Consider the following 288,358-nt stretch of genomic DNA (forward strand, 5'->3'; position numbering starts at 1 on the left):
CAGTCATAACATGCTATCTGACCACTTGGATGTCCTTCCTCGGGGCACAGTTACTTGATTGACAGTTACCCTATAGAATTCACTGCATCATTCTGTAAATATCGATTCTAGTTTCTTGCGTGTTTGTAACCCACAAGACTATGAGTTCTTTAGAGACAAAAACCAAATATTAGTCATCATTTTAGAAATCCACAATGCATAGAATTAAATATCCAGAGAAACTAAACCTTCAGATAAACATTATTAAAATCAAAAAAGGAAAAAAAAATCATATTCATAATAGATATTGCCAGCAATGAACAAGGTAAAATTCACAATGTCCTGTAGCTAATAAACATGTAGCAAATGAGGAAATCATATCCAGTACGAGGAAAAATAAATAAATAATTAAAACTGATCCACAAATTACATAGAGGTTAGAGTTAATAAAGACATGAGAACAGTTACAATAACTAATCTTATATTTATAAGATGAAAACACCCATCCAGCTTCTTGGTCCTTATAATTACTATCACCTGGAACCTCTGATAGGCCTAAAATATTATCCCTATTGGTGCATTCTCTTCCACTAATATCCGGGCGGGGCTTCTGTCAGCCCTGCGATTGATTTGCTTACCTCCAGAGTTGGTAAGTGCATATTTGCGTGAGATAGGAAAAGTGTGGATCGTGCTTCAGATTTCATCCTGACACTTTTGAACTCACCAGTATGTTGGTAATTATTTGCCATTTCCATAGCGTTTTTCACCGTAATAGTCATGAGGTCGGTCTCTGCATCCTGAAACCTATGATGCTTTTTGCAAAGAAACCTCTGCTGAGGCCCAGGTAACTTGCTATTTCCCATAGCTGGCACCGGAACCTTGGAAGATAGGATTGCTTTCAGTATTATTTCACCATCCTTTCACCACTGTTTCAAGAACGGGAGCCCTTTACATCCGTTAGTGTAACAATCCTTCTTTGGAGATGACATATTTTTCAGGCGTGGCAAGTGCAGGGCCTCTGTCAATCCTGGGTTTGTTGGACTAGCGCCAGACATGAGAAGTGCGCTTTTGTGGGAAAGGTGAATAGTGCGGATCCTGTTTCAGTCTAAAGACTGAAACAGGATCCACACTTTTCACCGTTCCTTTCAGAATCATTTGATTCATCAGCTAGGAATGGCGATTCCTTCTCCACACCAATCGAAGGCTAGGCCAAAGTAACTCGATCTTTCCAACAGGTGTGTGGCATGACTTTTCAAAGAACCGCTAGGTGGAGAACTATTTGGTATTTTTCCGTAGCACTTTTCACCGTAATTGTCCTAAGGTTGGTCTCCGCATCCTTAAGCATACGAGAGTTTTCAGAGACGAAACAGGCTGAGGCCCAGTAAACTTGGCATTTCCAATAGATGGTCCTAGAGACTACAAAGAAAGTGTTCTTTTAAGTATTATTCCATTGTGGTTTCACCATTATTTTCAAAACCCTACCAGGTTTCTCGCATTAGCATAAGAATCCTGCCTGGTAGTTGAGATTTCTGGGTGGGGTTAAGTGCTGGGCTTCTGTCAGCCCTGCCTTTGATTTGTTTACCTAAAGAGTTGTTAAGTGCATATTTTTGTGAGATGGGAAAGTGTGGATCGTGCTTCAGATTTCATCCTGACACTTTTGAAATCACCAGTATGTTGGTAATTATTTGCCATTTCCATAGCGTTTTGCACTGTAATAGTCATGAGGTCGGTCTCTGCATCCCTAAGCATACGAGAGTTTTTACAGACGAAAGCAGGCTGAGGCCCAGTAAACTTGGCATTTACAATAGTTGGTCCTAGAGACTATATAGAAAGTGTTTTTTAAATATTATTCCACTGTGGTTTCACCATTATTTTCAGAACCCGAGAAGGTTTCTCGCATTAGCATAAGAATCCTGCCTGGTAGTTGAGATTTCTGGGTGGGGTATAAGTGCGGGGATTCTGTCTGCCCTGCGTTTGATTTGTTTACCTCCAGAGTTGGTAAGTGCATATTTGCATGAGATGGGATAAGTGTGGATCGTGCTTCAGATTTCACCTGACCCTTTTGAAATCACCAGTATGTTGCTAATTATTTGCCATTTTCATAGCGCTTTGCACGGTGATAGTCATGAATTCGGTATCTGCATCCTGAAGCCTATTACGCTTTTCGCAGAGAAACCTCTGCTGAGGCCCAGGTTACTTGGTACTTCCCATACCTGGCACCGGAAACTTGGAATATAGGATTGTTTTCAGTATTATTTCGCGATCCTTTCACCACTGTTTCCAAAACGGGAGCCCTTTTCAACCGTTAGCGTAAGAATCCTTCGTTGGAGATGAGATATTTTTCTGGGGTGGCACCTGCAGGGCCGCTGTCAGTCCTGGGTTTGTTGGACTGGCGCCAGACATGAGAAGTGCGCCTTTGTGGGACAGATGAATTGTGCGGATCCTGTTTCAGTCTAAAGAGTGAAACAGGATCCGCACTTTTCACCGTTCCTTTCAGGATCATTTTATTCGTCAGCCTGGATGGCGATTCCTTCTCCAGACCAATCGAAAGCTACGCCAAAGTAACTTGATATTTCCAAGAGGTGTGTGGCACAACTTTTGAAAGTACTGCTAGGTGGCGAACTATTTGATATTTTTCCGTAGCGCTTTTCACTGTAATTGTCATAAGGTTTTTTCTCTGCATCCTTAAGCATACGAGAGATTTCACAGACCAAATCAGGCTGAGGCACAGTAAACTTGGCATTTCCAATAGTTGGTCCTAGAGATTACAAAGAAAGTGTTCTTTTAAGTATTATTCCACTGTGGTTTCACCATTATTTTCAGAACCCCAGCAGGTTTCTCGCATTAGCATAAGAATCCTGCCTGGTATTTGAGATTTCTGGGTGGGGTGTAAGTGCTGGGCTTCTGTCAGCCCTGCCTTTGATTTGTTTACCTCCAGAGTTGGTAAGTGCATATTTAGGTGAGATGTGAAAAGTGTGGATCGTGCTTCAGATTTCATCCTGACACTTCTGAAATCACCAGTATGTTGGTAATTATTTGCCATTTCCATAGCGTTTTGCACCGTAATAGTCATGAGTTCGGTCTCTGCATCCTGAAGCCTATGATGCTTTTCGCAGAGAAACCTCTGCTGAGGCCCAGGTATCTTGCTATTTCCCATAGCTGGCACCGGAACATGGAAGATAGGGTTGTTTACAGTATTATTTCACCATCCTTTCACCACTGTTTAAAGAACGGGAGCCCTTTTCAACCGTTAGCGGGAGAACCCTTCTTTGGAGATGAGATATTTTTCTGGGGAGGCAAGTGCAGGGCCTCTTTCAGTCCTGGGTTTGTTGGACTAGCCCCAGACATGAGAAGTGCGCCTTTGTGGGACAGGCGAATAGTGCGGATCCTGTTTCAGTCTAAAGACTGACACACATCCGCACATTTCACGGGTCCTTTCAGAATCATTTGATTCATCAGCTAGGAATGGCGATTCCTTCTCCAGACCAATCCAAGGCTAGGCCAAACTAACTCGATCTTCATAAGAGGTGTGTGGCACAACTTTTGAAAGAAAAGCTAGGTGGAGAAGTATTTGGTATATTTCCGTAGCACTTTTTACAGTAATTGTCATAAGGTTGGTCTCTGCATCCTTAAGTATACGAGAGTTTTCACAGACGAAACAGGCTGAGGCCCAGTAAACTTGGAATTTCCAATAGTTGGTGCTAGAGACTACAGAGAGCGTGTTCTTTTAAGTATTATTCCACTGTGGTTTCACCATTATTTTCAGAACCCGAGCAGGTTTCTCGCATTAGCATAAGAATGCTGCCTGGTACTTGAGATTTCTGGGTGGGGTGTAAGTGCGGGGCTTCTGTCAGCCCTGACTTTGATTTGTTTACCTCCAGAGTTGGTAAGTGCATATTTGCGTGAGATGGGAAAAGTGTGGATCGTGCTTCAGATTTCATCCTGATACTTTGGAAATCACCAGTGTATTGGTAATTATTTGCCATTTCCGCAGCGTTTTGCACCGTAATAGTCATGAGGTCGGTCTCTGCATCCTGAAACCTATGATGCTTTTCGCCGAGAAACCTCTGCTGAGGCCCAGGTAACTTGCTATATCCCAGAGCTGGCACCGGAGCCTAGGAAGATAGGATTGTTTTCAGTATTATTTCACCATCCTTTCACCACTGTTTCAAGAACGGGAGCCCTTTTCAACCCTTAGCGTAAGAATCCTTCTTTGGAGATGAGACATTTTTCTGGAGTGGCCAGTCCAGGGCCTCTGTCAGTCCTGGGTTTGTTGGACTAGCGCCAGACATGAGAAGTGCGCCTTTGTGGGACAGGTGAATAGTGCGGATCCTGTTTCAGTCTAAAGACTGAAACAAGATCCGCACTTTTCTCCGTTCCTTTCAGAATCATTTGATTCATCAGCTAGGAATGGCGATTGCTTCTCCAGACCAATCAAAGGCTAGGCCAAAGTAACTCGATCTTTCCAAGAGGTGTGTGGCACAACTTTTGAAAGAACCCCTAGGTGGAGAACCATGTGGTATTTTTCTGAAGCTCTTTTCACCATAACTGTCCTAAGGTTGGTATCTGCATCCTTAAGCATACGAGATTTTTCACAGACGAAACAGGCTGAACCCCAGTAAACTTGGGATTTCCAATAGTTGGTCCTAGATACTACAAAGAAAGTGTTTATTTAAGTATTATTGCACTGTGGTTTCACCATTATTTTCAGAACCCGAGCAGGGTTCTCGCATTAGCGTAATAATTCTGCCTGGTAGTTGAGATTTCTGGGTGGGGTGTAAGTGCCAGGCTTCTGTCAGCCTTGCTTTTGATTTGTTTACCTCCAGAGTTGGTAAGTGCATATCTGCATGCTATGGGAAAAGTGTGGATCGTGCTTCAGATTTCATCCTGACACTTTTGAAATCACCAGTATGTTGGTAATTATTTGCCATTTCTATAGTGTTTTGCACCGTAATAGTCATGAGTTCGGTCTCTGCATCCTGAAGTCTATGATGCTTTTCGCAGAGAAACCTCTGCTGAGGCCCAGGTAACTTGCTATTTCCCATAGCTGGCACTGGAGCCTTGGAAGATAGGACTGTTTTCAGTATTATTGCACCATGCTTTCACCACTGTCTCAAGAACGGGAGCCCTTTTCAAACGTTAGCGGAAGAATCCTTCTTTTGAGATGAGATATTTTTCTGGGGTGGCAAGGGAATGGCCTGTGTCAGTCCTGGGTTTGTTGGACTAGCACCAGACATGAGAAGTGCGCCTTTGTGGGACAGGTGAATAGTGCGGATCCTGTTTCAGTCTAAAGAATGAGACGGGATCCGCACTTTTTACTGTTCCTTTCAGTATCATTGGATTCCTCAGCTAGGAATGGCAATTCCTTTTCCAGACCAATTGAAGGCTACACCAAAGTAACTTGATCTTTCCAAGAGTTGTGTGGCACAACTTTTGAAAGAACCGCTAGGTGGAGAACTATTTGGTATTTTTCCGTAGCACTTTTCACCGTAATTGTCATAAGGTTGGTCTCTGCATCCTTAAGCATACAAGAGTTTTCCAAGATGAATGCAGGCTGAGGCCCAGTAAACTTGGCATTTCCAATATTTGGTCCTAGAGACTACAAAGAAAGTGTTCTTTTAAGTATTATTCCACTATGGTTTCACCATTATATTCAGATCCCGAGCAGGGTTCACGCATTAGCATAACAATCCTGCTTGGTAGTTGAGATTTCTGGGTTGGGTGTAAGTGCGGGGCTTCTGTCAGCCCTGTGTTTGATTTGTTTACCTCCACAGTTCGTAAGTGCATATTTGCGTGAGATGGGAAAAGTGTAGATCATGCTTCAGATTTCATCCTGACACTTTTGAAATCACCAGTATGTTGGTAATTATTTGCCATTTCCATAGCGTTTTGCACCGTAATAGTGATGAGGGCGGTCTCTGCATCCTGAAGCCTATGATGCTATCACAGAGAAACCTCTGCTGAGGCCCAGGTAACTTGCTATTTCCCATAGCTGGCACCGGAGCCTTGGAAGATAGGATTGTTTTCAGTGTTATTAGACCATCCTTTCATCACTGTTTCAAGAAAGGGAGCCCTTTTCAACCGCTAGCGGAAGAATCCTTCTTTGGAGATGAGATATTTTTCTGGGGTGCAGGGCCGCTGTCAGTCCTGGGTTTGTTGGACTAGCGCCAGACATGAGAAGTGGGCCTTTGTGGGACAGGTGAATAGTGCGGAACCTGTTTCAGTCTAAAGACTGAAACAGGATCCGCCCTTTTCACCGTTCCTTTCAGAATCACTTCATTCATCAGCTATGAATGGCGATTCCTTCTCCAGACCAATCGAAGGCTAGGCCAAAGTAACTCGATGTTTCCAAGAGGTGTGTGGCAGAACTTTTGAAAGAACCGCTAGGTGGAGAACTATTTGGTATTTTTCCGTAGCACTTTTCACAGTAATTTTCATAAGGTTGGTCTCTGCATCCTGTAGCATACGAGTTTTTTCAAAAACAAAAGCAGGCTGAGGCCCAGTAAACTTGGCATTTCCAATAGTTGGTCCTAGAGACTACAAAGAAATTGTTCTTTTAAGTGTTATTCCACTGTGGTTTCACCATTGTTTTCAGACCCTGAGCAGGGTTCACGCATTAGCATAACAATCCTGCCTGGTAGTTGAGATTTCTGGGTTGGGTGTAAGTGCTGGGCTTCTGTCAGCCCTGCGATTAATTTGCTTACCTCCAGAGTTATTAAGTGCATATTTGCGAGAGATGGGAAATGTGTGGTTCGGGCTTCAGATTTCATCCTGACACTTTTGAAATCACCAGTATGTTGGTAATTATTTGCCATTTCCATAGCTTTTTGCAGCGTAACAGTCATGAGGTCGGTCTCTGCATCCTGAAGCCTATGATGCTTTTCGCAGAGAAACCTCTGCTCAGGCCCAGGTAACTTGCTATTTCCCATAGCTGGCACCGGAGCTTTGGAAGATAGGATTGTTTTAAGTATTAATTCACCATCCTTTCACCACTGTTTCAAGAACGGGAGCCCTTTTCAACCGTTAGTGGAGGAATCCTTCTTTGGAGATGAGATAAATTTCTGGAGTGGCAACTGCAGGGCCTGTGTCAGTCCTGGGTTTGTTGGACTAGCGCCAGACATGAGAAGTGCGCCTTTGTGGGACAGGTGAATAGTGAGGATCCTGTTTCAGTCTAAAGAGTGAAACAGGATCCGCACTTTTCACCGTTCCTTTCAGGATCATTTGATTCATCAGCTAGGAATGGCGATTCCTTCTCCAGACCAATCCAAGGCTAGGCCAAAGTAACTCGATCTTTCCAAGAGGTGTGTGGCACAACTTTTGAAAGAACCACTAGGTGGAGAACTATTTGGCATTTTTCCATAGCACTTTTCACCGTAATTGTCCTAAGGATGGTCTCTGCATCCTTAAGCATACAAGAGTTTTCACAGACGAAACAGGCTGAGGCCCAGTAAACTTGGCATTTCCAATAGTTGGTCCTAGAGATTACAAAGAAAGTGTTCTTTTAAGTATTATTCCACTGTGGTTTCCACCATTATTTTCAGAACCCGAGCAGGGTTCTCACGTTAGCATAAGAATCCTCCCTCCTAGTTGAGCTTTCTGGGTGGGGTGTAAGTGCGGGGCTTCTGTCAGCCCTGCCTTTGATTTGTTTACCTCCCGAGTTGGTAAGTGCATATTTGCGTGAGATGGGAAAAGTATGGATCGTGCTTCAGATTTCATCCTGACACTTTTGAAATCACCGGTATGTTGGTAATTATTTGCGATTCCCATAGCGTTTTACACCGTAGTAGTCATGAGGTCGGTCTCTGCATCCTGAAGCCTATGATGCTTTTCGCAGGGAAACCTCTGATGAGGCCCAGGTAACTTGTTCTTTCCCATAGCTGGCACCGGAGACTTGGAAGATAGTATTGTTTTCAGTATTATTTCACCCCCCTTTCACCACTGTTTCAAGAACGGGAGCCCTTTTCAACCGTTAGCGTAAGAATCCTCTTTGGAGATGAGATATTTTTTGGGGTGGCCAGTGCAAGGGCATGGGTCAGTCCTGGGTTTCTTGGACAAGTGCCAGACATGAGAAGTGGGCCTTTGTGGGACAGGTGATTAGTGCAGATCCTTTCTCAGTCTAAAGACTGAACCCAGATGCGCACTTTTCACCGTTCCTTTCAGAATCATTTGATTCATCAGCTAGGAATGGCGATTCCTTCTCCAGACCAATCGAAGGCTAGGCCATAGTAACTCGATCTTTCCAAGATGTGTGCGGCACGACTTTTGAAAGAACTGCTAGGTGGAGAACTATTTGGTATTATTCCGTAGCACTTTTCACTGTAATTGTCATAAGGTTAATCTCTGCATCCTTAAGCATAGAGGAGTTTTCACAGAGCAAAGCAGGCTAAGGGCCAGGAAACTTGGCATTTGCAATAGTTAGTCCTAGAGATTACAAAGAAAGTGTGCTTTTAAGTATTATTCCACTGTGGCTTCACCATTTTTTTCAGAACCCGAGCAGGGTTCTCGCATTAGCATAAGAATCCTGCCTGGTAGTTGAGATTTCTGGGTGGGGTGTATGTGCTGGGCTTCTGTCAGCCCTGCTTTTGATTTGCTTACCTCCAGAGTTGGTAAGTGCATATTTCCGTGAGATTTGAAAAGTATGGATCGTGCTTCAGATTTCATCCTGACACTTTTGAAATCACCAGTATGTTGGTAATTATTTACCATTTCCATAGTGTTTTGCACGGTAATATTCATGAGGTCGGTCTCTGCATCCTGAAGCCTATGATGCTTTTTGCAGAGAGACCTCTGCTGAGGCCCAGGTAACTTGCTATTTCCCGTAGCTGGCACCGGATGCTTGGAAGTTAGGATTGTTTTCAGTATTAATTCACCATCCTTTCACCACTGTTTCAAAAGCGGGAGCCCTTTTCAATCGTTAGCGTAAGAATCCTTCTTTGGAGATGAGATATTTTTCTTGGGTGGCACGTGCAAGGCCTCTCTCAGTCCTGGGTTTGTTGGACAAGCGCCAGACATGAGAAGTGCGCCTTTGTAGAACAGGTGAATAGTCGGATCCTGTTTTAGTCTAAAGACTGAAACAGGATCCGCACCTTTCATAGTTCCTTTCAGAATCATTTGATTCATCAGCTAAGAATTGCGATTCCTTCTCCAGACCAATCGAAGGCTAGGCCAAAGTAACTCGATCTTTCCAAGAGGTGTGTGGCACAACTTTTGAAAGAACCGGTAGGTGGAGAACTATTTGTTATTTTTTCCGTAGCACTTTTCAACGTAATTGTCATAAGGTTGGTCTCTGCATCCTTAAGCATAGGAGAGTTTTCACAGATGAAAGCAGGCTGAGGCCCAGTAAACTTTGCATTTCCAATAGTTGGTCCTAGAGACTACAAAGAAAGTGTTCTTTTAAGTATTATTCCACTGTGGTTTCACCATTGTTTTCAGAATGTGAGCAGGTTTCTCGCATTAGCATAAGAATCCTGCCTGGTAGTTGAGATTTCTGGGTGGGGTGTATCCTATCCTAATTTACCGCAGGTTAAAGTTTAATGGTTGCCCTGCAGTTCCGTTTCAGTGAGGGATTCGTTACCTGCTGGTCAGCTCCAATGCCGACCCAATTTAAGATGTTCTCTTTAACTGTGGCTTTAAGCAATTTGATTATGGTGTCCCTGGGTGTAACTGATCATGTTTACTGGGCTTGGGGCTTTATTGAATTTCTGGGGTCTATGAGATGTGGAAATTTTTCAACCATTATTTTTCAATATAATTTTTTCTGTATTCATTGCCCCACCCCCTACCTCAGCCCTGCCCATCCAGGGACTCCAACTACACATATATTGGATAATTTGAAGTTGTTCCATACTATCCTGATACTTTATTCATTTACTCAAGTCTTCTTTTCTCTGTGTTTCACTTTGGATCGTTTCTATTGCTATGTCCTCAAATTGACTAATCTGTTCTTCTGCACTATCTAAATTGCTATTAAACCCATACAGTGTACTTTTCCATGTAGAGATTGTAATTTGGATTTTTAGATGTTCCTAAGATGAATTTAGTATATTTCTTCTTTCTTCTAGCTTCTTAAAACATATGGGGCTCAGTTATAATAAATGCTTTAATGTCCTGTCTCCTAATTCTACCATCCACAATTTTTTCTGTTATTTTCAATTGGTTGACTTTTTTCTCTTTTTAATGGAACATATTTTACTGCTTCTTTTTACACCTGGTGATTTTTATTGGATACCAGTCATTGTGAATTTTACCTTATTAGGTGCTGGATATTTTTGTATTCCTATAAATATTCTTAAGACTTTTTTTCTATGATGCTGTTATTTGGAAAAGTCTGAGAATTTTAGGTCCCGCTTTTAAGGTCTGTTAGTTGGACCCAATGGAACATTTAGTCTAGAGTGAACTTTTCACCACTCCCTAGGGCAAAACTCCTCTGCGTATCCTATCCCAGATTCTGTGAATTAGGAGTGTTTTTCAGTCAGGCCGGTGGGAACAGGCACCATCCCCAGCTCTTTGTTGGAAGTTGCTCCTTCTAATCATTTCAGGTGGTTCTTTCACTGGCCTCAGAGAATTTCCTCACATACAGGTGAGGTCAGCACTCAGTATAAATACGGAGGGCCTGCTCTGAAGATCTCCTCTCTGCGCAGCTCTGTCCTCTCCGTGCTTGGCTCTGTGTAGCTTCTCCTACCTGGCACTCCGCTTTCTGAACTCTAGCTGCCCAGCCTCCCTGGACTTCAACTCTGTCTCTGCAGATATCTCCCCAGAGACACCGGCATGCTCTGCCTGGGCTCCTTCCACCCCGTGCCAAGAACTAGGGGTAAGCTGGGGCCATTAAAAGCCTCATTTTTCTTGTTTTCCACCTGTCTGGAATTACTGCCTTTCATTACCCACTGGTCAATGTCTTCATATACTCTATTCAGTTTATTAGTTATTTCATTCAAGAAGGTCAATTCAGTCCTTGTTACTTCATCTTGTTTGGAAGGGAGAGTCTTCCCAAATCCCATTTTACAGTCTGCTTCCTGGGATCATCCCTAGTACTCTTAGAGTTCTTCTGAGCTAGTTCCCAGCAACCAGACTCTGGCACTATCGGGCTCGGATACTCTGAGATTTGGATGCATTATGTTTATTAGTGAGTGTTGTCGGTGATAATATCTATAAAGGAAGCAGGATTGGGCAGAAGGAGAAGTTAAACTGCACCGTCGTTGTATCAGAGGTTTTCACTGATCATAAGGGAAGTTCTGGAGAGGAAATCAACTTTCGGAGTTGCCCCAATTATATTGTATCTCCTCCCTGACACACACTAGTGTGATGCAGGTAACCCTGAGGGCAAGGGTATAACATTGGGTCTGGTGAGGTAGCTTCCTCTGGTGTCTAGGGGTACGGGGCTAGAAGAGAGTGAGTGCCTCCGTCCAGAAAGGGGACCTGGCATAGTATCACCGCATCTGATGGGGGGATGATTGCAACATTGTCCAAAGGCAGGTTAGTTTGCATCCCGATGAAGTGTTTTGTTGCAGTCAGGAAAGCTATTTCTTCTTTTCAACTAATACTTTATCTCCTTATCCGTCATTTTTAAATAATGTCTATGCAGAAATTTTTTTTCAAAGACTATTAAAACTCTGAGTTAAAGTTTACCCAGAAAAATGAGGTGGGTCAGCCAGTTTTATATCTACAGCATCCAAATCCTCTATAACAAGCGTAGAGACTGAATATTAGGTGACACAACTGAATCTAAGCTTTGTTTTACATACTCCTCTCAACGCTATATAGTAAACATGTGAGCGCTCCCTGTTTGAAGGAGACGTTGTAGCAAAGAGCTCAGGATCCTGCCCTCTGAAGCCAAACTGCTCATGTTCACATTCTGGCTCCACTCCCTCTGCGCTTTGGACTTTGGGCAAGTTACTTTGCTTTCTAAAGTTCACTTTCCTTGCCTATAAAATGGGCAGATTGCAGCACCTCATAGGGCTGTGATCATGGAGGGTGTCAGATACAGAATAATGCCGTCAGAAAGAGCATGGCTCTAGAGCTGGATTGCAGGGGTTTGAATCCTGCCTGACCAGCTACTAACTTAATTTAACCAAGCAGCCAGGACATACATAACAAAAAAAATAAGGCAGAAATTACAGGAATTTTAAAAGATGAACAAATAAAGCTCTGTGGAAAATAAAGGAGAAGGATATTAATTTCCATGGAAACGTGAAAAGAATAGAACTTGAAATGACAGTTAAGATTAACCTTAACATGTAGAATTCACACTATCTCATTTGGTTGGTTAAATCCCAAGCAACTTTATAATTGACCTAATTGTAAAGAGGTGGTTGAGAAGCACCCTCTATATAATTCCCCGTGGCTGTGGACTCAAGCGTCTGAAGCTGCCTGGAGTTACGGCTTTAAGAAACAGAAATGCTGCCCTTCTAACCTCCCCACCCACCTCCCACCTGCCCCAACCGGGTTCCAGTCATGCAGGACTCCAGTGGTAGAGGGAGAAGTGGTTGCCGCAGCTCACTTCCCCATGTAGGCAGATCCCCAAGCAGAGAGACTTCTGCCCGTTTTGTTTCTGCTGACATGGGGAAGTGGGTATTTCTAACCACTTCCCGGTGGAGCAGGAGCTACTGCTGCCTGAAGCCAGCCGTGTCCTCCCAAAAAAGGAAGTGTAGCCTGGAGAAAGGCTCTACTCTGGGTATCTCTAATAAAATATAAGCCCTGTTTCTCAGTCTTTGAGAGACAGCAAAGACAGCAGTAGAGTTTGGAGATCCCTAAATGTAGGCCCAGCACAGTCATCTGGAAGGTCACAGCATGGATAGTTCTCGCCTGGAGTATTGGAGAGGACACAGGCTGTGGATTGGCCTGTCTTCCTCTGCCACCCACCACCTGCTCTGTGTTAGGCAAGTCCCATTTTTTCTCTGCATTTCGGTTTCTTTACCTGTTGAAATAACAACATGAGCTATCATTCTGTGAGCGTTTAGGATGTGTCAAGCACACACATTTGAAGTATTATTCTTCCCTTTTCACAAATAAAGGAAATGGAAGTTAAATAACTTACTCATGATTACTCAACTAACAAGAGTCAGTATTTAAATTTAAGTTTGCATGTAGTATGCAGTCAATAAATCACAGCTAATGTTTTTATTCCAAGGTGATAGTAACCATGGTTATAAGAATATGGGTTAAAATAAGAAAAAAAAAAAAAAAAAAAACAGCTGTAGGACCAATTGTCCTCTTTGCACTGGCACATAAAAATATCTTCTTAAGCTTTCTTAAGAACTTATTTGCCTGTTATAATTATAGCCAGACCAGAGCTGTAGCTCCAGAAAGAAGAGAAATGCCATTTATGCATGCTGCATTCTTAATACAATAAAGGAGAAAGAACACTGGACTAGGGATTAATAAGCAATTTATACTTGTCCAAAATTTTTTATGATTATCTCTTTCCATTCTGATGACAACCCTCTTATTTAATCCTAATTTAATAGGTGTTTGGAAAGAAGGCTCTAAATGGAGTAGTGATCTATTTAGCTTAAACTGGCACTCTTGACTTTGATGTCTTTAGTCCAAATACTATCAATAAGTAACCCTGCAACTTTTGGCATTTTGCTTCTCTTGGCCTAGGGTTCTCTATCTATAAAATATGAATGGGATATAGATCTTTTGATTTCTAAGGTTTTTCTTCTCTAATTGTCTTGGCATCTTGCAGCCATTAACAATGGCTTCAGGGAGCCCTTGCTCAAGATAGAACTTATGTGTCTATGGGGTTGGCTGCTCAAACTTGTGTTACTTTTACCCAAGAGTCTTTGTATATGCTTATGGCAATGTATTTGATTACTCTGATAATATTTGGTATTAGATAATATTTTCTCACCTAGTCCTTTACTTCATTCAGGAGAGTTCTCTGGAAGTTCCAATCCTGGATAAACAAAGACATCTCAAGATATCATCGCTGTCTTTATATAATAGGAGACGTTGGCAGGATACTCTTGCAGTCATAACATTGACACTGCTGACTTTGAATTTCTTTCTTTTCCATATAGAAATACAGTGACGTTACAGTCTGATTGTCATCTGTGTAACTTCCAATAAATAAGATTGGGATAGTCTGACAAAACATAGGCTATGCTGAATGGAGAGGGTGGACATTCAGCTGTCAGAGCAGTTGAAGGGTTTTGCTTTGCAGGAAGCTCCTTCTCCCCTGCACAGGTGGGATTCTGAGCATGTGCCCAGTTCCAAGAACAGACGGTATTTCTTTTATTTAAAGATGCTTAATTATTTCTAGGCTCATGGGAGAGACCAACTAGTAGCAGGGGTCCTAAACCTCAGGGCTGCATTTTAAATCTCTCTGAAGGGAGCTTATATTGAACCAACACAATGTTTTGTTTTGTTTTGATGAATCTAAAAGTTTTTCCAGTCTAAGTATTTTTTACTTAAGCATAGGATCCACTATCCTATATTTAGCTGGTCGCCTTCGTTGATTCATGTCATCTGTCTGCTCCTTGAAGGCAAGCGGGCTGTCATCTCTAACAGTGGTCCCTATTTGCTGTGCTTTCATAGTGTGCTGAACATGTTAAATACATGTTATTTATTCTCAGTACAGAACTGTGAGTTAGGTGTTAGCACCTCTTATTTACAATTGAGTAACTGAGGCTCAAAGGAAAGACCTAGCCCTAGCCCAAGGTGAAATAACTAAGAAACAGCACCACTGGTCCCCTGAGCTTTAAGCCTGAGCCCTAATAGCTCTCAGTTTCTTTGGCTCTGTGTGGGGTCTGGTTCCAGTGTCTTTTCTAGTCAGTTTGTCAAGGGCTACTGGATTCTGTGACTTGGATTTATTCTTTCCCAAGAACAACCAAGGCACACTATTTGTTTTACCACAGACATCATCGTCCTCTAACCTTCAGTGACTAAGGGTGTGGTGATCTTGCCTTTCCTGCAGGGATCCCCCTACACCCATTCTATGCAGTTCTGGACCCAGGATTTTAGAGCCATTGGTAAACTCAGTGTGTCCATAATGTCTCCTTAGTAATTATTGAAGGAACTTATTCTGTTCAGCCAAGAGAAGACCAGGGGTGGGACTCGCATAATAGCCATATTCAAAGCTGACATCCAAGAAAGAGTCAGTCAGCATTTGCTTATGGTTCTGAAGGGCAAAGCTAGGCAAAGTCAAGCCTGACAGATGAACGCCAGTCCATCAGGGCTGCCCATCAATCCTACTGTCAAATCCACGCCCCGTGCCTGGAATCCTCCCAAGACACCAACTTCAAGATCTCCACCTGTATGTGGTGACCTGAGCTCTCTAGGCGCTTGTGTCCCCGCTGGCAGCAACAGGCCGCCTCAGACCCCGCCTCCCACCCGCCTGCCCCTCCCCCCATCACTGCCCAACCCCCTCTATCACCTCCGTGTCCATCACACCCCTACTCCCCGCCACCCAGCACAGGAGCGGCGCCTGCCAGCGCAGCAACGGTCTCCTAGCAACGCAGACGCAGAGCCCCCAGCGCCCAGACGCTCCATGCTCAGAGCTCAGCCCTGCTGGGCCGGCCTCTGCCATGACCTCCAAACAAACCAAAAAGAAAGAGGTGCATCGAATCAGCTCGGCGCACGGATCTGATAAATCTAAAGAGTAAGAGACCCCTGCCTGCCTGACCCTGCCTTGGCCTGGCCCCTTGGGGGGCAAACTGCCAGGGCAGGAGTTTAGCGGCCTCCTCACAGCTTCTCTGTCCTCCCTGGGAAGCCAGACCCTGGAGGTGCTCGCTCCCTTTCCTCCCCCTTGCCTGTCTTGACCAACTTCCTTTCCCAGAGCTCCTGGTTTCCTTGCTTTGGATGCTTGGCTGCTCTTCTGGCTCCCGTGAGTGAATCTCCCCCCACCCCACCCCGCTTAATAGCCCACTTAAGCAGTTGGAAAGGTTGTAGCTTCCTTAAGAAAGAGGCATATCTCAAAACACTTCCAGTTAGGGTCACATCTGCCTGGCCCCTATAAGGAGAGAGGGAGAGAGAAAGAGAAAGAGAGAGAAGAGAGAGACAGAGATGTTTCCCTAGTTTGTATCTGCCCACTCCAACAACTAAGAACTTTAATCAGATAAAATCAGACACAAAGTGGCTTCAAAAAGTGAAAACAACATAAATATATAGTTCATCTTACTGATGTTTACTCTGAGGACCTATACAGATCCTAGCTCACGGAATCTTCCTGGTGCCTGTCTGTTCTGGGCTGGTGTTAGGTGTTATGCATTTGTATGCACCTGCCTAGCATTATTATTTTTTCTGTGGTCTTTTATTTCCCCCTAGAGTTATCCAGTTATCAATAGCACAGGATTTGGGCTATTGTTTGAATTTCTAAAAGTTCCGAAATTCATTCCAGTTGTGAGAGAATGCTTCAAACACTCTAACCTCCTCTCCACTCTCTGGAACATGTCAGGCTTGTTCCCACTCCAAGGCCTTCACATCTGCTGTTTCCTCTGCTGGAGAGCTCTTCTCCCCAAATATCCATATGGTTTTCTCCCTCACCTCTTTCAGTTGTCCACCAAAATGCCATTTTCTCCTATCAGCTTCTTTGGGCACCTGAGTTAAAATTGAAATCCCTCCACTTCCCTGGCAAAACCAAAACCAAACAAAAAACCAAATTCCCTGTCTTCCTTCACTGCTTTATTTTTCTTCATTGTTTTTTTTTTCTTTTTGCTCATTTAACATACTATAACTTCACTTGTAAAAAGTTATGTTTTTTTTCATTTGTCTTCTCAATAGAATATAAGTTCTATGAAGGCAGGGATTTTTCCTTTTTTATTTTATATACTATTGAAACGTTAGCATTTAGAGTGGTTCCTGGGTCATACATAGTAAGCCTCAGAACTGTTTATTGAATGATTGAATGACAATAATTAAGAGATAGTAGCAGGGTTGCAAGAGAATTTTGAATACACCAAAAAAAAAAAAAAAAAAACCCAAGTCAATGTTGGTTATAATTAAAGCATGTTGAAGGCTTACAACTCTTTTGGAGCTTGGGGAAAATTTTCAACTTTAAGAAATTTATATGCTGAAAAAGATGAGATTGTTAACTGCCCTAAAGATACTGATCAAACCAGATACCATAAAACATATTATGTGAACTAGTCTTGTGATGGTTGTATCACACTATAGAGATAATAAAGTTCCTGCTTGTTAAGAAGCTAACTCTTCCCTTGCTGGAACTTCCCATTTCCTTTGGAGATGATAATGTATCTCTAACATGTTTCTTTTTTCCTGAAAATATCTGAATTAAATTACACCAATAAAAATGTATGTATATATTTATGAAAACAGAGGAAGGGCAAATAGTTATTTTTAAAGCTATAATTTTCTAGAAATGATTAAGCATTAAACACCAAATCATTAGATTTTGCTGTAGCATTAAATGATAGGATGTGAAATTCTTTATAATTCAAGTCTATCCTTTAAGTTTAACTGAAGAACTAATCATAGATACCAGGCTAAGTCACTGACACAAGACAAACAAAGTGTCACCCAGTATGAGTCACAGGGATCAAAGTCTAACAAGGCTCTAGTGTGATTGTCATTTGAAATATACTGGGGTGATTTAGAGTAAGCTTTTATGTCATTTTATCACACCTTGTAAATGTGGTTACATATCCAGTAAATGCAACCAACTCTAACATGGTCCTGGATAATAGAATAAGAGAAACAAAGTCTTCATAGTCTTGAAAATGGCCATCCCACAGAACCTAAATCTTCCATCAGTAGCCTTTTTTTTTTTTTTGCCCTATGTCAGACTGGGGATAAGGGTCTTGTCTGCTTTTTGCCTAGTATGGTGACTAGCACATAATAAACACTTGTCATTTGTGTATTAAATGAACTCATAGTTTTGTTATCTACCTTGGTATTCATTCTTTGTGAATTTGATTGAAGATCAAGTCTCCTTCCCTTTCCTATTTGATCTGCTGTTGGCCAAGTTCAAAACCTGAGATGTTACAACTGATTACAGCAGAATCATCTATATCCATCTATAACTAAATTCATAAGTAAATATGATTTTTAATTAGCAAGAAAAGTCATGTCAGGTAACTGAGCTGTCAGTTTTTACATTAGATTAAACTATTTCTATAGTTCTATGTTCTCTAGTTCTCTGTATCAGCCAGTATGAAATCTCTATTCTAGGGTTCACACTGGCATCAATTCTCCTGTGACATTGGACAAGTCATTTTTTATTCTGACATTTGGTTTTATCTTCTTTACATGGAAGGCCCTCTAATTAAAATTGCTCTCACTCCAAAACTCCCTGTCCTCTGTTCCCTACTTTGTATTTTCCTCCAGCTCTAAACTTCCGTGATTGTATCAGATTTTTTTTTAACTTCACTGGGTCCGTAATAAGAGAGGGACTTTTGCTATAGTAAAATGTTTAAAACCATGATTTAATTGATTTTTCTTCTTTTAACATAACAACTTAAAACAACTGTCACAGGTTATAACTCTCTTTATCAGTATCTGTCTTAGTTTGAGCTGGTGTAACAAACAGTATACCATACACTGGGTGGCTTCAGCAACAAACATTTATTTCTCACAGTTCTGGGGGTTAGAAGTTCAAGATCAAGGTGCCAGCATGATTGTGTTCTGGTGAGAACCCTCTTCTTAATTCACAGATATCCGTCCTCTTGTACCCTCATATGGTGGAAAGAGAAAAGACTAGCTCTATTTCTCTTCTTATAAGGACACTAATCCCATCACGAGGGTCCCACCTAATGACCTAATTACCTCCCAAATGCCCCATGTCCTAATACCATCCCATTGGGTGCTAGAGTTTCAACATGTAAATTTGGGGGGAACGCAGACATGCAGTCTGCAACAGTATCCAATGATAATTAGCAATTATAAACAAATTTAAATTAATTGATAAATCTAATTGATTTGAAAACTAATAGGCAAAGATGCTTTTACCAGTTAGATGCCACTGGAAGGATTCACATTAACGTGAAGACAAAAATTTGATCTTCTTAGAAGTACTAAAAGTGAATTTTTGTGTAGATCATGAATAAATCAAGAGAGACAAAAGAAGATATATGATTTTAATATTAATAGTCCTTAGAAGTATCAATGCATATACTTTATGCACTAAAATATATGGAACTTTAATGGGCACTTTGAGATAAGGGCACAATTTGGTGTTTATAGTCACAAAATTTTGTTCCACTTCTAATAGTAAATTCTGACCAAGATTGAAAAACAAGTAATCTGTTAAACTAACAAGGACCATGCAACCTTCTAGATTTGTAATGATGAAATATCACTAAACCTCTTTCAAAAACAGAATGTAATATATTTCACAATCCTCAAGTTTATCTTCATGACTGAAATGCACATGTAAATTTTATAGAATTTTCAAAAAAAGATCAACATATCTGTCTATATGAAATTTGAAAAGAGAACTATTATTAATACAAAAGATTAATTATGATAAATACCATGAAAGCAACATAAAATAAAGGAATAAATATCATACTGAGCATTAAATTAAGTGAATTCTTGGTTATCTGAGGTCCAAGAGAGAGCTGATTCAATAAGCCAGGCAGCAGTGGCTGGTAAGTAATATGTTCCTCTACCTGCAGAGATCACAAAAGAAATCCCCCCAAAGAGAGCCAGACACAGTGGGCAGGTGCCCTTTATAGCTTTAGGCCTCGTGTCTTCAGGGTCCACACTGAAAGGCAGAGGTAAGAGGTGAACCCTGGTGGAAACAACCCAGGTCATACTGAGTTCTGTGATTTCTGCAGGTGATCCTTGTGAATCTCAACAACTGAAGTCAATTAACCAGTTTAAAAGATCAACTTCAGTGACAGAAGCTTTCCCAGAGGAAAGCCTATTCTTTATTTTCATTTCCCAACTATATATTGAGCATCTCTCACGCCTAAGTCATTGGCAGGCCCCAGATAATAAGGAATTGTAAAACATGGTACCTTCTATCAAGGGATTTATAATCTGGGGCTGGGAGAAGAGGGCTAAGATTCATATAGAGGTAACTAGGATACAAGGTAATGCCACATTTGTCAAAGGGAACTTATTCCATAGAAGGAATTATGTGTTGGCATGAGGTTGGATTAGAGAAATCCAGAGACTCTTAAAATGAGGGCTCTATGCATTAGAGGAGAGAAAGGTCATTTCCAACAGGAGCTGATCCGTCATCACCTCTCTCCAACAGCCACTCCCCAATTGTGAAAGGCACAGGTGAGTGGGATGGTTACTGTAGGCAATGGGGATGTCTGGGGCACAGAAAGTAATCCAGGTTGGCTTGTAAAGCATCTAAGGTGAGTATGCAGCAGAATGAGAGGAATAAGGAATTCACACTCTCTGTAGTGGGGAAACACAGATGGTTTTAAGTATCAAAATGTTGATTTCTGAAGCAACTGCATGGAGTGTATGCGGTATTAAGAATGGGCCATGGCCTTGAGATAATGGGGGGATGCCTGATTCTGGGCACTCCTAATGGTGGCGAGGAGCAGATGACAAGGGGGGTGGGTGTGCAGAGCAGATCTATAAGCAGGTTGTGGTCAAAGCTTACACAAGCCAAGTTTCCAGTCTTCAGCTGCAGTGGAATACATGATGATGACGTCCAGTCCACGATGCCCCGATGTCTGAAAAGGAAAGGAAAAAAAATATATAAATGAGATTCAAGACAGATTTCTGAATGCCTGGCCTTATGTACTTTGTGTTCTCTTTAGGGCTTGGCACAGTGTGTGTTTAATACATGCATGTGTAATTTAATTGAGTTGAACTGGAAACCCAGAGTGGCAACTGGACCATAAAACTCTCTGACTCAGAACCAGAGCGAAACTAGGAGAGCCCAGAGGGAAGAGGCCCTGTCATAGTCATCTGCAGCACCCGGGGCAATGCTTGGCACAGATTAGGACATTTTATAAATGTCAGTAGCCTGTTTTTAAGTATAAAAATCTCAGCCAAAAAGCTCTGTTTAATGAGGCTAGGAGTACCCCTTTAATCTTAATAGGGTCTGCCTTTAGTTCTCCCTTTGAAATAATCTTAATCTGAGCATTTGGTTAATTATTTACTAAAGTTTGACATGATTTAAGAATTATCTCTGATAGTGAAATATTTGCTTTGGTGATCACCCAATTTTTAGTTTGTGTAATTTTAAGTTTACTCTATGGAATTATTAGAGGGGTAAAAGAACTTAGACTGAAAAGATTTAAATTTACAAACTCATGGAATTAATACTTCCTTGCTACCTAAAAATATACTCAATTTTATGCATTGAAACTAATAGCATTGTGACAATGCTTCTAGATGAGCAAACTAATAGTGGCTCAGTCTAAAATGTTATTTAAAAATATTTTAATTCACTAATATTATTTTGACATTTCCAGGTCACAGATTATTTAAATCAAGGAATTAATTTAAATAATCTATAAATTTATTATACCACCTAATGTGAGATAAAACAACTAAAAACTGTATCTAAGACAGATTAAAAATATGCCTCTAATATATTTGTATAATATGAAAGATTGGATAGAAATATTACTAATCTTTCTCATTTTTATCATTGATAAAGAAGATATATACATGGCATCGTAAAGAGGTACTAGACTAGGTGCTTTGAAATTTGATTGTAAACCTTACTTCCCAGGGTAGATCCAAGCTAATTAATTACAGATTCTGAGGCTATAGCCATGCTAATTCGTACAGCTGAATTAACACATGGAACAGTTTCAAAGTAAATAAATGCTTATATTTTGTTTTTTTCCTCCCCCTCTTTCTCATTTTTTTTTTTTTGGCTGATGTCAAAATGAATGCCATGGTCCAAATAGTTTGTAATCATTTTGATTCCATCCTTCTGACCTGGTGAATATCAGAATTTCACATACTACTTCAGTTAGGTTCTCAAAAGATCGGTGTGGCTTTCTGTCCCCAGTTTCTCACCTTGCAGTCTCCAGTCTGGGTACCTGGCTTTCAGCCACAGCCTCTGCAGAGACTTGGGTCAACCCAAAGCTTCTATTCAGCTTAGCACCTTCAGACTTCCCACAGCATCTGTTTCTGAGTGCTGCTATTCAAAAAATCCCACTTTTTGAGCATAGGGGCATATTCGGGGGAGCTATCTATTAAAAATCCAAGGGTAGGGCATGTGTCCAGGTGAGTTATTAAATTAATGACAAAGGATACAGGTCATAAAAAGAAAGTCAGAGGGACTGGGAACTGTTTTGCCTGCTTTTGCCCCCCAGTTTGAACCAGAGGCACAGTGAGAGTTTAACCAGGTCAGGTTAAGGTTAAGGGTGAAGGCTGTACTGTTCAACTAACTGGCAGTGGGGCCCTTTCCACATACTAAAAAATGCAGATGAGCTAATTAGAAATTTGAGACAAAAGCCACACGTTTAGCTCACCTTTGGTCAAGGTCTAGGAAGAATTTGGGGACTAGTTTGTACAACAAAGAATGACCTTATGAGAAAAATAGTTGTGAGTTATTTCAAAAAGGGGTTATTTTGAGCCTGTGCATGTACTAGCCTTTGGGTCCTGCAGACCTGTTGTTTATTTCATGGATTTTGGTTGAAGTCATTATGGACACTGTCTCATGTATTTGCATGAGCAGCTTTGCTGCTGGAAGGTGTCACATCCTGGGAAATGGCAAAGATTAAGATCCTGGTGGCCTTTGCACCTTGGCCTGGGACCAGCACAGCAGAAGCAGCTGGCCTCCCAGACTGCTGTCCTGGCTCCTTGTCTCTCAAGAGGGTGCAGGTGGCCACTAGGGAGCACAGGGCACTGTAGCTCAGTCTGGCCTCTCTGGTCCTTTCCTGAGTTCTCAAATCCCTCTCGTCTGCCCCCTGCCTCATTTCCTTTCTTCTACCTGCTAAATTAAGTCATTCTCCAGTGGTCTTATTTCGCTTCTCTCTTCTCTCCCTTTTGAGCATCTAAAAAAATCATTCCTGATTTAAGACTTCTAAATGAACATCTCTGACCCTTATCATGCAATTAAGCTCAAGTACAAGTGGACAAATAACATGGATGAGCTCTCCTACTCTCAATTAAATCTGTCCAAATGGAGGTCATCATTTTCTCTCCCAAATGTACAAGCTTCCATGTTGCTCATGTTAGAGAATGTTATTACTGTCTTCCCTGTCACCTTAACTCTAAGGATCAGTCGTCCGCCCTCTCCCTCTCCTTTGCCGATCACATGCAGTTGGTTTCCTTGTTCTTTTATTAACAATTCTCCACCTTGGCTCCACACTCATTTTCTTCCCTGCCCTCCTCTAGGTGAGGCCCTCATTAACTCCAGGTAGAACCACTAAAAAAAAATCTTCCAATTCCCTTGCCTTTAGTCAAGGTTTTTCCTTATGCAATTAACTTTGCATAAAAGTACTGTTCATAATCTTCTTAGCATACCATTTGCAGGTAAGGTGTTCCTGCTTTTTTTTTAAAAAAAAGGAAGCATGAAAGAAGGAAGGGAGGGAAGGAGTGGGGAGACAGAGACAGAGAGAGAGAGAGAGAGAGAGAGCGCGCACCATACTAGCTCTTAGCAGTAAGCTCAGCAACCGGCTTCAGCTCCCTCCTACTCTCTGTATCAGCCAGATACTAACATGCTGTTTACCATTCTTCCCTTTTCTACCTCTGCACATTTTCCCATCCTTTTCTCTATGTTTTATAGTGGCTTTCATGCTACTCCCAATTCCATCTATATCTAAAGGCCTTCTTTTCCATGAAGCCAACATTGACTTTCCAAGTTGGAAGCAATTTCTGCCCCTCTTCTGTGCTAATAATACACTTTGTCTTTAAATTCGTTATCAACCTCTTTGCTTTTGCCTTTGTATCTTAGTTATAGCCTGCATTTATTCTCAGTAATTTTAAGTTATTTGAGAATAGAAACTGAATCTTGTTAATCTTTACAGTCACCCAACCAAGCACAATGTTGAACTTTTAAAATGAAATGCTCATTTAAATAATTTTAATAAAACCAATAAATAAAAGGTCAACATAACAACTGGCTTTAACTAATTTAAAACATTTTTTCCCAAGATTTACAAGTTGCCTCCCTACATATTTAATTTCTAAAGAGTATAACTCAGAATGCCCCTAACCCAAATTAAGTCAATTGTGTAATTCTATTCATATTCTGATTCCTGCAGGGTGTTAGCTGACACTACTTAAGAAGGCATGCTGATTGCACATTGCATAAATAAACTGCCTCCCACTACGAATAAAATCAGGTCCTTACACTGAACAGCATGCGTTAAGAAAACAATGGCAAAACTCCAGACTCTCATTTTATTGAAATTTTAACATCCCTACAGTGAACCTGCTTCCCTAAAATAATCTAATTAAACCAAATATGTGAATATGTCCGTGTGTGTGTGTGTGTGTGTGTTTGTGTGTGTATAAACCAGATTCAGTGGGCTTTTTATTGCATCAAAGTCTGTAATGACTTTATACCTTTGTGCCAGCTAAAGTTTTCCTTGAAGGTTTTTAACTCGTGTGCATTTTTTGTTGTATTACATAAACTTGCTAATTGACTTAAGAATTTTTGAAAACATCATTTTGTCATCTTTGCAAAGTATGTGATTAATAAGTGCTTTTAAGTTTAAAAAAGTAAACTTATTAGTGTTTTATTAATAACAGGATTATAAAATATATTTTAATAAAATTATGAACCACTTTCGTTATGTATAAAGACAGTTTTGACATTTTCTGAACTCCAAATTATTCAGAATATTTAATTACCAAGAATAGATACATATGAAAGACATTATTTATAGACAAAATATGGTTCATTGCATCTGATTAGGTAACCAAATATAAAATAGAATGTAGATTTAAACTTAACTGTATATTAGGAGTTTATGAATGGTAATATTGCTATTATGAAGTAATGTTTGCAATTTCCTGAATTTGCCTTTTAAAATTCCCAGCCTGTTTTTTTTCTCTTCCTTCTTTCCATCTTTTCTTCCGTCCTTCTTTCCTTCGTTTCCTTTTCCCTTCCTCCCTTCCTTTGTTTCTATTTTAAACAGGTTTATTGATAACAAAAAATTGACATGTAGTAAATTGCACATATTTAAAGGGTGCACTTTGATAAGTTTTGACATGCACCTACACACACAAAATCTTCACCATCATCAAAATAATAAAGTGACCTGTCATTCAAAAACTTTTTCTTTGCCCTTGGTGATCCCTTCCTGACCCCAGTCCCCAGCAATCGCTGTTCTGTTTTCTGTCACTTTATTAGTTTGTATTTTCTAGGCTTTATATAAATGAAGTCATAGCTATGTACAGCTTTTTGTGTGGCTCCTTGCACTCATAATTATCTTATTTTTATTGATATATAACAATTATACATATTTATGGGGTACATGTGATATTTTGATACATGTATACAATGTGTAATGATCAAGTCAGGGTAATTAGGGTATCTATCATCTCAAACATTTATCTTTTCTTTTTGTAGGGAGCATTTCAAAGCTTCTCTTTCAGTTATTTTGAAATACACAATAAATTATTGTTAAATATAGTCATCCTACTGTGCTATTGAATACTAGAATATATTCCTTCTATCTAACTGTATTTTTATATCCATTAACCAGTCTCTCTTCATCTCCCTCCCTCCTACCCTTTCCAGACTCTGTTAATCATCATTCTATGCTCTACCTTCATCAAATCAGCTCTTTTAGCTCCCACCTATGAGTGAGAACATGAGATATTTGTCTTTCTTTGCTCTGGTTATTTCACTTAACATAATATTCTCTGGTTCCATACATGTTTCTGCAAATGACAGGATTTCATTAATTTTTGTGGCTGAATAATATTCCATTCTGTATATATACCACATTTTCTTTAATCATTTATCCGTTGGTGGACATTTAGGTTGCTTCTATATTTTGGCTATTGTGAACAGTGCTGCAGTAAACGTGGGAGTGCAGATACCTCTTCATTATACTGATTGCTTTTCTTTTGGATATATTCCCAGAATTGCTGGATCCTATGGTAGTTCTACTTTAAATTTCCATATTGTTTTCCATAGTGGCTGGACTAATTTATACTCCTACCAACAGTGTACTAGCCTTCCTCTTTCTCTCCATCCTCGCCCCAAGCATTTCAGATTGATTAAATATTTTAAAAATTCTACTTATCTCTTTTGTTGGCTTTTAGCTGCAGCTATTTCTTTTGTTATTTTGGAGGTTGCTTTGTAGTTAATAGTACACATTTTGAACATAACAGACTCTACCTGCTTATGACATTGTATCAATTCACATACAATATAAAAACATAATAGTATACTTATACATCACCACCAACATTTTGCTATTGTTGTCAAACATCTGATTTTATATATTATAAACTCCATATTACATTATTTATCTGTTTGTATAAGTAGTTATCTCTACTATAAATATATTTTTAAAATAAAATAACTTGTGTATTTAGCCCTGTAGTTACTACTTCTAATTTTCTATATTTCTTTGTATAGATCTGTATTTCTGCCTGGTATCATTTTTCTTCTGCGTAAAGGACTTCCTTTATTTTTTTATTGTGTTAATATTTTCTCCTGATGAATGCTTTTAGCTTTTTTATGTCAAAAAAGTGCTTATACTCTTTCATTTTTAAAAGACATTCTCAATAGTTGTAGAATTGTAGCTTGACAGATATTTTTCTCTTTCAGTTCTTTAAAGATGTTGCCCATTATCTTTTCTCTTGCATTGTTTTTAATGGGAAATTCACTTTTTTCCATTTCTTTGTTCCTTTGCATGTAATGTTTGGGTTTTTTTTCCCCTCTAACTGCTCTTAAAATCTTTTTTACCACTGCTTTTAAGTTATTTTCTTATGTTGTAAATTGGCATGGTTTTCTTCATGTTTCTTGAGTTTGGGTTTCATTGAAATTCTTCAATCTGTGGGTTTGTAGTTTTCATCAAAATTTTTAAAATATAGACCATAATTTCATCAAATACATTTTTTTCTGTCTTTAATCCGTCCTTTTGTGATACCAGTTACACTTACTTTAGGCTGCTTGAAGCTGTCCCAGAGTTCACCAGTGCTCTGTTTATTTACAATTGTTTTTTTTCTTTTGAATTATTTCTTACCTTTTTAAATTTATTAGTCTTCTTCAATTTCTAATCTATCATTAATAGCCTTTGTGTATTTCTTCTCTCAGACAGTTTAGTTTCCATTTCAGGTATCCAATCAACTCTTTTGTCTTGTCTCTACTTAACATGTTGAAAACATGGAATACAGCTATAACTATACTAATGTGATTATGAATTTAACATCTGTGTCAGTTATGAGTCTAATTCAATTTTTTTCTCTCTCTCCAGTAGTCATATGTTCTTGTTTCTTCTCATGCCTGGTGATTTTTGATTGAATGACAGATACTGTGATATTTTGTAACCCTATAAATATTCTTGAGCTTTGTTCTAGAATATAGATTAATTTCTTAGAAATAGCTTGATTCTTTCAAATTTTGCTTTTAAGATTTGTTATGTGGGACCAGAACCATGTTTAATATAGGGCAAATTATTTTCCCTGACTGAGGCAAGATGTTTCTGATTACTTTTCCCAGTTTCCATGGGACTGGTAGCAGTAGAACCAGTTGTGGCCATGTGTGAGTCCTCCAGTTCTTTTGGATATTTATTTTTCTCCCTCTGGCTTTGGGTAACTTCCTCATGCACATGTGCTGATAAGTACTTTGTTGAATGTTCGTGGGTGACTCTCTGAAGATCTCAGGAGTTCTCTCTTTGAAGCTTTCTCTACTTCAGTACACTGTCCTGCAAACTCTAGCTACCTTGGTCTCCCCCAAACACTGGTATTCTCCTCTACTCAAGGAATCTTCAGAGATATGCCTGGGCCACCTCTCCCTGAATTTCAGCCTGAAAACTCTCTCAGGGCCATAAGCTGCGGCAATTAGAGGGCTCACTTCATTTGTTTCTCATCATTCAAAGATCATTGTCCTTCCTCACTTGATGTCCCTGTCTTTAAAATCAGTTTTATGTATTTTGTCCAGGTTTATTGTTATATCAGGTGGGAGGGTAAATCCAGTCTCTGTGACCCTGAGATGGAAGTGATATCTCTCAGGCTTGTTCTTTAAATTTGATACTTTGCTTTTAAATATTAAGAGGATAGATTTTAAATCTATCCACAAGTAAAACATTGTAGGTATAGATACAATTTTTTTCTTCAAAATAAAATCCCAAATTGGATATAATTGCAATTATATATTATATTTAAAAAAAATTTTTTATGATTTGTCAGGGACACCTTCATACAAGAATTTTGATTGGAAGAGTGTGATTTTTCAGATCTAATGAAAATTATCTTAAATCAAATTTTCTGAATTATCATTATTGTGCTCATTTTAAAGTTGTATTTAAACTGCAGTGTTACTCAAGCTTCATATTTTAAACCATGAGTAAATGTTAAAAATAATATATATCTATGAATAAAATGTTATCTCTGTACATTGAGTGGTCAATGCTGACTAGAAAATCAAGTTCAAACTTCTCAGCAGAATCCTTGATGGGGAAGCTGTTTGCCTACCTTTTGTTTTTTTCAACCTAATTTTCTCCTCCCTGCCATATACTATACTCAGGTGGTACTGAAGAACTCATAGATCTCTCCACCTCTTCTGCTGTTTCTTGCTTTTGCACTGTCTCTTATGCTGTTCTTTTTTTCCTACTGATGCCCTTTCTCCTTTTTTAACCTGGAAAATTTCTTGTTATCTTTCAAGACATGTCAGATGCTATTTTTTTGTGGGAAGTTTCACCTAATTGCCTCAACACTGGCACAATGTCCCTATTTCTGTCACCTGGGACTACTTTCATCTCTGCACATACCTTGTTATGTTGAAGTTATCTGTCTATCTGTTTGCATTTTAAATAAACTCAACAGCAGAGGTACATGTTTATGTGTTTCTAACCCTATCATCCAGCAGAGTGCTTGTCACAAAGCAGGTGTTTAGTAAATGTTAATTAGAAATAAGTGAACTGTTGGTTGAGTGAGATTCCTTTCTCATTCTGTAATTGTATTTTTCTAAAATGTTTTATTCTCCAGATATATTGCTTGATTTGATCCCAATTTAAAAGTTTTTGCTTTCCTAATTTTCCTTCTACCTATGGGATAGTTTACAATTAGTTCTTGCCTAACATTAGACTTACCCTCTCTGTTCTTTCTTGGTTTGGAAGTTTTACATTTTATTTCTTGGAATATCCTTATTTTTTTTTACATGTCTGTTTATTTTTAAATACTTTCCTACAAAGTCTACAGTTATTCAGTATCATTACTGGAAAACAAAAACAGAAACAAACTGGCATGGTAGTGTCCCTTAGAATTCCCTTTCTCATCTCTTTTATTTTTGTTTGCTAGAGTTTTAATTATAGATTTTTAAAGCATAAAGTTATTGCTATTATGTTTGCAAGAAATACTTTTAAAAATTTTAGCAAAATATTATATTGACTCGTTTGCTTACCATTGCTACTTATATCCACACACTTTCATTCTGGGGTTATTTTCTGTCTTTCTGAGATAAATCCTTCAGTATTTTTTTTTTTTTTTGACAAGAGTCTGTTATGGTAAACTCAGTTTTAATATGTTTTTATTTCATTTAAGATAAATGTTTCTATATCATTTTTGAATAAGTATTTATGTGGGTATTGATTTCAAGATTGACAGTTATTTTACCTCAGCTTTGAGGATACCACTTCCTTGCTTTCTGGTGTCTACTCTTGCTGTCAATCTGATTGTTTTTCATTTTAAGGTATTTTGACACTTCTCTACATAAATTAATACATCTACATCATTGATCTACCTTTTCATTTGATACATCTAGGTTCAGATTGCCACTGCTCAGCCTGCTATTTATCCTCTTTATTGCTTGATTGGCTTTTTCCAATCTGAAGACACATCTTTTATAAATTCTAAACACTTTTCAGCCATCCTGTTTTCAAATATACCCCCCTCCCCAACATTCTAACAATTTTGTTTTTCTGGATCTCCTGTTAAGCATATGTTTGAGTTTTCCAATCTATTTACTTGTATATTTTATATTTTATAGCTCTTTATCTCTCTATGCAAATACTAGATTTTTAAAATTCTACCTCCTAAATCACTAGCTCTCTTCTTACTTCAGCTGTATTTTATCTACTCTTTATGCTATTTTATCAAGTCTTTATTTCATATCTGAAATTTTCTTTACTAAAATCTTTTAAGATTTCTTTTTTCGTATCTATTTTTTTTTTAATATTTTCCTTGTTTAATTGCAAGGTAGAAACTACCCATCCTGTATCTTCTTGAGAATTCAAAATGCACTCATTCTAAAGACTTTTTAAGTTTGTCATATTACTTCTCTTTCCTTGGGTATGAGTTCTTTCTTCTGATATATTTACTGACTGTACCTCATAGTTTTAAGTTTCTTGTTTTGCTTTGTAATTTCAGTTTCTTAGTTCATCTTTTGTAGATGCTCTAAACTTATGCATACTATTCTGTGCCATGGAGTTTGGATGGGCTTCCAGGATGTTCAGCTCCTTACCCATTGCTGAGATGCAGTTGGTATGCACTCCTGAAAAGGACAGGATAGCTGCTACAATATTGAAATATTTTCTCACCAGCTGGCAAATAGCTGCTTTTTTAAGCTTCTGAAAGAATGTTCCACTCCTTTTAAACTCTGGCCTCTCTCTCTGGGAACCCCAGGATCTACCCATAATTCAGCTAATAAATAGTTAATGGACAAGCAGAGGGCCTCTAGCACTCTATTCCAAAACCAGGATAGAGTCCTTTCTGATTAGTGGGTGCATGTACCATAAAAATTAAAATTTCTTTTTATATTACCCTATCCCCACCTTATCCCCACCCAAATCTTAATACTGGGGAGTTGGGGGCTTTTCTACTGTATAGGAAACACTAGCCCTGATGCCACACCCATGATGGTGGAGGGCTGCCCTCACCCTCATTCTTTTTCTTTCAGCCAGCCTTTCTGTTTCCTCAGAGAACCATGGGCAAGCGACATATTGCCTGTTATACCACAAAGTGTAGGGGAGTTATCCCAGTCTTAGAAGCTAGGTACTTATGAGTAACTCTAGCCACTTGCTCCTTCACAAAACCTATTTCTGGTCTCCTGACATTTACAAAGTAGTTATAGCTTCCTTTCCAGCATAGACTTCCAGACTTTCAAGCTTTGACTGCCGCTGCTCAAATCCATTTCCCAGTAGCTCCTTGTGGGTTACACTATTTCAGCCCCCAACACACCACTATAGGTTCTTTCTGTAATTAGTCCACCGATATTTTTCAATGGTTTTCAGCCATGAGCATTTGCTTCCTTTATGCTTGCTCTCTTTTCTCCAGGAGCACATTCGTGTTTTATATTTGTACTCCCGGAATCAGCCTCTTGCCTCCTCCCTCCAAACACTGGCTTCCTTTGGAATACCCCATATTAAGTATTGGGAATATTCAGATTTTATATTATACACATTTCTCATTGATTTTTATTAACTTTTTAAAAAATAATGTTTCCAACATATTTAGAACACACTGTGTGGGGAGGGAGCCTTTGGCCATATACTTTCATATTTATTTTTGAAATATTTTATACAACTTGCAATTTTAATGAATTAAATCACTTACTAGTCTACGGGTATGTTGCTATGTGAATAAAGTGTCTCTGCGAATCACTCTGATTTTTCAGTGTTGCAGGTTTAAATTTTCTAAAATTTGAGAACATTTACTTCCCAGTATTACCAGTTCCTAATTCTTCCTGCATCACTTTTGTGTTTAAAAATTATCTTGCTTTCATAATTGATGAGGACAAGAATAAGGTGCTTTGAATACTTAAAGGATCCCAACTATGCTAGAGCAGTAGGTACGTTCTGCTAGTGAACTTCAAAGCCATACTGTGCTGAGAGTTTCAAAGCAACATTTTAGAGGTTCATTTTAAATCTCTCTTATATTTGACCTTGAGCTGCATTTGAGCATTGTTTATATCGCATGTGTAGCACTATAAATGATCTATCAGGCTGGTATAAGACACTGCTAATGAGACTCTTTTAAAGTAATATTGAATATAGATGGAAATAGATTTTATGCGTTACAAGGAAAGTAGGCCAATTAGAGATAAAGCTTAATAGCTTAAGGGCGGGAGCTAGAACATTTACTTACACTTGACAGAATGAACAGGGAAGAAAAACAATCTTAGCAGAGCCTTATTTTTAAAATTATACCTTCCTTTTAAAAAATAGATTTTAAGATTTTGAGCTTCTTGAATGAGGTAATTTTATCGTGGTTTTGATGTACACAAAATCAGCATTTTTTTAATCTGTGGGCTTGTACCAATGCTCAATAAAACAAATATTATAATGTGCTAATTTATGCCTTGATTTTTCTATTAATAATATGAAAAAGGCTTCATTTTTCCCTGAAAACTATTCTAGTCATCCTTACCTCTTTTATACTCTTACATGCTACTTAGGAACACTCTTTAACGATGTACAAATTCTCAAATTTTCTTTTCCAGCAAGATGGTGAATTGAGATTTTAAAAGAATGATAATACCTATAAATGTCTGTATAAAGAATAAAAGCCAGGCATGACGGGCACACACCTGTACTCTTAGCTACTTGAGAGATTGAGGTAGTAAGATCGCTCTAACCCAGGAATTCAAGGCTGGCCTGGGGAACATAGTGAGACTCTGTCTCTTAAGGCAAAAAAAAAAGAATAAAAATTGTCAGGATTCAGAAATAAGGAGAGGATTGTGGATCAGAGTGTCATGGTTCTGAGGGAAGTCTTGTAAGTCTTATAAAACTGTAATCTTTTGTTTTAACATATATGGGACAAGGTCTTGAGTGCAAATGAGGAAAGGAAGTGCTCCAAACTTAGATAATGACTTGGTTTTCCAAGAGTTTAATTCTCGTTACAAAGGTGAATGAGAAAAATCCACCTAAGCTCAGGAAGATTATAAGAAAGCTACCATTTTTCTCTGCCTGATGTTGGGCTGAAAAAAAGTCTTTCTGGAGAAATGGAAAAACTCTTTTCACAGGTTTGAGATCTAGCTATATTCATTGGGGTTTCTCACAGAATAAAACTCAATATAATGTTGAAAGTATATTCTCTCAACACAGGGTTGCCTCAGGGGAAGGGGACTGGAGGAGGAGAAAACCCTGATAGGCATAAGCACATAATCAAAGAATACACAAAAGATAGGCAGAAGTCACAACAAGAGAATCAAGTATTACAAATGTAAGATAATAGAAAAATAATCTGTAAGTAATATAGCATGTATTTACTTACAATGACTAAAGATATAAGCAAGAAGATTCAAATCCAAAGAAAGGAAGTACACTCTTTAGTCAATGCTACAATATCAAATAACCCCCAAATCTCAGTGACTTAAACAACAAAGGATATTTCTCATCATACCAAAGTCTGGACAGGCAGGTGGGTATAGAGTGGTGGCTTGGAATGTGCTGAATAAGGGGTCTTGGCTCATTTCTTCTTGACGTATCACCATTTTGTAAGGTGTCTTCATAGAACTTACCCATACACTGAGCAGGAAGAGAGTGAGAAGTATCTCACAGAATTTTTCATGAACCTTAAGGTGAATACTGTTATTTACCCACATTCTGTTGTCCAAGTCGCCATCCTGTAAAGCTAGTCAAACATCAAAAGAAATGGGAACAGGATTGGTAAGCATCTGGTCAATCTCTACCTATATACAACAATTTAGAACAGTTCCAATTAGGAATTATTAGAAATATAAAATAAAGACATCCATTCTTTTGTTTCACATAAATAGATGATAGATAAACAGATTTCCTACTTTGTCCAGCTACTGTTCCAGTTGCTGGAGACGGAGGAAATGAACAAAAAAAATCAATGTTCCTGCCCCTGTGGAACTACACATCCTACCCATGGAGATGCACAGTAGGCACATAGACAAAGGATTAGTGAGAGCGTTGTCAGGTGCTATAGAATTGAAGCAATATGAAAAGATGCAGAGAGGTGAACGTTGCTATAATAGGTAGAATATTCAGGAAAGCACTTCCTCCAGTCCTCACTCCCCAGAGGTGATATTCGAGAGAGACTTTAATCTTCTTGTTGCTAAATTCAACATTTAGTTGTTTTCACTTCATCTTGACCTATTAACCACATTTGGGCCTATTGCTCATGCCCTCATTTTTTAAGAAAATTGCTTCACTTGGTTTCCAAGGTATCACCTTCTACTGTGTTTGTCCTGCCTCACTGTATTATTTTCTTATTGCTGCTGTAAGAAAATACCAGAAACTTAGTGGCCTAAAACCACACAAATTTATTGTCTTAGAATTGTAGGAGTCAGAAGTCCAACCCGGGACTGAGCTGACAATAGGTTTCAACAGGGCTGCTTTCCTTTCCGCAGGCTCTAAGGAGAGACTCCAGTTCCTTGGCTTTTCCAGCTTCTAGAACTCACCTACCTTCCTTGGCTGTGGACTCCTTTCTCGGTTTTCAAAACCAGCAAGTTTACCTTTATCCATTCTTCATTTGTCACTTTTCCCTCTGAACTCTTCTGTCTCCCTCTTCCACTTTTAAGGACCCTGGGGGTTACACTGGGCCCACCCAGATAATCCAGGATAATTTCCCCATCTCACAATACTTAATCACATCTACAAACTCCCTTTGGTCATGGAAGGTAACATGTTCATGTTTTTCAGGGACTAAGGTGTGTATATATTTGGGGTGGGGAAGATTATTCTGTCTATAACATTCAATGACTACTTTTTTCTCAGTTTTCTTAGTCATTTCCCCCTTATCTCTCTGACCTTTAAATATACAGTACCAGGGCATAAATGCAGCTGTGTTGCTTATTAGAATATTGAAATACGTTTTTATTTATTACAAGTACCTTGCCAATACCTCTGAGCCCCAGACATGTCTGCCTTTTGTCCTGGGTCCCTGACCTACCCTGATGGCTTTACATCCCTGCCCCCACAACAAAAATAAAGAATAAATATCTGGCCTAGCCAGAGGCTTTGAAGACACTGACCCAGCATTGTGGTCAGGCTCCGTTCACTTTGGTTAATGCTCCGTGCATACCAGTTGTTAGGTGTTTTGAATAGCATCCCTGGAAGTGCCTCTTTCTCAGGTAGTCATTTTCTTGGTGATTTCATCTAGTCTTCAGACTTTAAATACCATCTAAATGCCAATGATCCTCAAAATTTCACTTTTAGCCCATTTTCTTCTCATACACTTCAGAATCTTAAATCAAACTACACATTCAACACCTCTGAGGATGGATTTTGGACATTTAAAACACAACTCATGGCCGGACGCGGTGGCTCACGCCTGTAATCCTAGCACTCTGTGAGGCCAAGGTGGGTGGATCGCTCGAGGTCAGGAGTTCGAGACCAGCCTGAGCAAGAGTGAGACCCCGTCTCTACTAAAAATAGAAAGAAATTATCTGGCCAACTAAAAATATATATACAAAAAAATTAGCCGGGCATGGTGGCTCATGCCTGTAGTCCCAGCTACTCGGGAGGCTGAGGCAGTAGTATCGCTTAAGCCCAGGAGTCTGAGGTTGCTGTGAGCTAGGCTGATGCCACGGCACTCACTCTAGCCTGGGCAACAAAGTGAGACTCTGTCTCAAAAAAAATAAATAAATAAAAATAAAACACAACTCATGTATCCATGAACTACTGCTTTAATCCCCCTGCTGCAATTTTGCTCCATAGTGCGGTCTTCTGTCTATCAAAAAATATCGACTCTATTGACTTTGTTTACCTTAAAAATATACACAGAATCTGGTTATTTCTTGCCTTCCTTACAGTAACTAACTCAGTCCAAATCCACATTAGCGCTCACCTGTTATTCCAAAGCTGCCTACATTGTCTCCCTTGGCTCCTTTGGTCTTTTCTCAACATAGCATCAAGAGTGATCATCAAATTTCAGTCACATCATTTTGTGTTCCAAGCCCTCCTTTGGCATCCTGTCTCACCCACATAAAGACCAATGCCTTTGCCCTGACTTGGATCATCTCAGCAATCTTCACATCTCCTGTTATCTCTCTGCAATCATCTTCCTTTACTTCCCCTTCCACTCAGCTGACCTCCATATTATTCTTCAAGTAAGCAGGTTGCTGTTTGCCTCTGGAACACTCTTTGCTGTTGGGACCTGCTGTTTCCTGCATCTGGAGCATTCTTTTCATGGATATTCACATGGCTTGCTTCCTCACTTTCTTTCACTATTTAAATGTTACCTTATTAGAGCCATTTTCCTTAACTCCATTTATAGAAATTAAATACCTTGACTCTTCAATACCCCTGTCCTGTTTTATACTTCCTCTTGACACTTTTCACTTTCAATTACAGACATGCACTGAGTAACGATACTTCAGTCAGGGATGAACGGCATATACGGAGGTGGTCGTTTAATAAGATAAAGTTAATTTATTATTGAAGAAAGAATTTTTTTTTATAAATTTAGTGTAGCCTAAGTGTACAGTATTTATAAAGCCTACATTAGTGTACAGTAATGTCCTAGGTCTTCAGTTCACTTACCACCCGCTCACTGACTCACGTGGAGCAACTTCCAGTCCTGCAAGCTCCATTCATGGTAAGTGCCCTTATACAAGTCCCATTTTGTTTTATCTCTTATGCCATAGTTTTCCTTTACCTTCTCTATGTTTAAATATGTTTAGATATGCAAATACTTACCATTGTGTTACAATTGCCGATAGTATTCAGTCCAGTAAGTGCTGTACAGGTTTGTTGACTAGGAGCAATTGGCCATACCTATAGCCTAGGGGTGTAGTAAGCTGTACCATCTAGTTTTGTGTAAGTACGCTCTGTGTCCACAGAACAATGAAATCACCTAATTGATGCATTTCTTAGAATATATCCTCATCATTAAGCAATGAATGACTGTATACTATATATATTACTTAATTTATTCTCTTTATTTTGTTTTGAGAACCCACTAGAATATGAACTTTATAAGCCTTGAGATTTTAACCTGTTGTTTTCCCAACTGCTTATCCCAAGGTCTAGAACAGGGTTCTAGCCTCACTAGTAGTTAAAAATTTGAAAATTAAACAAGATTCTAATTTTAGACTTTACCATTTATAAAAATGAACAAAAAGTAATATCCAGGGTTTAAAGATATAAAAACTGTAATATATATATGATGAAAGTAGAAAACAGTCCCAACTTTTCTGTAGAAAATTGGTCAAAATATATATATACTTTGGTAGAGTAAGACTCCTTATTAAAATTTATCCCAGGAAAATTGAGAATGTATGCAAAGATTTAACAACAGTAACAACCACCATAGTCTTGTTTATGAAAGTGAAAAAATTTAAAACTCAAAACCTCCATTCCAAATATAGAAGCCTCGTTAAATGAAATATGGTATATTTATACAATGAATATAATACAATCATTAAATTAGTATTTAGGCAAATATTTAGAACACGAGAAATATTAACAGATTACTAGTAAGTGAAATAAAGCAGTCTATAAAATATATATGTAGAATGATTTAATTTTTGAAGAAAAAAATGTATATTTGTATATCGACCCGGGAGGTTAGATAGTTGTTAACAATGTCGTGTCTAGAGTGAGGTGGGTAGCTTTTTCTTATTTATCGGATTTGTATTTTATGGTTTTCTTTTAAAATAATGATCACATAATACTTTTATACTGGGAAAAAAATCAAAATTATATTTGTATTGATAGTCCAGAAGCTATTACTATTATAAGCGCAAAGGATTTTCTTTACATGTGAATTGTGTATATTCTTATGTGTTTATGATATTTGATAATACTGTTTGTATTTAGTTTTTAATATCTTACATCGGTAAGTATGAACTAATGCTCAAAATTTGCAGATGGAGTAATCTCCTTGGGTCATTTTAGTCTTTAGAACCCAGACGTGTGAATGCTGTCTGCCCACAGATATGACTGTATTGAAAAATGTATTTAACATGACTCTGATGATAAGATAATTAAAATTATGTCACACAATTAATCCAATATTTTATCTCAGAGATTTTAATTAAAACTAACCTTTTCTCTCTTTCCCTCTCTCTCTCCATCTCTCTCTAGTTTCTCCCTTTTTGGCAGCAGTGCACAATCTAGTTTTATTGAACAAAAGAAGGGGAAATTCCCCATCTGGCCAGAGTGGAGTGAAGCTGATATAAATGCAGAAAAGTGGGATGCAGGCAAAGGTGGAAAAGAAAAGGACAAAACAGGAAAAAGCCCTGTATTGGTAAGTAGACCTGAACGCGACTAGATTTCATTTTGGTTTTTAATCTTACAATGGAATACGATTTGTTAACATGAGAGCATACCCATTCTTCTCCACAATCTCCATTCAAAAGAGAAATCTTGTCTTTGTCTACCTGCCCTCCCCGCCAGCCAATGCTTTATCTTTCCCAGCTTTAGTCCTGAGTTTTGGGGACTCACATTTGAGTAAGAGGAAAGAAAGAGCTATGACCACGGAGTCATAGTGAAACAAGGGGGAAATTAGGAGGTAGAAGAGGTTAGCCAATGGATTTTGGACAAAGCTGGGAAGCAGGCATTTAGAAGGTGGTTTAGAGAATGAAAGTCCACAGCAGACCTGTGATCTCTTACCTAGTGGTTGTAAGAAAGGGAATTTTTAAAAGCGATGTTACTGTGAGGTAAAACCTATATTCCTCTTAGTATCTTTCCAAGCTATGTGGATAAAGATCTGAGCTGCTCTTTGTTTACTTTTTGTCCTGTAAACATGATATGTCCCAGAGATTGGAGCTAAGTGGAGTTCCTACATTTTCCAATTATTTTAGGTTCTTTTGCCTATTTTAAAATGTTTACTCTGACTGGATTCATTGGCTCACACCTATAATCCTAGCACTTTGGAGGCTGAGACAAGAGGATCACTTGAGGCCAGGAGTTCCAGGCCCACGTGAGCAACATAGTGAGATCCCCGTCTCTACAAAAACTTTAAAAATTAGCTGGGTGTTCTGGTGTGCACCTGTAGTCTCATCTGCTTGGGAAGCTGAGGGAGGAGGATCTCTTGAGCTTAGGAGTTTGAGACTGCAATGAGCTATGATTAGCCACTGCACTCCAGCCCGGGCAACAAAACCACACCCTGTGTCAAACAAAACAAATATAAAAAGGTTTACTCTATTGTAAAGACTTTTTTCAGCCTATGGGGCTGGGTTGCACTTAAAATATGACCTACTTATTTGGTGCAGTAATTCATTTAAAAATATTTATAGAACACAGTGTAATTTTCAAAACACAAACAAAATTGCCAGGATTGCTAGGTTGAACTCTGCTATCTCTGTTTGCATAGAGCATTCTGAAATGGTAAATATCAGCATTTAAATTTTTTTCACAAAATATAGTGTCACAAACTGCATGATTCATATCAGTGATTTATTCACAAAAGATATTCAATAAAGGGAGCTAATTTCCAGCTCTGTTAGCACTTGAAAAATTTCCAAATTAGCAAAGTGTACGGGGAACACATTCTTTGTACCATATCTAGAGTGATTATGGAACTTTTAGATACAAAGAGCTTTTGAACCCTCAGGGTTCAAATGAAAGTGGGCATATTCTGTGCATTTTTAGCAGCAATTCAAAATGTATGGAGACTGTGTGTGTGCCTGTGTGTGTGTGTAGCTTTCAGAATTTATACCAGGAGAATAGATTGCGCAAATTCTCAGTTGAGCAGTTAAGTTCTGGAGAAGACCTAGAGATGAGTCACTCCAAAGTGTGGAGAAACAACAGGGAGGGAAAGGGCAAAATTGCTTGGGTTTTTGAAATAGGATATAAAAAATAACTCTTTAGGGAGCTTGGAGTGCAAGCATGCTTTTGTGAGGGGACTGTGAAAACATCTTACAGATCTCTGCAAGGTTGGGTATCAAATTCTGGGATTGATCAGTGTTATTAAGCAAGGGCAAGTGTGTTGGAAGAACATTTACTGGAAGAAAACCAGGGAGACTGGAGCAGTAGCAAGTGTGCTGGTCACCTGATGTCCGTTTTACTTCATGGCAGCAAATAGGAATCAGGTTGGCTGAACATCAGACCCCAATGTAGATATTGTGGCCCTTGGATTAAGGAGCCTATACAGCTGCATAGTTAGGGAAACACGAAGTCAACTCTTGCTGTGAACAGGGGCCATCCAATGGCGTGTGACACTTGAGAACCTTAACCTACATCCTGTTCTGCCACTGTAGCTTTCAAAGGTCAGAGAGCACTAGCTCAAACTATAGTGCAAAGTGGTAACATCTGGGCTAGAACCTGACTCCCCACCCCGGTTCTGTCCCACAGCCTCAGCGTTCTTGGCTCACAAAGCAATACCCCCTCCACTGGGGTGAGTGGTAGACAGTGTCCAAGCCTTGTGATTGCATCTCTGTGATGGGGTAGCATGGTAGCTCTTAGCCATGATTTGCAACATCCATATTTTACCAAGATTCATTGCCTTAAGTTTACAATGATAGCAGCTGTCCTTGGAGATTTGTTGATACTGAGCTATAGCTTCGTATGATGTTACCATTGGAGAAATAAGAAAGGGAATACAGGAACTCTGTATTATTTCACATGTCTTTATGTACAGCATCTATAATTATCTCAAAAGAACAAGATTTAAAAATTCATAAATGAAAGTCAGTTGGATCAAAGGTCCAGGTTTTATTTACATTTAATCCTGTTTGTGATTCTAACAATTGAAAATTAAGTAAATATTTCTCAATCTTCTCTACTCAGTTAAAAAAAATTTTTTTTCAATAGAAAATATGGCTATATATGGCCTATCCAAAATAGTTTTCCCACCTTACCTAATTTACATTCCAAAGCATCTCATGCTTGTTTGGGCTGCCTCCTCTACAATTAAAATACTACTCAACAATCCACCTTCTGCTAATGATATGCACTATTGTTAAATTCAGTATTCTCCAAATACTCCATGAATTGGCTCTAAAGATAAGCACTCAAAGTGCTCCACACATGCTTATTGATTGATCAGATTTATGCACAGATTTGTTTTTATTAAGATTGAGCTATGTTTATTTTAATATACCCATATGGAAAAAAAGGTTAATTTATTTTTTATATAGCATTTTTTTGAAGACCCTGAAGGAAAGATTGAGTTACCACCATCATTGAAAATTTATTCCTGGAAACGTCCACAGGATATTTTAATTAATCGGGTAAGAAATTTTGTTTACTAGTAAGCAAAATACTTATTAATTATGAGGATGTCATACTCTAGTGATAAAAATATGCATTTTTGAAATGATTTAGAGTAATTTTTTCTTGTGTATTCAGCAAGAAAAAGTAATTGCTTTTTGTCATTTAAATCAGAAATAAATGTTTACCAGTATAGTTAAATAGTTCTTGTACTAGTTTCCAACAGATTGTATTGAATTTTTGTTCAGAGTCTTAAGTTTTCTTCTTCTTCTCTCCAAAATGTTTAATTATAGCCTAAAATGTTAACATGAAATTATTCCTTAATTTCTGACTGACATACTTTCTCCTTTCTGCTTCTTAGTATAAACTTATATGACATGGAGGTCTATTTCCTCTAGTGTTTATAGCATCACTTTTCCAGCCCAAGAGGTCTGATCTCTCTATTTCAGGGATTATTGAGGCATTTTCCAGAGGTCACCTTCATATCTGGACTCCATGTCCAACCCTTTGAAGCATACTGACTGGGACGTCTCTCAAGAAACCTTCATTTTAAATAGCACTTATATAGATTAAAACTTGAGACACACTGGTCTATAGCTTCTTAACAGCTATGTTAGTTTGAGCATATTTGGTTTTTCCAAGGGTCTAATTATCACTTAAGGTCTTTTTTCCTGTGTTGTGTATCCTAGAACTTTCATTTAATGCATAGAAAACCAGTAGACTAAATTATTTAGAACTAGTCAAGTGGTTGTAGTGGAGCTGATTCTTTTGTACATTTGTGGAATCTATTAAAGCTCTGTCTCTACATAAAGTGATTTTATTCCTAAAAGTTTTAGCCTTCATCACCACTTCCACTAATGCAAGAAAATATAAGATATCCATCATATGTTCCAACTACTATTACTAGTGGAGAAAATCAGATAAACCTGAATTCAAAAGGATTTACTGAAATGAGAAAATAAAAAGGTGTGTTTCTGCCCACCAGGGTATTTTTGAATGCCCATTTGTAAGGCATTTTAAATAAAATAAATGAAATATACACAATCCATACTTTTAAATGACTTATAATGTTAGGTAACATTAACATAAAGAATATAAACTCTGTGATGTTAATATAATGTACTTAATATTATTGTGTTATTAACAATATTCAGTCTCTTCCCAATATAAGCACGTGGCTTACATTTCATGCAAATAAAGAATATGAATTTCATAAAGTGGGAGTGCTGTAAATTTGGATAAGTAGAACCATATCTTTTTCTTTGTAGCATAGCTTAGTTCTGAGAGATATATTTGTACCAAAAATAAATTCATCCATTGTTGTTGATGATACTTTCACCTACATATATCAGAATTCTGCCATCCATCTCCATACTGCTATTTTCCTCTGCACCGAGTCCTTCTCTTGATCCATCACACTGGAGTATGGACCACAACAAGCAGAACTGAAAGTTGGCTAAATATTAATAGGAAGATCCTAGAATAGTGTTTTTCAAGCTTTAATGTCTAGGTCCACAGTGATAACTACTTTTGACATTAAGACCCATTAAATATGGGCATTTATAAAATTGAAGCAAAAATCCCACAGAACGATAATGGCCTATTTGTATGACATTTACTCTATTCTATTATATACCACATTATAATAGAATTATATCTATTCTATTTAGACCTGACCCACTAAATTGACTTCAGAATCACTAAATAATCACAATGCACAACTAAAAACACAGTAATCTAAAATATACCCTAGATTTCTGTAAGCAAAAGACCACAATCAAAGGACATGATTTAAGCAGAGAAAAACTAAGTTATAATACATCTTGAAATTCTAGATGTAAGAAATCAGAATCAACGCCATTCCAAACAAGGGGTAATAAGTTCTGATCCCAGAGTAACTTATTAAATCTATTTATTTATGAGAAATAGAAATTAGTAGCCCAGACCCTTGAGCATTGTTTATATTGAACAGATATAAGATTATCTGCAGATTTATCCAGCCCTAGTTACAGGTGTAGCAAAGAAAGATGCTAAAATGCCATTATAGAGACCTCTCTGCCTTAATATCTGTTATCTTTTACAAACTCAATTCCTACTTTTCATCTGTCTGTAGATGACGGATAAGTATAATGCTTCAAACTTTCGGTATCTAATATTTATTCAATCTATAATTAATCAATTTTACGGCACATTGATACTTGCTGAAAAGTATGGGCATTTTAGAAGCATTCTATCGCAGTCAGTCAAACAGCATGAACTATGTTTATAACTTATAATTAGCCAAGTCGATTCAGGCCTTTTAGGTAGTTTTAGGTCAAGATTCCAGTACAGATGAATCAGAGTAATTGGTGGAATAACCTTTCATAAAAGTCTAGTTGCCTAATTAAAACCATTTTCATGTTAACTTGATATGTTAAACATATACACTTGACATGAATTGTAGCTCATTTAAAAATTTTGTCATATTTACCTATTATTTTTATTATATTATTTATTATTGGTACCTGATTTAGATGTGTGCCAATTAAATAATGACCTTTAAGTTAATTTTAAAATGTAACAGAATTTAAAGTTGGACAAGAGTGTTAAAAGATGTCACAGCTAGTGTTTTTCATCCAAGATGAAGATATTTTCCCAGTTTTAACTTGTGTTTATTTTAAATTTTAAATTATATTTTAAACTCTCAGTTTGTGTGTTTGCATGCTAAGTTTATCTGTATGTATAATACATGCTATAATATTTTATTTGTGTGGTAAAATGTTATATTTTAATGGCATTACATTAAATTAGTGTCACCTACAGCTCTAAGAATTATCTTAGGAAATAATGTATTTTTTGTTTCTTCCCATTTTCCTGGATGTGAGAAATGAAATCAGATTTGGCCTATTTCCAACACAGAAAACTGTTTCATTAAGCTACTTTTCTTTTATTTTTCTTACGGAGTAAAATCTGTGTATTTTGTTGTATTTCAGACTCCAGTAGTTGTGAAAAATGAAATCATGTTTGACTTGTTTTCAGCCAATGAACATTTACTCTGCAGTGAGGTATGTGGGAAAATATGAACTAAATTCTCACCGCAGAATGCCTTTTAGACCTGCTTCAACAATTCCCAGAGAGTGGATTTCAGTTCTCTCTTACTCACCTTTAAGTTTTGGTATAACTGAGTATTTTTTTCCCAACTTTTTGAGGTATAGCTGACAATTACAAAGTGTATATATTTAAGATGTACAACTTGATAATTTCATATGCATAGACATATCGCTGGTTTGGAATAGGTATTATAGTCCAACTGAATCCTAGTGATTTCCCACCTCCTACCTCCCACCTCCCCACCTTCCCATCCCTGCACCTGTACCTCCCTGCTTTGGGTTTGATCCATCACAGGCAGGCCTATTCCACTCCCCTTCAAACTTGAAACATGAGCTTTTTGATTAGGGCCGTGGCTGTTCTCCTAAGACTCTAGTCAGAGAAGAAGGGCATAGTCATTATTAATTCAAATACGTTCTCAATCTTATCTTTAATGTATTGATCAATATTAAAATCAAAATATTTATTTCTTCAACCAAGTTATACTGATCAGTATAAAATTATCTCTGAATTTTTTATATTTTATATTTTAGTCTAAAATATACCTATTTTATGAATCCTAAACCTACATAAATTTTAGCTTTTCATTTTCCAAATGAAAAAAAAAGTATACAATATTATACAGTAAAATTTCCAAATATATAGGCGGATAGCTGCTTTAGAAACTTTTTTGACTTTATCAAACTTTAAGGATTTCTTAGGTAACTCAAATTAAGAAAAAAGTAAATCATATGAGGTCGGTCTTAAGTATTCAATTTCCTTACAAACCAGTAAGTTAAACATGAGATGAATATTTCAGAAACTCTGGTACTACTGAGGTAACCATGGCTTTACTATACACCCACTGTGACCCAGAGATTTCTTACACATTGTTTCTATTCCTCACAAAAATGCTGAAAAGTAGATACTATTGTCTACATTCTGCAGATGAGAAATTGCAGCTTAGGCTGAAGAGACTTGCCCAACAGCAGAAGGCTGTGAAGGGTCTGAAGGAGAATTCAAATCCTGGTCTCTGTTTCCGCTGTGAAACCGCCTCCCCCCTGTGCTTGCTGCCTGGTAGTAACGCTGCATGTCAGCTGCATGTCAGAGTTTTGCTTAGAGCACGTTGGCACCTACACAGATCAACACATAAAATACAGGATTTAGAGTACATTTATTTATGTATCTGTACAATTTTAATTCTTTCACATCTCCTTCTTTCTCTAATTGGTCCTATATGCATAAGAGATAATTTCCTCCTTAAACTTCTCAACATTTACAGAAGAGTAGCTCACTCATTTGTAAAATTCAACAGTTCTCTCAAGAGTGCTGGCTCAGCCCTCTCTCTCTCTCTCTCTCTCTCTCTCTCTCTCTCTCTCTCCCTCTCTCTCTCCCTTATCTCCCCCCCAACTCACAGATATGAAGGTTAATATCAAACAGAGGTCAATGCCAAATCACTGAGAGTTTATTCTGGAAAACAGCTTTCTTATCTAAGAATGCGTTTAATATTAGACATTTTAATTTGTATGGTGACTGTATTTCCTGAAAACAAAAGCAAGACTTATGATGTTATTCTGTAGGTCAGAAATCAAAATGTGGAATACACTGCATGTAAAATTTAATATTACTATTGGAAGTAGATCTTTTATTTCTCCTTAAATTACAGTACATACAACTGTGAAAAATAACCAATTAACACTAACAATTTTTGTCTCTAGCTGATGAGATGGATTATCAGCGAAATCTATGCAGTGTGGAAGATATTCAATGGAGGGGTTTTGAGCAACTATTTTAAAGGGATTTCAGGGGAACCTCCTCTTCTCCCCTGGAAGCCCTGGGAACACATATACTCTCTATGCAAGGCAGTGAAGGGCCATATGCCTTTGTTCAATAGCTATGGAAAGTATGTTGTGAAACTTTACTGGATGGTAAGTAACTTCAAGTTCATGTGCATGAAAATTCAAGTGTCTTTCATACTGTAATATATTTGCCGTTCACACCGTTACCTGGGCTAGTACAGGATAATTCACTTTACACAGGATATCAATCGTGTAGCTGCTGGGGGAGACTGCCCTGCTTATGTAATTTGTGTGCAATAAGAAACACAGTAGCTCCTCCTGTGATACCAGTCCCACATGCTTTTTAAGCTGGTGCTGCCTGGACTACTAAGACATGACCACTCCGTGCAGACACTGGTCCTACTGCTACCTCTGCACTGTCAGGCTGAGGCCAGCTGGGCAGGCAGGTGGATGCACAGGGCTTCCTCCTCCCTCTTCCCTGTGTGCTGTAGTGTCAGCATCACTGGCAGTTGGCAATGCTAGTGCATCATCCAGCTCTTCTCTCCTGGCCTTTGCTGCAGCTAAGGGGCCTGAGCCCATCTGTTCTGCGTCCTAAACTTGAGATTTGTTTTCACGTGAACAAATCTTACTCTGAGGCAGAAAGATTTTACCTATGCCTAAAAAGGAAGCAGATGGGAGAGTAGGAAATGCAAAGAGAGAATCCAAACCCCTTTGTGAATATGGCAAAGTAGACTCACACCACATTTAACAATGCTAGATCATATCAAACTCCTTTGGCTTTTACTGGTCCTAGTCACTGGGAAAGAATGCTCTTCCTGAACATTTGAAGGAATGGGAAGAGTATAAAAAGTTAATAATTCCATTATGTATTTCTAAGAGCATGACTTTTTCCTTAATTGGCCTGAGCCATCGATCTTCCTGGGGTGAGGAATGTTGAAGGGCCAGTAATTAGAAGTTATTAGGATCATTGCAATGGAAAGGGAAAGAGAAAGAAGGTAAGATAGCCTCTAATATCTAAAATAGGATTTTTGTTTTTTAAAAAATTCAAATCAAGACAATTAACCTTGACATCTTATTAGGAGAGAAAACAACAAAGCACTTTTATCTTCTTTATTTACCCACCAGGAGGCCTGTTTGGCAGACTAGACTTTAGGGTTTTAAATGTGTGCAGAGGAGTGAGCCAGAGGGTGTGGCATTAAAAAGGAGAAAACCCAGTGGATGGTGCTGAGGTGTTACAGAAAGGAGGTGAACACAGGAAGAATAGGAGGGAGGTCAAAGTATTATATTTCAAAACATTGAACCAACCCTGTTAGTTTCTCTCTCTCTTTGTTTCTCTCTCTCTTTCTCTCCCTTCCCTCATCCCTCCCACTTCCTGACACACCCCTCCTTCTTTTCAAACTTCCTTCTTGATAAGGAAAAACATTTATTAACACAAGGCTCTGTTTTGCAAAGAAAACGTGATTTATTTATCCTTAACTCTACTGATTCCTCACAAGCCCAAAAATACTTGATTCAGATTTTTTAAAAAATGCATTTAGTCCACTTTGGGAATCTTGGTCTAATCCAATCATTTAGCCCATCTCTTTAGATAAGTTAGCCCCTTACAGAAGAGTGTAGTCAGAGACCGAAGCACAAGTCATGGCTTCCTCTGGTTCCCCACTGGTCTCACCTGAGGAATGATTTGTGAGGGTGCTGTTCATCAGGTGAGCACTGAGATACAACTGGTTCCATATGTATTATTTTGGTAGGCATGTGATAGAGATGCCACTGCCTGGTTTTCTGGTTGGTAGAAATCTGTTCTCTCTGGCTAACGGCTGGTAAGGCTGAATCAACACTTGTGTGCATATTATCATCAGTAATGCATTAGAATAAATTCTTTCTGACATGATAAATTGTATGTATGTATATATATATATATAATTTTCCTTTTTTGTCCCTTTCCAGCCACACATAATTTAAGTTTTGATATTTTTTATCTTCCAGTTTTAGTTATGTATTTGTACTTGTCTCTCCTTTGCTTTTCCCTGCAAATGTTTTGGAAACATGTTCATAAAAACATGTTTTGTTACCTTCTGCTGCTTGATATAGCACAATACACTGCGGATCCATCTCACGCCTTGCATTTGTGTTCCTTCCCCTTTCAGATTTCGTACACTTCAAATTTCCTCTTCACTGTATTTCTTCTTCAATTTCTTGACACTTTCTTAACTTTTGCTTATTAGAGATTGATTTTCCTTCTCTGCCTTACTACAAATATTCTTTGCCTTTTCTCTTGTCCCTTGAAGCCTTACTTTTATCACTTGTTTGAGGCAAACCAATCTCTCAGAGCCCCTCTGCATGACATTGAAAATTCCAGTTTTCACACCAGCTTATCATTTTTCCTATAAAAGTATTGCCATTATTTGCAGTTTGGATTCTAAGTCAATTGCATCAAGGTTCTTTGACATGAGATAAAAATTTACTGAGTAGCATTAAGAGCAGGGCTATGAGCCAGAGCACTCTCCCTTCTTTCACCTGGCAGTGATGATACGGATACCAGGACCAGTGTGGCCTGTCAGATGCTTTCCAATTTCAGCGTTCCTTTGGCTCCCTGCAAGAAGCAAGTTAGCCATTGCTTTCCACTTGAAATACGTATTGCAGTTGGCAGCCTTTCTCTCAGCATCTCCATGCTTTCACTTGTTTCTGATAAACAGAGAAGACACACATATTGTCAAGGTTCAGTCCATGACTGGACTTGAAGTGTTGCCCCAATTCTTGGGCTCCTGGCTTAGAGGAATCACAAGCCTTGGCCCATGCCACAGAGAGAGATGACAAATACTCAGCAAGTAGGTGTGAAGAATTTATTGCCAGTAAAGTTTAAGGGTGCAAAGCGAAAGTACGTTTCCTAAGGGGAAATGGGTCTGTCTCTGCGAGTGGAGAAGACCCTGTCTAATTCTATGTTTTTTGTTTATTTTCTATATATGCTAGTAGTTTATGCTTAGTGAAGGTTAGTTATAATTAGGACTAATTCCTTTCTATGTTTGGACATGACTTAAAGGTTATGTTTCAGTCATTCTCTCTAATATACATATGGTGGGGAAAATGCCAAACCTGTTTATGGTGTCTTTCCCTTCTCTGACTGGCGGTCAGCGTCCCATGGCCTAGTTACCCCATTCTTTAAAACTGAAATAACCGTTCCCTCTTTTTTTATTTTTCTGCAACCATTTCCTCTTTATTGTTTTTCTATAACTGCTTTCTCCTTTCTGTTTTTCTGATTTCCATTATCTCTCACTTGTTTTTCTGTCCCTAACAATATTGGGACCAATAATTTTTTCCAGTTGCTGTCAATATATTTATATAAAAATGTATTAGCTTTTATTTATTATTGACCCTCATTCTTTTAAGCACCATATTAGTGTACCATTTAGAGTTTCTTAAACTGTGGGGAGCAGACGTCTCCCAGTATCAAGATCAACACCACCTATGGTACTCAAACACCTGCTTCCTGTGCCCAACCCTAGACTTCCGGGGCCAGAGTTTCTGGGGGTAGAGCCCAGAATCTCTCATTTTAAGTAAACTGTGTCTCATCTAGTAACATTTTTGTTAATTAAATTTGAAGAATAACGTGTTCAAGATACAAATCATTACAAATTATTTTTCTATCATTCAATTACTTTCTTTCAACGTGGAAATGCTTTATTTTTGTTTTGTTATTATTAATATTATACATGCTTTTAGTAAAGAAAATTCAAATACTATTAGAATGTTCAAGGTAGGAAATGAAATATTCCTGTAATTCTTCCCCCATTAGACCATAAGTAATTCAGTGGTATAGGTCATTGTTATGCAGGTCTTTGGATTCACAATGCTTAACATAATCACTGAAAATATTTTTTGGCAAAGGAATGAGTTCATAATAGAACTTAGCATATAAGAACAAAGTAAAAGAGAAAGTCTTTATTTGAGTTCACAATCATTAATGTTAACATTTGTTTCATGCTTTTAATTATGAAGTAATATGCATATAGGTAAATACATAATGATTTTATTAAATAAGATATTCACTTCATGTAAAAAATTAAATCTTTAATTAAGAGTGGAAGTAATATGGGAATTAGAAGTGTATGATCAGTGAGCACATATCAGGATTAGCAATAATTACTAAAGTTATATTTGGAGAATTTGTATTATGACTCTATAAAGTTATTTAATTATGTCCAGGCTTATCCATGATTGCCTAATGTTTTGATCCTGTTATTTGAAACATGTTAATTTACTGCATTACGTAGGAGGAGACACCCAGGCATTTACTCACAAGATCTCATAAATAGGACAGTATTGAAAAAGATATGGATATACTGTAATTATAGCAAATAAAATGATAAGCTGAAATGCTCAACCAGAATAGTATTGAAAATCATTGTCAGATTTGAATGTTGAGATGCTAAAATAAAATTATAAAACAGTAAATAGTAATGCCGGCAGTGTAAAATAATCTATCAGAGAAAATATTATAAATTATTGACAGTATCACATTTCTTTCTTATTATTTTTAGGGTTGCTGGAGAAAGATAACTATTGATGACTTTCTGCCCTTTGATGAAGATAACAATCTATTGCTTCCAGCTACAACCTATGAATTTGAACTCTGGCCAATGCTTTTGTCTAAAGCTATCATTAAGCTGGCAAATGTTGAGTAAGTAGTGAGAAATTATCACTCACTTATATAAAAAAAGGCAAACATCGTCAACTATACATCCATGTGCATAGTTTTATTTTTTTAAAATCAATTAAAAGAGAACTTCCTTCCAAATAATGTAAACTTTCTAGAATATAAACAAATGTGCCAAAGCCACTGATTTGACATATTGGGTTAGCCAACAATAAGACAAAATTTCCCCAAGAAAAAATACACAAAATTATTATATATTCAATTCTTTCTTATCAATAAAAAGTTGATCACGAAAAATAATGTTTTAGCTTACTGAGAGAAAAAATGTTTTGTATGGGAAAAATATTGGTTCATCTAAATACTGAATAACATGTACTAGGATCCAGTTAAGGTTTTAAATTCTCTACCTGTAGCAATAAATTAATAATCTTGAAAAACTTGAACTCTTCTGAAGGATGTTAATGTGTTCCTCATGTTTTTGGTAACATTGATCACTGATTCATGATGACAATTACTCACATTTCCTCTGCTATTCTTACAAAATCTATTTGTGTTATATATTCCTTTGTGACTTGTGCACCAACATAGATGAGACACGTCTGCTGTGTTCTATTTTCTCAGGTTCCACTTCCAGAAGCAAGCAGTCATTCCATCCTAGGCCAAGTCATGCAAAAAAAGCTTAGATGCTTGAATTGGAAATGCATGGCAACTTTATATGATTGCTGTGCAGAATTCTCACATTGACTGCACGGGCCTGGATTTTATACCTTTCCGCCTCCTGCAGTGTGTCATGGTCTCTCTATACTCAACAGAGCACACCCAGGGTGCTTTAACAGACTTGTCAGCCATTGGCTCAGAGCTCAGCATCCCTCCCTGTAAACATTGCAGTGTCAGTCAGAAGCCAGTTTTGCTTTGTGTGGATTTCTTTTGGCTCAGCTTCCTTTTTCTCTCCCAAGGCTACAAAACAAAAACAACCACTCCTATTGTCATCCTCTTCAACTCTTTTTTCTTATCAGCCCTCAATTTCCTATTGGGAATTTGTTTCACCCAGCTTTCAGCCCTTAATTGCAATAATTTTTATGAAAACACAGCCCAGATCTTTTTAGGTAGCTGGATACCACTAAGTATTCACAAAGGCAGCAACTATGTTTGTTTATTTGGAAAATAAAATGTTCCTAATGTTTGTATTTCTCAGACCTAACTTGGAATTCTGAGAATTAGAGCTGCGAGACCAGTGAAGCATTGAATACGTGACCCGGATAATTGGAGTGGCATTTTGTCTTTCTTAAAGCTATAGTTCAGTAGAATTTTATAGCAACATGAATAGTAGAGTTATCATCATTATTATTATTATTATTAAAAATCCAGCTTGGAATAAAAGACCATGCTAAATATAATACATTTTTTAGGATTTCTGATGAAAGCCTTCCTTACATGGTACAATTTATATTTTTCTATAAAGTCTTTCCAGATTTCATAGTGTATGGTGATTATTTTCATATGAGGTTGGTCTTACTACATTTAAAAAATGAGTACCTGGTAGTTATTTCAATGTAAATGTGAGACATGCAAAGAAAAGAGAAGTATTTCTATGAGATTTGCTAAGTCACTTCATAAATATAATTATCCAAAGAGGAATTTAGACTAGACTGTAAACTATCCCAACAGAAATTTGTTATCTTTGAGGTATGTGGACACATAGAAATTCATAATCCACAAACAAAACCAATGCATATTTATAAATAATGGAATATGTGACTTAGTAAGATTTCTTTCTGAAGACAAGGACAAGTGTGTTGGCCTATGCCATGAATACCACAGTTGACACACGGTTGATGGAAGCGGTGACTCTTGGGTGGAAGGGAGATAAGGCCTTTCTGTGTATAAATGTAAGTGACCGAATCACCTCAGAAAAAAAAAAAAAAGGACTAAATGAGAATAGCAACATTTGGTTAATGCAACCTCATTTGACTTTATGCTATGCTGGCAGGTGAAACAGATGTTTCTAGTTTCTCTGTGGTTGTCTAAGGATTTTCTTAAGGATTTCTAATGCTCACCTTGACTTGTCATAGACAGGACTGATTTAATACACAGCCTTATAGGCATCTTAACATAATTACTGAAATCATAATGACAAAAAACACTGTTCTATTTTAAAATATATTTAAATATATTCTTGTATCAGTTATATATATGTTATAAGTACTTCTATATGAGTTCTTACATATATTTCTGTGTTATCAAATTTTGGTAACTATAGCCTTGTACATTTTCTTTTTCAGCATCCACGTAGCAGAGAGAAGAGAACTGGGAGAGTTCACGGTTATTCATGCTCTCACAGGGTGGTTACCAGAAGTCATTTCTCTTCAGTAAGTTTGACCATTAAGTTGCTCATATCTATTTTTTCCTTTCAAGATTTCTTTAAAATATCCTTACTCATTATGAATATTTCAAAAAGGGCCATGTTTTACAAAATATTTGGGAAAATAACATTTATATGACATAAATTCCTTGGGAATTTCAGGGTAAGCTTTGTTTCCTTATATAGGGAAAGAATGACCCTCATAGGTTCTTAGGTCTGACCCTGTAACAAAAGACAAACTAACAAGAAAAAACAAACAGAAGTTTATTAACATGTATATTTATGATATACTCGGGATACACCTAGGGAATAAGTAGTTCTCAAAGAGATGGCTTTGAATTCCAGCCTATATAGCATCTTCAACAAAGAACAGCACATTTTTAGAGAAGTGACCAAAGGAAAAGGACTTTGAGTTTCTGCAGGTGACGACATGTGGGAAGGCAAATAAATGATAGATAAAAGCTAGTTAATAAAGCTCGTTAACGCAGATTCCTCTGGTACCATGTTCAGGTAATAGAGTCCAGAGCTGTCTTCAGTGGTTAACGTTCGTTCTCTGTAGTAGAAGCCAGGCGGTGAAGGACCCGAGTACCTTTTGTCTTTACAAATCTGTGTCCTACTTTTAGGCAGATAGAGGGAGGGCAGAGAGCTTCCTTGTATCTCCTTTTTCTTAATTGCCTTCAGCTCAACAATCCTTCACATTTTGGGGCAGCATATGCTAATCTCCCACACTCTCATATATTATGAATTTAATTCTAAATTCTGACTTACAAATATTAAAACAATAGTAATTATTTATTATGATAAAACATACAGCGATTTATCTTTATAAGTATACAGCTATCACATGTATTTCAATACAGAAACATAAAAGCTTTTAATTAACCACGCGTATTAGGAAATGATCATAATAAAACACCTACTATCCATCAGGTGTTTTAATATATTGTTTCTAATTTTAAAACCACAATCTTTAAAGGATTATCTCATTTAATTATCCAAGTGACCCCATCAACCAGGTTGGTGTGTCAGAAAAAGTAGCTGATGTGTGGTAGAAACATAATTAGGGAAAATTTCCTTCCTTCCTCTAATAACTTTCATTAGATTATTTAATATTATCTAGAAATATGTATGGTGATTAATAATCAACCTTTGGAAACAGAGAAAAGTATAAAGAAGAAGAAATGAGGCTGAATCAGATAATCAAATTTATCCATTTTCCTCTAAATACAACTAGAAAGTAAAAGAACCATACACTGATCTGCTGTGTCATGATTTTCAGGATTTTTCTTATGAATGTTCTGCCACATCATTCAAGTATTTTAAATTATAATTTTACTATAAAATTTAAAAGCGGATTAACATATATAATTTTAAATGAAAAGGATATCATAAAGCAGTATATAAATTATTGTCAAGAAATGTTTAAGTTGAAAAATGGGAAGCAGTCGCCATCTGCCAAGGATGCAGGGAGGGGTCGGGGAAGGCGTGGAGGAAGTTGAGACCAGACTGATGAAAAGGAAGGAGAGGAGCATGGAAGGCAGGAGAACAAGGTGAGCAAAGGTATGTGGTTCGTTCAGGAGTGGATATTTCTGTTACTAAGAAGGATTCGAGTGTACAGAAAAATTGGCCCAGGGGTACAGATGATTTTATGGAGGTCAAGGAGAATTAGGGTGCTAATGTTTCAAACTTATGTTAACTACTGAATTTTTCCACGTGAAATTCGCATAGGGTGAAAACATGTTTTGTGGAAACTCCAACAGACAGACAGCTCCTTCCCTTCTACTCTCCCATGTGAGCACCAAAGGGAGACGCTGCTCTGTTTGCAATTGTTGATCTTGCCTCTTCTGTTTTCCTATAATTACTAAAGTTTTGCTTTTGAAAATCAAAAAAGAATCCTAATCCAAAAAAGAATATCCTAATTTTCTAATTTTCCATATGATAACAGAATTACAGTCAATGATGTCTCTGAGTGGAAATTAGAAATCTGAAAATTTCAAACAGAGAAATGACTCTTCTGTTGGCACATTTCTCTGATCCGTGGTTCATCTATGAATATAGCACTGTCACCCCACCTTTCAGCCTAATTGTTCAAGAAGTTATATAGTCTCCTTCTGTGGTCTTTGAATATGTCTTTTTCATAGTGTAGCATTTTTTATATTGTAGATGGGGGTTAAAAAAAAACATGGGTTTTTGGATTTCGAAAGTTCTGTTTGAATTTTGACTCTTTTATTTGCTATAATTTCCAACCTCTTAAACCACAGTTAAGATTGTACTACCTATGTTGAAGAGCGTTTGTGGGATCAAACGCAAGATAGCATGCACTGAAGGCCCTCTCTCTGCTAGGTACCAGCGGTCCAGCGATGGCTGGGAGGCAGTTCCGGTGCTAGAGCAAATCACAGATGCACAAGGAAACCAATTATTATTTACATGCCCCTCAGTCAAACTCCCTTATTTGCCTCAGAGAAAATCTTAATGAATGAGTTGTCAGTACACTGTCTTTATCTCCTCATCTTCCTGTCTCTTCTCATCTGACTCTTTGTCTTTCCTTGTCCACCGCACCAGGGAAACAACACTTCTTAAGGGCAACAAAGACCTTAATGTTGTCAAATCCAGTGGTCACTTTTCTTGCCCCCTTTACTTGCATCCCAGTATTGGATGCTGCTGAACAACTCTTGCCTTTTGGAACACTTGATTCACTTGGTGTCCACAAAGCACAGCACACTCTCCAGGTTTTTCTCCTATCTTATTTTCTGCTCTTTCTCAGCCTTCATGGATAATTCCTCATCCATTGCACATACACTAAATAATGGTGTGTAACAAGGTTCCTGTCCTGTGACTTTAAATCACAAGCTATTTGTCAAAGAATTTCAAGTTTATATCTCCATGTCTAAGAACCGTTCCCTGAACTCTAGATTGTATTTACATACAATTGCCTAAATTATTAATATATAGCTATATGGATGTCAAAAATGTATCTCTAACACAGAATATCCAGAGAGGAACTCTTGAATCTCAATCTTCGAAACCTGCCCCTTTCCTAGAACACCTCATCTCACTACATTGTACCACTATCCACCTATTTAATACAGTTACTCAAGCTAAAGAGAAAACTAAGTCATCCTTGATCACTCATTTTCCTCACCTCTCACGTGTAATCTCTCACTGAGCTTTGTCTTGATGTGAAGTAAAAAAAAAAGTAACAAAAAGCATCATTTAGAAATTAATGTCAATGTCTTTTCTCTTAAGCCCAGGATATATGGACAAAGTGTGGGAGCTCTTGAAAGAAATATTGCCTGAGTTTAAGCTGTCAGATGAGACCAGTTCTGAGAGCAAAACAACAATAATAGACGTCAAATTAAAAGAACCAGGGAAAGAAATGAAGGACAGCAAAGAAGGGAAGGAGGGAAAAGAAGTGAAAGACGGGAAGGAATTGAAACCTGAAAGTTCCTTGACAACACTGAAAAGTCTAGAAAAAAGTGACAAACTTCCAAAGGGTAAGACATTTTACATCACAATGTTATTCAATATGGACAGTGAATATAAATAATTTACAATTGTTGTTGAATTGTTCTAATGATTTTTTTTGTCATTATTATTTCTTAACTGTTTGTGGAAATGGCCAAGTAATCAATATCTTTCTCTTCTAGGACTTTAGAACTTATAATGATGTTTACTATATGTTAATTACTATTCCATATTTTGCTTTCTTTAAAAATCAAAAGCAATGCTCTACTTTGATGCTACTAAATTAATGCAATATTAATTTAGGAAGAAATATTAAGTTCTCAATTTCCATCAAACACCTCTTTCTCCTATTTAAGAAGTAAAAAATGGTAAGAGTTGGCAAAGATGATTTGTAGAATTCTGAGTTGCAAAACTAGTTAGATTGTGGTACCTATTAGAAGAGATCACAAAATTATTTTGAACATACTGAATTTGAGGTGGTTTTAAGACAATCAAGTGTGGTTTTCATGTTAGGAGCCCCAGACTGGTAATATGCATTTGGCAGTCCTGGACAAATGTATGCAAAATTAAACTACAAATGATATTTCCCAATGGGACAGTATGGAGTGAGGAGACTTGAGAGGTTGAGACTGAGTCTTGAACAAGCTAAACAAATATCTGAGAGCTTGGTACAGAATGATGAGCTGCTGAAGAAGACTAAGAAGTGGCCAGAGAAGCAGGAAAAGCAACAGCAGAGCATTTTGGCATTGAAGTCAAAGAGAAAAAGTCCTTTAAGAATCATAGATTGAGTAAAATATTGAGAGATAAACTGCAATAATAACTTAAATTTCTCCATCAGATTTCATAATATGGAGGTCATTGGCCACTTGAGAGTGATGGGGTGGAAGATATATTGGAGAGGGGCAAGAAGTAAGTGGGAAATAAAACAATGTGTAAACAACTCTGTCAGAAGCTTGGGCTTGAAGAACAGGAGAGCTGCAGAGTAGAAGCTGATAGGGAATAATGTGGAACCCAAACAGGATATATATTTGTTAACTTAATGAGGGAGAATTGAGTATTTTTAAGTGATGATTGGGAAGATCCAGCTGAGATGACAGAAACAGTGTAAATTTTCTGAGAAGGCAGAAGGAGCAGGATGCATAGCCTAGTTAGAGGGATTGGCCCAAGCCAGGGAGAGTGATGGCACCTCCATTCCAACAGGTGGGCACATGTCATGGGCAGATGGATACAGGTGTAGGTGGGTGAGCAGGTTTGGTAGGAGAAGATAAGGATTTCTGACAAAAGCCTTCTATTTTCTCTGTTTATAGACAGTCTAGCTGTGAGCTGAGAGTGAGGTGGAGGTGGAAGATGTAGATTCTCATGGAGATTTAAAATAGATGTGGCAAGGTTTGCAGAATGAGGGGAGGATTATCTCCAGCAGAACTCTGCTGCCAATTTTATTCAGAGTCGGGGTTTGCCAGATGGGTGGGATGAAATGTCAGAGGAGCAACACTTATTTAGGATGTTGGCAAAAACACATTTTGGTAAGCACTATTATACACTATCCAAGTTTCTATGTGAAACAGTTTAATTTTTTCTATTTATAATTTTTATTTTAGTTATATTATTTATAAAACATAAACTCTGAATAGGAATTTGAAGGCTTTTAAAGTCCTATTTCAAAATTATACATGAAATCACATATTGCTTCCCAAGATTAGTTTTATTGCATTAAGTTAATATACATAGAAAATCCATAAAATAAAATTCTGATAATAAACTATTTTTTGCACCTAAGCTTCCCAGTTAAATGCCTCATCCTATGTTTAAAGTTATAGTTATCTCTACTTATATATCTAATGTAAATGTTAAATCTATTGCAAAAGCTAAGATATGAAACAACTTTACTTTGGAGGCTAAGGAATGTTATAACTAGTTAATGTCATAGTTTTTATTTATGAAAATTTAAAAAATTGAACCACCTGACCAATGATGATTACGTATTTATCAGATAATGCAGAGAATGAAATGGTAGAATTCTAAAATTTCTGATTCAGAATTAGAAGAGATTTATTAGGGATAAAAATGTTGAGGGAAATTGTTTTAAATTGAAGGGAGACATGTTTCATAAAAATATGTGTGTGCATATATATATGTACACACACACACAACACACAAACACACATATATGAATGGGAATTCAACTGATAAAGATAATTCTGGGTACAAGGGCTTTATTACCCAAGCTGTGTTGGCAATATTATGTCGGTTTGTGGTTGCTGGTTGGATTCCAGGCCCTGCAAGAAGATATTTTGGAGACAGAAAACTGTGCTTTCTTCAGATGGAGGCTCCAAATAAGGAAAATCTGAGAGGGGTCCATATTTAGGGCTCAATTTTCAGTACATGCTTTGCTATTTTTTGGTTTTGTTTTTAAATGAGAAAATTAGCCTGACACTATAATTTTACATAAATGAAATATAGTCAAATAATCATCTCCATGAAACAAAATTGTGTGTAGTCGATAATAAATAATACTGCGTTTCTTTCACAGTACATGTCAATTTTCAAAGTCTTTTTCTGGCTTTATTGTGATGTTTCTAATTAGAGGGAATTGAGTTTTAGGGACATTGTAGTTATAGTTTTACGTTTAAGTAATACTATTTTTCCCTGCTCCCCCAACACAATGAGTGAATAAGAAACATAGTTTGAGGTTTTCTGGTTAAAAGATTTACTGAGATTTTTTAATATGTCAGAGAAAGCAGATGCAAAAGACTCCGGGAAGAAGCGGAATAAAGATGGAGAAAAGGAAAGGGATAAGGAAAAGTTCAAATTGTCACTTCATGGTTCAAGACCCTCATCAGACATGCAATATTCTGTGCAGTCCCTATCAGATTGTAAGTTCTTGATCTCTTAGAATAATAACTATGTTAGTTGTTTCTTAAAATGCTGGAAAACGCTAGAACATAGAGATATATTTTCTCTTTTGAAATAACTAAATAAGCTTGTTCAGGGTTGCCCATTGATGCTGGGCCCTAGGATGAGTGTGTGTGTTGGGACAAGTTCCCGCATATGACACAGAAGCCCGGTTGTCCAAGTTCCTATGGTACAACAGTCACAGGAGACGTGCCTACATGTACAGGCGGCTTCTGCTTAGTTGTTTTCAGGTATTTCTCTGAAAAATACTCAGAGTTTAAACTCATCATCCAAATCCAAGTAAATTCACAGTTACTTCCTTAAGTAGTTAGAGGCCATCCACTAAATGGAACAAAAATGTACACCTGGCTCATTGCTCACAGTGGACCTCCAGCTCTTTTACTATGTTTTAGAAAATAACTATGAGGCTGGAGTCTCCAGGAGTTGTCTGTTTATATCATGATTCTCACAACCACACATTTTTGTGAGTCACATTGTGACTGGGTAGACATGGGTCTATTTATAATAATCCGAGTGTATAAAGGTCAGATCTTTTTAGTGAAAATACTTGGATTTCTGTGTCTTTTTTGTAACATCATATTGGAGATCCATTATTTTAGTTCATATATGTCCAATTTGGACTTACAAATTATCACTAAAAACCCCTGGGCCAGTGCATTTTGTCCCCTGTATCACCTAAAACAGTCTAGATATAGTAGCCTCTTAAAAAATGGTATCAAGTTGAAGGAAGATATATGCTATAAAAAAAACCACCCCTCAGACTATTCCAGAGGAAGATTGGAATATCTCTTTCAAGACTTTATAATCCCAACACTGGGTCATCTATCTTGGTGCTTCCAAAGTATAGGTTATAATTTTCATATCATCCTTCATTACACAGTTGAAAATATATTCTTTTACCTCTGGCACTGTGCTTTATCTGGCTTATTTTTATTTTACCTTTTTTCTTAATATATTATGATGATTTGTAGGAGGACATTTTAATAATCACACCTTTTTAATTGTGTTGAAACAAGTCTGCTGATATGGGTAGAGAAAAGAGGCACTAGTCATATTTTTAATTGTACATTAAAAATTGTCTTCTTGTACTTATGCCTTAAGCAATATTTTTTAATAGTGGGCAATATCACATTACCAAAGTTACTGACAATTCTTCAACTTTGTGAAAAGGGCTAAAACTTTCTTTGAGTTTCTTCCTTTGTGAAAATAAAGGTAATGGTGCCTTTTTTTTTTCCTGCTGACCTCATAGTTAGGGTTAATCTCAACATACAGAATGTGGTTCAAAGTTTGGACTGTGGAGTCAAACTGCCTGAGCTCAGGTACCTTCTCCAACACTGAGTGTATGAGTATCAGGCAAGGGACTGAGCCTTTTCTGACTCAGGATCCCTCTCTGTAAATCAGCATCATGGTATCTGAGGGTTCTTGTGAGAATTCAGTGATAAAGCCTAGGTAAAGTGCTTAGCACTTGTTGATAGAGCATACTTATACTTACTGCTAAAGCCTTTGTTAATTCTGAAGGCTTTGTTAATTTTTAAATGTTTTCAAAATACTCCGTTAGTATGAACTCTATAAGAGTACTTATCTAGCACAAATAAGACAGTGGCCATGTGAACTGCTTTCTGCCACAGAATCTAAGTAGGTTTCTGACGGCACTGTTATAATTCATTTCCTTCAATCAGCTGCTTTGGTTTTGCTTGTAACTGAGATAAGGGATAGACACTGAGCATTCAAGAGCTAACCAAGTTCCAATTCAAACTCATATGGAAAAAATAACATGACTTTTATATTGTTTACACTTGATTTGATATTAGAAATGTAATATGCTATAGTTAATTCTGAGATGTCACTGAAATTTTACTATAAAGAACCCCTGTTTTATTAATTTTCCAAAAGTAGCACATTTATGACACCTGTAATTACAACAAAATGGCACTCACAGCTTTAAAATGCCATAAAGGAGATATGGTTTTAAGATGGCAGAAGACATGTAGAGATTTATATATATTTATGTATCCTATAATTAATATCCAATGCATACCCTAATAACTATGTGACATTAAGATTTTTTTTCATTTTGTTATTTTCAAAGTATGTGTATCTATTTAGGTACACTAGCTGCCGTAACTAAGCAAGGGTTCAAACAGCATATATATTTGATTCTCAATTATTAATTCATAAAATCTAAGCCTAGTGTTAATCATTGGCAGGAAGCTCTTTTCTAAATGGTGTTTGAGATCCATGTTCCTTCCCTCTTATGGCTCTGATACCTTTACTATGTGAATTCTAAAGTTCTATGTCAATGGAAGGGAAAACGGCTTGGAGAATTTCAGGGGCAAAAATTTTAAGGACAAAAGTAGCTGTATAATATATCACTTCTGCTCACATTCCATTGACTGCAATCCAGTCCTATGGCCACACCTAACTGTAAAGGAAGTTGGAAAATACAGTTTGTCTGAATGATCAGAAGAAAGAGGTAACCATTTGGTGAACAATGATCAATCTCTGCCACATTCCTCTTCTCTGATCACCAAATATCCACGTCATTCTTCTTTCCACATATATTATACATTCACCACTTACCAAGCGTTCCAACCCAAATTACTATCTAGAAATTGCATCAAGTTCGAAGTCCAGTATCTCCAAGTCATGTACATGCACACACATGCGAACACCCACACCCACATGTATCCACTTCCATCTCTAATGGACTGTTGAAGAAGGACAGAATAACTGCAGTATCATCTCCCACTCATAAAAGGAAAGAATAGGAGACACATTGTAGTTATTGAAGATTAGCAATTCTTAAATTCTTCTGAGCAGGCCCTGTGAAGAACTTTGTCCTAGCATAGAGGGGAAATTCGTTGACACTGATTCTACTGTCTTGGAGGAACTCCAAATTAAGAAGTGTAAAGTGAATTTATGAACCCAGCGATTATTGCTTCAGAGTTCACCCTACTACCTACTATATTATAGCTCCTCTCAATATCTATAGACATTACCAACTTTAAAAGTTGTTGAAAACTTTTATTTTCTAAACAGCTAAATTTAAAATGTAACTTAAGAAAAGACTTATATATCAATTATGACATTAAATAGAAAAACTTAAGTTCTAGAAGAATGAATAACTCAGACCTTTCCAATATCTGAGAAAAAGAGAGTTACCTGAAATACTAAAGATTTGAGTTGCAATTAACTTATTAACTACAAAATAACTTAGAATTTCTCTCTTAGAAATAGTACATAAATTCTAAGTTATTTTGTAGTTAGTAAGTTAGTTGCAACAATAGTTCAGTAATATGGTAACTTTAAAAAAATTGTGTCAAAGGAGCAAAAATCAATAACATTCAAATATGACTCAGTGGAGTATTAAAGTTGAATATTTTCTGACCATGATAAAAACTAGGAGCTCCTGATAATTTCCTCCTCTTCCTGGGAACATAGTTATGCTATACTTCCCCAGCCTCTTTGAAGTAAGACATGGCCTTTTGTCTAAGCTCTAGCCCAGAGGATATGAAGAGAAGTGACACGTGCCACTTCTAAACTGATCCATAAAGTGCTCTCGTGTGCAATTCCACTTTTGCTAGTTTGATGCTGTTGAGAGCACAGTGTTAAAGATGGCAGAGCCAACAAGGATGGAAAGAGCAAAAATCTGTGAATCACTACTCAGAGATCTGCCTGCTGATCAGAAATTTTCATTTTGTACTTTATATGAATAAAAAGAAATTAATATCCTGATTAGGTCATATATTTTTGAGTGTAGCATCTAGAATTACCTAATGATAAATTAACTGCCATTAACTATCGCCAGAAGTAGAGTACTAACAAGCAGCTGAAAATATGTGGCAGTTCTTAGCGGCAGGGTGGCAGACAGAAGAAATAGGTATCTCAAGCTTGAGGAAACCTGGAGATCTATCTTACACCACAGCAAAACATTTAGTAAAACTGGAACCTGTGACAATATATAAGGCAACCACGCACTCAGTCAGCCTGAATTTCTACAATAGGTGGTTGAATGTCTACCACTGTAGCCAGTGTTAGTTTGTAGTATCTGCTGGTAGCAAATGAGCCCAGACCAGAACTGTCTTTCTAAAATAAGTGAAAAAATAAAAAAAAAAAAAAGTAGAGAAGTTTCAGATATCACAGAACTTAGGAGACTGAAAAAGAAGACTTTTTCTTGACTACAATTAATTTGAAGTAAGACTTAAAAAGGATTTCACAACAAAGGTCCAGTAAAACTTCTTAAACAACATATCTGATGTGTCAAAGATTGTTAGAGTGTGGCCTCCTTGTCGCAGATCCCCCATGCAGCAGTGTTAGGAGGTGGGGCCTAATGAGAGGTGATTAGGCTGTGAAGGTGGAATGAATAAAGAATTAATGCCATTATCGAGGAGTACATTAGTTATTGAAAGAGTGGGTTCATTATAAAAGGGGGTGTTCGGCCCCCTTTTCTCTCTCTCTCACCCTCTCTCACCCACAGCCAAAAGGCCTTCATCAAATTTTGGCACCTTGATCTTCAACTTTCCAGCCTTCAGAATGGGGAGGAAATAAACTTCTGTTCTTTATAAATTACCCAGTCTCTAGCTTTTTGAGGAAACTCCATACTGTTCTTCATAGTGGCTGTACTAATTTGCATTCCCACCAATAGTGTGCGAGCATTCTGTTTACATTCTCGCTAGCATTCATCATTGCCTGTCTGTAGGATAAAAGCTATTTTAACTGGGGTGAAATGATATCTCATTGTGGCTTTGCTTTGCATTTCTCTGATGATTAGTGATATTGAGCATTTTGTTGTATATCTGGTTGCTATTTGTATTCCTTCTTTTGAGAACTGTGTATTTATATCTTTTGCCTATTGTTGAATTGGATTATTTGATTTTTTTCCTATTGAGTTGTTTGAGATACTTATATATTCTGATTATTAATCTCTTGTCTGATGGATAGTTTGCAAATATTTTCTCTCATTTTGTGGGTTGTGTCTTCACTTCGTCGATTGTTTCCTTTGCTGTGCTGAAGCTTCTTAGCTTAATATGATCCCATTTGTCCATTTTTACTTTGGTTACCTGTGCTTTTAAGGCATTACTCAAGAAATGTTTGTCCAGACTAATGTCCTGAGTGTTTCACCAGTGATCCACCAATCTCACAACCGGGTATATATCCAAAAGAAAGGAAATCAATATGTCTAAGTGATATCTGCACTCCCATTTTTATTGCAATACTATTCATAATAGCTAACATGTGGTATCAACCTAAGTTTCGATCAATGGATGAATGGATAAAGAAAATATGGTACATATACACAATGGAATATTATTGAACCATAAAAAAGGATGAAATCCTGTCATTTATAACGACATGGATAGAACTGGAGAACATTATGTTAAGGGAAATAAGCTGGGCAGAGAAAGACAGATATCACATGTTCTCACTCATATGTGGCAGCTAAAATAAATGAAGTCATGGAGACAGAGAGTAGCATGATGACTGCCAGAGACAGGGAAGGGTAGTGGGGAGGAGGGGATAAAGAGGAAATGGCTAAAGGGTACAAAAATACAGTTAGATAGAATTTACTAGATTTTGTAGTCAGTAGCAAAATAGAGTGACTATAGTTAAAAACAATTTATTATGTATTTTAAAATAACTAAAATAGCAGAATTGGAATGTTCCTAACACAAAGAAATGATAAATGCTTGAGGAGATAGATATCCCAGTTACCCTGATTTGATCATTACACACTATATGTCTGTATCAAAACACTACATGTACCCCATAAATATGTACAACTATTATATTTCCAAAATAATTAAAAATAATAAAAATTTACCCAGTCTTGGGTATTTTGTTATAGCACACAAAACAGACTAAGACATTTAGTATGCACACATATGCGTAGTGTTTTATTTGATACTTCATGGAGTTACTGGGTCCCTGAGTCCCATTTATAAGATAAATAAAACTCTATTTTATATCACATTGCTAGCCACATTTTACAGGTTGATATTTAGCTGACAGCACCAGTAGAATAATACTAATGTTTATAACCAACTTCTATTCTAATTGGTTCATGTCTATGACATATCACTTATTAAATATTTAAAAGTCCACCCCTGACTAAACAGTGGTGTTTTTCTTAAAAAAAAATTAACATTAAATATTGCAATGCCATATAAAATGTTTGATTAGCATCAATCAGCCCTGAGATTATGTATGCAAACTACTTATCACAGTGCCTCATATCAGAAAAAATCTCAGTAAATGCAATTTCTTCTTTGTCTTTGCCCTCACTCTTTTATCATTATATGCAATCCATGTAATATATATTGCATATGTAATTAATATTACATAATATTCCAGTGACTATATTTCTAGCAACAAAAAAAAAGTCCATTCACCATTGTCTCCACTAGGTGAGAATATAGTGAGAAGGCAGCCATCTGCAAGAGAGCCCTAACCAGGAACAGAATCAGCTGGCACTCTCATGCCAAAAAAATAGCCATTAAGACCCCATTGTCTGGGGGAAAATATTTGCAAACCATATATTCAATATAAGGAGTCAATATCCAAAATGTATAAAGAACTCATACAACTCAATAACAACAAACCCAAATAACCCGATTAAAAAATGGGCAAAGAATCTCAATAGACATTTTTCCAAAGAAGATACACAAATGGCCTATGGGTATATGAAAATGTAGTCAACATAGCTAATCATCAGAGAAATGCAAGTCAAAACCACAATGAGATATCCCCTCACATCCGTTAGGATGGTTATTATCAAAAAGACGAGACTGCAAGTGTTGGCAAGGATGTGGAGAAAAGTGAACCTGTACACTGTTGGTGGTAATGTAAATTAGCATAGCCATTATGGATGTTCCTCAAAAGATCAAAAGTAGAACTACCATATGACCCAGCAATGCCACTACTGGGTATATATCTAAAGGTAATGAAATCAGCATCTTGAAGAGATACCTGTACCCTCATGTTCATTGCAGCATTGTTCTCAACAGCCAAGATATGCAAACAACTTACATGTTCATCGATGTGCGAATGAATAAAGAAATTATTATATACACACAATCAATGGAACATTACTCAGCCTTAAAACAGAAGGAAATCCATTTGTGAAAATGTGGATGAACTTGGAGGACAAGTGAAATAAACCAGATACAGAAAAACAAAAATGCATGGTATCACTTATCTCTGGAATCTAGAATAGTCAAACTGAGAGAAACAGAGAGTAGAATGGTGGTTGCCAAGGACTTATTTTCTAAGCTAAATCTAATTAAAATACTAAAATTAATCCTACTTTAAGCCAGCATTTTCCAGGGCATATTCCAAAGACTATATATTCATTGAGATATTAATAGGTGTTATATTGAAAACCAAGTAGAGGATGAAGTATGGGAGAGAATGTCATTCTTTGATAATTGATTTTTTGTTAACTATAGAACTTCTTCACCTTTGGACCATTTAGAACCCCCCCAAAATAATCTTGTTGGACTTATAGTTCAGGAAAGACATTTTAGGAAAACCTGCCTTAAGCCACTCATTCCTTGATTTGTTCTTTCAACAAAAATGATCAAGTGCCTTTCACGTTCCATGATCTTACTGCTTTATCACTCGATCCATATTGCCATCCTACTGCTGTCCAAGACTTAGTTATTATCATTCTTTCCACTTCTGGATCCACCAAAGGAGCTCTTTATGGTAGATTTCTAGCTACATGTTAATGATTCTTTAACATGAAAGGCTCATTATCTAAACACGTTATATTTGTGTGCAGGCAATACCAGCCAGCCATTCATATCTAATCCACTCTGTTATTTGCCTCACTAATAACTGTTTCCATTTTAACTCACTACCCTCAAGCGATGCCCCAAACTTTGCTTTTTCTGGCCAGTTAATCTCAGGCTGCTCAAGGTATCGCAACCATGTGTTTAATTTTTCTGCTTTCTATATTTCCAGTTTTGTTGTCTACAAATGTTTAAAATGATTACCATTGGTTTCCTTATGCTTTTACTAAAATCAAAGTACCATAGGACTGGAAGAAGCAGGGGTGTGTGTTTAACATCTGGAACTTCAGCCGATTTTCTCAAAGAGAGACTAATCCTTCTTAGTAGCCAGACTTAGAGCAGAGCCCTCACTCTTCCTTCCTCCACCTCACCTTTTGTAAATTCCTAAGATGCAGAGGGCCAGCTGGTTAATCTTAAACCTGGAAAATACCTGGAAAGAACGTTTAATCTCTTCCTTTTCTTTGAGTGGAAAGTTCTGCAGATAGATGAGAAACTGTAAAATTTAACCATTTCAATATTTATCAGTCATCACTGTTAGAAACTTCCTCCACATAACTAGCTTTCGTCTCTCACCGGAGGCCTAGAGACATTTCTTAATCATTCTTTTGACTAGAGGACTTATGGGAGGGCTTTGACTGGATGGATTAGTGAGCAAAGTAACTGGACTATAATTTGCTGGCCATTGCTAACCAGGGTCACTCTGGTTCAACGTAGGTGCATCTAATGGTTTTATTTGATGATAGAAGCACATGCGAAGTATTTTTGTTCATATTCATTCTTTTTAAGAGGAAGAATTATTTTGTTACATCTTTGATCTTGAGATCATTAGTCAGATTTTAAAACATACTATTTCATGCAAGGTCCTTTGTGGAATAAACCAAATTGTTAATTCAGCCTCTGCACAGAAACACCTTAAAATTCAGTTGGGGAGACAACATCCATAGACTTAAGATTGTAACTATCATCACCAAACAAAGATAGCATAAGTAAATAAGTAGTATAGGAAAAAGGTGACCAATATGTGTTAGCAAGGTCTGTGAGAAATGTACAAAGTTTAATTTTTAAATGTAAAAATATGTTTCTATAAGTTTGCCATATTTCACATCTTCATTTAAGAGAGATACTGAGCTGATACCTAATTTATATTTTGTGGCCCTAAAAGCATTCTTTTGTAAATATATTATCTAATATAGCTAATTGTAAATATGTAAGTTAGGGAAAGAATAAAACAAAATTCTTATTAAAAATAAAAGGAAGACACTAAAATAAATTGACTTCTATTGGTTTGTCCAGAATGTTTGTAGAAAAAAAGAATACTGAGTCAAACATAGTAATTTCAGGGGTGTTAAGAAAAACGTGAGGGCAGGTGTGGTGGCACACACCTATAACCCCAGTACTTTGGGAGGCCAGAATGGGAGGATTACTTGAGGCCAGGAGTTTGAGAACAGCCTGGGCAACATAGTGAGACCCTGTCTCTATTTAAAAAAAAAAGACAAAGAAAAAAGGAAAAATTTGAACAAACAGATAAGCAATGTTCAAAAGCAAATTCTACCAGCATTAAACCTTTCAAAATAAATTACTCATGCTTTCTATCTTCATGTAAGGATTCATTGTATTTATGTTTTATTTCTTTTTGAAATGACATACAATGAAAGTCCTGGACTTTCTTTAAGTTCAAAATAGAATAAAGATTCTATCTACGAAAGCAAAGAAGTGCCTCAGTTGAAAAATCTTTCCTTTTGGACATGCTCCTTGGTGGACCATTCTATTTTATATTGACTAATAACTGTGTTTATATGATAAAACTTTTGTGGTTAGGCAAAATAATGTCGAGATTAAATAGTGCTATTGTGAACTTAAAACTAATGAGAGTCCATAAAACAGGTGCATATTTGAGATTTAACATTTTAATTAAATGGTAAATCATAAATCGTCATGAATTCATTTTTAATCATTTATGTATTTTTCACCAGCAAATAAGTTCATTAAGGAATTTGAACAATTTGGGATGACCTATTCAGAGACCCATTTTTATTTTTTTTTATTTTTATTTTTTTTTGAGACAGAGTGTCACTTTGTTGCCCTGGATAGAGTGAGTGCTGTGGCGTCAGCCTAGCTCACAGCAACCTCAAACTCCTGGGCTCAAGCAATCCTACTGCCTCAGCCTCCCGAGTAGCTGGGACTACAGGCATGCGCCACCATGCCCGGCTAATTTTTTCTATATATATTTTAGTTGGCCAGATAATTTCTTTCTATTTTTAGTAGAGACGGGGTCTCACTCTTGCTCATGCTGGTCTCGAACTCCTGACCTCAAGCGATCCACCCGCCTCGGCCTCCCAGAGTGCTAGGATTACAGGCGTGAGCCACCGCGCCCGGCCAGAGACCCATTTTTAATATAATTTTATGACACAAAATATGTTTGTTTTACAGGTTCTTCAGCAATACAATCCCCTCATATGGTCGTATATGCTACCTTTACACCTCTCTATTTGTTTGAAAACAAGATCTTTGCATTAGAGAAGATGGTAAGCAGTCAAGTCCAGGAAATACAATGTGTAATTTATGTTAATTGTGCATGAGTGTGTGTGTGTGTGTGTGTGTGTGTGTGTGTGTGTGTGTTGTAGAAGGTACACCAGAATTTCATTAAAATTCTATCCCTGGATTTCATTTCCCTTGTATTTAAAACTAAGTACTTGACCTAAAGGATCTGACATATCCAAAATTATCTTAGATTACTGCAATAGTTCTATCTAATTATTAAAAAAGAAAAAATATATAGTCACATTTAATTTTTGTAGGTCCTTATATTAAATATAAAAGGAAAGATATAAAATTTATATTTTTTCAGTGAAACTCATGGAAATAATTTCTAGATAATAATTAATGACCTTCCCATAAATTGGCCACACATATATTCTTAACATAAGATTATTTAAATGAATTCACCCTCAGGCTGGAGATCCACTGCTGTGATCTTTCTTGTATCATAAAATAATATAAAATAAATCATTATTGATTTTTGTATTATAAATTTAACAAACTATAGAAAATTTAGAAAATGTAGTCAGTTAAAATATTCATAGTATAAGTGGCTGGTCATAGGCAATATTAACATTTTGGCTATATCTTTTGATTTTTCTTCTCTGTGTTCATTCTGTGTTTGTATGTGTGTACTTTTTTTACAGAGTGAAATCATACTTTATGTTCCATTTGGAAACCAGCTCTTCACTTAACAATATATTATTAACATTTTTTCATGGTGTTAAGTTTTAGTCGATATATGTTTAATAGTTGCATAGTATTTATGCACTTTCATAATTTTTTAAGCTATCTTGTGTTCTTGGACAGAAAAACAACTTTTCTCCTTCCCTTATAATGGTAAAGTTCATCAAATTACTAAGCAACATATTTAGACAAATTCCCTATCCATTTGGTGCTTTCTGGATCCTAACCCTGTTTGGAGACATTCGGTATCTAGCACTTTATTGCTAGGATTTCAGGTTCTGACATCACCACATTAAAGTATAAGACTAGATGATGCAGGGATATAATTACATATAAATGTTCATTTGGTTAATTAGAAAAAGCTGAGTTTTAAAACTTCAATAGAAATTAGCTTGAAATGTAAATATTCCAATTGAATGATTGTTAGACTTTACTATGTGCATTACATTTGTCTCTTAGATTATGCCCGGGGGGCATAATGTTATCATTTGTCCTCTTCTCTATTTTCCTTTCTTTCTTCTCCCTTTTCTTAAGATAGAAATCATTCCTTCCTGGAAAAATCTACCAAATAGGAGTAATCACACTATAAAGAGGATAGGATGTAATGTACCATCATGAATATAGAGATTATGACAGTTTCACTAATTTTAATCCAAAATTAAATAATATTAGCCATGAATAAGTAGAAGTAACAGTAATTTAGACTGGATCTTAAAATCAGGAACATTCAACAATCCAAGTGTGTATCTAAAGCATCTTCCAAATTGAGCCTCTTGTTGAGATTAGGGCTGGCCTTCTCATCTCTGATTTTTTTTTTTTTTAACCTCTTTACATGCCACTGGCCTAGACGCTGTCTCAGCTATCCCAGAGAGTAAAGACTAACTCACAGGGCTGCTAAAGAACACCAGGCATGCTTTGTGGAGTGCCGTGGCCTCGTGTCTTAGCAGTACTCACACTCCTTTTAAAACCGCAAAATGAAAGCATAGGATGAATGCATTATAAAAAGAAACCTATACAAGATAATCCACTTGAGCTTTTGGTGTTGCTACTGAGAAGCTAAGATTTCAACACAAAGTTAGTTTTGAATTTAAAAGGCTAATTAAAGACTAAAACTTCACATCTGTTTATTCATTGGTTAATTTGACAGATGTTTATTAATTATGTAATGTATGCTAAACAATGTGGTATGTTCTGTGGATATGCAAGCAAATAGACTAAAGTGTGTTCAAAGCAAAGGGAATCTTATGTTGGAAAGTCTGGAGATGAAGGAGATCCCACTGGGGTCAGGGAACTGCTAGAGATTGAACTGATTATAAGGACAGAAGTCTTAGAGGCATCTTGGTGTATGGGTGAAAGTCAGGACATAAAGATTGTTATAAATCCTTCCTTTGGAGGTTGAAAATGGTTTCAGGTGCCCAGAGGTTCTGGAATTAATCCAATGTCTGGAACTGTAATTAAATGACCTCCAAGGCTATAATGAACTAACTGTAGTGTTATGATCTCCGTATCTCGCCTGCTGGTTTTTATAGGCTAGCAGTTCGTAAGAGTGAACTAGTTTCCCTGGTAAATATCAGAATATAATAGAGATATAATGTTTTAACAATAAACCGATAGGAAACAATTTCTGTCCTAACGAAATTTTGCTAAATGGAGTACACTGCTCAAAATTATTGCCCAAAGACAGATCAAAAGGTAAAATAAAGTCAATAACTTATATTTATTTAAAGAGGTGATGAAGAATACAATAAAATTAAGAACAAAACTTGGAAAGGAGCAAGATGTCATGAATTACCCTGTATTATTCAACATCCTCCTCCTCTTGGGTATTCTAAATGGATATAGTTTTATTTCGATGGGTGATCTGGGAATTTTAAAAAAGCCTCCACCACCTGCTTAACCCCCCACTCCTGTTTCTTTTAAAATGTTTGAAATGAGATGGAGTAAAAAGAATGAAAGGGTCTTAAGAAAGTAGACTTCTAATTTAAGTCTTATGCATGAATTATTCACCAGACACATATTGAGTGCTTATTCAATGATCCAGGCACTATTGTAAATCCCTCTCTGCCCCTAATTGTAACCCAAGAAACCTTGAAATCCTTTAACATAGTTTCTTAACATCAAACTGTAACTATTATTAATAGCATTACTTTACACAAATCAGAAATATAGTGCAGTATGTTGAAGATAAAATGAAGTATGAAGAATTATCTCATTTAAATTTCTCACGCTTGAATCAAGTTAGTACTTTGGCAGATTATTGAAACTATAAATAGGCACTAATACTGTACTTTGCTATTTGGACCAGTACTTTACATTTTCGAAGTGCTTTTTATTTTCTAACTCTTGACAGATCAAAAAAGAAAGTCTTTTTAGACTAAAAGGTTGGCTGCAATCATGAGAAATTCACATATGGAGACCAAAAATTATGACTAATAAAATGTCTAGAACTTATTCAACTTATAAATACTACTTTAAGTATGACTTCTATTTTGGATATTATTTAAATGTAACTTTTATAGTGGTGCACCTTTTTAAAAATACTATTCTGAGGCATTGTCTTACTAAATAACCTAAAATTCTCCCCTAACTTTCCATTGAAAGGATCACTTTCAAGTGTTGACTCCTGAAAACTTTTAAAACTTGGTAGGCTTAAACTTCTAGATAAAAGATCTAGATTTTAGATCATCTATGAAATAGTTTTTTAAAAAACATTCTAAGACATAATTCCAGAAGTTTCTGAAATTTTTTAGCAAATTGCTAAAATCTACAAGCGGGATAAGGAGAAAATAAGAGTTTCTTCTACTTCTTAATTAGGCCACTTTAAAAAAGTATTGACTCACTTTTCTCTATATTTTCAATATTTACAATACTTTCAAATGGCTTTGCATTAATGCACTGATTAACTCCTTCTTAAAATTATTTTCCTGGCTTTGGGAAGAACTCTCCTTTCTCGTGGGGACTTCTATTTTGTAGCGTAGGGAAGTGTAGATTGAGCTCTATAGAAGCAGAGTCATGAGAGCAAGGCAGGTTCAAGTTGAGGTAATAATTTGGAATAGACTGATAACTAGGTTTCTGGTTGTAATTTACAAAATTGTTTTGTAAATTTGTAATCTCAATTGTTGCTATTGCATAGAAATCAATGATGCAAAATGATTAGAAAGAAAAATAGTTATTCGTGAAACTGACTTTAATGCAGTTAATATTTTATTTTACTTTAAATGTTAAAGAAAGTTGTGAAAGTCAGAATTTGTCTATAGTGTATATTACTTTATCATTCACATACTTTTTTATTCCTTATGGCATATTTCAGCCATAAATCAGTAACTTAAGTTCTGCTTAAATGTTATTCTGAATTATTCCAAAGCAAACTGGCTCCAAGAGATCTGAACATTCAAATCTGAGAAGTATCTGCCTGGGAAAACTACTTGATTTGGCAGGACACAGGAAGCCTTTATTCCCTGAACTTCTATGAATGCCTCCATTGGTGTGATAATCACGGGGATTTCCTATGGAAGAACCCACTGTCAGTGATGAGGGCGTGAACTGGACAGAAGCCAACCCCTCAACCACCTCATTGACCTGAACGCACTTAAGACTGAATATTTTTGAACACTAGGTAGCAATTGCTAGTGATTAAAAAACAAACTTTACCTATTAAGCACTATAGTTAAAGCTTTAACCTATAAAAATAACGGCTGATTAATTTTGGAACAAAACTGATGAGCTAAGATTTTTTTGCCATCTCATAGACTCTTAAGCTTTTAGAACTGAAAAGTGTCTTCTAGTTATTAATCTCTTACTTTGTAAATAAAGAAACAGCACTCCAGAAAATTTGAAAGCTGGTGATAGTGCTTATATAGAGAAATATGGGTGGTGATTTTTTATTACCACTACATCAGTGTAGTGGTGATAGTATGTTTATATTGACTAAAATATTATTTTAAATGCAGGAGGCAATTGTAAGAATCCTTTTAAATCTACTTTCCATCTTTTAGGCAGATTCTGCTGAGAAACTTAGAGAATATGGGCTTTCACACATCTGTAGCCATCCTGTGCTGGTGACTAAAAGTAGGTCTTGTCCCCTGGTAGCACCACCAAAGCCACCTCCCATACCTCCCTGGAAACTCATTCGTCCAAAAAAAGAACAGGTTATAACAGATGAACCTCAAGGTATGTATCGTTACCTTCGAATCTTTCTAATTAATGTTTCTCTATATGAAAGTGTAATCATTTCATTTGTGTTGAAAAGATGTTTGTCAAGGTAAAGCACTCAATATTGCACCTGAAATCTACATTTAATTTTATGTCCAAATTGTATGTCTTTAAAGGATTCATTCTCCACATCTTAGAAGCTGAGTTCTGTTCATGTCTAAATTGGCCAGCTATATCAAAGTCATCCTTTGAGTGATGGCATTGTTACTACTAGTATGATAGAAAAGTAGTTTGCAGCAAATGATAAAGAAACTTAAGTAGCATACATGAAATCACTGGAGTGAATTTCTGATGTGAAAATCACTATAGAGTGTCCTGTAGAATATAATCTTTGAATTACGGATTTATATTTAAAACTCTTATAGGAATAGAACTTCTGCCCTGAACTGGCTCCTGTGTTAATTCTTCCCTGTAGCCCATTAGTGGAGTGACGATTGGCCTCAGAAATAAATAGTTTCCCATGGGCTCAGGGCAGGGAGGGGACTGTTCCCACCTTGTTCTTATTCTCCCAATTCAGTTATAAATTCTATTTATGTCTGATTCTTCATTCCTTCAATTTTTGTTCTCTATAAGTCTTCACATTCTCATTCCTTTTTTTGTGAGCACCAAGTTCAAGTGGAAGTGGGACCAAGATGGCAAGAGACCATACATGAAAAACCAAATTTAAAGCAGAAGCATTTAACATGAGGGGAGGAGATTAAAATAAGAATCATTAATAATTAGAAGAATAATACATAATTTGTGTATGTTTATTCAACATATATAGCTTTCCCTAGATAATTTAGCATTTGTAATTTTTAATGGAAGGTGATAAAGAAATTGGAGTGCTATGGATTATACATATGTATGTGTGTTATATATATATGTTCTCATTCCAAGAGGCTTAAATTATCTTTGTTCAAAATAGCCTTTTGATTATATTTCTTGTGTTCATTTATTTGCGTTTACATTTTCTCCCTTTATCTTTTCTAATACCTTTTCTAATTCTACTATTTCAGTAACAGTGTATCATGTTCTAGAGGTTATTGTATTAGGGGCTGCATACAGAGGTCTGTTACCTGAATGAACAATGAAGGCAAAGCCACAATGAACATATATAGTACCATTTACTGAAGGCATCTCTGCTAAGCTTATAAATGTGCTTTAAATGGTTGTTGCCATGAACCATGAAATGCGGCTTGTACCTCTGTTGGTGGTGGAAATGTCTCTGAATTGCTGTGGTTGTTGCTGCTACAGTGTTGCTAATCCTTCATTGCAAATCGCAGGAGATCTGTAATCTCTTTCAATAAAAAAACCTTATGTATCTTTGTACATTCCTATTTCACTCTGTTGAGATTTGCTGAGTAAATAGTTAATCTAATCAGTATTGTATTAAATGTTACATTCTGCATGCAATTCAGAAAGATTAAAAAAATGTACATCACATTTCCTAATTGTTATTTTTTAGATATAATAATAAAGAAGCCTGAACAGTTTCTTGAGATTTCAAGTCCATTTTTGAATTATATCCTAGCATAATACATAAATCTCAGGGGTACTCAGGATCCTAAAACTGCAGTAGCCACACAGATTGGAATATTTACCTGTTCCTTGCTTCCTACTTCCTGCCATAATTTATACATTTAAAAAATATAAATAACAACTGTTAACCATGTAATTTTCCTCAGATTTGCTTTCTGCCTACATTGACACAGCCAGTACAGCTGGTAGCAAAGATTTCTCTAGCACAACATATATTATCCTTGCCAGAAAGAAACAAAGATTAAAGAAATATCTGATATGGATGGAGAGGAAAAATGATCAATTCATTTTTTACTTAGGCCCAACTTCTTCTCCCCTTCCTGCTTAATTATTTCAATTATTTCCTTACATTCCTTGAGTTTCTGCAATGGGCTGTTGGTGCCAACAAAGTACATCTGCTCTTTGGGTTAGAAGAACTTCCCAGACTTCCTTCCTTCCTTCCTTCCTTTGTTCCTTCCTTCCTTCCTTCCTTCCTTCCTTCCTTCCTTCCTTCCTTCCTTCCTTCCTTCCTTCCTTCATTCCATCCATCCTTTATTGTCTTTCCTGAACCAAATATCAGCATCCATATAACAGTTGAAAGGAAAAAAAATCATTTATTTTTAAATGCTATATTTTAGTTAAAATGCATGGAGCCACTTAAAATACTTGTTCATTCAGAGCATCAAGGAATAGCTGAATGAAAGGAAGAGTAGTGAACATACAAGTAACTTCTGATTTTTGCTACTGATAGTTGTATAATTCTAGGTAAGTAAACATTCTTTTGTAAACTGGGGATGAAAATCTAACAATTGGCAGAATTCCATAATGGCAGTTTCCTACCTAGAGGCTCATCACATAAGTATCTTTCTTCTCTCCATTGGATTCAATATTTGAAGTGAAAATGAACAGAAAATGGGAAAGGAGATGATTTTAGAGGATAGTACAGAACAATCTGAGAAAATTTTTGTATACTCTGTCACAGCCTCACTTCTTTCCTAATAATCACCCCTAATTTCAGTGTTCACCATGGTGATGCACATGCTGTGCCCCTTATTCATTAAGAATTTCTTACTTCTAGACCACCTTCAGGATCTCTTAGGAATATCCACAAATCCTCTCCTGACCTGCTGCTTTCTTTTCTACTCACGAGCTTTACTTTGTTACATTTTTTGTTCTTCCACTATTATTCTCTCCTTATATTATTTCACATTTCTTCTTCATGCCCTAAGCAACTGTGTTGTAGAGGTTAACTAAGGGAACACATATTTTTAAGTAAAAAACTTGTATAAAAAGTCATTCCTGTACTTGAAATAGCAAATGTCAAGGAATGACTCTATACGACATTGCTAACTTTCTCCCTTGAGACTTAATTGTTTCAAGTAATCTGGAAAGCAACCAAAGAGTAGACAAAAGAAATCTAATATTGGCAAGATCTGTAAGCTCTTTCAATAAAAAACCTTATGTATCTTTGTACATTCCTATTTAACTCTGTTGAGATTTGCTGAGTAAATAGTTGATCTAACCAGTATTGTATTAAATGTTAAATTCTGCATGCAATTCTGAAAGATTAAAACAATGTACATCACACTTCCTAATTGTTATTTTTTAGATATAATAATAAAGAAACCTGAACAGTTTCTTGAGATTTCAAGTCCATTTTTGAATTATGGAATGACTCCATTTACAATTCCAAAAGAAACGTAAGTACATAACATTCTTTCTTACAAATGCATCTCGTTAACAGAGTATTTTGTGATGTATGTGGTCAAAAATAGCACTAAATGAGAGCATTTTAAAGAATATTGATTTAAAAATAAGGCCATATATATGTATACACACACACACATACACACACACACATATTAAAGGATATTTCCTTGATCTCTTATAGCTTACAATTACACTAATTCATTTAATTAACAAACATTTTTTGCTCACCTTTTTTGTGTGAGAATTATAGATTGAATTTTTATTTTCCCCCCAAATTCATATGTTAAAATTCTAACCCCCAGTGTGGCTGTATTTGGAGATAGGGCCTCTAAGAAATTAATTAAGGTTAAATAAGGTCATAAGGGTATGGTGCTTATCTGATAGGATTAGGGTCCTTATGAAGAGAGACACCAGAGCACGTGCTTTCTCTCTCTTTCTACACATACACACACACACACACACACACACACACATGCACACACGCACACACGCACACGCACGCACGGTGGATAGGCCATGTGAGCTCACAGAGGGAAGGCAGCTGTCTGCAAGCAGGGAAGAAAGCCCTCCTAAGACACAAACCCTGCTGGCACCCGCCCTTAATGATCTCACACTTCTGGTCTCCAGAATTGTGAGGAAATACATTTCTCTTATTTAAGCCACCTAGTCTGTGATATTTTGTTATGGCAGCGTGAGCAAACAAATGCAGATTTGGGGACAGAGAAGTGGGGCGCTGCTATAATAAATACCTAAAAATGTGGAAGTGGCTTTGGAACTGGGTGCTGGGTAGAGTGGGAGACTTTGGGGATACATTGCTAGAAAAAGCCTGCATTACCTGAAGGGACTTTGGGTAGGTGATTTTGATAAGGGCTCCGAAAGAAAAGGGGAGAGCAAACTTCCATCTTCGTAGAGAATACATTATAAACAGAATGTTGGTATAAATATGGACAATAAAGGCCTTTCTGGTAAGGTCTCCAGTGAAAATGAAGAGCATATTATTTGAAACTGGAGGAAAGGCAATCCTTGTTATTAAGTGGCAGAGAACTTGGCTGAATTGTCTTGTAGTGTTTTATGAAAGTTAGAACTTGTGAGCAATGATATTGGCTATTTAGCCAAGATTTCTAAGCAAAACGTTGAAGGTGTGGCTGGGTTCTCCTGACTGTTTATAGTAAAAACACAGGAGAGAGATGAACTGCAGAAGGAATTGTTATGCAAAATGGAACCAGAACATAAAGACTTGGAAAATTCTCAGCCTGTCCATATTGCAAAAAATGAGAAAGCGTGTTTTGAAGAGAACACCAAGGGTGTAGTTAGACTATCACCAGATAAAAAGATCATAGTATTATACCCATGATCTTATCATGTAGTATGGATTATTTTAGCAGAAATACTACCAGTTTGAACTCAAAGAGATGAAAATGGGACCAAATGAAGGAAGGCTGTGAAATTTCTGGGACTGGCGGGACAGTACCATAGAACTATCCAGCTGCAAATATGCCTTATCCTTCGAGAACAGGCCAGAATGACCCCTAAAGTGATTCAGAAATCCTCTGGGCTGCTACTCCCACCACAGGCCCGGGGGAAAGGCTGCTTCTCCTAGACTTCAGCAGGCCAGGTGGGCCTCACAGAGAGCTGAGGGGGCTGGGCTGCCCCACAGAGCCTGGGGGTGATGCTGCCCCTGCAGAGGGCCCAGGGGGCAGAACATCAAACAAAAGAGGAATATTCTTGAGTCTTAAAATCTAATGAAGTCTGCCTTGCTAGGTTTTGGATTTACATGGGACCTGTCACCCCTTTCCACTTTCTTGTTTCTGCCTTTTGAGAGGGAAATGTCTATCCTATTCCTCTCCCACCATTGTATTTGGAAGCATGTAACTTGTCTAGTTTCACAGGTTCACAGCTGGAGATGAATTTTGCCTCAGGATGAATCCTACCTCCCTGTAGGCTCACCCGTATGTGATGTAGATAGATGATTATCAGATGGACCTTTGAACTGTAGACTTTAAAGTTGATGCTGGGATGAGTTAAAACTTTTGTGGTCATTGGGATAGGGTAAGTGTATTTTGCCTATGAGAAGGACATGAATTTGTGTGTAGGGGTCCATAGGTAGAATATTATGGACCAAAAGTTTGTCTCCCCCAAATTCATATATTGAACCCTAATTCCCACTGGGGCTGTATTTGGAGATGGGCTTCTAAAGAAGTAATTAAGGTGAAGTGAAGTCATAAGGAAGAGGCCCAGGACAAATAAGATTTAGTGTCCTTATAAGAAGAAACACCAGACAGTGCATCTCTGTCTCCAAATACTCGCACTGAGGAATGGTCGTGTGAGCACACAGCTTTAATTTTGTTATGGCAACCCAAGCAGACTAATATAGCAAGACACTATATTCCATCTGAAGGTAGAAAAATAACACTTTGCCCCTTATAGATATCAACTTCTGGGGAAAGCTGCATGTATTCATATAAGTATATAATTACAATAAAATATAATAATTACTATTACAAAGGCATGTCTCAAATTCTATAGTTGTACCTCAAAGAACTTATTTTGCAGAAATAATTGGAACCCTGAATATAGGAGTCCTTGCTTCAGTGATTGTGCAGGAGGTGGGAGAACAGGTGACTCTCTTCGATATCATGGCTCCTCATCGTCCTCGTGGTCATAAATGCATCTAGTGTTCGAGGTCGTGCCCTCCTTCTCTTCCCCCATTACCCAGGCATAATCTTCCAATTAAAAGTTCACACTTCAGAGACACAGTGGAAGTTTTGTCCTAAGGGTAACTATTGGAGTTAGCTGCTGTGAAGGTGATTGTATAATTAGCTCACCTGCCCTTGCCAATGTTTCTTTCCACACTGTCTACAGCCCATGTCTTTCCCCAAGCCTCTGCTGATTTAATTTAAAAGTCACTGGGAAGGTTCTGGGTAATATCACTGACTCTGGCCTCTTTGTTATCCTAATGGGATTGTGGGTTTTTCTGCTCTGCTATTTTGCCAACAATCTTCTCATCCGTCTCTGAGGACTGTATCACAGCTCTCATTGTGGCATTTCTATTTTGCCAGTTCTATATGATTTTCCTTTTATTTTTTAATTTCTCTGAGATTCCAATGGGATGTAGAAGGAGGGAAAGGGATAGTTTGTATTCAGTCTGTTATCTTGAACTAGAATGCTAATCTCTTCTTGCAATTTCCCACTTTGGCTGTCCCTTCATTGGCATTTCATCTCCCGTGGCTATTCTCTTTCTTCTGTTCCTTATCCAGTTAGACCCAGACCTTACTTTACCTCAATGAGCATCCACTTCCCATTCCTTAAAACTAGCCAAACAAACATACCCAAATTAAGAAAAATGCTCATGCAAATTATTTGCATTTACAGCAGAATTTTCTGCAGGTTTCATGGAAAGTATTGATAGGTTGAGGAAGGCATTATATTTTGGTGATATTTGAGCAACCTGTATAATAAAAAGGAAACATTGGACACTGCCACTCTTAAATCACTCAGCCACTCCACTATGGGGGATTTCTACTGGCCACCATTATCAATAGTCTCCCAAGCTTCTCATCATATTGGATAGTCTCTTCCATCTTTTCCCCTCTCTACCCTTTCGTTTCATTCTTACTCAGAGAGCAGGATAACTTGTCCTTTGTGTTCTGCTCTGCCTCCTCAGAGACTATGCCTTAAAAGCCTTACCTTTTACTTTCCCTTTCCTGTCTTAGTCCGAGGCTTGCCCAAGCCACACCTAGGGCTGTGGATGAGAATAGCAACCAAATGTGGGGAGTGGAGCCCATGATGGGAAGCAGCCCAGTACAGCAGAGGCCCCTCTTTTGAAATTTTTCTACCCCCCAGGCCTTTATACTCTGGGCTTGTGATAGAAGGGGCAGCCCCATTGATCTCCCAAATATCTTCAGGGTCATTCTTCCATTGCCTTTGACAATAGGTTCCTTGATGAGTAGCTCCTAACTTCTATTGAGATGACTTATCTATATTAACCTCTTTATCAAATTTGGCCACATTTTCCATGTTCTCTCCCAAACAGTCTTTCTCATTTTTTCCAATATGAATAGGCTAAGAATTTTCCAAATCTACTTCTCTTTTCTACTATTAATATAAGGAGTCAAGAGAAGAGTCAGATCTTCAGCTCTTTACTTAGAAATATTCTCAAGCAAATATTTAATTTCATCTCCCGTAAGTACTACCTTCCACAAAAAACTAGAACACAAACATAATTCAGCCAAGTTCTTTGCCATTTTATAATAAGGTTGGCCTTTCTTCCATTTTGCAATTGCATGTTCCTCATTTCCATCTGAGCCCTCATCAGAATGGCCCTTATCATCCATAATTCTACCAACATTCAGTTCACAACTGCTTAGGTATTCTCTGAGAATATTGAAGCAACTCTCTGCTTTTCTTTCCAGGCCTTACCAGAATTATCTTTAAAGGGCTTTACGGCAGTGTAGGATTTTTCTAGCACATACCTCAAAACTCTTTCAGCCTCTATCCATTACCCTGTTCCAAAGCTGCTTCCACATTTTTAGGTAGTTGTTATAGCAACAGCTACACTTATCAGCACAGATTTAGTCTGTTTGGGCTTCTATAACAAAATACTATAAACCAGTGGCTTATAAACACAAAAATTTTTATCTTACACTTCTGGAGGCTGGGAAATCCAAGATCAAGGTGCTAGCAGATTCAATATCTAGTGAGGACCTGCTTCCTCATTCATGGCATCTTCTAGCTATGTACTGATACTCACATGGTAGAAGGAGTGAATGAGCTCTCCAGGGTCCCTTTTACAAGGGCACTAATCTCATGCATGTGTGCTCTGCCCTTATGACCGTAATCACCTCCCAAAGGCCCCACTTTCTAATAGCATCACCCCAAGTTTAGAATTTCAACATATAAATTTGGGGGGATACACACATTCAGACCATTGTTCCTTCCTTATGCCATCATCTAGCAAGTAACATGTTCTATGAATGTGTTTTCTAAATGAATATAGTTCTTCTCCTAAAAGAAATAACCGTTGAAGCTGATAAAATGTGTTTCAGGTTTTTAAAATTTCCTTTCTATCTAGATGAAAAATCTTCAAATATCTTACAACATTTATATGTACCACATTATCTTCTTATTATTAGTTTTCTACATATGTAAAAGAATATTGTATAAATTGTTTTCCATTCCCACTGGACTTTTCAGTTAAAAATCCAATGGAGTTTCTTTTCCTATTAAAGCTACTATGAATTGGGCTTCTGCCACTTAGGTCCCAAACAGTCTCAACTGATACTGCAATATAATATAAATTAAATGCAATGTTATCATCACTGTCACTAATTTGGCCCAAATTAATGTTATATTAACTGCTTATAATACACATATTATTAATATGTTAAATAATGTCTTGTTTTCTTAAGTAGAGCATACTCAAAGTCTTCCTTATTTTCTTGGTGAACCATACTCAGCATTATTAGTATACTGTCTTCTTATATCAGAGTGACTTCAAGGACTTTGACCAACTACAATTATCCTAACATTCAATGACCACAGACTGTTGGACCTTTCTGGGTTTTGTTCCTTTGATTGGTTTAGTTGTAGTTTTTATTTTGCTTTTACAGTATTAAGGATTTCTTTATCAGTGCTCAATATTGTCTTCTTCTAGTAGCCTTGCCTTCTTCATATTTGTCTCTAATTTGCTGGGTGTAATGAATAACATCACCAGATTTTAGAATTAATTAACATTGGCTTATATATACTTATGATGAAGACCTTAAGAGTTAGCTTATGGGCTTTGTGTCTATGTTATAACACTTTGATATTTAACATAGTACTTTGGAAATAACAGGTACTCAATAAATATTAATTGAATTGAAAATATTTTGAGGCATCTAAGTTATTCAGAAATTTTAATTTTCAGAATATTCAATATGGTAGCCACTAAGCACATGTGGCTATGTAAATTTTATTTTAAGTAATATTATATAAAATTACAAATTAAATTCCTTAGTTGAATTAGCCACATTTTAAGTTCCCAATAGTCAAATATTCTAAATAAACATTTTTCACCATTGCATAAATTTCTTCTAAATGTTAAAAGGAGTGAATAAGGGACCTTCCTATAATTGTAGCATTTTATTGTAAAACTATTATTACATTTTTAGTTTTTATTATTTTCACATATATTTCTACTTATAGATTAAAATTGGAAATGCTAACCCATTTATATAACATAAGCAGGTGAAATTTTCTTTGTTCTCTTAAAAAGACCATTGAATTTAATTGTCCTAATATGATAGTTAAAGCATTTCAATCTTTTCAATCATTTTGTAAACTCACAGGGAAAAAGGGGCAAAGGATCTCTCTGTGGTCTCTTTTATAAGGTCTCTAATCTATTCAAGAGGGCTCCACTCTCATGACCTAATCATCTCTAAAAGGCTACACCTCCAAATACCATTGCATTAAGGATTAAGTTTCAACATACGAATTTTGGAGGAATACAAACATTCAGCCTATAGCATATAGACAGAATTTATCTAAACTTAACATAAAAATGTTAATGCTTCTTAATTTTTCTAATTAATTGTATGCTTAAAGTTTTCCACTGTTATTATCAAGGTTTTCCAGATAGAACCAACAGGAGATATAGATGTAGATTAGATTTAGATATAGATATATCAGAGGGGATTTATTAGGGTAATTGGCTCATGCAGTTATGGAAGCTGAGAAATCCCATGATCTGCAAGCTGAAGAACCAGGGGGACTTGCAGTGTGTGGCTCAGTCTAAGTCTGTAAGCCTCGGAACCAGGGAAGCCCATGGTGTAATTCTCAGTCTGAAAGCCAAAGGTCTAAGAACCTGGGGAGCTGCTGGTGCAAGTCCCAGAGTCCAAAGTCCAGAGAATGTGGAGTTATGACATCCAAAGACAGGAGAAGAAGGGCATTCCAGCTCCCAGAGAGAGAGCCAATTCACCTTTCCTTAGCCTTTTTGTTCCATCCAGGCTCCCAGCCAATTGGATTGCCTGCCCACATTGAGGGCGGATCTTCCCCACTCAGTGCACTGACTCACACACCAGTCTCCTCTGGAAACGCCCTCACAGACACACCCAGGGATGATGCTTGACCAGCCAGCTAAGCATCCCTCCATCCAGTCAAGTTGACACCTAAAATTAAACATCACACCCACTAAGATGATGATTTTGCCATTTCAACTAAGTTTTGTTTATCTCATGGCTAATCAAATCTGCATACTAATCAGAGATTTGGGGGGTTGTAAGAATTGGAGCTGCAGACCACCAGGACAACCTTTCTCAATTTAAATAGCTATACCTAGGCTTTTAGAATTTCTGTGCTAACAGCAACCATGAATGGGCTGGTTTCATAACCAAATACCCTGAATTATTCCCTTACTTGATATTCCTGTATTTTCTTTTGGCTTTATTACTTGATTAGGGTGGATGAAATTCTAATACTCAGTTACGGGAGACTTCATCACTTGATTGGATTCAACTAATCTATTCATTGCTTGAATCTGCTATGAATGCATTGCATATTCATTTTATTTAGCAGAGCCAAAGGCAAAGATATGTGAATGGCATTTCATCCTATGTAAAAGACATGTCCCTTGCCCTGCTTTGCTGTACAGAGTTCTCAGGTCAACATAAGAGCAAGCCCCCCCCCTGCTTTTTTTTTTTTTGGCGAGTCCTTGAAAGTGACTGCTATTACAACTTTTTATCATTGGAACACTCCAGGTTTGCCTGTTCTTGGCTCATGGCCTTGTTTGATAGAATTGGAGCTTAACAAATATGTTTGTGCTACCCTCTAGTGGCAGTTTCATATAAATCACAGAAGTTTACTTAGAGATGACTTAAGTTTTACGGAACACTAACTGGACAAAAAAAAATTTTAATTGATGAAGTGTATATACAAAGAATTTAGTTTTAACTTTGAGACACACTTACCTAAAATATATATGCTATAACAAATTTCTTTTTATTGCACCTATAAAATTCTAGCGATGGCGAGGGCAATTTGGGGTCATATCAGCAATTGAGAAGAAGTGTACTGTAAGTGCTCAAGACTCACGATTAAATTTCGACTCTGAGCCCTGTTTCACTGACACATTACTCTGATACTTAATTAAATCAATTCTAAATGTCAGATTACTATGTTTTGATCATCAAAATCCAAAGATGACCACCATACCTTTAAAACCAAACGGTGTTCCAGAAATGTGTTACATCAATACGTTGACTGATACAGAGTATTTTTTCAGTAGTGCGTGATTCAACATCTTAACATGAAGTAAAAAAATTACTAGATAAGAGAATGGAATGACAAGAGGAACAAAATCAGAACTCCTCATGACAAAACTGTAGTTATTTATTAGTAACTTTAAATGGAGATCAAAATAACAGAAGTTTGGGGGTTTTTGTTCCCATTAGGCATTATGTACGCTCTGTTATTAAGAAAGGGATGCCCCCAGGCTCTGGTTTGCCCTCTCTTTCTGAAACTGATGAAACTTCAACCTTTAGCCAAACAGACTTGAGTCAAATAACAGGAGCTCTGTCTCAGGTAACTATGTTACTCTTACTATTGGCCCACCTCTTAAAGATAGATTTTTTTCCTTAAATTGTGAAATAACTTTAATGCAGTTAATATTTTATTTTATTCTGCTTTAAATGTTAAAGAAAGTTCTGAAAGTCAGAATTTGGCTATAGTGTATATTCCTTTATCATTCACATACTATTTTATTCCTGATGGCATATTTCTGCCATAAATCAGTAACTTAAGTTCTGCTTAAATGTTATTTTGAATTATTCCAAAGCAAACTGGCTTCAAGAGATCTGAACATTCGAATGTGAATAGCTAAGCTATATGTCATTTGCAAATATACACATAATTGGCAAAATTAGAAGAGTATAGAGCTGTTTAATACTAAAGTCTGAGTGGCAGATAGGAAATATGAACCCAAAGAAACACACAGGGGACTTCTATAGTAGATGAATATTCCATTTTCTAACCTAGGTCATAAGATATTTATTTTAATATTAATAGTATTCTTTATACTGCTCAGATTCATATTATATATTCTTTTAGCCTCTCCTGCTTTCCATGGTATCTGTGAATTCCGATATAGAGGCTTCTCATTTAATGTCTCCACCTGAAGCAATTTCCAGTGTCCTGTGTAGGCAGAAGAAGGCTAGATGCTAAACCAGAAGAGACTAGGGAGAATAAGTGGAGTTCCTTATATAGACATTCAACCCATTTCCATGTTTTCAGGCTGTATCTCATTCTCTCCTCCTCAGATACCTGCTGATTGTGTCTGGGGTCATGAGGCATGGGTAGGTTTGCTTCATACTTGACGTTCACTTATCTTTACTCTATCTCCTCCATCGACTTGACATCATCCAAAATATTGTTCACATGACTGATAATCAGTCTCTATGAGTTTATACCATTTTATTTTTTACCTTTATTTTAATTATGTTCCAGAGAAAACAGAGTTGTACACATAAATTCAACTTAATTTCCCTGCTAAAATTTTCAGGAATCATTTTTGTAATTGAGAACAGCCCTTTTAGGTTCTGTACATTACTTGACAATCATAATCTCATTGATTTCTCTGTATTAAGGACAGATTCCTCATACAAAGTAATATGTCTACTTGGGGGTATTACTGATTTAACTTTTACAATTCAACCACTTAATGAATTAATACATTATGTGTTTTAATGTCACAAACTTAAACTCTGAGCCAATTGTGTAATTAAATTCACATCTTCTGAATTGTAAGATTAAAACTAAGTTCCATTTTACTCTATTTTTAGTAAGTTTTCCCAGAAATATATTTCTTCAATGTTTAAAAAACTATCTTAATTCTTTTAAGAACCTTGGTGCTTCAGATAGCTGTAATGTTTTATTGAATTCAAAACGATTTTTTAATGTGTTTCTTTCAATTCCTAGGGAAATAATTCTGCACAAGCTATACCTGGAAAAGGTAAATTAATAATCTCATGACTTCTTTTTCTATGGACTTCAAGACACACAGAAGTCTCTGCTTCTTGACAGCCCTTAGCTGTCCATTCCTGGCACTCAGCAGCCTCGTTAGTGTCTCCTCTGACTTGTTGAGTCTAATCTGCTCTGGGCTAGAAAAATGAGATAATTTCATGTGTTGAATTCAGGCTAAACATAAAAGAGGATCTGATTAAGGATCCATGAGTAAAGTGCATGTGTTTTAATGCATGCATCTTGTGATCAAACAACTGAAACCATGCTAACTCCTCAGTTCTTAAATAAAGACTTGGCCAAGACTCAAATTTTTTCAAAAAAGGGTTGTGTGGCATGTGTATATATAAAAGTTTGGATCCAGAAATCTACAAGCATTTTATGACATTACTTGGTAAATAAATTATAAAAGAAGGCTATAGAATCACCAACTGTGGGGAGTTGTTAAATGACTTACTGAAACAAATTTGTTGCAAACCTTTCAAGTTTTCATTTCCCCTTTCGTTGTCTAAGCCATCTCCTCTTATATGTCAGTCCATAGCAGATTTTAAGTATATAAGCTAGATAATTTCTGTTGTAACTTCACAATCTCCAAAGAATGTAGGCACACATTTATCAAAGTGGTTTCAAAATTTCTGAACACTCTGATATGCATAGAAGTTATGACTAAATTCTCCTAAATATATGAAACGTGTCTTTGCATGGGCCTCCACAAATTTGAGGCCTGCATGCAAATGAATATCTCAGTAAATATTTTCCCCCAAATAGACTGATATTAAAACCCCCCTTCATAATTTTCCATATTTAAATTATTTAACAATATAAGATGTGTTTGACATGTTTGTTTTCTGCTAGGCACACAGGAACAAACAGATCTTGGATTGGGCGAGGGCCACCAAATTGATGGAGTTAGCACGGAAAAAGATTTGGTCACCCCGGCAACAGAAACGCAGGACAAATTGCAAGAAGAACTTCCACCAATAGATAATAGTGTTTCCAAAGAAGTATGGTTAGATTTTGAAGACTTCTGTGTATGCTTTCAGTAAGTACCTAAAAGTGATCCATCTGATGACGTTATAGTGGTTAAATCTTAAGCTGCATTGTTATACAAATTCACATCGGGGTTTATTTTTGTGTATTTACTACAGTGGTTATATACCTTATTAATTCTTAGATATCATTCAAAAGAGTTAAGTCAGTATCAGCCTAGTGTTGGTGTACTATCAAATAAATGTTTTAGAAGGGAAAAATAAATGTACTGATTATCCACATAACACATTAATAGCCAAACCTATCTCAAGCCAGTTTCAGCTTCTCCTGGAAGACTTGTTAAGATGAAGACAATTTATTCACTGGGATCATTTTTGTCCCTTTAGGGCAACTAACTCAATACAGTTGTCATATTTTTAAACTTTCTGCCTATAGTTATTTGATTCTAAGAAACTTAACATGTAGTATTAATTTTTGCATATAATGACAATAACCTATTAAAAATTATCTTTTTCAGGAATATATATATTTTTCACAAGCCAAGTGCATATTGTCTTAACTTTCAAAAATCAGAAATCAAGGTAAATATATTATCTCTTCTATTCCCCTTCTTATACTCAAATTTTTGGTAGGGTCACACTAATGAAAAACACCTTCAAATTTCTGAAGCATTTCTAAACTTGTAACATTATTTTACACTTATATAACATTTAATTATATTAAAAAATTAATTTTTAGAGGCTCCTAATAATCCTTTGTCCAGACAATAAGCAAAATTCCAGTAGCTCATAACCCCAAATGTGATCTATCTGATTATGCTGTAGTAGTTAAATCCTGAGCTGCACTATACAAATTCACAGTAAAAAATTTTTGATTCACTAATAAATGAAGGAGATAACCATAGAAATAAATTCACTAGATTTGGTTTCAATTAATATTTACTGAATAGTATATAGTTCCTAACACATAAGCACATTTTCACTGTCATGTCTAGATTTGGGTTTTTGTTTATTTGTTTGTTTCCATGTTCTTCCCTCTTCCTGGAGTTTCTTCCCTTTTGTCCCTATTGCCTTCCTCCAGCTAATACCTGGAAGCCCTTCGGAACAGCACAGATGGCCTTGACTGTGAGGCCTCTTTCTCTGCCCTGCAGTCTGGGTTAAGAGGCTGAACTTCGTGCGCTCTGGAAGCTCTATGCTCTTCACCTCCTACCCTCCCTACTGCCTGATCGCTCCTCTGAGCCCTCCCTGCCCCTGCCTGGTGTTAGCCTCTTTAGAAGGACTGTGCTCCTTTCTTTACCATTGCACGACCTTTCCTGGCATGAGGAAGGAGCTCAATAAAAAAAAAAAAATTGTTGAATAAGTTAATTAACAAATTATGCATTGAGTGGAATTTTGATAAAACTATAACACATATTCTGGGAAATTAAATTGTACCGAAACGTGTATGGTTCCCTGTTTCAGGACAAGGCCATCCAAGCCCCTAAGGATAATCCCTCGGCTCCAGGAGCAGTCTGCAGAGGTGGGGGAAGGAAATAGTCTTTGAAATGACTTTCCCATTGCACTTGTCAGAGATGAAAACTTGGGCAGAGAGAACCAATTGAGCATTCCTCAGGAGGGGCTCTGTAGGTGGTTGCCTACTCTGAGAGGAAGAGGCAGGTGTGTAGTACTGACTAGGGGGAAGAAATAGTCCACCTAGTTGTGAAGTCTACCTATGAAGACATCCAGAAGACTGTTTTGAATTTATGAAGACCCTTAAAAAATGGCAGCAAATGAGCTCAGTGCAGAATCTCTTCAGGCACAAATGCTGGGCTGGCAGGTCCAGGGGTCCCTCATATTTTCAGATAGTGCATATTTGCATGTATACACGTTGTAGCTGAAAGGAAACAAATGAAATCGTGTCAAATGATAACTGATGAAAAATATGGGGGTGATAATTTAAAACATAGTTTCCTTTTCCCAAGCATTTCTAGCAATTTTGTTATACTTGATTCAATAACTAAATTTCCTTTTAAATAGCATTATTAGAAATTTTTTCTTTCACTGATTTACTGGTTATTTAAATATTGTGGTAAAATAATATGAAAAGCTTTTAAAGTATAGTGAACATATTTCCCATATGCCAGTAGACAAAATTACATTGAAGCACTGAGAATTTGAGAGACAATAATAATGCCACAGTCAAGAGTCCCAGCCTTTGAGTCAGGCAGATAGATACACCTGCTTTAGAACTTCACCTTTGTCACTTACAAGCTCTGTGACCTTTGGTAGATCACTTACCAAAGTTTCAGTTTCTTGATCTATAATCAGGGATATAAATAGTACCCATACAGGATGAATCAAAATCATGTACATTTATCCCGTATGTGGCTGTCTTTTGAGGGAAGTTCTGATTTTACTCAGCACGTTATTGCATCTCCAAACAAAAATCTACACTCTAGTGCATCAGCAAGCAATGGATTAATATATTTCTGAAGATTTTGTGGAAAGAAGGACAAGAGGGTTTATATCACATATTACCCTTTAAAATACCTCAAATGGCCGGGCGCGGTGGCTCACGCCTGTAATCCTAGCTCTGGGAGGCCGAGGCGGGTGGATTGCTCGAGGTCAGGAGTTCGAGACCAGCCTGAGCAAGAGTGAGACACCGTCTCTACCAAAAATAGAAAGAAATTATCTGGCCAACTAAAAATATATATACAAAAAAATTAGCCGGGCATGGTGGCTCATGCCTGTAGTCCCAGCTACTCGGGAGGCTGAGGCAGTAGGATCGCTTAAGCCCAGGAGTCTGAGGTTGCTGTGAGCTAGGCTGATGCCACGGCACTCACTCTAGCCTGGGCAACAAAGTGAGACTCTGTCTCAAAAAAAAAAAAAAAAAAAAAAAACCTCAATGCATCCCCATTAGACATTCCCATTCTCTGCCAAAGTTACTGTGTGATCTCCCTGCCTGTCAGGAACCATTCTCTGAGCACTGCTCAGCCCTGGGCCCAGCCTCCTCCTCTCTTTCTCGTTTCTGGAACAAGCATATCCCTCTTCTTCCCTCACAGAGAAGAGCTTTGCTTCTTTGACATGGTGGCTGGTCTCAGCATTCACCAGTACAATTTTCTTTATATTATTAAACCCATAAATTACTTACTGTGATACCTAGAACACAGTAAGTTTCCTACAAATGTTAGGTTTTGTACTGTATTATCATTAGGAGTAGAACATAATGGACTGATAATAAGTATGATGGTTGACCTAATTTCTTGCAGTTCTCAGAAGAACGTGTGCCCTACCACCTGTTTGTGGATAGTCTAAAACCTATCGAACTACTGGTTTGCTTTTCTGCATTGGTACGCTGGGGAGAATACGGAGGTAAGAGGGCTCTGAGAAAATGATGGTCTTAAAGCCCTGATCCCAATATGCAACCCAATATGCGATAATGATGAGATCTTTATGCCATGGATAAAGGAACTTCTTCCCTTTCCAGAGTTTCTCAAGAGTCCCACAGGACCCCCCGTACCCCTCCTCCAATGCTGTTAGTACCCAGACATCAGGGATCACACTCACTCTTGCCAGTGGCACCTCTCCTGGTTGCACTCATCTGTTCACCTCTTAAGCATACCTAGTTGTTCTGTTTTTTTTCCCCCTCACCTATACATGTCATCATTCTTGACTGTTTCAAAATCTACTGAAAAACACAAACATTCTTTGGTTTGTCAATCCCAACAATCTTTTCCTCTACCCCACCTTGCCCCCTACTTTTGTGGTTTCACTATAGACCTTATCTTTACCAATTAGTGCATCGTCTCAATCATCTCAATTTCAAGCACTGCACTCTCTGATCCCTGCTTCCTCATTGTTTTCTTCACTCTCTCCAGAACTCCCACTCCTACAATTCTTGACTCCACTGGGACCTCCATTCCTCTACTCTACTTTTTCTCTCTGTCCATCTCTCTTCTCATGTCCTTTTTCCTCTCATTCCCAGCATAGATTCTATAGTCCTTCACTGTAATTATATCCTTGCATATACCCTCAAAACACTTGCCCTTCTTATCCTCTCATCTTACTTTCCTGGCAAAATCTCAATATTGGTTAAACTCAACTCTGCACCTAACCTGTGGTTGCAAAAGAGAAGCTGAATGTGATTGGAAGAAAAAAAGTACTGCCTATCCCTGCTTAAAATTGAGAAAGACAAATCTCAACAAAGCTCTGCCAACAGCTGTCTAGTTCATTCATTTCCCCACTCTCATTCCTATGGATGACTATTTGCAGACCTTCAAGTCTGCTCTCTGTTTCTCTTCAAATATTCAACACCCACTGTTACTTTCACTCATTTTCAGCTGATGACCTTACTGCTGTTTTCCCTGAAAAGACAGGAGAAATCAGAAATAACCTACTTCATCTTCCCACAGTGAATTCTCTCAAGCTCTCCTCTGCCTTCCTTCCTGTTCTAAACTGTGCACTGTCCCTGATCCCCTGCACACACATAAAACATCATTATGTGATTCTCTGTTTTGTTAAAGCATTTGTCTTAAGCTCAAATTAACAGTACCTGGTACTGTTGGTATACAATACATATTTGCTGAAAGCTAAATATTGAACGTCTTGTCAACATTGAGGACAGGGAGTTAGTTTTATTTTTTACCAAAGTTACCTTAATATTTTGAAGGGTGTCTAGCATATAGTATGTGCTAAATAAATACTTGTTGTATAATAAACTTTCATTAAGTTTAGCAAACTAAGTTTAGTCTACCAAACCGACAGCACTGAAGCCACATCATGCCCTAGAACATTTCAATTCTATATACATGAAAGCAGTTTTTAGACCATGTTGTGACCTTCTGTCCTCAACTTCAGTATTTTCTGAAAATAGGAAAAAAAGTATTTTGCTCTCAGTCATTGATGAAGAATAGTCTATATTATTTGTCTATTTTGAAATAGAAACTTGATATCAAAATGAAATTTTGTTAATTACTTGCTATTTTCTATATAAAGTCAAAAACTGCAAATGAAAGGTAAAAATTTAGATAAATAGTGAGATATTTTGACTTGCTTCAACAGTATCTTAGAAAAATCTTTTTTCCCCGCACATGTGATACGTTTCCTTCCTTTAAAATTGCATTTAGAAGTATTTGTAATTACTGCCTTAGAGATAGCATTAATAAAAGTGATGATATACCATAATGAAATATACCTATATGTCCTCCTTTTCCTAATTTTCCCATTCCTGGTTTCTTCTCCTAAGAGGATGATTATTAGGAGGAATACAGGATAAGGAGGAAGATCCGTATTCCACTTCAGTAATATTTTCAAAAATTATTTACCTGGAATAATGTCTAATGTTTTATGAACATTTTTTAGATATCTCTAATTATTTATTATTATTACCACTATTTATGTTGTCTCTGGATAAAAAACAATCCGAGTGAAGGCTATACTTCCACAATCAAATTTCAATATTTTTTCACTTATCTTAAAGCCTTAACAAAAGACAGCCCTCCCATTGAGCCTGGACTTCTAACAGTTGAAACAATTTCTTGGAAATCTCTGAAGCCACGCAATCTTGTTCAGAAGATTCATACGTATGCCACCAAGGCTACAGTGGTTCGCCTGCCTGTTGGGTATGGACCTCATTTTTCCCATAGTAAGAATTTTCTGAAGCCTTGTAAACTGTTGATTACTAAAGAAGTAAACAACATGGATTCCAGGATATTGTTTCCTGAAGTGATTTCACAAGGCACAGGTCTATCATGATTCTTGAGAAAAATAATTTCATAAACAAACAAATTCAGAAATGCCGTACACTAAATCTTTTAGAGGATTCATAATTGTCAAAGATTCTGGGAACTTCTTTAGTAAACAATCTTGTTTAAACTTGTTTAACTTAGCAATTTCTAAAATTAATTTGTTAAAGAATTTCTTTTATTTTCTCACGAATCTTATTATATTCCATAGCAAGAACCTTGATTTTATTCAAACAAAGATTGATAAACATAGAGTTTTCCTCTGCCAATCTATAGTTTTACCTGTAGTTTATTTTTGTTAGATATTATTTTTAATTAAGACAAAGCTGGATGAACACATCCCAGTTTCCATTTTAAAGAAAATATGTACAATGAAAAAATTTTCTTGATTTTGATGAATAAAATTCAAAATATTACCTTATGTTTCAGATAAAATAGATATTTTTACTAGGTTTTTTTTTCCCCAAGATCAATCATGCTAATTCGATGTGTTCAATGAAAAACTAGAGCTCTTGTGCAAAAAGCAAAGCATAAGTAACAAAATTAAATGTTAAATTAGTGTATGGCAAGCATCCTGTATTTCTAGAAAATAATAAATTTTAAAACTTCAACATTTTTCACATCTGCCCTAAACACTCTGGCATGGAGAGATTCTCCCAGATATCAAATTACTCTGTCTGAGTGCTCATCCATTGAGACCACCAAGCAGAGAGAATTAATGAAGAATCTTCTAACCATGTTTTCCCCCTAGGACCTAACCCATCCACTTGGATGTTTTGAACACGCTCTAAGTGTTTATAACCAAGGGAACGCGAATGTCCCTGTTCTCAGTGATCCTGCTTGCTGGTGAGGGAGACACAATTAACATACATGAAATGATGCATTTGTGAGGAAAAGGCTGTGAAATCTACAAAGTCCTATGCCCACATGAGTTATTTTTGTTGTTAGGGAGAAATCAAGACCAATCTGTCACGATGTGACTGCAGCGTGTAGGAGATACCTCCACCACGTGCTGGAGAGCAGTTTGACATTTAGTCCACTTTTGTCCTACATAATTAGTAAAATAGAAATCTCATAATCTCTTGGGGTTCTTTTGGAGTAAAAATTCAGAGGTGTTCATCCCATCTGTGTTATAAAAATTCAACTCTTCACTAACCTGTGACTTAGTTTGAATTCCAAACCGTCATCAGGCAACTACCAGAGGCAAAGGCCACTGCACCCTTCGTGGGTCCTCACCAGTGTCCCTTCTCCTCAGGAGGCACATGCTGCTCTTCACTGCGTGCTCCCCCGTGGGGCATTCCATACACATCTGCAGCATGGTGAGCTTCGCCATCGGGGATGAAGATGCTGTGCTGCCCAACTTTGAGCCGGTAAATATTTTAGCAACTGCAAGTCTTGTGTACTTTATTTTCAAAGAGTGTGTACTAAATGCTATTTTTATTTTTTATTCAACAACTTGCTCATTTTTTTTAACCTTTTAAAACTATTAAGTATATTCTGCAAGAAATTCCCAACTGCAACATGTATAATGAACAGTCTAAACCCTGTAGAGATATAAACAAAATAGTTTTTTTTGTCTCTGATGATTTGTTCTCATCTCTACTCTGTTGGATCCCCTTTGACATCTGTTAACATCTTTGGTCCTTTGGGGTATAAAGGATCAGTACAGTCCTTTTTCATACAGTTTAAAATTTTGATCTCTTTTATTCCTTTCATTCTTTCCTTGGCCCGAGGAATTTAGAATATGTGTCTCCGGGATTTGAGGGTAAGGGGCTGCCCATGGAAGGTTCTGTCATTTTCCTTCATCTCCTTTCTCTCTTTCTGCTTTCTGTGGTTTCTCTTGCTCCTCTGCTCTGACCAGTCTGGAAGAAGAGGTGAGATAAATGGGGCCAGCGTCTCCTCTGGAGTCTTCTCTTAGTTTTAGATGTCCTCTCTGCGCATGTGTGTTTGAGGGAAGATTCATCTATGGCTTTCCCACTGTATAATTCCTGACAGTTCCTCAGCTCCAACGCCTCCCCACCAAAAACAAATGAACAAACAAACCAACTCCAAGTGGCACAACCTTGTCTTGGTGGGATTCTCTAAGCCAGATAGCAAATCTTGCAGCAAGAAGATGGCTCGAGACCAGCTCCCCTACACTGCAGTTTCATGGCCCAGACATGCCCCGCTCGCACATTCTTGCCTGTGTAGCAGTGGCTGCAAGAGTCCCCATGGCTCCCTCCTCTACTTGCTGTGCTGTCTGTCTCCAGGTCTCTTTCCTCCTGGTTGGTAAGCACAGGAGGAAGATCAGCCAGTGTACCTTATAAGCAGATGTCCCTTATTTCCTTAACTATGTTTATCCTGCTCATTTCAAATTTTCGTCTTTTTAAAAATAGTTCTGCTGTAGCTGGTATGCATTATCCAGTTTGTTGCCTTCTTTTAGGTGGTTTAACTACCCAGGTGTTCGCTTGTTTTGGTCTGTAAGCTCCTGCTTCCCTGGAGTCATCACTCCTCTACCTTGTAAAGCTTCCTGGGGCTCCAGCCCAAGCCCCCCTGCTCTTTGACGCTAACAAAGAAGCAAAAGGGGAAAGACTGGCCCAGGAGCAGAGGGCCTCACGCTCCTGACAGCCAGAATTGGCCCATCCCAGCACTGCCAGGGACCAGAGAACTTTGCTGGTCATGGTTCCACTCTAGGGAGAAAAACCCTTGAGATGCGGCGTTCCCTAGGCTCTGGGGGGATTTGGAGGAGGTGATGGAGAAGCGATGTGTTCTGGTGGCCAGTCAGTTGCATCTGTCTCCATCAGCATCTCAGCCTGGCAGGGCGTCTGCACCATCCAGACACACTCGCTGTGCCATTCCTCAGAGTTTCTGCACCACGGTGCCCTCTGGGAAAAAAGGTTTTCCTCCAATTTTCACCCTCTTCATGTGGCCTCCAAGCACCGGCTGCTCCAGGCAACTCCACCGCTACCCACCTCGCACCAACTGATAGTCTTCAAACACCTCAGGCTTTCCTCAGATTTTTAAAAAATTAGTTGAACCACCTCCTTCTTGCTTTTATTGTTTCCTCAGAGTGACAGCAGAAGGCAGCCAGCAGTGCATGCGCTAGATTCTTTCGGGCTCTCCCTCTGAAATCTCTTCTGTTACCAGTCCTCAAACCCCACACAGTTTTTGTCCAGCTAATCCTAGACGTCCCGTCAGAACTAGGTCTGTATATTAACACTCTGGAGAAGTTCCCCTCAGCCCCAATATGAGGCGGTCATTCCTTCTATGTGTTGCCACCCAGGTGGGAGTTGTATTCCTTGTTTTCTACCTCTGGGACCACAGCACCTAGTAAAATGTCTTGATTTGTAAGTTCTCTGTAAATAACTATCGAATCAGCCATCTAGCAAAGGTGTAATATTTTAACAGAAATTAAAGTGTTATAAACTTAATGACACATCAATAAATGCAGATGAAGATGGCTGCTATGCTCTGTCTTTGCAGGAGAGCTACCGCTTTACAGAGCAGTCCCTGTTGATTTTGAAAGCTGTTGGAAATATGATTGCTAACTTCAAAGATAAGGGTAAATTTGCTGCAGCCCTGAAGTATCTGCAAGCGGCTCACTACCCTCTCCCCCTCCACAATAAAGAACTCACTGCGCAGCATTTCAGGGTAAGCATGTTCTGGATATGACGTTCACAGAAGGGAATTTGCTGTTGACACGATAAACTTTCTACTAGGTGATCTCCCAAATCAGAGCCTGAGAAAATATTCTGGATGGAGACAATTTATATGGGAAGTGATTTCAGAAAGTGGAAATGAGGGAGTGGGAAGAATGAAAGGAGAAAGAGAAAGAAATCGGTGAAAGGATGTGATCATTACTGCTGCGGGCTCCTGGGGCTGACAGGCAGGGGGTCCTCATGAACTGTGTAAAACATCCCTGAGAGGGTCCCACTACAGGCTGGCAAGAGAGCGGCACTTATCCAACAACTGTTTTCCCCACTGGTGGACAGGTGCCCTCGGGGGCTTTAACTTCCTCACACTTGTAATTTGGGCTCCTGCTGTGGCTGGGGAGCTTTCTGGCTTTACACACATCCTTGAGGGCGGAAGCAAAGAGGCTTCCTGGGAGCTCCCTGAGGAGGGAGATCAGGCATGTATGGACCTGTCCCCAACAGCTGCACTGAAACCAAGCGACCACGGGTCTGGCTTTTTTTAATCCTCACACTACTGACATTTGGGGTCAGATAATTCTTGTTATGGGGCTGCCCTGTGCCTTGCAGCATGTTTAATGGCACCTCTGGTCTCCACCCTCTCTCTAGACAACTGAAAAGGACTTCAGATGTTGCCAGATGTCCCTGGAGGGGGGTAGCATTGCCAGATTTAGCAAATAAAAATACAAGACACCCAGTTAAATTTTAATTTCATGAAAACAAACAATATGTGTAATATTTAGGGCATATATGTATACTAAAAAGTTACTTATACTAAAAGTTCGTTTTATCTGTTATTCAAATTTGACTGGATGTTGGGGGTTGTTGGGGAAATATAATTAAAAACAAAATCTTCTCCTAACATAGAAGACCCCTTCACAAATTCAGGGAAAGAAAACAATTTTGGTGTTGAGTGAGCCAGAAGGTGATGTGTATAAAAAGCAATCCACTAAGAGATTGTACAGACAGAAAAATCTCACCCTTTTATACAGCAAGCAGATATAGCCCATTTCATACAGGTTATCAAGATAAACAGTAACTAGTCCTCAAGTGAAAGGACTCAATAATACCATTTGCCACACATACTTATTCCTGAATTCACTTGGTGTTAGGGGTGACCATCATGTTAGCTAATTAATTAGCTTTATATGAGAGAAAAAAACTTCTAATGCCTTTTGAAAAGATTTAGTTTTGCTACCTAGGACAAGGAGCCTGCTAACCTTAGGCTTCTACTCTCCCAAAGAAACTGGGAGATAGGAATGCTGTCTACCTTGATTAACATTTCAAAAAGATGGTTCTCAGGTCCTTGAGAAAAACCTTCCTGACTTGTAACAGTCTAGAAGCTTATTTAGTTCTTAAAAAGATTTAGGTACATTTCAATGAGAGAGAGAGAGAGAGAAAGAAAGAGAGAGAACGAACTTACAAATTACAGGTTTTCTAAGACAAAGGTGTGGGAGGAGAAATATCTTCCCTTATCTTCTATAGGAAGGATTAAGTTTCTTATTTTTAATTTATATCTACCCTTACAGTGTTATGTACTTTATCATGCAACCCTGCCTGAGGGGCAAATCAACTCCCATTTGAGAACCACTTACCTGGGGCATGAGTAATACTTAAGAAATATTTGCCATAATCTGACCCCACCCTTAGTAAGTAAACTCTGACATCCATTCTTCAAGTTGGTAGCTGGTCACATGCTCTAAAATTAAACGAATAAATAACTAAAGCACCCTATGACAAAAAAGTTGTAGTCTCCAAAGCTACTGCTGGCCTTGAGGCCATGGCTGGTATTCACTATCTGTCTCTACCATCCATTCTAGATTTCCCTCTTTTCCAGACAGTGTTTCTAGTTACTGAAGATCTGGTAGGTGACCCAGATCTGCAATCCTGATTGGTGCAAGACCTTGGTTTGCCTTATTCTTGTCAGGCTATGGTTGTTGCAATTATTCATTTACGATGGAAACATCAAGAAGTGTCCCAGCAGGTTTCAGACAGCATTCTTAATGCCCCCATTATGTAGCAGGAACCCTAGGACCACATGACAATCAGCATGAATTCTTCTCTTATCCCGTTGTGCTAATTCCTTTTTTCCTGCTTGTCAACCGGGATGAGGAACATAAAGCAACCAGGCATATGTCATAGTTTAGGTTTACTGTAAATCACACTGGATTCCCTTGTGGAAGCCTCCCTTGCCTCCCTCCCCCAGGAAATAGGTTCTCCAATCCAGCAAACCCCTTGTTGCAGGGAAAGAGCACAGATTCTGCAAATGAGGCTTGGCAAGTGACAAGGAGAGTGGCCAATCCTACTTTTAGCTTTTGAATCTCAGGCCTGTATGTTTTAGCTATGCAGATAAGTGCCACCTATTGGTCTTTTGTTCAATATATACATACTACAGGGTGTCATCTCCAGGCCGGCTTCTCAACTGAGCCTTTCATATGCCATTCCACTCTACCAGGAATTTTATCAATTCTGTCTATGGTATATGGTAGGACCAGCGGGTTCCAGACTATTCCCAATGGTTAAATCCTCACTGTATAATGTGGCTCATGATCCAAGGATATATTAGGCTGGATCCCATGTTTGTAAATCAAGTTTTCTATAATTTCCTGAATGATGATGCTGGTAGAAAAACTGAGGATGGAGAAAGCAAACTTCTACCTGAGGTAGGTATCAATTCTATAGTAAGGACTCACTGGCCCACCTTGTTAGAAGTCCACTGAAATCACCTTGCCACTAAGTGACTGGCTGGACCCCTCAGAGGATGGCACTATATGGAAAGATCAGAGTCAGTTTCTGCTGCTGACAGGTTAGATGATTGAGCCTGGGTGAGAGAGAGCCCCAAGCCACTGGGCCCATGTGTAGTCACCATTCCGGCTTCCAGGAGTCCTCTGGGCATGGGCCTTTTACGGCTAGCATTGATTTAATATGTAAGGGGTCTTTGTGTGTGCATCACTTCTGCAAAAGGGAGCTATTTTGTTAATAAAACATATTCATGTTATACTTTGGTAATGGCACAGCTATGTGACATATGGTAAAAAAGCTTTGTCTAAATAAATCTAAAAGAGCTTTTTCAATATGGAGTAAGTACTAAGTGATAAGAAAGTGATAAAAACTCTAAGCAACATATTTTCATTTTTTGTAACACATGAAATAACAGTGTGTCTTGCCTTGGATGGCATCTCAAAAATCAATGAAATATGATATTAACTTGCTTAAGCACAAGGATCATACTTTTTATCTTATGCTGTATCTCCTCAGCAGTTTAATGCTATATTTTGATTGAGTGTATATTATAAACATTATTATAGTGATTTAATTTTATTAAATTAGAAATAGTCAAATAATAATTTTGGTCTTTTCCTGGGCAAGTGAAACTTTGAAGAGTCTTCTGTTAGATTGTGTATAAATCTGCAAAATGTTTTTTTATTTTTATTTTTTGAGTATCTAAAGATTTTTAGAGCTTCTCTGACCAGGTGATAGTATTTTCTTGGTTTAAAAGATATATAAATGTATTTTATGTATTTCAGGTTTTTCACATTTCTTTATGGCGCTTAATGAAAAAAGTTCAATTAACAAAACCTCTTCCAAACTTCAAATTTGCATTCCGTGCTATGGTTTTGGACCTGGAGTTACTTGATTCCTCCTTGGAGGAGGTTTCTTTAGGTACTGATTAATTTTAGATATCTAATCAAGGAATTGCTAGCCTTATATAAGATAAATAATTTGAGAAAAGTGCACTGGAAGTGTTTGTGGTGTAGGTAGGACAGGTCTGCATGGGCAGTCATGGAGTTCTAGCTATGCTCTGGGAAGCTCCGGAGTTGCGAGGATCTGAGAAGTATGCCCTACTGCCAATCCCTGCCATCCATACTTCCAGCAAAACCCCAAATTTCCCTGTTTTATCTGTTTCTAACCTTAAAAAATGTGAAAGTCCCTAATCTGTATGATATGATTTGAGGAATGCTGGGAAGATCCTCCAACCCAAGAAACTACCCGCCTCCCCTTCCCATGCTCTGTTCTCACAATTTTAACATTTCCTTTCATTTTTTTAGAGAAGCCGCTGGCTATTGTCAGAGAGGAATCAATAGTAGTAATTCACTAAGGTGTCACTATTTCATGTGTTTCCCTCCTCTAGAATGTTCACATTCAAAAAAAAAAAAAGGACCACCTGCAATGGGCAGTGTTAAATATGATGATAAATCTCCCATTGTGCCATTTCGTATGTCAGAGGGCTTTGGTAGTTAAAGGCACTGAAACTTGGGGAAGGAATTAAATATGACTTTCAGCTCAAAGTTTTTTTCTCTTTCCAGCGGAATGGGTAGACATTAAATATTGTATGCCAACAAGTGATAAAGAGTATTCTCCTGAGGAGGTAGCAGCAGCAATTAAAATTCAAGCCATGTGGAGAGGGACTTACGTTAGATTACTTATGAAAGCCAGACTACCAGGTATAATTTTTCAAATGTTTATAAAATGAACTTGTGTATGTAAGAATGAATATTTGTTTATGTATGTTAATGGAAAGTATTTTAGAGTCACCTTACTTTATGGCTTTCCATTTTGATAGGAAAAATCTGACCTCTAATAGAATTCTTCCCTTATATTGAAACATTTCCTTGTAAAAATGTGTCTATTTGAAACATTTAATGACAATAGTCAAAATGTTTAAGCAGTAAAAACTTCAGATATACAAAGGTAAAAAGTAAAACCTATTTTGCATAGTTAGCGATAGTAAAATGTTAGAGTTGTCTGATTTTTGTTTCTTTTTCTGTTAGAAAAAAATATATGCATTCATCAAACTAAATGTATGGTGCCTTAATCCGTTTTGTGCACCTATTATGGAATACCACAGACTGGATAATTTATAAAGAACAGAGATTTGTTTCTCACAGTTCTGGAGCCTGGAAAGTATGAGGGAATTCTTGCTGCATCATGCTGTGGTGGAAGGTGGAAGGGCAAGAGAACATGTACATTAGCGCAGGAGGGAGAGACAAAGAGACAGAGAGAGAGAGAAAGAGAGGTGGGGAAGGGGTCCAGAACGCATCCCTTCGCTGGGAACCCACTTCCTCCATAACTAACCCACTCCCTAATCATCTCCAAGGTCCCACCTCTCAACACTGAAGCACTGGGGATTAAGTTTCCAACATGTGAACTGTCAACATAAGTGGTTGACGTGGTTTCACATTCAAGCCATAGCAGATGGTGAAATATGCTTTTTGGTGTGCATATATGTTGAGAAATCATATTTATACAATGGTTTATTTCCCTTTTTAGAGACTGAAAAACTTGAGCAATTTAATAATATACTTAATAATGTTTGCATTTCTTTCACTCAATACATATTTATTGAATAACTCTTCTGTGTGTACAGCAATGTTATAGATTCTGGCCTTATGGAAATCAATAAAAAAAACAAGGTTTCTGCTCTGGTGAATCTTGTATCTAGTGGTGGTAAGCATACAATAAATAAGAAAATACATTAAGATATCAGTTTTAGATACTGGTATGCACATGAAGGAATTAAGATAAGATAATTAGAAAAAGAAATGCCAGTTTCCAATATGGTAAATTTCAGGCACTTAATATGGATTCACATTTTCTTGTTAAATCAACTACTTTTAAGCCATCTGCAGATGATGCAGTGGATTGAGCTCTATCCAGATTCTATTAGCCATTGCTCTTTAGAAAATCTGGATGGATTACTTTTTCTGAGAAAAGATCTTTCATAAAAAAATTTTTGGTGTAACAGAGATCTCTATATGTAAATTCTTTGATGACTATCTTAAATTAGATCAAAGAACATTTTATGATTTTTAAACTAAAGATGAAGGGAAACAGCATAACATGATGAGCAGAGCTCTTGAATAGAAGTTTATAGCTCTATATTAAATATGATTTTTTCTGCTAATAAAGCTCATGACTTTGGATACTATCTTATTTATGAGTTTCAACTTCACTTGTAAAAATGAAGGCTGTGGACAAGACGATCTTTTAGACACCTTATAGCTTTAATATTGTTACTTTTATTGTTATTTTTAGATACAAAAGAAAATATCAGTGTTGCAGGTACTCTTCAAAAGGTTTGGGCTATATTGGAACCGAATTTAGAACAGTATTCACTTTCACTCTTAAGGTAAGGTAGTAAAATGATATTTCTTATTGCAGTAAATTGGTATCCTTCAAAGTTCAGTTTGAATGCTAACATATTTACTGAGTTTTCCCAATCACTGAAGCTAAAAATGCCATTGCTTTTGAACTTCCATGATATTTTATCTGAAACATTTCTATGGTACTTGCTACTTTTATTTATGTCTCAATTGCATATATCTAAAATTCTAAGCACACATCTAAAAAATTCTGAAAAGCGGAACAGTTTCCCAATCTTATGGTGCTGACAAGACAAAAAATAGAGTTTAGGACCTTGTAGAAGAAGGCATCCCAGTAAACAATTAAAGTAGTCGGGTGAAATCCTTGGAGGACAACAGTCTCTAAATGGGGGCAAATCAGCAGTAGGTTGAGCCTTAGAAAAGCTGCATTCTAGCCATAAGTCATGTCCAAGAGACGGGATAATCTGAACAAAACTAAGAGAAAATGACACACACACACACATATATATAAGCGATTGAAATATATTATTTTGAAAGAAGCAGACCCTCTGGAGATCCAGATGTTGTTGGAGGTGACAGAAGAAAATTTCTAAAAAATTTCTATGATGAAAATGCCCAAGAAAATAAAAAATAAAGGAAGAGAAAATAGATTAAAAGTTTGAGAATTTAATTAATAAAACACAGTCAAATGCAAATTACATAAATGAACATTTTTATAACTGAAATTAAGAACTAATTCATGGGTTTAATAACAGATTAGGCAGGATAGAAGAAGAGATTAGTGAACTGGGAAATAGGTCAATAAAAAGTATCCCAGCTGAAGCATAAGAGAAAATGAGTAAAAAATAAGGAAATAGCATGAGGGACAGATGGAACATGCTCGGAAAGTCAAGCATATATATAATTAGCGTCCCAGAATGTAAAAGATAATAGCTGAGAACTTTCCAAAACTGATAAAAGGCATCAACTCATATTCTCATATTTTCAAGAGACTCTGTAAACCCCCTGCAGGAAAGATTTAAAATAAACAAACAAACAAAAAAACAAAAACAAACCACCACCACCAACAAAAAACCACTACACCTCAACTCATTGGTGTCAAACTGCTGCTGCAAATCAAAGACCAAAAGAAAAGGCTTACAAGCAGCCACAGAAATAAGAAATACTATCTTCAAAGGACAATCACACTAATTAGCTATATGTAGGAGTAAATTCATGACAGTAGTAATGCAAAACCCAGGCAGGTTTTAAAAAGTTCTAAGCAATATTACAAATAAGAGTAATAATTAAATTACTACTGTTTAAAGTAATCATTTAGATAATACTCTAGTAGGAAAGGGTTGCATGATGTACTCTCTAGTGTTATGCAGTATGGCTTATCTAGTGAATTATGAATAAATAAGATTAATTTTACTTATATACTTTTCAGAGAATAGAAAAAGAAGAAACATTTTCCAACTCATAACCTTGACACAAAAATTCAAGGACAGTATAAGAAATGAAACTGCAAACAAATCACCCTCTTGAACATAGATGCAAAAATTATGTAATAAAATATTAGCAAACCAAAATGGGATTTGTCTAAAAATGGTAGTACCTCATAATTAAGTGGGTCTCCCATCCCTAGTCATGCAATGGTGGTTTAATATTACAAAGTTAGTCACTGTAATTTAGCATATTAATAATAAAAAGGGACAAAAGATTTAGTCATATAGATGGGTTCAGAAAAAGCATTTGATATAATTTAAAATAACTTCAAAATTCAAAAATCTTTTGGCAAACAAGGATTAAAAAAGACCTTCCTTAATATATGAAGGAATCTAGTATAAAAACAAAACAAAAACTAATGCAAACACAATTAGTAATGAAATTTTTGAAAGCTTTCCTCTGAATTTGGGAATGAGAAAAAGATGCCTACCCAACCACTTCCATTCAAGGCAATCCTGAAATTCCAAGAAGGGCAAAAATACAATAAAGTAAAATAAAAGTCACTAGAATTTAAAAGGATAAAATAATACCTCCACTGTTAACAGATGATTTGATTGTGTGTAGACAAAATAATAAAAAATCTACATGAAAGCTGTTAGAATTAAGACAAAGTGCTACTGCTGCCTTCAAGGCCAATATAAAATAATTGAATTTCTGTTTCTAATCAAGAGACAAATAGAAAGTTATATATAAAATAGGTAAAAATTTAAAATAGCCTAAAATTAATGAAAAACAATGATGAACCAAATACCAAAATTGTAACTAAAGATAAAATCCAGCTTTACACTTGCCCAACCCCAAGAGTGACTGCCTCGTTCACCTCACCCTAATCCTGGCCCACAGGTGCCGTTATTGCCTCATAATGCCGACGTTATTAACTTTTGCTTTAAGAATGCCTGTTTTCTAAAAGGAGTACACTTTTGCCTAAAATTCTAATTGTATGGCTGTACACAGAGAGCACAAACCTTTTCCAACTTGCTTCTGCATTTGGAATCATGGTAGGGCCTACCATAGGATGATTTCTGGCTCAAATTCTATACCTAATTTTTGTGAAGGATTTGCTATTAATAGAAAAGGAGCTCCCTTATTAAGGAGTCAGATTAGACCAAATTAAAAGTAATTCTTAATTGAGCCTCAATCTTCCAGCTGTCGGGGATGTCTCTCAGGGTCATTCAAGATATTCCACATAGTACAGCAGGATTGTGATGGCCTTATGTTTATTAGGATTTCCTGAGGTATGTGAAAAAGCATAGAATGTATGAGGGGAACAGTGACAATCTGGGAAGACTCTAAATCCCACCCTTATTTTACAATGGTGGCAGGTCCCATTGCATACAATTCCCTCTGTGAACTGCTTAATTCCTGTGGTGGCACAGCCATTTGTAAATGTGTAGATTTGGCCAGCTCTAATACAGAGGTTCTCTGCACTAACAGACACATTGTAGTTCGTAGCTAAGGTGACCATGTATTGATCATCCAAACTGGGACACTTTGACAAGGAAAGATGGAGAACTATTCATAGTTATACCAGGACTATAAACCACTACTATCCTGGGCAAACCGGGATATATGGTCGCCCTATTCTTGGTTCTTGTCATCATTTTCAAAGGCCTTTTAGATCCCCTTCAAGTATTACCCTGTTAATTTCCTCCTACTGACAAAGATCAATGATCAAATGGAGCATGTGAATTCTATCCTCCGTAAGGACCTCCATGGCTTGTCTTCCCACTGACAATCAGTGAGACCATCTGCCTTCTGGAAGACAAGAACACCTCCAGCTCTGTCTAGACCTCTAGCAGAGAATGGTTCTCTATGGCCATAATGGCTTCCATCTGGCTAATGCCTTCATTGTATAAAGGATCCCATAGTCCTGGTGTTACTAAGACTAGATCCAGTTTCTGGCTGAGTAGGAGGGATAAGACCTGGAAGATCCATCACACCATCATTTCCATCATGTTTTGGAATATGCCACAACCTTCCAGTGGGCAAACACGGAGAAATCTCAGCCCATAATCATTTTAACCATAGCATGCTCCACTCCCTCATGCACCAGAAATCTTGCAGAAGGAAAACTGTAGCCATCTCTCCTTGTTCATGCTCTCGGTTTTGTTAAATCTATTTTTCCAAACCTGTTTCTAACTTTAAACTCCATTCTCATCTCTACTCTATATCTCAGTTCCAGACCATTCAGTGACTCTCACCCAGTTTTATTGCTGGTTTGTCTGCTTCTAGTTTTCTTATCCTTATAGTTTGAACTTTGGTTCTGATTTCCCACCTATAAACTTTGATAACTCCCTTGATCATGAATTACATTCTCCTTTAACTAAGAGCTTCAGGTAACCTTGAGCACCTTTGAGAGACATCTGTTATGGTTGACCTAGAATGGGTTCCCCTGCTTTGGCACCAGGTACCATGGGCCACACAACCCCCCCGCCACGTTGATCAAGAACTCAATCCAGCAAACAATGTCCTATAATACTTTATATTATCTTTTGCCTATTTCTTTTTTGTAAATAGAGTTTATTTTAAAAGTGGCTATTGCCATTGATACTTAATATATTTTGACACTTCTAGACTAATGTTTAAAAGCAAGTGCAAGTCTATGGAATCTTATCCATGCTATCAAGATGAAGAAACTAAGATTGCTTTTGCTGACTATACTGTGACCTATCAAGATCAGCCACCAAATACTTGGTTTATAGTATTCAGGTAAGTCTGTATACTGGCAGTATTCATATCTATAGAGTTTTATTTATGATAGTAGTAACAGTCTTGGCTTCTAGGTTGCTTTCATGACTTAGTTAAAATTCTTCCAAAGTTGCTACCCTTGAATGAGATATTATAGAAATTTTTATTTATGTTTCTTTCATCAAAATATGAAGAATGTTAATTATTATATGCATGAAAAAATAATATAACACATTAATATGCTTTTAGTATAGAAAGATATTCTTTTATTTCTAAGCAACAGCATATTTGGTAAAAGTCACAAATATAAAATGGAATTTATTAGTGGAGTTCTCATTTACATGAAAATAGCATATAATAGTAATTTTTAAAAGAAAATAATATGTATACCTTATACTTATTTGGAATTTTAGACTTTTTAAAAATTTCTTGGCATTAAGCCTAATTTCAGACTTTCTTTAAGATCCATGTCAAGGGAAAGTTTGCTTTTGTAATTACAGGGAAACATTTTTGGTTCCTCAAGATATGATTTTGCTTCCCAAAGTATATACTACACTTCCAGTCTGCATGCTACATGTTGTTAATAATGACACAATGGAACAAGTGCCAAAGGTGTTCCAAAAGCTGGTGCCTTATCTTTATACCAGGAATAAGGTAGGTTTAAAGTTTGTTTTCCCCATCTAATAGAATGGCAGTGAAAATCCTTCAGTTTATAGAGGAGCCAGGAGAAGGTAGGGCGGAGGTGTTTTCAATCTACTTAACAAGAAAAGGGCCCTGGTCTTTCCTTATAGAAGTCCCATTTATTTGACAACATGAGATACTTAATGTGAATGCTAGAGCATTCATTACCTCTCAGCTCTCTTTTTTTCCCCTCCTCCCCAAAGAAAATATGACAAAAAGAAAGCATTAGAAGTTCTAATTATTGAAATCATAAAATCATATAAATCCTTAAAACATAAATGGATCTAAAGAGCTCATTTAGTTGTATGTCTAAACCAAATGACTGTCTCTTTTTCCCACTGGGTTTTTATTCTACTGCTCTGTATTTCAGAAAATTGAGATTACACAGCCACCCACCCCCTTCCACCCCCATAGTCTTTTCTAGGGCTATATAAATTCCTTCAGGGGCCAGAAGGACTTGGCATGTTACTCCTGTGGAATGATAGACCCTGATCGCTGACCTTCACTCAAACCACATTGCCTCTCTGTTTATTTAAATCCCATACTCGTGTTTTAGGAATTCATGACAAAGGATGGTGTGTGCCTGGACTGGAAACCAAGAGATCTGTTTTAGCTCTGATTTTCTATTCTTCAGCTATATAGCTTTGAACTTCATTTTTCTCTTTGCGTTGTGGTTGGACTTGACTTCTGAGGCTCATTTCAACCTTTGATTCTATGCATTATTTTGAATGAATTAAGACACACTTATTTAGTGGACACTGGTTTTGTAGGAATGAAAAATAAGTTAAAAACGTGTTAACTATATAAAAAAACCTAAAACACTTTTGAGCTGTTTTAGAGATTTTATGAAACTTTTTAAAAATCAAAGCAATTACATTCTTGATGAAATTGTTTAATCTAATTGATATGTATACATATGTATATACATACATATGTATATACACATTAGTAGTTTCAAAATTTTATTTTTACTAATTTTTTTTAATAATTTTTAAAACATATATGTTTTATTAAACTCTTAGCATTTTTTCTATTGGTTTTCATGAGATAAATTTTCTTGATATTGCAGTCAGATTTTACCAAATTTGAAGATATTATCAAACTGTAACAGGCTTAAATTATTTTTACTCTCTATTAGATTTGGTAAGTTTCACATTTACATTTTATGAGAAAATCTGATGAACATTAATATTTTTGTGTGTAGTTATTTATACTTGGAATTATACACTTAAACATAATTTTAAATACTCATTTGATTAAAGTCAATGTATTGATGTTTTTATTTATAATTATGATATTTTTATTTATACTTACTTTCCTTAATTGTTTTTGAAAGGGTATTCATACTTCTCTTAAAAACAGAGCAATTTGCTAATACAAATCAGTTTCTGCACATCAAACATATATTACCATCTTTGGCTCATACAATTTCCTTTTACACTATACTTATTCTCCTCTATGTACTAATTAATTATATTTTATTGAAAATTGCAGTTTTGTGAAATTTATCTTTTTACAGCAGAAAACCTTGGGTTAAACCAGACACTACAGGGGAGAACTAGTTCTTCAACAACAGACTAGTCTTCACACCAGTGTATTATTTTTTGAATGTTTGTTTTTCTCAGTTTGACCTAGATTTCTTTTTTGAATAGAAATAATTTATTTAACTGTGATTAGAAATAAAAAGTCCCAAAGATCAAGATCAAAAAGATGATTTCATTTAAAGGGAGACTATCAAGGCCATAGATGTCATCAAAATCGAGAAATGAGGTTTACTTCACTAGATAAAGTATATTAATATTAGTCATGGATGCTTAATTTTGGAAAGGACCTTTAGCATTTGGTTGACTCAAATAGGAATCTGATTGTTATTTACATCTAGCATACTTTGGTTGGTTGGGTTGGGTTTGTTTTTTATTTTAGTAACTCCACTAAAGACTTATTTCTTTAGACTAAGCTTGAATTTTTTTTTTTTTGGATAGTTCTAAATGATGCATTTTGAGTTAATATGCAGAACATTCCATCTCTACTTAACTATTATTTTTAAATTGTAAATTGGATCACGCCAAACACACTTATTTCCTCTCTCCTGTCTTTTCTATTCTACCCTTTCACTCTAGATAGCTCTGTTTAGGGAAAAAAAAAAAAACAGAGAGATTGGGGAGAAGGATATAAAATTGTGTGACTAGAAGCAGTGGTCCCTTTTGTGGTGCAGTTTTCCTCTCTTCTTGATTCTTGATCTTTGAACATTTCTCCAAATTTTCAACATCGCTGCTAAAATGTGGTTCCCAGAACTGAACGCTGCCTCTGAAGGGAATTCTGACACACTTAAATGTAAAAAGGATCATTACTCCATTGTTTTGTATCTTATGATTGCATTCGTGTTGGGCACCTGCAAGGCATGTTGACATTGTGGTCTCAAGAGTCAACTGAATGTTTTTGGCTGGGTAGGTAGTGCCTAACTGGTAACCCTAGGCAGGAACTTTGTGGCTAACTCATCAAGAGGCATCCTGGCCCATAGGAAATTCACCAGAGGCCTTGATGTACGCCTTCCCGAAATCCATAACACCATGCCTGCAATATTTACCTGATTTTGTGTCTTCTAATCTTATTTTTAAAAATGAAGTTTTTGTTCCCAATAAACTCACATGGGCTTTTAAGAATGTTTTGTTCTTTTGGGTTCTCTCATGAGACATCTTTTTTATGATCTGCTGTAGAACCTTGATAAAGACCACTATTAAATTTACTAGTTTGTGGTTGCAGAGTACATATTCTTCTTCAATTTGAAAAATCAAAATTGTTCACTCTGTTTTTCTCATAATTCCTTGAAGACCACATAATGTCTTTGTAATGTAATGTAATTCAGAATACTCATCTATGAGATCTCTCAGTACTCAGTACTGTATATGTAATTCTTTTACTCTGAGAGTCTTGAATCCATTTATAATAGCCAGGTTCTATCTTAAAATCCTATCACTGGTTTAGCTATAGATTTTCACTTACTGATATCTATCCCACTATTTTATAATTTTTTTTCTCTTACAATTATTCTGTGAGTCTGGACAAACACAAAGTAGGAGTCCTGTAATTTTGTTTTGCTTCTTTAATGCATTAGTACCATAAGCTCGGATAATAATAAAAAAGCAACAAATCTGTGCATTACACTTTGCAAGTAAAAATGCTTTAGCATATATGATTTATCTTCCTTTTTTTACTCACCCCAAACTTAATGTCAAAAGGTCCTTCTTGGTGTTGCCAATTATCATTTCATTATGAGTTAATATTCCTAGATGTCTATTGATTTTTTTTTTATTCATTCTGGCTTGTATGTATCTAATCTTTGTTTCTGGAAATCTAAATATGTCAGAGAACTTCCTCTTTAACAGAGAACAATTGGAAGACAAATCTGCCTTTTTATTCTTTATTAGGGGCATCTGAAATTATAAACTCAGAATTACTTTCAGGCTTTGCATCTTATTATGATATCATGCTCTTGGTTCATGGACTTATTGCCCACATATCCAGTTGTGTTGAACAAAGCTGCTCCTTACCATAAACTAGGCACTTTCCCAGGTTCTTTAGCTGCTGCTTTTCCCCACCCTAAGGAGCTCATTTCCAACCGTACATCTGGGTTCCGAGGAATCAAATCAGCTGTTAACTCCATAGCTTTACCTGTCATCTCAAGGGAACTACATTTCTACGAACCCTTATGCTTTTCTCACTTCAGTATTTTAGAAAGATGAATCTGAGAGACAGGAAAATCAAATCAGAACCTATTGGACCACTCCAGGATGATGCGATGATAAAAATTTACCTTTGGAAGCATTAGAAGAATTAGGAAAAAAACAGTTATCATCTACTACAGTTAAGCACTTTAAATACAGTCAAAGAACTACACAAAGAAAAATGTTAGAATCATTTTCCTGACAACATGTAAGATGGCACTTTCGAAGAGTAATTTCAAAACATTATGCTAGGGATTCTACTGTTCATTGAGAGATCTTGGGATTTGTATGTGTATCGGGATAATAAAACATTTAGTACTGTGACATATTGTACATTTAAGAGGCTAGTAACAATATTACTCATTTCTGCATAATTTCTCTTTCTTATAGAAGGGATACACATTTGTGGCTGAAGTATTTACGGGTGATACATATGTATCAGCCTCACGATGGAAACTGCGCCTCATTGGCTCTTACACTCCACTCCCATGCCTCTCTCGGGACTCTCCATACAATGCCTTCACTATAAAGGAAATCAGAGATCACTACATACCCAATGATAAGAAAATTTTATTCAGGTACAAGTATATGGCCGAAGGGAAAATGCATTCTTTTTAAAATGTTAATATTTTAGGATAAAAATCAATTCTGCAGTAAAATTGTGAGTCAGTTTTTAATTTGAATTTCTATGCTCTTTTGGAAACAATTAATTTAGAGCAATGTGATTATATGGGCATTATATAGGATTAAGCCTAGACGGTTGCATATAATGGTAATGATATTTTCTTTGTCATCATCCTATTTGACTTTAAATATTCTTTGAGACTTTTTAAACATTCTTTGTGACTTTAAACATTCTTTAGCAGAAATAATATAGTATTGCAATTCCCAATCCTCATTAAAAAAATTTGTTTTCTTCCTTCAACGTTTTCTTAGTCTTCTTTGACATGATGGGCTGTTAGGCAGACAGAATTAAAAAATACTATTGAGCTGTGCAACTATTCACAAATTCCACTTCAGACAGAAACACAGTGCACCATTGTCAAAAGCTGATAACAAACTTGTATACTCGACCCCCGTAAACTCTTGCCAACCAGCCTCATGCAGCAGTGGCTCCAGTCAGGCGGGGGAGGTTAGAACTAAATCATGAGCATAGCAGCCATCAATTTAGCCCTTATGGCTTACTAGCTAGTGTTCTAATTGTGCTGGTCAATGTGGGAAGATTTCTAATTGTGCTGGTCAGTCTGGGAGGATTATTTTGTGGAAATTTATTTTATTCTTTGGTATTTTAAATACATTCATTTAAAAAATAAAATAAAAATATAAAAGACAAACAAAAATGTATTAATAAAAATAAAAGGATTTGTTCTGTAAAATTTGGATTCAGTCAAAAGGCCACACTTAAGGACCTAGAAGGCCACATGTGGCCTTAAGGCCGAAGGTTCCCCACTCCTGGGTCAGATGCATGTTTCCAATCTTTTTTGCAAGAGGTTTCCAACCTGTTGGTAAAAGACGAGGATGGAGGCTATGGGTACTACTTTAATTTTTCTGCATTTTTGTGAATCAAGGAAAACACTGTTATCAGGGAAGCTTCCAAGGGCACTGCTTCTGCCAGTTGTGCTCTTTATGTAATGGAAAAGGTTAGTGTGACAGTAGTTTGCAGATCTGTTACAGGGTTTAGTGACTTTTAAGTCTATTAAGTTTTATTGGTGCATGGGGGGAGCGGATGGAGGTATAACTACATGATGAGTGCAATGCGCACTGTCTGGGGAATGGACATGCTTGAAGTTCTGACTCGGGGGGATGGGCAGGACATGGGCAATATATATAACCTGAACTTTTGTACCCCCATAATAAGCTGAAATAAAAAATAAAATAAAAAAAGGTACATTTTTAAATTTGGGATTTGATGATAATAAAAGTCCTATACACCTTTTGTTTTATTGTACAATGTTAGGATCTTTTGCCAACATCTATAATAACTAATATTTCCAGGATGTTAGCAGACTTTACAAGGTGGTTTCACTTTTAGGTTTATCATGTCTGAAAAATTATACCATTTCCTTTACTGACTTGAGGGAGAGAGTAATATACTTGATTATAAAGTTAATTTTTTTTTGACAGGTATTCAGCTAAAGTGGCAGTACCACAACTTGTTACGATACAAGTACGCACGTCCAAACCAGATGCTTTCATCAAGCTGCAGGTCCTAGAAAATGAAGAAATTTTGGTGAGCTCCATTGGAAAAGGCCAAGCTATAATCCCAGCATTCAACTTCTTGAGAAGTGATAAAACTCTGAGCTCCCAATGTAAGTGTGCCTTTTTGAACTGCATATTTGCTCTCATAAATAGATGTTTATGTTTGCATGACATCATAAAAATGAAGATAAGATAGCAAGTAACCACTTAAATATGTAAAACTTGATATTATAGTAAAAATTAAAATGCCACTATTGCATTTACATGTCAAATTTGGCTCTGAAAATTAATAGATTGGTTATATGTGTACTTTAAAGACTTTTCACCTTGGAGAAAAATTTATTTTCTTATTACATGAGCTTTCTTAATAAGAAGTAGAATTTTTATTATTTTGAAAGAATCTTTTACTTTTATTTCATTCCCAATTCATGATTTTTAGAAAATATTCTGCATATTAAAGTTAACAGAAACTTTAAAGTTATTACTTTCAATGTAATATTCTTAAAGAGTTATTAAATAAATAAAATAAATTTTTCTGAAATAATGCTTGACAATGATACTTTGAGGTGTATTATTCATTCAGTCACTTTAGTAACTTGATTCTGACTGTAAAAAATCACATATGTCCCAATGCAGAAAATTTGGAAAAATAAATAATTGTAAACAAGGAAATAAGAAATTCTCTATAATCATGCTACCCAGAAAAAAATATTGTTAATATTTTAGCTTTTTTGACAAAACACACTGTAAATAGTTTAGCTTTTATGCCTCCATTCTCCATTTTTGCATTTACATTGTAAAAAAAAATCAGGATCTTACCTATTTTGCCAATTGATATTTCTTCTTAAAACCATAACGTTTTTCATTTTTTTATGGCAGTGGTTGGGACCTCCAAGCCAAAGGTAAATAAAAGTGGTCACAATCCTGAGATATATATTGTCCAAGTGACTGAACACACTTTATACATTTTGTCCAATTTTATCATTTTTTATGGTGGGAGAATAAGTATAATGCTCGTTACTCTGTTATGGCTGGAATTGAAATTTCCCTGTGTTATTCACTTAGGTTCTCTCAGTACATGTTTGATAAATTAATTAATAATAGCCAACATATTTCTCTTTTTATTCCTACCAAGGGTACTTACATTATCTGTTAATTACAAAGTAATAAAAATATAAATTAAAAATTAAAGTGAAAGTCTTTTAAAGTGTGACGACATACACAATGGTGTTAAACTTTAAGAAAGTCAGAGTCAGTGAGGTTATTAATAGCTTAGAGTCATTTGAGTGGTACAAAAATAAAGGAGAAACTGTTGAATTGTTGTATATTCTTTTAGCAATCAATAGTTGTTCAGAATATGTACTACCCTGTGCAGGTAACATACTATTATAGCAGATTTCTCTATTATCAGAATGTTTCCAAGGAGCCAGTCATGTTGGGTTTTATCTCATTAAAACAAAAAGAATTGACGTGTTCCTTTGAGTATTTTATAAAGAGATCTAACCCATGTAGTTAATAAAAATTACATATATATATATAACATGTTTTAAATTAAACTTAAAATTTCTCCTATTCAGCTAGCAAACAAGTTCTTTCATTTCACGCTGCATCCAAGAAAGAACAAGAAGTATATGTTAAGAAGAAATCTGCCCTGGGAAGTCAGAAATCCTATAAGGGTAAACCTGGAAATATAATACAAGACACTGGTCTGCCTCTTTTGGAGGAGGAAACTACCAGTACACCCACCACAGAAGAAATTGCTAGTGTGCCACAGCAGGTATATTTACATTAAAAAGAAGTATCCAGGACTGCTCCTAAAAATTTAATGTAACATAAAAACAATCCACTTCCTGAAAGCTGTCAATATATAATGTGCAAGGTCACCAGTGCATAACCAGAATTGAAGAATAAAACATTCTTGACTGTTTCTCTGTGCCAAGATCTTTAAATACATGGCAAATTTCATCTGTATGCTAACTCAATAATGTAGATGTAATTATCTAACTTTACAGTTATGAGTCTATATAACTTTGAAGGTCACATAGTATTAATAATAAAGGTCACATATGAAAGGTCACATATTAATAAAAACTAATCTGTATGTGGTTAAAACTACAGGAAAAAAAGGACAATGCATGTATTTTAAAGTAGCAGGAAAAAAAAAGACCTGTGCATTGGAAACCAAAAACGAAAAAAGTAAAAGGAATTTAAAAGAAAATACAGTGCCAGAATTAAATCCTAATACGATAGTAATTACGATAAATTCAAACAGATTAAATTAATCGATTAAAAGACTAAAATTTTAAAGATATATAACTATAAGTAGTCCAAAATGACACTTTTAAACAAAATGTCAAAGAAAGATTAAAAATACAAAGAAAAATATACCTGGCAAATACGAAATGAGACCTGTGATGATAGTTTTAACACATCGAGACATATAATTTATAAAGGATAGCATATAAAAATAAAAGGAAGATAAATCAAGTAGATATGAGCATACTAACATATAGGCACCTAACTACCCAAACACAATAAATAAAAAGAAAAAAACTATTAGAACTATGGAGAAAAAAAAAGGAAAGTCAACAATTAACAACTGAATATTTTAATACGGTGGTCCCCAATCCCAGGGCCACAAAGCAGTACCGGTCTGTGGCCTGTTAGGAACCTGGCAGCACAGCAGGAGGTGAGAAGAGGCAAGTGAGTGAAGCTTCGACTGTATTTATAGCCACTCTCCATGGCTGGCATCACCGCCTGAGCTCCGCCTCTTGTCAGATCATTGGTGGCATCAGATGCTCACAGGAGTACGAACCCTACTGTAAACTGCGCATGTCAGGGATCTAGACTGCATACTCGTTATGAGAATCTAACGCCGGATGATCTGAGGTGGAGCTGAGGCAATGATGCTAGCACTGGACAGCGGCTGCAAATACAGATTATCTTTGCTAATGCAGAGAGGTTTGACTGCACAGAGAACATAATACATCAATTGCTTGCAGAGTCATGTCAAAACCTTATCAGTGAGTGGCAGGTGACAATGTAATAATAATAGAAATAAAGTGCACAATAAATGTAATACACCTGAATCATCCCAAAACCAGCCGCCCCTCTCTTTCCCACCCCACCGCAATGGCCCGTGGAAAAGTTGTCCCCATAAAACTGGTCCCTGGTGCCAAAAGTGTTGGGGACCACTGTTTTAACACATTCCTTTCAGAAACTGGAAAGATCAAGCTGAAAAACAAAATAAATATGATTGTGAGGATTTGAAAAATCTAAGTATAAACTTAATAGCTTAGGCATCTATATAAAGCACTTTACCTAGTAAATGAAGAACATATTTTTCTTGGCACGTACAGAATATTTTTTTAAAACTATCCTGTAATAGGCAATAAATGGAAGCCTCAATAAAATCCATACTATCTATATCATATAGATATGTTATCTGGACATAATGCAATAAACTAGAATAATTAACAGAGAGTTTCAAATCCCATAAATGTGAAAACTGAAAGTATATTAAATAATCCTTTAGCTAAAAAAGAATATCAAAAAAGGAAATTATGAAATACATAAGATTCAATAAAAGTAAAAAAACTATAAATCAAAATTCGTAAGTAACATCTAAAATAGCATTTAGTGGAATGCTAATTTTAGATTAATTCATTAGGAAGCATGAATAATCAAAAACAAATGAGATAAGCTATTGTAATAAAAGGGAAAAAACAAAATAGTAACTCAAAGATAAAAGAAAATGGATTTTAATAGAAAATAGACATCAGTGAAATGGGGAACAAAAAATAAATTAGATTAATAAATTCTAAGCTACTTCTTTTAAAGATTAATGAAGTAGACATACTTCTAGTAAGACCAATCAAGAAAAAGAGAGAGAAAAATACATAAATTAACAAAATACAGAACAAAAAATAGGGTGGAGGTGAAATTACAGACAACAGGTTTAAAAAATATTAAGTGTTATAAACAACTCTGCCAACAAATTCAAAACCTATGGGGACCAAGCATGGGCTGCCCTTGGGGAAAGAGGATCTGGGATCCAACTGATGCAGTTTTATGGCTTGTCCCTATGTATATATTTTTAAATTATTATTTAAATAGATAATATAGTCATGTAGATTAAAAGGAAACCTCAAAAGATACAAAAAGATTTGTCTCATTTTTAATTAAAAAGATACTGTATCAGCACCAAAAAAAAAAAAAAACAAAAAAAAAAACCTATGGGGGAGGGGGAACACATAAGTTCCCGGGGGCAGAGGAGAATCAGCAAAGCTGATTCACAAGAAAATAGAAAATCTAAATAAAACAAGAAAGAATAATAAAATTGAAATGATAATCCAAAGTCTTCTAAGTCTTCATTTTCCAAAAATCCATAGGCCCAGCTCTAACAGACTTTCAAGGAGTAAATTGTTCTAGAAAACAAAAAAATTATACAAATTTTCAAAGGCTTTTTAAGAGATTAATGTAATCCTGATTCCAAAACCAGATAAAAGTAACACAAAAAAGTGAATAAAACTCATTTATAAACATGAGTGAAAAATTACAAAGAACATAATAGGTAACAATTCCACCAGTGCAGAAAGTGATCAGGGAGCATTCATCTCAGGAATTCAAAAGTGTTTTGCTGTTAAAAAATGTATCAGTATTAGTCACCACAGTAATTTTGACTAGATGAAAATATGTAACCCTGAAACATGTAAGTTCAATACTTATTATGGATTTCTCAAAAGTGCTCTTAGCAAACTAGCATAGGAGAAAACTTTTCAACTGTAAATGTTACATATCAAAAATCTTAAACTTAATGGAGAAATATTACATACAAAAACATTACATTAATGTAGATAATTTAGGTATATTCCTATTAAAATTCAAATAAGAAAGAATGTCCACTATCGTTGCACAGACCAATAATGCAAGAAAAAAAATAAATAAAAGAGTATTCGAAATAATCACCGAGTTATTTACAGATGATATAATAGCAAGATTGTCAGAGACATTAATAATAGCAAATACTTATATATTTCCTTACTCATCATCCACTATGCACCTGGTACTGTGTATACACATAGATCTTTAATTCTCCCATCAACTCTTTTTTTTAAATTTTTTTATTTCAGCATATTATGGGGGTACAAATGTTTAGGTTACATATATTGCCTTTGCCCTACCCAAGTCAATGCTTCAAGAGTGTCCACCCCCAGACGGTGCACAGTGCACCCATTAGGTGTGTATATACCCGTCCCCTTCTCCCCCCTCCCATCTGCCCAACACCCCACGAATATTACCACTATATGTGCAACTCTTGAAGTATTCTATCCTTGTTTAACAAAGAACCTGGAGCACAGAGAGCTTAAATGACTTGCTCAAGGCCAAACAGCTGGTTTGTAATGAAGTAGGACTTGAAAGCAGACAGCTCCAGCCCCTGAGGCCATACTCTTAATCACCACACTGCAGGTTCTAAAACTTACAAAACCTGGCAGCCTTTCTTTACAGTAGCACTATGTACTAGACATTAGAATAGGATCCCTTTCATAATAGCAACGAAATTGTAAAATATCTAGGAATTAACCAGTAATGCATCAATTCTCTATAGAAAAACTTAACACTTCAATAAAGGACATAGAAGATGATCCAACCTACTGGAGAACTTAGATGACTTGAATAAATAGAGAAGTATTTCATGTTTTTCACAGAGGTGACACAATGGTATAAAGACACCAGGTATCTCCAATTTACTTTTAAATTCAATGCAATATCCATCAAAATTCCAACTGTATTTGTCAGAAATTTTCTAAACTTACTCTAACATTCACAAGACTTAATAACAATTCACAAATAGTTAAGTCAACTTTGAAAAAGAAGAGCAAAGTATATCTTAATATTTCTAAATATTGAGATAGTAAAAAGCCATAGAAGTAAAAATAGTATTAATTAGTGCAAAAATAGGAAAATGAAGCAATGGAAGAAAGTAAAATATGAATATATCACGTTTGCAAGGAAATTTAATATATAATTAAAGGCAACACCATAAATCACCAGAGAAAACATGGACTGTTGAGTGGATAGTGCTGGGAATATTACCTTTCCATGGAGAAAAATAAAACTAGACCATTAGCTAACAGCATGAATAAAGGCAACTTCCAGATGTATTGGAGATTTCATTGTAAAATTTTAATCCATAAACATAATAAAATAATAGATGATGTAGGGACCATTTTTTGTGCCCTCAGCACAAAAAGAGAAAACCCTAAAGACCAAAGCTTTGAAAAAAAATACTGAAACTCTTCGGTTATCTGAGAAATGCAAAATATAATAGCAGTGAGATTCCACTTTATACCAATTGCACTGGCAAAAATTAGAAAGTTAGGTAGTAGCAGGTGTTGGTGGGGATGTGAGGGGATATTAAGCTTTTATAAATTGTAGTGTTACAAAATTTTGGAGAATAGCTGGGATTATTTAAATTATGATCATATGATCCAGAAAATTATACATTTATCATGTGGCTAGAATAATAAATTATATTAGACACATACTGTGTCTATTCCTATTGTTTGTTCTTAAACACTGCATTTTATTTCACAGAATTACAAGTATATTATACAGTGTTTGGTGTTATATAACAGTTGGCCTCTCACTGAAAATCAGCTGACGTTTGTTCAAGCACTAAAAGACTTAGAGAAAAGTGATACCAAAGGTATGTCACTCTAAATGTTCACACATGCACTTACATTTTATGTAACTATTTAATAGTAAATTGATCATGTAATTATTAAAACATATTGCTTATCATTTGTATTCTATATATTGTGGCATTTCCTTTTGTTAATTGATTACATATTTCAACATTTTTACTGCATGGTTTATGAGAAATAAAAATATATGTTTAATTTAATTTAATTTAAGCACATTTTGTCTAGTGGGTAAAAATTTTACTCTGAAGAATCAGTCTTAAATGTCATGTTTATAAATGTTTAGGCAATTTGATTAAATTAAAAATAGCAATATGTCAGCTGCTATGCATCAATTATATTTACAACTCAACCTATGTGCTCTAATTTTAAGTATATGATATATTTTAGAAAAATTCAATTACTAATGTCTTCAAATTATCAATTTAGTTTGCTTTTAAAATATAAATACTTTATATAAAGAAATTGGTCAGGTGCTTTTTTATTAATAATTACTATGTTGGTGACCTAATTTAAATTTTATATTCATTCAGAAGTCATTGTTGCTCCACTTACTCATTTAAACTCAACTTTTAATTTCTATGAGAAATATCACATAGAATTTGATTTTTTTTCAAAAATTTCACATCTTTATAACCCATGATAAAAAATAAGGCCTGAAATATGGCTATGTACTACCTAGGATATTTCCGTTATAAATTTTTAGCAAGCTTGGTCTCTGGTTAACATGAGGCAACAGTGCCACCTTTAGTATATTTCAGTACCTAAGTTTTAGTAAAAATTGCTTACTGAGATGGCTCACTTTCACTTAAGAACACAGAAGACTGGAGCATCTTGAGCAAGTAGCACTTAGTGATGTCATTCGCCTTCATATATAATTAGTGGTGATGTGATCTTAAATTCCTTTTGCCAATATGTTACACTTTTATGTTGCTGACCTGTGCCTTTGAAGTTCTAATCCATTTACAAAAACAAAAATAAACTTTGTCATTCTCAAAAATATTAGGTTTTAAGTCCCACCCAATTTTATTAGCAGAATTATAACATTTCCTTTACTTAATTCCTTCTTTAGCTCAGTGAATGCCTGGTGTACCCAATTCAAGGTCTTTGAAGAAACCAAACATTATTAAACATACATATATGTATCTTTATATATACTTATGTATAAAAAGGGATTTTTCTGTTTATATTTACCAAGTATGATTGTACTTGACAAATGTACATTTTGTTCTAATTCTAGTTTAGAAATATGTAAATGTTCAAATCCCAAACAGATTTGATTCCTGAATATATAAAAAATCTAAGCACTGAATTTTAATCATAAAAACAAAATTGCATTTTTAACTTTTTATAAGTTTTATTATCTACTGAAGATTTCTTTCTACTATATTCTGGATATGTGTAAGGTAATATAAGAGGAGACCTAAAAGCATGATGTTAAAGGCTTTTTAAATTCATTTTATCAACAGATACTCCTTGAGCACTTCCTCTCTGAAAGGGGTATATTAATTTATTCCAATAATCATTTCCTCTAGAGGTCTCCTAATTACATGAATACATAACATGAAGTCATATTTTTAATAATTTTTTAACAGTAAGATGTTTTTTCTTGCATCTTACTGCTACATATGCTCTCAACACGTACAGATTTTCTTGTTTTTTGTCCCCACAGTATCCTTTTATCAACTTTATGGTCTTAACAAACCAGAGTTTTACAGAAGAGACTCACAGAGGCTGTGCGACTTTCCCAACCTCATGTGGCTAATTATTTGCCTATCTGGGGTTTGCCCCTAGGCTTCCAAACTTTGGACTCAGTGTTTTTTCTATCAGAGATAGAATTATTTTGAATATTTTTTTTGAGAAACATTGGTTGGACAAGTATAAATTACTACAAATTCCAAATTAATGACTTTATAATTGTATCAGAGACTGGTATATGAGAAATACAGTTTTTTTTTGTTAAGATTGTCTTAAATGGACAAATCATAACTGTATATAATTATGAGGTACAATGTGGTGTTTTGATATATGTATATGACGTGGAATGAAAGCTTTACATATTAAACAATCTGATGAGTACATATTATCAGTTCAACATTATATTAGCTGAAATTAGCGATTTAAAATGAGGGATATCATGATATTCTGGCCTTGAAGAACTTATAACAAAGGAGAAAAGGTTACCCTCCATTATGCTATTTATTAAAAAATATGGAAATTATTATATTCTCTATATTAATAATGTAAAGAGAGAGGATGGCACACACTGCTGTGTGCCTGACACTTCTTCAGTAGGTGCTTTGTGAATGTAAACTTGAGTATTATAATATGCTAATTTCAGTGGAATCAAATACACCTAAATGTATGACTCAAACACTGAGAACTGTGGGTATTAGAAAAGAAAGTTGCAGAAATACTTCATGGGGCAGCTTGAGATTCAATTTCAGCTGACCTTTGTTAAGCATCTTAAAACCCCAGAATGTGTGATACTAGGTATGAGCTTGTTTTAAATGCTCTATATTGATTATTTGAAGTGCCGTGGGCATGGTCTTAGTACCTCCATTATACAGAGGAGGAAACTTAGGCTCAAAAGATGTAATAAACCTACGAAAGCTAACCTGTCCAGTGGTTGGTCCAGGATTTACCTCCAAGTCATTTGATTGTTTGACCAAAGGATTTTCCCCAGAACAACACTTCTCAGCAGCTGGCATTATTGGCAAAAGGGCAAGTTCCCTCCTTGTGAAAGGGTGTTGCTCACAGTTTCTTTGCAGTCTTTTAGGGTGATCTTCCCCCCAATCTGAACATACCTAATAGCTGGGCACCAAGTAATCAATAAGATCTGGGTTCTTTACACTTACTATTTTACTTTGTTAATGGGGTGACTTAACAAGACTCCAATTTTGAAAGAAACTGACAGGTTCTTTGAACTTGTATTTGATTTTTTTTACATTCTTTAAAAAAAATATTTGTATATATTCATAGGGTATAAGTGCAATTTGCTATGAATTTGTATTTGAATGCTGATTCAACTCTTATCCATTGGGGTACCTGAGTAAATTATATAACCTCTCAGAATCTGCCCTGCTAGGAAGCTTTGAGAATTAAAAAAGAAAGACACATAGTAAGGATTCAACAAATATTATTTGCCCTCCCCACCACCACTTTGATATTTAGTTGTTAGAAATAGAACATAAGGCGAATGCCCTTCATGTTGGCAAAAGGGAAATACACTCTCCTAAAAATAAACCAGTGTTTCTCAAAGTATGGTCCTGGGGCCAGCAGCCTCAGCACCGTCTGTGAACTTGTGAAAAGCTTAACTTTTGGGGCCTCACCAGAGATCTTCCAAATCAGAAATTTTAAAGGTGGTGCCTAGAAATCTGTTTGACAACAAGCCCTTCAAGTGATTCTGATACAGTCTAAGGTTTGAGAACCACTCTTGTGAAGGCACCTTCAGCTTCTTTGAATTCTAAATCATCAGTTTTCTTCCCTTCAGCAGTACTTATTTCTAACACAAGGGAAAAATGCATAGATTTCTCAAATCAGTGTTTTTCAAAATACAATCCATAGGCCAGTTGTATCAGAATCACTTGAGGTGATTTTCAAAATGGTAGATTCCTGGGTCCCACACCAAACTACATAGTTGGAATCTCTGAAGGGTAAGCCTCAAGATAATGCATTTTACAGGCTCTCTGGATGATTTGCACATTCATCAAAATTGTGAATTGTTCTGTTGCAATAAGCACAGCATTACCAGTAACAGAGTTGTGTGACAGTCGACACAGCATTACTGGTAACAGAGTTGATTAACAGCACAAGGTGAAAGTGGTGAGTTCTTCTACCCCAGGAAGGGAATAATAATGATTAGAGCAGAGATAAATGAGTTCAATATTATATTGGCAGTACTCACCAGGGCAATTATGCAAGAAATGAAATAAAAGACATCCAGATAGGAAACAAATTATTAATAGCTAGTGGTGATGACTGCATAACCTTATGAATATACCAAAGCCCACCAATTTATCCACTTCAGTGGTGCATTTATGGTGTATGAATTATATCTCAATGTTATAAAAAGGAGTCAACCAGACCTTTATAGAAGGTGTTTGCTTAAAAAGACAAAATTCTTAGATTAACCATTTTTCCCTGACTTACTTCCCTTGTCTTTATGTGAAATGGTTTTATTGTTATATCATTAATCACTGGTTTCCATTTTTATGTCTCTCTAGCTCATACTGAGAAACACGAGGAATCAGTTACCTTGGGAAGCCCAGATTCCCATACAATTAGTGAGGGGCAAAAATCTTCAGGAACTTCTAAAACAAGGAAAGGCAAAGAAAAATCTTCTGAAAAGGAAAAGACAGCTAAAGAAAAACAGGCACCTCGCTTTGAGCCTCAGGTGGGTGTGGTATGTTTTAAAATTTGAGTCACTTAATGAATTTAGGCCCATTGGATGCTTACTTGCCTATCTCTCCTGAGGACAAAACTGTGAAAAATTCTATCTCCCTGATTACAGCAGCCATCCAAATACTCTGAGAACATTCCTTGGACATTTTCCCAGGCTTCCTTTTCCAGTTCAGTATCAAAAAGCATTCATTGAACTTTTAGTGTATAGAATACTTTTCTTGGGACTTGGGCCTCTAAGATTAACATGATCCAGTCCCTACCCTAAAAGAACTCACAGTCTAATGGAGGAGATTAAAGATAAACAAAGAGTTTTAATGTTAGATGTCATAGGTACAGTGGTAGAAAGCATAGGTTCTAATCCAGCCTCTGCCACAGTGAGTGTTAAAGAGCAAAAAGTATATTTCCCAGGTTTCCAGCAGGATTAACTGAGTAGGATGTTGATATCATTGGTAAAATGGGCAATGAAGGAAAATTATTAATAGCAAATAAGGAGAAGTGACGATGATTCAGTCATTCCAGACTACAGAAAGGTCCACTTGCATTTGAAAGATTTTATTTCCCAGCTGAAGTCTACCCTTGGAAGTGAAGTAAATAAGTTTAACTCAACCCATGTATTCCTACAAGACACGTGGCCCTCCTGTAGTATCTTCACAGTGCTCCCTTCCCTCATCAAAACTGGATCCTAGAATAGTTTCTGATAAACTCATTTATCAAGCAATTTAAAAATGATAAAAGCCAATACACTGTGTTTTAAAAGGAAGAAATAAAAAATTTCCAGTTGTGAGATTTGGTTCTTACCAGAATATTAGGGGAATATTGCAGTTCGGTCCTTACAAGAATATTAGGGGAATACTGTAGGATGTAAGGTCTTTTTGGTAACACTGAAACCAAACTGCACACAAAAACTTTATTCAGTGGCTGTGCCAATTCCCCCTTCCCCAGCCACATTATTTGACATGGATAATGGACACAGTCTCAGCCTTATGTAAAGTGAAGTGTAACCACATCACTTTCAAGCCTCTCTTCCAACCCAGTTGCCACCAATGAGCCCCACCTATGCAGAAATTGTCAAGCCCTATGTCAACCTGTTCCCAGTCTATGGTCCACTCAAGTGACCCTAGGAGACATCAAAATGTTGTTAGATTTCATAATGGATATAGAGCAAGTATATGCAGACCTGGAAATGAGCAATTATCCTTCTCTCATTTTTGTGACAAGATTCTATAAGTGGGCATAAGTATAATTTAGAACAAAAAATTTAGAACTAAAAAAATTTAAAACAATTTTTGTTCTAAATTATACTTATGTATAATTTTAAGTAAAATTTGTATACAATGAAATGCACAAATCTTAATTGTACAATTCAATGAGTTTTGACAAGTGTATTCACCATGTAATTCATGTCCCTATCAAGATATATAGATCATTTCCACAAGCTCAGAAATACCTTCAAACTTCCCTGCAGTCATCCCCCTGCCGCATCTCCCAGTAAGCACTGATCTTTCAGTCACTATATATTACTTTTGCTTGTTGTGGGATTTTATATAAATGAATCATACAAGATGTACTCTTTTGTCCTCAACAACTTCTCAGTAATCAGTAGTTTATTACTTTTTAATGTTAAGTAGTACCCAGTTATATAAATATACTATAATTTGTTTATCCATCCCTCAGTTGATAGGCATTTATGTGTTTTTCTTTTGGTGTTATTATGAATAAGACTGCAATGAACATTCTTGTTCAAGTCTTTTGTGAATATAAGTTTTCATATCTCTTGAGTAAAATACCTAACAGTGAAATTATGAATCGTAAGGTAATATCCAGACCCTTATGAAAGGAGGAAAACCTCCTACCCAAAGGCTTTTATTTTATTTTATCAGACATCCATTATGCACTCTCAGCAAGAAGACCCAAATAAACCGTACTGGATTTTGAGGTTGGTCACTGAACACAGTGAATCAGAATTATTTGAAGTGAGAAAAGATACAGAACGAGCAGATGAAATCCGAGCCATGAAGCAAGCCTGGGAGACAACTGAGCCAGGAAGAGCAATCAAGGTTACCTGACTTTGAAAAGCTGTCATTTTTTTACTTTTCATCCTTAGGCAAGGTCTGAAAAAAAAAGTCACACAGGTCAAACCACAGTCTTTCCTTTAGAAATGGTATCTAGAATTTTATCAGACATTGATTAACCAGATATTAAGATCACATTGGGACACATTGTGAAATGTTACTCTCTTGATAATCAAAGCAAAGCACACGCTGATGCCACTTACAGACCCAAACTATGAGTTACCTCATTCGTTTACATAGCCCTGCCTGTGTCCGCGTCTGCCCTTAACACTCCCACGTAAGAAAGCAGAAAAATGTTTCCCACGTGCTTCCCAAAGCTTAGAACAGCCTTAGATAGATAATAAAAAGCACGCTGCCCCCTAGTGGAACATGCACACCTCGTCTCTCGCCCCTGTGTTTGATAAGAGTCATCGCCGTAGTGAAACACTGCTACTTAAATAAGCGCTTCGTGTTTCAACTCAGCGGCACTGGAGCAGATGAAAAGATTCAGGAGCAAATGAATCTAAGATAGCATGCCCCGCTTGTTAGTTTTAGGACTGCTTCTTCATTCATTCTCAAATACAACTGTGACAAAATTATGGCTGGTTCAGAATTTGAGTTTATTTGGTAATGAAGAAGAGCTGGCCTGGTTCAAACCGCCCCACTCAACTCACACGTCCCTGGTTCGAGACTATGTCGCCGCCTGTACTGGTTGCTGATTTTCAAGAGCTTAAAAGGCCGCTTGTGTTTGTTCCTCAGGCTTCGCAGGCTCGTTTGCATTACCTCCTCCGGTTCATTCCGAAACCCAGCGAAGCTGAGAGCGAAAGCCAGGCCAAACCCGTGGAAGAAGGTCAGTGAATCCACCCCAGCTGCCTCAGAGCACACAGCTGTTACTTGCACCTCTTAAAAATAGTCAGCGGGTCATGCTTGGTAAAAAGGACCCATTTCAGAATCTCTTTTCTTTAGGAAGTGGAAAAAGTCACGCAATTTCAGCTGTGTGAACAGCACTTCAATTATCAAATCGCTTTCACTCATTTTCTCATTTAGGTCCTACATTTCCTCCCCCTCCCCCCAGCACACACACACAAGTAAATAAGAAGCCAGAGATAAGAGTGCAGCCTAATTGGAAGGTAGCTGTATGGAACTTGAAGGCAGGCCTGCTACCATAATTCTGTCACCTTTCTGATAACAACAATAGCAAATAATAACATGAAGAATTACAATAATAAAGCTAACTTAGTTTATTGAGTGATTGCCTTGGGCCAGGCACTGTGCTTTATATTAATTATTTCATTTAATGCTCACATCAATCCACTGAGGTATATAATATTATTTCCAGTTTATCAAGAAAGACAGCAGCACAGAGAGTGTCAATAATTTTTTAAGTTCACAAGATCCCCAGAGACAGAGCCAGCCTGCAGATGGGGCCCTCTCGGACCCTAGCATCTTCTAACAGCCACTTGACTGCTCCCTCTATCACAACACTGGTCTGTCCACGGAGGCTGAGAACATCCACATCCCAAATCATGCTTCTCCATTTTTATATTTTCAGGAATGTAATTCAATAATTGTTACACAAATAATGTCTCTTAACTTTTCATAGGAACAGTGTGAACAGCAAGCATCACCCTAACCCTACGATCCTGGGATGGGCACTGTGCCAAGCATTTTATACTCATTATCTCACTTTAACCTGTAGCAACTCTAAAGCAGATGTTACTATTCCCATTTCACAGATAAAGAGACTGAAGTTCAGAGGGTCACCTTTATCTAGGAAGTGACAAATTTGGGATTTGAAATATTTCTAACTTCTAAAGTACTCACTCCTCTAATAGTTAGAGTGTAGTGTAATGTTAGCAAAAATATAGGTGAATAAGATTAAGTTTTTATCTTTTTGGCTATAGTGTTTATTTTTTTAATTTGTATTAACATAGATGTAAAGAAAATTACACTGGACACATTAAAAATGACCAAAAAATTTTATTGAAGACTACTGAAACAGGGAAGAGAGACTGAACTCAACTTGGAATACAACAGGGACAAGTGGGGATTTATAGCCAATAAGGCCAGGAGAGGTAGTGGATGGGAAATTACCAAGAGGAACTCGATTGCATATCGAGGGTGGGTAGACTCTGGGTAAATTGGCTTCACAGGATTCTTTGCTAAAATGGAGTGAGCAGGCCAAAGACAGGGCCTAGTGAAGACCAGGACTCAGAGGCGCCTGACTTTGTCCGTAACATACACACAGTGAAGGCACAAATCTTAACTGTACAGCTCAATTATCTTTCGCATATGTACACACTCAGTAGCCACTGTTCAGATCAAGGTGTAAAACACCACGTCCCACAAGTCCTCCTCATTCGCCTCCCAGTCACTTCCTCCCTCAAGGCAACCACTAGTCTAACGTCTGTCACCATCAATTAATTTTGCCTATTCTTGAACTTCATCAGTTTAGACTCATATGTACTTTATATGTCTCATGATTTGGTTTTTCTGTGTCTTCCTGTGTCGGCAATAGGAAACTGTGTTTTACAAGAAATTTATCCATTTTACCTAGGTCCAACTTACTGGAGTAAATTTTATCTTTAACTCTTTTTTTTTTTTTTTCCTCAATCAGTCTTGCTCTAGGGAGTGCGTCAATTTTAATAATGTTTTTCAAGAACCAACTTTTGACTATTGAATGTCTTTTATTTTTATATTTCTTCATACTCTTAAGCATTACCTTATCCACTGCCTTTCATTCAATGCAGATTATAACATGAATTTGATTACCTGAAATTGATAAGTAGGGAAAAAATGTCTGTATAATGCGGAAGTCGTGGTAGGTTTTATACAGTTTTTCCTGGGCCTAGGAATCAGGAACAATGGGAAGAGAATATGGCGTTAAAGAAAAACCTCCCAGCTTTACAACTTTACAAGCAAGAGCCCTTTTCAGCTCTGTTTTAGTGCAATTTCGAACAAGTGCCTGCACACAGGGCTCCCTCCCTGGGAAGGATACCCCATTCCTGCACAAGCACAGCTTTCAGCATAGGGCCGGTTGCCTTTTTTCCAGGGCCCATATTAATGGCAGCCCCAATAGTTCAAAGATATCATTTCCTTTTCTATTGTCTCAGCTCCTAAAAGCCTCTTTTTTTAATGTTAAGTTTTAATATCTTGAAGCAGCTGCCAGACACACTACTCATCTGGGCCATCCACATCATCCTCTGAGGTACCAATGGTTGTTTTTCTGTGCTCTGGTAAGAAGTGTCAAAGCTTTTGAGTCATCTGCTCCAAATCTGTGCTTTTATAAGCAAGCCCTGTTACTTGTTGCATGTGATTTCATAGAATGCAAGCTTTCTTAGTAATGCACATGTCATGTTGTAGTAGAAACGCCTGCAAGTGCTGTAAAAGAGCCAGAGGGAAAGAATTCTGTGGGTTCAGAGAGCAAAGAGATGGCAGGGAATGTGGTGTGGAAGAGGTGGCAAATGACCAAGGGCTTGAGGTATCTGGCAAAATCCATGAGCAGTGAAAGGGAAGGAGCGCCCTCGTCAGGGAAGGAAGAGCAGAAGGAAGACAGCAAGCAGATCGTGCAGAAGGAATATAGAAGTAAGTATTGCACCTGTTGGTAAGATAAATATGTATTTTCAAATAAACACTCTGGAGAAGATTGTTGTTTAAACACATGTGATGGCTAGGGCTATAAAAGTAGAAAAATATGTTCTTTGGATTCATAGGTCTTCATTTTACTTATCCGGGTTGGTAATTTGCTCAAGGACCTGATTATTAAATACTTAATCGCAAGATAAAAGTGGGCAAAAAAAAAATTAGCAGGTATATTTTTCCGTTTGTAGGTTTTCTTGGTCTACAGATGCTAAAAATGTCAGCCTCCACATGTACAATTGTCATTAACACAGATCCTTTTTGATTTACCTATGGTATGCTACATGATAGATTTTCTTTATAACAAATCATAAGGAGTTAGTGTCTAAAATGTTGAAAAAGACCAATTTTCAGTGGTTAACAAGTCAGACTGACTTGATTCATTTCTGTATGGATTTGTATTTGTTCATGAAAATGAACCTAAATCTTTGATGGAAGGGAAATGCCTTTTCATACTCCACGAGGAAGAATTATCCCTAAGCAACTCCTGGACTCTTTCTGTCCCAAAGGGGACTAAGTGTCTTCTCTGACTGATACATTTGGAAAGAATGACTTGGGCTGCCCTTGGGAGCTTGAGTCCCCTGCTCCTGCCTGAGCGACGAGCACTACCTGTGCCTGCGCTGGAAGAGTTGGTTAGCTCCAGGTTTCTGTGATCAGTGTTCATTCGTTGTCTCTCACATCAAGCTACGTCCTCCAATTACACTGTACCAATAGCAAAATTTTCCTCGTTATTTCTCTGCTAGTTCTGAACCCAGGCAGGAAAGAAGGATGTTTTGGAAAGAAGCATTCTCAAAAACACCGACAAGGATTCTCTTCTCAAAATTGCTAAATCATTCTGAGAATTTTAAAATGAAGAAATGTTTAAGACTAAATCATGTCCTTGAATGATTTCCATAGTAAGAGTAAAATTTCAAAATTCGAAAAATTCTTTCACTATACTGACAAGTGATTCTGATACTTTTGAACTGATTGTGAAAGTAAGTGCCCATTTAATAGGTAATGACTCACATGGCATTACCACTAAAACCTATTAGAATATCTTTCATCTAATATTAATATTTAATCTGTAGAGTGATTTTGCAAGTTTTAGTACTTGAACTTCTATGAATTAGAGAAAGCATATACTGTTATCTCCACGTCATAAATGAGGGAATTGATAAATGATTCACCCAAGGGCAGGAAGCTGATGCAATTTGGATAGAACCAGGACTTAAATCTGGTTCTTTGGACTCCATATATTGTGATCTCTAACTGAACACAAATATTTCCCTATACTTAGTTAATTTAAAGATCTGTAAAATTTTTTAAAAATGTAAATAAAACAGTGCAATTTAAATTCTGCGATATAAAATTATTTATTTGGTGACAAGGTAATCTTTTTTAAAAGAAGTTTCATTTTTAATTGATAATTTTATATATTTATGGGGTAAAATGTGATATTTTATTGCATGTATACGTGGTGGAATGATTAAATCAGGGCAATTAGCATATTCATCACATCAAATACTATTTCTTTGTGGGGAAAACATTTAATTTCCATTCTTTTAGTTATTTTGAAACATACAATACACTATTATTAACTATAGTCACCAAGCTGTGCAATAGATCACCAGAACCTGTTCCTCCTATCTCACTGAAACTTTGTACCCTTGACCAACATTTCCCCTTTCCCTGTCCACTGCCCTCCACCCACACAACCTCCAGTTTCTGGTAACCACCATTTTATTTTCTAGTTCTATGAGTTTAACTTTTTAGATTGCACATATAAGTGAGATCATGCAGTATTTGTTTCTCTGTACCTGGCTTATTTCACTTAGCATAATGTCCTCCAGGTTGATCCCTATTGTTGCAAATGACAGAATTTTCTACCTTTTTAAGGCTGAATAGTGTTCCACTATATGTATATATACCACATTTTTGTCATCCATTCATCCATGGATGGACACTTTAGTTCCATATCTTGGCTATTATGAATAATGCTGAAGGGAACATGGAACTGCAGACATCTCTTTGACATACTGATTTCAGTTCCTTTGGATATATAGCCAGAAATATGATTGCTACATCATATGGTAATTCTACTTTTAGTTTTTTGAAGAACCTCCATACTGTTTTCCAAATGGCTATACTAATTTACAATACCACCAACAGTGTACATGGGTACCCTTTTCTCCACATCCTTGCCAAAGCTTGTTATCTTTCAAATTTTTGATAATAGCCAATCTAACAGGTATAAGGTGATATCTCATTGTGGGTTTTATTTGCATTTCTCTGATAATTAGAGATGTTCAGCATTTTATTCATATATCTGTGGGTAATTTGTATGTCTTCTTTTGAGAAATGTCTATTTAGGTCCTTTGTCCATTTTTTAATCCAGTTGTCTTGTTATTCAGTAGTTTAAATTCATTTTATAATTGTTATATTAGCTCCTTACCTGATACATGATTCGTAAATATCTTCTCTCAATCTGTGAGTTTTTTCTTCACTATGTTAATTGTTTACTTTGTTGTGCAGAGGTTTTTAGTTTGATACAGTCCCATTTGTCTATTTTTGCTTTTGTTGTTTGTGCTTTTAGGGTCATATCCAAGAAATCATTGCCAAGACCAATGTCATGGAGCATTTCCCCTATGTTTTCTTCTAGTAGTTTTACAGTTTCAGGTCTTATGTTTAAGTATTTAATCCATTTTGAGTTGATTCTTGTTAAAGTGTAAGATAAAGGTCCATTTTCATTCTTACAAACATGGATCTTCAGTTTTCCCAAGATCATTTATTGAAGAGACTATCTTTTCCTGTTGTGTGTTCTTGACATCTTTGTTGAAAATGAGTAGATTGTAGGTATGCGTGTTTATTTCTGGGCTTTCTATCCTCTTCTTTTGGTTGATGTGTCTGTTTTGATGCCAGTACCATGCTTTTTTGATTATTATATCTTTGTAATATAGTTTGAAATCCTATAGTGTGATAGCTCCACACATGATCTTTTTGGTCAAGATTTATTTGACCATTTGGGGTCTTTTGTGGTTCCATACAAATTTTAGGAGTATCTTTTCTGTTTCTCTGAAGAATGACATTGGAATTTGGATAGGGATTACCTTGAATCTATAGATTTCTTTGGGTAGTTTGGACATTTTATTATAACAATATTAATTCTTCCAGTCTATGAAGATGGGATATCTTTCCATTTATTTGTGTCATCATCAATTTCTCCTATCAATGTTTTGTCCAAGGCCACACCAACCTCCACCCATCAGGCCCCATTGTACTCTGAAGCTAACAAGGTAATCTTTAAATTGAGAAAACTGAATGTAATCATGATTCTTAACTTTACACCAGCCTGAGGGCAGTCACAGTGTAGACTTCATTTTTTTCCCAGAGCCACAGACCAGTGCTGTGAGGCACAGCAGTTTGTACCCCAGTTCCAGCTCCCCTACTCTCCATTTCTTCACATCATTGGCCATCAGAGTCTTCAGACATTTTCATTAAAGTCAACGTAATTGTGAAGGGGTGTACTTTTGAGTGGGGAGGAGGAATAAGGACAGGGAAGAAAGGTAAAAGTCAGCAGGAAAGGAGGACCCTAGCCAAAGAAGCCTGTCATCAAGCAAAAAAAGTCTTCAAAATATTTCTCATTTAAAAACATTTATTATCATTTTAATTAAATGCATTAAATGACAAATTTAATTGTGTACCGTCAAGGAAAACTGACTTTCTTTCCCTTCAAGGAGAGGTATGCTGTTGTGTGATTCCATTACTGAAACACTGCCATGTACCACAGAAGCTATGGTTGTAGAGGAACCCTGATCAGAACCATGGGTTCAGGTGTCCAGCTGTTCTTGGGGACTCTGCATGTCAGCCCTTGTGTTCGTATACCCCCCACCCCTGGGCACTTACTCCAGAAGAAGCATCACTCATAAGAGATTATAGATTCTCTGAGAGTTTCTGTGGTTTGGCCTCTACATTCCCATAGATAATTGTAACTCCTTTATGCTTGCAACTTCCTATTTTCATATATTACATAATGTATAATAGAACAGTTTCCCTCATAGTGTCAGAGGACATGTCAGCCATGCCATTATGGATCTCACTCCTGAGCATTCTTCTCCAACTGTGAGCATCATCAAGATCAAACATCCAACCAGTGCGTTTACTTCCCCTTTCATTTCTGGGTATCTTGGAAAGTACTTCTTCCAGAGATGGGAAGTGATCTTTGCCTGTATCTCCAAATCTCTTTTTCCCTGGCTTTGCATTCAAAATATTTCTCATCATATTTTTTAAACATTGACTCTCACACTATGTATGACGAAAGAAGTTTTTTTCCACCAGTCTGTTGCAAACCAAATCTTTTGTAAAATATAATAAAAATGACCCAGAAGTTTCTAGTTGCCACACAAAATATTTCTAAATGCATTCTCTCACTTTTAGAACTTATCCCACAGTGGACAAGTTTGGAGATAGAGGATGGTACACATGTGCACACACACACTCGCTTCGATAGTATTGTTCTAGAGGCCCAAGACTATCATACCAGACTCATACCCTATTCCTCCGTGTGTGTGTGTGTGTGTGTGTGTGTGTGTGTGCGCGCGTGCGCATGTGTGCATGTATAATTTGGCAAGATGTAAGAAAAACCAAATATCTAATTGATCAGGAAATATTTTCTTTCTAATCAGAGTGAGCAGAGTTGGTGTTTTTTAGAAAGAATCCAAGTTTGAAATTCCAAAAATATATCCAATATAAGTAGATTCACGAGAAAAGCAAATGAATTTTAGAAATCTAAGATATCACAGTAATCATGATGAAAAAAGAAAAGCATTCCTCCTGGAGGCTGTAGGGAAGGATCTGTTTCCTTTTGCAGCTTCTAGGGCCACCTGACTCTTTGGCTGTGGCCTCTTCCTCATAGTCACAGCCAGCAGGAGAGCATCTTCACATCTCTCTCCCTCATTCACAATATCATCAATAATAAAAGTTTGGAAATAAATTTTTATATTGAAAACTACAAAACATCACCAAAGGAAATTTTATAAGATCTACATAGAGTCCACGCTTTGGACTAGAAGACTCAGTATTGTCTAGATAGTAATCTTCCTCCCATTGATCTATAAATTCAGTGTAATTTCCATCAAAATCATAGTAGACATTTTATAGATTTGATAAGCTGATTCCAAAACTTATGTGTAAATGCAAAGGACCCAGAATGTCCAAAATAATTTTGAAAAAGAAAAAACAAATGGGAAGAGAACTTCCTCAACATGATAAAGAATATCAACAAAAAAACTGCAGCTAACATCATACTTGATGGTGAGGAACTGGAAGCTTTCTCACTAAGATCAGAAACAAGCCAAAGATGTCCTTTCTCACCACTCAGTTTCAACATTGTACTGAAAGTCCTAGCAAATGCAATAAGACAAGAAAAAGAAATTTAAAGATGTACTGACTGGGAAGGAAGAAATAAAACCGGCTTTGTTTGTAGATGGTGTAACAAATGTCCCACTCTGATGGGGGAGTCTATGTATGTGTGGGAAAAAGGGCCTATGGGATATCTCTGTAACGTCCTCTAATTTTACTTGAACCTAAAACTGGTCTTAAAAATAGTCTTTTTTTAAAAAAAGAACCAAGTGGGGAGATTTTTATTTTGTGATTTCAAAATTGATTATGAAGTTAACAATAATAATAAAACACTACAACTTATCAGTTTCTTAAAAAGTTAAACATAATTTTACCATATGACCCAGGAATCTACTCCTACATAAATAAAATGTCCAGGAAAAACAAATCTATAGAGGCATAAGTAGATTAATGGTTGCCTGGAGTTTGTGGCGGGAATAGTGACTATAAAAGTGCACAAGAGATCTTATTTGGATGATGGAAATATGTTAAAACTAGATTTTGTTGATGGTTGCACAACTTGGAAAATGTACTAAAAAGGCTTGAATTAGACCTTTAAAATGGTGATACTTCAATAAGGTTGTTTTGTTTTTTAATAAAAAGATAAAGTGGTCTGAAAAGGCTGAAAGATTTATATCCTAGTCTCTAAAGTCTCTTAAATCTGTCCTTATGGGCTCACTATGGGGCTATGGAGTAGGAAGTTGCTGCTAATTTGATTTTCCGTGTTTACCTTTTATATATTGCCTACTCCACTGTACTAAAAGTTTCTTGAAGGTAAAATACTGTTTTCAGTGTTTTGTATAAATATGTTTTTTACGTATTTATATCCCAATCCCCATAGTGCTTAGTATAACTTTCAGACAGAGCCTAACTGGCTCTGTTAAAACAGAGCTTTAACTATTGGATCATTTAACTTCTTTGTAATGAAATTTTATAACTTAAATTAATACTTTTTTTTGGTCTCCTCCTTCATTTAATGCGATTAGAATAATATTTTGTTACTCTTCTAATAAAGTATATTCATTTTGTCATCCCCTCCATTTAAATAAAGGTATAGTAACATCAGTTAGAGGATAAACATGAAATATGTGATTATATTTTAATGTGATATTAAATAAGGCATGTGCAATCAATGGTTGTTTTTTAACAGAAAATATTTTCAATTAAAATGAGATATAATAGTCATTTACTTAGTCATTGTTGATTATTTTTTGAAAGCCTAGGTCTTTTTTTCTTTTTTAATCAGAGCCCCCAACAATTTTGGAAACGTCTCCACGACTTATTCGAAAAGCACTAGAATTTATGGATTTAAATCAATATGTACGGTAAGTTTTAATAAGCATGATTAATACAGACAACTGTGTTTATAAAATTTTGGCTATATTGTCAATTGGCAGTTGCTAAGCAACTGAAAATTTGAAATTAAATGCTTAATATATCCTCAGTGTGTCCAAATTTTTGGAAGTACAAAATTTTACATCTCAAATTTAGCAAACATTTATTAAATCAATCATAAAGGCATTTAAATGTTTTCTGTAAAGATTAATTTGAAACCTGATTAAAGTGAGTTGAGCTACAGAAAATTTCCATCATACCTGCTGCCATTATTTCATTAGATTCAATTTTTTAATAAATTTAGATGATAGGATTAGTAGAGAGATAGCTACTCAAGCATATTTATAAGTTTAAAAACATTGTCAAAATTATTTAGCTGCACAGTTCAAAAGGAAAACCTAAAAAATTGTCATATTTTTGAACATTGATTCTACAGTTACCTCACCAAATAGTGAATACAAATTTGCTGATATTCTACAAAATATATCCCTAAAATATCTGTGAATCAGTAAATGGAGCATAGCACATCTAAAAAATAATTATTTATTCCTTCTATTCCTGATGTTTGATTTGATTCAGACCACCACACTGTTTCTAAACTATTTGAATTCTGAAGTTAAGTTTATACCAGAGTTCTCAAATGTTTCATATCTCTCTTTTGATGATTATATATCAAGGAAATCAGAAAAGGAGCCTCTGCTGCAAACAGATGAACTGAATCAGCAGCAGGCAATGCAAAAGGCAGAAGAAGTTCATCAGTTTCGACAATATAGGACCAGAGTCCTCAGCATTAGAAACATTGACCAAGATGAACGGTTTAAGTTAAAGGATGAAATTCTGGATATGTATGCGGAAATGCGGGTGAGTCTAAAAGTACTTACATGGATCACAGTTGAAAAATTCTTTTGTAATATTAAAGAAGAAATCATAGAATCATATATGTGTGTAGAAAGAAGTCTTGAAAACATTTTTTTTTTCCACAATTCACAACTTCTGGGAAAAGATTGAAAACTGATTATATACATCTCATTTCACTTACTCTGTAAAATCCCTCTAAAATACAGTATTGGGAATCTATTCTCAAAGATGGGAAGAATAGGAGAGAAGACAACAACAAAATTATTTGTGAGGTTGGAAAATAGCTGGATGAAGACCACATTAACGGAGTTGATACAGCCAAACCCTAAACCAGCAGTGGGAATACTTGACAAGCCCATTTGCTCGACAGAATCCCTACAGAATCTCCACAAGGCTCAGCAATCGGTATGCACCAAGTATGTTAGGAAGTGAAAGTAGGAGGAAGATGAAATAAGCTATTTAAGAATTACAGATCACCACCTCAACTTTTTGTAGCCAGGTGCATGTCACCTCTCCACCCCTACAGAAGAATGGGAGCTACTTTATTTAGACATGGCCACAAAAAAAAAAAAAAAAAAAAAGGAAAGAAAAGAAAAAGGAATGCTGTACTGTGGAAGACTAAGCTTAATTTAAAATAGGAATATCACACCAAAAATGGAAAATTTGATAAACGTACATGAATGACTCCCCACTATGGAAGATGAGGATTTCTCTTTTTCTTCTCTGTTCCCTACAACACACATACACGAACATATACACTGCCAAAGACACTGAAACCTACAGACTTTCTGAACATTTTAGCCACAGTGATGTTGAGTTTTCCATGTCATTTCTAGCATTGGCCCATGTGAGGAATATGCCAATTTGACATCTCTTCTTGTTTGTCCCATAGGCACCTGACACTGAACCTGTCCAAATCCAAATTCCCTCTGTCTCATCTCAGCAAGAACATGTCACTCCGCAAAGATTCTCTATCTTAGTCATTGGCAACTGTACTCTTTTAGAAACTCAGAGCAGAGACCTACGAGACATCCCAGATTCCTATCACTCCTCACATGTGATCCGTTATCAAATTCCCTCAACTTTACCTTGACAATCCAAAATTTGACCACTTCTTACTATCCCTATCCCCACCACTCTAGTCCAAACCGTCACTGTTTTCCATTCAGAAGATTGCTACAGCCCAGTAACTGATCTCACTGCTTCCATCTTTGCCCTTCTACAATGTGGTTTCTGCTCTGCCACCAAAGAATTGTACCAGTCAGCATAAACCATGTTTATCCTGTGGTAATAGAAACCCCAGTGTCACAATAGCTTAACATAGAGTTTGGAAAACTTATGTTCCCTAAAGGAGCCAGATGGTAAATAATTATGTAGCACATTCTCAACTCTTCCATTGTTAATACAAAATCAAAGATAATACCTAAATAAATAAAACTTTACTTAGAAAAACAGGCGATAAGCCAGATTTGTTTCACAAGCCTTCGTTTGCCAACCCTTGGCTTAAAAGAGAGAGAGTTTTTTTCTTTCTAGCTACATATCCAATGTACTTTATAGGGTGTCCTTCTTATCATATTTATTAAGATACCCAAGCTGAAGGAGGTTCCATATAGACACTTCTACAATGATTATTATATATGGGAAGAGAATGTGGTGAATTGTACATTGACTATTATTATTTCTGCCCAGAAATGAAACATTCATTTCCATTCATATTTCACTGGCCAAAACCAAACACATGGTCAGGTACAACTTCAAAGAAGGAACCAACCTTGGTGACACCTTGATTTGAACTTGTAGCATCAAGAACTGTGAAGCAATAAATTTCTACTGTTTAATGCACTCAGTTCATAGTACTTTGTTACAGTAGCCCTGGAAAACTAATTTAGAGGGCAATCCTACCATGTATCTGGAAAATAACTGGGAATATTTTATGAATTACACTAATGGTTATTATAATACATATTTAAAGTGAAGGATGGGATCATTTCACTTCTCTAATGGCTTCACATTTCACCAAGAAGAAAAGCTGGCATCTTGATCATGACCTCTAGATCTCCATAGCTGAGAACCCACTTTCCTCTCTGCCAATTTTTCTCTGGCGTTCTGCTTCCTTTGCTCCTCTTGCTTCTAACAAACTGGCTTTGCCTTTCCACTAACAGCCAGGCATGTTCCCACCTCTGCATCTTTGACCTTACTCCTATCTCTTCCTAGAATATCTTTTCCCCAGAGAGCCAAATGGTTTATACATTCATTTCATGAAATCTCTCATCTAGTGCCCTACATCAGAGAGATCTTCACTAGCTATCCTTTCAGAATTAGCACCCTCAATATCTGTATGGCCATGCCTGGTCTTATTTTTCTTCAAAGCTCTTATCCTACATGTATACTCATTTATTGGTTTAATATGAAAATGTAGATGTATTATATATATGTAGTATATATAATATACTATGCATGCATTTTTAATGTTTCTACCAGAATAACGACTGTATGTTGTGAACAGAGACTTTGCTTTGATTCACTCCAGAGCTTGGGAGGGATGCCTGCCTCACAAAAGCTTGTTTAGTAAGTGAATCACTAAACCAATGAATGAATATTAAATTTGCATAGGTTCAATTTGCCATAAAGGAAATATTTAAAATTAAATTAAAAGATAAAAGGGAATTTCAGGATTGCTGTTTGTTTTTTCTGTGTTTAATAGACTAACAAATGCAACAGATGGGGAGGAGACAGGGAAGATAACAGTTTTGAATTCAGACCCTATTCATTTAAGTGTGAGGTACAAACACTCTAATTTTGATTGAAGCCATTTTAAGAGAGACATGATCAGTAACATCTTTCTTATCAAATAGTAGAATGGGTATGTTTTATACCCATTCCTCAAGGGATTACAGATATTTATTAAATTTACTTTACATAAAACCCTTAAGATCTCTCTTTCTCTTTCTGTCTCATTTTAATATGTCACTGTTATCATTTTATACTCATGCAATTAGTTTAGTGCATCCAATTTTATTATGGTATGTACAGTACTTTTCTTTCATCAAAAGCTTTGGGAAGTCTGATTCTGACATCCAGCTATTACAATACCTCAACAAAATCATTCCAGTTGCAAAAACATGGAAAATTTCTTGAAGAATTCAAGGATAAAGACAAAGCGGTCATTTCTAGAAGGTTCTCTTCAGGGTAGCATCCATTCATCAATCCTTACCCTTTGATTATATCACTTTTGAAATAGTAAACAATCCATGTGTCCACTTCCCCATTCAGAGATGGAGGAGGAAAGGAGAGATCAGCACAGGTGACTGGAAGGGAGCCACTGGTGAGGTAGAAGAGAAATGACAAGGGTGCAATGTCCAGGAAGCCACATGAAGTCAGTCAATCCAGGAGAACAGAATGTGGTTAAGCAAGAATAGGACCAAGAAATGATCATGGAGTTAGCTACATTAGGTCACTGCTGTCCTTGAGGAATATAGTTTTGTTGCAGTGGGAAGAATGAAAGTCAAATTGACAACAAAAAAGATAACCAGTAGATTAGGTGATATTATTTGCAAGTTGTTCAAGTGCAGCTCAGGTACATTTTGTCAGGACTAGAATACGTGTGGGGAATTTATAGAGCACAGTTGCTATACGAGAGACACTGGGCTTAATATTTTATATAGGTTGTATTTGAGCTCATTTAAAGCAGAGTTCTTTTACCAAAATCTCTACCTATTTTTTTTTTGTTTATTTCAGCTCTTCATGGGGGTACAAAATCTCAGGTTATACCTATTTCTTTCTTTACTTTTCTCTTTATTTTTCTCCTACCAATGCTTTTGTTTACCATACTGTGTTAAAATCTTATGCACCCTTTGTTTGCTATAACATGTTTGTGTATTGATAAGCATTTGAGACCGTAACCTAATTTTCATCTTCCATAATTTTCTGCATGAATCCATTGGCATAAGCAAAAGGTAAAGGGATTGCATTTTCTTTTTCTGGGACCATAAACTTTTTTCAGTGGAACTTATTTGTCTGCTGTTTTGCTTTGGGCAGGACTCCTTAGATGAAGCCCGACAGAAGATCTTTAATATCCGGGAAGAGTACAGGAACAAGTTGCTGGAAGCTGAGCGCCAAAGGTTGGAAGCGCTGGCTGCTCAGGAAGCTGCCATGCGGGCAGAGAGAGAAAAGAAGACCCCGGTTTCTGACATACAGAAAAAAAAGAAAGCAAAGAAAAAATAACCAGGAGATGCCCAATACTACGCTTCTCCTGGGGAAAGAAACTCACCCTCTTCAATTCTATTTTATCACACCCATCTTTTGCTTCATGCTTAAAAGTTTTTCTCATTTTCCTTTCTGTAACATTTACCTTATCAGTTTTTGAGATGTTGGGGGTTTGTGATTACCTTTAATTCAAAGAATACTTAAAAATATAGTTACAGCACAGAAACTTTAGGGCACAGTAAAGACAAAACACAACAGTACATCAAAACATTTGGAAATAGCACTGCAAGTGCATAAAAGACCAAGAGTCATAAAAATTGCTATTTCTTTATCCCTCTTGCTCTGTGTACCTGCATAAAGGAAAATGTCTTGAGTTTAGACAAATATGAGAGCAATTCTAATCTGTCACATGTCTCTTCTCTGCATTGAATTTGTTTTGTTGAATAAATTTTGAGCCTGTCCTTGTCTAAAATAATAAAAGCAAAATATTATTTTTAGATCCTATTTATTTTGTATGTTTTCAGGTAAAAGCATTGTTACACACAAAAAAAAATCCAAAAAGTGGTATAAATTTTTAAACACCATTGTACTGAAAAGTTACCAATTGAACATTTTGTGAGGTAAGTCTATATTTTGGTAGCTTATACAATTACATAAAATGACTGAACTATAAATTGTTTAACTGGTCACCTATTGATGGTATTTAAATTAGCACTATTTTATACCACTACAACCAATGTTGAAATGAGGATTCTTAAACTCACCTCCTTATGCATGTGCACAAGTATTTTTTTTATATAGAGTTCCCAACGCAAAGTTACTGACTCACAGGACATACATAGATAAAATTGTAATACACCACATCAGATTACTTTCCAGAACGTTATTATAATTTAAATTCCCTCTAACAGTATGTGAAGGGGTACCTATTTCCCTATAACTTCATGGAACTGGAAATTAACCATTCAAAAAATTTCTGTAGTTCTGATGGGTGAAACTCTTCATTGATTACTGCCGAATGTAAACATCATTGTCAATTTGATTACCCCTTATAAGAATAAACTGCAAATATCTTTTCCCCATTTTTCTACTGCCTTATTGGTTCTTTTGTTATCTGCTTATTGGAGCTTATTTGTACATTAGGGATATTAACATTTTGGAACATATTTTGTAATTAAATTTGTAATTTTTTGGCAGATGTATTTCTTTTCTTGCTTAAATATGTTTCATCTGCCATTAGTATTAACATTTGTATGATGGCCCTCATGAGTGCCCACCAGTATCTGATTTGCTTGTCCTGCCTATGCACCCAGAAGATGATACTTCCCAGCCACTAGGAAGGTAATAAAAGGGGGCTTTTTGGCTAGTTGTGACAAATGGATGTGAGTAGCTGTGATGACTGTGTGAATTCCCTGCTGAAGTGAAAACAGCCTCTTTGCTATTTCACATCCTTTGCTTCAGCAAATGTGCATTGCAAAGTGTATTGAAAAGTCAGAGCCCTAAGATCCAAGAAGTGTGGGTATCTAAGTCACACGCAGAGGACAATAGCTGTGAAGAGTCACCTGACCTATGGAGGATTTTGCATGGGTGGGAAATAATTTATGTTCATTCACTGAGACCTTCTAGGTCTTTTATTACCCTTACGTTACTTACATAAGCTTAATGTACCCTGACTAATACAATATAATATGACTTCAAAATGAACAGATTAGATAGAGACATAGATAGTATTTTATTCCAAATGGATTGTTGAACCCAAACCAACAACATCAATATCTTCAATTTAATTTTAAACAAAATGAAGATGCATAAGAACATATATTGTATGATTTCATTGACATGAACTTTGAAAACAAAATTATAGTGTTAGAAATTAGAGTAATGGTTACCTTTAGGAAGGGAAGAGTTTTTCAGGAGGGAAGAGTTTCTTAGAGGACAAGAGAAGAGATTGTGAGATCTATTTTTGACTTCAGTGATGTTTATATGTTACCCATGGTTGGCATGGTTTTAAAATTATGTGTGTAGAGATATATATGTTATATATATGGTGTCATTATCATATATCCTACAAAATGACTTTTTCACTCAGATGTATGCTATAGGTATACTAATAGACATAGATTGTCAGATTTAGTTCATCCAAAATTTTAGTTTGCCAAAATTTTAAAATATTGTATGCTTTTTTTTTCTGACTTACATATTATACACCAAGGCAAGTACAATTTCTTTTCCATGTTTTTTTTCTTCACTATGCTCTTTCATATTCCAGAGCAAAATGGCACTACTCTAGTATAAAACTATTCTCTTTTTTAAAAACGGGTAGCACAAACACTTGTATTTCTCTGTCACTACTGCTCCTAATATAGTTTTAATTTTGACATTTAACCAAAGTAACTGACTTCCATTTCTCAAAGAAGCTTGCAGGATGTATAATTGAAGACTGTCACACATCAGCATTTTAATAGTCTAGTGAAGCTCATGAATACATCCAGCTCAGCTTTTCCTCATACGTTTAAACAATTTCCCAGATCACTGCATTGTCTGGAATCCTACTCATTTCCTCTGGGATGACATTTTTCTTGTATTAATATATACATCCCTCACTACTGACTTCAGGGAGAGTCCACAGTGGCAAACTTTCTTCGACCTTTTATCACCCTTGAAAGAGAGTTTAGCCACAAAGGGAACACTGTGTAGACAATGAAATTCCTGTAGCATTTTGAGGATATTACTTCATTGACTTTTGGCATTCATTTCTGCTGATAAGAAGTCTGATGCCAGTCTAATCTTGATTCCTTTGTACATAATATGATTTTTTTCTCTCTGTTGCTCTTAAGATATTATTCTCATCCTTGTTCTGCCATTTCACTCCAATGTGTACGGGTGTGAGTTTATTTCTATTTATCCTGATCAGCACTCAGTATGTAGTTTAAATCTAAGAAATTACATCTCTGGGTCTGGAAATTACTCAGCGGATATCTCTTCAAATAGTGATTTCTCAGGTATTCTCTTAAGTATCTACTTTTGGAATTTCTATGAGATACATGTTGGAACCCCTCTTTCTAGTCACCACAACTGCTAACATCTGTTTCATATATTTGATTTCTTTGTCTTGCCATGCCAAGTTCCAGGTAAACTACTCACTACTACTTTACTAAGTTATCTTCCAGGTATGTCTAGTTGGAGGTTATCTTCTACTGAGGTTATTTTCTTGGCTATCTTTGTTCTTATTTCTAAGACTTATAATTAGTTCTTTTCTATATTCACCTATTATTATTATATCTTTCTTTTAATTTCACAACTTTTTTGTTTGCTTCTTTTAATTCCATATTTTCCTGTTCTTGTTTATAATTTCTTTTCTTGTTGAATATGCAATTCTGTACTTACAGTGACATGTCATGTGTCCTAGGGTTAATTCCCTAACTTCTCTGTGCCTTGATTTCCTCATTATAAAATGAGGATAACAGTACCTACTACATAGTGCTATTGTTTAGAGCAAATGATATGTGTAAACTTCTTAGAACAATGTCTGGATATTAAACACAATTATGCTTTAATCCTATTCAGAGTGTTCTATTACTTGTATTTCATTGACAATAAATTGGTGAGCTTCTATGTTGATTTTGCCGGATGTCTCTCTTAGCAGTATTTTTCCCTGTGTGCAGTACAACTTCAGCTTGCAGGCTTGACTTGAAGAAAAAGGCTTTCCCTCTCCCTGCCTTCACCATTCCCAGCAAGGCAGTTTTACAGTTTCCTTCCAACTGGCCCCAGATCTTAACCTGTCAGCTGGGTGTTCCTAACCGACAATTACACCACAGACATCAAAGATCTGTACTTCAAGTGGGCAGGTGGCCTATCCCAGGTACTGGCTGTGCCACATGTTCCTCTTTCCAACACACAGCTTAAACAACTCACAGCCCTCGACAGTGAGCAGGCTCAATTCCCAGCCTCCTTTTATAGGAAGGAGAATCCCACCCCAGCTCCCAGCTTTGCACGATGACTCTGGCTCAAGCTCTCTACCTTCTGCAGGTTGTGTTTGGTCTCCATCACCCTCCAGAACTCAAATGCTTGTTTCTGTTCCTAGAAGCCAGTATTTCCACAGATTCAGCTCTGGTTTCTACTGTGTGTTTCTGTTCCATTTTTCTTTCACAGAAAATATAAATTTTGAGTGGGCCACATTACTTTTATTTTAAAAAACATTTTATCTATTTATCTGTCATTTTTAGTTATGTGTTTCTTGGGAGGGAATGGTAGTGGGGATGTGTAGGGATGCAGTAGAATTCAGCCTAATGCAGCTAAAAAGTAAATGCTAAATGCCATCTTGACCAGAAAATACTCAGAGGCCTGTGACTAAGGACTTCCCTCTGTGCCAAAACCAAATTCACACTAAGCAAAGAAAGGTTTCATTTTTGTGAAGCTAAAAATTCCAACATCATTCCGGAGCCATATACCAGAGTTCCATCTCCCAACAGTGTTAGATGCAAATATGCATGTTTTACAAACTTGATTCCTGTCACGGGAATTGTTTCCCTTTCAGTCTTTTCCAGGGCTTGGTTACCTGAGGTGGACAGTTAACAATGCCTTACTAAAGATTATTGAGGTTTTTGTTTGTTTGTTTGTTTTTTACCAAAACACCCCCTCGCACACAAATACCACACAAAAAACTGCATTATTGGCATGATATTCTACAATTAATTTTGTAGGTTATATGAAAATGCTCATAAATTAGACATTTCATTCCCCCTGTATTTTACATGCACATAAAGTTTTAGGCCACACACACACACACACACACAAAACCCTCTTCTTCACCTTCACTGAGTACTAAAACAACTTAAGGGACAGGAATCAGACAAATGCGGCTCATGACAGCAGCTTATTAGAGAGAGGACTGAATTGAAAAGCACGGATTGATGTACCTAATACATCCACAACTAAATCACCTACAAATCCCAGCCCCATTGAGCTCACGAACCGCAAATCTCAGGGCAGAGTGTGCCCTGGTAATCCCGCCGTTAGGTCAGCAGAGAACGGGGCGTCCTGAGACAGGGCGCACACTGGGCCTGCACACGCCCAGCTCTGAAGAGGGAGCCATGCCGGCTGAGCCATGTCCCCCAAGCACAGTCCTCACCCCAAATGTGCTTTCCAGCTCAGTCCATTCTCCCCAAGGAAAGACAGCACAAGGAGGGCAGTGAGAAGGTACCTTAGGTTGGGCCTCCTCAGAAACAGACTCTGACAAACAACTTGGCCACAGATGATTCCCGTTGGAGATGATTCCCGGAAGTGCCAGCGGGGGAGAGCAGGAGTGGGGCGCGGCAGGGCGGGAAGCCAATCCGGCACCAACCACCAACGGGCAAGTTACCGGCGTGGGCAAGTGGGGCCCCTTCCCGCTGGGCCCGAGCTCCCGTGTAGAGCACGTCTTCGCGCCGGCTCACGTTAGGAGGGCAGCTGAGGCATTTATCCGCCAACCCCTTCCCTCACTTCCGTTCCAGAGAGGGGCTGCTCCTCGAGGCCATCACTCACCAGCCCTTCCGGTGTGTCCCACTCATGAGAGCCGGCACCTGTGGCCAGAGAAGCCGCCAGGTGGAGACTCACAGTTGGTGCCCCAAGGAAGCAGGAGGGAGGGAGCTCTGCGCGGAGCGGTAAGTGCTGTGTGGGTGTCCATGGGGTATTGGCAGCTTCAGCTGCGCTCAAGCAGCTCTCCCTGGTGCCTCTCAGAAGGTGAAGTTCCTATTTTATGGTGCAACAAGATCTTCTTTTTGCCAGCAACTGACATAATGTGGAAAAGACTTCCCCATGGCAAATGCCTGGAGCCGCAGGGTGACCCTGTCTTAGTCAGCTGGGGCTGCCAAAACAAAATACCATAGGCTGGGTGCCTTAAGCAACAGAAATGTATTTCTCACAGTTCTGGAGGCCAAGAAATCCAAGATCAAGGCCCCAGCAGATGTGATGTCTAGTGAGGACCTGCCTCCTGGTCTGTGGATGGCCACACTCTGGTCGTGTCCTCACATGGTGGACAGCAGAGAGTAAGAGAGCAAGGAAGCAAGCTCTCCCGTGTCTCCCAACTCAACACCCCACTCGTTCATTTGATTTATTTGTTTTTTCCTTCATATATTTTATTTTATATTTCCAGTTTTATTTAGATATAATTGACAAACAGAAATTGTATATATTTAGGTATACAACATGGTTTTGCTATATATATATGCATTGTCAAGTGATTGCCACAATTAAGCTAATTACATATCTATCACTTCACATGGTTATCTTTTTAAAATTTTCTGATGTGAATACTTAAGATCTATTCTCTTAGCAAACTTCTGTTATAGATTATTTATCAACTTTAGTCACCATGCTACACATTAGGCCTCCAGAATTTACTCCTCTTATAACTGAAAGTTTGCACCCTTTAACTAAGATCTCCCTGTTACCTCCATGCCCTGATCCCTGCTAACCACCCTTCTACTTTGTTTCTGTGAGTTTGACTTTTTAGATTCCATATATAAAAGAGATTGTGCAGTGTTTGTCTTTCTGTGTCTGCTTTTATTGCATTGTCTACTTACAGTAGTTAATCACAATATTTTAGCACATTTTTATAAAAGTATTCCTCTGTTTTTGCCTTTCTGAGCCTTCATTCATTCATTCATTCATGTATTTACTCTTTCATTCATCAAACATTACTATGTTTCTACTTTGTGTAAGGTCATGTCCTACAAGCTCGGGGACAGTGATTCTTAACCTTGACTGATCGCTATAGTCAACTGAGAATCTTTAAAAACATACAGATGCCATGGCTGCATCCCCAGAGACTCTGAATGAATAAGCCTGGGGCAGAGCCTGAGCATCCCTGAATTTTAAAAGCTCCCTGGCTGATTCTAAAGTGCAGCTAGGATTGAGAACCAAGAGAAGACGAGGGCATAAGTAACTTGGACTAAAATTAAAAGGCAAGGATGCCCTAAACACATTGGAGAGAGTACCCCGCAGAGAGCATCTCAGCAGGCCCACGTCCTCAGCCTGCAAAGCACTGCCGGCCCCTCCATCTCTGCTCAGCCCCACTCACCACAAATTTAGTCCAGCTCAGGCGAGAGATGTGGCACATCTGACTTAAATTCAGCAAAGAGGAAATGTCAGTTTCACTAACTTTTTCTCAGCTGAACCACACCGTACCACCTTTCTCTGGTGAAACGTGCACAATGGTATGGGAAATACTGTGCGACTGCAGCTCACCGAAGCTCAGGGATCGTAACCTTTTGGCAGAGAGAATTTCAAGGCCGGTCTGAATACCTCTGAAGTTTGTATGGCTAGGTGAGGGTAACAGCTTGTACTTCAAGGGAGGTCAGTGTAATTCTATAGGAGTAATAGTCAGTTTGTTGGGATTTTTAAAGGAGTAAATACGAAGGAAAGAAGTTGAGGACATCCCTGCAGTCTGAGGGCCTTTTTGCTTCTTTGAGATGATGAAGAGTTAAAAGCAAGAGAATCCTGCAGATCTGAGCCCTTCACATTCCCCTAGGCACTAAGAAATCCTTCCTGGCCACTCCTCTGTTCTGTCTGAGTGAGAGCCAGCGCCTCCATCGGGCAGGTGTACCGGCTAGAGGAAAGGATCGCTGCCCATGCGGGCAAACTGCTGAGAACAGGAACTAAATATTGGCTGGTGCTCCAGGCTATGCTTTGTGATGCGGAGGGAAGACTCATTTCTCTTCTTTCTCTGCAGAAAATCCCCTTCTTACGGTGGCACAGTGAGAAAGTAATGTCCTAGTCGTGGCGAACGCCCTGGGCAAGGAGATGTCCGCGACCTCGCCGTTCCCCCGTTTCTCCGGCAGGGGGCTCCCGTGCCCAGCGCGCCTCTGGGAGCCGCGCTGACTCTTATGCAACGATGAGGGCGCAGGCTCTGGGGCTGGGGTGCTGACGCAGGCCTGAGTGGGGACAAGGCAGGCACATCTGGGGCCCAAGTGGCCCGTTTCCCCAGAGGGGAGGACAGGCTCTCAGGAATCGCCATCCTTACCATGAAACCCTGGAAACTGCTTAGTTGTTTTTCTGGTTGACTCGCTGCGCTGCCACGTACAGCTGGCAGCTGCCTGTGAATCGGGTGACGCTAGCTCAGTGCTCCCCCGTTTGTTTTCCAAAAGGGACTGCCCTGATTTTTGTTTTAAGACTAAATAATAATAGTTATTATAGGCACCCTTTCCTGAACTGCCCCTGTATGCCCTCGCAGTGCTAGGGGCGTGATGTGCATGGTGTGTGTTTCCCTGCTGTGCGTTTTCCATCCTCTCATCTCGCAGCGAGGGTCCCAGCAGTGCCTCCCCCAGGCCTCCCCGCTGGGTTAAATACCGCTTGTTTCATAAAGCCAGAGAGGGAGGAAGGCAAGGGAAGGACGGAAGAGAAGACATCCTTCCCTTCCCAAATGTATTCGCCCTGTCAGTGAGAGAGCTAGTGTGTAGAGAATGAACAGGAAACTAAATATTGTTTGATTTTCTTAAATCAGTTTCATCTTGCTGCTGGCTTATTTAAGGCTTTTGTTTGCTTTGTTTTAAACTTCCCTCAAATATATCAGTGATCTCTTTGGATACTATATTCTAGAGAAGGTTTCTTCTTAAAAAGGAGAGAAAAGATATTATGGGGGTCTCTCTGGTAGCAAATAGGGCTGCTTTTTTTTAATCCCTTTCTTAATTATAAGGAAAATCATGAAATTATTTTAAAAAGAAATGTAAGAGGTCATAACCATGCTTGCTTCACTGTGAACTGGGTGACACTAGCTCAGTGTTCCTGTTTGTTTTCCAAAATGAATTGTCCTGTTAATTTTTTAAAATTTGGAAAATATAGATCCAGGAAAAAAAGAGCATAATATGGACTTATAATCCCTTAAAAGAGAGATAATTATTATTTAATTTAGTATATCAACTGATGGTCCTTTTTTCCAACATTTTATATGCTATTCTTGAAAGTTATAATATTATTACACATACTGGTTAAAATCTATTGCATTACTCACAGCATTTTGGTAATTTTTAGTTCTTACATAGTATTCTTTATGATACATCATATAAATTTAGTGTAATATATTCAGTTAATTCAGTAAGAATAGACATTAAAGCTATTTTCATTATTTTTACTATATTGTAAACATCACCAGGATAATAATTTTTGCATACATTTATATCTCCTTAGGAAAAAATCCCTGGAAGAGAAATTGAAGATCAATGGCTATTTTAAGCTACTCAGTGTGGGTTTGCAAATGCTCTTTCAGAAGCACTGTGCCAGTGTGTATTTTCACAACAGTTAGGAGACAATAACATTAGGGTTCCTTTTGATGTGCTTTGCCAACCTTATAGGTCACAAATAGTATTTTATTGTTATTCTAATTTGCATTTCTGTGTCTTATTTCTCTTGAATTTGTCAGACTGCCTTTAAGGCTCTTTCCTAGGGCCTTAGATTATGATGCAAGGAACAAAAGATAATAGTGAATAGCAGCTAAAGAAAGAAGGGAAATGTAGTGGTAGACTATGACATTTAAGATATTTAAGACTTTATGAAACAATATCCCTTGCATAGACCGATGCTTTTATAGGCACTCTGGACCTGCAATGAACTAAATATTTGTGTTCCCTCAAAATTCATATGTTGAAACCTAATCCCCCATGTGATGGTATCAGGAGGTAGGATTTGGGGGAGGTAATTAGGTCATGACGGTCTAGCCCCCGTGAATGGGATTAGTGCCCTTATAAATGAGGCCCCCAAGAGCTCTCTTGTCAGCTACCACATGAGGACTCAGCAAGAGGACAGCCATCCATGAACCAGGAAGCAGGCCCTTCATTAGACACTGAGTCTTCCAGCACCTTTATTTCAAAATTACCAGCCTCTAGATCTGTGAAAAATAAATTTCTGTTGCTTATAAGCTACCCAGTTAATATCTCTATTGACCAATCTCAGCTGCTTAATCACAAACATCCTCAATCATTTCATCCAATTGTTTGCAGTAGACATCTGCTATAATTGATTGACAAGGTTTCATGAAGCTGTCGTGGATAATACCAGCGCTGGACCACAGAAAGGCAAACTTTGAGATGATTTCTCTTCTAATGCTGATTTAATTCATGTGGAACCCATCTATCCAGCTTCCTTACCTTGCCCATGTGTTTCAAATGGTCCATTATTGTTGGAAGAGTAATGTCAAACCTTCCTGCCAATTCACATGTAGCTCATCTTTATCTACATTGGTCTCAGGCCCCCATATGGCTCATTTTCAAGATGAAAATCACCAGAATAGAACTTCTCAAACCATCGACGTACTGTACGTTCATTAGCCACATCCTTCCCAAACACTTCATTGATGTTTCAAGCTGTCTGCGCTGCATTGGTTGCATGACAGAACTCATAATCAAAAATATTAATAACATGAATTTTTTACTTATCCATGGTTTCACAACAATTGCTCTAAAACGTGAAATATAATCACAAGCCAAAATGTGCATTTGAAAGACTGAAGATGTACCTTCACAATAAACATAAAACAAGAAGTGTCAAAGTAAAATGTCAGAGATATCAACTGTCAAATTTAGTGCTTAAGAAAATCAGACATTCCATACTTACTAACCTTATATATATACACACACACATATGTACGTGTATATATATATATATATATATTTTGTTGTTGTTATAGCAGCCCAAATAGATTTACACCCAAGAAAATTAGAGAGGGACTGTTCATGGGGATCCAGGTTGACATTATACTTATATTTGGTTACTTATATTTGATAAGTAAAAAATCTATCATCCTCAGAAAGTCTAAACACAAGAATTCCGGTGATGTTTGCTCCCAAGGTACCCTTAGATAAGGCAAAATCATAGCAAGCAGGAATAGATGACTTTTGAGAAGCCTTTCTTCACCTTATGACTCAAACCCAGGGAGTGGGTTGTACGTACAGGTGTGCACATGTCATCTTATGGTGTGCATATGTGCATGTCCTCGGGGATATCATCGTCCTTATTTTAATTGAATGAAAGCAGCAGGAACCTGTGCTAGGAAAGAGAGACAATTAGGAGATAGCTATGCTTTGGTGAAGCAAGTCAACTTACTGAAAAACAATTTGCCAAATGCCCAATATGCAAAATTTTAAGGATGTTTAGGAAGTTTTAGTTTCATCCTCACTCTGTGCTTTCCCCTGTCCCTGTCTCTGAGGCTATCTTGTTACAGAGGCAGGGTCAAGTTCAGAGGCAGGAGCAGGAACTAAACTAAAACTTATAAACAAAAATCCTCGATGAGTCAGGAAATTGGTCATTCATCAAGTTAATTTTAGTAAACTGGCTTTCAACAAATTGGCCTGGAGCCCTACTTTGGCACCTTCTTCTGAAAATGCCTCCTTTTCCTTTTTCAGTCTTTCCCCACCCAACACTGTACTTCACCTAGACCTTGAGACTGTGCCATTCACAAGTATAACCTTGACGTTCACCACTTGCCATGGAAGGTGAAGATTTAATCACTGGCTGGCTAAATGTTTATGTGGAGTCTTAGAGGACCTGTAATAATATTTAATAATACACTCAAAATCTACAAGGTGATAGTGATTTGGAAATAATTTCTCTTACCCATTGCAACCTGCCCTCCAGCTCCATCCACGGTCATCGGGCTGTAGTTTTTAAACAAAGAGAACCCTCACTTCTTGCTGTGCATTCCCTTTGTCCATAGCCCCTTTATACCCTTCTGATCAGCACCCACTGATCAAAAATAAATGACCATCACTACTTCCTCCTCTTGCTTCTGCCCCTGGAGTGAGTTGCCAGGAGTTTGATCCACGGCTGGACAAAGGCTTTTGATGGCTTGGAGATTGGCAAGGAGGGTAGAGCCCTCATAGTGATCTGGCTTCTGCAGGAGAGACAAAGGGATGAACAGACATTTTATACTGAGATTAGCTTCTTCCCTGTTTCTCTTACATTTTCCTAAAATAAAAGTACATCTCCTTCTCAGCTTGACTGCACTTTAAAAGCCCTCTTCTACCATCATAGCCTTGGTAGACACTAGACTCTACCAAGGGAGGCTTAAAGGTGGTGAGAATGGTAAGAAAAGTGAACAAAAGATAAAAATTGCCCTGCCAGACACTGGGGCATAGCAAATATTTGTTAACCTCATACTATTTGCAGTGCATCATCATGGTCTCTGTATAGGAAATGCCAAGTTCAATATACTAAAAGTGAGAGGGGATAAAAAATATTTACAAAAACTTTAACACAGGGTGTTATGTGTTAAATGGTAAAGTGCCAGAATGCTCATAAACTTGACCGGGACAATAAAGATGTTAACAGAGGTGACATGGAAAGGCAAATTGTGCATTGGGTGCTGAAATGATTAAGGAAGATGGAAGAGTGAGCTGAAGACACTGTGCATTAATGCGTGGGCCTGCAATGTAAAAGATGAGATGTAGTTGAGTAATGGATGTGGTACACTTTCATCTATTATGTTGGAAATCCAGCAAAATCTGAGACCAGGTGCCTATTTAAAGTCAACCCTGTAGAATTCTAGAGCTGGAAATGATTTTTCTGCAGGAACAAACCAGATTTTCTCTGGACCAATCATGAAAGCATATTGTAATATTTATACGTAGCCTTTTATACAATAGAATGCTACAATGCTATATACATATATGTGTATATATATATACACACCATATATACATATATATAGTGTGGATTGAGGGAGATCATAACATAATTAATAAATAAATATCAAACTATTCATGCTTTTTCTATTTGATCTTCATTTTGCCCAAGAGAAGGAACAATTTCACGCTTTACAAAAGGCAGCGTCACCTCTGATCTATGAACCATTTTATTTCAAACACATCTTACTGTTAACAATTTTGCCTACTGCTTGGTTGGGAAAAGGGCTTTCCATATTTCACTCACTGCAGAACAATCCAATTTTCTTGTAATACCCATATGGTGTTTATATCCATCTTTTGAAATGTGAGGGCTATTAGAATTAGATCAGAAATATTCCACGTAGAATGGAGCAGAGATTCATGTCACTGACAACTAGAGATGAGAGAAAGAAAAGATAATATTAATAATATCATGGGGACAGAATGGACTCCCTTACAGATCTTTGGAAGGTGAGCACCATACCCTTCCTAATTCACTCACTGCAAGGCTAACTCTGAGGTCTTGCAGGTAGTCCCCTTCTGCTTGAGGACACAAGGCCCCCAACCCACTCTGATATAGACCATGTGATTAGTTTCTCTTTGGACTCACCAGAATAGCAGGATTGGTTACACTGTGTCACTTCAGAATGCCTACCTCAACCCTCATCCCATTTGCTTGATGACCCACAAATTCTTTTTTCTCTTTTTCTTTTTTTGAGGAATAACTCTTTGTATTTCAGTTAGAAATAAGGCTTAAAGAAAAACCAATGGGAGGCTAGGTGCAGCGGCTCACACCTGTAATCCTGGCACTTTGGGAGGCTGAGGCGGAAGGATGACTCGAGGTTGGGAGTTCAAGACCAGTCTGGGCAATAGCAATATCCAGTCTCTATTTAAAAAAATAATAAGTTTTGATTCCGTTAGCCTTTTCCAAAGGGTTTCATTTTTTCTGTTCTTGTGAGTTTTTTTTTAAAGATCTGCATTTGTACATTTCAAGTGGAATTTTCTTTTTTGGGGGGAAACTACAATATTTTACTTATAAATTGAGAGATAGAGTTTAATTTTAACTTTTTATTATGGAAAATTTCAAACGTACAAGAGTAGATATAATACAATAATGAATGCCCCTGTCCTTGTCACCCAGCTGTAAATATATCAAATTGGAATCAGTCTTATTCCATCTTTATCTTCCTCCCTGTATTGTTTTTGAGGTAAATGCTAGATACTGTACGATGTCATCCATAATAATTCACTGTTTCTCTACAATGTTTAGACTTTGACTTTTTAAAAACCACAATGCCATTATCATTCCCCCCAAATTAAAAATAATTCCTAAATATCTTAAACTATATAGTATTCACATTTCTTCAGTACACACACACACACACACACACACACACACACTCTCTCTCTCTCTCTCTCTCTCTCTCTCTCTCTCTCTCTCTCTCTCAGTTTGCTTGTTTGAATCAGGATGCAAATAAAGTCACCATTTCAATTGGTTAATACATCACTTAAGTCTCTTTTAATCAACAGGTATCCCTGTCCATCTAATTTTTAGTTTTTCCTTATAATTTTACTTGTTAAAGAAACTAGGTTATTTATCCTGAAGAGATTCCTAGGGTCTAAATTTTTCTGTGTACCACCATGGTATTGTTTAATGTTCTCCGAAGATAAGTTGGTGGTTATATCTAGAGGCTTAAACAGATTCTGGGTCAGAGTTGACTCAGGATTACTTCCAGGAGGTGTTGTGTACTTCCATCTGGGGCACAGAGTGCCTACGGGCCTCTCTCCTTATAGTGTTTGTAGCTATTGTAGCAGGATTTTTGTCTAAATCCGTTAATTCAGCAGATGCGCAAAATGATATATGAATCGGATCATTGCTTTCAATTTTTAGCTGGAATATCTCTCTAAAGAGACACTTCACCTATTCAATTATTTCTTTACCATGAAATTTAGTTTATATAGAAAAGGCAGATAAATGCTTGATTCTTTACCTTCATTACCAGTTCTCAAAATAACAAGTTTGTTTCCTAATATTTTCACCAATAAGGGTGATCACTGAGGATTTTTAAAAATATTGCCATGAACTCATGAATATAAAAATATTTGGTGTGTTTTACCCCATTGCAATTATTTTCTTTGGTGGTACTTAGTTTGACCCACATTCCACTAGTGGCAGTCTATTTTCATTTGAGTTGCCTCTTCAGTTCTTTTGACATAACCCTTAGTAGCCTTTGATAGCGTCCTTCCTTTCTGGTATGACAAAATATCAGAATTTTCTTGCTTCCTAATCCTCTATTGGAAACCAAACATTTATCTAAAGAGGTTAGTTTCATTGCAGTGAGAAAATAGTATTTAGAGACCACAATATTGATGGTAAAAGTGGTTGTTCCTATTGGGATATATCAGTTATAAGGAATTGCATTTTAGAATGTCATTTTATTTTATACTTATGTAAAATATTCATATGGCTTAGATGGACAAACAATGCATACTAACACCTACCCCTGTTTTCTCCCTGCCTGTATACATAGGGTTTTAAAAACATTTTTATGGTTTGTTCTTCCAATTTTTAATAATCAAGTATACCCATATCTCTCCTCATCCTTCAGTCCAACAAACCTTTCTTAAATAAAGGGTAGCGTGCTATGCAAACTTTTCTGCACATTGCTTTATTCACCCTATGCTGCATCTTAAAGATCACTCAGTGGAGTATATAAAAGCATTTCTTATTTGTTTTTACAATTCCATGATGTGAGCATACCATAGTTTATCCAATAAGTGCACAGTTGATTAATTTTAGGGTTGCTTTTAGTCTTTTGTTTTTGCAAATTGCTGTATAATGGATAGCTTTATGAATTCGTGTTTTGTATATTTTTTGTGGTTGCTTTTGTGTTTTTTTTCCCATTTTTACAGTGTATGTCTGTAATAATGTCCTTGAAGTGGAATTTCCATATCAAAGGGTAAATGCATACATAAGTTTTCAAAATATTTTTAAATATTGTGATATTTCAAAATATTATCTTCATAGGTCTTGTACCACTTTGCATTCCCACCATCCCTGAGGGGCAGGAAACTGATGATGTTGGAGGCTGGTAAATTTTTAAAATTATAGAATAGGTGCTTGATGAGACTACCATATGAGCCTTCTCTTTTCCAAGCTAAGCTATTCTGCTTCTTGCACACTTGATAAAGGTCTCTTCTATGTCTACATCCATTAATAAAATTCTTAACCAGAAGCCAATTGAATAAGAAACTTTGTGTCAGGAGTCTTCCTTTCAGATTGACATTGGTTTAGTATCTTAAATTTATCTAAATGTACATCTCACATTTTTCCACCCTGCTATTATCCAATTGTATTCAATGACCCTAAAAATTAAAATTCCCCTGAAAAACAGTGTAGTATACTAGTTAAGGTAGTAAGCTCTGAACTCAGAGTACTTGGGTTGTATCCTGTCCCCATCACTAAATAACTGTGTTGAACTGGGCTGGATGAGTTATGTAAATCTCTGCCCCTCCATGTCACCATTTACAATATGGAGATTTGAACAGCACCTTTGTGATGACTGTGAAAGATAATACATGGAAAGTACTTAAAGCAGCCCCAGCAAGTAGTAAGTCCGCCAGAAATGTTGGCTATTAAATGAAAGCTACTAATCTAGGTCCCAAACAATGAAGATAAATAATCAATATTGATGCTTATCAAATGTGTTTTGTCGCCTATAAATCACCATTTTTGTCCCTACGTACTTTCAAGGTGACAGAATTTTTTAAGGGTTTTTTTTTTTTTTCTGAGATTTATACACAGTTATGCATCCAGCTCCTAAAATCCGTCTGTAGACTCTGGAAATTTTATCAGTTAGGATTAGGTTCAGCTGCATACAACAGATATCCCAAAATAACATAATCTTAGCAGTGTTTTTTATGTCTCTCAAGTCAAAGAAGTCCAGAGGTAGACAGTTCAGAGGTGGAACCAGGGAGCTCCCGAGAATCCAGATTTCCATCTTTATCCTTCACTATCCTCAGCATTTAATTTCTCTCCTTTACACTGTGGCCTGGTCTTCTTAAGACTGTCCCTTGTGGCTACATTACAAGATGACAGGTAGTCAATAGACTAAAGAGACAGAGGTACCATTCTTCCAGCTGAATGGTCTTCAACCCAGAAGTGACATCAACACCTGCTATTCCATTTCATTGACCTGAATACAGTCACATGGCTGTATCAAGCTGTAAGGGACACTGGAAAAGGTATGCTTTTCACTAGCTGCATTGCCCTCCCCACCCAAGTGCAGGCAGAATTCTGTTACTAAGGAAGAAAAGGCTAGCTAATGGGCTAGGCAGCTAGGTGTTTCTGCTACAATAGTTTTGCAACTTTTGACACCTCTCTCATTCTCCACGTTTCATCACATATTATTACCACAGTGATGCTGGCATCACATGAGCAACTTCTTATACAAACCTGGGATCAAAGTTCTCCGAACTACAGAATCAATGAAAGAAACCTGGTGACCCTAGCAGTATGGTAGGTGCTGGAGTTACAAAGATGAATGAAACAGTGCCACATTTCAGTCTTTTTGGAAAATACTATCCCTACTACCCCTCATGAGTATTTAAAAATTGATTCTTCTTTACGTACTGATGCTTCCCTTTTTTGGTCAAAATTCTTCTAAAAATAGACGATGAGCCCTCTCTTGCTGCACTAGTTTCTAAAACTGCTCTCTTATGAAGGTCTTCCAAGATTATACGATTAGAATGTTTTGAGAATTTCGTTCCTTTTGAACTGTCTTTCCTTTTCAAAGCCTCTAGTCACAAAATTGTGCTTATTTTTCCTCCGCTAACTTAAAAATCTGTATATTATGCTATCGTCTGTACTTTCATCCCAGTTTATCATGAACTCTAAGATACTATGGTTACTTTCTCCTGGTTCGTTACCACTTCACCGTACCTCACATCTCTTCCCAGTGGCTCAGACTCAAGTTCACAATGGTAATTTTCTTTTTCTTTGTTTCTACCTTCTGGAAGGTGAGCCTAATGACAAAGTTAGTCAATAATTGCTCAGACGACATGCATTCACCAGAAGGAATCTTTCTGCCAATATTCAGATGATCAAACTTTAAACCTCAGCATGAAGCATGACTCAGTTACACTGTCTGCACACACAATGCAGGGGAAAACCACCACAGTGCACATAAGGGCAAGAAATCAGACCATGTGATCATTATGTGATAATGTATTAATAATAGATGGGATAATGAACCAAAAAAATGAGCTTGGCAAAACTCCCAGGTACTTTGCATAAAATAATTTCCATGACCTGCTCTGCCTATGAAGAAGGGAAGACATTATCCCATGTTTACTTAGGAGTGGAGTGGTTGGCGCGGGTCCAGGGCCCAACACAATGACTCTGTGCTTGACTCTATGTTTCTTCAGACAAAGTCCTCCTTCCATTAGAGTGTATGTGGCTGTGGAAGGGAGCCTGTGAGTCTGCTATGAGCTCCCATGTCCCTGAACTCTTCCCAGAAAATGCACAGGGAGCTTCTCTGCCAGCTATAGAAGTTTGGCTCCTGGGAAGAGGGGATAGGTTTCTGGATTCATTTAAATGGTGTAGTATGAGTGCACAAAGCCAACCGTACAGGAACTGCTGATGTGTCTCTTACTTATACCCTCCAGGGCTATATCCCTGGGGCTGACCAGAAGACAAGGCTGACTTTCGGAGGCCCAAGCTTGCCACAAGGCATAGTCAGTGGCACTGAGGTCACACAGTTACAAAAGCGTAACCTTGGGACTTGCCTCTCACTCCAAATCCTGTACTCTACAACATAGCAGGGTTTAGTACCTATTTAGATTGTAATGGTCACCAAGTCTAAGGAGTCATAGCATATGTTGCTAAATCTTCTGAATAAGAATTTATATGTTAAACTAAATGACATAGGACAGGTCATGGAACGCATGGAAGAAGTGTAGCTGGAGATTCATAAGTATTCTGTCTGGGCATCAGAAACATGAAACAGTTTGCAGCACGCCCAGGAGGAAGGATCACCCGGGCGTTTGTGTTAAGTTGTATTGCTGACGTGTGCCAGAAACCCTGCCAATGGCCCTCAGCATGAAACAGGCAGTTGAAGTGAAATGGATCCATTCAATGGGATCTCAAAACCTTAGCTGGTTTGCAGGGTGTTTTTGTCTGGCCACATGCATTATGAATTCCATGAAACGTTTATTTCCATGAGTGGGATTTCATTTACTTCCACACATTCATTTACCCATTGGGTGGTTCAAAGTTATGAGCAAATACAGTCACCGAAATAGTAATTATTTAAAGAAGAACAGAGCACACCTATCAAGAACCTCTTCAATTATCTGACTTTAGCAGCGCCTCTAGGACGTGCTGAAGAGAAGCTCAGTATGGGAGTAGAGAAAACCAACATGTTCATCTGTTTCTAAGTCACAATGGCCATTCTGCACATAGCTATGAACTTCTGGGATTGGAAAAGCCAATTAACAAATTAGCAGGCGGGGTCAGAGTAGCTGCACATTCTCTGGGCCCATAAACTAGCCAAGGAAGAGACCACAACCCGTAAATCATCTTCATGGGCCTAAACCATAGAGCGTAAAATCAAATGTAACTTCAGATATAGCATATTTGCCAAAATATTTGGGCTTGTATTACATTTCCCCTGAGACCTTAATTACCTTGTATACATTTCTTCTTCCTACTAGTCGATATGCCAATAGCTGTGGAAAAAGAGTTAGTTCTTTGCTAGAGGTTGCTCCCTGGAGGTTCCCAGAGTTCTGGCACTGCCCCCACGGCATGCTCCCCAGGCCTGTCCATTTCAGCAGAGCATCTACCCAAATGTCTAAAGTCCATTGCACTTTAAGTATCAAATTAGAGAGTCTCAGAAAAAGAAAATATCTACAGATTAGTTGTGCTAATGATATTCACATGAAGCCAGCGTGAGTCACTTTTTTCACCTTGTGGTTTAAATAAGATTCTATCTCTTTCTATTTTATGCCTCCCCCTCAATTAATTTTTGAGTTCCCATAATTTGTTTTGTAGAAAAATATCTAGTATAATTTTATCCAGGTTCCCTCTTACTGACTTGCCCAAGAACACTATAGGATTACTCATTCAAAAGTGTTCATTCTGTACCAAGAATGGCAGGCGGCAGCTTAGAGAAAGCAAAAAAACAAAAAAAAAGCAGAAAGTCTGGTCAAACCACTGGCAATGCTGACACCAAGCTCCACTGCAGGAGACTGGTGGGCGTAATCTGAATCATCCTCCCTGCCTAACACTAACTAGAAGGCTTTTGGTAGCACCAAAGTCACCAGTGCAATTTACCCCATTCCTTCTCATGAGTTTCTCCTTTGGGGACTTGGTATCCATTCTTGCCAACAGGTCTTTAAGTCATCCAGACACAAGCTATCCTAACTTCAAATACAAAGTTCAGTCCTCATTCCCTTGCTTCCCTGAAGTCCCAGGGATTCTTATGTAAGTGGACACGCAATTTCTTTAGGACTCCCAGAGAGTGGCCTTCAAATGGCAGAAGGTCCTGGTCTGTTGTACCACACTAAGACAGTAGGTGTCTCTTCAGCCTCCATATGTGTAACCAAGAGGCACTTCAGATCAGCCTGTGCAGAATCAAGAAACCCTGCCCCGAGGAATCTCAACGTGAAAGACGATGGCACACTTAAGGGACTCAAATCTACTCAACACCCAGTGACACCTGGCATTCTTTTGCTTTGCACAAATTTCTGTAAGGGAAGGGTGGAAATATCTCTGGGTCATGTCTTTGCTCTAGCCCCTGGGATTGTTTTGTGACCTTGGAAAAACCATTTAATTTCCCTGTAACAGTAGACTAGGAATTTTCTAACTTCTCTGTTAACAGATCAGAAGTTTTTAAAGCTTTCCTTTAGCCTGAGGATCTTTTTCTTAACTCAAAGTCTCTCACAAGTTTGAACTTCTACCATCATCTTTTCAGGTGTTCCTGAACCATAACTTTATTTTCTCAAACCAAATTTTAATGTATGACACTGAATCTCCAATTTTTCTTAAGCATAGAACTTAATACAGTCAATTCCATTTAAATCTAATAGAATTTGGTGATTTCTCTGTCACTCTGGGTTGAAAATTCAGATGTATTCAAGGCTACTTACCTTTTTCTACATCCTCATCTGGAGAGGAACTTGGTAAAATTGAAGGGAGTGTCTCAGAGGTGAGGCAGAACCCTTTAAAATTTCACATTTATATCCCTTTCTGGCAAATGTTTCAGGGTTTGTTTGTAGAACCAGCTTCACCTCTGCACACACAGGGCAATGCTTAGCTCACCCTTTTCAGTTCCCATCATACCTGTTGTCACTTTGAATGCTTTTCCCAGCAGACTGATGGCCCAGGCCTTCAATCCCCATCAACAGTGGGCCAAGAGTAAAGAACCTGGGCCCCTCTGCTCACTGTCCACGTGACTTCAGAAACTCACCTGACCTCTCTGAGCCTTAGTTCCCTCACTGGTAAAATAAAGAAGTTAGATATTCTCAATGCTTCTTCCACTTTTGAAATTCTATAACCAATGAATTCTGAACATTCACTTAGCTTCTTAGACTCTCCTCAGTCCTTTAGGAACACCCCTATCATGCCTCACAAGCAAATATTAGACAACCATAGCCATTATCATTTCTATTAAATACAATTTACATGCAGTTCAAGTAGTCCAAGCACACTGGGCTTGCTGCCACTTAGTATAACTTGTTACAGCAATCTCTGCACATAAAGGCTTTGCTTTTCACTATGAAATCAACAACATGAGGTTTTATAGAGCCGCAGAGTAAGAACCTGTATAGGAGAAGGGAATTGCACTGGAAGTCAGCCAGACAAGATTTGGATACTAGTTCCAGCTCTGAAATGGACTTTCTTAATGCCCTTGGTTTAGTCACTTAAGTATTCTATGCCTCATTCTTACCACCTGTAAAATGGACATGACAATATTTTTAACTACCCATTCCAGAGGATTGTTGAGAAGTACTGAATCCCAGACCAGCACTGCATTTGGTTAGTCTCCTGCCACCCGGTGCCATGGCCAGAAGGTTTTCCCAGCTCCAGAAAACCACTTATTCCTGTTAGGGAGGTCTGACATCATGGAAGGCTTTGGAATTCTATTTTTACCCCAGCTTACTTTGCAGTTTAATCCCTTGCCTACCTTAAGACATATTTTCTAGCATGTGTATACATATACATACACACACACATATATAGCCTAGCACATATCTGTGATATGTCCATTTGACCTGACATATATACACATATATTTTACCGAGCACATAGTAGAAAATGTAAATTAGTTATTTTTATTATTAAAATTATATTTAGCTTTTTCACCCCTTTGTTTACACCATTTGTTTTTCCTTGAGAGCCCTTTTCCTTAATGCATAATTATTCAGCAAAATGCAAACTTTTTTTGTGGAAAAAAAGTAAGTTTTCTGAGCCCCTGTGCTTACAATAAATCTTACAGTAGTTTTCACATTTACTCTTATTGTGGTTATTTTTGCATGTAATGTTTTTCTTACTGTATATATATATATATATATATATATATATATGCTCCTGGAGACACCATATTGTGTCATACATTTTTATCCAGTCCCAAGGCAGCCAGCATATAACAGTTTACATATAGTATTCAATAAATACTCAATACATAATTGATAAAGACTTAATGAAAACAGACCCAAGAGGCCAGAAATCATTTCTTGGCTGTGTAGCTTGCTTTATTTTGGCTTGCCATTTGGTTTAGGAAGGGCAGAGGGTATTTTCAGATTTGCCTAAAGTGGGCCTCATTATGTACCTGATGTCATTAAATCCATAGTCCTATTTGTCCCAAAGTCCATTCCATTTCTGAGCATCTCTGTTAGGCTGAAAGCAAAAGTCTTTGTAATAGAACTAGACATTTTAATAGCCCCTGCGGAAATAAAAGCACTTCATGAAGGTTACTTTTTTTTTCTGAACAAAGGAAGTGTATGCATATAACAGCTAGAAAACCTGTAGTAATTAGAAGCATATTATTCTGTTTTCCTCAAATCATAATACTGATAAATGACATTTATTGAATTTTTATTATATGCCATATCATCAAATGTGTTATCTTGGTTAAGCTTTGCTATGACAGTGTTGTAGGAATCATTATTATTCCCATTTTATTGATGCGGAAACTGTGTTTGAGAGATGGCAAGTTGATCAAGGTTACACAACTAGCAAGAGATAGAACAATTTGGCCACGACCAGAGCTCTCTAACTGGAGAAAAGCATTTGAGGAAATTCAAGTCAAGAAGGCTTCCCTATTCTGCGACTCTTAGCCTTTGCTCTCTAAGACTTCTGAATATAGAAATGGACAGGAGTTTTCATGGTTGTTGTGCAACTTCTGCTCAGTTCATTTTGAATCTAGTTATCTCTCTCTCTTTCTCTCTCCCTCTTGACCCCCGTGTGTGTGCGTGTGTGCGTGTGTGTGTGTGTGTGTGTGTATGTGTGTGTACGAGACAGAGAAAGAGAGAGAAAGAGAAAGTAAACTTCCAACAATTGTCATCAGTGGTCCCTAGAGGGGCTTTCCCCAGTGCTCAGGAAAAACAGGTCCCTACAGGGTTTCACCAGGAATTGTCTGTGCATGACTTAGGCTTAAGCAGCAGGCATGTCTGCTGTCAGGTTGCACTGCCTCAGCAAGGAGCCACACTGCCCTGACCGGTACTTGATGTTTTATTATCTTTCATGACAACAAAACTATGTCACTTTCATCCACCAGGACAGGCTCCTGTCCAACAAGGGGATCAAGGGGAGCAGAGGGGCAGTGGCTGGTAGAGTCAGGTGCAGGAGAGCAGAGAGTGGAAGGGGGGCCACGTTACAATGGAGGTCCCCCTGGGGTGAAGTTTTTGGGGGAGCAGCCCCCTTGTTTCGGATCATGAGGCACTTTTTTGCAAGGAAAATAGAGACTGGGAATTCTTGTCAATGAGAAGGCCACATACACAGCACAGGAAATGTAACTAGTTGTTGAATCTTCCACCAAAAGTTGTCCTTGTGACTGAGCAACCCTTAAACTTGCAGCATGAAAAACTGCTCCCATCTCGTCCCAGGTTGAATGCAGTGTGTTGCTTCTCCAAGCAGCTCCAAGAAAGATCATAGCTGATTTTTTTTTTTTACCATTACCTAACAGCTCCATCTATTATTGATCCACAAGAGATGCAGATTTCTATACATTTCCTGCATTTTATGGACATTGGTAGCACTGGGCATGTTCCTGTTTATGCCACTTTCCAGCAGTTGTTGATGTTGGTTTTTCCCCCTCACTCCAGTTCCTGGGTAGATACTCCTTTCTTCTGGTAACACAGACAAGGCATACAATATTGATCTGAGCCTTCCTGAAATCCTGAAAGCCAATTACCTCATACTGCACCGTACAGTAAATTTTAGGATAGTCTTAGCACAAGGAGTCAGTCAAGTGTTTTATAAGAAAAGAATCTATTAAAAGAGTGTTCTTCAGATTCTTCTGCTATAATCCAGTCAGGTCATATTTTATTGGCCTCATTACCCAGGCAGAGAGTGATAACAGTGGAAACCATGGAAACATATTACGGCCAAATGGATGTTGCTCCGAAACACCCGTGACTCACGCTGTGGAACACTACTCGTGATCCATTAAGACGCCTCTTGGATTTTTTCAGGAGGGCCTTTCACGTGTGCATTCTAGGTACAAGTTCAACCACAGCTCACTGGAAAGTGAGTGAGATATCTGACGCAAAAGGCACTCAAGTCACCAGGCTTTTCCCAGAATTAATGAAAAAGTGTCACAAATTGTGCATCATCCTTGATCAATTTTATTCAAATTAATCCCTTGGGTTATAAAACATATTTAAATATTCCCAAACATTTAAGACAGTGTCCACTGACTTGCACATACTTGCTCATCTTTAAACCAAATTATTTGCCTCCATTTTTTAAAACTTCAAATAGAATATGCACTGTCAGTGTAATTATGTCCATGAAAATACTAGATTTCAATACTCTATGTCTGATAAAAAATAAATAAATTACAGTAGGTCATTAAATTTGTTAAGTACCTAAAACTATGAATGCATAAGGCCACACCCCACTCCAGAGAGTGCCAGGTTAGATCATGCATATCTCTTTTATTTATAGTCCTGAAGATAAATCTATCTCTTAACTAATATATGAGATCAAAGTGTAGTGTTAAATAAATACAAATTTTCATAACATAAACATTAATGATAGCTTTAAATTTTTTATCACAATTTTCATCAGAATAAATGATACAAGGTTTCTGCAATGTAAGTAAATAAGAGTAGGAGTTTTCACAATTATCAAAATTTATCAAAAATTAATGTATGTTTATTGGCTGTGTACAAGGCATTTCTTGTTCAGGTAATGCCATCTCAGTGAAATGGAAAAGTTAGAGTTGAGGAGTCTTGGCTAGGACATGAACCCTTTTGAATATTTTGATTCTATTTTGTCATGTCATCTTCTAAGATGTACCAATCTTCTATGATTGCAGCAAATCAATAATAGAAGACTGATTCTTCTCACAAGGTCATCCCTGATATGTGCCTGAAATTTGAATCGGTCACTTAAATAAACCATGCTTGTATAAGCATAGTTGAAATAGAATAATTTTGAGCTTTTTCATTTTTTGTAACTTAATAACATCTATCTTTTAAAAAATAGTTACAAAAGGAATACATGTTCCCTGCAGATAACTTAAAAAATGGAAAAATCAGAGCGGAAGAAAAAGTTCTCTATGATTCAGCACTAATTCGTAATCATTTACATTTTGCTGTGTGCCCTTCTATTTTTTGTTTGTTTGTTTATATACTGTTTTACAGAAATGGTATCTATCATACTCTTACAACTTGCATTTTATTATTTAGCTCTATATTGTGAATATTTTTTCTTTTCAGTAAATAAGCATTTTCAGTAACACTTTCAATGACTAAATAGAATGCCATAGTAGAAATCTAACAAAACTTTTACAATTCCCACTTAAAGAAGTTTTAGATTTCTTTAAATTGTCCCTTTTAAAGATTACACTGAGAAGAACATCATTTTATATTGAACATTGGCCCCATCTTTAAATATCTACTTAGGATAGCGGCCTGAAACCACTAGGTCATATTGTATAGACATTATAAGACCCTAGGAATCTATTTTCAGAATTTCCTTTAAAGGTTTATTTTAACTTATTTACTCTTCAGCAATGTATGAAAGTGATCAATGTCCCACACTCTAGCCAACCCTGGGAATCATGAATCTTTTCACTTCTACCCATTTGACACATGGAAAGAGAATTTTACTGTTTTAATTTGCATTTATTTCTTAATAATCTTTAATATTTTTCAAAAGGTTGATGGTATTTAAAAATCATCTGTATGAATCACCTATTCATGCCTTTTACTATAAAATATATAGGTGTCTATCTTTTCCCTATAGATTTGTAGGAGCTTTCCATCCATTTGATACTTTTTCTGACATATTCTCCTCAGTTTGTCACTTGACCTTCAATTTGGTTAATCTTGTACTATTGAGGTTCAGAAATAGCTCACCAAAAACTCTTTTGTTTACCTTTATAATTTCTATCTTTCATTTTATTTTTCTGGACCGAAGATATTTGTTCATATTTTCTGGTAGTTCTTTTACTATTTCTTTTATATTTAATTTTTAAATCCACTTTAAATTTATTTGATATATGTAAAGGATAGTACTTTCTAGCATATTTTGCATCGTAATGCACATAGGAAATGTGTATTTTCATGGCACTCTGGGATAAACAGCCAGAGTTCACCAGCCACCATGGCATCATCCGCATCCCAGTCCCAGCATGCCATTGTGCTGTGGCACTTCTGGTACAAGGCAAGTAAAGACATGACCTTTTAAAAAATAATTAACCAACTGTCCAGGTTGTTGAATGATGTCATTCTTTCCTCTCTATTCATTTGAAATGTCACTTTAATTACATACTAAAAATTTCTATACATGGTCCTTTTTCTAGTGTTTTACTATGTTTCATTGATCTGAATGTCTATCCTTATACTAACATCACATCTCTTCATATTTTGCACCTTTTTAATATGTTCAGATCTTTGGCAATGCAAGTTCCATCCTACAATTTTCTTTCAAAAATGGCGATTCTCATCTGTTTATCCTTTCATATGAACTTTAGCAAATTTCTCAAAAATTCAAATGTTTGAAGGGGATTGCATTAAATGTAAACATCATTTTGGAGAGTATTGACATTCATACAATACTGTGTTTTTTCATCTGGAAGACATTTATTCAAATCATTCATGTGCCTCTCAATGAAGTTTAGTAGTTTTCCCCACATAGGTAGACACTTCTTCTAAGGTACTTAGGGATTTTCTATATTTGTTACTATTTTTAGTGACACCTTTTTCCTATCATATTTTCTAGATGAATATTATTGGTGTAAAGGAAAACAACAAAGATTTTATTTTCAGACAGCCACCACATCATCAAATTTGGTCCATCTGCTTTGCCATGTTCTATCTGTAGAGACACTTAGTGTGGAAGAAAATATATTCTTACTGTCTTGGAAATATACATCATAAACCTAGATAATAATTCCTAATTATTTGAGTGGCTCTTTATTTTTAAATAATATATTTGCACAAAAGGCATTGAAAGTCAGAACACCAGAATATTCTCTTCATTTTGTCAAATTTATTTTAAACTTTAGGTATAAAAATGTTGCTAAGGTGCATTTTTTTTTTTTTTTTTTTTTTTTTGAGACAGAGTGTCACTTGGTTGCCCAGGCTAGAGTGAGTGCCATGGCATCAGCCTCGCTCACAGCTACCTCAAACTCCTGGGCTTAAGCGATCCTACTGCCTCAGCCTCCCGAGTAGCTGGGACTACAGGCATGTGCCACCGGCATATGCCCGGCTAATTTTTTCTATATATATTTTTAGTTGTCCAGATAGTTTTTATTTCTATTTTTAGTAGAGACGGGGGTCTCGCTCAGGCTGGTCTCGAACTCCTGACCTCGAGCGATCCACCCGCCTCGGCCTCCCAGAGGGCTAGGATTACAGGCGTGAGCCACCGCGCCCGGCCGCTAAGGTGCATTTTTAAAAAACAAAAGGTATAAAGGCTGAAATAGTCAGTATAGTTACTTTAGAATTTATAGGCATCTCAATTTGTAATACATCTCTCTGCTTGTCAAATTTCCCCTATTTCCACATTGAAAAGCAATTTTACCAATGGTGTTTATGATGGCAATGGAGAGATATAATTTGAGTCAAATGGGTAACACTTGTAAGCGAATCTTTTCCAACAGTGGTATCAAAAGTTAAAAAAATCAACGATTTTAATGAAACATTTCAAAACATGCAACCCAATCTTCAAATCAGAAAACAAATGACTCCAAGTTATTTCTTCTCCCCAAATCATACCTAAAGAAAGGCAGGGGATTGAGAAAGTTGTGAAGGGCTCTCATCATCTTGCAGGATGCTGAATGTTTTCCAGATCTGCAGACAATTTGTTTTGGAGAAGGGGACAGAAATCAGCAGATCTCTGACTTTTCTTGGGACTAGACTAAACAGATTTTTAAACCAGTTACATCCAGCTACTTCAGGTGCATGAAAGCTGCTCTTAGACTTTATTGAATTGCTGGTTAATACACAGGAACTAAATTAGGTCTATAATTTCAGATGCCCTTTTTTAATGACTCATTTTTCTGTCAATAAAACTGACAACAGAGACCAGCACAGTTACTTTGCCCAACTCTGCTCTGCCCTGTCAGGTCATGTGACACAGTCGAGTGTTGCCAGATATGGGCTGTCACTCTATTCTGGAGTTTGCATGGAAATAAGATTAGAGAAATGTGGCCTGTACAAACCCAGGGAGATTTGCAACAGACATGAGGGATGGCATCAATCATTCCAGAAGGTCTCCCATGGGGCATTTTCATTGATAATGCATACTCTACTTGTGTGCTAAAAGATAAAGTAAGTCCCTTTTCCGGTAAAAGATGTCTCCTTTGGCATGGGTTTCCTTTACTGACCTCAGAACCTTCTAAAAGATTCAGATACCTTATCTCCCTCCCATTCCTGAGAATAGAGAAAATCTCTAAGATGAAATAGAGAAGTTAGGGTTAACCGTGAATTAAAGTCACGTAAAGAATTTGCAAAATGTGTTCATCGCAAGGGAAAAATTCTAATAATCTTTGTATAATCTTTTTCAAACGAAAAAAATTGGTTAACCCTCACCTTTATTCTGATATTTTTTCTCATCGATGTCAATTTAGATATTCATTGGTTTATGTGCCCAGATAGACTGTACTCGTGAATATTTTGACATTTGAAGACAGATAACAAAGGGGCAGGTATATATGCTTGCCAAAGGAATCACATAAGTGATATGTTGAATAAAAGCCACCTCACTGATAATCCACTTCACATACACACACACCACCCCCCCACTTTTATTATAGATGAGAAAAATGAAGAGGATCAGAGAAAACTATTAATATAAGAGGCCAAGTGTGAATGTGTCAACTGTCATTAAGATAAAAATTGTGAATACATTTTAAAGTGCTGTTACAAATTTTAAATTTTAACTAAATTACTAATTAAGTTTAAATTAAGAATGCTTTTAAAAACTGATGCTGACTATTCAAGAAAAGAAATACAAGTGACTTTTAAACATATAAGATGCTCATTGTCAAAGTAAAAAATATGAAAAGTAAAACGTAGAGATAACATTTTACATGTATAAAATTGGCAATGGTTAAAAAAGTTAATATACTAATTGATCAGGGTTTGGGAAAATTGGCATTCTTACCCATTGTTTCTGGGAATATAAGTTGGTAGAAGGTTTATAGAGGACACTTTGGCCATATCCAGAAAAATGATGGATGTCCCCTACTATTTGATCTAAGAAGTTTCATTTTTAGGACTTGATTCTATTAATATATTAGGTTATTAAGTATGAAATGTCCGATTTCCTTAAGTACTAAGTCTGACAGTTGAAATCTCTGACATTTCACTTTGATGCTTCTTGTTTTATTTTTATTGTGAAGGTACATCCTCAGCCTTTCTAACGCACATTGTTCCTTGTGCTTATTTGTACAATTTTATTTAGAGCAATTTTTGTGAAACCATGGGTAAATCAAAATTTCATGTTATTTTTGAATATGAGTTCCTTTGTGGAACCAGTGCAGTGCAGACAGCTAGAAATATCAGCAAAGTGTTTGGGAAGGATGTGGCTAATGAACACACAAGTACATCAATGGTTTGAGAAGTTCCATTTTGGTGATTTTAATCTTGAAAATGAGCCATGTGGATGACCTAAGACCAAAGTGGATGATGATGAGCTGAAAGCTGTAGTAGAAGCGAATCCATCACAACCCATGTGCGAATTAGCAGCAAGGTTTGACTTTACTATTCCAACAATATTAGACCATTTGAAACAAATCGGCAAGGTAAAGAAGCTGGATAGATGGCTTCTGCATGACTTAAACAAGTATCAGAAGAGAAATTATCTCGAAGCTTGCCTTTCTTTGCTGTCATGACATAGAGGTGAACCATTTATACACCATATTGTTATGTGTGATGAGAAATGGATTCTTTTTGATAATCACAAGCATTCGGCATGATGGTTGAATAAAGAGGAAGTGCTGAAACACAGTCCAAAACTGAATATGCATCAAAAAAAGCTAATGATGTCTGTTTGGTGGTCCAGCACTGGTATTATCCACTACAGCTTCACGATACCTGATCACTAGATTACAGTGGTTGTCTATCACATGATATGATGAGGATGCTTGCAGTGAAGCAGCTGAGATTGGTCAACAGAGACCCACCAATCCTCTTGCAAGACAACACTCACCACATGATGCACAAACACTGCTCAAACTGCAGAGGCTGGACTTGGAAACTCTCTGTCATCTACTGTATTCACAAGACCCTGCACCCCCAACTGACTACCACTTTGTCTAGGCTTTGGACCACTTCTTGCAAGGAAAAATATTCAATTCTCAACAATTTTTCAATTTCATTGTCACTCGCCACTTGCTCTCCAGGCTACTTCGCTCCTGGCATCAACAAGCTACCGTTAAGATGACAAAACTGTGTCTATAATTTAGGTGCATATTTTGATTAATTGTACTGCTTCTTTTTGAGATACAATAAACTACACTTTTGATTCAAAATTGGACATATCATATTTAATGACTTTAATACTCACATTCATGCAAAATGTATTTGATAAAAGATATTAATTGTAGTACTGCTGGTAATGCCAAAAAAAAAAAAAATGGAAACAAACTAAATAAATACCAGTAGAGGGTTGTTAAATATATTTTTAACTTATGAATATGTACAAAATAGACACAGCATTTGAGAATGGTAAGGCAAACACATATGTAAAAGTCAATATGGTACAACTTTAATTATAAAACCACAATTCAGAATAATGTGTAAGGTGTAATCCCATTTGCACATGTATACTTATCAGTGGACAGACTAAGCTAGAGGGATACATAAGAAACCAACAAAAGCAATTAATGTGGGGATAAAAATAGGAAAACATTTTGATTTTAACATATTTAGGCTTTATCCTGACATTTATAAAGGGAAATTGATAAAGTAATTCAAGGGAGGAAGGAAGGAAGGAGAAAGAAAATAACCTAGAAAAAAGAGGAAAAAACACAAAATAATTCTCTGTATACAGTCAATTCAACATCATAAGTTAAGTGCTTACTATGTCTTAACTATGACTAGGCCTTTATTGCTAATTATTTTCTCTATTTTTATTGGATTTTAGAGGTTAAATGCATTTTCCCAGAATTGGTGCCAAGAGATCTCTATTTCAAAACTTGGACCCATGTTGGCTCATAGTTAACTATGGGAAAGCCATTTTATCTTTTTACACTTTTATATCTTACTCTTTGCACAATGATGTAAGACTTCTATCCCCTTTTCAAATCAAATGTGATGCTGAAAGATAAGGCACAGAATTGTAGTGCTTTTTTTAATAAACATGCTTCATAATTTTAAAAATTGTTTCTTTGGTTGGGATCCTCAGAAAAAGAGTAGACTATTTTAATGTTAATCCTCTTAATCCAAAGAATTAATTTTATAAACCATTTCTTTTCTTGTATTTTCTCTGATTTAAGCTAATACACAGTATTTTAACAGTACTTTTGACAGTATTTTAAAAAGTACTTTTCTTCTCATTGGAGCTTTTGTGGATAGGCTTAAAAAGCAGCATTTATTTAGCTGTCAATGCAGTGGGTTATTTAACCTTTTGACCTTTGCTGATCGAATCCATGTAAGTGCTATGTGTCCGATAGCCACTCCCTGAGTTACCCTGGCCATCTATCTTCTTATGGATCCACTGTATTTTGCTTTCAGACTCCCACCAAATCAGGTTCTTACTCACACAGTGTTCATTCTGCTGAGGCTAGGAGCTGCTGTCAGCTCTGATTAGATTCTGTTTCTCACTACAAGCATGTTGTGGAATGTGCTTCCATAATAAAATTTAGTCTGAAATAGACTGTGTGCTAAAGGTCAAATTATCACAGCCTTTGGCTTCTTCCTAGAGTCTAAATTAATATTCCAGTTTATGAATCTCCTCTTTTATATTTGTTTGCAGGGTGGCATAACTTCAGTGGCAAAAAGTTCTGATAATCCACTCGTCTGGCTCCATTGTTTTTTGGTGGCTTTACTTGGAATGAGTTGGACTCTGGGACTCTGGAATCCTTGCTGCTCTAAAATTAGGTCATTGTATTTCCTTGTCAGCACCTCCTCTGATAGCTCTCTCCTTTATTGTTTATGCTGTTTTCCTTCCCCTTGGTCCATATATAGGACTCTGGAGTCTGTCCTTAGTACACTTCTATAATACCAGCGCCATCGGTGTGGGGGCGGGCAGCTCTTTAGAGATTGACTTATAAGAGATAATCAAGACCCCAGTGAGTTCCCCAAGATTATACAAGTGAGTCTCAATTAATAGGCCTTAATTATCTATTTTGTAGCCTGAAATAGCATATAATGTAGCTGGGGAGATGAGACATAGACATGTGAATAAGTAACAGAAAGCAGTAAATAATGATGCTAAATAAATGGTACATAAATTAAAATGTCATGGGAGAACATAACCAGGTAGCAATCACCTCCCACTGAGATCAGTATGGAAGACTTCTTGGATAGTTTCAATTGTGTTTTAAGGGTAGGTGGGATTGAGGCAATTGAAGTGAGAGAAATGATACTACCAATGGCTGAAAAGGCATTAACCAAAGAATAAATGCAGCAGCAAGGTACAAAAATGGGTTTGGGGTGCAGTGAGCACACACACTGGCTGGGATGGAGGCCCTTGGATACGTAGGTAATAGGGCTTGCTATACTTAGAGATATCTTTTTGCTGAAACTATCCAATCCACAGCTCTCTGCTGAGGAGAGAAGCCCCAGCCAGCTTTGTGTATGTGTGTTGCAGGCAGTGGCAGAGGGGCAACCCAAAAGCAACCCACCCAATTACAACTATGGTTATGGTACCCTGGCTTGACAGCCTCTGCCCAAAAGAGGTGGAATTACTTAGCTAAATTATTTATACCAGTTACCTGGAATTTGAAGACCGGCTATGTGATAGCAAAGGGAAGCAGAGACAACATGACCACACAGGACACAACCCCTCATCTACCCCTCTTATATCTTTAGTTTCGTCTTTGCATCCACCAGAGGCCAATAATCCCAGGGGTTCACATATGAGATGAGTAGGTTAAAGGATACAGGCAAAGCCCTCAGCACCTTTTTTTCCCAAGATTCCATATGAGGACAGTGAGCACTGTATGTCACACAGGTATTTTTCTCCATCCTGGGTCCTTATAGACTTAAGTGTAAAATTAACAGTCATTTTCATGATGGATGCATGATATGATGGCATGAGTCCTGTTTGTATCCTCTGCTGGTGTATACAAAAAATTTTCAAAAAATAGAATTTTTTTTTCTTCCCAGGACACTAAGCAGTAGGGAGAAAAAACTATGGCATCATGTACGGAAAGTGGGAGCCCCGTGGAGGGACAGCAATTCCAGGTGGGTGCAGCAGCCCTGTTCATCTTCTCCAGGTAAAATACACATGGTTGTGTCACACACAAATTTGGATTGAGGGAGAACATTGTAAGGGACTCAATATTTTCATTTCAAGGAAAGCAAGAACCAGCGATACAGAGGTTATATAGATGAAATATTTTTAAACTCTTTTGTTATGTGAAATTTTCTAAAACAAAACAACAACAAAGTAAATAACAGCAATACCTCAAACGCACACCTCAGCAAGCTTACAGTCACCACCCTGGCCCTGACCACTCTCCACCAGTATTGGGAGGCCACAGGCAGGCACCTGGTGCCCCAGCAGCTCAGACATGGAGAGAAGGTCTTTCCAGAGCAAGTCCAGGAAGAAAGGGAAGAGCTAGAGAGTAGATGCCAGTGATCAGCTATTTTCCGGATGGTGGCTGAGGGTGACAAGAGCTTAAAAGCACCCGTTTTTAATGCTAGACTGGCTTTCAGCCTCACCTAACACACTTCAGGCTCACACGGGCACATCTTTCTTTCCAGGCTGCCGGCAGGAGTCTTTTCTTACTTTGGATCACTGTAGCCTTCCTTTGTTCCCACACACCTGAGGAAAGCCTTCCTCCTGGGGCATGTGCTCTTAAAACATCCGTTGTCTCTGTCTTAACAGCACACCCAAGGCAAGGTCTTTACTTCCCTGAATCTGCCCTATCTTAAAAGCCTTCTTTCCTCTCCTGGTTTCAGTTGTCTGCAGTATATTCAGAATGCTTGAAAAGACCTCATCTTCCCAAGCATCTCTTTGTCATGATGTTTCCTTAGAATCTATAGTTAGTCTTTATTGCTTCCTAAAGCCAATTAAAATCTAAAACCGTGGGCTTTATTGACTTCCAGCTACTGGACTTTCCATCCTCCCACATTTATTTTGACCTGACTGCCTTGTTTCTTGTTAATTTACCATTCTGATGCAATCAGGCAGTTTTTTCTGTCATCTTTTCTCTTGTACCTTATTGTACATTTGAACACATGTGCCCTGATCCTTGCCCAACCGTGTCTTTAAAAATCTTCAGCATGACGGCTGTCACTCAAGATTTGCTTATAATTAGATTTTCCAAACAATAAATCATTCTTCTTCTTCTTTCTCAATTCCTGAGAACCCCAAAGTTATAAACTTAGGATGATGAGGATAATGATGATGATAACTTGGATGAATAATAATCAGCCAGGCACAGTGGCGTGTGCCTGTATTTCCAGCTACTCAGGAGGCTGAACCCAGGAGTTTGAGTCCAGTCTGGGCAACATAGCAAGACCCCATCTCTAAAAATATAATACGAAGAATAGTTTATTTTTACACACACACACATATACACACATTATCTTATATTATTTTTATTATTTAGTTAGAAGAAACTATGTCCTAAACTCTTTTCTTCCCCACATTTCCCTATATTTCACACAGTGCTCTATACACATAGGGTAAAAGAAAGCTGGATGGATAAACTGAGTTTTCATTACATGGTTTTAGAAAATAATTTCCCCATGAGCTTTTCTGTTTTCTCACCTTACAAGTTGGGATGATAAATAATTTGCCACTCACTGCCTTCTACCAGCAGAGTTTGAGGATTAATGACAGAATTATGAAAGGGCTCATTTTACAAGGTCACCAAGGGAAGGAGTGGAATTTCAGAGAACCACGGCCCATGGGGAAGCCCAGAGAGAGCACATTCCTCCATCTCCCCCCTACTTCCATTCCAGTGCTACAGATTTAAAGTAAGCACAGCAAAAGAAAAAATATTGCAGAGCCCTGCAGTGTTATTCATCCTAAAAATCAAGATAGGCACTGGGCACTAGTTAAGTTGACCAGCAGCTGTGGCAGAAATATCTTTCAATGGTATGTTATTAACTGTGTTCAGGCCCTTGAGGCAACTGCCAAATAAATTTTCATCATTTCCACAGGCACTGAAACCTGTTACCTTGGGGGAAAAAAAGTTCTAAGGCGAAAAAAAAAAATCATGGCTTTTTCATTACTAAATCAACACTCTGAAATAGATGTTTGCTCTATTTTCATATTTATTGAGAAACAATAATATTCTGGGTGTTGTTTTTCTAAACTACTGATTTCATCCTCTTAATTCTGCAAAATATTTAATAGGCCACACTATGGGACACGCCTTTGGAGAACGGAACAGCCTTGCAGACCTGCCAATTATCATCGCTCCTGGCATTTCTACAGCACTCTGCCCTTTTTGTGCTTTATGCTTTTTCAGAAACTACTTTTTTTTTTCTTTTTTAATGGCAATGTAACTAGACCCAAGGTATATTTGAATGGCCATAGTGAGTGCTTATCATGATTGGGGAAAAGTGAACAAACCTAGTAGAGGAAAAAGAAAGAGGAAAAGGTAATTAATATGCAACAAGCATAGACATGGGGCCTGATATATAGCTATTCTTATAATTATTTGCACATCAAACATTGTATTTTGAAAAATTGCAAAAAATATTACAATAAATATTCACATACTCTTCACCTATATTCACTGAATGCTAATATTTCCCCCCATTTGCTTTCTCTCTCTACATATATTAAGAAATATAGATATAGATAGTACATTTTAATCTAAGCTGTAGGTATCATGATACTTCACCTATAAACACTTCAGCATGTATCTCCCAGAATCAAGGATGCTCTTGCACAAAAACTTCTGTACCATCATCACTCTGATTCTTGATGATGTTAGGTTTGATTGCTTGGATAAGGCAATATCTGCATAATCTCGCAATCATAAGAACACATACTCCCTTATAATTCAAAAGTAATAATGAAGGGTGATACTTTGAGATTATCCCTTTCCTCAACAATATTTTACCTATTTATTTTACCATACCTTGGCGATCCTGAATCAATGGTTACCTTGGTAATTGCAAAAATATCATTCCCATTTTGCTGATGAGGAAACTCAGGCTCCAAATTGTAGCTTCCCCATATGAACTAGAGGGTGTGTGGCTGAGCCAGCTCCAAACCTAATCAGGGCTTCAGAGTCACAGTCAGCTGCCATTTGGGGTCATACAGCCCCACTAAGATCATGACGAGATTGGCCCCAGTTCCTATACCACAACCTAGAGAGAAATCCGTTGCCATTCTTAAAATTTCTCTAACTCCCTCCAGGATTATGCTCTCATGGATATTCCTGGTTCCGCCTTCCTGACCCTGATGGATCCATGCTTCCTGTTCCGCACTTCCCCAGACACTGATCTCAGGCTCACACTTTGATTTCCATACATGAAAGAGCCTCCGTGCGGGTAGCAGACTTCACCGAAGGCTTGTAGAGATGTTAAAGGAAAGAAAAGCCTGACTTTGCTTCTTTACTTCTTTAACAAAAAGGTAGAATTGAATATTAGCCACTTCTATTGTTAAGAGTCACTTGTCTTGCCCCACGTTCCCAGCCTCACTCACCCCCCTTCTCTACATTCATCCTCTTATGAACACAAAGATATTGGGAACACAAAGGTTTTTAGAAAATTTTCAATTCAACACCTCCGAACCCTTACACTAAACTTAGCTGTGCCTCCCTATCTGTACACAGACTCAGTTAAAGCTTCAAAATTACACATGGTAAGGGTTTGATCAGGTCTTTGGTTTCTAATTCCTTCCTAGCCTTTCTGAGAAGGACAGGGAGAGGTAGAGGCATATAATTCTCATGACACTATATCCTAGATCAGTCCCAGGAAAATCAATCAATTTGCCTAAGGCCCTGCAGTAAGTTCAGAGTGAGGCTTATCTGCCTTTGAGTTTCCATGGGAGTAAAACATTAACTGGAATCGCTCATCAGCAGGGGTAAGAGGCTGACAGTCTCAGGAAAGATGATATAAGTGCTGGATTTTAGGTCTACAGTCCAGGGTTAGTCATGGAGTTATTCTTTTTCATAGAAAAAGCAGCCTTTGTGCTTATAAAGACAATAAGAGAAAGGACAATATTTTCTAGAGATATTTAAGAGTAAATATAGGTATTTGGGAACCAGTATCAAACTAAATGAATTATTGTCTGCCTTTGAAAGAATCAAGACAGGTTCTTGTAAGAAGAGAGAGACCACAAATGTCCCTAATCAGACCAAAAGACTGATTTAACATAACAGAATAGAAAGCTATTCTAGATGATAGGAGAATTTGCAATAGTTGCCTTAATTTTATAAATATTTTTAGAATGGCTTATGAGGTGAATTGTTTTTCAAGCAGATTTTTTTTCTTTATCACAAAGATGATAATTCAGTGGAAAAAAGTGAGAAATTAGGTAACATCCATGCATGCTTTAAAGTTTATATGCACATCCAAGAAAACATTTATAGGTGTTAAATATTAGATGTATTTTGTTCAAGTGATATTGGACAAATGTTCCCTCAAACAGGAGCTGTTCCCCATACAACTTTCCCAAAGCAACCACTTCCTCCAGCTTTCTCTTTTATGGTGTGCATGTTTGGGGGATCAGACAGTGGGACATCCAGTTCATTTCACACACAACCTTTTCCTGCTTTGAAATTGAGAACAATGATTATCTCTATTTTTTGTTTCAGAATGAAAGAAAACATGGAAGATTTTTCAATAAGCTGCTCTGTCAGCTTGTCACAGGAGAATAAACACAACTCCTAAAAAGGAGCAAGGACCCTAGTTCTGTCCTCACAGCCCTGCAAGATGCTACCCTGAGATGCCTCCATCTTTGCTGCCACCTGTCCATACTTATTGCCCACCTCTCTTCCCTGCTAGTTCTCATCTCTCTTTTTTTCCAAACCACTGGCTGCTTCCTAGATTTGAACAAGTTCAATGCCCTGTGAACGGGGTGGTGTCAGGGTTAATAAAAGTTTCTCTACTGCTGAGCCTGTCTGCTGACACCATCTCAAGAGAAACAACTCCAGCAGAAACTGTTCGTGAGAGGAGAAAGAGGAAGAGCCAGGGAAAAATAAATAAAATGTTAGGTGTCCATCTTTTGAATATCTTCTCTCTTCTACCAGGATCAAGTTGAACTATTTCTCCCTTCAATTCCCTTCCTCTTCTCTTCATTGTTATAATCTCTTGTGGACAGGCCTGCTCCATTGTTATCTATGTCTAGCTTTCAGAAATTATGTTGCCTATAAGGAAATGGCAGAAAGAGAGTGGTGACAAAGTCCCAGTTCAGTCAGAGGAATGACTTTAAAAAATGGGAGGAAAAATATAGCCAAGTGCCAGTGGTTTTTCAAAGGGGAATTTCAGTAAAGGGGGTAAGAATAAGCTGGAGGGATACTGGTTTGCTGTTGGTAACAAAATTCAAACAGCCCTGGGAGACAACAGGCAAGCTATTTTTGGTTCTTATGAAAGGTTATATTTTCTTTAATATCTTTCTAAAAGTAGAAACTAAAAAAATTTTTGAACATTTTTCAAAAAAATTTCAAAGGAATCTGTTAGCTGGATGAAAAGATCCAATTTCTTTTCATACATTTAATTATCAAATTATGACTGCTAGGAAATAATAAGCAATAGTTTACAATTTTGCAATGCTTGACATGAGCTAGGCATTACGTCATTGGTTCACTTGGATTACTGCCATTTTATAGATGTGGAAACAAAACCTTAAAGAAATAAAACAAATTGCCCAAGTTTCCAAATTTACATAATCACTAAATGGTGGAACCATGTAAACATACACAACCTACAGGAAAACTCTAAAAGAAAGATTTGGGTCCATGAGGGATCAAATATCCTATCCTTGGTTCTACTAGATCCTTCTAAATCAACTTCTGATCAATTTCATGAGTACCACTTTTAGATGAACCAAACAAAAATGTTGAAAAAGATTGCTAAGAAAGGGTAGTAGGGCTTTCCTGGCCCTAGGAAAGCAGGAAGCCAGCCAGCTAACCCCGCATAGCAATGAATACATCTCACCAAAAGAGAGCCACGAAGGTGAGGGAGAGCATGACTAACATTGGTTTGCTGGGAAGAGAGAAGGTATTGGAAACCCACATGATTGTGCAAAGGCTCACTTTGAGGAGGTCCCATGATGACTGAAGCAGAAAGAGAACAGGGAACCTTATGGAAAGCAAAGCTGCCTCTATCTCCCTGGAGGGAAAGACCTGAGGCACTCAGTGCTGTCCATAGGTAGCAAAGAGTCCGGCATTGTAATTGCAGCATTAAAATGGAAATGCATACAGAGCTCTCAATTGCTTCCAGATTCCTGCTTCATTTAAGCCTTCCAAGGTAAGTAAACACCAGCAACACTTTCCAGTCAAATTGGCAAGTATTTTATCTTTCTTTCGCTTACAGAACAGAAAGGTATCTTCGATATTACAGTCTGTCTTCAGTATTTCAGCTGGATCAGTGCTCAGAAATAGGACCTTGGAGAATCAAGGCCCTTCACCTTGCATTAATTCCTTTGCTTGCCAAATAACAGAAATAGCACTGCCCTCTCCAGGGGCCTACTGCATAAATTAGCGAATGTCTATAAAGGATAATGAAGATTAAAATGGTGCATGTACAGTTGGCATGAATAATGAACACGTTAGCTATATAGTACATCCTTACTCCAAGCGTATGTAGTAAAGCTTATTGACTATGAAACCCATGACATTTTCCTAGATGGTGGTTCAATTTAAAAGGAGGCCCTTTAGGAAAATGATCTACTAGCCTTAAATAAGATTTTAAGATGATTTTAATATTTTAAACTATGAACTGCTTATTTAAGCTTCCATTTTACATAGTCATTCATTCCCTGCCAGGGTCATTCTGTGTGATTCCACAAAATGGTTTCAAACAAGACCAGATTATTTTTTTCAACCTAGCTAGTAATGGCCCTTTCTTCTTGAAACAGTTTTCAGAAAATTGAGAAGCATATTGGAAAAAATAAATAAAGAAACCTTAGTTATGGAGATCTAACCACTCATCAGACCCCCTAAGTCTCTCTGCTGCTGCTGTTTACCCAGCCCCCAGCATGGTCCACATGGTGGGCTTCTCCCAGGTCAACCTCAGGGTCCAGTGCTCCCCACCACCCCCCCCCCCCGCCCTGCCTAACACACCCCAATTCAAATATCTGCATCCATGGTGAATCTTTTAAATTTTCCTTTCTGATTCTTTCTGATTCCCACCAATCAATCAATCTATGCTACCAGATTCTAGAGTTCCCACACCTAGGTATCATTGTCCCATTTTTACTGGGGACTCTGTAACAGCATGATGTCTTTGTGTGTAAGAGATTTTAGGCACCATCACTGTCTTCTTGGTCTCAATAGACTGTGGCCCCTCAGCTGTCACCACCCCAGAGCCCACTCTATGCTCACCTCCAAACCCTGCCTTTAGCTCTTTATTTCTTGTGCAAACTGTAGAGCCGCTGCGACATGTCCCTTGGCACTGCTACTAGATGAGCTTCTTTACCAGAACAAATTTTAAACTAATCTCTTCGTGGCTGCTAGTTGGGAATTCTATGATTCTGAGAGACACAGTTACAAGGGAGAAAGCAAGCGAGGAAGAGAAGCTCCAGCGAAATCATTTCTGAACAAAAACCTAAAATAAGCAAGCTTTCCAAATGTGCATACAATTTCCACTGCATCTGTATGGCCAGCACGCAGCAGGGAGTTGTATGTTCTGCTTATCTCTGGTACAACGAGGCACATTAAAATTGCCTGCAGACATTCCTTCCAGCCTCCAATAACACTCACAATGCCAGTGCCTTGTGGCAGGGCAGGAGTCCTTGTGGAGAAGGAGATAGAACGTCTACCGAGGGCAAACTAGCAGATCTGCCCCTTGGACACCGCTGCTGAACGTTTGCAAATGCAGGGCCGAGTTCGGGGCACACGAGGTGAAGGTGAGGAAAACAACTCTGACAGTTGTTTGCATGTCATTCACAGAGGGGCAAAACAAGTTTCCCAAAGAAAGTCTTTAGCTGGCAAGGATAATCTGGGAAAGATGTTTCTTCTTCCTGATGTTAAATGAGGCTTCTTGAAGCACAAATTCTTAACCTGAACTCCCGGAGACCTCTGAAAGTTCACAGTTGAAGTTCAAGGGGGGAATTCTGCAATTGGATACAGAACCACACAGGGAGTGTGTCTGTGTGTACAGTGGGCGGGGGGAAAGGTTGGGGGGGATGTTCACTCATGTATTGGGTGAGGCAAATATCTCAGAAATTAAGATTATTAAATCTTATCGGAGTCTCAAAGGATGGTTCATAACCTCAACACATTTATAAAATTAAACGAAAATTATAAACTTAAGGAGGTCCAAAGAGAGACATTGCTATATGGAGGTATTACACCTGGGCATTGCTTTATAGAGGGGTGGGAAATGATGGCCAAGGTAAATGAAAGAAACTATTTATTATTTTTTCCTTCTCATTATTTATCCCTTCCTTTTCTATGCACAAACTCAGTGAAAATGGGGTGGTCACAGAAAATAATGTGTTGGAATCCCAGGGAGTCATGTCAACTTTCTCAGCCTATTTTTTCAACTCTAAGAAAGGATTGGGTCTGATGATATATCAAATGAACTTTCAACTCTAAACTTCCATGGCAGGGCGTTTTTAAATATTTACTCTCAAATATACACTCAATACAAACCAAAATTTAAAAATAAATAATAATTTAATTTAAATTTAGTAATTCAGATACTTTAAAAATAACAAAAGCACAAGGAAAACAACAACAAGAAGGAAGCTTTTGCATTCTTCTAGAACTTCTCCAAAAATTAAGGCACTTTCATGTCAAAAAACACTATAGAATATCTAAAGAATTTGGCCCAAAGCACTAATTTTTAGGATTTGGTGACAGTATTGAAAAAAGAGTCGAAGTTTTGAGGCTTGCCTATTTATTGATAACTAAATACTAACAGTGATTTTTAAACTTTAATCTGCATCAGAATGACCTGGAGGACTTGTTAAAATACAGATACTGGGTTCTGCACCCCAGAATTTCTGGTTCTGTACATGGGTGTAGAACCTGAGAACGTATATGTCTAACTAAGGTTCCCAGAAGATTCTGATGCTCCCAGACAATACTCTACACTGCACTGCGTCTACACTGGAGGGTTGTCCGGGCCCAGGAATAATCCATTTGGCTGTCATAAAAGAAGCTTAGATCTGTTTAGGTTTTTTTCTCTCTCTGAATGCAGATAAATGATTTTTAGAGAGTCATAAAAACCCTGCTCTCTACGTCCAGGTATATACTCATTTCCTGCTAACTCATCAGTTTATTGACTTATTGTGCTCTGGGTGGCAGCAGCTCTAACCTCTCCCATTTCCCCAAAGAGCAGAAAGGGGCTATGAGCATATTAAAAAAAAAAAAAAAACAATACCACAGAGCCTTGGGTCTTGACCAGGCAACAGCACAAGGCCAGCATTCCGTGTCATGGCTTAGGAGGCATGAAATGAATAGCACCCAGGGAGTAATGGGTGACAGAACAGCACATGCTTGGTGTCATATGTTTGCTACCTACTCATTACGACTCACTTAAAATAAATTGGGATTTTTTTGGTTGTTGTCCTGAGCTTGAACCTAGTATTTTCATAGTACCTGGTATTTAATTTTATATAAGATGCTGCTGCTGCTGAGCATGGGAGACTGACAACCCGGATGCAGCTCTGGTTCTGCTACGTCCTTGCAATGTGACCTTTCTGAGCTTCCGTTTCCTTGTCAGTTAAGTGAGAACTACTTCTATTGACATGAGTCCTTGAGGAAAATTTGCAGAATTTCCTTTCCTTCCAGTTTCCTACTACCAGATCTTCATTCACCAGGTGCCCTATGACCTGCTTTCAAGAGGTCCAACACATATCAGAACAGTGTGGATGATACTTAAGCATAAATTTGTCAACTTTTAGAGATTATATAAACTCTATTTCCTTTCATATTCTGAAATGAAAACCATCGTATTTATATTCTTGGACGCTACTAAAAGTGTTAATAAAACACCTTCTAAATTTTCAATCAAAGTGTATGGCTATATCACACACCCAATTATCCAGTAAATATCTGTTGAGCCTGCCATACTTAAGGCATTATGCTAGACCCTACAGTGTAGGGGCTCCCTGAACAGCAGCATCAGCAATACCTAGGAACTCTCTAGAAATATAAATTTTGGGGACCCACCTTAGAACTGCTGAATCAGAAACTCTGGGGTGGGGCTCACCGACTTGTGCTTTCACAAGCCATCTAGGTCATTCTGATATGTGCTCAAGTTTGAGAACCAGTGCTGTAGGAGATTCCAGAAAACATCACATAGCTACCACACAAAGCAGTAAGCTGCAGCTGTGTGAATGTGACAGAGCTTGGAATTCCATAGAGGGACAGGACACTTAGGATTGGAGTAATAGTAGAAGATTCATGGAAGTTGAGTATTAAAGTGAGGACCAAAGGATCCTAACACAGAGAGAGACGAGGAAGGGCAGAACAAGTCTCAGGAAGAGCCTGAACCAAGCGTTGGAAGGGGACCTAAAGATTCATTCAGAGACGCTCTGGCTGATGAACCAGGACAGTCAGACAGGTGCTACATCATAGAGAACTGGGAACACTGTACTAGAAATGGACTCCCAAGGAGTGGGAAGCCATAGTAGGTATTTGAAGAGAAAAGTTATTCAAGCTGACCTGAGTAATTAGTTAGAAAAATAACTCTAGCAACAAGGTGAGGGATTTGAAGGGTTTAGAGGCAGATAATAATGTGTCATAGTCACTTGTATAAGTGACTGTGAGTTCTAATTTCAGATCTGCAATGTTACTTTTAAACTACTGCATTAAAATAAGGACTGCATGTTTAGGTTAAAGAAGAAATGATACCTGTTTGCATTCTGATGCTTACTATCCACTGTTACATACCTCTAAATCATTTGATTAAATTAATGCTTGCTTATTGGAATGTTTTTTTGTGTGTGTGTTACAAAACAAATAACATTAGGATAGGATGGTGCTTCTCTTCCCAAACTTTCTTGTTAAGCAAAAACATTCTTTCAAGTCAATGGTCTTGTGCTTATGAGTCATCTTCACTTCCTTTTTGCCAGTAAAATGACCCAGCCTTCCTGTTTATTATCCCATCTGGTTTGTTTGTCAGTTACTTCCACGTTTCATGGGATGGGTCCAGTTTGGAACTTTCTTACTGTTTACAGCATATGTGTGTCTCCAGGCAGCTTGTTCCACACTTCACTAACAGATCACCCATGTCCCTGCCTCTTGTTTGCTAAATACTCACCCATCCTTACCCCCAAAAGTCATTCTTTAGGTGGGAAATATCTGTGTGACCTGGTGGGATCAGTGAAGTGTGTGAGACTTGAAAGGTGAGTGGGATTCAGTAGGCAGAGGGGTTGGAGCACGGGTATTAGAAACATACTGGCAATTGCACGTGGAGCTTTTAACCTGACTTCTTGTGAGTGGGAATGTTCGGTATTTGGCCTGTTGTTAAATCTCAGGCAAACTACTTATTGTGTGATCTTTGGTTTCTCATTTTCTCTTAGTTAATTCTTCTTCAAAATGGGGATAATGGTGTCCCCTCCTTGTAGTAAGATGAGACAGTTAGCTCAGGAACTACTATTATCATTTCTGAATCGTTGCAAGCAAATTTAAGCCCACTAGTTTGAGAAAAAGTATTAATCTTGATCATTAAGTTAGTTAATAATGGAGAAGTTATAGTACCCCATAAAAGTGCAAAGCAGCACCTGTTCCTGCATTCCTCTGCAGCATCCCTCCAAGCAGGTAGCGCTTCTCCACGTACAGGCTGCTCTTCTTGCTGCCCCTCTGCTTGAATCAGTATCTTGCAAACAGCAGACCTTCTCAGAAGAGATAAGAGGATTTGGGATTCTCCAAATGCAGCCTGTACAGACTCATCTCTTATCTGTTCAGATTCCCCTTGGCTTCATTAACTATTAAATGCTAACCTTTCCTATTTAACAAGAGGAGACTCTAATTTTCCACAGCCTGATGAGAAAGATGTGGTCTATAAAGGCCATGTCTTTCACATTTCTGCCTTCTGGAAGATTCTTTTAAAAATGCTCATTAAACATTTCTAAGCACTGTCATGACTATATTTGTCCTTCTCTTAACTTGAGCCTGGTTGACTGAATTTAATGTTTTTTTGTAGCCGCGGCAACTGTCTCTTCAGTGCTCATGTGACGTGTTGCAAACAGCCCGTGGAGCGACTCTGGCCACACAGGATTGGTAAAGCCCTCCAAGGGACAGTCTACCTTTGGGTATGTCCGGTGGTGTCCCTGAGCTGTGGCTCAGTCAATCATCCTTGGTATTTCATTTCTTTTTAGTTGTATGTTTTCTCCTCTGAAGTCTTTTAACATTGAGTGATTAAGACAATCTGAGTCTGGTCACAGAACGTTACAGTTCCTGAAGTAAAATGAAGCAAAATCATCTCGAGAGTTAAACCTCTTGAGTGAAAGTGTTTCTTTACTCTCCAACATTCTGGTCATAATCTTAAATTTTGCAAATTAAGACGTAAGATCAAGGGCTCACCTGAAACAAGAGAGCATGCTAGTAATTTGTTGCACCTTTAAGCTAATGTTTTAAAAATATCTGTCTGACATGTATATTAAGGAGAGAGGATGTATGTTCTGTAGGGTGGGGCAGAGAAGGAGGAGTGCTCATGGCTGTGCTGAACTGTTCTAAGTAATTCAGTCTGGATCTCAGATGTGTCTAACACTCACTCTGCAAAAAACATGCCTGCCCTCTCTGACCCACCATCCTCAGAATTGGGTAGTACATTCCTCATTGCAACCTGAAGAAGTCTCTATTCTCATCCCCAAGCTCTTACCAAAGTAATTCTGCCAAACACTTTTCCTTAAAGGAATTCTGGTAAGTATGATTTCTTCTGCTGATTATATTTCCACTGATGTCTTTGCAACCAGTGACATTTTGTTCCCCTCATAGATTGATGCTGAGGGCTATCTATGTTTTGAGTCAGCTCTGCTAATAACTAAGTTCCCAAAATATATATAAATGACCAATTTTGATACTATAGCAAGGATAAAATTATAAGGCAACATTTTTACATGTAACAAAGCTATGGCCAAGATTGGAAACAAAATAGAGATATTGATCATTTCTAAGTTGTCTTTTTCATATAATTGGTAATGCTTAATTCCAATTTGAGGAATTCTGATAAATTTACCAGAAAATTAACTAAGAGAAATAGTTATGAAATAATGTATTTTTATTTCAGGAAAATACTGGGCAAATTTTCTGCTGTATTGTTAGATAAGAAGGCTATGGCTAAGTATGAGCAAAAAGAAAAGCTTCAGTGATGGTTTTTTTCTACTTGTTATTTTGGAAAATTTCAAGCATATGCAAAAATAGAGCAGATAGTAGAATGAGCCCCTATGCACCTGTCATTTAATTTCCACCATTCTCCTCACATGACTTATTCTGTTTCATCAGAGCCATCATCTCCCTCCATGTCCACCAAGATTCTAAAACATCTTAAAAGAATGAGAAAATATATTGATATGAACAAGATAACATTCCACCAGCATAAGTAAAAAAGTGTCCTTTGAGAATTTTTAATGTATGCCTTTCAAATTAAATTTAATTGATTTTAAGGAAGGAGAAGAACTGGCTTTAAAGAAATTTGTGAGGAAAAGATCTTCAGTGGGTTAACTCAGTGTAAACCAATTCTGCGAGTGAACTGATAAATAAGTGGATACCCTTTAAACCAGCATGAAAAGTGGTTTTCGGATAAAGGGAAGCACAGAACTCTTGTTCCATGAGCCCCTATCTGGGATGACACCACTCGATAAGAAGGAGGATGTCCAACTACACTGTGGGAGAGACACAGAAAGGTGAAGGTTCTAAAAATCACCTCCTGTGAGGAGCAAATGAAGATATCAGGCAGGTCTCACTAAAAATAATTAGTGGAGAAACAAGAAAACTGCCTTCAGTAACTGAATCAGTGTCCATGGAAAAGGGACTCATTTTGGCAAATTAAAGATATGGTGCTTTTTTGGTGACTATTGGCAGACTTCCAGTGGTTTAATTTAATGATAAATCTTAAGACTCTCCAATGTCCTTTATTTCAGCATAAAATATGTGCTAGGTGTACTAAAAACTCTCTCTCAAATTCTTACTATTTTCCAAAGGCTGAGCAGATCAAATCTAGATTCAAAGGTTACAGTCAATAGTGGGTATGAATATGAAAAATTTAAACATACCTAGTAACTGATATCACATGATTCTGCTGGGGCAGACAGAGAATTATCCTTAATGCAAAAGAGAGGAACTAGGTCTTAGGGACATTGTTCCACAGCTTGAACTTTCCAGAAAGGAGGAGTAGATTATCAGAAGAAAGAGAAGGGAAACATGGCTTATAACAGTCATGTTATTTCCAGAGCCTGGCACAGAGCTTGGCAGATTTACATGCTCCATAAATTCTGGTGGAACTGACAATATGCTGCATTAGGGACCTATCTCAAGGACAGATGCCGGGAAGATTCCTAAAACCCAACACCTGTTTTACTCCCAAACTCTCCAGTGTCTGCAAGTTTGACTTTGGAGCCCATTTCTTCACCTTTTGAATGTTGCTCAAGATTAAAATGCAAATAATTCTAGGATGGCTCATCCCCCAGGCACAAAGTGGTCACACAGAATGCAAGAAAGATAGCTTCTGAATCTATGCAATTTGGGTTTAATTTTTGCCATTTAGTAGTTGTGTTACATTGGACAAACTTCTTAATCTCTCTGCATCTCTTTGATATATGCTGAATACAGAATTTTTGTAAAGATTAACAATAGGGAGTGTTTAACTATCACACAAACAGAAGTAATGTTGGTGGTACTATTGGTATGAAGGCTACTGTTGGTGTTATTTCTTATGTGAGCATTTAGAGAGAGGTAGGAAGGAAAGAACCTGAGGAAAGCAGATCCCAAGGAATGGGGCAGGAAGGCAGGCCAGCCAGGAGGAGAGGCGAACCACTGCTTCCATGTGGCCCTGGGGCCAAGAATAGCCTTTTAGAAGGTCTGGCCTCTGAGGCAGCTCATCTTCCCTTCCACCTCCCTTCCTTATTACCCAATCATTTTCCCTGTATCATCATGGCCCCCTCCCCCGACCCCACACCACCCCTTTCAAAGCTTCTTCCCTTCAATCACCACCTCCCCATACAAACCATTTGGCTATAACTATGCTCATGGCTAATCTTTCATGCTGAAATGATGGATAGTCCTTTAAGTAAGTAGTGATCCTTTAAATAATGAAGGATTTGTCTAAGAGCTAGGAAGGAGCCAATAAGATAAGAGAACCCAAAACAAGAAAACCAAAAACAAGAAAAAAAAAAGGGAAAGAAAGAAGCCAAGAAAGAACACTGTTAACCTGTATCACTTTTTAAAACAGAAAGCACAAAATGTGATTTCTAGACCTGACTGTGATGTGAAACCAGATTCTTTAGGACAACTTAATGGTTTTCAAGTAGTCAATGAATTAACTTCAGAAACTGAAGCTATTCCACTACTCCTTATCTTTTGAAAATAGAAGGAATAAAACTTACAAGGCCTAATTTAAATATGAAAATATGCAAATCAGAAGCATTTACACACTGAAATTCTACAACTGCACTTATGGAAAGAATAGAGTCTGTAGGGATAGTATCAATTAGTTTTCACACACATACACACAAAATCCTTAGGAACTTTCAGTTTCTGTCTCTAAGAATATCGTTTCCTTTCCGAGTGCACTACACTTCCTCACTTTCTAACCTCGAAGAGAGCCCCCTGTGATCAGCCCCTCAGCTGGGGGCTTAGTGTGTTAAAACATCAAGTCAGGGACCAGGCTGGGGACAAGGCTGAGCCTGCCACTGACCAGCTGTAGCACACTGGGAAGTCCCCTGGTGTGCTGGTTTTCTTCCCGGTAAAATGGGATTTTAATCAGATTCTGACTCACTATGTTGTGGAGAGGATATAATGAGATTAAATGTGAAAAAGAACCTAACCCAGCTCCTGGTGCTTGGAGAGCTGTTCCTTGCCATGCCAGGCACTGGCCTGCCCCAGGGTCTTTGTTTTACTGTTCCTTCAGCCTGGAGCACCCCTGCCTAGCATATTTGCAAAGCTTGCTCTTACCTCCTTCGATGTCACTTTCTCAGAGAGGCCTTCCCTTGCCATCTTATCTAAAATTGAAACATTGTCCTCCTCAATGGGGCCTCCCCCAGCTCCTTGCTTTATTTTTTTTTCTTTTGTTCTTGTCATTCTACAACAAACAGCATATTTTATTTATTTTATATCTGTATTTCCCTACCAGAATGCAAGTTCTTTGAGAGCAGGGAGTTTTGTCTATTCTTGCCTGTTTGATGTCTTGCATTCTCCCTAGTGCAGATACTATGTACACAGTAATCACTGCACAATATTTGATGATTGAATGGATTCGAGGAGACATGGAAGCTAGTCTTACCAATAACACCATTTTCACTCATTTTCAGAAACTAACTTAGCTACACTTTTCCATTCCTATTTGTGGAATAGCTGCTAAAACACTTCCTTCCCCTAGGCTGGATGATGAGTTCCTATTAGCTAAATGTGTTCACACAATATTTACCAGAATCCTGCTTTCCCATAGACTCTGTCAACCCCCTGGAATGTAAGCCTATATTCCTGCTCATGTTTGCACTAGGAAGAAGTAAGGTCACCTTCGTATGAATATCTCCATATAACAGAGTGTGAACAGGCATTTACCCACATGTACATCTCAGGCAATGGATCAAGTGGAACATTACTATTGATTCTAGCATTACACATGTAGATAGGCTAGTAGATTGTGATTCCAGTTTATTGATAGAAAGAAAAAATATATGACTTAGGATCAATTGAGCTTGTGTGGGTGGACAGTCACAGTGAACAATGTGATGGAACTACATTGTGGGGAACAGTGGCTGCAGCAACATCAACTGGTCACAAGGCACAGTGTCATCATCAAAACACTGTAAGTCTTTTTATCTATTACCATATATCTTACTGATTGTCACAACTTTGGAGACTTTTGCCTGAGCTGGGGTAAGTAGTGAATGCATTTTCTACAGATTCACCAGAACACGTGTTCCATGAGCACAGTTCATTCCCTAAGGTGTATCCTGACACATCGGGCCATTGTAGTGTTTATTTAGAGGTCATTTATTATTATTTGGGTGAACAACTTGGAAAAATAAGTAGAAAATGTTTACTCCAAGGAATATTGGTTTGGCTTTAAAAAAAAATGTTTGAAGTAGGGACAATTTGGAAAATGTAGTGGTAGGTCTCTCCACGAGATGGCACTCATTGTCTTCCTTACCTTTTATTTAATGTTTCAACACATTCATAGAGTATGAACCATGCATATACATATCTACATACACATGTGTTTATCTTATGTTTTATGATTTACCTAGATCATTCATATCCTTTCAGCGTTCTATCACATTTTTAACAAAATTGTCATTTACTTGGGGACTTTGGGACAGACAGTGCATAGGTGACTATGTCGGTGGGGGTAGGGAGGAAATTGCCATCTTCATCTTCTTCACTCCCACCCATGCTCTGCCTTGCCAAAGGATGAAATGCAAAGTTGCATTTGAGGCTGGGAACCTACCCACAGTAGGCAAGAATGAAGAAAGCAACTGCATAAACAGAGAATAAACAGGAATGTGATGGGACGAGCTATTTATAGAAAGACTGCCGATCTAGGTTGTTAGGGGACTGAGCAGGCTAGTAATTTGAAAAGATGGTAATGTTGTAGAAAAAAACATTGAGATTCACTCCCCTCAGGACCCAAAGCCTGAGAATAACTCTCCTTTCCTTTGTTAGTAAGGTCTAATTTCAACTAAAATAAGATCCCCCTTACTTGAGGTTCTCCCCTGTACACTCAGCCCGATGCTCTGGTTAGAACGTTCTACCAATGACAGACTGATTTCAGTATGGATCTTGAGTTATAGTGCTGGAAAATCATCTAGGGCTTGGGTTATTATGAAATGATTCTATTTTTATTATATTAGCACTAAAATGGAGGAAAGATCAGGAACTCAGACCCTGTAGAAAGGCGTATCAAATAGTCCATGGGGGGATATACAAGTTTCTCAACAACATCATCATCACACATTAGCAGACTGGAAATTCAACTCAAATTGAGCTTGTAGGCTCTCAAAGTGGGCACTTGGGAGACAGAAATGAAAAAAGCACTTGCTCATCCCACGTGTCTTAGACAATAGCAGCCAGTCGCTCCTGCCTTTGCAGGACCTTGAGACCACTTCCTCTCCAGGAGGAAGCTCCGCTCTTCCTGCTTGCATGCGTTAGCTTTCTCCTATGTAAACCCCCAACAACCTAGTTCATATTTGCAAAGTGCTTTGTTAATTCCAAAATACTCCGAAAGCTAAGAATCTTTGTTCTCCTTAACTGCAATGGTATGGAGGTGGATATGTTCATCCTAACTTTACAAATAATAATCCTGAATAGAGGAAATGACTTGCCCAAACTATACAGAACCGAGGCCTAAAATGGAGAGAACTGGTCCCCAGACCTGTAACCCACTCTGCTTTTTATATGATCATGTAAAAAGTCCAAGATTGATACATCATGGGAAACAAAGACTTCCATTTTCTTCTTTTACATATGCAGGCGTATTGTAAGTTACAGCTCTCTTCCCAGTGGACATTTTACATGTGGCACTTTGTACCCCTAAATATTGTTTGCTATAACCTTGAGGATAGAGTCATGACCTCAGTGAAAAACATGGTGTATTAAATTTCTCCTAGTCCCCACACTGGATTTTCATTAAGGCCAGTGCGTGATTCTTTTTTAGTAATGCCTCAGGCATGTGGAAAAGAGCTTATATTCATGACTAGCAAGAGCATCGTTCAAAAGACAATTTGAATGCGACCATTTGTGTATTTTTTTTCTAGCTTTACTGCTTGGATAACCTGCAGGGAAATCTTGAAAACACTCTGAAAATGAAGGCCATTTACAATGCAGTAGACACACATATATAGAACAGCCAATAATGCTGAGTGCATGAGTAAATTTGTGTATGCGTGTGTCTGTGTGTGTGGGGTGTGTATGTGTGTGTGTGTGTTTATTTTGGGGGAAATAAGACATTTGTCCTCTGGGAAATAGTGGATCCAGAAACTGTTTTAATTCATAGGCCAATAAGCCAATTCCTTATTTTGCAGCCCTTTTCCTCTGGATTTAAGGAGTCTCAAGATACAAAGACAAACCAAGAAAAAGAAAAAAAAATAAACTAGAAGTCTGAGCTATAAATACTGTCATAAAGAAACATTGACATTTGCTTTCTTCAATGATTTTGCTCTGAGCTACCCAGGGCTGCCTAACACATGTCAGATCCTCAAGAAGCGGCTAGTTGCACTTTAGCAAGAAGCTTTCTGCTTGCTACCCAGGCAACCAAAATGTAAATGTCACTGTGCATACATGCATGTGTGTGTATAAATATACGTACATCTCCCACATTCTCATTTTTTGCATGCTGTCTATGTATATGTACACATGTAGTATATGCGTGTGTCATATGTACATTGAAGGGTATTTTTGCTATTTGAATTTTTGCTGCTTTTTATTTTTGAAGTCCAGTGAAAAAGCCTCTAAACGCAGCAGATCATGTGAAAAAAATTTGTCACCAAATTGTCTTTTAGATACTGTGTACACGTAATTATGTTGTGTGCATACACACATGCGTGCACACACACAAACAAACCTCTTCCACCTTCTCTGCAATGACAAATGATTAATAACTGCTTCCTCTTAGGTCCTTTAAAAGAAGCATTATTATTCCTCTGCCAAAATGCAGCAGATTCCTCTTCGAAGCTGTGACCCTGTTAATTTTGTTCACTGCCAAATTTCACATCATGAAAAAAAAATAGCTTAATATTGGAGTGATTAAATTTCAGGGTGAGGAAAACCTGAACTCTGCCAATTTTGATATCCCTAATTTATTCAAACAGCCATTTAAGTCTAAATGCCTCCATTTTAATCACATTAACAGTATATTACAAAGGCACTGAACACCCAAAGAACTCTAGTTGCAAAATGAATTTGGCTCTTCCCCCTCCTCTTTATGTTTGGAACGATCAAATATCTGCTGGAAGATACTTTTAGCCAGAGTCAGATGCTTGGTAATTTCCCTTTGACTTCCTCTGCTTCCTTAGCAGAGGCCTGGACCTTGTCCAGATATCATAGGGAAAATAAACACACCTATTATCCAAGCAACCACAGAGGTCCCGAGCTGCCCATTGCTGGCATTTAGCTCACCTTGAGAGCTCACATTTCCCATGCATTTGACTAGGGCTAGAGAGAAGTAGCTGCATGGAACTAGCCCACATCAATTCCTATCAACCCTGAGCCAAGGCCTAATTGGCACTAGGGAGGCCCTAGCAACAGACCTCAGGAAACTGTGTGCTCCTGGTCCCCCTTCTCAGTCTCAAGGTAGATCACATATCAGGTCTTCAGCAGGAACAAGGTACAGATTTGCTTACGCCCAGCTCAAACCATTGCCAGTTTACTCATTCCTCTGTGGTATACCCACATAAAGCTGCAGGAAAGCTGAATACATAATGCAGATATTTTATCTGAAACCAAGTGCTTCCGTTCTCCAGGGTCTACTTTCTGCCACCTGCCTACATCCCAGGAAGTAGAATAAACAGTTTTCTGCCCTGCACAAGCCAAGCTATTTTCATATTTAGTTTCCCAGGAGCCATCAAACCACACGTGTGCACAGACTCTGAAAATTCAAATATCTTCTTTCCATTTTGCCAATATTGTATAGTGGTTACAAGCTAGGGGGTTCCTGTCAGACAGGCCATGCCAATCTCTCAGCTCTGCCACTCACAGGATAACTTTCAGCAAGTCATTTCTGCTCTCTGAGATTCAGCTTTCTCAATTATTAAGGTGAGTGAAAGAACGGTATCTATTTCATACAGTGCTGTCGTGAGAAACAAGTGAGATAATGCACAAAAAGTACTTAAACAGAGTCTGTCCGATAGTAAGTGCACTTAATAAAGTTCATTATATATATAAGTACTTAACCAGTGCTATTGATAATATAATCAGTATTAATATTTTCCACTTAAAGTTGCTTGAAGTCAAGGTTTATCACTACCCAACAACAACACAGGAAAAGAGATGAGGAAGTTACAAGTTATTGTGAGCTTGCAACAGAACTTTAGAGATTTTTGTTATTACTATTAAACTCTATTGGATTAGAAGACGCTAACTTCCAGAATTTTTATACAGTCAAGGGCACAATATTCTTGGAAGAGAAGATGGGGATTGTATTTTTTTTTAATTTCAAATTATTACGGGGGTACAAATATTTTGGATTGCATGGATCACTTTTGTAATGCTTAAGTTATGGCTATGAGAGTGCCCATCATGCAGATAGTGTTCATTGGACCTTTTAGGTAGGTTTTCACCCATCCCCTCCTCCCCTATCCCCCTCCTTGATTTCCATTGAATTTTACTTCCCTCTATGCACACGTGTGCTCATCGGTTAGTTTCAATTTAATAGCAAGTACATGCGGTGTTTGTTTTTCCATTCCGTAGGTACTTCACTTAGGATAATGGTCTCCAGTTCCATCCAAATAGTTGCAAAAGACATTAAGTTATCCTTCTTCGTGGCTGAGTAGTATTCTATGGTATACATACACCATATTTTGTTAATCCACTCATGGATTGATGGGCATTTGAGTTGATTCCACACCTTTGCAACTGTGAATTGTGCTGTAATAAACATTCAAGTTCAGGTGTCTTTTTGATAAAATAATTTCTTTTCCTTTGGGTAAATTCCCAGTAGTAGGATTGCTGGATCAAATGGTAGGCCTACTTTTAGTTTTTTGAGGTATCTCCATATGTTATCCATAGAGGTTGTACTAATTTGCAGTCCCACCAAAAGCGTTGAAGTGTTCCTTTCTCTCTGCATCCACATGAGCACCTATTATTTTTCGACTTTTTAATAAAACGCATTATAACTGGCATAAGGTGATAGCTGATTATGGTTTTAAATTGAATTTCCCTGATAATTAATGACGTTGAGCATTTTTTCATGTTTGTTGGCCATTTGTCTATCTTCTTTTGAAAAGCTTCTGTTCATGTCTTTTGCCCACTTTTTGACGGGGCTGTTTGATTTTTGCGTGCAGATTTGTTTGAGTTCTTTGTAGATTCTGGTTATTAGCCCTTTATTGGATACATAGCTTATGAATATATTCTACAGTTTGTCTATTCATTCTGTTAATTATTTCCTTGGCTGTGCAGAAGCTTTTTAAATTTAATCAAGTCCTATTTCTTTCTTTTTGTTGTTGCTGTGATTTCCACTGGGGTCTTCTTCATAAATTCTTTGCCTAGGCTGATAGCTAGAAGAGTTTTTCCAACATTTTCTTCTAGTATTCTTGTGGTTTCATGACTTACATTTAAGTCTTTTATCTATCTTGAAATAATATTTGTAAGTGATGAGAGATATGGATCCTGTTTCATTCTTCTGCATGTGGCTATCCAATTTTCCCAGCACTATTCATTGAATAGGGATCCTTTTTCCCACTGTATATTGTTGTCTGCTTTGTCAAAGATCAATTGGCTGTATGTGGATGGTTTTATATCTGAGTTTTCTGTTCTGTTCCATTGGTCTATGTCTCTAATCTTTGTGCCAATACCATGCTGTTTTGGTTAGTATAGCCTTGTAGTATAGTTTGAAGTCTGGTAATGTGATGCCTCCAGATTTGTTCCTTTTGTTTAAGATTGCTTTGGCTATTCAGGCTCCTTTCTGGTTCCAAATGAAGTGTAGAATTATTTTTTCTAGATCTGTGAATATTACATTGGTATTTTGATGGAGATTACATTGAATCTGTAAATCACTTTGGGTAGTATGGACAATTTAATAATACTGATCCAGAAGCAAAATATGTTTTTCCATCTGTCTGTATTATCTGAAATTTCTTTTCTCAGTGTTTCATAGTTGTATTTGTAGAGCTCTTTCACCTCCTTGGTTAGGTATATTCCTAGGTATTTTATTTTCTTTGTAGCTATTGTGAATGGTATTGAGTCTTTGATTTGACTCTCAGTTTGACTATTATTGATGTATAGGAATGCTACTTATTTGTGTAAATTGATTTTGCACCCTGAGACTTTGCTGAATTTATTTATCAATTCCAGGAGTCTCTTGGTGGAATCTTTGGGGTTTTCTAAATAAGATCATGTCATTAGCAAAAAGTGATAGTTTTACCTCCCCTTTCCTGATTTGGATACTGTATATTTCTTTCTCTCGCCTGATTGCTCTGGCTAGGACTTTCAGCACTATGTTGAATAGAAGTGGTGACAATGGACATATTTGTCTTGTTCCAGTTCTTATTAGGAGTGCTTTCAGCTTTTCCCCATTCAGTATGATGTTGGCTATGGGTTTGTCATATATGGCTTTTAAAATTTTGAGAGATAGCCCTTCTATGCCTATTGAGGATTTTTATCATGAATCTTATCAAATGGTTTTTCTGCATCTATTGAGATTATCATATTTAATATGATCTTTGTTTTTCCTTCTGTTTATTGAATTGGGGATTGTCTTAAAGCTGCATTTGCATACTAAGCTCACTCATTTTCCTTAGATTGTGTGATTAAGGTAGCTTGGTGAACACAGGCACTGATGGAAATATAAGGAGGCCGTCTGTTGGTATCTTTACATTTACATCCCTTCTAATCTACTCCTGGTTGTTCCCATGTCATCCTTATTCTGGCAACGTTATTTCCGCTGGCCAAGAACGTTTAAAGTGTTTTACTATTATTATTATTATTTTACATAGTCTCCCATTTCCATTGAAAAATCTTTGAAAGAAACACACTGTGAGAAAAGAATTAAATGCAGGTTATTTTCCTTCTCTTTGTTAAGCAAAGACAGCACCTTCTAAAGCCAAGGCTCTGTTAATAACCTTGGTGGGCTTCTTAACAACTTCTATGAGCGAGATCCCATGTTGAGACATGAACTGAGTGAGACAAATATGATGTAATTGCCCTCAAACAGCAATTAAAGGTGATGGTAAAACAAGATTTTTAAACAAGTGTACCATCACGCAAGGTAAACTTGTGAGTGATAAACAGGTGGCTTTGGCATTGTGAAAGATTAAACAGAACATTTTTGATACTTCAATGTAGATGGAATATTCACATTTCTACCTAAGCAAGAGATCTAACTTCCTTGTAGAAATCAGTAACATTACTTTGTATATTGGTTTGTATAAGGACTAATATTCTGGTTCAATAAATAGACCTAGAACCAGTTCTTTTTTCCCAAGACAATTGCCCTCCACACAGAGATTCGGACTCAAAGGAAATGGATGAAATACAAGCGATAAAGCCAACTCCGAGCCTCCAGAAAGGGAAGAATCCTTTACCAAAGAAAAGAGAGAAGTGTTCAAGTTTCTCTCCTCTCCAGGGAAGATTGTGATGTTTCCGTCTGAGAAGAAAGAATGAAATTTTTCCAACATTCATGAGTCCTTGAGAAAGCAGAGTCCATTCTTATCTGGATGGAGAATGGACAGCACTTTTGTTGGTGGACTCAGTGTTGCTGAGAGAAGTAGAAGGTCATTGAATATGTGTCCTATTGCCTTAGGCTACCCTGGAACTACAGACAATAGACTTCCTTTCTTTTGGGGCCAGCGAGGTATACCCTGACTATATTAGGTGTAGCCAGGCAATCAGAAAACATTCAGCCTAGTCATTTGGAGGGTAACCAGATATCTGGGTCAGGTTGTGGTTGCTGAAAAACATCAACAGCGTTGGGGTATCTCTTGCTGCTGAGACTCCCTTGGGAAAATATCACTCAATGATCATCTTTGAAATATAGCTAAAAGCCAATGAAACTTACATTACAAATGTAGCATTAATTGTATATTATTTGAAAAAATGACTTCAACCTGACACATATCTAAGGTCTATAGTTATTAGTATGGTGACAAAAACTCTTAAAATATAGTACTTTCTTGGAGGATCCTAGGTCCCAGGGACTGGAAACTCAATATATAATGGGAAGTAAAGTGTATCACATGAGTAGGATAAAACTGCAAACCTCTGTATCAAATTTGGGATGCTGAGCACTAACTTCATTATTTTTATAGCAATCTCTTTTAGGAAGCTAAGAATATTTGGAAGATTCTATTTCCTGCAGATTAGTTTGATTAAGCACAAGTAATTTCAGTCTATGTACAAGAGGATATGAGTAGTAACTTGTTACTATTTGATATTAGGATACATAGATTAGCTCTCTCAGGACTATCTGCAATAAAAATATAGTACCATCAATAACAAATATAGACAAGTGACTTTTCTCATTTACCCTTTATGACCATTTCTGTGAAGATAGTTTCCTCTTGGACACGTACACTGAATTTTCAGTGTTTATTTCCTTATTAATGTTCTTCTAAATCCAGACCTAGCTATAGATCGTTCCTTTCAAATTTTACTTCCTTCCTCTTGGCACCAACTCTCTGAGATATTGACTGATCTCTCACCATCCTGTCACTCTCTCTGACTTACAGAGCCTGAGTCATTTGTGTGCATTAGAGATATCTTGTGGTGTAGACCTGGTACATCACAAGGCAGTCTGATGATAAAGTACCTTACCCATTTACACTTGTGCAGATGAAAATCATCCACTTATCTGAGTGTACTGCTCAAGTACAGCAAGTTGGAGACTTGTTCCTATGTCAGCCTTTGTATGCAATTCTCTTTTTACTCTTGATCATTCTGGCAGCAAGAGCATTTGACATTAAGTGCACTGCACACTGTGTCTTTGAGCATAGTGTCTCCTAGTATTTGGAAAAATCTCAGAGTCTGTGTTAGAAAAATAAACGTTTTAACCAAGTTTGAAAAGAATAAACAAAAAAGCCAGTTACTTATAGGAAAGGATGCCTAATTATAATAAAATCTGGATAGTATGTACCCTGGTATTTTAGAAATACTTATTTATTTGAAGGAAGGAGCACAGTAAGGAAGAAAGAGCTCAGTCCTGGCAGTCAGTAGACATCAGTTTTATGCTGCCTCCCTGTAGCTAATGTGTGACCTTGGACGGATGAATAGCAGCCACTCTGACCATAGTTCTTTCAGCTGTGAAATGAAAGGTGATTCTCAGCAATCTCATCAAGCTCTGAAGCCCCATCTAGCTATAAAGCTCTATGTTCTCAAGATATTGTTAAACATTTTTTGTTTTCATAGAATAACCAGAGGTAGAAATTCAAAAGATGGAATTTCCAAGTCATGGTAATATTTTGTATCAAATCATGAGGTGATCTCATAAAAGGAAATGGAGTAGTTAGCTCTCAGTTCACCTCTCTAGACATGCTTGGGTGACACCCACAATTATTGAAGACACAAGTGAATAAATAGATTCTGAAGCCCCTCAACAGAAGGCAAGTAGACAAGTGGTTATTTCTCAGGTTGATTTAAATCTACTAAACATCACTATAGTAAAGGTCTTTAGTATGAACTTGGTGATAAACCTGTGCCAGGGCTACGGTCCAAGTAAATCATCTAAGTGGCCAAGTGTGATGGTTGATACAGAGTCCGGAATATCAAGTCAGCAATGCTTGTCTGTCGGGAGAAGTGAATGCTGAGACTAAATGGTTACAGTGGTCTGAGGAACAAACATAAATAAATGCACTGACTCTGAAGACCTTGGCACAGATAGTACAATAATGAGTTGTTTTGACAAGTCCAAAAAATGTTTCTGTCTCTACTCTTTCCTATGATTTGGCACCTACTTCACCTTGTATTGATTTGTTCCTCATTTCCCTTGCAACAAAATTTACCTTCTTGCTTACTTTCAATGTGATATTCTTTCCACGAAGACTATTTCTAGTGCCTCCACCTTCTTCCCAAGTGACTTACGTCTTTTTCTTTCCTGTCCTCTATGATTCCTCCCTCCACTGAAAAACCAAAACAAAAAAACAAAAATTCTGGTAGTACAGAATAAAATTCTGTATTTTCCCAATTCAAGGAATGAAGACACAGATGGGTGTGGAGTTCTGCATGGACAGCTACCTCACATGTCCAAGATGAATACTATCAGAGCTGCCTTTACCATTAAATCTTTGTCTGGAAGGCTTTGTCTCCAAGCTGGTCTGGTACCTGGATTGTTAAAAACTGTTCTTCCTACACCTTCATGTCACCATTTCTTGACAAATCTCTTCCTGCAGCTTCCCATTTCTGACTCTAGACACTTCCAAGGAAAGATGATAAATTCAGGCAACAGAATTGTGAGAAACAAGGACCATATCATTATTGAAACTTAATCCTTAGAATACACTTTTCTTTTTAACATTTAAATTCTGCCTGATGTTTTCTGACTGGGGGTTCATTCCATTCCTTTTGAAGGGCTAAGTCGTTTCTCATAGATAGATCACTTTCTCCAAGGTGCTTTCTCCATGGTGAGTGTTCCTCACAGGTATAAAGCACCGTTCGAATAGAAACATGTATCTTCTCAGGCCAAATGTGTATCCTCCCTGCTGTTCCCCCAGCGGGGCGCCATGTCTCTCCTCTGCTTTCTCCTCTCCTCTGGAGAGAGGACAGTCCTTGTTTGGAAACCATGAGTTTTGAGACATTGAAGCTAAACTGAATTATTTTCTTCTGACTATTATCAGACCTTAAACTATATTAAATGAGCTACCATTTTAGATCAACGCATTACATTTCTTTTGGTATCTTAGTTTTAAAACCTCTAATGTGCCCCAATTCAAATCATATGTTTTCTAAATAAGAAAAATGACACCTAGAAAGTCACTAGAAAAAACTTTAGTGACTTACTCAAGTTTACAGAGCTAATTCATTTAAGAAGGTGGACAGTGTCCCAGATTTTCTGATTTTACACTCACCACTTCACAAATGAAAGATTTTTGGTCTGGTTCACAGCTATATGTGTGAAGACTACATGCACCCATTGAAGATGTTTAAATCAGTCTTGATGTTGAAAATTCTTTCATACTTGGACTAGGATGGTACTTCCATCAGAGCAGAGTAGTAGCCCACCAAGCCATGGGGACCTCGTTATTCTCTAGGCAGAAAAAGACAGCTGACATGTGTGCAGCATTCTACATTCATAAAGGGCTTTCACTGCTGTGATTGCATTCTACCCTCACTAACCATAAGAAGTTGATTTTATTGGATAGTTTGACTTTACAGATGAGGTCACCAAAGTTCCTCAGTAGGTAGACCTTGCTATAGCTTGGGATCCATTTAAAGTCCATTATACACCAGGGAGGTGTCCATTCTTGCTTAGCTGAAGTGCCTGGGAGAAGATCCCTAATGGATGAGAAGCAGTGAGTCTGTGCCCCACCCAGCACACCTGGCCAAGCACACACATGCTCGGAAATAAGCTTGGATGAAATGGTGCCATCATAGTCGGTCCTCAAATCATTAACATTTATGAAGATGAATTCTACATTGTGGTATACCTTTTCTGAAATTTTAAATTGAATTTGGGGAAAAGCAGTTATAGTTACAGTTTCTATTAAATTCTTTGTGACAAAATCAGTTCATAAATAAATAACCCTATAAACAAATATTTCTGTTTTAATTTCTACTTTATAAATCATTTAAGGAATACACACAAATCATGGCTTTGTTTTTGCCTTTGGATAATGTTTATGTATACTTTTTTGTCTTTAAGAAAATTTTCAGTAATTTATAATCACATTGTAAGAAGTTAGCTTTGCTGCTAAGAGCTAAGATAAAGGTACCTGTGATTTGCCTCATAATGTTTTATTTCTCTCTTCACCTATAAGAAGTCTGGCCTCATAACAGGGCTGTGCTATCATCAGAGAATATTCTTATAATTCCACTGATATATACAAAGTATATTAATATTTTTTCTAAAATGAAAAAGACATGTAGTGAGGGCAGTTTTCAATATACAGATTGATAGTGGGACATTTCAGTGGTCTGTGCTCATCCTGAGAAGAGGTCCAAAGTATGGCCACCTGATGTGAAAAGAAATAAAAATGCCCATTGATTCATGGGACCCCAATACAGAGAGAAACTTATACCCGATATATCAAGGAAATCAATAGTATATCATTAAAAGGAGCATTCTGACTTGTATAAAGCCGTCAAAATAATCTCAGCAGCATAATATCAAGCACATTAGAGAATCCCTGGGAAAGCCACAGAAAGATGACAACCCAAGCAGATTCAGGAGAGAAGAATGCAGAGGCAGAAGGGAAAAGGAAGTGTGGTCTGGACCAAGCATCACCCATCTCCTTCTTGTGAACATCCAGGGGTCCTTCATCTATGTGCCTCTGGTGCTTGCTCAACACCACCTGTCTCTGCTCCAGCCCACCAGAAGGCTTGACTCCTGAAGGCAACTACTCTCAACTTTGTGACCCCTTAGAAAGCAGTCAGATGAAATGAAACTTTCTACGGGGTCCATGACTGATAATGGGGTCAACTGGCCATGTGCCCTTGATCACAGATCCCATGAGACGCAACACTGTAGCCCAAACCCTTCACCCAAAATGATGACAGGAGGTAGATTTTCAACTGATAGCCTTATTAATTATGGGACAGTGGGAAACTGGGACAGCCCCTAGAAATCAGGAGATCTGGGCCTAATGACTGGCTCTACCACCAAGTGACTCCCCTCACTTGGGTAAGTCACTTGACCTGTCTGTGCCTTATTTTCCCATCTGATAAATGGAGATTTAGAGGATGTTTTGTGAGAGCTCAGTAAGATAATGGGAAACAGCCTACAAAATGCTACCATGCTTTAAAAAGGTAGCCATGACATCACCTACACATTTTGTGGAATGAACACACACACAGAGATGTTGTAACACAAGGATGAAGGGAAGACAAAAAGACAGACTTCATTCATTAATCACTTCCTGAGTAGTATTTATTGCAGGAAGGGCATTGTTTTATGCACAGGAGGTATAGGAGTGAACTACACAGACTGTCAATTATCTAGATTACCACTAACATTACAGGAGTTTAAAATTATCTTGCCTCTCTTGTATATTTATCATGCATGGCATAAATCAGCCGTACTGCTAGTATTGCGTTCAAACACCCATGATACAAAATGTCCCAAGCAAATCAGAGTAAATTAATCTTCACCTTTTTATTGCAATAATTTCTGTTTCTTTCAAAGATTCCTACATATCTACTGTCAAATGCATTCTTTGCCTCTGCTATAGGAGTCAGGGAAAAGCAGATATGCAGGAATAAGGACTTTCTTTCCTCACGTCAAGGGTCTCTCAGTCCCTTCCCTGGCCAGGGCTGGAGGCTATGCAGCAAGGATGAGGCAAGGTGTGGTCAGGCAGCCTGGAGTTTTCCTGCCGGCTCTGCTGGCTCCTCCTCTGCTTCCACCCCAGCCTTACAATCTCCAAACTGCTGATTCATGCTCATGATGCAAACCTAATGACCATGAACACGCTCCTGCTTTTTCTTTCTTTTTTTTGTTTTTCCAGGCACATTTTCTTGGTAACCAGGAGGATGATATACTAATGCAAATTGGCAGACTTAAACTCAAACTACAAAAATACAATCTGCCACATGGAGGTAACAATGGAGGAATGAGACTTCAAGGCTACCCTTTTGACTTGGGTTTCCATTTCTGGGGAGAAGGCACACAGTAAGTGCTCAACGAAGAGATTTGGTATTCAGAGGAGACCCGTGGTGACCATCAGGATTTTAAATCACTATGAATAGTAACTCTTCTCATTTAAAATAAATTTCCTTTGAACTCTTTGAGTAACACCCTTTATGATTCTCTGCTAGTTTCTCACTTTGCGTCAGACAGCTCTGGGTCAGCAGCATAGACTGAACCCAGTGAGGCAGAAAAGGCAACGTTTGCCTTTTCTCAAAATCCATCTCAGCTACAACTTGGCTTCCTCTTGCTTCTGAGTCATATAGCAAGGGTTCATTGGAGGTCACCACAGTTCCTGGGACTCGTTTGGAGTTTTAATGTATTGCTGTTGAAATAATTTTTAATCTCTTCTCGTCAGCTGGCTAGATGACACAATAATATTACCCTGTGTTGCCTCACAAGTGATTAAGGGACAAGAGCACAGCCAGTCCTGCCCCACAGCCTTCTCGCAGGAAAGCACAGGAGATTCTGCAGGAAAAACAAGCCTTCTGCAACATCCAGATATTCCCAGAAAGACAATTCAGAAGTCAGTGTATTAGCGCCTGTGTTTTCACGGCCCGCCAAGTGGAATGCCGGGGCTGCTGGCTCCTGTTTTATTAAGGTTCTCTGCTGTCTGACTCAGACTCACAAATCCTCTGGCCACAGACTTGGAGTTTGCTGTAAAGTGAGTCATCTGGTACCATCCAATGAGAATTTGCCAGGCAAATTCAGCTCAGATTTGGAGTTGTTATTTCTGTTCTGAAATGGTCTTTTTCTTTATTATCTGGAAACCCATCAGTTAGGTGGGTCTGAGTGAGCCTGTGTTAAGATGCTAAAATTAATAAATCACTTTGGGTAATTTCATGCCAGAAGCCACAAGCTCCAGTTGATAAAAAGGAAGATGTTTCCTTTCAATTGGAAAGGTCACGGTCGGTCTGCTAAGCTGGTTTTAAAAGCGATATGCTGATAAGCGTAGAACAGGGGAAAGAAATCCCTTACGAAGCAGAATGAAAATGAGGTTGTTTTTTTTCTTTCATCACAGGAGAGTGAGATGGAAATCACAGTCCTGAGAAAGAGGTCATTTTAAGACACAGAGAATTAAAGGTTGGCTGTGATAGGTTTAGGATTTTATAAACTGCTTAAAACTAGTTGCTTTCTTAATCAGTTCAGGACCTAGAACAATCTTGAGACAGTTATTACTACTTTATAATAAAAAATATTAGAAATGAGATTTTATTTCATTTTCAGTACTCTGGAAAGCCCAATTTTATCTGAGCCCAAACAACTAAATTCCTTGTTTATCTTTCGAAGCAATCCAGAGCCTTACTGCTATAAGCATGGTCATTAGATTACCTGTGGCGCTCTCATTGAATGATGGAGCCAGGAAGAAGCAGCCACCGCAATCCCCTCATGTCCTTAGGGCTGTCACTGAGCAGTATTACAGGCGGGTATCTAAAGGCCCATCACCATACACCTGGAGTATGCCAAACACTATATACAAGAAGTCTCCAGAACTATGTAGTCCCAGTGAGAATGGCCCTTGCATTCAGGCTCTAGTGAAAGTGTCCAGCCAGGAAGTTTAAGCAGAGGAAGTCATGTTAGAATGACAATCCCCATTACACAGATGAGGAAATGAGTCACAGGGCAAGTCCACCTCCTCCACTTCCCAATAGCCAAGGAATGAACTAGAATCAATTTTTCTCTGCCCTTGTGCTTTAAGTTGGACATCCATCGGACCATGCCACTTCTTTGGGGGAAGAGAAAGGATGAAAAGCAAATTAGATGATCAAGCACAAAAGTTGAATGCTGAGATTAAAGAAAAGTCCAATAGAAACAATTTTCCAATGGCCTGCTATTTGAATATTGAGGAGTAACCCCAAATTCCCTTGGGTTCCAGGGTAAATCAAGAAACAAGTTCCATTTAAAAAGTAATATTTGACTAGAGCAAGGATTTTGAACAAAATTCTGAAAAGCTGACCCTGACCTATTATTTCCTTATAGTAAATGACTGAGTTAGCAAAGGAATTAAGTTGTCTGTTCTCCCCCATACAAACGGTGGTAGGGGGAGAGCTAATTCATTCCTTCACGGTGTTTACCCTTTTCTCATGTGACTGAGCAGCAACAAATGATTAACACTGGAATGGTCAGAATAGCATGATTCTCATACACTAAAAACGCCTGATCTAAAAAAAGTTGTCTTGGATCCAGAGCATGTTTGTCATCAGACAGAATGTATGAGAAGAGAAAGAACAATAAGGGTGAAGACTAGGACAATATACAAGAGATGGCAATAGGACGGCACAGGGCAGATGTAGCCTTGGCCTGGGGGTGTGGACCTCTCTGACCTTGCCCTCCACATGGCCACCTGTGCCCCTCTGTGTACAACTTCAATGACTGTATTATTCCCTGAATAAGCTCTGGTTCCCATTAGAGCACCACGTGGGGGCTGTGGCCCAGAGCTGTTCAGGATCCCCCGGCCCCTGTCCAGGTATTAAAAGGAAAACAAATGGCAGAAATATGACAAGTAAAACTGCCTGCTCAGTTACTAAAGTTTAACTGTGGGCAGCCAACTGCAGTGACAGAAAGAGCAAGGGCTTCATTGAGCATTTTATTGGTCAAGTACTATATGCCAGATATCATGTCAGAAACTCTTTGTCTGTTTTCTCACTGAATGTTCTCAAGAGTCATACGAGATGTGGAACTGTCCCCATTTTACTAGACACTGAGAATCAAAGCAGGATCAGTTACTTCCTCAAGGCTGGCATTCGGTTTCAGATAGGTTTTCATCCTGCATGTTCTCTGCATCATTTCCAGCTAATAAAGATGCAAGTGGAATTCACGTCCATATCATCCCCAAGCATTTCAAGTGTATGTCACTTAACATCTCTACTTGTTATAAAATTATAACAAGTTATCATAAGCCAGAATTTAATAAGGCAATATTTTCAATTAGTGCATCTGTAATTTTGAGTATCATGAAATATAGACTAGTCTTACTCATGGAGAGCAGTCAGGGGAGAGAAAACATCAGAACTACCCGAGTCACCTGTTCTAGCATATCTCCCATTCCCAGCCTCTCCCCAGCCCACTTCACATTTGTTATCAGTAGAGTGTGTCTTATTCATCAGGACTGCCAGGTCAAAAAAATTACTTTGTGCATTTTCACGCAAATGAATGTTTCTGTGCTCCTTCATTACCTTATTTCAAATAAAGGCATTTCTAGGTAAACTTTTCTCAAATTATTTAAGTTGTCATATGTTTAGATAGTTCATTTTCAGCTTATACCTCCCATGATTTTACATACAACCAACATTCTCACAATAACATGAATGATTCACATCTTCCATTTATTTCACTGACATACTCTGCACTCACAAATACGCACAGCTTCATTAATTCACTGACTTCCAATTAGATTAAAAATCTAATAAATTACTTCATTAGAAAACAGCAAAACCCCTGAGGATATTATAGGAAGTGATTTCAATGGGTCAGGTTGCTTTATCATCTATTCATTGATGTTGTCAACATCTATTTACTAAGTGCCTACAATATGCCAAGCAGTTGGATTTTACCAGCTGAAGTCGAATCTGTCCTCTTGTGGAGCTAGCCGTCTGCTCATGTTGGAGAAACGTCCTTCAGAATAAGGATGCGCTGAACTACACTGAAGGCATTCAGAAATACGAGTAATTGTTAGTTCACCCTTGAATGACTATGTTTGTTGGAGATAAAGCATTCATGCCTTTCAGATGACACTTTCTAGATGTCAGCAATTAGTTATGATTATTAGTAATAATTTCGGTCATTACTACTTATCTTATTATGTAGGCTGAAACTTGGGCTTTGAAAAAATTGGATTAAGGTAGGCATGGTGGCTCGTGCCTGTAAGCCCAGCAACTCTGGAGACCGAGGCGGCAGAATCGCTTGAGCTCAGGAGTTCGAGACCAGCTGAACAAGAGCAAGACCCCGTCTCTACAAAAATAGAAAAATTAGCCTGGCATTTGTGGCACATGCCTGTAGTCCCAACTACTTGGGAGGCTGAGGCAGGAGGATTGCTTGAGCCCAGGAGTTTAAGGTTGCAGTGAGCTATGATGATGACACTGCACTCTACCCAGAGCAACAAAGCGAGGCTGTCTCAAAAAAAAAAAAAAAAAGAAAGAAAGAAAGAAAGAAAAAAGAAAGAGAAAGAGAATTGGATTGAGTAAGCCTCAATGAAAACATCATGAACTAAACATATTGAAATGGGACCTGTACACTCTAAATCCCTTAGTGGTATTATTCAAGGAAATTCAGAGTAAAACTCAAATCTATAAGTGACTCTATACCAGCAGCCACTACTGCACTACTATACTACCCAGGACACCAGAACAATGGGAAGGCACGTGGGACAGAGAATCTTAAGGCCTGCACCAAATCTCAGTTTGCAAGTTTTGGAACCACAGATAAATCACCTGCTCCCTCTCAGTTCCAGTGACTTCATCTCTAGAGGAGAGAAAAAAAAATCTCTCTGCCCATCATTTCACTGGAATATTATAAAGATCAAATGATCTAAGATTTGTAAAAATGTTTCAGAAACTGTGAAATGATATTTTAATTTAAAGTATTCATTTGTGAAAATGTCTCAGAAACTACATAATCCTATATTAATATAAAGTATGAGTTTTGCCATTTTTGGACCTCAAAAGTTTATCTTTGATTTTATAATAATATTTAGATCTATGTAATATAATTGTTTATTGTAAACTATCTACAAGATTCAGAGGAGAGGTGATGCAATATAAAGTCAAGAGCACGTTTGGACTCAGTTGAACTTGAATCCCACTCACACGATTTACTGACCAAGACCCCTTCGCCACATCACTTCTCTGAACCTGTTACTTCATCTGTAAGGCATATATAACAACATCTACGTATATTTTTTAAAAAATAATATACACAAACCATTTAGTTGGGTTGCTTCATACATAGATTCAATTAATAAGAATTCTTTCTGTTACAAAGTTATAAAAAGTCTTTGTTCTCCCCACTAACGGTAGTTACAAATGTTTATATGGCTTGAGGACTAATTCTGCTAGTTTTATAGGCTGTTCTTTATTTTTCTTCTTTTCTCGTGCCCCTCCAAAAGTAAAGGATTATCAACTTCCACAATTATCATGAGAAATTATTGGATGTGTGATTAACAAGGTAGCATGACAGTTATCCTTCATGCTAGAGGGTACAACCCACTGAGACATCTGCACAACGAGTCTGCTTGGAAAGAAAGAGCAGGGAGGGCCATGCGTGATTGCAGACATGTTCTTGTCAAGGTGATTCTTGTCAAGGTTATAGCCTCACTTTTGTATTTTTGTATTTTGTATTTTCTTTTTCTTAAAGTAAGTGTTTTGAAAATATTATTCCACCTGCATGAATCTGGTCATTATTAATATGAGGGCCTGTCTGGAAAACAAAACATGGCTGAAAGAATCTGATTTAGCATCATGAATTTTATTCATTTTTAATCTAGAATTTCAGGGTTCATCAAGGGGTAAGCTAGTCTACCCTAAGAAGCTGCCCTTTTGTTCATTTCAGAAAGGGCCATGCTGTTATTGTGTGTGTGCTTTTGAAAAAATCAACAGTTTAAAAGGATACTCTGTTCTCTTTCCCTGCCTTCATTCCTAGTTCACTGGATTCACCCTAAAATCCCTCTCGCAATTTTAGCGGTTCCTTCCTACAGCCCATATTAATGAGTGTCGGACCTTAGCAACAATCATCATTTCATATTAAATGTACAGTTAAGCTAATGTGGTGGAATGATCTCCATGCCGGAATCTCTTGATTTCTTTTTCTGTCCTTCACACAACTGCAGACTAGAAGCAAATGCTCCAGTATCCTTCTTATATAACTAAAGGGATGTATTTCCCTGTTTCCCTTTCTCTTGCACCCTTATTCTCCATCTCCCTTTTTATTTATAGAACCAGCTTTAATTATCATTTACCAGAGTGCTGAGAGCACATCAGTGAATCTCCACGTGGCTCAAAGCAACCTGTGAGAGTACATCTCTTTTCACATTTGATCTTACAATAGCCGATATGTTCCTAGCAAGAACTGACTAAGCAGTTGGGCTGTGTATTTGTGGTTAGTTTCCTTTTACCTGCTTTCAATGATGAGCACTAATATTCCTTGATATTGTCTGTCCCCTATGCATCTCTGTATATTTTCCCTTTTAGATTTTTCTTTATGTTTAATCCGTTTATCAGTAGGAAGGAAGCTTTTAATTTAAAAAAATTATTCAACTATTTAAACCAGCTTTTCCTTCCAGAATATATTACAGCTTCTAAAATGAAGATCTTCAACTTCATGTTGATGAGTGCCAGATATTTATTCTAAAAGCATTTCTGAGAACAGGAAAATATGCCTATAAATAAATGAAGAGAAAAGAAAGAAGGGGAAGAGAAAGATATTATATTTAACACATTCTTCTATGACCTGTGATCAAATTCTCTGCCAAATTGTTTAGAAGATAGTTATATAAAACCAATTTGGTTACTGTAACCAACTATTCATATCATCAGTGCAGATTCTGCATTTTCTTCAATTCCAAAATAATGGAAAGCAATAGCTCCAAAAATGATCCTAAGAACTGCAAGTAAACTAGCAATGGAAAAATGTTCACTAGAAATGATAAAACACATATGTATACATGTATATATAATAAAGAACAAAGGAGCAATATATGTTGAAGGATTTTCATTCTATTGTCTTCTCTTGTCTAAAACCAATTGAATAAAACAGAATCATGTTTATAGTAAGTGAAAATATTCTATATAAGTCTGTTTGAATTGTCAAAATGTTTTTATTAGGCCAAATTGGGACTAAGGAAGTGGAATTATTCTTAAAATTTTAATAGAATTTAAGAATGTTAGAATGTTGATATTCAGATATAATGAGACATAAAAGCTTGTTTTTACTGCCTATTCTGAATGTTCACACTAATTCTACTACAGCATTTATTCACCTGACATAACCACTGTGTGCCTATACTGTGAACATGTGTTGGGAGTGAGAATAGGGTAAGAAGAAAATAATTAAAGGAATGCTAAGGAAATTTCAGCAATATATCATTTATGGTGATTATCTTGGTTTCTCTGCAGCATAGGAATAGAATGAAAGTCAACCTATAGATGTCCAGCAGAACGTAGATGGGTTTCTTTGCTATGGATTTTGTCTTTTATCTATAGGTAAAGGGTAAAACTGATCATTTTGAATAGGTGAGTATCACATTTTATCAAATTGTCTCAGATTTTTACAATGGCAGCAATGTGAAGGGAGTCATGAGAGGGTGTGAAAATGTAGACCAATATGAAATTGAAGACTATTAAAACTATTGTCACCAAGGCAATGAGAAGATGAGAGATGAGAAAGCCCTGAATCAGGACAAGAAAGCGGGGATTTAAGAAGAGGTAATTCACAGGAGTTAGTGATGATTAAACAATAGGGTTGAAACAAAGACACAAGTCTTGGCTTTTGGCATCAACAGCTTGGTGAATTTCTAAAATGAAGAATGCAGAAGGAAAGGTAGGTTTGTGGAAGATGATGAGGTCTGTTTTGGACATGTGAGATATCTGAGACACATCTCAGTGGTAGATGAGTGAGACACATAAGTCTTGAGCTCAGGAAAGACAGGCCAGAGCTGGATAAAAAGATTTGTTTGTCAGATTTTGGAGTCATCAGCACAGGTGAGTGTTGACACACAGAGGATAGTGAGCTTGCCTAAAGACAACTTTTTAGGAGGAAAAAGTTCCAATAGCAGACTCCCAAAGAACACAAACACTCATTATTAGAAGAAGAGAAATTAGCAAAGGAGAATTTTTTAATAGGAAAGAGGACTACCAGGAGAGAGTCATGAATCAGAAGGGATGGGGAAAAAAATAATTCCAAAATTAAATAAAATGAGGACTGAATGATAACATTGTCTTTGGCCATAATTATGTCATGGGTAAATTTTGCCAGAGCAAATTAGTATGGGAAATTGCACAGGCTACGACCAGTAAAATTTAATATGCACCAATCTTATCAATGGATCATGTCATCAATTCTAAAAATTACATAGTAATAGCTTATTCAAGAGAATGAGTTTGTTTTAGAATTAAAAAGTATTTGCATATGCTACATAGAAAATTGATTTAGAAATTATATTTTCTAGAAGAAAATTCCTTCAATTTAAAAAAATTCTGACTACAATAATTGTATTTTGGGAATATAAGCCCCCACTTTTGGACATCATAGAGCAACTGATACCAGACTAAGCCTTCTGAAATAATGCTTTCAGACATTGATAGGCAGCATAAGACAGCGATCTCTGAGAAAAGGGAAACAAAAATGGTGAGCCCTGTGATCACCAAGGCTTTCCAGCAGAGGCTGAGTCAGGAGGAGGAACCCAAGCAAAACATAGAAATCTCACTAATCAGAGCCTTGAGAGGTGGAGGTGTTTGGAGTAGCAGGACAGAAAATGGAGAGAAAAGAGTAAACAGAGTAAGAGCTCCAGGAACCTACACAAAGTTATTCTTGGGTCTTTGGAGGAGTAAAGCTGTCCATGCATAGGGACACTTCGCAAGATTGAGATAACTGCCAAGGAAGTATAAATTCAACAACTATTAGAGTCTGCACAGAGCTGGACTGCATTCAAGTTCGAATCAACCAAAGTGAAGAGACCTCAAAGCACACTCTGAATATTCAGTAGAGATTAGAGAAATGCCATGCCTTAGGAGAAGACCTAACCTAGCTAAACAGTAGAAAGTACCCTAGATCAGCCCTAACTAAACTTAAAAACAAACATTGAAGAGATCAAGCTGATTCGCAAGTAGCTTGCTTTCTGAAACAAATTCAATGTTCTTTATAGGAAAAGAATAAAACCCAAGCAGTTAACAATGAAACATTGAAAATGTCCAGCATCCAATAAAAATTTACTAGACATGCAAAGAAGAAGGAACTCATGACCTATAACCACAAGAAAAATCAATCAATAGAAATAACCCAGATATTACTGAGAGCATAAATCAGTAGACAAGGTTGTCAATAGCTATTATAAATATGTTCAAGCATATAGAGGAAATAATGAACAAAATGAGAAGAGAAATTAAACCTATAAAAAATAACAAAATTGAGTTTCTAGAGCTAAAAAATACAGTACCTGAAATTAAAATTTACTGAATAAGCTTAAAAGCAGATTAGGTGCTACAGAAAGAGATCAGTGAATTTAAAAGCAGAAAATAGGCTCCAAATAAACACACTGAGAAAACAGATTTATACCCATAAATTTAACACTGCAGATGAAATAGACGAATTCCTTGAAAAACACAAATTGCAAAAGCTGATAAAAGAAGATAGAAAATCCAAATAGCCCATATCTATTAAAGAAATTTAATCCCTAATTTAAAATCTTTCCACAAAAATCATGGTCTGGATGGCTTCACAAAACTGTATCAAATATTTAAAGATAAAATAATACCACCACGCACATTTTTTTTCTAAGGAAATAAAGACACAGGGAATACTGTTCAATAATTACAAGATAGTTAAAGTCATTCCACAAAGATTTATAGCAGTTCTTAAAATAAAGGGATCTTTTCTAAATTATTATCATTGAGAATGGAGCTATAGGGAATCTGGGAGTACAACTTCTATTTAAGGGACTTCAATAGCAAAGTATAGTGTTATTCTCATTTGGAGGAATTACATGGAATGATATGAAGGAAGGAAATATATGTGCATGGAAAAGTGAATGCAATTGGACCACATCATCAGATTCATTTCAGAGACTTCTACGGCTAGGCTTAGGCTTGAAATAGAGATAATGTCATAACCATAGGGCCCCTTCAGTTCCAAATCAGGGAGTTTGGATTTTATTCCAAAAGCAGTTTAAAAGTCAGTGAAAGATTTTTAGCATGGGAGTAGCACAATCAAGCAAAAATTTTGGAATCTTGATCTGATAAAAGCTATTTGGACTAGAAGGAAGAAAGTTTAATGACAAAGAAGACAAGGAAATCCTGCAGTGGTCTGGTATGATTCTTTAGGAGTAGAAAGTGCCCAGAGGAAGCCTCAGGGTAGATTCAAAAGACAGCAGCCCCAAACCTAACCACATTCTCTGAGTGTCAAGATTAAAAATACACAGGCTAATGCAAACTGCCATTTCTAAGCCCACAATAAACCTCCTATGGGGTGAAATTTTACCAGTAATGTTTTACCTGTGTAAGAAGTTAATATGACTTCAGTTTATGCCATGTTCTTGGTCTAAAATGACACTTAAATTTAGTCCTAAATGTCTGTGCATGAAAATTATTTTAGGTAAGAGATAGGAAGCTCTTTCCTACAATTTTTAAGTGTGAACCTAAGTTCAAGTAAATTTATAATAGAAAGCAATTGACCTATATACATTGTACATATATGAGATTTTCAGTTGACTTTAGGAAGATGGATTTATCTACTGAATTTGAAAATGGTCAGTGTTGATTAAATCAGATATATTTGATGACATCTATAATCTTATCCTTTTGCTTTCAAAATGAAATTTCACTAATCCAGTTTTTTCTCCCCTCAATTAGCCAAGGTCCATGTGCACATTATCTCAGAGGTAACATCCAATCCTCTGTGTTTCTCTAGTGAACACTATCAGGGGACTAAGGCAGACAAGAATTTGAGATGTTGTGATTTTTCAGCAGTAAACAAATCACAGTGGTGAAAGCAGCAATTAACATTGTGAATTTGTTAACAGGACAATTGATGTAAAATAATTTTCATGACAAGTCTAAAAAAAGACTTACTGTTTCCATGCTAGTCTCCTTTAAATAAAAATCAAAACAAACCAGAAATCCCCTTAAGATATGAATAGTGAGGGATGCAAGATTATTATGAATACTTTAAGAATTTGTTGTTTTGGCTGAATATAGGTAATATTCACTCACTCGTTCATTCATTTGTTCAACAGGCATGTGCTGAGCACTACAATGGTTTGAAGGGAATGGGACCCAGAGCCCACCCTAGGGGAACAAAGGACAAGCTCTCATCTGACTCCAGGAAATTGCTAAGGAAATATTGTAAGCAAAAGCTCCCCTTACAACACAATTCTCAACTATCATGGAAATAAAAGAATGTACAAAATCCCTAAAGTTTCTGTTATACTAAATGTATCAAGTCTTGCAACTTCATTCCTTGGAATAAAATTTTAAATATTGTCCTAGCCTGGTGCAAACACACTCTCCTTAAGAGTAAGCACTTACTATCTGACAGACACTTACATAAGAGCTACTACCCCTTCCCTGAAAAAGTTCACAGTCTAATGGTAAAACTCCTCCTATTTGCATTGCACCTTGCAATTTATGAAGGGATTGTTTTTTAAGCCATTTGATCTTGATAACATCCTGTGAATTAGGTAGGCAGGTAACACTCAATTTTTCTAGAGATCAACTGAAGTGCTAATGCCTGGACGGCTGGTAAAGTGGGGAAATCGAGACACACACATGAAAACATCTAAGTCCTAATTCAGGGGGTTCTTCAAACACAATACACATATACACACACTATATAAGTGTGTGTGTGTACATGTATATGCATATGATGAGATTCGTGTATTAATAAGTATGTTCCCTTTTAAGTTCTTTGTTTCACTTAATTCACAGTCATGAAATGGTGAGTTTAGGAAAATATTGGGTCACATTTTAAGCAAAGTCTCTCATGATACCAAATTATGACTCCATGGTCAGACGGCTGTTGTGCAAGTAGAGTAGGCTTTATAATGACATAGGGCCGATCACATGCTGTTTTCTTTCTTATCGCATTACATATATTAAATCTATTAATCATCAGGACAATACTAGGAAGTAACTTCTGTTTTTATCCCCATTTTATTATGAGGAAGCTCACTTTATGTATGAAGCACAGAGAAGTTAAATGACTTGCCCAAGGGGATATAACTAGAAAGTGATACAGATTTAATCCGAGACAATTTGGCTCCAGAGCTAGCCCTATAATATATGGTGATATTTAAGAGGGGAGGGGTATTTTCCTTTCCCAGAAGATACTCATTAGCTAGGAACAATGTCTGATAGAGATTCCACTAGTTACATTTTAAGGCAAATATTAGTATATATCAGTATTATGTATCACATACATTTTGAACCATTGCCTGCATAACAGTTTAGCATGAATTATTTTATTGGATTAACTAGTTACTAGTTACATAGCTTGGGTATTAGGATTGAGCCACAGGATAAAAACAGTTTGAAGGGAATGAATGCCGAATGATTAAAAGCATGCAGAACCTTCCAGAAAGTGAGGGCTGTATGTGGGCTGGTATAAAGACACCCTTGGAAGCCAAGGGGGTGCTATGAGGACATCAGATGCTTAGTCTTGGGGAGAAGAGGACATAATGAGCACAGGAGGAAAAGCCAAATGGACATCGCATGGGGAGTTCTCATTCTGGGAAAGCAAGCAAACATGTCACCCCATTATACGATCATGAAGCATGTGTTCTAATAGAGATGTGTACATGATTCAGAAAAAGTTCAGAAAAATGCTGACTGACTTCCCCAGGGTTACGGGGGGAGATCAGAGAAGAGACACATCTGAGGAAGCAGCTCCTAAAGAATGGGCAGAAGATCACCAGGCAGAAAAGGGGGTATAGTAGGTGGTTCCTGTGATGTTTTGATTTCTGGAGCATTCAAAGGACAAAATGATTGAAGTGTTTTAAGTAAGAGACAAAACATTATATTTTACTCTTAAAGATAATATATTCCAAGATGAGGTAGTATAATGGAATTGTCAAAATAACTGATAACACACTCTTTTCTGCCACGAGTTTGAATAGATAACAAACCAACCAGAAGGCACCACTGTCCTGAGAAAGGAGAGGAAAGGGCCTCACTGCAGGTAATGGTAGGGGGAGAAGCATTTAATAAACTCCTATTTGGTGGAAGGTTTTTGCTTATATCTTTTCATCAAATTTTCAAAACAAGCTTGTCAGGTGTTATGCCTCTTTATAGCTGACATAACAGGAGACTAGAGAAGTATCTGCAATCAATAAGTGGTAGACCTGGAATTGGAACCTAGACAGATCTGTCTGATTTCCAAGTTCATGCTCTTTCAGGGATATCATTTGATCCCTTTACCCTGTGTGTTTTACTCTAAACTCCTTAGGAAATAGAGATCTTAGCGTTCCATCAAGGACCTAAAAATGCCTCCTGCAGCAGTGCCCCAGCAAACCCTTGCTTGGGTTTGGCTAGTGGAACCTCTGGTGGGGAGGGATCAGAGGAATTACCAAATCTCCCATCCTCCTCCTGCTCTCTTTGCCTTGGGGCAAGGTGTCCCTTTTGTTGCCATATGTCTTCCACTCTGGAGATCTGACAGGGGTCAGGAGGACTGGAGAGGACAAAGGAAAGAGGGATACCTAGGATTTGGCTATACATAAAAAAGGCTTTAAAGGAAAGGGGAAGAGATCTTGAGGTTTGTACATTGCCCAGTCAGGTTCTCCAGGGTAGAAGAGGAGGGAAGATTTTAAAACACAGACTCCAGGAAGGAAAAAGAGTCTGACTGGACTCATGTTAGCACCTAAGCACAAATGTAGGTGGCTGGCCAAGGCACAAGTCCCATGGGGGTGAGTGTTCCCTAATTTACATCACCCAATGGAGGTATGGCTGCAGCAGCAAAGATACCCACAGCCAGTCTTCCCAACACTTTCCAGCATCGTCAAAGGAAATAGAGTTGTGGAAAGTTCAGGTTTTTGCAAGGGAGACCTACCAAGCTGGAGCAGCAGAGAGGAGGAGAAAAGGTATGCATAGGAACCAGTACTGAGTAGCGATACAAGGAGGTGGTAAATGCCATGGAAGTTTATAAGAAGGATGGCAATCCCAGGTCAAGCGTGGATTATTGTAACGTCCTGTCTGGGCCCTTCTCTCTCCTCATACCAGGGCCAGAATGCTCTGAAATCATCAACAGCTTCCTTTTGTTTAGGGAATGATCCATGCTTCTCAGGCAGGCATGTGCTATTCTCTGTAATATGGCCCATCTTCCCTTTTCAACCTGATCCTAGTCGTACTAAAGGAACTCTCCAGCACATTAAACTGATGTATGTTCCATTCCTAAATAAATTTTGTTCTGTCCCTCCTTCATGTTCTCCTCTCTGTATTGCCTCTTCCTCTCTCTTGACCTTTCTGAACCTCATACACAGTACGGAGTACCCAAAAGTTGTCTCTCAGAGCCTGCATCAGGGTTGTATCTCTATGTTTTATCTCCTTTATATTTTGTAAACTCTTGAAGGCCAATAAAATATCTATACAAATCATTATTCCAAGGCAAAATTCCTTATACATAATAGGCAGTCCATATATAACTGATAGATGAAGCTATTAAAAGGAATAATGACTATATTAGCTAAGTAGACAAGGACGGATCATTTGCCAGTATCTAGTCCAATGCCTTCATTTAGAGATGAAGACCCTGAATCCCAAGGAAATTAACAGCCTTGGCCTGCATTATAACTAGTTGAGCCAGAGCCAGGACTAAGAGTAACAGCTAACATAATTTGACTACCTAGCATGTAATAGGCACAGTTATGAGCCTACTTATTTCAACTTACTTATCCTTTCAAAAACTCTATGAGGTAGTTCATTTGGCAGAAAAAGAATGTGACAAATTACCCCTATGGAAAACAGTATGGAGATTTCTCAAAGAACTAAAAGTAGAACTACAATTAGATCCAGCAATCCCACTACTGGGTATCTATCCAAAGGAAAAGAAGTCATTTTATCAAAAACACACCTGAATTTGAATGTTTATTGCAGCACAATTTACAGTTGCAAAGATCTGGAATCAACCCAAGTGCCCATCAATTCATGGGTAGATTAACAAAATATGGTATATGTATACCATGGAGTACTACTCAGCCATAAAAAGGATGAATTAATGCCCTTTGCATCAATTTGGAAGGAATTAGAGACCATTATCCTAAGCGAAGTATCTCAAGAATGGAAAAATAAACATCACATGTACTCTCTAATAAATCGGAATGAACCAATGGGCACACAAGTGCACAGATGGAAGTAAAACTCACTGGAACTCAATCAGGGGTGAGAGAAGAGGAGAAAAGGGGCAAAAACCCACCCAACATGTATAATGAACACTACTTAGGTGATGGGCACATTTATAGACCTGTAACAAAAACATTTTGTATCCCCTTCATAGTTTGAAATAAAAAAGAATAAGACCCTAGAAGGTAATTTTCAAAAATACTCTGCTGAAAAAAAAAAAGAAAGTTACAGATAAAAACTGAATAATTAACACCAAGTCACATAGCTTTGTAAATAGCAGAATCAGCGTCTGAATACAGACTGGTACCAGAGTCCCCATTGGACCTTCTGGTGGTCTAGTCCTTGTTCTTCTCTGCTACTCTGTCTCCAGTTTGTAAGCTCAGTAGTTTCTTTGATGTTTATAAATAAGGGACATAAAAATATTGGCTAATCACAGGTTCTTGCTATAAAATAAAAAACTTGGAAAAATCACACACACATAGGCATCCACTGATAGCACTAATAAAACTAATAAAGAAAATGGATTTAGTTCAAGCCAACAAGTGATCCCATTTGAGAAATGAAGACCCTTCTTAAATTTGCTATTTGGTCTTCCTCACAGCAGATAATAAACTGACCCGTCCTTTGCCAAGACATGACCTTGGCTATTCTGAATCCACTATCTCTTCAACTTTTATTGTCATCTATTTGAAAGAAAAAAAAATATTATGCCATATTGGTAATGCTTATGGAGGTTTTGGGGTTTATGTTTTATTGATGATGGTAACAGTATCTCAATTCGAAATTTCCTCCACGTATGAGTAAGCTTATTTTCTAGAGCTTCAGAAACTAAAGCCTGTCTCAAGCAAGTGAATTTTGAATTGTTTATGCTTACCTCTCCCTGCTAATTGAATTCCAGTTTATAATTTATTACAGCGTTCCTGTTTCTCATCCACTGTATTTCTGTGTGAGCTATCTCTAGATTAGAATTTTGAAATTTTCTCAGGGAATTGTAAACCTTGGCTTTCCTATTAATTATAAGGGGAACTGAAAAAGAAATTAAATGCTGTTCGATTTTCTCCAGAGCTGTACGTTTGTAGTTAAAATGTACAGAGTCTTGGAGGTGACTCTATCTAGACCCCCACCCACTGGGAACACGGTCTTCACAATGTCTTCTTTGGATGGCAGACGCTGCCTGCCCAGCGCAGCCCAAAAGATCCTCCTGCTTCTCTGCTACTGACAGCCCTTCTGGTTTTCTCATTGTTCACTCTCCTTAACATGGCATAACTCCTTTATGCCTTGGACCCTTCTTACCTACCTCCAGCCTCCTCCAACTCAGGTTCAGCAGTCTATTCCCCACCATGTTGCAATTTTTGTCATTGAACATCTAGACAACAAATCTAATACTTCTTCCTCATAACAATCTCCCAAATATTTAAGTCTAGCTATTGTGTACAACATAAGTTTTGTATTATTTAGGTTCATTATCTCTTAATTGCTTTGATTCTGGTTATTCTTCAATAATCACGACCTACTGTGTCTGGGTCTCTGCTGAAACCTGATAACACTGAATGGGATATTTTTATATGGTCTACTCTGTTCAGAGAATAATGAGCTTTTACTTTCCTTGTTCTGGGTACCAAGCTTCAATTTATGCAAAAGAAGATTTTATAAGACTATTCATCATCCATACCCACTCCTGTTGCACTGGGCAACCAAAACCTTACATTAATTTTCATTAAGTTAAAGTTCCCAAAACCTGTGCTTTGCATTTGATATTTTAAACATAAATATGGTCATTTATATTCATTTCTGTGGAATTGTGTCTCATTAATTTTTGATTCATCATTTCACCCTGTTGAAAGTGTTCATCTTTCAGAATCCTGTTTGTATCATTCAAAAATTGGATAAATTGGCTGTCTTTGTCTCCATTCAAGTTATCGATAATGAACTTGAAAAGGACAGAGCCACATACTTCATTGGAGGGCAGCTGCCGTACTACTGCCACCAAGTCATATTTCTCCATTTCATTTGTGAAGAAATGTAGAGACATTAACAAATATACTGTACTCAAGAGTATCACAAAATATGACATATTTTGATAAATTCATGTTAGCTCCTTCTGATATCAAAAAAAACCCATCATCATCATTCTTTTTGGAAGTACATTAATCATTGAAATCATATTTATAATCCCAGAATTGACCTTTTTCCTCTTAGAAAACTTAAAAAACTTTTTATAGAAACTTCTCTACTTTTCATATTTTTAAAGATAATTTAGAATGGTTCCTCAATTGTGTTAGCAACTTCTTCATTATGAGAGAACTATTCTGTAATCATCTCCTCCTATATTGGTATCTGATTTTTTTCTTAACCACAGTAACTCTCCCCTTTCTAATGTGAAAATCATTCCTCTGGATAGAGAAAACAGAAGTCAAACAGGAGTGAGATTTCTAAAGTCTGGGTTGGTTTTAATGTAGATTAATCCATATTTTCCCAGATCAGGCTAAATACGAGCTGAATGAAGAATGCTCAAAATTATTGTTTTTAAAAAAACTGTTTTTCTGACACAGTCCCCTCCAGAGGAATTTCAGGAAGTCATACCCTGTCCTCCGTGCACTCCAAATCTCTCCGCACTCATCAAGGAAGGCCTGATGGGCTTTACCCATGTGTTTCTGTCGGAACCTGTGGATGAATGAGTTCCTTAGTTTCCAGTGGGCAATGGTGCTCCTTTGTTCTGGCCATCCCTGGTCTGGCATCCTCCTTTCTCTCTGATGCTCCCATCGTTAGTAATCCCAGTCCAAGCTTGCCACCCCAAACCCTCTGCTCCCCTGCACCGGGCTGTGGCGCACTACCCAGGTCACCAGGTCTCTCCGGCTCCCAGTACCAACCACTCTGATGTCGCCCGCTGCTTCCTTGCTATGTGTCCTTGACACAGGACAGTGACCTCACTGAAGCACAGGAAAACCTTTCACTCACAACAAGCTGTTACTTTCTCCTCTTTCCCTGGTTCTAGCACAAATTCCTGTGGTTGAGGGTTTCAATAATCTGAGAATTACACACTCAGGTATACCCCAAACTCTCCCTCCCTCTGACAGAGACCTATTGTATTTCAGCACATTCCTGGATCTAAACTCTCTGCTAAAATAGGATGAGTTCTTTGCTATAGGAAACTCCTGTTCCTCATAATAGAAGCATTTCCTCTACAGCCAAATAGGACCACTCTGCCTTTTATCTGTGTATTTTTAACCAGAGAATTTTTACAATTAGAAGATTGTAGTATATTTCAGATTTTTGGTAACTTAACATTCTCACAAAAAAAATAAATATATACACACACATATAGAATTATCTCATTATTTACACTAGTTGTGTTCTATAAAGTCACCTCGAACATTGAATTAGCAAATACTGAATCACTGCTCCTTGGGGAAATACAGAGTTAGTTTCATGTGAGCCTCTACTGACAATATTTTCATCAACTGATCAATATATAACCATGTTTTATGTGCATTTCTGTTAAGAAACCTTATTTAATATACACTATTGATTCATTAACACTGAACTCATAGCCAATAGCACTATAACTCAAGCCTAAACTCATGTATTTTCTCTGGAAGACATGTCACAGATTTTTTGCACTTAGGAACACTATGCTTGGGGGCCATTTTAAATAGCAAGAAGCACAAAAATGCAAGAGAATACTTATTTACAGTGTGAGAAATGAAACAAGAAGGCAGAAAGCAAAGTGTCCCCTTGTTCAATATCAGATGGGAACATGTGCATCAGGTGACTCAAATTTGTCAGCACTCTGCACAAGTTCACAGATGACCACAGTGGTACCAGAGTATTGATTCAGGGATTACAAAATTTAGTGAGCAGGATATATATATATATATATATATATATATATATATATATATATATATATATATATATATATATATAAAATCAATTCCATTTGTGTGAGGGTCTTAGTGACCTACACTGCCTAAGAGAAATGTCTCTCCTTCTAGGTGGCTACATACGGCATCCCTCTTCCCTCCCACCTCACCATATCACCTCTGCCTCACTTTCCAATCGGTATACAGCAACGCTTACAACCACGGTCAAGAGGCCCTGTTCTATGCTCTGTTTCCTCCCTTTTATCTTAAACTAGTAACTTTATCACCAGTTCTGGAACTATTCTTTTACTTCCAGTCTAAGATTTGTCTTGTTTTAGTTCTGTGTTTTTAGAATATTTTTGTCTTCCTGTGTTATTTTGGCAGATTTTACATAGATGATATGTTTACATAGTAAATATTCAAGAGTTAATAAAAGAATATTTAGGGAATCTTAAATTCCCCCCTTACTACTGGCCCTAGTCACTCAGTTCCTCTTCTCTGCAGTGGCAACCACTCCCACACATAACTTATGTACCTTTCTGGAGATACGCTTCTCATATACAAGTACAGTTGTTGTATATATATATATATATATGTATGTGTGTATATATATATTATATGTTATATATTATATATACACATAATCTACACACACTATTATGCATCTTGCTTTTTTCACTATCAATGTATCCTGGAGATGGTTCACACTATTATACGTAATCTGCCTCACTTTATGAAACCATTATCCTGGTATTTTATTGTGCCATAATTGATAGGTTGCACAAAACTTACGGGATATGTCTTCTATTTAATACTTATGCCATGAGGATAGTCATCTCCTGCCCCTATGGAAGACTTGGGCAGAGTACATGACTTGATTTGTAAGCCTATGATTACTTAAGTCTCAATATAGAAAGTATAATGCCCAGTTCAAGGTATTATTCCAATGCTTGGATCTTTGTTCAAAGGTTAGGCCCTCATGCCAAGGCATGATTTTGATGGCTGTCTCCCTATGTTTGAGGCAGAGGTTGTGGTGGGCATCTCTACTGGGACAGGGGCAGGAGGTACTCATCTTACAGAAGGATAAAGCAGGCTCCTTCTTTTGATGAATGCTTCTCTGAGTTCCCCAGAGAACTAGTTGCTGGAAAACCATCTCTTGCATGCCCCTTGACTGAGGTAGATGTGAGTTCTAGGTACAGCTTGAGTCCCTCCTTGTCCATCTTCCATGCTGCCAGGTTCCCTCCACACTTCCAGGTGGGAACATATTGGACAGGATCCAGGGCCTATGCAGACCTACTGTACTAATTTCCTATTGCAGCTATAACAATTACTAAGTGGCTTAAAACAACACAAATTTATCATCTGACAGTTCTGGAGGTCAGAATTCTGAAATGGTTCTCACTGGGCTAACATCAAGGTGTTGGCAGGGCTCTGTTCTCTCTAGAGGGTCTCAGGGAGAATCCATGACTGACTTTTCCAGCTGTTTGAGGCCTTCTGCCTTCCCTGCTCATAGCCCCCGTCCATCTTTAAAGCCAGCAGTGGCTAGCTGAGTCTTTCTCATGCTGCATCACTCTGGCACTGACTCCCCTGCCCTCTCTCTTTCACTTATAAGGACCCTTGTGATTTTGTGGGGCCCAGGATAGTCTCCCCACCTCAAGGCCAGCTGGTTGCCAACCTTAATTCCATCTATAACTTTAATTCCCTTTGCCATGTAACTTAATATATTCACAGGCTCCAGGGATTAAGATATGGACATCTTTGGGAGGCCATTATTCTGCCTACTATACCCACTATCCAGTAGGTCCTCTCCATGCATAGGAAATACACGCCTTTCTTGTTCTACAAATGGAGTGCCGCTGATGCCAAGTCAGACACTTTGATGGATGATCACAGGCCACTTAAGCTCTCTTGGGCATGACCTGGCACCAAGTTCTCTCAAATATTCACCTTCAAGGAAGACATTTCCGAGTGGTCCTCTCTACCACACCCAGCTTGAAGTGCTGTTATATCTCTCATTCCACCTCTTAGAAATAATGCACTTACAGTCCTTATCTCTAACCCTTCCTTGTAATCCTTCACTGAGCTGATGGGTTCAAGAGTCGTAAAACCATTTCCATAGCATTTTCTTTGTAATCCCCACACATGGAGATCTGTCTTATGATTGTTTTAGTATCTAAAATTCACTTAACACCATAGTAGAAATTTTATTTTCAATATCCTATTACATTATATTTGCAAGTGTTTTCTATTATAAATGATTCTGCAGTGAATTTTCTTGTACATACATCATTTCATACATGTTCAATATGTTTGATAGGTCCAAGAAGTGGAATTAATTAATGGTCAAAGGTCTCCCTTTTTACTATTGATGGATATTGCCAAATTGATGTTTATACTGGTTTACACTCCTATATACAGATATATACACCAAATTATACACCCAGAAACAAACAGTTGAGGGAGACTATTTTTCCACACCATCTCTAACAGGACATGATGTCTACCTGTTGACTTTGCCTATTAAATTAATGAAAAATATACTTCACTAGATTTATCTTCCTTTGAGTAGAAATGGACATTTTATAATTGTAATTAAAAGGGCTTCCTGTGTGGTTTTATATGTTTTTAAGTGTTCTAATACTTTTTAACTGACTGTTAGGAATTTAAGTAGCACGAAGCCAAAGTGTGGCTGTAGCTAATTTTGAGAATCTTCCCAAGGGAAAGAAATCAGGAAAAGAGAATCTCAGGCAATAGAAGCCAATAACCAGAGTCATGAAGCCAAGACCCTACTGAAATGTCCTAATTTTTCTAAATTTTGCTTTGACCATTTACAGATTGAAGAGTGATAATAATGAAAATCTTCTTATTACTCTAGTCCTATCTTTTTCTCTCTCTCTTAGGGCAGGATACAGAAGGAGTGGCTCCATTCCAGGGAATACAAAGGAAATCATTCTTTGCAGATTTCTGGAGTTAGTGATCTTTCCTCCTAATCTTTTCTACTTTGTCCAGTCACCAAAACATAAATATTTATTCCCTTTGCCTATGTCAACAAGGCTACAATGAATACAACAAAAGACTTCTTTTCAAGTGTAAGGCAGGGCTCTGGCTTTTCAAAGTCTTAGGCTTCTAGTGAGAAATTTTATTTATCACGGATAGTTTTATCTTTGCATAATAAAGTTCTCATGAAACAACTTTCATCTAGGACTTTACAGACAACTTCCAACAGATAAAAACTAAATCTTAGCTCAGTTTTACCAAGGCAGAGTTAATATTATATGATCCTCAGTCAAGAATCATTTGAATGTGAGGAAATTTCTTCCTACATGCTTTCAATTATATGTTATTATACTTAAGTGTTAGGAATGAATGGAAAATAGATGACGAAACTATTTAGGCCCACTTTCAATCTAAAAACATTAAGAGTCTATAAATATCAAAATAATGTTGATACTTTGATACCTACTTACAGATCCCTAAATTTTGTGTTCTTTCTAAAATTGGATAGAATGAGTATAATATTTCCTGTGTTAGTTCCGATGAACATTGGCATTCAGTACTCTTTAGGTGGGATCTTACACAATTCAATTTCTCTACTGAACATATATTAACAGTTTATGTCCAATAACATTCTTTCTTGAACTGCTAAAGGAAAAACACTCTTTCCACTTCTTCCCTTGAAAAATATAGAACCAGGAAATGAGAATGCTGAGTGCAAGTATTCTGATTTATTTAGAGAATCCCTGGTTCTGAGAATCCAAATGAATATAGTTTCCAACACTATTTGCTGGTAATTAAATATTATATCAAAAATACCCCAAGAATAGGATAATTTACTATTTATTTGAGCAATAGCTTTATTGTTTTCAAGGCTTTTCTTTGAATAGCACAGCCATTTATCTCACATGATCTTTTCCACCCCTTCTATTGGGTTATCATTGCCTCCAAAATAGTACAGGTAGCCCTCACATTACATGGATGTGCAGGGCTGTTACAATGACCATGCAAACTGAAAGCTTACAAAGAAAGTTTAGTAATCCATAGGAAAAGTTATGATTGTTCCATGATCTTAAAAATTTTTCTCAAAACTTAAAACACCCTCTTACTATAGTTATTAAATGTAGAGGAAAATGAAAAAAGTAAAACTAATATTTATTTAGTATATCATAAATATATTGATATTAAATTTTGATATTACCTTGATATATCATTTGATACAATTGATATATACTGATTTGAAAATATTTTGATATTAAAATATTAGAGCCATTGGGAATTAAAATTATTTCTTTGTATTTTCATCAAAAGTCATTTGAACAAGGCTTGCCTTCTTCTTCTCATCGATGTATAACTTCAGATATAGAGGAAGCATCGTTCCTGCTTTGGAGATTATACAGCTTTCTAAGTTTTGATCAGCTTCAAACATGTCATGCTTTGTGCTTTCAATGTCATGAAATACACCTGAGAGTTCTTTTAATGTGAAGATGTCACTTCATCTAGGACAGCTTTATTGTTTTTGGTCACAACCTCTTTCTTCATTTATGTCTGTAAGTTCACCTTCACTATGGTCCCCTGGATGCAGATCTAGAATCTCTAGAATGGGGGCCAGTGTCCACATTCCTATGGTCAGCTATTTCTTCTATAGCTCCATCTATGTTCATTCAATTTGCTAACTCCTTTTTGTTTCTTTGTTAAATATTCCTCTATCTTGGCCAATTTCCTCTGTTGATTATCCATTTGTATAAAATGGCATGTGGGTCTATCAATGGGAGACAAGAAGGCAACACGACTACACACTTTGCTGTCTTTATGTGACCTGAAAACAGCTGCGCAGTGACCAATCACTGACAATCTTAGAAAGAAGTGACATAATTGGTCAGTGATCATCATGCACATCTTATATTTGCATAGTGAGTGTGAACCAGTGAAGAGTTAATAGGAAATTTGTGCCTTATGCATTTATTCAGTTAATATGCAGTGATAACTGCAATTTGAACCATGTTTTTGGAGGAATCTCCTAACTAAACCATGATAACTTAAATTCATGCATTTGGGAACCATGCAAAGCAAGAACTGAATGGAATGATTTATGAGTTTATTTATTCACAAGGACTGTCTTTTGGAAACAATAAAATAGGTCCTTATTCTAGGTGTAGTTTAAGAAAATGGGAGAGACAAGTGAAACAAAATACTAGGATCTGGTGAGAGATCATTGCCATGTACATTTCTGTATGTTACTTTATTTATCAAATCACTTATATAGTATTTACTATGTCAGGCATGTTTCTAAGAGTTTTACAGAAATCATCTCATTTAATCGTCTTAACTGCAATGAGGTAGCTACTGTTATTTTCCCCTCTTAAAGATGAGTTAACAAGAACAAAGAAGATAATTGATTTGCCTAGGGTCACATAGCTTATAAATAAATGTTAGAGCAAGATTCAAACCCAAGCAGCCTAGCTTTGAGGCTATGCTTTCACCCACTGCACAACGCTGCCTTGTGTCACTCACTGGCTTGTGTTGCTAATTCTGCAAAGTAACACATTATCAGGTTATTGCTCCTTCTGGTACAGTTAGGCCTACCTCATTCATTATTGCCATTTATGACTAAAGATATAAAGCTGCCATTACCTACCATAGAGATTACTAAGGCTCCACAGAGCTTAGGAGAGAGGTAGAGCCTTTCTTTCAGAGTAGCCATGAACATGAAGGAAATGGTTTGGAGCAGAGGGAATGCAGGTGGTAACATCTCTTAGGGTTGAATCAACTAGTTCTTCTGAGAACAAAACTCTTTCTGAAGGTGGAAAATAACACCAGGGATCATGGAATGAGTCAATTTTTTACTCCCTTTCTACTCATATTACAAAGGTCTCTTTTGGGAAATATTCAGACCAAATCTACTAAAATTTAAGTGGCATAAATTTGACTTTGCCTTGCAAACAACTGTTCAGTCCTCCAACCACTAAACATAAAAACTATAAAAGTCAATTTTAGTGACTCTGACAAGCATATTAGGAGGAAAACCAACTATACTAAATAAACATAACTGATGGAGAACTGATAGTTCAAAAATATAATTCCATTTCTCTTATTAAAAGTCTTTTTGGTGAATACTAGTAATCAGATAACTTAATCTGAATCACTCGAATTGTGGTTAAAGATTAAAATGCTTGTTTATTTTTAAATCTTTTTGGGTTTCATTGCCACTTCCTGAATGTCACTTGGTGCCTAGCAACTGCCAACACTCCAATTGGCAGTGCTACCCTTTTCTCCCTTTGGCAAATAAATAAAAAGAAAAAAAAATTAAAAAGTTATGCAGGTTGTTCCTAAAAATAACTTATTTCATAAAACAATGTGAATTACCTACAATAAGCCATTCATGAATATAAGATCAGGAAGAAGAGTGCAGTAGAGATTCTATTTCTCATGGATTCTTCCCTTCCAATTTCTGCCCAGTGACAGTAGTTGTGAGAACTACTTTAGTCTGTACACAGCAGATCTTGGTTCCCAAATGATTTCACTTAAAAGTGCAAAGAAAGGAGAGAAGCACCAATACCAAAGAATGATTAGTACAGCTGAGCACCAGTGGTGGGTGGCACAGTAAAAATAGTAGAGACTAGAGACTCAGGACACATTTGTGTCCCAGGCAAGAGAATCAACTAAAGTGGGCACCAGTTTCCATTAAGAAGAGAGAATCATGCTAATCATCTCTAAATTTACTTTAGGTTCAAGGTCCAAATAATACTGAAAAATCATTTGAATTATTTCAAGTTCACCCAATAAATCGTAACATCCACTGGATCGCATCACTCAATGCCTAAATACCTCCATTGGCTTCTCATTTCTCTTAGAATAAAATCCAAATTCTTTAACATGGCCTAGAAAGCCCTCAGTGATCTGACTTTTACCAGTCTCTTCACAATTTTCTCATGGTTCATAATCCTCTCTGTTCACACTGGCCTTCAGCAGTTCTTCATGCTGTCTGAGCTCATGCCCATCTTAAGGCTTTTTTGCCCTTCATGTCCCTTAAGCCTGGGGCATTCCACAACTGAGTTTGTCAAGAAGCTCTGAGCTCAAACATCACCTCCTCCTCTTCATAGAGGCTTTCCCTATCCAGCTGACCTCAGGGAGCTTTTCCACAGTTAACCTTTGTCACTTACCCTGTTTTAATTGTCTCTATAGCACTTGACACAGTTTGTAATTATCCTGCTTTATTCACCCACTTGCTTATTATCTGCTTTCTATTACAGAAGACCATAAGTTATGCGAGAGCAGGAGTCTTATCTTTCGTATTCACCATGTATTCCCTGGAACAGGACTTTGCAAATTATAGGCACTAAATAACTATTCTGAGAATAAATGAATGCTCATGTATCATGTGCTGATACAGCACCGATCCCTAAGCACAATGCCTGGGATGTAGTAGTCGCTTGGTAAATAGTTGCTTAACATAACTGAATGAGTAAACCTGATCACCTCTTAATAGAGGTTGCTACTTAATAGAGGTTGCTATAGTTTGAATGTTTGTCTTCCAAACCTCATGTTGAAATGTGATTTTCAATATGGAGGTAAGGTTTAATGGGAAGTTTTTGAGTCATGAGGGCATATCCCTCATGAATAAATTAATGCCCTCCCTCAGGGCTGAATTTTCACTCTATTAGTTCCAGGGAGAGCTGGCTGTTAAAAAGAGTCTGGCATCTACCCTGCCCCTCTCTCTCTCTCTCTCTCTCTCTCTCTCTCTCTTCCTCTCTCACCACGTGATCTCTGCACATGCCACATGCCAGCTCCCCTTCACCTTCCGTCATGTGTGGAAGCAGCCTGAAGCCCTCCCAAGAAGCAGATGCTGGCACAATGCTTCTTGCAAAGCCTGCATAACCATGAGCCAAAAAATCTTCTTTTCTTTAAAAATTACCCAGCCTCAGGTATGTCTTTATAGTAGCACTATACGGACTAAGACAAAGATGTTGGTATGGATTATTTATTATTGTGTGTATTAGCTCCAATTGCCACTGTAACCAATGACCACAAATCTGGTGGTTTAAACCAACTCAAATTTATTTTCTCATATTTCTGGAAAATCAAGGTGGCAGGAGGGCTGTATGTATTCCTTCTGGAGGCTCTAGGAAAAAATCTGTTGTTTGCCTTTTTCAGCTTCTACAGGCTGTCCACCTTCCCTGGATTGTGGCCTCATTCCATCTTTCAAAGGCAGCAATGGCCAGTTGAGTCCCTCTCATGTTGCAGCACTCTGACACTAATTCGCCTGCCTTCCTCTTCTACTTATAAGGACGCTTGTAATTACACTGGGCTCATCCAGATAATCCAGGATAATCTCTCCATCTCAAGATCCTTAATAACATCTGTAAAATGTCATTTGTGATGTAACATAACATATTCACAGATTCCAGGGATTAGGATATGGTCATCTATAGGGGGCCATTATTCTGCCTACCACATTTGACATGATTCTGGGAACAAATCACTCTTGTCTTAGACAATACCATGGAGACCCTCTCTCTTATCTTTCAAACATGTGTTACACAGTTATATTCTGGAGAGGAATTCCTTATAAATAATCTTATCTCTCCTTTTCCCATCTCAGGGCTGCAGCCCAAATGGGTGAGTGATGCTATAATATTTTGTATAAATTGAACAATGGGCTCAGACTACTACCTCCCATGCATACAAACAGCCTGAAAATAAGCAGACGTTGACATCTCTGGACCAGCTAAAAATCCATTTCTGTTGCCAGTAGAAGATAATTAAAAGAAGAGAAAACACATTCTATTCCCATCACCAAAATAAGAACAACAGCACTGTATCTTGTAAGAAGATTGAATTCAGTAGGAGCCAAGCAAATTGCATCATTATTAGAAGGATCTATCTTAAGCCTGGGGGTAGGGGAAGAGGGACAGGATTATGGACTCCAAAACCCGCACTTAGCTATGGTAATTCTCTTCATTTTCTTAGAGTAAATCAGCCTACGTAATTAAGCAAACCCAGGGGCTTAACACATTAACTTTCCATCGATATATTCTGTCTTAGCACCACCAGTGCTTCCGGCATTATTTATGAAGGCACTCTTGCTATATTTGCACAGCATGCAGCATTGTTCATGGCCGGCTACAGATTATTGTCAATGAATAATGCCCTGGAAGCTCCTAACCCTTTGTGCTTATGTCTAATAACTAAATCAGTAATAGCTGCTTCTCTGTGTTCTACTTAAGAAGATAGCACAGCCATAAATAAGCTACCAGCGGCAAGACTCCATTTGGCATCAGTGACTACCACTGCAAAGCTACAGGTTCATATTGTTTCCTGTTATACTATAAACAGTGTTCATCACTAAGATTTTTTTTAAAGGTGATGAACCTTAAATGTGGACATTAGAATTTTCTGAAATCTTATTTTGCTTGAATTATTAATCATCCGATGTATACATCAGGTCTTGTTTGAGAATTTGCCTGTGGGAAATGGTAAGAAGAACTCCAGAGGAGTGAGAATTCCTGCACAGTCACTCTTCTCTGCAAATTATTCAGAACTGCATGGACAGTCACCTTCTAACACTGGGAGAGGGAGAACTTTTCTCATGCCAACTTCCATGCCTTGTCAGAGAGCTTGAGAAGAGGCCAGTGCATCTCAGACTTGCATTTCACAGCCCAGTTTCTCTCAGAAATTTCCCCTTTATCTCTGCCCACCAGCCCTGTAGAAATACTTTACCAAAATTCGTAGGAAAACTAGTGCTGCTTTTGCTAAAGCACCATGAGGTCACTGTCTATGCCTAGTGCCTAGTTTAAATGTCTCTTGTGAATATCTTTCAAATTCATGCAAGAAGTAAGCATTCAGAAAGACGTATTCACCTCCTTTCCTATGAAATCACTGAAGGCATCACCCAACTTAAGATTCATGACTTTTGAGGACAATATAAACCAAGTGCCACAAACACGAGAGAGGAAGACAGAGCAAGAGCCCCGGACAGAGCTTCCTGCTTGATGACCATGGTGAGGAGGGACTTTGCCACTAAAAGGCGCTGGGCGGCCCCTTTTCTTCCTGGCCTTTCCTGGCCTTATCAGCTCACCAAGCTGTATTCATTTCCTGGGTCTGTCAGAACAAATGACCACAATTTGGGTGACTTTAAAAACCAGAAAGTTATCCTCTCACAGTTCTGGAGGCCAGAAGTACAAAATCAAAGTTTTGGAAGGGCCATGTGCCCTCTGAAAGCTCTAGGGCATAGTCCCTCCTGGCCTCTTCCATCTTCTCAGGGCTGCCAGCGTCCCTCGGCTTGAGACAGCATCACTCCAACCCCCAACTCCATCTGCGTGTGGTCTTCCTCCTTGTGTGCCTCTGTGTCCGAGTCTTCCTCTCCTTTCTCTTATAAAGACACAGTCAAATGATTTCATCGTTGAGATCCTTACATGATTACATCTGCAAAAACCCAATTTCCAAATAGGGTGCATCCTGAGGTTCCAGGGGCACATACGTTTTTGGAGGTGGACTGCTGTATGAAGTCACTGCTCGGTTCACTTCACACAGCCTGGCTTCTCTGCCTGGGCTGCACTGCTGGGAGATGAATTTGCATTCCCATGGCCCCCAAACTTCCCTTCTCCAGCAGTCTGCTCCCCTGGTCCTCGCAGGAGATGTAGGGAGCCTGGAGCCTGGATTAATGCAGAATTGAGCACAGCACCCTGCAGGGTGTCTTTCCCAGCCTGCTACGCCTGCTCCCCACCAGGCCAGCTTTCCCCCTGGCAGAACAACTCCAGCCGTGCTGGCTCTACGCCGTCTCTCACCTCTTCTGGAGAGACGGGCCTCTGGCTCTGAAGCTCCTTCCTTCTCCCTAGAAGACTCTGCAACCTTCCACTCAGCATTCAAACAACCAGGAGGACCTCAATTTTTGTGTAAAGTCTGCCTCTTTTTCTGACTATAAGGTTAACGCAGCTTCATTACAAGGTGATTTTTCTTAAAATACATCAGAATATTAAAAAGATAAAAATTGCCATTAGTCCCACCTCATGAGGTAACCACTGGTACCATCTAGATAAGTTCCCAGCCATCTTCTCCTGTGAAACATGTCATCCACTTTTTAAAAAGCAGTCAGGGTGGGAGTGCACCCCGCGTTTTCCCACGCCCTCGGATCTCAGGTTCACAGAACTGAACGAACTCAAATATAAGCAGCACAATGAAAACAACACTCAAGAATTGGAATCTCTTTTTAACTTGCTATTTTCACCTTATCTGTCCTAGTCATTTCCTCGTGTCACTAAATAATCTCTAAAACACAATTTTAGTGGCTGCTGGTTGTTTTGTCTTATGCATGCATTGCAATTAATTCAAACAATCTGACATTATGGGCATATAGATCAAGTCCAATTTTCAATAAAATAATAATAAAACAATGTATAATTTTGCTACCAAATCTTCTTGAAGAGCTCTGATAGTTAAAATACATTTTTAATCAAAAGATAAAGATATCTTAAAAGTTTTTGATATATATAATAAACCTCTAAAAAGCTTATAACAATTTGTACTTTTACCATCTATTTTATTATTCTCTTCAAACACTGAGTGTTAACTGCATCAGCCTTGACTAATTTGAAAGGCAGACAATGCTATTTTATTGCATTTTAATTTGTATTTCTTTGATTTCTTGTGAGGTTAGAGATTCTTTTATATTCATAAAGTATTATATTTCTTTTTTTGTAATTGCTTCTTCAAATTCTTTTTTTAGTAGAATATCTATCGTTTTCAATAATTCATTTGTTCATTCAACAAATTTTTATTGAGTGTTTACAATGTGCTAGAAGGTAAGCTAGACTGAGAAAAAAGAATATTGGGAGATGGTTTCTCGATTTCTGCCTTCATGGAAAATTGTATTTGTTTTTTCATTAATTTACAAAATCTCTTTATGTGTTAAGACTATTACCCTTATCTCATGTGTCATGAACATTTTTACTAATTTGACATTTTTTTTTTATTTTGCAGGTGGTAGTTACTGTTTTATAGAAATTGAGGCGGGAAATCACCCGTATTGGGGGGAAAGGAAAGAAGAGGTTTATACTTTAAGTAAACTGCCTCTGCAAAAATATTCAGCTATTCTTATTCTTTTCATTCATTTGTGTTTCCACTCTCCAAGAACATTTTCCATTTGGATTTCATTTTGATACATAACATGAGGTTTTAGAACTTTATTATTTTCCAAGTGGTAATTAATTATCCCAGTCCATGTATTAATGAACTGTCATTTTTTCATTGTGTAGCACCTCATGTTTATCATACACTAACCTTTAATAAACATGAGGGTATAAGCTTTCTATTCTGTTCCATTGTTCTGTCTATTCTTGGCCCAATGTCAGTTTTCATTATTAAAGCTTTTAAAAATGTTTCAATATATGACAATGCGAATCTCAGCCTTTTAAAAAAGTATCTTGTCTATTTTCAGTATGTTCTTTTTCCTGATTCAGGATCACTTTATTAAGACCAAACAAACCAAAACATTCCCACCAGCACTTTGATTGGAATTGCTGTAAACTCCCTTTAGACTGTAAATCCGTTATATGAGATTTCACTTGCCTCTGTTCCCAGTTGAAAAGCAATTCATCCTAATTATCTTTCACTCCACAGTCCCTTCCCACCACCTTACAGGACCACACAAAACAGACCTGTCAATTCAAGTCTGAAACTCCGCCTCATAAACCAGGAGAGATGCGGGCCAAAAAGAAAGTTGCTTAGAAGTTAATAAAGGAAAAAAGAAAACAGAAGACTGAAGTCCAAATTTGTGCTCTAAATTAGCAGTGTAGGTTTATAAATCAAGGTAAGTTAAGATCCACTTAAATTCTTTCTTTTTTATTGGTTAAAATGATACAAGCGTTTTTATATATTTTATTGCAAATGCAAAGTGTTTCAGATATTTTATGATCATTAAAAGATTTTTTGGCTACGTTGGTCCAACACAGCCCATGCTAAAATGCAATTTAAATAAAGATATATGTTTTCTCTTCTAAAGAATAGCAAAAATAGAAGTTTCCTAACATTCTTATTTAAACTTCACTGTAAGAGATTCCCCAGTTCAGATGGCCATCCCCTGTGGTTTTTCACTAAGACATCTCCGCAAGCATTTGTTCTTTCTAAAGCCTCTGGCCTTCAACATTCGCCACTTACATCAGTCATCTTCTTTGTGTTATCATAGAACAGGTTTAAGTACAGGATCATGAGCAAGCGTATGTATAATTACTTTGGAAAAATAAACTAAACAACAAACTGGTCTAAGTTTTCCAGAGCATATCAGTAGTTAGGGACCACCTTTATTTTCTATGAACCTTGATGAAACTGAATATAGGATTGCTGCATTTATCTAGCTACAAGCCACAACAGCTTGCTTAAAACATTTTTCAGCCCATGCCACGTAACACAGCTCAGAAAAAGCCATGGCATTCATTAGGGATCCATCTTTTTCTCTCTTGGCATGTAAAAGTAGGTCAAATTTCTTACCCAAAAGTCCAAAGGAACTTTATGTACCCACGTTAGTTTGGGTTTGTTTTCAAGAACTGGGTTGAAACAAATCAGGTACCACTTAGGTAAAGAATTCAAACAATTCCAGTGGAAAACAAAGGGCCACACAGTTCTGCTGTGCAAAACAGGACACAGGACCTGAGAACTAGGTGAGAGTCAGGAATCCTGCCCAGCCATGTAAATACACAAACGCTCAATGAGGTCATGTATGTTGTCATATGCAATGGTCTCAACCTTACCCTCTTTTAAATGGTTCGTTTTTCAATCCCAGCAGTTCTGTCTCTTTGTTGATCAGCATGAGGCTGGCATTTGAATGACACTCTGCAAGAGCTGAAGGACTACCTTGGGGTCGCTATGTATTTCCCTGGAAGCTCTTACAGTAGCACCAGGAAGCTAGCCCCATCTCGGCAGAATCATCACCAGGGATTCTCCTGAGGGTCTCAGGACTTGCATATGCCCCTCCCATGGTTCTAAGAGGCCCTTTGCAAAGGCCATTGCTGAAAAGATGTGTCCCCCCTGAGAATATTTCGCACACAGAATCAAAAGGGGCCAAGGCAGGAAAAACTGCCTCAACTCTGCGGCGTCACACCAGGGCCACACAGTCAGCAATGGTCACTGGGCCTTTAATTCCAAGTAGGTGCTTGTCAAAATTCTCTTTTTCAAAGCCTTCAAAATATCTTATTTTTTTTCCCAATTTCAAGTGGCAATTGCTCTATAACTGGATATAATTTCATTTATATGAAAATGGAATTATATTTTCATTTACGTTTCAATTGAAGCTGAAGAAATTCACTATGTCTGGCTTATGAAAAACTAAAAGATTGAGTAGGATGAGTCTTCTTTAGACCAAAGATAGAATTCTAAATTATATTTATACTTTTCAATTTTACAGCATGATTATATTGAAACAGAATTGTGACATTATCTAAAGTATCTAGAGTTTTCTTGCTCAGCAAATTGTTAGCCCACTTTTCTCATTAAAAGCTCATGAACTAATTGTCTCACATTTTCTTTTTTCTGATCCCACATTGATAGCATAATCGTCACACATTTTCTTGGTGATTTCAGGAGATAAGTACTCCTTTTAGGACAGACTTATTGAATGTAAATTTTACCTGTACTTCATGGAGGCATCTGTCTTTTATATTACTTTATTTATATAAAAGATAATTTTAAGTTATTCTTTTCCCAGGATCTTTTTCACAGAATATTCTCATTTCTCTGGTGTGACATTACAGAAGTCAACAAAACTTGAATGATGTAGAGACTCCTGTGTTTCTAGGTACAGGATCATGCAATTAAAATATGTATAGTATTGCTTGATTAAACAAATAAACGTTCAGGAATATATAATTAAGTTAAGCCCTTTTATGCAATGAGTTGATTCAAAATTGGTGACTTGAGTTCAATGTTACATATAAACAGTGTAAGGTTAGTTTTTAAAATAAGTAAAAACATATCCAGAAATTTTCATAGGTCTCATAGACAAAAATAACTAATATTTACACAGGTTTATGATGTGCCAAAACACGTTATGTGTATTTGTCCATTAATCTTTACAACAATTTCAAATTAGAGACTATTATCCCCATTTCATAGATGAAGAAGTTGAATTTCAGGAAGGTTGGGTAATTTGCCCCAAGATACATAATTAGCAGTGACAGAGTCAGGTTTCAAACTCAAATCAGCTGACTCCAAACTCGTGTTCTTAACCCATGTGCAATGCTGTCCCTAAACCTTATTCCAGGAAGTTTCCTTTCCAAGTATTAGCCAAGAGCCTGCCCTTGTTAAACTTCTACCGTCAGATGAGTTATGACTAATTCACATAGCTGTGCAAGATGGAAGCCACAGAGGGTCTTGCAGTAACACCCCAAGTTTCTTCACGTCTGTAGTATAATTAACACACAGAAAGTCCTGATTTAGGATTGCCAGATTTAGTAAATAAAAATACAGGATGCCTAGGTAAAAGTATATAGCATGCAATATTTGAGACTTACTTAGACTAAAAAATTATTTGTTGTTTACCTGAAATTCAAATTTAGTTAAGTGTCTTCTATTTTACCTGGCAACATTATCCTGCATCTATTGCAATCTCATATGTTGTCCACTGAACAGGAGGAAAATACTCATATGCAAATTTGAAAGCCCATCTTCAACCGAATGCCAGGGTGGCCCCAAGAATTATTCAGACTCCAGAGTCACCTGAGGCTTGTAATGGAGTCACACCCATACATCTCCACTCCTCCCCCAGCCAACCAGCTCCCATGTGCTAGCAGGTCCTCAGGCCCAGGGCACTAGGCAGTGTGACATAATGGACTGAGTTACAGGAAAGCCCCTTTTCCACAAGGTTGACTCCATCTCTTTATATTTCAACTGAAGCCTAAGTCACAGAGGGTAAGATATTTGGATGGCAAAGTATCAGCAAAAACTGTCACCAGCTCCCAGTGGTCATTCTTCTTTCTACCATACTCCTGGTCCCTAATCCAAAGTTTAATGAAATATTCAAAGCTTCATGTTGAAAAGAACGTACTTCTCATTTTATTGCTTTCTGGGTGTTCAGTCTCAGTCAGAAACTGTAAAGACCAGATGGACATGGTCTTTGAACAGCTGTGGAAAGAATTTGGTCCTGGATGCTTTGTATCTGACAGCCTTAAAGCTTACGCTGGGGATCAGGCCAAAATGCATGATTGCCTGTGAAATTACTGGGTGAGCTTCCCATTACTGAGTTCACAGTGGCCTTGAAAAATATTGTTCTTTGAAGTATGCCAAGTCAAAATCATGCAAAGTGCTATTTAATTGATGCATTGAGTTTAAAAGCATACAACTCTATCATATTAGCCCTGTGTTGGTCACATCAGCAAGTGCTCAATAAGTAACTTGTTGACTGATTGACTGAGGGGATATTGGAAAAAGTACTGGATAATTCTCTTTGCTATAGGACCAGATGTCCTCTGCAAGGGTGAACCCAGCAGAGCACAGCAGGGCAACAAAAGCAATTGAAGGAGCTGCTGAAAATTATTCAGTGAGGGCAAAAAGGAAGAGAAACACATTATCTGCATTCTATGCTGGATGTACAAGCATTGGAAATGGGGTTGTCACAGCAGTGAGAACAGAGAAAACTACCCAACGTTGGGAGTTTAGAGTCTTGGATTTTGGTCTTCTGCCAGTAACCATGCATGATGCCTTGGGAAGTTAATTTACATTCTCTCTGGAAGTTTGGCTAAAAGTTTCCTAAGGTCATGTTGATTTTTAATTTTCTAATTTTTCTTCTGACTCAGGTTTATATACATTTGAGCATCAAGAAATGTTAGCCTTCTGCCTCCTCTCAAATATTGATTTGCTGCTTTTATTCCTCAACTTTTTTAAGCAGTTTACATACTTGAAAAATGTGATATCAGTCTTTTATGAATATCCATAGCTCTCAAGGGGTTCCGATAATTAGTTTAATCAGCTTAGTCCTGGAGCTCTCATACATTCAATCCTTCTTAGACTCATTCGTTCTTTTATTTGGCGAATATTTAAACTTTAGCCAGTAAATGTGTAAAATTTGCTACATGTTGTATACTGAACCAGGCATTTGTAAGGAGGTCCCTATCCTCAAAGGTCATATAGTCTAGTTAGAGAAACAGGACTGTAAACAGGGAATTTCAGCCAATCATGGTAAGTGCTGTAGCATAGGAAATGACAAAGAGCCATAGCAGTCCAGAGGTAAGACAGCCATCACCTGACTGAACCAATCAGAGAAGACTTGACATCTGGGCTTGCCAGACAGAAAAGCAAGAAGCAGCATTGCCAGCAGTAAACAAGAGGTTGTTCTGCAATAATATGCACAACTGACATGGGGTTGAGGATAAAGCAAGGCTGAAGAGGCCAGGTTTGATAGCTAAAAAGTCCCAGAAGGGAGCAAGAAATGAGGAATAGTAGAAACAAATCATTGAAATGTATAAAAAGTATGTACGTTTCGAGGGGAAAGGTTGAGGGAAGTTAAGAACATGAGCTCCTGTCCTGCAGAAAATCTTAGTGAACAACACACAGAACACCATGATCTTCCATGGGCCACTCTCTGGAGCAAGACATTTTGTTGTAGCATCGATCAATGATGAGGTATCGCGTCTTTCATTTCCCATAGCACCAGCTCACCTACCTCTCCTTGACCCAAACTAAAGTGGCCCTCACTGCCCCAGCAGGTGCTGCTCATTGCATAAGCCTGGTGATTACAACTTGTAAGCACCTTGTCTATCCATCTGTTCATTGGCTTTGGACTTGGAAAAAAATATGGTTCCTTCCTCAGATGATACCATTTGAGCTTTGGTTTCCAACCTTGAGTAAAGAGTTAATTCCTTATGTGCTACAAACCTGTCAGCACCTAGGCACAGGGTTTGGCATATCAAAGCCAAAAATCCCATATCAACATCTTGGAGCAGGAACCCTATGTTCTCCATATATTGCACCAATCTTCATGACCCCCTCTCCTATTTCCACTGGCCTTGTCACCCTTTGAAAATAATGGTAGAATTTATTTAATATTTGCCTACATTTTGTAGTTTAAAAAGCCCTGAAGTTGACTCCTAAATCCTTAAGAAACCTGTTTCTTCCTCTACTAGAATGAGTTAAGGTGGTGAATAGAAACAGATGGAAAAAAGAGATATAATTAGGAATGAGCAGGAATTGTGGCTTTCCTATTTGTATTGCATGGTTCCTTTCATTGAGGATAATGCATGAGCTTCAGTGTAATGTGTAATGTGGTCATCAATTTTAATTTTGCCAGCCTTTCATTTGACTGTTGCTGCCATTCCCATCCTGATCTTCAAAGAGCACGGCCAGGATGATTATCACAGCCACCAGATCTTTCTCCTGTAATGTCACTGAATCTGATCAACCTATTTTCCCTGCAAATTGGGATCACAGGTAGAGAGCTATTGCACTCAATCTGATAATCACCTTTCTCCAAAAGCACAGATTTTAGAAGGATAGTAATCACAACCACATTTTCCATTATGTAACTCATTTCAGACAAATATTCTATTCTAGTCCACATTTAAATGATCATAGCACATGGAATTGCATGACCTTGCCTCTGCTTAGTTTTATGTCTTCAGTTGAGGACATAAGAAAAGAAAACATGCTCAAACTTGGCCGTTTCACTGAATGATCTCACTGATGCTTAAATGTTTCATCTTTAAGCAACTGTCCCATATGCATATGAAAGCCAGAAATTCTCTTTGTCCTTTAATGTTACACTTTGCACATTTTTACTGCACATAAGCCAAGTTAATGCAGGAATCAGTAGTTAGTGTTAAAATTCATGAATAAATGTGATTCCGGTCAGTTTTTTAGTTCAAGGAGGAAGCTTTTAACACAAATCTGTATGGGCAGATTTGCTAAACTTTCAAGTTCAGACAGTGGATGTTTATAGTTCCAGAGTCCAGTTGATATTCCTCAAAAAATAAAAATAGGCAAGGCATTTTTTAAATTAGGCTAGTAGTTATTTCCTTTTCTCTAAAATTTGAAGAAATTCACTTAGTGTCTGAATATAACTTTATCATCTCATAAATGTCTTTCCCATGGGATGACAAAACTTACAAGGGACTGTACCAGTTATTCCAGTGAAGTTATAAAGGAAAACTTTATACAAACTGAGTTCTTGGTTTCCCACAATAAATTCAAAGCTAAACAGACAAAATTGCTATTTTGGCATCCTTTCTGGCTAAATCCCACTTTACTCATTACTTACAGGCCATGGTGTTTCTCACCTCATTCCATCACTCATGTAATTCTTAAACTCTCACATATATATACACATACATATTGCATCATCTGTACTTTCTGAGATGAATTTATTAGCATTTAATCACAGTAGGAAATCCTCACCCACATTCATACTCTTGTGAATATAATTGACAACATATGCCACATAGTGCAGTTCTTTTTAAACACACATGGACATACATGCACACATAACACCATGAGTTTATAAATACCAATAATTATTATAAATAATGTCATTCTGCATGGCAGCCAATTACTTTCTGAATAAGCAGTGTCCATTAATATTCTCACAGATTATTGTGTTTACAAATCAATGAAGACTAACATAATTGCAATACTTAGAACAATATGTTTGTTCATGGCTCGAGTCCCCAACTGAAATGTAAGTCCCACTAGTGAGGAATGGCTAATTCCTGCTCACCACTGCACCTTCAATGCCTAGAACAGTGCCTGGATTAAAAAAGGGTTTCTAAAAGATAGTTTAAAAAATGATCTAAAAATATAAATGGGAAATTATTTCCCTCTTTTTTAAATTAACAGTAAAACAATATAAAAAAAGATCTATTTTGGATCAAGAGAAAACATACATTGGCCTACACAGTAGCTAGATAGACAGGATTTTAATTATTTCCCCTTTATGGAAGAATCTGTAATTACCTAAATGTTAAAAAATCCCAGTGAGTTACAGTTACTGAAAAACCTTGCATGAAGCAAGTTACAGTAACTGAGGATACCATTGCATATGAGTTAGCACAAGGACTAAGGGAGTCCAGGAAAGGATGTGAAACTCCAACTACCCGTGGACATGCTTAGAGCTAATGATCACAGACATCCCTCTTATTGGAAATATTTGGTATGACACACCCAGCTTGTGGAGAAAAGCATGCAATATGCCTGGTATATATATCCTCCACGAAGTATTAACACTTGGCTGACTATGCAGTGGATCCACCCTCATAGTGACACCCCTATTTTCTCCATTATGCTGAAAACGTCTGAGTTCTACAGCCTTCCCTACTGGGTGTGATCAATATTTAGACAGGATGATGGAAACATGGGACTTGTTCTAACATGATGACTTCCTATCCAAGTAAATCATAATAAAATTCATAAAACAAGGAACTGGATGTTCCTGTTTATCCTGCTTACACTTAGCCTGGCCCAAGTCGAAAGTATAGCTGGGGCTGACTCCAGAGGTTCAGGCTTACTCTCTAACCCACAGCCGCTGTCATTTTATTGAACCTGCTCCAAGGGTCTTGCTAAGGATTTCATTTTGCTAATAAGAAGTAGTTCTCAATGGATATGGTCCCCTTTCCTATTTTTTATTAAATCAGAAGATGTGTGTGTACTCAAAAAATTAAGATCCATCATTGCTAAGATCTACACTACATGTTGGAACATAGAGATAAGTGGATGGGAAAGAAAGAAAAATAAGAAGAAGAAAAACTAAATAAAATAGCAAAAAAAAAAAAAAAAGGCCAGAGATTTCCCACCTTGGGGTTTTTTTCATCTTTCCAACTATTCTGACCTGCTAACTCTGCCATCAATTCATGCATGTTGTGCTGCTCTCTGCCTGGTTATTTACACAGTGCTGGTCACATTGCCAGCTCCGGTGTCACCTTCCTTTCCAAGTACAGCCAGAAAGGTTTCACTGGAAAAGCTGACTTACCATATGTGAAAGAGAGGGAAGTACTAACAGGGACATCTAGCCTAGAGGAGGGAAGGCTAAAGACAAGGAACATAATGGTATAGACAGGTGCAAACACCTGTCAGGCCTCCTGAACTTCATGTTCAGTTAAGACTGAACCAAACAGAAACCTGAGGATTTACTGATGGAAGGGACTTTAAGGGGTGGGGAACCTGCAGCCTCGGGGCCACATATGGCCTTCTGGATCCTTGAGTGTGGCCTTTTGATTGAATCTAAATTTTACAGAACAAATCCTTTTAATAAAGAATTTGGGGATCTGGGGGCCCACACGTAGCCTTGAGGTCACAGGTTCCTCACCCCGAAATGGCTCTGTTGGAAATTATGGCCTGGTATTTGCCAGTGATCTGTTTTTGTTTTGTTTTGTTTTTTTGTTTGTTTGTTTTTTAAGCCAGGGTCTTGCTCTGTCATCCAGGCTGGAGTGTAGTGGTGCCCTCATAGCTCATTGTAACCTTGAACTTCTAAATACTGGAATGCCCTAATTCTTAGTTCTTTGGTAATCTCTTTCAGTCCTATGGCTTTAAATACCCACCATATGCTGTCAACATATAGTTGACACAATTGACCACAAAGTGACAGACCACTAGAAGAATGACAGTGACTAGAAAAGGAGCAAAAATGAGTTTAATAAGTACACATACTAATTTCACTACTCTCAAAAGCATTACTTAGTTTTAACAAATAAAACATGCATAGCAATATGCTTTATTGATTTGGTATGCCTGCTCCGTCTGAAGTACAGTTGTAGAGGCCACTAAAACAAATATTTTGGCAGTGGAAGAGGAAGATAGCAATGGCTTTAAAACTCCTAGAACAGGTAGGAGAGCAGGAAGCAGAGAAGGGATCTTTGGGTCAAGTTCTAAAATACAGATTCATTTTGTTGATGCAGCTGTTGCTGTTTTATGTTATAATTCTGTTACAATTGCTGGGAAGGGGGACACTGGATGTGGGAGGGTAGGGATCCTCACAGGCTAATATTCCTTCATCACTAACACCTGAGCAAGCTAACACATTGGAAATTAAGTCTGTGTTTCAAACCCTCAACACTGTGAAACTAAGTGTTCCCAGCTTGTTCTATTTTTGCCATTGGGCCATTTCATCTTGAAGACACACTTGGGGAAGATGACAGCATTAATTTAGCTAACAATATTCATTTTGTTTTCATTAGTTGTTTTTGTAGTTGCATATTTTGATGCTTGATCTGATAAATGCATAATACCCAGAGGGTGTCTCTGTTTGTATTAATAACAGCATCTCATTTGCACCTCATCAATGATAGAACAGCTCAGCTTCACTGTCAAAGGAGCATGAATCAGAAATGTTCATGAGAGGAGGGAAATTTATAATGCAGATGGAAGCTACAGGGAGAGTGGGGTACAGTGAGTAGAGAGGACACATATACTCTGAAGTGCAAGGCCCTGCCCAGGATTAGCACGAGTGGAGTCTCTAAATAGCCAAGTGACTTGGACAAGTGACTGCAACCATCTAAACCTCAGTATTTTAACCTAGAAAATGGATAGGAGTCAATCTTACCATTAAAAAAGTTATGATTGTATAATTATAAACTTATACACATTGACTTTATAATTTTATAAGCTAATTAATTAAACAATGATGATCCTTGTGATCCCAGAAAATTTTAGAAGGAAGAACTATATGGTACAAGTAATTTGGGCAGTCATTAAGTAATAATAACTACCATTTATTGGATGATTATATGATAGGAATTATGCGTTTTAATGCATGTTATATTATTTAATTACTACCACCATGCAGTTGTAGGGGAATTTCATCCCTACTTTAAACATTAAAATTCCTATCCTCAAAGGGTTTCCTGTAACCTGCCCAAAGTCACATAACTAGTAAATGGCAGAACCAAAATTCAAAGACAGGACTCTTAGACTTCCAAACCTAAGCATTTAACTACATCACCTCTGAGTTAAATTCCAAATAGCCATGTTTATAAAGTTTCATCTTCAAGTGTTTATTGTAGTCACATGTATTCATCTCTATGCCACAGAAATGACACAGAATTTGGTTGTTAGCATAAACGTCCATAATCTAGAGATTCACTCTTCAACACCACTCTACACTACTGATATAGCAGGTTAAAAAAAATGGAGCCTTACAGATAAAGGCTTTGGGAACCATTCTAAGGAAGAAATAATAAATATTTGAATTTATTTCATCAATTATTTATGAATGTTGGCTCAGAATGCCTGTATCCAGAAAAAAGTATTTAGACTTCTGTTATTATCGTTAGTGTATTAAATAAAATCATCTTTAAATTCCCAGCATATAACACAATGTTATATACATAATAAACAATAAGCAATAAATATTGGTTACACCTAATTTAATTCATAAGCATTTTCCCAGATGTAATTTATCCTGAAAATTTACCTCAGTATCTCTTCCTTTGTGGGTCTCTAAAAAAAAAAAAAAAGTTAAAAAGCAAATGTCTAATTCCATTTAAATGGGAAGGGAAAAGCCAAGGCAGAAAAAGAAAATCAATATTTAAAATATGGTTAAGCATTCACACAAAGAAGGAAATACAGGGTGTCTCAAAAGTTGCCGTACACAGGGAAAATGGGAAATATAGCTAAATGTACCTTTATTTACAAAATATTTATTACAAAATTTTTCCTTTGTATGGAGACTTTTGAGATATCCTCTAGTGCTATCAGCATGAAACAACTAGATCTTACCAGTAAGACAGGTAGGCTGAAAAATACCTTTAAAATTGCATATGTTCTTTATCTGATGTAATTTATAGGAAAAAATTCTAACAGTATTTTCTAATAATGACTTATATTGACTTCAAGTGCTTTATCTAACTATGCTAAAAGAGAACTTGAGAAGTTAATATTTTAGGCATTGCTAAGATCCAGATAACCCATGGGGAACTGATCCCAGCACCAGCTGAAGGAACATGGCATTAGAACATAACAACCAAGCAATTTGGTCTTAAATTTCGGCATGAAAACTTGAAGATATACAAAGATACCAGAACTAAAAGTTTTGTGGCTGAAGTTGAATTTCTTTCCTTGGTTATCCTCAGGGACAGGTAGATGATCTTGGTCTCATTCTTCTTTACTTATCAGAAGTCTAAGGTGAATAAGATCTCAATGTAGTTATTTGTATGGAAAGCAAATCTACAGTTACCCCAGGATATATTTCTCATCTGTGTAGAGAATGTCACATCAGTGGCCATGAGTCATATGAAATTGATGACCATCACTCCTTAACCGTGCTCTTAAAATTATGTTAAAAAATAGCTACTTTACTTAAATACCCAATGAGTCCTTCTGTTGCCTTTGAATGCTGATCAAGAGGGTTATTTAGCATTTAAAAGTATCAGTGCCTTTTTGTCTAGTCTTTCTCTTATTGTTTTGAATGGGAGAATAAAGAAATCTAAGTCATATTGCCAGGGACTCACATTTACATAAACATTCCTATTTCCTATACAATTCAAATATTCTTTTTATGATTTAAAAAAAAAGGAGAATGGCAATAACACTCAATAACAATTTTTGCATACAATTATTTTAAGTGGTAGTGAAAACATTAAAGTAACTGTATTTCTTCTACTTTCACTCAACAGCTCCTTTAGCTGTGTCACTAAACAGACAAGTACCTTGATGGTATCTGAGCTGGTGAAAATCAATGAACAAAACTCACTGTGTGGTTTTTCTACAGTTTCTCCCTGCCCCGGATTGTTTTTCCATGCTCTGATACCTTTCTCTGTGCCCTGGGAGCCTGGCCCCTGCCACTGCACTAGCCAGACTCCCTTCCAGCTATTCACTGTGGGCCCAGCCAACGTGAGGCTCCGGCAAAAGATTGGTAAAGTGGAGGAGTGAGAGGTTGGGGAGATTTTCCTTTCTCCCTCCCTGCTTTGGGGCGGTGCCACCCTACAGCTACCACTCCTGCCTCGCAGCCCTTCCCACTGCTCAAGCTCTCTGACTCTAGAACCACCATTTTCCCTCCCCTTCTCCTCTAGGATAGGGGGTGATATCAGCTTCCTGCTGTTGCTCCTCCCTGAGTGCCTAACATCCTTTCTATTTCTTACTGGGTCTCCACTGTTACAGTTGTGAACTTGAAAATAGAGCAACTTAAACTTTCCATTCCAATGCCTTAACTCTGTTGTAATGTCTGTGAAATGCCTTTCTTCTCTTGGTGTAATTGACGCTAGAATGAAACAGTTCAACAATAATGTCAGGTTTCTGACCTTGGTCATATTAAACCCTGGTAATCAGGAAGCATCATGATGTTCATGAACTCTGTACACTGAAAACCTGCTTTCCTCGGGCCCTCTGGAGCCGTCCTTCTTGCCAAGAGGAATGGGACATCATGCTTCCTCTTGCTGCAGGGAGAGCAGAGAGAAGCCAGAGCGGTAACAGACAGCAATCAGAGAGCAGTGCCTGTGGCACCATATTGGCTTTTGAGATAAAAAGGAAAAATCAGTAACGCTGAACCCGTCTTGATTTAAATTTTTGATATTTTGTTGAGTATTTTTGCATTAATTTTAATTTAAAGATATTGTGTTAAAATTGATTTATCTTGATAACTGAGTTGGGGCCACCTCCTTACATTTTGCACCTGAGGTGAGCATCTTACTCTCCCCTCCCTAGTCCAGGCCCTGTTTGAGGGAGTCAGAGCATTGAAGTTCTCTCAAATTGACAGAGAACCATCACTAGGCCATGGTGCATGAATAAAGATGCAAGCTTGAAATTTAGACAGACCTAATGTTAATCCCACCACTTACTATTTAATATCTGGCCAGATTCTTAAGGTCTCTAAGCTTCAGTTTCCCCTGTGCAAGCTGGAGATAATAATATAGGTCAACAAACCCTAATCTGCATTGCAGTGTCCAAAGTGTTCTTAGAACCAGAATATTTTTCATACATTTGGCACAAACATATTTGGTAGCAAATCCTGATGGAACTGAGGCAAGGCAATTCATAGTCTTTATTTATTCCAGTTACAAAGTGATCACTTGTGGGTTGCTGCCTCAGAACTCACTGGAGGTGGTACAAATCAAATATGTGGTGTGTGTACCACAGAATTTGTCCGAAATCTGAAAGTTCTGAATTCAAAAACATATCTGACCCTAAGGTTTTTGGATAATGATTGTGAACCTGTGAGCTCTTTGAGAGGATTCAGCGAGACGATGCATGGGAGTGCGTTACAGGGCCAGGGCACCTGGTGAACACTAACACTCAGTGGGAACTAGGCTTTCCCAGGGCCCTGGAAAGCTGAAAGCAGAGATTCCACTCTGGGGCACCCAGGCCCTGACATTGCTCACTCCCTCGGTGAAGATGAGATCTTGCAGGACTGAGTTGGGTTCAAGAGTCAAACAGGTTGTCATATACTTGCTTTCAGAAAATGACGGAAACCCTGAATATTAAAGGTCAGCGGCTTGGCAAGAGCAGCCCTTTGCCCACCTGTGTGGACAGTGTCTCTGGCAGCTGTGGGCCCCTGTTAGATTTGGGGGGAGCCGAGGAAGCTCTGCTGAGATGTGCTATATCTTCTCCTCTCCTGTGTGGCCACCTGCCTTCCGATTAGGTTTGCATCCTCTGCTAATTAAATCAGGAACTTAATCTAACCTTGCAGTGTGTGTGTTGGGGGCGGGTCTCTTCCTGTCAGTGTGTATAACCTGGCTGAAACACCGCAGTACTCAGTAAACATTGCCTATTAATGTCATCTCAATCATTACGGTTTCCAAACTGGCAACAGGCATTCTCCAGAATTGAAGCTTTCTTAGAAATCAGTTGATTTACTGTATAATCTCTGAGCAATTGCAGATGCACAGGCTAAAAATTTCACTGTAATTATGAATAAAAGCTTGATTGAAGAAAGTGAAAACGTCATCCCAGTCTGGGGTGGGATATGAACTATATCAGCAGAACATGAAATGATGGAGAGACATCCAGACTGGACCATAACAGAGATAATTCCCTTAATGATACATGACTAAGGACTTTACCAGCATCCAATAAGGATCGGAAGTTCATATCTAAGCCTGCTTTATATTATTCAGAGTTCCTTGTTTTTAATTACGTGTCAATTAACTGGAGAGTACAGCACAGAGTTTTTATCCCACTGCATAGGTTTAGTTATTTTCATTTTTTTTATTGTCTCCGCACTATCTTCAGAGATACTTTTGGATAATTAACCTGATCAGGGATTCCATCTGGAACTTCAGTCAGATTCCGATGCCTACAATGGGCAGAGCAGCTAGGAGTGACTCTTGACTGTAGCCTGATGTCTAGGGGAGCCGCAGTGAGGGGAAGCCAATGACTGATTACAAGCCCCCCACCCCCCTTAACAGCCTTGCTTGAGTTGAGGACCCTGCACCCAGCAGAATCTCCTGACAAGACGGGCAATGAAGCGAATCACCTGACTCCCTGTGTCTCATTTATAGAATTAGTAAATTGCACAGGAATATTTTTTTCAAACTTTCTTTCTTTTTCCAAAAGTCTTTCCTTATATTATGTTTTTTAAACTAAGAAGTCCAATGTAGGACTGATAAAAACAGAGGCATCCTGTGTGAGGGAGGAGATGGGGCGTGGAGTCCCCGTTTCATCCTCACGCCGCCCGCCTTTAGAGAGCAAAAGGTTTTATGAGAACCAATGGGCCAGACGGTTTCTAAGAATCCTTTCTGCCCTAACACTCCCTAATTCCAAAAATCTATGAGATTCTAATAGCCATCATTTACTGTCTAATTTGTACAAGGCTTGGAGTAAGCATTTTACACACAATGTCTTACATAAGCTTTAGAAAAACTTTACAGGGTAGGGTCTGTTTATCTCCTTGTATAGATTATGGAACTGAGGCCCTGGCTGGAGTTTAAATAACTTTCCTTTTTTTAATGGCTGATACCTTTTGCAACAATCCGGACGGAACTGGAAACCATTGTGAAGTATCCCAGGAATGGAAAAAAAAAAACACCACATGTACTCACTATTATATTGGAACCAACCAATAAGCACACAAGTGCCCAGAGGGAAGTAAAACCCAGTGGAAAGAAATCAGAGGGGAGTGGGGAAAAGGGGTGGGGAAGAAAACAACCTAATGGATACTATGAACACCATTTGGTCAATGGGCAGACCTGTAGCCAAGACTCAAGCATTACAAAACATGATTCATGTAACCTAAAACATTTGTACCCCATTAATGTTCTGAAATTTAAAAAAAAGAACACTGCTGAAGGGTGATCAAATGAATACAATAAAAACTATGGACAAAGAATAAAATAAATAGCTTCCCTAAGGTCACACAGCCAGTAAGTGTGGCTGTAGGATTCAGGCTCAGTTCCGCCTACCCCAAAGTCCATATGCTCATCAGTACGTCCATCAGAGAAAAACTAGCCTGCTGAAATAAAAATAGTCTGGGCTGAAACTTGGCTTGAAAGAGTCCCGGCTTCATACTGTTGTCTCTTCCACTCTGCACAACAGCTTTCTCCTCTCCTCCCCTATCTTCTCCTTGTCTCTCTTCTTTACCCTCCAAATCACCTCTCCAGGCCCGTAGAAATGTGTAGCAGGAAACATGGCCACTGACAGTCGCCAAGTTCCACAGCTTATACTCTAGGAATCCAGACAGAAAATTCCTGGGGCATTTCCCCAGGGGCAGGTGCCCACCTCTGGACCACGCCCATGTGGCCCCACTCAAGGCAACAGGATAAGGATGTAACAGCTGTTCCTGCCACAGCTGGACAGCAGTCCTCAGAGCAGGGAGATGGAGAGCCACAACCACCCTGAGGAAAACATGCTAGAGGGTGGATCCGTTTCACAGAAAGATGGTCCTCACTGGATTTGAAAAAGATGGCCTTATTTTTATTTTCTCGTTAAAACATCCAATTTTGAGTACTTGCTCTGGTCATGCTGTGTGACTATACAAAAATCTGGATGTCCGAGAATGTGGTTTTATCTAGGAGTTTCCATTCACTATTTGTACAACCTTAGACAAATTACTTCTCTCAGTAGCTCAGTCTTTCATTTGTTTGTTTGTAGGCTCAGTTTTTTTGTTCTTTGGGGTTTTTGTTGTGTTTGATGTATAAAATGAAGGGATGATTTCTAAAGAGTTCCCAATTACTAACATTTTCTGGGTTGGCAGATCTTTCCAGAAAATATTTCTAATTCTAAATATAAAGTCAAGTATTGGGGAAATCAAAAAGAAATATTAAATCAAACAGAAATATTAATAGTAACAACAGTAAGAACTTTCCCATGTAGCTGCTTGAGAGTTTACATCTGACCCTCTCTATGACTATGCAGGACAGTGGTCCAGATGTCATTTTGTCATCACTCTTCTATGCAAGGAGGAAACACATCAAGAGGTTAAGTAACTTGTTCATAATCACACAAGCTACACCATAGGGACTTGAAATCAGGTCTTTTGTATATCCTGGTCATATGGAATTACTTCCCTAGCCATCAGACAGTCTCAGTTTTAGTCATTGTCATTTCTTTGTTATCAGCTCCTAGTTCTAACTAGATGAATTTGTAATTGATGCTATGGAGAGCTGATGGCCACCTTCTTTAAAGCAATTCACCCACCATTTTCAGGTATTGTGATCAGTGAAATGCAGCCTGCTTTGTGCTGGGGCATCAGTCAACAAGCTACAGAACTTCTAGGTCTGGTGTGTTTGACAGTCCACAGAGGGAAACTAGGAACACATAATCCTATTAAGCTCATTGTCGATCATTGTGTTTTACAGACAATACAAGAAAAAAACACAAAGTAGGTATTGCATTTATTTGTAATTGGATGTTTTCTTTTTTCCTAGGTCACTTCTTGGAATATGAACTAACCACATATTTCCTTGTACACAAAGTTACTTAGTCAGCATGTCCAGTGAGATTGTGCCTTGTATAATAAATTCTCTACTCAAAATATTCCTAATAATGTAGTCTTTTCAGATTTGAGGGGAGAAAAAATAGCCTTAGTTAGGAAAGGCATTTTTAAAATTTATTTTATATCATTTCAATGTCAATAACTACATACATACATAAACCAACTTTGGATCAGACTTTTGGTTGGATTATTAAGAAAGAATATCAGGACAATGAAACAACAGAAAAAAATATAACAAACAATAGCCCACATGGGTGTAGCCTTTTTACTTCTCCCTTCTGAACTCTTTGAATCCAGCTTTTGTCCCTACCACTGAATATTAAAATAGCATTATTAAAAGAGATTATTGTGCTCCTGATCATTCAAACCAATGGCCCTTTTCTCAATTCTTGTTATCCTTGAACTCTACATAGCATCTAACTCTAGCAATGACTCCGTCCTTGTTGAAATGCTCTTGTTGCTTTGACTTTGAGGATGTAAGGCTGTTGCCATTCTTTTACCTTTCTGAAACTGCTGACTGCCTTCTTTGCTTGCTTCCGGTGTTAATTTCATCTTCCTCTTGTCTCTATTTACCTCCTACCACAGATATCAAATCCAGTTCACAGCTTCAAGTATCATCTCTAGGGAAGACCCTTAAGTGCAAATAATTGCAAGTTTCTTTGCAGAGAGAAATGGAAGCAGGGGAAGAAGAGGACAGGTGCTGACTAGCCCACGTATACTGATCAGCAGCCACTGGCAAGAGAATCCAAGCTTCCTGGGGAAAAGACAGACTGGATTTACAATTTATGAACTGTTCAAATTTTTATTCTTGTTTATAAAGCTAATGGAAATCCCCTTCTGAGGTTGGATTTGGGGGAAGTTTCTTTAATCCTTTTCACATAAACTTTGACTCACTCTTTCTCTTTTCCAAAAACAGAGAAACTTATACTATCTAGATTTTATATCTACATGTAGCTATATAGAAGTTATTAGATTTTGAATATTTACTTTTATTTTCATGTCAGGCTACAAAAAATAGACTTGCACAAAGCAAGAAAAGCTTTCAAGAACTACATGTAAACCTATGTGAGAAATAGTAAAGTGAACTAGTTTATGATAATTTTATGGATATTGTCCTCAAATCCTGAAAACTTCTGTTGGCATAAAAATTCTTATTTTTATATAAATTAAAACTTCCATGGTTTGAATGAGAGAGAGTAAGTACTGAGGGAAGGCACAAGTTCATCTAGATCGAGAGATGCAACAACTTACTAGTTCAACCTCAATTTCTTTATTTCTGAAACACAATTATTATATATGCCTGCTAGGGGCTTTAGGATAATTAAAGATAATGATGTAAAATGCCTAGAAACATAGTATGTTTTCATTAAATAGTAGCAGCTTTTAGATTATAGTGGAACAGGACCAGGAGACTAAAAGAAATCCAAATGCAGTGAAGAAAAATCAGTCTGTGATTCTACTAAAATCAGGAAGCCTAGTTCAAGACAGGCCAAGATACCTGGCATCCTACTTCTATTCAGAAGCATAATAACAAACATAATTAAAATTATTATTTATGTTTTCTCATTTGTATGATAAGGGAAAGAACTAAAGAATATGGCAACATCTAGAAGTATGGTTGAGAGCTCTGGCGAATGTGAGAGGAAAACTTAAGAACTGTAAGGGCTGCCTTACAGTTGGTTTGTTGTTCCATGCAAGGGTGTTGAATAGGTATGTGTTCACTTACTTGCTTTTATTAACTTGGATTATTTGGTCTTAGCCTATGAAGTATATGAGCCTATGGAATACTGGAAAGGATTGAAAGGCTAGATATGAGCACAGCATGGTCAAGAGAAGCTCATCAATGTGACTTGCCAGGGGTAGATGCAGAAAGGTAGGGTTAAGTGCTCTGGAGCTGCCATCCCTGGTAGTCCGTGGGTATTAGACTGCATTTGCACAGCTGCCTGGATCAGCTTTTCAAATTTCCCAAGTCACTCTGAGACGAACTTTGAGATGAACGCTTTGTGCCCCAGCAGTTCCCTGCAGAAGACCTGGTAGATTCAGGTCTTCATGCAGGGAAAGGGATGCTTCTCTTGCTTCAAAAATCAATCACGGAAAGCAGCAGAGGGGAACTTGAGCTGTCTCATATTGATGTCAAGCTGAAGACAAGACAAAAGAAATCACCTTACTGCATGGGGATGGACAAAAAAATCCTGGCAACTGACCTCTGACTGAGTAGTTATAGAAAAATGTTCTGTTTGCTTCCCTCCGCCAATTGCATCATGATACTTCCTGTACCCTGGAAAAATATCAACTGCAGTTAAAAAAAAAAAAAAAGGAAGACTTGAACAGAATGTTTGATCAATTAATGGTTTCATAATCATATCAATCTTTAGCAGGTACCTGAAAGAGTAGGCCTATAACAAAAGTTACAAAACAAGTACCCTGTTTTAGATTACTCCTAGAAAGTCTTGGACAAATCTCTTAGAAGAAAGAACAAAAAAATTATAATAGTGTTCAATTAAATTTTAATTATCCAGAGGTTGATTGTTCCATTTGTGGATGGTTCATACTTCTATTCTCCTTCTGCTCTCTCCAGCTGAATGTTTTTTGGCTGTTAAAGTGTCACATGCATGTCTGGGAGAGAAAGGCAGAGAGAGATAGCAGCGAGCAAATACATTGAAAGGCCCATAAAAGTGAGGGGACAGTGAGCACATTGCATAAGCAAGGCCCATGTATTATCTGTAAATCTAAACAAGTCATGGTCTCCATGAGATCATATTATGCTGTTCTGCCAGCTCAGGGCTTTGTATCATCAGAATTCAATAAACATTGGTTGAAAGAAGGTATAACATAGTAGTAAATAGTCCAGGCTGTGGAGTCCAAGGGCAGCTATCCATGGTGGAAAAAAACATATACACCTTCTGAGACAGAAAGTGCATGGACCATGGGCCATTCCTGTCAAGCACCCTCTGACTAGTGTGACCAGTTCCTCCTGAACAAGGTGACTCTGTAACGGATGTCTACATCACGTGGCAGGAAAGGATAATCTCTACCTTCCCAAACTAGACTCTGTTACAACTATTCAAACATCAGAAATATTTCACCAAATTGTATCAGATTATCCCCTGTGACTCACAAGGAACTCAACTTTCCTCCTACCATTCTCAGTCTGCTGAATATGTAAAGTGAGAACTGTCTGATGTATGAAAAGCTAAATTGCCCATCTTATATTTTAAAGAAAAGATCTTAATATTTCCCTGGGAAATACGTAGTGAGCCCCAAAATAAAACCACACTATTGTTGGGGAGCGGGGGAGTTCAAACTGACATAAACCTGTGTTGTTGAAATAAAATAGGAAAGAAGAGAAAATGGAGAAACTGCAAGAAGAATACTTAAAATTAGAAAATAAATGTAGCATAATGACACTAGATTAAGAATATTGATTTTTTTTTTTAGGCAGAAAATGCTTTGCACTAGAGAAAATTAAAGGAAACAGACTTTGTAAACCAATAGATAAGAGATTAGATAAAAGTATAGACTGAGATGAATAGGAGAAATAGCAGAATTAAAGAAAAAAATTCAAAAAGAACTGGTGAAACACAGGCAAATATTCTCTCTTTAAAACCACCAGAACAGCAAAATAATATTAGAAAAAACTTCATGTCCAGTGAAACTAGGAAATGGCTACAATCCAAAATTAATTTTTAATAAAATTGAGATAGGACACAGAGTGCCAATATGTCATAATATCTCTAACCCTGAGAATTAGTCTGGAGATCAGAAAGGGGAAGAAGAAAAAGAAGTAGTTAGTTGTATTGATGCTAAACAAAGTCAGCTGAGCGGAGTAAATCACAAAATGTCAAATAAAAGATCTGAATGTACAGGACTTTGCTCTGAGCCACTCCCATCTCCCACTCAGCACAGAGCACGCTTACTATATGAGGACTCTGGGTTTTAGACCCACTCAACCAGAGTCCTTAGCAATGGGGCCAAGGAATCTGCTTCAATGGCATCACAGGGAATTTAGTCAAAGGGAATTCAAGGATTACACTGAGTAACACAGTAATATAAAATACTCCTACATGTTTATGTCTCTTTACTAGTGACACAAAGCATATGTATGGCATTATATACTTTGCATATTGCCATAAAAATAAGCAATTCACTACAAAGTACCTGTAAATTATTTATAAAATTTGCCCATATATTAACCCTCCAGGAAAATATTAATAGATACCAAAAAGTAAAAATAATGCAGATTAATTTTCTTTATCTAGAATTCAATAAACTAGTAAATAATAACATTATTACAATGGAAATGTAACCCAAACAACCCAATCTCTTAAAATTGTAAAAACTCCATCTCAGAAAATTTATAATTAAAAGAATAAATCAAAATAATAATTAAAAGTTATAAAAATGAAAATATTAATATTTCATTTTCAAAACTAAGACATATGGTCAAAGCTATACATAGAGGAAAATTTATAACCTGAAACACACCACTAAATAATAATGTACTCACAAAAAGCTCAGACCTCACCACTACACAATATATCCATGTAATAAAACTGCACTTATAACCCTAAATCTGTAAAAGTTTTTAAAAATAAAATGATAATAGTAATATATTAAATTAAATAAGGTATTCAGTTCAAGAACTCCAGCAACAAGAAAACCCCTAAGAAAGGCTAAATGAAAGAGTGAATAAAGATAAAACGAGAAATAAATTAGAAAAGAGAAATTGGAACTAGTAAATTTACATGAAAGTAAATTGTTTGCAGATGGGTGGAAAAGTAATTTTGAAAGACAAACCACTAGCTAAACACTAGTAATTTCCTAGGAAAATGTAAACTATCAAAAGAAATTCAAGGCAGGGGGTGGGGGCAGAAAACCTGAACAAACCAAAACCAACAAATCAAATAAAGGTACTTTCTAAAAGTGCCAGTTTTTATAGAAAATCTTTGCAAATCTTTAAAAATATGCTTATGTTATTTAAACATTTCCAGATCATGAGGGGAAAGATAAAATCTTCCTATTATTTTTTCAAAGCCAAAATAAGACTCATATCATAACCAGACAAAGGTAACATGCACATATGCACACAAAACAAAAGCCACTTTTACTAATAGTCATTTATTTGAAAGAAAATTAAGTTATATTTCTACCCACACTACACACACATAAAAATTTTAAATGGAGTAAAGACTTAGACATATTCAAAAACCATAAAAGTAATGGAAAGAAAATATAGAAAAATATTTGTGCAGTTTTAAAAAGGATCTATCTACATGAAGAAAACCTAAAAAAACTTATTTTTGAAAAACACAGGTTTTTCTAAACAAAAATGAACTTCTTCATGGAAAATATACATTAACAAAGAAAAAAATCATAAACTGGGAGAACATCTATACACCTTACAAGCACACCAAAAACTCAGTAATCATATTACAGCACAGAGAGAGCAAACACAAAATAGTAAGAAAAAAGCAAATAAGTAGAAAAATTACTAAAAGATATAGACAGAAATTCATAAAAGAAATGTACATAATAGGGATCAACCTTACTAAAACTCAAAGAATTATCAATTAAAACAAACATGAGACATATTTTTAACAGATCGACCAAATCTTTAAAGATTTTCAAAACCCAATTTTGGAACAGCTTAAGCACATTCATAAATTTTTGATAAGAGAATAAATTTTAGCAAATATTTTTACAGGATTTTCTTGCCACATGTTTACCAGTGTAAAGTAAATATGTTCATTCTTCAAAATGTACCCTATGGAGACATTTGAAGAAGTGTGCAAAGATATATGTGCAAGGATGAACCAAAGCATTATTTGTATTAAATAATAGAGAAAAATCTAGAATCTACCTAAATATCGTAAAGAGGAGATTTACTAAATAAATTTTGGTAGAACCAGATGTTAGAAGCCATTTTTGAAAGTGAACTAGATTTATACATACTATTGAGAAATGCTATCAACATATTATTGACTGAAAAATATTTGGCAATATTCAGGACTTTCCTTTAGTAGCTAAATCAGGTAGGGTTTATTTGGCTCATACTACAATCATCCTATTCCACAACTGCTGAAGTGGTTCAAAAAGAATGTTAGAAATGTGGGATCTTTCTATCATTCTGCTCTACCATAATTAAACGGATAGATACGCCTTGGTCCTTACATTTGTCACCTCAAAGGCAGAAGATGGTGACCACACCACCAGACTTCACATCTCTATTTCAGGCAGCAGAAATACTTTCTCTTTTTATCTGGGCAAGGATGCCCTATCCATGGACTTTTACCTATGTTTATCTGGTAAATTAACTGCATTTGTGGACTGAATTTCTCATGCCTTCCATGTTCATGCTCTTTGGTTGTGACTGCAAGTTTGGCCTTGTACCTTGAGATTTGACCACAGGGCAGTAGCAAACGTGGTGCAGCAGGGACTTGAAAATGAACTTGCACATTTCTGCTTTCTCTCTTGGACCACAGGCACTGCCACAAAAACAGGCCCAGCTAACCACCTGTAGGGATGTGAAAGGCAGGTGGGGAAGTGCTGAGTAATCCCCCAGAGGCCTCCCCAGCCACCAGCTGACCACAGACACACCAGTGCACCTGGCCGTCGTCAACTGAGACCTGCCCAGACCAGCAGAAGTGCTCAGAAATCTTTTTTTTTCTTTTTTTTTTTTATTTCAGCTCATCATGGGGGTACATAAGTTCAGGTTATATACATTGTCCATGTCCCGCCCATCCCCCTGAGTCAGAGCCTCAAGCGTGTCCATTCTCCAGACAGTGCGCCTGGCACTCACCATGTAGTCATACCTCCATCCCCTCTCCCCCCACCTCCCCGAGTCAGCACCTTAAACAAAATTTTAAATTGTTATTTAAGCTGTTTAATTTGTATGCTCTGTAGAAATCAATTACTGATGAAACCTCATTGTTCAGAACTATATCCCAACATCACTTAACTGAAGGAAGTCTAGAAAATTAAGCATTTTTACCTAAGCATTGGATTCCCTCAAACAGTCAACCTTTTAAAGATAAGAATTAAGGGGGGAAATTGACATTAGGAAACTACTGACAATATTTGCCCCCAGATAGATAGAAAGATAGATAGACTGATCAATATTTTGATATCAAAAATAGACCAAATTATTACTGGTTTTTCTCTAAATCAAGAATTAGCATATTTTTTTCTGGAAAAGGCTAGATGGTAAATATCTGGGGCTTTGCAGGCCCTTTGGTCTCTGTCACAACTATTCCCCTCTGCCACCACAACACAAAAGCTGTCATAAACATTGTGTAAACAAATGGGCGTGGCTATGTTCCAATAAAATTTTTTTTTTTTTTGCAAAAACATACAGTGAGCTGGAGTTGGCTTGTGGGGTGTAGTTTGCAGATTCCTGCTCTCCTGTTGAGACTGTGGGTGATTCTCACTTTCTTGTTCATGTTTTCCTATACTGAATGAATTTTATAATCAGGGGGAAAAAAGTAAAGTTATTTTAAATTTTAAAAAAGCTGATAAGACGTATCAAATCTATATTCAGATAATTCAAAACTTTTTACTCTCAGTATTTAAAAAAATGAACATTCAAATGAAGTAATTAGAAAAAAGAGTAACACACAAAGGAATCAGCATGAAGAAATTAATGAAAATAAAGAATAAAATAGTGAGTTAAAAATAGAAAAATCATTGACTTAATAAGTACATGTAAGAACTAAGAATGTGAGAATCATTTTCATAACATGGACTATATCCTGCGGTTCTTTTGAAAAGACACTGATTATTCTCCCTTTCTGAACCTCTAAATTTTTTCTTCTTTCTATTTTCACAAAATACCAAATTTTGTTTAGAAATAATATAACATGCTCTTAAAATGTATTCTTATTCCTAAAATGGATAAAGCTTCATCTTTTAGAATTCAGCTCAGCCAAATGAATATGTCCCCAGACATGCCTAGATGAGGAGGGCTGTCATGCAAAACGGAGCTGAACTCTGTTCTCCTGTAGCTCAGTCTAGCAGGGAAGAGAAACCTGTACGGTCACATGATAATGGAGTTAAGGAAAAAATAATAACAACGTATCGCTTTGTTCCCTGTTGAGCTTTCTTGCTCAAGATGCTTATTTGTACAACATACTGTAATGGGGAGAAACAAAATTTGAAGTGATGTGATTTGAGTTATGGTTGTATATTCATGTTGTAAAACCTTGGACAAATCACTTAATCACCCAGGGCCTCAGCTCCCTTTTCTTTGAAACTAGGGTAGTGATTTTCTCTATAGTACTGAGCTCACAGGGGTGTGAAGCTCAAATGAGATAATGTTCCTGAAAATCCTTTAAATGTGCTATAATGCAAAAGTTATTTTCCTTAACATCATTAGCATCCCAGTGTAAATGATTGTGAATTTCACAAGTCTATTTGAATTTTACACTTCTTCCATTTGCCCCGGAAAACCATTTTCAGTTACCATTTTTAAAAGTCAACATTATCTTAAATGAATAGTGCATGAAGGATCTTGATTGACAAACAATGGCTGTTCTCCTTCATCTGAAAGTCATAGTCATACCCCAAAATTAAGATCAGAAGGTGATCCAGAGTGTCAGGTCCTTTGGAGCCTAAATATTTATTGGAGGCTCTTCTGGATATGTTGTGTTTACCCTTTCAGACTATATTAGTTATTTTGATATTATTTGTTAGTTATGTAATTATAATCACAAAACAATAGAAGTTTTCCCAACTGAACTCTAGTTAACAGATTCCACTTAACTCATGAAAGCCCACAACTAATACACCTAGGATGTTAACATTCCATTCCTACCATTGAATTATATGCTCACTAGGAGTCAGTCATGTTTGTTCCCATCTCTTGCGCCAGAAGCAGCACAAAATCTTTCCTCATTTTGGCTCAGAATACAAGGTACCTAACTCAGTGTTGCACACACAGTAAGTCTGAGTCATCATATATTTTTTAGAAAACTACTTTCAGGAAACTTTTGAAAATGTGAGATGAAGACTTAAAATTGACATCAATTCCTTTGTCATTTTCAGGTACTTCACTAGAACTGGATGCATTTGCTATTTATCTTTTTTTTTTTTTTTTTTTGGACACATCAGCCAATTTTCAAAACAATTTGAGTTCACATTTTGTAAAAGAGTCTTCAGCAAAATGCTCTGTCAAGGGCTTTGGGACATTTCAGATAAATGACACCCCCTATATTCCTCTCATACTAATCACCAGTTTATAAATCCGTTCAGAAGAATGTGTTCCTCAATGCCAGGCTGCTCTTTGCACACCCCCGAGGCTGCTACTATCTGTCCTCTCCCGCTCTGTGGGTTATCACTTCATTCTCTGTCTTGTTCCCTCGTCAAGCTGATGTTCCTCCTGAGCCTTTGTTCTCAGAGAAGTTCTGTTCCAGATTTGGGATATTAGGAAGAATAAAATTACTAATCCTTTATATCCTCCTCCTCAGTGTCATCCCCAGACATTTATATTTTTCTGTTTCTCCACTTAATGAGTTCGATCACCTGTAAAACTACATACAATGAAGTTTGGGCAAATTTGGGCTTGCCCTGTGGATTACCTTTCTGGTTGTTGTAAATGTTCTCCAAAACTCACACGTAATGTGAAAGGGAAGAAAAATTGGACAGCAATCATTGCATGGTAAAGCTATCAAAGACTGGGGTTTTTAACTTACCCTAAACTAAGCTAGAATAAGAAAAAATCATAAATAGGATTAAAATTTGATTGATAATATAGTATCAGTGATATGGGAGAAAAATACCACACTGGGGGCCAGAAGCTTTGATTTTCCACTAACTTTCTATATTTGCTAGAACCTCAGATAATGAGAAGTTTATTATAAAAATACATATGGAGAAAAAAAGGAGACTCCTTTCTAATCCCATAACAGGTATAGCCTGGATGTCAAAGGAGAGGAAAGATGATTTAGGGTCTAAAGTCATTTTATTATCAACATTAAATTGTCACTCTGTAGACAATCTCTTAACAATATGGTGACTCAGCAAACTTCTCTATCTCTAGTGCTGTATATCTTTCAGTTTGTGCTTAGTCATGACATCTGTACTTTGAACTTGAATGTACCCATAGCCTGTTCATATTTATAGCCTCTCATAACCACTGCCATCTTATAGTCTCTGTTACTTGTCTTCTATATCTTTTTTAACATCAGCTTTCACTACCAACTGGAACACTTTCCTTGTATTTGTCATTCAAATTCTCCAAGGAAGAGAATCAGCTGTTATTTAGTCACTATCATTTTGTTTTGGCAAAGCTCTTATGCCAAACCCCCTCTTGGGCTGCTGCTAGCCAGTAGGTGAATGCATTGTCTTTGAGTCAATTTCCCAACCTTAACCTGACCTAATCAACTGCTGCTGGTGGGGCAAAATCACATGGTGATTGTATTTCGTGACCATGAGCTCTTCAATTTGTCCCCCCTCTTTTTTTTTGGTTCCTACTGTGTTAAGTCTTATTCTAGATGTTGAGGAAACAGTGGTGAATGAGACAGACCAAGATTCTGGTAGGAATCAAAATTTACCCCAGATGCAACAAATGAAATGGTTTTGATGGAAGAGCTATTTATATATGTTGGGAAATACTTAGGACATAAACAAGGGAGGTTGAGGTACCCCAAGACCAGCAACAGTGAGAAGCTACCAGCACACCTAATGTTGAAGGGGCGAAGGGTACTTAATGTTACAGAAACCAGTGAGACTTTGAGACACAGAGGAAGAGCTGCCTGGAAGAAGTCCTGAGGGTTGCAGGTACTGTCCAAAGATAAGAACATTGAGGAAAGACATATCCCAACCTCTCTCCTCCCACACTCCAGTCTCCTGCCACACCTTCCCTTGGACAAACCCAGCTGGAAATACGAGAGTAAGGGAGGTGGGGTGATATAGTCTTCAGCATGGGAGATCACAGGGCAGAGCCAAGAAGTGCAGAAATAAATAGGATGGAGGTAACTGGGAAATCAGGGTCACATGGACCTTACCATCAAGTGGAGTACACAGGTAAAAAAAAGTACGCTAAAACAATACAATATAAAACAATATGATTTGGATAAAAATAAGCACAATAAGGACAAAAGGGGGATAAAGAAGACAGAAAGTTATTTTTAAGACAGGAGAGATTGTTTTAGGATATTAGGAGAAAAAATCTTGACAAATTTGTGTCAATTTAATAGAGAGAAGGGATACTTGCTTTGGATTTTATTTTGGAGTATTTGATATGCAAAAGGAATGTGTGTGACATATGCAAGTTATAAATATAAAAAGGATAGCAAAAACACAAATATTATCAATACCATTCATCATTCTTCCCTCCTTCCTCACTCTGCACCAGTAGGGCCCACCAGCCTAAGTTTTAATTTTTAATCACACCTTTGCTTTTTTTTTTAAAAAAAAAAAAGCATGTTTATCTTTTATTTATTCTTTTGTGTCTTGTTTTATTTACTCAATATTGTTATTATTACTATTATTATTATTTAAGAAAGACAAGATCTCATTCTGTTGCTCAGGCTAGAGTGCGGTGGAGAGATCACAGCTCACTGCAGCCTCAAACGCCTGAGCTCAAGCGGTCCTCCTGCCTCAGCCTCCAGAGTGACTGGGACTATAGGCACAGCTACTGCACCTGGCTCAATATTACTTCTTAATATTCACCCATGTTGATGCACATTGTTGTAGTACATCTTCACTGCTGAATAGATGTTCTAATTTATGAATATTCTATAATTTTTATTCATCCATTTTCCTAAAGACAGCATGTTTTGCCAATTCGTTGCTATAATGATGCTGATACAAATATTCCTATACCTATATTTTGGATACATGAGCAAGTATTTGTGTTACATAATATATGCAGCAGTAGAATTGCTGAGTTATGGAATATGTGCACGTTCAAGTTTACAAAATAGTGCTGACTCATTCAAAGTGGTTGTACCTTGTGTGCACCTCACCAGCACCATTTAAGAGTCTCCCTTGATTCGTACATTCGCCATTATTACATATGGTCAGAGTTTGTATATTTCTCAATAGATCAGGTGTGTAATGGTAATTCATTATGCTTTTAAATTATACTACCAAAATGAGGTTTATTGTTGTTTTACATAATTAATGACCATTGTGTTTCCTCATCTATGAAATACCTGTTCATATCTTTTGTACATTTTTCTAGTGTGCTGTTTAAATTTCCCTTTAAAATGCAAATCAAAATGAAGATGAGATATCACGTAACTCCAGTGAGAATGGCCTTTATCAAAAAGCCCCAAAACAACAAATGCTGGTGTGGATGTGGAGAGATAGGAACACTCATACACTGCTGGTGGGACTGCAAATAAGTTCAACCCCTGTGGAAAGTAATTTGGAGATATCTCAAAGAATTAGAAATACCATTTGATCCAACAATCCCACTACTAGGCATCTACCCAAAGGAAAAAAAGACATTCTATAATAAAGACATCTGCACTTGAATGTTTATGGAAATACAATTTACAATTGCAAAGATATGGAAATAACCCAAGTACCCATAAATCCATGAGTGGAATAATAAAATGTGGAATATGTATACCATGGAATACTACTTTGCCCCAAAACACAATGGTGAACTAGCACCTCTTATATTATCCTGGATAGAGCTGGAGCCTATCCTTCAAAGTGAAGTATCACAAGAATGTAAAAACAAGCACCATATGTATTCGCCATCAAATTGGTACTAACTGAGCAACACTAAGGTGCTCACATGGAAGTAATATTCATCAGGTGCCAGTCGGATGGGAGGGGGGTGGTGGGGGTGGTAAAGTCACAACAAATGGGTGCAGAGTGCACTGTACGGGGGAAGGTCATGCTTGTAGCTCTGGCCTGGGCAAGGCAAAGGCATTATATGTAACCAAAATATTTATACCCCCATAATATTCTGAAATTAAAAACAAATAAATAAATAAATAAAAACTGCCCTTTGATTCATCAGACTTCTTTATATGTTCTGAATATTAAGTCTCAATGTTTTTCTGTGTTGCAAGTATCTCCTCCCAGTTTGGGGCTTTGTATTTTTCTTTTTGGAATCTTTCAATAAACAGAAATTCTTCTTTTAAGTGTTGTTGAACTTATCAATGTTTCCTGTCAACTGTGCACTGTCTTCTCGCTTTAAAAAGTCTTTCTCTATCCTGAGATTACAGATACTCTCTTGTATTGCCTTTTAAACAGAATTCAGCAAACTACAGCCTGAAGGCAACTGCTTGTGTTTGCAAATACAGTCTATTGAAACACAGCCACACCAGTTCTTTTACATAATGTCTATGCTGTCTTCACACTACAAGTGACAGAGTTAATAGTTGTGACCACATAGCCCACAAAGCCAAAAACTATTTACTGTCTGGTCCTTTGTAGAATAGCGTGCTGAGCTGGTTCTAAAATATTATTATTCCTTTCTCATTTACCTCAGTTTGTTCGGAGATAGCCATACCATTTTCCTTTCTTCCTGATGGATTACAAATGGTCACAGCACCACTTACTAAATAGCTCATCTTTTCCTTACTGACCTACAGTGTCACTGCTGTCATACATCAAGTTTTCATATACGTGTGGGTGTCTTTAAGAGCTCTCTTCTCTTCTATTGCCCTATTTGTCCCTGTCTGTGTTATTTCAACACTGTCTTAACACAGTTCTATAGTAAATCTTGACATCTGGTACAGTGAGTCCTTACATTGTGTTCTTCTTCAAGATTATCTCAATCATCTACAAAAGTTTGGCTTTGGTTCAGAAAGTTTCTTGAGAAATACAATAGATATTTTGATTAATGTATAGATCAATCTATAGATCATAATTGACATCTTTATTATTTTAGTCTCATGAAGATGTTATGTATTTATTTTTATACACACACATACAGTCTTTAATGTCTTTTAATAAAGTTTTTTAGTTTTTCAATAAAGTTTGCACATCTTTTGTTTGACTTATTCCTATATATTGTATTTTATAATGCTAAATGTTATCCGTTTAATTGATTTTGAACTATATTGCTATTTTTAGATATTGATCATACATCTAAGAACCTAGTTAAACTTGCATTATTTCTAAAAATTTTCCTGCATCTTATTTGGGGTTTACCATGTACAAAAGTAATGATAGTTTTATTTCTTCCTTTCTGATCATTTTAGATTATGTTTCTTTCTTGAATGCACAACTTAGAATGTCAAGAACATTAATAAATAAAAACAGAGATGGTAGTCAATCATGTTATTTCTATTTTCAGTATTTTATTATCAAGTATAGTGTTTACTGTATACTTTTGATAGATTCATTTGTCAGATTAGAACAGATGCCTTCTCTTCTGAAATTTCAGGAGTTTTTATTATGAATGAATTTCATCAAATATTTTGCTGTAAATAATAAAATCATTTTCCCATTAATCTGTTAATATAGTACCTATATTGTCTGAGATTAAAACACTTTTGCCTCCCTGGGATATATACAAATTAACAATAATACCTTATCTTTTTTAATACACTGTTAGATTTCACATGGTAATACTGCATTTATGATTCTACACATGTTTTAGTTAATGGAATTCAGCTATAGTCATTCTTTCTTGCATTGCTTTTGTTTGAATTTGATGTTACTGTTAGACTAGCCTTATAGAATGTGTTGAAAGTGTGTCTCCTTTTTTGCTATGCTCTGGAAGAATTTATATAAGATTGAAGATATTCATTCCTTATATATTTTATAAATTTCACTCAAAAACCATCTTGATCTTGCATTTTCCTTTTTAACTATTAATTCAATTTTTTTATGGTTATGAATCTATTCAAGTTTTCTATTCCTCCTTGAATCAATTTTATGCTATTTTTTTCTGTTTCATCTACATTTTTAATTTTTGACGTACAGTTTTTTATAGTTTTCACTAGACAGAGCCAGGTCCCTAGCCTCAGAGGAGATCCTGGAGCCAGCAAGTCCCTCAGCCTGGCTCCCTAGAATGGCACTGCAGAAAGGCCTGGGGCCACCTCAGGGAGCATTTTGTGGCCCCAACTGAGAGCACAGCAGAGACAGCTGCTCTGAGACCCCTTAGATCAAAGTAAATGCACCAGGGCTTAAAGTCACTGGTGAGATTGGGACCCCCTCAGATGCACCTGTGTGGATACAGAATGATGTCAAGGACAGGCCTCCCTCCACCCTTAAGTCCCTGTCCTAGATCATAAGCAAACCCCACAGAAAGAGAGAGGCACTCCACTAAACCAGTGGTCCAAAACAGGGAGATATCTTGCCCCTCAGCAGACATTTGGCAATGTCAGTAGATACGTTTGGTTGTTATGACGGGGGACGCTGCTGGTATCTGGTGGGCACAGGTCAGGAATGCCACCAAATGTTCTACAGCACACAGGACAGCTCCCCCAAACAAAGAATTACCGAGCCCAGAATGTTAATAGTGTCAAAGTCAAGAAACTCTACCCTAAACTGAGATTAGGTTTTGACCACTTGGCAAAACAAGCGAGTTATAATAGAAATTATGTCCATTTATTTAAAATAAAGAAAATTACACCTAGTTCATGGACTGAAATGTACAACCACTTTTTTTACACTAAGGAATATATTATTTCTCTGGTATAAAATAACCAACAATTATCAGTTCTGCATTTAACAAAAAGGTTTTGGGGGAAAGAAAAGTAAGTAACTTAAGTAACTTTAAATAAGATGAAGTACGGTACCTGACACACAAGGAGGAAAGAGAAATGGAATCAGGAAGGCAGATGCCAGAGCTTTTAGCATTATCCTAAGCTGAAGAGAGAAGGAAGACGGGAGAGAGGGAAAACCATGTGTGGCTGAGCCACTCGGGAGCAACAGTAAAAGGAAAAGTTGTTCCTAATCAAGGACAATGGGGACCCCAAGCATTTGTCAGAGAGGTGAGATTGTTTCTCTTCCAGATTCTACACTTAAAGTATACTAAGAAGAGGGTATGAGAACCCCAACCAACCAACTGGCCAGGAAGAATATCAGCAAAGGGAAAAATCAGAAGTGCTTTCAAAACAGCATGAATGAAAGGAAAGTTCAAAAGCAATAAAGAGGAAAAAAGGAAGGAGAAAGAAAGAAGGGAAGGAGGGAGAGAAGGAAAGAGGAAGTGAGATAAAGCTCTAGAAACAACTGCAATGGGTAACAGTAAATTAGCCTTATGTTAATGACATGCTGAACTGTTCCATTTTTATGTGAAAGCAAATAACTATGAAGTATCGCCAGCATAAACACTGATTAAAAGAGATTAAATGTCTTGGGATGAAATGTCACAACATTACACAGTGTCAGTTTGCAGTGTTCTCAAAATGTTAATGACCTCCAGCCTCAGCTGCTTCCATTACCCTTGATCTCAGGGGAAAGAAACCTCAGCTGCTGAGCTCCCAGGAGCAGCTCAGAGCCTTGTCCCACCTCCCTGTTAACAGATAAAATTTCGCTGAAAATGAGTCGGTGACATTTGCCCATAATTCAGAAGGGACCACATTTTTTTAAAAAGAACTTTTCTTTTCTCAGAAAGTAGTTGAGTTTATCTTACCACTTCAATAATGTTTCAGACCTGATTCAGTCAGTCTCAAATACTCTTTGGAATAATAGTCTCCTATTCTCCAGCAGTGACATTTCCCCAGCAACAGTAGCAGCGGCAGAAAATTAAGGAAGTAAGAGTTCATCATTTTGCAAACTAGTTCTGGAAAAAAGGGTGGGTCAGGATGAATTTATAACTACCTTAGCCAGGAAGATCCCAGAGTTCTTCATGAACTATTAATTTAGAATATATATGAGTGGCTGTGTCTCCTCATTTACTTTAATAAAAATCATTTGTACGTCCGATCTCCAAAATTATTTTTGCCTCCAAGCCAAATAAAATAGGCAAGCACCCTGTGGTCACTGCACAGATTAGTCATCCCTTCCTACCTATTCTACTTACCCGGTTTCTCTCACACACCCAGGATATGTGCCTTCCCATCTAACTGGCAACACTTTTGAACATATGAACCTCCATGTGTGTGTATCCGTTGCATAGTAACGTGTGTGCCTTTGTGCTTCTGCAATGCGTAAGTATGTACAGACATTTAAGGTTGGTGTCATTTTGCCTGCATTTATTTAACAAATGTTTATAGAGTTTTTATTAAACATAAGCCTTCTAATCAGTTCCTTCTTTCAGGAAATTTCTAGTATCAGGGGAGGGGGCAGGCAGGAGTAATAGAAAAAGTAATATGGGGCAGTATATTAATAGATAAGTACCACATCTAGAATCCAAATAGAGTGTTCAGTAATTAACAAGAGGAAGAGAAGTTCTCTAGTGGTGACATCAGGGAAATTACCAGGATAGGGAGTTACACACCCTGGACCTTGAAAATCTCAACAGAATGTTAATAGAGACACACTGGATAAAACATTCTGTCTGCCCTATGAAAAGGACAGTAGCCATTAGCCGCACCTGACTATTTAAATGAAGCTGAAATAACAATTCAGCACATTTGAAGGGCTCAGTAGCCACATGTCACTGATGGCTACCATATCAGGCAGCACAGAACATTTCTATCATCGCAAAAAGTCTGTTGGACAGCTCTGTTCTAAGTTGAAGAAATGGGATAATCACCCATAGGAAACTACGGGTGTTTACAGATGCTTGGACGCCGGTAGACATCCCACACTTGGTGGAGCACAGGGTTTGAACAAAATAGCAGTGAAATGAGAGTGGAAACGGAAGTTGGAATCAAATTTCAGTGAGTCTTGAATACACTCATTTGGAATCAGGGCTTTGTTTAATTAGAGCAGAGGACTGAGATTCAGAAGGATTAATCTTCGATAATGTGTCAAACGATGACCTGGAAAAGGAAATGGGCAAGGGGTCCTCAGCTTTGGCTGCACATTAGAATCAATGCGGGGACTTTTTAAAACCCCAGTGCTTGGGCTACATGCCAGGCAAACTAAATCAGAATCACTAAGGGTGAGACTCAGACATCGGTGGTTTTTAAATGTCCCCAGGTGATTGCACTATGCAAAGGTATTTAGAGACATCTCCTGTTTCATGGGCACAGCATCCCTTCTCCCGCTTCTGTCACATACAGCCCCTTTCCTCTGTTGAGTCCCCCTTATCTTCCCTACCCAATCCTGGTAGAGTTTCCAGTCATAATAAGCTGATGCCCTGGTCACAGGGCATAGCCTTGGAGCTAAATCCTGGCAAATCACAACCCCCTAGTTATGCTGGCTATCGTGTAAGGTTTAGACTATAATTCAAATCAGACAAATGAGAGCCTGCTCTGGGGTTTTACATACATATTCCTGATTGGAAAGGTTCTCTGCTTCATCTAGGAGGTCAGTAAACTGAGATGGTCTTAACCTTAACATCTCTGTGGACATGTTCCTCTCTATGCCCCATGACCACCATCATCTCATTGCATGGTAGAAAGTCATCAACACCAGAAAATTACAAAATTCACAGATACCAGCACAGCTGAAAGATTCAGGGGTGGGAGTGTCTATGAAGAGACAGAAAGATGACCTCGTGGCATTACTGGGCTTCTTGGCAGAGTCCCTAAGGGCAGCTCCCTCTCTGGAATTCCCAGTTTTGGGGGCCAAAAAATTACCCCTTACTCCTTTTTTTCTTCTGCTGCTTAAATTTGTTCAAGATGGGTTTTGGTCATTTTTAACAATAAAAAATAAACATATAGATGTAGAACGTAGCTTTGCCAAACATGTTTGACCATAGAACCCTCTTTCTTGGAATACCTATTAACAATTTATGGAACACTAATCTTTTTAAAGGATCGACCAAGGTTGGGGATCACATCCAGTTTGTGATCTCTTCCCATCTTGAAAGCACAATGACCTACTCAGCTCTTTTGCCCAGCCATCACCAGATATGAATTAATGAACCTTACTGTGTCTGGTGTTAATGATTCCAGTTAATGACGAGGGGCCAGTGAAGCAGAGAAAATATCAGAAGCAGTAAACATAATCGGTTGGATGAGAAAAGTGGATGGGGATTAGATCTACTCACAGGAGGGGAAATAAGGCTTTTGATCAGGAAGAAAATAGCTGTGGCATCAGCAGCCTTTGCACCCAGCAATCTTGCCATGGCCGATACGTCCCGTCACTTTTACTTGAGGACCCAACCTTTACCTTACACTACCCTCAGGCATTTTATGTAACTTAACTCAGGGAATTTTCAGATGCCAGTCTCTATAGGATGTGCTCCGTATTTTAAAGAAATTTTACAATATGTTTCCATTTATAGCATTTTAAAATGTAGGATTCTATGACAGATGATAAAGAGAAATTTCTTCCCTGGTAGGAGGTTGCTCAAGATGGTCTTTGTAAGGCCTTTTCCAATTCTGATAGTGAATGACAACATTTAAACATTCAAAGGTGTGCATTGTGTGAATGCAGGGGAAAAAAAATTGAAAGTTAAGAAACCAAAGAACAAAAGTAGGGGATGGAGAAATGTAAGAGATTTTGCTCTATTGTTTCTATAATCAGAAAAATAGTTTTATGCAAATCCCCTTTGGATTTGTGGATAGGAAATTCAAGAGACGTTTGGTATTTGAGGAATTCGGCTGCTTCAATAGTCAGTGTGTCAATCACACGATGACACTGGGTTTTACTGAGCTTCATGGAGTTCAGATCACTTGGCAAAGATGAAGTGAAGGTATGCGTTATAAATACTACCAAGATGCTTGATTATGAAGATCTATGCATTATCCCAAATCAGGTGGGTTTAGTCAAAACCACAGGGATTTTATTAACCTACTGGTGAAAATATATTTCCTATGTAGTCTGTCCATTCATTCATTAAAAAAAAAAACAAAACTAAAACAGGATTTGAAAAACTATCCTACCCTAAACATGTGAATTTCAGATCTTCTTTTTAAAGTATACAGATATCAAACATGGAAATAGGGTAAAATTACCTACATGTCATAGGAAGAAATGAAAGGCCTTGGAGTTCTCTCTGTATCCCCACCATAATCCCAGAGATCCCAGTGAGCAAGGTTTGAAAACCACTGCTCCAAATTATTTCCTTCATTGGCTGTCATGTATGGCACCCCCTGGAGATGGGTGACATGGCAGCCCAGCCTGAATCGCCTGAGAAAGCAATTAATTGATTAGAACTAGGAAGTTTTTGTTATCTTCCAGAGTCCCCTATAAAAATGCACATGTTCCTGGTAGGAGAACCATCTTCAGCAATTATGGGAGATTATTTGCAAAATTCAATTTTGCAGCTTGGAAGCTTAGCCAACAGTGGAACCCTGTACAGACAATAAAGGTAAAAGAAACTGAAACAGATGCGATCAAGGAAAAGCTTCTTTATTTTCTGAGATTACATAAGACCCACCTAACAGTCTATCAGTAGTTTTAAATAAAGAGAATTATAAAATGGCTAATATTTGAGGTATCCTGAGTACCAGATACTCTTTATATATAATATAAAGAGTTTTATATATTTCTTCATTCCTTTATGTATGTTTTAACTCATTTATGTATTCCATTATATATTCCTTCCAACAACTATATCAAGTTATAGTGTATATAACAATTACATCAAGTTGAAAGTACTATGTTTATACCCAAATGACAAATGAGGAAACTGAGATACAGAGCAGTTAAGATCACATTGCTACAAAGAAGCAGAGCCAAAATTGAACTCTGCACAGCCTAGCTCTAAGGCCTGTGATAATCTTATACAATGTTTAATCTTCCAGAGAAGCAGACAATTATTTCAGATCTCCCCCAGCCCTTCCACAGAGTGGCCCTTTCTGAACTTTAACTTTTTCTCCTCAGTGATTCTCTTGAGTATGGCTGATTACTCCAGAGGGAACAAGAAGGATGCATTTCTAGGGAGCTATGTGTTTATTGAGCTGGGAGTTGTCCTCCAGTTATGCAGCCCAAGCTCTAACCAGCTTAATAAGTATTTTGCTTAATGGAAGCATGATGTTTTTAGGTCTGCTATGTACTATATTAAGGGTGTGCTGCAAAACTCCAGGAAATAACACACATAGATATTAATATGAATAGCATCTTCTGGGGCTGAATTGTGAAAACTGATGACCTGGAAAGTTTTGGCCTTTGCCCAGACGGTTAGAGCAAAGGACTTTATTTTGTGGCCTGCTCTGTATCTTCTGTAGAGATGCTCCAACATCAGCCATCACATAACCTGTCCTCTCTGATTGACAGGGCTGTCTTCTAGAGCCGTGTAACATTTGCATCCTAAGAATGGGGGTCTGCTTAGGAGAAGCTATAGAAATACACGAAGGTGATCTGGAAAGTATCACGTTCAACCCCTTCTTAAAATAATGGAACTAAAGTCCAGACAGGTGGATCTATTTACCCAAGATCACAGAGCTATTAGCGAAGAAACCAGGATTTGAATTTAAGCACGATGACACTGGGGTGAGTATATTTATTTACTTATGGCTGTAAGTTAGTACATTTAGAGACTGAATGTCATAAAGACAAGATGAGGAACTACCACATCTGGCCATGTTGGGGTAACAGAGGCCAGATTTACCTACACACATTAGACAACTAGGCAATTGCAAGAAATACAGAAGACAATGTTCATTAAACATTAGGAAATAAGCAACAGAGGACCATGACGTAAATACCACTATAGCCTCAATGTCTAACCTCAGATGAATTTCCAAGCCATGGAGTCTTGGAACCCAAACGAACCTAGTAGTCTTATAGAATCAAGAGGATAGAATTTGTAGTTAAGGGAAACTAGAGAAGCTAGCTTTTGTGGAACAAAATACTGAAAAGTAGGAAACTGCAAAGGGAACTCCAGAGATATACAGAGGGGGCTCAGTGGCTTGTCACTATTTAGCTAAGTGCTGATCAGCACACGCATTTGAGAAAGGAAGCAGGAAAAGAATCACTGGAACAGAGTAGGAGAAACAATACCTGAATCTCACACAGGCCTAGGAACACTTTGAGTTCCCACCAGCCAGAATAAAAAGATTTCCTAATACACGAGACATTAGGCTATTCTTTAGCATCAGTAGTGGGGACAAATTAATGCAATAGTAAAAGCTGCTCTGGACTCATCATAACAAATCTTAAAGGCAAGCTTGAAATGATCCTATTCCAAGTAAACCTAATTGAATCACAAAACAAAATCCAACATTTAAAGAGATACAACAAAATTCAGCATGCAATAATGTAAAAGTCATAACATCTAGCATCTAATAAAAATTGCCAGTTATGCAAAGAAGCAGAAAATAGCACTCATAACAGGAGAAAAACCAATCAATAAAAAGAGACCCAAAAATAAGGCAGATGATATAATTAACAGATAAGAATATTAGGGGAACTATTAAAAATGTAATCCATATGTTCAAGAAGTGAGAAGAAAATATATATATGAGGAAAGAAATGGAAGGTATTTTTCAAAGACTCAAATCAAATTTCTAAAGATGAAAAAAAAAACACCTGAATTAAAAAATACACTGAGTGAAATTAGCAACAGATTACGGACTGCTGAATAAAAGATAAGTGAACTGGAAGATATAGGAAGAGAAATTACTCAAAATGAAATATAGAGTTTCTTTAAATGAAAAAATAAATACAATATCATTGAATGTGGACAATCTAATGTATGTGAACTTAGATTTCCAAAAAGAAAGTAGAGATGGGTAATATTAGAAAAATATTTGAGGAAACAATGGACATTTTCCAATGTGAAAAATTAAACCCAAAATCCAAAAAGTTCAATGAACCTCAAACAAAAGCACAAAATAAACATGAATATATGAATATATTCATGAATATGAATATGAACATAAAGGCACATTATATTCAATTTTTAAAAACATAGACAATATTAAAAGTAGTCAGAGGACAAAAAGATATATTATATACAGAGAAACAAAGAATACAGCAAAGTTCTTATCAAAAATTATACAAGCCAGAAGAAAACAAAAGTGATATATTTACTGTAATGAAATAAAAATTGCCAGCATAGATTTTTATATCTGGCAAAAATATTTCAAAAATGAAAATTGAAATAAAGCCATTTTCAGACAAACAAAAGCAAAGATTATTCATCTCCAGCAGAACAGCACTTTAAGAAATGTTAAAGGAAATTCTTCCAGCAAAAGGAAGTGATACTACATGAAAATTTAGGTCTACTCAAAGGAATAAATAAATAACAGAGAAAATGGTAAATGTATAGGTAAATAAAAACATTTTTTCTCATTTTTATTAAGTTATTTATTTAAAAGATAATTGATGATTTAAAGCAAATAAAGCTATTTTGTGAGCTTTTTTTACCTGTATCTAAGTAAAACACATAACAACAGTAGCACAAATACTGTAGGAATAAAATGAAAGTATAATGTTCTATGTTCCTTACATAACACATGAAATGCTAAATATTATTTGAGAGTAGATAGTGATGAATTATATAGTAACTCCTAGAGCAACAATCATTTTTAAAACTGCATAGCTAATAAGCCAACAATGGAGCAAAAAAGAATCATAAAAAATAATAAATCCATAAGAAGGCAGGAAATGGAAAGGGTAGGAACAAATGTATCAAAGAGAAAACAAATAGCAGTATGATAAATAATCAGAATTTTATCAATAATCACATAGCCTAAACATTCCAGTTGAAAGGTACAAATTTTTAGATTTAATAAAAAAGCAAAATCCAGCTATATGCTCTCTTAAAAAAAAGCTCACTTTAAATATAAAGACATGAAGTAAAAGAATAGAAAAATATGTCATGAAAATATTAATAAAAATAAAGAAATAACATCAGAGAAGCATATTGCAGAGGAAAGAATAGAACAAAGAGGGATACTCTGTTATAAAAAACAATTCAGTTTATCAAAATGACATAAAATTTCTAAATGTATATTATGCCCTAATAACAGAGCTTCAAAAGTAAAGCAAAAACAGATAAAATTTCTAAATGTATATTATGACCTAATAACAGAGCTTCAAAAATAAAGCAAAAACAGATAGAACTGAGAGAAGTTTCAAATCCACAATGATAGTTGAACATTTCAATATCCCTATGTAAATAATTAATAGAACAAAACATATAAAAATTGATGACAGTTTTGAAGACATGAACAACATCAAACCATATAACCAAATTGTCATTAACAGAGCACCTCAACAAACAACAGCAAAATACATATTCATTTCAAATTCGTGTGGGATATTTACCCAAATATACCATGTTATGTGCCATAATATAATTCTAAATGAATTTTAAAAGATTGAAACTAGAAAAAGTGTGATTTCTAAACACAATGAAATTAAATTAGAAAATAACAGAAAGATATCTGGAAAATCCCCCAAATATTTGAAAGTTAAACAACACATTTATAAACACTTGTGGTCAAAGAAGAATTCACAAGGGAAATTAAAAAATACTTTGAAATAAATAAAATCTAAAACATGCAATATCAAAATGTGTGACATGCAGCTAAAGCAGTTCTTAAAGGATATATTACAGCATTAAACACTAATATAAGAAAAGAAGGTCTCAAATTAATGATCATAGTCTTTTGCATTGAGACAAAAAGAAAGTGAAAACCAAAACAAGCTGAATAAAGAAAAAAACTGAAGACCAATATCCCTCATGGATATAGATGCCAAAATCACTGATAAATTATAAGAAAATTGAATCTAATAATATATAAAAAGGATACTTACTATATCATAGCCAAATGGAATTTATTCCAGAAATGCAAAACTGGTTCAAAATTTTAAAATTTATTACATCAAAAGTATAAAAAAATGCACATCCTAATACAGAAAAAGAATTTGATAAAATTTAAAATATATCATAATAAAAGCTTTTATCAAACTAGGAATTATAGAGAACTTCCTCAACATGATAAAGGGCATCTGTAAAACTTTATGTGATAATAAAAATGTAAATGTTTTCTTTTTAACAGTAAGAAGAAGACAAGAATGTCCATTCACACCACCCTCATTAAATATATTAGAAGTCCCAGACATTGCACAAGGCAAGGAAAAGATACAAAAGACATACAAATTGGAAAGGAAGAAAGAAAAATATCTATATTCCAGATAACATGATTGTTTATGCATTCAATTCCAAGGAACCTACAAAAATGATATTACATCTAATAAGTGAGTTCTACAATGGCACAAGACTCAAGATCCAGTCACAAATAACAATTACATACCTATAAACTAAGAAATATTGAAAACCAAATTTTTAAAAATATATTATTTACTAGCACACTTAGTGCCCAGATTTTATTGCTAATATCATTCTTTAATGAAAGGAACTAAGGCTCCTTAGAGAAATGGCATATTCTATGACAGGGACAAGGAATATACAAGATGACCCTGGAGCATCTTGTAGTGTCAGAAAGTAAGGAAATGCTCAAAACAAAACAAAACAAAAATACACAATAATAGGGTTATGCAAAGGAACATAGGAGCCAAATTAAAGAGCTCCCAAACAACCAAAGCTGGGACAATTTGAGCAACAAAATAAAGTAGTATTGGATTATAATCCAAAGTATAAAATAGATACCCGTGAATCCATACTGATATAAGTAAATGACTTAATAAATAATTAAACCACAGAAAAGAGACAAATTTATGCAGAAGAATTCCAAATAATTTATGTTTATACTCTGCCCTCAAAAAGGTGGAATATAACTCCTCACTCCTTAAATGTGGTCTGTGCATAGTGACTTCCTTCCAAAAAGTGCATTATAGAAAGGGAGAAAAAGGAGTAACTTTACACTGGAAAAGCTCACAAACACTACCCTAATCAGGTGATCAAGATAAACATCAACAGTCTTAGGCCAAAATAATACTATGTACCTTTGAAATGAAGTGATGAAAATTAACTTTATTTCTGTGGTCTTCCTCCCTAAGAACCCCAGTTTAATCATGAGAAAAACATCTGACAAATCTCAGTTAAGGGATATTCTGCAAAATACCTGACCACTATTCTTTAAGACCATCAAGGTCATCAAAAACAAGGAGTTTTAGAAACTGTCACAAACAAGAGGAATCTAAGAAGACACGATGACTAAATACAATGTGGTGTCCTGGATGGGATTCTGGAATACAAAAAGAACATTAGGTAAAAACAGGAAATCTGAATAAAGTGTGGGCTTTAGTTAATAGTAATGTATCAATATTGGCTTATTAACTCTAATAAATATTCCATATTAATGTAAGATGTTAATAATAGGGGAAACTGGATGTAGGATATAGGGAAACTATACTATCTTCATAATTTTTTAGCAAATCTAAAACTATTTCAAAAATAGTTTTTTTTTTTTTAAGTACCCTTTACAATAGCATCAAAAACGTGATATACTGGATATTTACCCAAAGGAAAAAAAGACATTCTATAAAAAAGACACCTGGAGTCCAATGCTTATGCCAGTACAATTCACAATTGCAAAGATGTGTAAACAACCCAAGTGCCTATCAATACATGAGTGGATTAAGAAAATGTGGTATATGTATACCATGGAATACTACTCAGCCACAAAAAAAATGTTGAACTAATACCTCTTATATCAACCTGGATGTAACTGGAGACCATTCTTCTTAGTGAAGTATCACAAGAATGGAAAAATAAGCACCACATGTACTCACCATTAAATTGGAACTAATCAATCAACGCTTATGTATACATATGGAAATAACATTCATTGGAAAGCAAGCACGTGGGAGGAGGGAGGAGAGGATGAGTAAATTCACACCTAATGGATACAGTGCACACTATCTGGGGGATGGGCACACTTATAACTTTGACTCAAATGGTACAAAAGCAATTTATGTAACCAAAATGTTTGTACCCCTATAATATTATAACATATTCTAAAATCAAAAAATATGCTATTTAACAAAATATGTATAAGAGCTATACCCTAAAAGCTACAAAACATTACTAAAAGTGAACAAAGAACACTTGAATAGATGGGGAGGTAAAGCATATTCATGCATCAGAAGACTCAATATTTTTAAGGTAATTTCCCACCAACTTACATAAATTCAATGCAATTCAAACTCTCATCAGGCTTTGTTTTTTTCAGAAATTGATAGTCTGATTACAAAATTAGCATAGACTAGCCAAAACAAGTTAGGAAAAGAACAAAGTTGGAGGACACATACTCAAACGATTTTAAGATTTACTTTACCATTTTAGCAATCAAAACAGCATAATATGGTGTAAAAATAGATAAGCAAAGGCAATGAATAGAGAGTTTAGAAACAGACATGCAGATATTTGGCCAATTGATTTTCAACAACGGTGTGAAGGTAATTCAGTTGGGAAACAATAATCTTTTCAACAAATGTTGCTTGAACAATTGGACATTCAAGGTAAAAAAAAAAATAACCTCAAACTTTACCCCACGTTATGTACAAAACACGCCTTCTTCCCCTTCTCCTTCAAGCATGAGTAAAAGCTTCCTGAGACCCTAACCAGAAAGAGCTGCTGGCCCCTGCTTCTTATACAGGCTCCAGAACTGTGGGCCAACTTAAACCTCTTTTCTTTATAAATTACCTAGCCTCAGCTATTTCTTTATAGCAACGCAAACAGACTAGGATGACATGTTCTCTCATTTGTTGCTTGTAATAAGTCAATTAGATAGAATTTACAACTTCTCTATTTTGGGGCAAGAAACTGAAATTTCGAGATGTTAAGTGACTCCCAATTTCTCATGGGTGGCTCTGGAATTTAGGCCAATTATCCAATCTCCAAACTGTGTTCTTTGGACTACAATGCACTAGACTGAGAATAAGGGATTGAATATACCTTTTGTTTCTTAGAATTTTTTCCCTGGCATTTCTCCAGGCCCAAGACATTAAAGGGCTATGCAGTTCTTCATGTTCGCTTTTAGAGTTAGGTAAGATCAATGAGATATTTTATAGACTTGCTTCACTTTTATCCCATGACAAGATGAAGTTAGCAAACCAGCAAACCACTGATTGAATACAGGCAGAAAGAAAATAACATCTGAAAATGAAATTCCCTCTTGCTTTCTCCTGCTATTTATTTCAAAAAGTTTTATTAAAGAGGTGATAGAAAGCCACAGACTTCATAAAAACCTGCTCACAGGTATAGAAAAGGATAATGTAAAAGAATGAAAAAATTTCACAAATGATAAACTATGGGTTATTCAACTAATCCGTTAAATTGGCCTGTCTTGTCATCAACTAGCCAATAAAATACGAAACTTATTTCAGGACTCCATCACTTTCAAAATTTTCAATTGAAAAGGACAGAAAGTTCTCCTTCAGTGGAAAAATAAGGCTGTTCATTTCTGTGTAATTTTAAATTAATTTTGGAGCTACATAGAGTCATTTATTTAAGCACCATTAGCAAGATGCCCTCATGGAGAAATATGGAAGGAATTCTTAAGGTATTACCTTTTGCCTCCAACTAGCTGGCTGGCTGTCCTTGGAGAGAGTGAGTCCAGCACCTTGGGTCTCCATCTGCAAAATGAGTATAATATTGACTTCATAGAAGTTTGGGGGGACACAGGCATTAATAAGCATCTAAGCAATTGTAAGCCTGGCAGCAAAGCACTGCTATCTATGTCCTTGTGCTACCGTGCTCCCAGGGCTCCTCAGCATGGCCTTCTCATGGCAACAGCCCCAGTGCCCTTCATCCCAGTCCTAACTCCAGCCTGGGTCCTAATTGCACTCCCAATTCGACAAGGATCCCAGCTGAGTAAGAGACAAAAGGAGCTATGCTACCTTCCATACCTTCAGAGCTCCCTGTTAAGGGTGGATAGAGTCTAAGAAATCCCAGAGAGCCACAGAAAAATTGTTCATATGTAGACAAAAATTTCTGTTTCCAATGTACACAAAATAGTGATAAAAAAGCACCCACACAAGAACTGTTCTAAAGCAGAATATTGACAGTCACCCGGAAATGAGCATGAAGCCAAATTTTATCAATATCGACAATAACAACCAGTTACCCTTTATAGTGAGTGTTTGTTCAAGGCCAACAATGAACATTATGTTGTTTAATCTTTCCATGGACTCAGCACAGTAGGTATTATTATTCCTACTTTACAGTTAAGAATCTGGGGCTCAAAGCAGTTAAATCATTTGTTTATAGCTAATAGAGTCAAGATTCGAACCCATCACAAAGAGAAGGACCTTGTAAATTCATTCGTCATTTAGCACCACCTGTGCACAGCATAAAAGGGCTAATATGTACTTCTATAAAAGGATATTGGGAACAAGCTGTACCTAGAAGAGGACGTGAGAAGTGGGAGAACTTCACTCTAACTTTTTCGTCTTGAGACCATGAGCCCACAGCACGGCACTACCTAGAGAGAAGTGAAGGAAGAAAGAGAGGGCTGTGCTCTGGGGTGTACAAGGCACTCTCTTCCTGCTCAACACTCCATGCTCCCCAAAACCTCATTCCATACCCAGCTTTCCTTTCCTACCATGCCTTTCCATCATCTACAATTCTTAATATTCTCAGGAACAGACACATTCTTTATGCCCTGCTTTCTTTTGGAAATTGACTGAGGGGTATTTAGGTGGGTTAGGCAACAAGGAGAAATCGCTACAAAGATAAGGTGGTAAGTGGACGGATGGGGGGGTCACTGGGAAAAAAGAAATCAGATATATATTTGTACTTGCTGAGAAAAAAATGACTAAGTAAAATAAGTGTGATAATTTGCAGCAGTCATTCCGACCTTTGTAGGAAGAGCAGGGGGATTCTACTTTTCTCCCATTCCGAGCCACTTATTTTAAAGCAATCCCAAAAGGGTTCACTTCTACCAGAGAGTAATGAGATGGTATAGAGCTGTTTTCTACCTGCAGGGCTGCAGAGGGGTCAGTGTACGCTTTTTATTTTAAGCATAGGGGTGGTGGACTCTAAAGAAAATTCCGGCGGTTACTTTTGTTTAACTCATTGTGGATATAGCATAGACAGACATGCAGGGAGGAGATATCTTAAGGCAAAATTTGATAGGAATAAAATAATAAGCTGTGTCATCTTTTTTTAACTATCTCAAGATTTTATTTCCTGCTGACCTCTAGGGGTGGAGGGTAGGGAGAGCCACAGTGGGGCAGACAGGCAGTAACCTGCGGTATGTCCTCAGCTGTGATCCATTCAGAGTGAAGAAAGTAAGTGCAATCATAGCACTTTCTCATGGAATTAGAAGACTCACTCATGTAATATATGAAAAGATCGTCAGCTATGACCAGAAAAAAAATGATGATCAGAACAAAAATGGAGGCTGATAGTTATGCATCTTAGAAGGTTTTCACATCCAATGTCAGGATTTTGTGATCTTCATCACATGCAAAGGCTTTTTTTTTAACAAAAGAGATTTTATTTTATTTTATCTTTATTTTTTTAGCTTATATTTTTTTTATTTCAGCATATTACAGGTGTACAAATGTTTAGGTTACATATATTGCCTTGTGCAAAGGCTTGAGAGACTTCAAAATTCATTTCTGAGAAAAATACAGGCTCTCCCTGAGGGGCCCTGTATCTATTTCCTAGGGCTGCTGCAACAAAGTACCTCAAACTGTGGGGCTTAAAGGAACAGAGAGGTCTTGGCTCACAGGTCTGGAAGCCAGAGTCCAAGATCAAAGGGACAGCAGGGCCACACTCACTCTGAAGCCTGTAGGAGAGTAGCACCCTTCCTTGCCTCTTCCTACCTTCTGGGAAATCCATTAGCCCTTGGCAATCCTTGGCTTGCAGCAGTATCTCTCCAATCTCTGCCTCTGTCATGACATGACATTTTCCCTGTGTGTCTCTGTCTTCACATGGTGTTTTCTTTTTGTTTTAAGGATACTAGCCATATTGGATTAGGGCCCATCCTAATGACCTCATCTTGACTAGATTACATCTATAATGACCCTATTCCAAATAAGGTCACATTCACAGGTACTAAAGGGTTAGAATATCAACACATCTTTTGTAGGAGACGCAATTCAACCCACAAAAGAATGCCAGCTGCTCATGCTCACATCTTCCATTCATTCGTTCATGCTCCAAGGAGAAAACACCTGGGTCAGGGGTGGGCAACCTGTGGCCTTAAGGCCACATGTGACCTTCTAAGTCCTTAAGTGTAGACTTTTGACTGAATCCAAAGTCTACAGGACAAATCCTTTTATTTTCATTAACACATTTTTGCTTGTCTTTTATATTTTTATTTTATTTTTAAAAAGAACATGTTTAAAATAACAAAGAATAAAATAAATTTCAATGAAATAATCCTCCTAGATTGACCAGGCACAATTAGAACATTAGTAAGCCATAAGGGGTAAATTGATGGCTGCTATGCTCATGATTTAGTTTTCATTTCCACTGCCTGACTGGCGCCACTACCACAGGAGGCTGATTGGTGAGAGTTTATAGGGGTTGCATATGCCAGTCTGTTATCAGCTTTTGACAATGGTGCACTGTGTTTCTGTTTGAAGTGGAATTTTTGAATAGTCACACAGCTCAACAGTATTTTGTAATTCTGTCTGCCTAACAGCCCATCATGTCAAAGAAGACCAAGAGAACGCTGAAGGAAGAAAGCAGATTTTTTTTAATGAGGTTTGGTAATTGCAATGTTATCATGTTTCTGCTAAAGATAAAATGATTTGCTTGCTTTGCAATATTGCAATATCAACATTAAAGAAATTCAATGCTCATTAACATTATAACACTCATAAGGACCACAAGTATTTTAAATTAGAGGGGGAGGCACAAAAGGCTATATTGCAGAAATTAAAAGATGAAAAGCAAAAGCAAAGACAATTCTTGAAAGCAGCAATAAGACCTGGAAATAATGCCACTG

The 288,358-nt window shown here is 37.2% G+C and overlaps 1 protein-coding gene and 1 long non-coding RNA gene across 8 annotated transcripts; both read left to right on the plus strand.

Moving 5' to 3' along the window:
• Positions 1–15,434: 15,434 nt before the first annotated feature.
• ADGB (androglobin) lies at positions 15,435–144,076 on the plus strand. Of its 7 annotated transcripts, none has more exons than XM_045544534.1 (37): positions 15,435–15,577; positions 37,983–38,145; positions 40,979–41,071; positions 44,024–44,095; positions 45,836–46,045; positions 50,452–50,591; positions 52,850–52,936; positions 56,176–56,423; positions 59,127–59,267; positions 69,528–69,622; positions 74,318–74,492; positions 77,644–77,734; positions 86,174–86,303; positions 87,038–87,073; positions 87,696–87,729; positions 88,593–88,779; positions 89,245–89,308; positions 91,975–92,077; positions 94,185–94,326; positions 95,705–95,819; positions 97,912–98,079; positions 101,645–101,780; positions 102,425–102,562; positions 104,154–104,247; positions 108,284–108,418; positions 108,898–109,051; positions 113,194–113,381; positions 114,928–115,112; positions 116,580–116,779; positions 121,600–121,711; positions 125,933–126,102; positions 127,991–128,167; positions 128,921–129,011; positions 131,525–131,746; positions 138,426–138,504; positions 139,192–139,375; positions 143,411–144,076. In XM_045544534.1, exons 1-37 carry the CDS (start codon positions 15,504–15,506, stop codon positions 143,594–143,596), a joined length of 5,019 nt encoding a protein of 1,672 aa, XP_045400490.1. In that variant the 5' UTR covers positions 15,435–15,503; the 3' UTR covers positions 143,597–144,076. The 7 variants fall into 7 exon arrangements, with proteins under 7 accessions (XP_045400490.1, XP_045400491.1, XP_045400492.1 ...); XM_045544535.1 differs by having other exon boundaries at positions 15,437–15,577; positions 38,001–38,145; XM_045544536.1 differs by having other exon boundaries at positions 15,437–15,577; positions 38,004–38,145.
• A 44,443-nt stretch (positions 144,077–188,519) lies between these two features.
• On the plus strand, positions 188,520–190,667 carry LOC123632254. The gene is made up of 3 exons (XR_006733315.1): positions 188,520–188,542; positions 189,343–189,451; positions 190,644–190,667. It is a non-coding gene; the product is annotated as an uncharacterized LOC123632254 (long non-coding RNA).
• The last annotated feature ends 97,691 nt before the right edge of the window (positions 190,668–288,358 follow it).

Source organism: Lemur catta, chromosome 2 (genome assembly GCF_020740605.2).
Source record: "Lemur catta isolate mLemCat1 chromosome 2, mLemCat1.pri, whole genome shotgun sequence".
NCBI lineage: Eukaryota > Metazoa > Chordata > Mammalia > Primates > Lemuridae > Lemur > Lemur catta.

Bases quoted from the DNA above. Each gene is read 5' to 3' on its own strand.
- ADGB (XM_045544534.1), top strand. From the start codon at position 15,504: ATGACCTCCAAACAAACCAAAAAGAAAGAGGTGCATCGAATCAGCTCG. The intron at 69,623-74,317 runs GTAAGCAGTCAA...TCCATCTTTTAG, and splicing joins TCTTTGCATTAGAGAAGATG to GCAGATTCTGCTGAGAAACT. The intron at 87,074-87,695 runs GTAGGTTTGCTT...TTCAATTCCTAG, and splicing joins TCTGGGGTCATGAGGCATGG to GGAAATAATTCTGCACAAGC.